The sequence below is a fragment of the Chelonia mydas genome, chromosome 26 (genome assembly GCF_015237465.2).
Source record: "Chelonia mydas isolate rCheMyd1 chromosome 26, rCheMyd1.pri.v2, whole genome shotgun sequence".
NCBI lineage: Eukaryota > Metazoa > Chordata > Testudines > Cheloniidae > Chelonia > Chelonia mydas.
This window is the reverse complement of record NC_057859.1, coordinates 182634-435169: the sequence shown is the minus strand read 5'-3', so window position 1 is coordinate 435169 and position 252536 is coordinate 182634. Positions and strand designations below refer to the sequence as shown.

At 45.8% G+C, this 252536-nt stretch overlaps 3 protein-coding genes and 1 long non-coding RNA gene across 10 annotated transcripts; 2 read left to right on the top strand and 2 right to left on the bottom strand.

Annotated features, from left to right (window-relative positions):
• Positions 1-70564: 70564 nt before the first annotated feature.
• KAT6A (lysine acetyltransferase 6A) lies at positions 70565-148519 on the bottom strand. The gene is made up of 18 exons (XM_037886133.2): positions 148404-148519; positions 145902-146833; positions 116072-116180; positions 113413-113528; positions 113129-113210; positions 112146-112279; positions 110625-110626; positions 109900-110216; positions 106680-106798; positions 99225-99340; positions 97609-97750; positions 96986-97147; positions 95807-95900; positions 93720-93951; positions 91170-91365; positions 89345-90034; positions 87831-88131; positions 70565-75707 (listed from the first exon to the last, which is right to left on the bottom strand). Exons 2-18 carry the CDS (start codon positions 146502-146504, stop codon positions 73108-73110), a joined length of 6015 nt encoding a protein of 2004 aa, XP_037742061.1. The 5' UTR covers positions 146505-146833; positions 148404-148519; the 3' UTR covers positions 70565-73107.
• A 477-nt stretch (positions 148520-148996) lies between these two features.
• On the top strand, positions 148997-170015 carry LOC114020462. 5 transcript variants are annotated; one of them, XR_006287557.1, is made up of 7 exons: positions 148997-152169; positions 152277-152563; positions 156631-156884; positions 158265-158342; positions 159600-159709; positions 164509-164683; positions 165984-170015. It is a non-coding gene; the product is annotated as an uncharacterized LOC114020462 (long non-coding RNA). The 5 variants fall into 5 exon arrangements; XR_006287561.1 differs by having other exon boundaries at positions 148997-150875; positions 151960-152563; positions 165984-168639; XR_006287560.1 differs by having other exon boundaries at positions 148997-151113; positions 151960-152563; positions 165984-168639.
• Positions 170016-176606: 6591 nt separating this feature from the next.
• On the top strand, positions 176607-194757 carry AP3M2 (adaptor related protein complex 3 subunit mu 2). The gene is made up of 9 exons (XM_037886347.2): positions 176607-176830; positions 178636-178984; positions 184007-184178; positions 184718-184855; positions 185166-185251; positions 186175-186308; positions 190469-190676; positions 192336-192480; positions 192986-194757. The coding sequence occupies exons 2-9, from the start codon at positions 178712-178714 to the stop codon at positions 193084-193086; spliced, it is 1257 nt and encodes a 418-aa protein (XP_037742275.1). The 5' UTR covers positions 176607-176830; positions 178636-178711; the 3' UTR covers positions 193087-194757.
• A 7004-nt stretch (positions 194758-201761) lies between these two features.
• On the bottom strand, positions 201762-225297 carry PLAT (plasminogen activator, tissue type). Of its 3 annotated transcripts, XM_037886345.2 has the most exons (15): positions 225143-225230; positions 221717-221775; positions 214963-215063; positions 213530-213569; positions 212902-213033; positions 210220-210333; positions 209636-209810; positions 208725-208816; positions 208258-208429; positions 207797-207882; positions 207207-207402; positions 205972-206108; positions 205756-205896; positions 203846-203991; positions 201762-202970 (listed from the first exon to the last, which is right to left on the bottom strand). In XM_037886345.2, the coding sequence occupies exons 3-15, from the start codon at positions 215023-215025 to the stop codon at positions 202812-202814; spliced, it is 1653 nt and encodes a 550-aa protein (XP_037742273.1). In that variant the 5' UTR covers positions 215026-215063; positions 221717-221775; positions 225143-225230; the 3' UTR covers positions 201762-202811. The 3 variants fall into 3 exon arrangements, with proteins under 3 accessions (XP_037742273.1, XP_007064249.1, XP_037742274.1); XM_007064187.4 differs by lacking the exon at positions 221717-221775 and having other exon boundaries at positions 225143-225297; XM_037886346.2 differs by lacking the exons at positions 221717-221775; positions 225143-225230 and adding an exon at positions 216280-216671.
• Positions 225298-252536: the final 27239 nt, after the last annotated feature.

The following is a 252536-nucleotide window of genomic DNA, read 5'->3' as shown; positions in this document are numbered from 1 at the left end:
CCTTGGAAACAGCCCCTCCAGACGGTCTGTGCTCCAATACCATGACAATGGGTGCACTATGAACACTGACGGGGGAGCGTTTACTAGGCACTCCAGGCTGGAAGACCAGATTCTGCTCTCCATTAAAGGGTGCCAGTGGCTTTATTCACCCTGCTCAGGTGCCTGGTGATTAATTAGCTGGTGTTTGCAAAGCGCTAGGTGAACACAAGACAGCACAGTGCTCCATTTCTGTTTTTAGCTCCCATTCATCAGGAACCCATGTGCTGACTGCAGACCTGTGGTGATCTGGATGCCTTGGGGCCATGCCAACAAATGCCTCAGAACCTGACGTGACTACATGTGGGCAGGCCATTGAGCACAAACATGACTGTGGGGTGCTCACACCATTGGTTAGCCAGCTGCACCCACCTGGATGCTTGCAAGTCAGCTGAGCCCGTCCCTGGGAAAGCGCTCATCGCAGTGAGTGTTCTGGGATGTGCTCAGATGCAGGCATGAAAAATGGAGCCTGCCAAATGCTTTGCATGATGGAGAGATGCAGGTTAACCCCAGCAGGGGCTGTGCTCCAAGTTACAGCACTGGCAGCAGAGCTCAGGCCTTATTAGAAAAGGTTTCCTTTAAAAAACAATCCTCTTTGGACATGTGCATGCACACGCCACGCCCCCACGGCTCTGATGGAATCACTGGCAGAGCCTTCACTCTAGCAGTAGGTGCCACAATGCAGCAGGCAGGTTCCTAGAGCCAGAGTGCAATTCTTGTGTACGTGCCACCCTGACACAGGTATGCAGTCAGCTCAGGAGCTCCAGGTAGGGGGTTTTATTCCCTTCCCCTCTTCTGCTTTGCGCTGCAAACTCAGCTGATGGGAGGGGGAGAGTAAACAAGACCCATTTTCATTGGAGGGGGAGAGTAAACAACAAGGTCTTTTGTCCTCTTTAATGTCCCTCTCTAGTCTGGCTGGTGTTGAGGGGCCTTCCTTGTGGGGCAGCATAGAACACCCTCTGTTGGAGACCAGCATTTCACACTCCTTAATCCCTCTCTCCTGTCCAGTGATTTACACAGCTACCAAGGGTCCCAATGCAAATGCTCAGATATTACCATACAATATGGGATACAGATGCTATGAGATCAGTGTAGGCAGCCACTCAACCAGCATTCCATAAAGTCTAAACACTAAACACATTCTTATAATCCTAACATCTATCATAACAACACCAACACACAAGTGAACCAGACTTGTTCCATCAATGGATTTGTCAGTGTTCACCTGAGACACGGGGACCTTGGCTTGAGCTGGCACCTGGCCTGCCAACATCACATCATATTCCGTGTTCCTGTCTAGCCAGGACAGATGCCACAGTGCTTGAAATGCTGTCACTCGTGGACCATCTTCCCCCAGCCGCCCTGCATCAGTAACACCAGTGGAGATGAACAGTTGCTAGCAAGGGCAGGACCTGTTTGCATGGTTTCCCTGGTGCCGAATGTCTCCCCCTTTTGGGCCCCCTTTCAGATTTTTATTCCCCTCTTCATTGGCAGCTAATCCTGCTCCACTGACCAGTTCCAATTTCTCCAGAGATTAGCCAGGAATCCTTTGCAGACACTGCCACAGTCTGCAGAAGTTTGCAGACTCTCATGTAGACACAGAGGACAGAGCAAGAAAGGGCTACAAAAGCCCTTTGTGTTCATTAACTTCCCAGGGTCAAATGAGCAGAAGACACTGCCCAGTCTGCTGCCCAAGAGAGGTTATTGGGTGGAAGATGCTCGCAGATGCGGGGCATGATAGCTCAGGGAGACATAAGGGAAATGCGAGAAACCATTGAGCAAACCTTCAGGGAATGTGGTTCTAGGGAGCCCATTGTGGTCTGGGAGGCCTGAACTAGGGACCTGAAATTAAACCACTTGCCTGCTGCATAACATAACATACGTACAGCTCTGAATCACAGCCCTGCGGAGTCCCTTCTGATGCACAGCGCTGTCACTGTCACCACACAGGCTGCCGACACCAGTGCAGGCTGGTGACCCCAATCCCTTCCATGGTGTCTAGCGTCCTGCGTCCCACATCAATCAATACAGTCCCACAGTTCAGTGACAATCCCCCACTGTGATACAAGTGCAGGAATATCCACTGTGTGTGAGTGGGGCACAAACAAAACAGTGAGTGGGCCTGTCCCTCAGAACCACGCCTTCCCCTGTATTCCATTCACATTCCTTTTCTTCTGTGAATGACTGGAGTACATTGATCCCTGCACTGACAGGTGCTGTAGAAGAAGCTAGCTAGCCAGCCATCCAGCTGTTACTGAACTGTGGATCGGTGCAGAGTCCTGTCCAAGGATTCAGGGTCAGCCCATTTCCCCATAAAGGTCCTACACCTGCATTTCTGAGTTGTTTGGTGGGAGGAAAAGCAAGAGAGAATATAAAGAGCAAAGGGGGACTGAGCATTCGGGACAGGCTTGTGGGGAAGTCCAGCTTTACCAGTGGCCACTGGCTCTTCTGTATACACATAGAACTTGGTAAGGTACAGACTCCTCCGAATACATAACTAGGTGCTGCTCCATGCTACACCATCCCCACAGTGTCCACCCAACGGAGACTGAAGCATGTTCTCACGTTAACGATGCACAGTGTGTAATTTCCAAGCTGACCGGTTGTGTGCAATGAGCGCTAGAAGAGCAGAGGAAACGATGGGATGCAGAGTGCCAGGAAGAGCGCTGCGGCCATAGCACGCTCCCAGCCCAGGGTGATGCATTGGTTAGTAAGTTAATGTCGGGCTGCTGAAAGATGTTTGCTTGAAAGCCTAGGAGCTGAAGACCACTACCTATCCCGGGACAGATACTGAGCAGGCAGCGACACCGTGGGCTTCACCCCCTCCCCCAACAGCCTCCCCCCAGGTCTGAGCCAACCACCTCTGGGGGGTGAGGCATTTTCGGCTCTGTGCTCACTCTGCCAATAGGGATAATTTGTTCCCTAGCACACTTGGCCACCTGCCTTAAAATGCTAGAGAAGTTAAATGTATCCCGGAAAGTCCATGGTTCCTGCCTGGCGGTAGATGCTGCTGCCCCAAACCTAGGAAGCAATATCGCAAGTTTATTCAATGCTGCATTTTTTTCTGCATAATTGCATGTCATGAATGTAGATCAGAGTCTGAAGGCTGGTGGCGTCTGGGACGGGCCACTCCAAAACACCAGGAGGAGCCCCATGCAGAACACCCTTCTACAAGGCCAGGGCTACAACTGCATGTGGCTAGCTCTGTAGGCAAGCACAGGGGGTGAATGGCAATGACCTTAGAAACCTGCCATCAGCAGCCTCTCTCCACACAGACAAGTTAAAGCTCACTTTTAAACCATTTTTAAACCAAGTCACTTTAAAATCACTGCTGAAAGGGCCCCAGAGACAGGCACGTGCACATGGCTGGGGCTAACCCACCTGCCTCTAAGGAACACACCGCCAGCCATGCAAACATATCACCTCACACCATCCCTTTGAGCCTGCTCATTGCCTGGCCACTACTCCATTGGATCCTCTCCTCTTCTCCTTTGCTGTGTCCTTTGAGAATGTGAGCTCCTCAGGGCTGGGGCCAGGCCTTTATCTGGGGTTGGTATAGTACCCAGCACACTATGGCTGCCACCAGAACCACTAACAGTCAGAAGAGCAACTTTTCCGCTGCTGCAGAGAGGCCCACAGAGGACAGGCCATCTCTTGGGTATGATTTCCTTGGTGAGGCAACTCATTCCTTAGCAGGGCACCAGCTGGAGACTGGGACACCAGAATGGGAGCCTGGGTTTTCCTGCTCGCTCAGGAAGTCACTTCCTGCATGATGAAGCACCATGGCTGTACTGGGCAGAGTCACTGCGCCCTGCAGTTCCCTCAGGCCCAGTGAGCAGCTGGAAACAGGGAACACCCAGCCTCCTCTCAGAGCCCTTCATCCCCTTGGAATTCTCTTAAAGGCCCACAGCTAGGGCACAGCAGTGAATGGGACGCTCCAGGCCCACAGTGCTCAGAGCAGGAAATAACTGCAGTGACTGTGTGGTATCTTAATGGTGACAACCGGATGGATTTGTAGAAGTCTCTGGAGCAAGCTGTGGCCAAGAGCAAAGTGAGGGTCACTGCTGCTAGCACCACCAGCCCACAAGAGCCTTCCTTGGGCTGCGAAAATGGGGAGGCAGCAGAAATTGGGTCCTACCCAGGGGCATTGGCAGGCTGAAACTCCTCTGAGAAAGCCAAGTGTTTCACCCCCCAGGCTCCGCGCTCACTGGGGCCTGGCATAGGATCGGGAGGCAACTCGAATTCCATCATTTGAATCTTTCATTCACCCCATTAAAAACTGAACCTCTGCCCAGAGCCAGTGCCACGTAACCTGCCACCCAGCCATCCCCAGAACCAGCCCCGTTCAGCCTCGCACCCTGTCCTCCTCAGAGTGTGCCCCAGAACCATCCCCGGGCAGCTTGGAACCAGCCCTGCCGCTTCTATTATGTGCAGTGATTGGAGGAGACATTTGCAGACTCTTAGGGCCAAATCCTGCCATTATCTGTACTCCTGCTATCCTATGAAATTCACTAGGCATCTAGTGGTAACGGGTGATGGGCTCTGTCATTTTGTACCTTCCTGGCTCTCTCTTCTCACCAGAGTCAGCTCTGTGGTTCAGCGCATTTAATAAATTAATCCCTAATTGTTTTTGTTGCTATTTGTAGATGAAGCAGGCTGCACTCCCAGTGGAACCATTCTCCTTGCTACATTAATTGCATTCCCATTTTAATCACACTTCCTAACACTTCCCACTGATCCTTCAACCCTGTATTACACCTCACCTCACCCACTAGCATGGTAGCTGCAACAAACTCCATCTCTAAATTCCTTCCTGCCCTCACTGCAGATGGACTACAGCTGCAAGCGGCTAGCTCTGTGGGTAAGCACAGCGGGTGAATGGCAATGAGTCTTAGAAACCTGCCATCAGCACCCTCTCTCCATACAGAAAAGTTAAAAGCTCCAGTGCCGCGGGTTCTGGGGAAGGCTACCGTCCACACAGGAGAGCAATCCCATCCGAACAGCCAGGGCTGAGAAGGGTTTAAACCTTTCACAATATGAGTGTCCCAATAAAGCTGGGGGTCTGAGCCTGGAAGCAGTCTCCACCCCCATTCAACCACCCAACAAAGCCAGTGCTGGTGGCAGGGTGTTTCTCCTCAGGAGATTCACTAACACTGAGGGCCTGTCTACACTGCAGTGAGACCCATGCAACTGGCCCTTACCAGCTGACTCGTACTAAGGAGCTGTTTAATTGCAGTGTAGATGTTTGGGCTCTCGCTGCAGCCTGAGCTCTGGGACCCTCCCCCCACAGGACCCTAGAGCCCGGGCTCCAGCCTGAGCCTAAACATCTACACAGCAATTAATCAGCCCCTTAGCCTGAGTCAGCTGACCCGAGCCAACCGCAGGTTTTTACTTGCAGTGTAGACACGCCCTAAGAGGCCTCATCTGTCTATTTCCAGACCCTAAACCCCATATGGGTCTGTGTGTGAATCCTTCACTAAGCTTCTATACAATGCCTCTATCTCTAGTGACTGAGCACCTGGAGTTCTCTTTACAGAGACCCTGGAGGAGCGTTTGCAAAGGAAAGCCATTTACAATGCACACAACAAGATGCCCTTTACGGAAGGTCAAACTCGTGGCAGGAACAGAAGCTCAAGAAAACTCACAATTAGTACCAGCTATCATTTCTGGTTTACACTGTCCCCTCTGCCTCCAGACACTTCGCAAACTAGGATACAAACCTGGGCTAGAAAAACATGCAGTTCCCTTAATTCAGCCATGGTCATCTGATGCTAGGATATGGCCATATTACACCCACAGGTTTCAGAGTAGCAGCCGGGTTAGTCTGTATTCGCAAAAAGAAAAGGAGTACTTCTGGCACCTTAGAGACTAACCAATTTATTTGAGCATAAGCTTTCGTGAGCTTGCATCCGATGAAGTGAGCTGTAGCTCACAAAAGCTTATGCTCAAATAAATTGGTTAGTCTCTAAGGTGCCACACGTACTCCTTTTCTTATTACACACACACACACAGAGGCCATACAACTTCCCCCAAATTCATTTCTTCCCCCACTGAAATGCAGACACATCTGGGCTGAACACCGCAGCCGCTCTGCCACCTTTATGCTGCACTACAGTTTTAGGTAGGAAGCGAGAAGAATACTGTATTCCAGTTAAAAGAAAAGGAGTACTTGTGGACCTTAGAGACTAACCAGTTTATTTGAGCATGAGCTTTCGTGAGCTACAGCTCACTTCATCGGATGCATAGCATATCGTGGAAACTGCAGAAGACATTATATACACACAGAGACCATGAAACAAAACTTCCTCCCACCTCACTCCCCCGCTGGCAACAGCTTATCTAAAGTGATCCTCAAGTACTGGTTAGTCTCTAAGGTGCCACAAGTACTCCTTTTCTTTTTACGAATACAGACTAACACGGCTGTTACTCTGAAACCTGTATTCCAGTTGCAACTGCAGGGGGAATATAGGGTAGCAGAAAGCAGTTACCAGATTAGGATTTGGTCAGGACTCCAACAATCAGATCCTGGCTTTTGTGACAGGAGTGAGAAGGAAAAGGTGACCTGCAAAGATAACTTTTTCTTTAGCTACAAAGAGTTTTTTAAAGCTGCAAAGTTCTGTCCCTGAGTTTCTCTTGAGAGACTTTGAAGAAAACCTTCAACTGTGCTCCGATATAGTCCCAAAAGAATGCAAGGCCCCTTCCTCTGACTGTGCTGTTATCGTCCGTGTACTGTAACTAGAGCAGAGAAATCTGGCTCACTTTACTCACTTTACTGTTTGTTGCCTGGTGCCAATGTTCAAGACACCCTCCTCAGCTGTTCTTTTTCTTTCACTTAAGGGAATGGGGAGGCCATGCGGCAAAGAGCTCTTAAATACGCTGCCTTGGGGAAGAGTAAATGCCTTCCTTTAACAGCTTGCTGTGGTATTTAGGGGAAGCCATGTGTTTTGCTGCACTGAGGGGAACTGGTATGCAGCAGCTTTCTGTATTTACATAAGAATTGCCCTATTGGGTCAGACCAAAGGTCCATCTAGCCCAGTATCCTGTCTTCCGACAGTGGCCAACGCCAGGTGCCCCAGAGGGAATGAACAGAACAGGTAATCATCAAGTGATCCATCCCCTGTCACTTGTTCCCAGCTTCTGGCAAACAGGCTAGGGCCACCATCCCTGCCCATCCTGGCTAACAGCTACTGATGAACCTATCCTCCATGAACTTATCTAGTTCTTTTTTGAACCATTATGGTCTTGGTGCAACCACAGCTGTGCAGATCTGAATCACTTGGAAGGTGATTGCACTTTTCCCATCAGGCATTTGCAATGGATCCTGGGTAAGTTTGGGGTAAGTTTGGGGCAGGTGACTACAAAGTGTGCATGTATTCACCATGCACCGGTGCATCAACAGCTACCTGGTCCCTGCACTGTATTACCTCTTCAATCCTGTCTGGTGATAATCCCTGTTTTCCACTCACCCGCCTTTGGCTTCAGGGAGCAACCGGCACCTCAGGTTTTGGCCACCAGGCTGTTACTGTAAGAGACATGCATATTGTTTTAAAGCTGAATCAGCAGCTGATGCTAAATAATTTAAATCCTTAGCAATTCCATTACTGCTGCCTAGCCCTGAATACAGAAAGGTACTCAGCTTGGGGTGCAGAGAGAGCTGGGATGGAAAACAGTGCAGCAGTCATGCAGGCAGGGATGAGCAGATCAGCAATGCCCCGCAGTGCTGCATACAGCCCCTTAATGTAGAACAGGAGGCTCTTTGCAGGCTGCAGGTCCTCTGCAGTTTGGAATAAGGTCCCACAAGCCTTGTCTAGCCACCTGCTTTGCTGCTACATTAATTAGTCTTGGCAGGTGCTGAGAACGCATAGCTCCAAGGGACCACAATGGGTGTGGCCGCAGCTCTGCCGTTCTGACAACCAGCCCCTCCACTTCCAAAGAGCCACCCAAGGCAGACTGCTGACAACGCATATGGGACACCTGGCCCGTTCCACATCTGTCGGTTAGCTCTGCATTAGTGCAGGCAGGCCAGTAGTCTGATGAACACACACACACACCTGCCAAACACAGGAGAGGCTATAGCTCTTACTACCCCTCCTTCTGGTCTCTTTCCTTTATGGAGAGAAAGCACCATGCAACAAGTGCCTCGGCCAAACCAGGCCGATTTCCAGCTCCCAGAAACATGGGGCAGGCCACACCTTCCTGGAAAAAGCCTGGGCCAATCTTACTCACCCCAGCAAGTAAGGGGCACTTTCCTCCAGGGCCTGGAAACCTCTCCCCTTCTCCCTTTATATAACAAACCCTTTTACCGTGCTTACTCCTGAGGGCATTCTGCACCAAAAAATTAAAAATTCTGCGCCAAAAAAATTAAAATTCTGTGCACAATATTTTAAAGTTCTACAAAATCCTGAAAGTTTTATTTGTCAATAAATAAATGCAGAGGCTCCAGCATGGAAGTGGGGAGCACAGGCCACTGGCTGCATGAAGGTGGGAGATCACCCTGCAGCCTCCCCAGTGTCCCCATCCCCTACCCTGAGGACACGGACTCAGTGGTGAGGCTGCACCCAACCCTGACACAGCACAAGGCCTGGGCCTGCCCCAGAAACACCCTGGGGCCTTGCCCCTCTGTGCCAGGTGCACCAGGTGTGGGGCAGGAAGGCTCAACCAGGCAGGATCCAAGTGTGGAGGGGCTCAGTGTGGGGGGATCCAGGTGTGGGGTGAGAGGATTCTGTGTGGGACAATCTGGGTGCAGGCAGCTCAGTGGGGGGTGTAGGTGTGGTGGGCTCTGGATGCACAGAGGCTCGTTGGGGGGGTGTTCCAAGTACAGGGGCAATTGGACTCTGCAGGAGCTTCCAGGTGAAAATGATTGGGGCTCAGCGGAGGGATCTGGGTGCTGGGGGAGTGGGGCTTGGTGGGTGGGGGATCTGGGTGTACCTAATTGGGGGTCAGTGGCATGGGGGTCTGGATGTGGGGGCTCAGGGTGGTGCAGGGGGTGGGGCTCATCAGGGTGGGGGTTCGAGTGCAGGGAGCTAAGTGGGGAATGGTCTGGGTGCAGGGGTGGGGGTCCAGAGGCAGGAGGTCGGGGGATAGAGGCTTCAGATGCAGGGGTTGAGGTTCAATGAGGTGAGGTTTGAGAATTGGGGGGCTAGAAGGGTTCTGGGTGTATGGGGTGAGGCTTGGCAGATGTGTTTGGGTATTGGAGGTCCAGATGCATGGCGGTTGGGCAGATGTGGGAGCAGCTCCCTGTACAATGACCCCTCGCCTGCAGCTGAAGAGCGATGGGAGCAGGAAGCAGGGGAGGGTGCTGAGCTTCCTGCAGCTGGGGGAGGTTTCTGGGGGTGGGTCTGACACAGCCCCAGCCACTCCTTGCAGGGGAAGAGGAAGTCCCGTCCTCTCCTGCCTCCAGCCCAGCAGCTGATCCCAGCTCAGGGTAGGAGCCACTGGCTGGGGTGTCCCCAGCCCTGCGTTGATTTACCTCTCTACTGGCTGCTCCAGGTTCCTGAAACGATGTACCTGCACTGCTAGGGAGTGGTGCATCACTGCTCTTGCAGCTTCCCTTTCTTCCCTGTCAGAAAGTCATTTTTCTGTGGGGAAGCAAAGAAGTCTGTGGGGGACATGAATGCTGCACACATGCAGTGGCACAGAATTCCCCCAGGAGTAAGCTGCTTTACATCCACCTTGAGGTGCTTGTGTGGCTCCCCTCCAAGTCAACCTCCATAAACCCCCTAGGAATCCCCCAGAAATAACCCAGGAGGAAAATCTGAAAGACACTCTGTGATTTGGACTGGTTTTCGGAGCCTCTTGCTGGCAGCTCACCCTGAACAGTGCAACATCCAGTGTGAACGCCCAATGTCAGAAACTACACATGCTGCCCAGCTGCTCTCCTGGGGGTTCTGCACACCCGGCAGATACCAAAGTTACTGCTGTTTTTGTCAGCTGGGCAGGTGGCTTGGTGCAGTGGCTCTCAACCTTTCCAGACAACTGTACCCCTTTCAGGAGTCTGATCTGTCTTGCATACCCCCAGTTGCACCTCACTTAAAAACTACTGTATTTTTATGTCTGATTTTGTAAGCAAGAAGTGCCACAGCACATTATTACTGAAAAATGGCTTACTTTCTCATTTTTGCCATATAATTATAAAATAAATCAATTGGAATATAAATATTGTACTTACATTTCAGTGTATAGTATATAGAGCAGTATAAACCAGTCACTGTCTGTGTGGAATTTTTGTTTGTACGGACTTCTCTAGGGCTCTTTATGTAGCCTGTTGTAAAATGACACAAATATCTAGCTGAGGTGATGGACCCCCTGGAAGAACCCTGCGTCCCCCCAGGAATACACATCCCCCTGGGTGCGAACCATTGGCTTGGAAGACTCAGGCTGACGGACGTTACCCATCTCATGCTGAATGCTCTGGTTACAACAGAGCCAGCCCAGGAGTGCAAAGCAGAGGGTAAAAGACGGAACAGGGCACAGCGAGATCTGGGGCTCACTATTCACCAGGAGTTAGCTCAGAGTGGTACCGCAGGGTTACCAGTTTCCCGCTCTATTTAGAATAGCAGATAGCCACGGTAACTGCACAGTCATTATCAGCAAACGCTGCTGTCATAAATATAAAGGGAAGGCTAACCACCTTTAAATCCCTCCTGGCCAGAGGAAAAAACCCTTTCACCTGTAAAGGGTTAAGAAGCTAAAGATAACCTTGCTGGCACCTGACCCAAATGACCAATGAGGAGACAAGATACTTTCAAAGCTGGAGGCGGGGGGGGGGGGAACAAAGGGCTCTCTCTGTCTGTGTGTTCTTTTGCCGGGACCAGAGCAGGAATGCAGGTCAGAACTCCTGTAAAGGGCTAATAAGCAATCTAGTTAGATATGCGTTAGATTCTGTTTTGTTTAAATGGCTGATAAAATAAGTTGTGCTGAATGGAATGGATATTCCTGTTTTTGTGTCTTTTTGTAGCTTAAGGTTTTGCCTAGAGGGATTCTCTATGTTTTGAATCTGGTTACCCTGTAAGGTATTTACCATCCTGATTTTACAGAGGTGATTCTTTTACTTTTTCTTTAATTAAAATTCTTCTAAGAACCTGATTGCTTTTTCCTTGTTCTTAAGATCCAAGGGTTTGGGTCTGTGTTCACCTGTGCAAATTGGTGAGGATTTTTATCAAGCCTTCCCCAGGAAAGGGGTGTAGGGCTCGAGGAGATTTTGGGGGGAAAGATGTTTCCAAGCGGGCTCTTTCCTTGTTATATTTGTTAGACGCTTGGTGGTGGCAGCAATAAAATCCAGGCACAAAAGGTAAAATAGTTTGTACCTTGGGGAAGTTTTAACCTAAGCTGGTAAAAATAAGCTTAGGGGGGTCTTTCATGCAGGTCCCCACATCTGTACCCTAGAGTTCAGAGTGGGGAAGGAACCTTGACAGCTGCCTTAATGGCTCTTGCAGTACCAGATCTGACTGTGCCATAAAGAGTTCCCGAACTGCATAGTTTTTCTTTACAGCTGTGGGAGCAGAGAAGGCCTCTTCGTGAGAATAAGGCAGGCGAAAGGGTGGGAACAGCCCTTCCTAGAAATGGGCCAACCAGGTGCTTTGGGACTTCGGAGCTGATAGCAATTAGCTGGGACAATGCATGAGGAGCTGTGCGAGACATGCTGCACAGACGGAGGCATAACTAGATTGTGACAAGAAAAGGAGTACTTGTGGCACCTTAGAGACTAACCAATTTATCTGAGCATAAGCTTTCGTGAGCTACAGCTCAGTTCATCGGATGCATCCGATGAAGTGAGTTGTAGCTCACAAAAGCTTATGCTCAAATAAATTGGTTAGTCTCTAAGGTGCCACCAGTACTCCTTTTCTTTTTGCGAATACAGACTAACATGGCTGTTACTCTGAAACCTGTAGATTGTGACATGAACTCACAGGTTCCTGCACTGACTGATGTCCTGCAGTTAGACATAAAGAGCCAGTGGCAGGGACAGCCATGAAGAGACAAGAGAAATTTGAATAAAGTTTGAGAAATCAATCAGCTTTCACTCAGGTTTACAGCAAACTCTGTATGCAGTAACACAGCCTTAGAACATGAAAGCCAGACTTTTCAACTGTACATATACTGAGTCACCAGATCACATTTGAAAGCCAGAAACACATTACAAAATTATACAGTAGATAAAAGGTATTAAAGAGCAGTAACAACTGAGAAACTTAAAACTGCAGGGCCAGATAGTCTGAGCCAATTGCAAAAACCTTTCCAAATCAATCAATCAATCCCAACACTGGCAGAAGTTTTCAGTTACACAAACAAGAGAGTTTCCTGTCCTTCCTCTTGGCAAGGATCCCAACAGGGAAAAATCCAGAGGAACCCCCTAGCCCCCAAATAGATTTCTTCTATCACTCAAATCCAGCTAAAAGGCAGGCGCCTCACAGGCAATATTTAGATTATAAGGCCTCCAGATTCCTATTCTGTGAGGGTACAGCACCCAGCTCAAGGGGTTGTGTTCTGGGTTGGGGTCCCAAGGCACTATCATAACACACATAACACTAATGCAATATGAACTGATGGAATTAAGTGACATTTGACAGAGCTGAGTGTGGAGCAATTTCAGTGATAAATCGAATCTTTGCCATTCACAAACCTTTCATTACAGCAAGCACCAAGAGAATAATGTCCCCTCAAGCACCAGATCTAGGGTCTGACCCTGCAAATCACTGTTCACACGAGCATCACTGATTCAGACAAACAGTCCCACTGACTGCAGTGAGTAAGAGCTGCCCTTACTTTCAGGAGTAACGGTTTGAAGGGGCAAGGAGGTGACATCTCTCCAAGACAAAGGCTAACATGTAACTGTCTCCCATTCTCTGCTGCTGCTGTTTTCTCTCCCTCCATTGGCCTGGAGAGATGTCACCTCCTTAACCCTTCTAAAATCTCAGTAGATTAGTAAATTATGTATAATAAAAAGAACTGCAATAAATCAGACAGACATACAGACAACTGCATTTCCATGTCTGTGGACAACATGCTACTAGGAGGTAACATGCCCAGCACAATGTGCTCCTGATCTTAGCTAGGTCTCCAGGCACTCCTGTAATACACACAATACATGAATGATGATAATGAAACACCACTTGGCCAGGCTAAGCAAAAAGGAGAGTGATGCCTTTTAAATAGCTTTAAATGCTACTGTGATATCAAGGATTTCTCCAGAACTTGAGTGGAGTGAGGGAGGCCATCACCTCACCCCACTTGTGTACCCCAGAAGAGAGAGTGTCTAGGATGGTTAAAAATAATCCCAGCTGAAATACATATGATGGTATTCTTGTAGAACCAGTCAGGAGCAGCTGGGGCTTTAGGAGAGGGAATGTTGTGAGGCCAGTCCTCATTACAGTCTGGCTGACAAAGTCTATAGAAAAGGGACAGACCTCAGTGTGAAATTGACTGATACCAAATACACATGGATTGGAGGCCTGAAGTTTGAATTGTTTTTTAATTATTATTTTTTTAAATCTTTTGACCAACGTGTTTGGCTTCTTTTGGGGACAGTGGGCTCCTCACCAGCACCTGGCTGCTAATACATCATAGCACATTATACCATTTGGGTTGGCTGATATCTCCAGGGCCAAAGGAATTCTCCTAGAACTGAGCAAATAATTCACAACACCCCACTTCCTGGCACATCGCTCCTTTTTGTGCCTGTTCATGAACCATCTACAAGCAGACGGTGAAGTTTTCAAACACATGAAATATTCTATGTTCTCTGTGAATTTCTCTAGTGGATAGTTCTTGGTCTGGGAATTGTACGTACACAGCATATTGAGAATATGCACAGCATTGGCTTGTTACATGACTCACATTGCTATTCTCTTCGTTCCCTGACTGGATGACTTAGCTAATGAAAACTGTCAATTTTACTACTGCACATACCATCTGGGCAACATGGAATTTGTGCAAGTAAAACTCAAGCGCTCACATGTTCACAGAATGCAAACACAAAAGGGGCACAAACCCAGCTGCTGCCTGAGTCAAATAAATATTCACGGATAAGCATTTATGCCGCTAGCTCAGCTCTAGAGTCGCCCTGAATGGAGAAGGCAATTTTTGTAGTTGTAGAGAACTGTGCCATTGGATCATTCCATCCCCCCATGGCAGGGAGCAGCCCACCCCCAGGTTAACACCCACTGTTGTTTCCCAGCTAGAGGCCAGGCTAGTCAGAGAGCCAAGTGGCACCTGTTTCAGTCTGAGTCTCGTCTGAAAAATCCCAGCTCTGGGAACTTGCAGAGCTTGGCACTGTGCCCAGCAGCATGGGCCAAGGGCAAACTGCTTCTTAATTACTGCTTACAGTGCAGGTTTATGCTTTTGCTTGGGCAGCCACCAGTCTGAGAGACATGCTGAGCCCCTCATCAGCCTGCAGTTAATTGATCCCAGCTATTGATCCTGGTTGGATCCATTGGTCCTGTTGTAACTGGAGAGATTACAGCTGCACCTGGGTACTCAGACAGCATGCCTGCCTGGGGAGCTCAAGACGAACGGAAGGCCAGCACCTTGCTCTTGGTGGCCGGGAATACTGTACGCCGGCGTGCAGGGCAGACTGGGAATCCTGAGGGTGCAGAAGGAACACGAGACGCCACTGCACCTGCTCCTCGCGCACTCCTGCAGGAAGGGGAGTGGGAACTCTCCACAGGAGCAATGGAGAACCAGGGTTCAGGACTAGTCCCATAGGTGGGCTCAAGCCCTTCCTAATATTCCTTTACTCTCCACACAGCCTCCTGGATTCTCTAGGCCTGCAACATGCCAGGATGTCGGGTCCTGCAAACCAGGGCCCCTTTATTGGGTCACATGGGCTCAAACAGCTGGAAAGAAGCCATCTTTATAAATATGGTGCTGCTTTGTATTTTGGCAAACCCTTTCCCACCTGGTCGTGCATCGGAGAGCAGGCTGTCGAAGCCCAGCCTCTCCACAGGGCTTTGCCACCTGGGCTGGGCAATCCCCACACACAGAGGGAAATACTTTCTCACACAGCATATAATTTAGCAAGCAGAAGTAATTGCCACAGGAAAACTCAGGGCAAGATTCACCAGGCTTGAGACTGTACATGCACATGGATAACAGAAACACCCGGAGTTGTGACAGAAAATATTAAATGGATAAATAAGTGTTTAGAAAGGGCTACAAACTCTCCTATGGCAAGGCATGCACCCCCTCTACCCACTGGAGATTAGGGAAGAAATGGCCACTGGGGGCAGGTTAGCCCATCACTGCCCCCGCTGAAGCTAGTGCTGGTCACTGCCAGACAGAGGCTAACTGGAGCCCTGGTCTGATCCCGTCCAGAAAACTTCTATGCTATATGAGTTCGGTGGGTGAAATCTACTCCACTCCCATCCTGCAAAGCACCAGCGTTGGGCACTGGGTGTGTGGATTGCTCAACATGGAGTCAGTAAGCAGGGCTGCTGTGCAGACCCCTCCCCTGCTACTCCAGGCTAGGAGCTAGAAAGGGGCTGCAGCTGCTCCAAGCCAGACACATCCCCATCATGTCCTTCCATGACAGCCCATGCAGGGCCACTGAGGAGACCCTTTCCACTGTGCACAGCCCCTTGAGTGCCTCCCATGGCAGTGATGCAGAAGCCTAGCCAGGGTCTCAGTCGTGACCCCAGGCTAAAATCGCTCTCTCCCCCTACCCACCCATATGCCTTCCTCTTGCTACCACCCTTCTATCCTGCCTGCTCCTCAGTCCTCTTCCCTCTAACCATCCGTGAGTGCCAAGGCTCTGTCACTGGGAAGTGGGATTAGCACCCTTCTCTGTGGAGTGAAGCTGCTCTCTGGAGGTGCGTTGTGGCACGGTCCCTCTGGAGACCATAGCTCTGCCTTTCCACTGCTCGCAGCCACAGAGAACAGCAGTCAAAGAAAGCCAGAGTTCGCATTTCCTGCAGGAGTACAGATGGGTGCCACACTTGCCCTCTGCTATAGGAATTGTTTAATGTCTGAGGAAGGGCTCAGATAGCAATACCAGGGCAGGAACGTTCACACCAGAAATTCAATTAATTCTAATCTATATTCAAACCACGGCATCTGCTGCAGCTTATTCAGCTCTTCACTTCTCTGAACGGATGTGACAAGTGGCTGGGCAGATGTAAAAAAATGATGATCTGCAGGAAACATTCTGGAATTGCAAGAGCCGCCTGGCCCTTCAGAGGCAGTGCTGTCAAGCGGCTAGAGCGCTGTGCTGCGCTGGGCATTGGAGGGCAGCTGGCCACAGAATTTCCTTCCTAATAAAAATTTGAGGAAAACAGTCATAAGGAATTTCCATTTTCTGACTAGCTGTAACTGACCCACCCTTCAGGCAGCCCCTGAGGCCAGCCGCACACAGCAATACAAACTGAGTGAATGCCACCAACATCAGAGGAGAACAAACTCCACAACAAACACTGCCCGGGATAGCCACCAAAACAATGAAGTGCCAGGGAAACCCATTTCTCACTGAGACACGCTCCCTAGGGCTTTATTCAAGGAGACTCCTGGAGGTCATTATGTCATATTTATACTGCAGTCGCTCATAGAGCAGGACAGGGCCCTATTGTTCTCGTCTTTTTTCCTATTTGTTTTTTTTTTATTTCTTCCTTTTGCGTTTGCTGGTGAGACACAAGCAAAGAGACACAGCCCTGCACCCAAAAGTTTCCTGTCTTGCCTTCTCTTACACCAGTCTCCCTCCTCTCATTAAAGACCAAACCCCTTCATCTCTTACACCCAAAGGGGCATGTTTGAGGGACTGCATGCCAACAAGCCGGCACATACATGCCGCGCCGCTGGCACAAGCTTTGGTGCTTTGTAACTAACCATAGGTTCTGTTGTCTAGCTTGCAATCTAGTATCTCCTGCCCAGTGCTGTGCTGCTATATGGCCAAATGTAAAGTCATACACCTAGGAACAGAGACTGTAGGCCATGCTCAGAGGATGGGGGACTCTACCTTGGGAAGCAGGGACTCTGAAAGAGATTTGGGGGATTGTGGTGGATAATCAGCTGAACATGAGCTCCCAGGGCAACACTGTAACCAAAAAGGGCTAATGTGATCCTTGATGTATAAACAGGGGAATATTGAGCAGCAGTCTGTAGTTGTTATGTCGGTATTTGGCACCGGTGCAACTGCTACTGGAATAATGTGTCCAGTTCTGGTGTCCTCAGTTCAAGAAGGATGTTGATAAACAGGAGAGGGTTCAAAGAAGAGCCACGAGAATGATTAAAGGGTTGGGAAATATGCCTTATAGTGATAGGCTCAAGCTCAATCTGTTTAGTTTACAAAGAGAAAGTTAAGGGGTGACTTGATCATAGTCTATAAATACCTACACGGAGAGCACAACTTTGAAAAGCATTTCCAGTGCTTTAATTTAGCAGACAAAGTTATAGCAAGATCCCATGCCTGGAAGTTGAAGCTAGACGAATTCAGACTAGAAAGAAGGTGCAAATTTTTAACAATTAAGGTAATTTACCACTGGAACAATTCACCAAGGGTCATGGTGGATTCTCCATCGCTTGCAGTTTTAAAATCAAAATCGGATGTTTTTTCAAAAGCTTTGCTCAAGTTCAAACAGGAAGGAATTCAGGGCAGTCGTGTGGTCCATGTTATACAAGAAGTCAGGCTAGATGATCACAATGATCTCATTTGGCTTTATAATCTATGTCTATTCATCCCTTCTTTGGCAGCTACATCCAAAAAGAAGGGCAGTCACTTGAGAAGATGTTTCCAAGTCAAACACCCTGATTCTTGTGCTGGGTCACACCAGCAGCAGTGGAGCAATGAAGGGGTCTGGGCTGGGCTCAGGCTTGTGATCGAGGTGAATGGTCTGCTCCTCTTAAGGAAAAGACCAAGTGCCGTGTATAAAATGGCATCATCTAGGCAGGATGATTGAAGAGCCATTTTCATCTCACACATACGAGGGGTCCATTCTGAACCTTCACCCCAACCTACAGGTGCACATCCAAACTGCCTCATATCTGCTGCCTTGGTTGGTAATAACTCCTCTAGCCACAGATTTAGCAAGAGGTGCAGGCTATGGTTCTCCCCTGCCTTGCATATTATGGTGTTACACACCCCTGTGCAACACCATTGCCTTCAAATGCTGCTCTTCATTACACCTGTGTCTCCCCCGCACCTACAAGTAGCTCAGCCCAGAATTAGACTCTGCAACTGGAACTCAGTCAGCAGTTCGGCCAATGATGCAACCCCTCGGCAGTTGTATGGTGTGGACAAATACTAACAGGAGACCTGGGCTGTTCAGCAGACAGGACACTGCAGACATTGCACGGGGCAGCCTGGAGTAGGGCGGTGTTATTGTTACGGTCACTCTGCAGTGGAGAGCCTCACTTACAAATTAAAAACAAAAAAAGGAAAACAAGGTAATTACTATGAATGGAAAACTGAAGACTTGTTGACTGAAGCTTGGAGTAGAAACCTACATCTCGGTGGGGTCCTTGTGGGAGCACAAAAGCCAGACCCTGTCATTCCGTGGTCTTTAGAGAGAAATTCCTACCTGAACTGCCATTCTTTCAGTACTGAGGAAGACTCTGTTTCTAGTAATTAGATACAAAAGGAGGATGTGAAAAATTTTACGATTACGAAGTCAAGCACTGAAAAATAACAAATTCCCAGAATTAAGGTTGTGCAAGCAACCACCTTATGTGTGCGCATTATGAAATAATACTGTCTTTAATTACATGATCACACACTGCTCCCCAGCCCCCATGCAGTCCACACAGGATCCTGGTGCTCACTGAATGGGTCGCTATTCAGTATTTCTTTTTATCCTCCCCACCCCGCATGCAGTCCTAGGCCTTATTTACCGTACACCATCCAAACCCTGCACCGACTACCAATTTATTAATTTTGTTGTGGGCTTTCCATGGTGCTCTCACCAGAATATCTGAGTATTCACAACGCCTTTGTGGGGTTAGAGGGCATTATCACCATTTTATAGGCAGGGAACTGAGACCCAGAGAGATTATGGCCTAAATTGTTAGAAGTGTCAGACAATTGTGGGTACCCAACGGGAAACACCTGGAACATCAAGCCCTAGAGAACTTAGCACTTTATGTCTTCAAAGCCAGGGGCGCTGGAACAATTTGCATAGTGGGGGTGCTAAGAGCCATTGATCCCAACTGTAAACCCTGTTTATGATGGAAACCTCTTCAAGCCAGGGGTGTGGCAGCACCCCCAGCTCCAGCACCGATATTCAAAGCCCAGCTCCCCTTTCCCTCCATTGTAGTTGTGAGTGCACCGCACTTCTGCAAATCTGGCACCAGGTGTTTCAAGGCAGATAACCAGAAAACAAGGCCTATGCAATTAGTGGCCAGCTACAAACATTTGGATTTAACTCTATGGCAGAGGCAGGGATGGAATCCAGGTCCCCAGGACAGCTTTCAGCTGCCGTAGACAGATACCCCTCTTCCTGCAATCTCCTGCCTCATTCACGACATGCTTCCCCACTTCTGAAACAATTGAGACAGGGCTTCTAGGGACGACAGCCTCCTTTACCACACAACCCAGAGACAGCAGGGGAAGCATTGAGAACACTCCTGGCATTTCAATGCCCAACACCCCAGCAGTGCCTGTCTGCCAGGAGGAGGAACAATTGCAGAGAAAGTCCTGATCAGCTCCTATACCCTCGCAATGGTGCATGCTCACCACCTCTATGGGGATGGAATATGCTCTGTCTGCTTCTAGGAGCTGGGTGGGGATGGAGAATGCTCAAGGCAGAAAGACGCTTTACAGAATAATACTGCCAGCCTCACAAACCTCTATAAAGCCTGCACGAATTGCAGTTTTGCAGAGGCTTGTAATTGGGCACATTTTGATGGGGGTGGCAAAAGGCAAATTCCTGACACAAGGGCAAAACCTGCCGAATGTTGAGTCCCTTCTCCAAAGCATGAAGATGCTAGAGCTCAACAAAATGGCTGTAAGAAGTTTTTTTTAAACATGGGCAAAACAATGTCTTTTCCCCAATTCTCATTCTTGGAAATGGACAAACTTTTAGTTGAAATTTTAAAATAATTAAATAAAAATCAGCCTGAGGCAGACCAAGCAAAGTGGGAGGTTTCAGCCCAGACCATTAGAACATGTGTCACGGAGACCCTGGGCGATGCTCTGGAACTGCTCCCCATGAAGCCAGTCAGGACTCTGGGGCAGTCGCCTTCCTGTGAGCAGCCTGTCTTCAGGACACACAGCTCACCCGGCTTCCACCTTCCTGGGTCTGACCTCGAGCATTCAGCCTCCTTTGCCCCTCCGTGCGCTTCCCCCAACCAGTCCGCTCAGGCGGGGTCCTGGGGAAGCCAGAGGGTCCTGCACCCCAACTTCGCAGTCAGACGGGACTCTCAGCCAGCCAGTAAAACAGAGGTTTATTAGACGACAGGAACATAGTCTAAAACAGAGCTTGCAGGTGCAGAGAACAGGACCCCTCAGCTGGGTCCATTATGGGGGGCAGTGAGCCAGACAACCACGTCTGCACTTCACTCCATGTCCCAGCCAGCCCCAAACTGAAACTCCCTCCAGCCCCTCCTCCTCTGGGCTTTGTCCCTTTCCCGGGCCAGGAGGTCACCGGATTCCTTTGTTCTCCAACCCTTTAGCTCTCACCTTGCAGGGCGGAAGGGCCCAGGCCATCAGTTGCCAGGAAACAGGGTGTCGGCCATTCTCTGTGTCCAGACCCCTGCACACACCTGCCCTCTAGGGCTCTGCAGTGATCACACACCCTTACCCCACCACCCAGACACTCAAGAACTGTATAGGGGAAACTGAGGCACCGCCACACAATTCAGAGGAAACATTAAGAACAGTCCCACTTCGTCACAACATGCAACAGAACACACGACTCCTAGAGAGCCCCTGGGAAGACGGGCAATTGGGGAGGGCACAGCTGGGGCGGGGGTGTGGCAGCTTAGGTACATGGAGAGCAAAAGACTCACTTCCCCTGTGAGGACTCCTCCTCGGCAAAGGAGAGAGCCAACCTCATTAACCAAGCAGCACTCATCTCGCACCCTAGTGTCAATGGTTTGACAGCCCCGCTCTATCCAGCCGCATCAAGGAGAAGAGACAGGCAAACACATGCATTTTCTGGGGCAGTCTGTGGAGCACCGGGCAGAGAAGGGGCAGGCTAGGACTCCTGAGCAGGGCCTCAGCCCCTGGACTTCAATGAACGAAAGCGTGCTCTGACCTTTCCTTTTGCTGCCATTCTGGCTCCGACTATTCTGAGGCTGCGTTACTGGGAGCAGCATCCCCAGATTTGCTCTCTGGACGGTTGTTTTTACTCTGACATGTATTGAAGTTTAGGCATAACCTGAAGAAACCTACCAGAGGGGGCAGGGTACAAAACCATCCTGTTTTCTCCTGCTGGGGTAGCCTTCTCTGGGATGTCATAGGGTGTCACAGCTGGTGGGATTTTAGGATCTATCTGTTGAATTAAGACGCTTTGCAATCTGCAGGAGCAGGTCTCCCCTGCACCCTCACAGGCAATGCAGACAGCCTCTCTGGAAGGAGTGTTCCATGTGCTGGAGTGTTCTGTATTGCAAAGGGTGAAGCTGCTGAAGGATCAGAGCACCTGGCTCTGGGCACCTCAATGCTAAGAAACCGACCTGACAGATGCTGGTTCCCAGGCAGGCCTGCCCTTTGACTGGGTAGCCAGTGGCTGTGCTGTCCCTCACAGCACAGCACAGCACATACAGGTGCACAAGAGCCGGTGCCTTTTGCTTTCTTATTCTGGTAACACAAACCCAAAGGAAACTCTGCTGCTCCCAGTTAGTAAATGGCAGCTTTGGGCTAATTCTCTGGCCTCTCCGTTCTGCACAGGCCTCACTCCCATAAGCGTGTGGCCTGATCCAAAGCACTGAGGAAGGAAGATTCCCACTTGCTGCCCTGCGGTAGCTGCACAACAGGACTTAGCAAAGAGCAGCCACCACTCCCAGTGATCCAGGAGTGGGGAAATCTGTCCAAAATCCTGAGTGCACATGTGTACACAGGGAGACGAATGTCTTCCTCCTAGAAGCAGACCCACACACCCCCCAAGCACTAATGGTTGTGCACAGCTTCCACGCTGAATTAACTTTCCCATTGAATGCTGATTTTCCTTTAGCCAACTCCCCTACCCCCTGGCCTGTGTATCACATGGTATAAACATTACCGCAAGAGCCCAGCCCTGTGTTACCAAATTCCACTTCATTAGACACTAACCTGAGCCCTTCTCCCATTATTGTAACATTCTGGAGGAAAAAGTGGCTCTGATATGGAGAAAATCTACTTTAAATCTGATTAAACCCTACACATTATAAGGCAGGGTAATTAATGAATGATCTGAGAGAGACGTGCACATTTCTGCTGTATACCCACAGCCCTGCTCTCACTGAGCAGCATTTAGGATGATTTCATCTTGTGGTAGCTTTTCCTAAGATCTAATTCAGTTACTTAAGATGCCTCCGGATGTGAGCAGCAGAATCCCAGAAATACTCGCATAGACTCTACTTTGGGAAGTGAGCAATTGTGAAGAATAAAAGTGAGCACAAAGCTCTGCTGACCCAGCTGAGTTAATGGGAGCCTCACTATTGTTCTAAAATGGAAGGAGCTCGACTATTTTATTTCCCCCAGTTGACAACTTTTCACTGAGCACATGCAGCACCAGGGCTCTTCTCTGGCCTCAGGAACAAGACCAGAATGCATTCACTTTGGAACCAGAGCCTCTTCTGGAACCTGCCCCTTAACACACTACCAGCTACTGAGCAAGGGGGCAGGGGGCCATGTAGTGCAGGAAATAGTACCTTCCACTGCCAACTGCAAAATGCCACCGCAACTGTTCCCATGCCACATGCAAGCACTATCTGAACTGGCATGAAATGGACAGAGGCTAGACTGAAATCTCTCCTTTGAAGCTGCTGCTTATGCTCCCAGATTTTAGCATTTCTGGTTTAAAAAGGAGGGGCACTCTCCCACTGCTATCCCCATCCTGTGCTGTGAATTGGCACCTCGGTTATGAACTTGTGCCAGGCAGCACCCGGGCCACTTCCCTGCACAACTCTTGCAGCTCAACTGCCAGCTAGTCACATGTTAACTCTTGCTCAGACCGTTGAAAACAGAACAGTCAGTACAAACTATAATTTCCTATAGACAAAAGGAGAAAGTAAGCTATTTCTCAGTAACAGTGTACATTGACACTTCTGTATTTTTATGTCTGATTCTTTAAACAAGTAGTTTTTAAGTGAAGTGAAACTTGGAGGCCATAAAATAAACCAGACTCCTGAAAGGGGTACTAATCTGGAAGGGTTGAGAACCACTGGTTTAGGGGAGTGGACAGTCCAGGCACTGTACTTAATTTTCACTAGTTTGTGCATTTCACAGATGGGAAAACTGAAGGGCACCAAGGAAAAGAGACTTGCCCAGCAGAAAGTCAGAGACAGAACTGGGACTAGAGGCCAGGCGTCCTGACCCCCTGCCTCCTGTTTTAACCTCTAGAGAAGGCTTGAACTGAACACTGGTAAAGATTAGAATAGAAGCTGTCTCCCTCTTTCTATTCTCACTTCAGTGCAGGGGCAGTGTTGGTGTGTAGCAGGAACAAATGAGGCTTCCAGCAGAGAGCAATGAAGGACCCAGCAGGGCTCTGATTAAGTCACATTGCATACCCATGGCTGGGTTCTGGTCTCCCCTATGCCTCAAACAACTCCACTGCAACTAAAACCAGTCCATGCACTGTCACCATTGGGGTAAAGGAGGAGCAAGATGTGGCCCACTGATTTCAAACCAAAACCCATGGTCACAGCTCCATCCCTGCCTACTGCCTCGCTTGCTATGTCCCTGACATGCACTGTGTCTGCGTCTCCTGCCCTCCTGCCCTGCACCATCTGGCCCAAGTCTGCGAGGTAAAAAATGTTGTTTTCCAAGCAAATGCTGCAATATGCTGCAGCCTGGATTTGCCGAGAACTTGACTTTCCCAGGAGCTGGAGGTTATTGAACCTGAAGGATTGGGCCTTTCACAGGAGACTCTGTTGCTGAAAAGTTTCAGAGTAACAGCCGTGTTAGTCTGTATTCGCAAAAAGAAAAGGAGTACTTGTGGCACCTTAGAGACTAACCAATTTATTTGAGCATAAGTTTTCGTGAGCTACAGCTCAAGTGAGCTGTAGCTCACGAAAGCTTATTCTCAAATAAATTGGTTAGTCTCTAAGGTGCCACAAGTACTCCTTTCCTTGTTGTTGAAAAGCATCCTCAACAATAGCACAGAAAGGTCTGCAGCCCAGGTTGCTGTGGGGACTGTTCCAGCTGTTGTGGACTCCAAGACCTTTTTGATGTTAGGTACCAGGCCAGGCACACTCCCAGAGGCAGGCGCTGTAGGCACCCTGAGTCATTCCTGTAGGTAACACCGCACTGCTGCTTCCAGGGGCAATCTGTGTCTCTCTGGGTCATTACAGAGCTCTGCTGTAACCACCTGGGCCCTTCGGGGCTCCCCTGCACCCCACAGCACAGCACTCCTGCCTGTGCCCCCTGGCTGAGCCGCACCCTGGAGAGAGAAGAGCACAAGGGGAAACTAGAGAAGCAGAACCGGTAAATGAAACTCCTCTGAAGTGAGGGCAGGTTTGTTCCCTCGCAGCCCCAGAACAGGCTGAGCAGAGACTGAGCAGCTAGGGCTGAGAAAGGGCTGGCAGGGCAGGAAGAGAACGTAAATGTCAACTCCATTAAGCGGAGGCTCTGCAGGGAAACTGGGCTGCAGGTGAAAAGCAGAGCAGCTGCAACCAGGGGCCAGACCCCAGAGCAACAGAAAGGGAGGGGAATTCTCATGGGAGCAGGGAACCAGAAATATTACTTACAGACATAGAAGCCCCAGGAAGGTGAACATGAGTGTGTAAAGGACCAGAGGCACACAGCTAGGGCAATGGGGTGGATGGTTCCCATCACCCCTCCAGAAAGCTTTTGCTGGGCCACACACCAGCTGGCGAGGCCGTTCTGAACAGCTCGGCGTCGCATTGAGACATGCCAGCGAGAGCCAGAAACACCAGGGATGTTCCCTTACACAGCATTGGGGAGGAGGCAGGCGACACACCGAGGCCATCGCTCCAGACCAGGAGGGCTTGTATGGAGCAGCGTCCAGAGGTAGTGATGGCAGTCTCCATGGGAGATGTCCTGTGGACTCAGCAGGGACCTGTGGAGGAGAGAGCTCTGCTTCCCAACTCGAGTAACTCCTGCCGGAGTCTGGGAAAGGCAGAAGGAAGGAGGGGAAAGAGCTGATCTGCAGGTGTGAAAACGTGGACAAGGAGAAGCAGTCCGCGGAAAGGCCTGTGCCCGGAGAGCTGCAATCAGCAGCCAGGCTCAAGCATTTACGATGTAGAAAACACAGAAAGAGACATGCCTACAAGCAAAGCCCGGGGGCATATCTACACTATAGGCACCACAGCAGCACCATGCAGCTATGCTGCCGTAGCACCAGAGCGTAAATGCTTCCTGCAGCGATGGGAGGGGTTTTCCATTGATGTCGGTGGTCCACCTCCCCAAGCCGGTGGTCTCAAAGTGTCCTATGTAGGTCTCCTGGCCTGTGTCTGCTTATGCCATCCTATCCCAGTGAGAAGCCCCAGACCAGGCTCATGGCACTAGGTTCCATGTAGCCAGCACCACAGATTAGGCATGTAATTCAGCAACAGAATCTACAATATTTCTGGGTACCCACCGCTGGCAGCAATAGTAGGAGCCCTAGTATAGACAGGACTCGAGGGGGGCGCTGGGATTTTACGCACAGTGTTGTCCAGGTCTTCGTAACACAGCGGTTAATATTCCAGCAGCTGCTGACACCTTCTCTCTACTACCGCTTCCTCCATTATGAACCCTAGTGTAAACCAGACCAAAAAGAAACTCCTGAAGAATGGTATGTCTACACCGTGATCAAAGGTGTGACTGCAGCTTGGGTAGGGACACTTGTGCTAGCTTTAATCTAGCTCCAAAGAGAACGTGGAGAGGCAGCGGCATGCAGCGGCATGGCTTCAGAGTGGGCTCTACACACCTGCCCAGGACCTTGAGCACGTACCCGCATTGCTAGCCTGTGCTGGGGCCTGTGCCACCTCGTCTTCACTGCTATTTTTAGCCTTGCTAGCCAGATTAAAGCTAGCACGGATATGTTGCAATCCCACCTCCAGCTGCAGGAGACACACCCAGAAAAAGAAAAAGGACTCATGGAAGAGACTGTAGAATAAAGCAGGGAAGGCAGAGAGGAGAATAACGCTGCAAAAACAAGAGGGGAGCTGAGAAGTGAAGATGGGTGCCAGGGAAAAGACAGACATAGCCAGTCCCCTCGGGGGGAAATGGAAAAAGGCAACAGTCTATATCTGCTAAGGCTGGGCGTTTCAGAGGAGCTGAGAGAGTAAGGCACACAAAGTCAGTTTTGCAAATAGGCACCTAACTGCCTCCTCATTCTTTGCAAGTCCAGCCTGCAGGAAGCCAGGAATCAAGTTATTTGATTTTTGATAATTTTTAAATGGATATTAGAGTAAACTAAGAATTTGTGCCTCCTGTTTAATATTGATCTGGTCAGTACAGGAGCAGGGGCGGGCAAGAAGTCTTTATTTGTCTGAATTGAAAGCCTGGTCTCTATAAAATAAAGTTTTATATGAATTTGGACCCAGAAACACTTCTCTACAGAAGCAGGGGAAGTTAGTATCTTGTGCCCACAGTGTCAGTGACGAGCCAGAGCAGACAGGTTTGTAATTAATTCAAGTTATTCACAGAAACTTCATGGTAACTACCCTGTAACTCCTGTGAACAATGGTGAGACACATGGTACCTGGTGATACTGCTATATCTCCCGACAGCCACAAATGATTTCTGACACCAATGTGCCAGCAGATGTAACTGACGGCTGATTACAAGAAACACAGGGAAACAGGAGCTGAACATGGAGCACACCATTGCTCTCCCAAAGAGTGCATCCCACTCAGACTAAAGGGCCTGCTAAGCAGCTCACCACGGCTATCCCAGGGGACGGGTGTACAGGGTTTCTGATTAGGTCAGGTCGGTGTGCATATCCCTATATCCCCTTGGAGGTGATTAGCTATGGGTGCCAGAAGCACCCACAAGAGATTTTGCTAGGGCATATTGAATTCCCAGTGGCAGTTACAACAGAGGAGAGTGAGGGTCTGGAATTGGTCCAAGCAAACACAGAGTTTCAAGGAGCTGGAGGTAACAGTAATATCCGTATTGCCAGGAACAGGCATATCAGTATCTCTGCTGTAGTAATGCTAACGTATGGCATGTGCACAGCACCTGTCGCCCCAGGACCTCAAAGGGGCTCACACAGAAAGCAATTAAAGGCTCTGTCCTCGCACACGGAGCCCTGTCCCCAGCTGGGAGCAGAAATGGGAGGAGGGGGAGCCCTGGAGCACACCTCATGATGACAGAGTCTCCATGCACCAGTCACTGCCGAGTGTGCAGTGCATACCAGCTGGAGGCGCCATTGCAACACAGCTTAGCAGAGATGCTGGCACAGGGCTTGCATGGGGAGGGCAGCCACCCTGCCCCAAGGAGCCAGGCCTACAGAATCCTGCTTGAGAAACATGAAAGTCCTGTGATCTGCTGTCGCTGTCATGGCAACGCCAGAGCGGGGATTTGCCAGCCTTTGATGTGATGAGCCGTTTAAAGCGTGTCAAATGGCACTGAAGGCTGGCAGCCATGAGGATGCACCTGCCCTTCCTGCTGACAGGGGTGGTCCCCCAGAGCAGCAACTACCTACCCACAGGCAGCCCCTCCCTGCCTACCCGAGCAGGCCCGTTGCATGGAGCACTCTGGGGCCTGCACTCCAGCGCACCCCTCGGCGGGTTAGTATGGAGCACCCGACAAGCTGGGCTTGCAGGCCAACCTGGGTTATTGCTAAAAAATCCACCATTATGTGATTCAGAAATGACAAAATTGTTACACTTCAAATTCACACTGCGACGGCTGCGACGCTCCGGGGGTGGGGCTCCACCAGGGCACCTGCTCCAGAGGAGTCAATGCAAGCCAAGGGGGGCGCCAGCGATGCCAGGCAGCACGTGGTGTGGACCTGCCTCTGTCTCCCATTGCAGCAGGGAGGAGGAGGAAGGATCCCAAGTGACAAACAGGCTCTGAGAGCCCCAGGAAAAGCAGGCAGTTTGATCTCCTCTCCAAAGAGCAAGATACAGCTCTACAGAGAGCCCCCGCGCTACACGAACACCTTCAAGCTTAAAAGGCCTGCACAGCTGCTTGCCTTCAAAGCCAAATTCTCATGTAGCATTTAACTCCAGGATTCCCCAAGGCCCTGCGTGAAACCAAAGCTGTCAGCCCCAAGAAACATTAGCAGACATTGATCCATGCACCACCCTCACCCCTCCCCACTCTAACATGCTGGGTTAGGCTGGGACGATCCATACAGCCTGTGTCAGGGGGGCAAGGAGGGGCAATCATTTATTTATTTCAATTTTAAAAATATTCCTAAGCAAGATCCTTATTCTAAATGCAGCCAAAATTAACTTTAAAATATGAGCCACGGAAACCAGAAATGGAGCAAGAGAAAACTCACATATACTAACCTCTGCCATATCTCTCGCCGCGTTCATCCACACAGCCTAAAGACTCAGCCCTCTTACAAAGCACAGGCTAAGGATCATTTACCCCGTGCTTGAACTAAAGCAGCCACCTTTGGACTAAGAAGAAATAGCCTTCAAATATCCCACAGAAACACCACACAGCAATTCAATAAACCAGTCTCCAGTGAAAACTCCAGAGGGAATGAAGGAGGCAGAATAGAATTACCTGGGGTGGAGTTTGACCAAAGCAGCAGAGTTAAAAGGGGAAAGCACCACAGGAGCTCTGATAACCCCACTGGGCAGGGCTTTGGTTTCAAAGCTCATCCACACAGCCATAAATCACATTTTAAGCCAAACCCTTTGACCGTGTCTTTTAATGTTTCTGAATAGGAAGGTAACGTTGCCCTTTAACTGAGGACAGGGAAGGGACTGAGCATCCTTATTATGCAATAAAGGCTGTGGGTGTTTATACCTGCAAATAGAATTAACTTACCAATCGAACCCAGTCACTCGACCTTTGCGTTCCTTTGAATTCCTTTTAAAGGAAAAGGGGAAGCCAATTGCTCAGCCCAGCAACCTGGCAGCTCAGGGATGGGACGCACGTCTCACTAGGACACGCACACTGAGAAGCGGAGAGGGAAATACACAAGTTTAGTTACTACTGGCATTACTGAGCCTTCTGCTGACCGCGCTTCATGCTTTGGAACAAGATACTCTTGGTAACGCTTCTGTGAAGGAAAGGAGACTGAGAGCCTGTAGATGCCCACAGCGCTGCAGTGGCACAGCTGCACTGGTGCAACAGCAGCACTTACCGAAGACGCCACCAACGCCGGTGGGAGAGCTTCTCGCTTCGGCGCAGGTACGCCGCCTCCCCGAGAGGCAGTAGCTATGCTGATGGGAGCAGCCCTCTGCTGACAGAACTCTCTCTGCAGCGGGGATTGGGTCAGTAGAACTATGTCGCTGAGCGACGCTGCTATCCCTACATAAGTTGGTAGTGGAGACCGAACCTGGTCTCCTGCTGCTTTGTCATAGGGTTTAGAATCAGAACAGTAGCTAACATCTTGCAGTTTGCAGACACAGCTCTTCAGTTACCACAGAATTAATTTCCCAACTGTTTGATCGGGTTTGCCGTCATGGTTTAATGAATACATAGGTTATGGCTGGACAGACAATCTTGTAACCCTGCTTCTCCAATGTGTAACGTTAGCAGCATGTGTGAAATACACTAAGTGAACAGTGAACCTTCGATCAAGCCATAATCTGAGCACACTTATAGGGAGAGTTTTACACATCCGGGGCTCCTGCAGACACTTCAAACATTTTAATATATTCTACATTTTGCTCATTCCTAAACGATACCAGTTATGAGGATCTGAGCCCTTCCATTCAGCACCTGCTCCACGGTTAAAATATGTGCATGTGCTCAGTGTTGATTTCCCTTTCTTTAATTTCTTCCCCTTACCTAGTGATGGCCCTTAGGATAAACCTAAATAATTCCTATCCCTCTTCTCTACACCGTTCAACACACAGCCTCTATAAACACACACATCAGATGCATATACACAAGTGTATAGTTTCCACAGCCTCCACAAACACACACGTTTATATATACACATTTCAGAAGTAGGCTCCTAAAGCCATACTTAGGCACGAACCGAACTGCTCTAAAGCTCGGCACTGACCCAGCAGCTCCCATTGACATCAGTGGTTTTTGTACCTCCTGTATCCATGTTTTCATTTAAGCATAAACATGCCAGATGGATATGTTTTGGGAATTTTTGTTTCCCTTGTAATCACTAAGCAAACAGAATTCTATCCTAATAACCCTCTGCTGGCTAGGAGTGGTGCCTCGCAGGAAGCAGCTGCTGGCTAGAAAGGGGCAGGGAGTTAATGGCAGTGGCTGTAGCTATAAGCAAGAGGACAAAAAGCACATTACTCGCTTCAGGCTTCTCTCATGTCTGCACAAGAGCATTAAATCGAAAACTCAGGAAGGAGCCCCGAAGCTCTTTCCTCCACCAGCTATCCCCCTTTTTCCCTGTATGATCTATCAGGAGTGGCCTAGTTTAACAAACTATAGACCTATGCCCTAGTGCAGGGCACCCAAACTTTGCCCAACCCAGGGCAACATCATACATTTGTTGACAGCCCACAACCTGCACAGAATTTCCAGATTGCATCTAACCACCATGGAAACACCTCTGAGGTTCAGGGAGATTATAGCTTCATCCCAGCACACGATGCTCCTTGCTGAGCTAGAGACCCAGCCCTGCCAGATGACGAGCTCCTTCGCTGACTTCCATGAGAACGCTCAGTACCTCCCATGAGGCACTGGGCACTTTTCAGGCTCAGGCGCTGACCCCATCAGTGTCATATACAGAGAGAAGTGCACCACACGCGGCCTACTCTGCCTGGAACTCCTGGCCCAGGGCCTGCTGCAAAACTCCCATTGATCTCGCCCTTCTCTCTGCACACTCGACAGTGCACAGACTGCTGGGAGCAGCATGAGACACGTGTGGAACCAGGCAGCTGCCACCCCGAGGTGGCAAGAGGAGAGCAAGTCTGCTCCAAAGGAACGTGCACTGCACATGTCTGGTGCCTCCATGCCAATTACACTGGCAGCTTCTGAGCACTCCACAGCTCCGGCTGCTTCCTGCCCTCAGACTGGAATCACCCAGGTCTGAACTCTGGTGCTTGGAGAAATGCTAGATTGTGGCTGCCCAGAGCAGGACTCTGCTTTGACCAAGATTCCATCTCTCTGGTTCACTTGCTTGAGCTTCCCTGCCCTGTTCTCTTTTAGAGGTAGGTTATTTTGCTGTCATGGCTGCTGCTCAGGCTAGCTTGTCCCTTCAGCTCCTGTCCAGTCCTCTCTCTCCAGGATGCTATGTCAAGGTGAGTGTCGTGCTAGCAAACGATACCAAGGATCCTCCCTGAAGTCCTCTCTTATCCACAGCGCAGGTAGCAGCCCAGGGAGTGGCAGAATGAGTTCCTCACTCTGCCCCCTGTGCTGCTGACATAAGATCCCTTGGCAGGCGCTGATCGAAAGATGGTGAGAACACCTGCCACCATGCTGCCTTGCTAACAGCACTGGCTGGGGGGAATCCTTGTTTATTCCATGTTCCAGCAATGAAAAAAAAGCAGGTAACCATATTAAAGTCAAACATCTTGGCAATAAGGAGGGTTGCTCCCTTGCTTACATGCCTTTGAATCTGCCCTTCCCTATCAAATCACTGCTGTCTTGAAGGCACGGGTTGGTACATTTGAGAAGTGTACTCTGGCTGTTCATGGGGATGAGTCCCAGGTGAATCTGGGTACCAGTGCCCGGCAGGCATTTTACACCTTCCCGCATCCTGTGATACTGCAGCTGCTCCTACTGCAATCTCAGTGCTGCAGAAGTCTGAAAGTGGTGGTAACAACCTGTATGTTCCACCAGCACACACAGAAAACAGCTCAGTCTGTTGACCACTGCGTTGTTGCTTTATGGGAATGCTGTGTTATGTGCCAGCCTGGAGAGGAGTCCAGTCAGCTTGTGGAGAAAGCAGCCACGCCAGGCATCAGTGAGAAGTTATGGCTTGAACCAGCAAGCCAGTGTCACCGCTGGCAGGACTGAGCCTATTAGGAAGAATCTGAAAGACTTGCTTAGGGGATTACGGACCATGGGCCAAATCCAGCCCTGATACAGGCAGCACAACTCCTACTTATTCTCTTGGGCCACTTACTCCAGAGCTGCATTAAGCCCCACGTCAAAGAAGCTAACACAGAGACAACTCAGTACAGAAGGCTGGGAAGCAGAGCACAGTCCTAGCCAATATCTCTACTGGATCTAAGCAAAGGCCTGCTTCCATTGGGTATTTGTGCTACCCCTCATCAGCTACACAGGATGCCCTTCCAGCATCAGCAGCATGGAAAGGCAGGAGCTCAGACTAGTGCTTGCTGCAGCTCCTGTTCCGCCAGGGGATGCCCTCTAGGGAACCAGGAGAGTTCCCAGTCTCTGTGGCCAATGAAGCATCTGGCCTACGTGTGGCAATTAGTGCCAGTTGTTTGTATGCTGGTGCTGTGGTCACTGGCACGAGGCAGGAGAGGGGATTCTTGTCTGTGCTACAGCCCACATGGAGCCCCTCTTCCTTATGGTCTGGCAGGTTGGGTAGTGACGCCGCAGTTCACTGACTTATTTCTCTTTAATACATTCCCATCTGTAAGAACTTGCACCATGATTTTGACAGGCTTCATAGCCATCGAAACTCTGCAGCCCACCCATACAGCCCCAAACTTACCTATCCACTATAGAAAACGTTCCTCTAACCCACTTTCCCTGCGAGGGAAAGCCTCGGAAGATGAGTCTTGCAAAAGGGACTGATGGTCAGAAAGCCTAGCTCTGTCACAGCATGGGAGCTTTCTCTAGAGTGGCACCCTGCCATTGGCCCCACCCAGTTAAACTGGAATACTTTGCCTTACCAATAGGTTAATCAGGTAGAGACAAGAATGAGCAGAATAGGAGAAACTGAATGACAGAGTTCTGCAAGCTCAGCTAAGGATACTGTTCAAGTTTTGCACCCCAACTAAACCCATGGAACTCACTGCAGAAGGATATTACTGAGGCAAATAGTACAGCATGAACCTAGAAAGGGCTTAGATGTGTATAAGCACAAGACTCTGCAGTGCCCTTAGCCTGAATACAACCAGAGCTCTCAGTCACCAGGCTGCAGGCACCACTGATCCCCAGCAAGGCTGAGAAAGGACACTCCCCATACACTGATAAAGAGATGGGTTATAGGGTTTTCCTGCTCTCTTCTGAAGCACCTCACAAAAACTACTGATAGAAGCATGACATAGCCCAAGCTGGCCCATTAGTCTGCCCCATCATTGTGATCCCTATGTCAGATCTGCAAGAAGAAGCGCATCTCAGTTGTAGGAATTTGCCTCTTGTTGGAACCTGTTCTCACCGTCTTAGTCTGGTGGCAAATTGTGTTTCTAAACATCATTTCCCCCAACCAGTTCAGTCTTTCTCCGGTGTCCAAAAGGCTAGTCATTTCCGAGACTTTGGAACTTGAGTAATTCAGAAACAGCTTCATTTTACACACTGTTGTAAAGGACAACAGGACCAAATGGGAACTAGCGCATGTTCAGGGCTCTGCATTTTAAATGTCTGTGTGATGCTGGCAGAGCAGGTGCCAGCTCCTGACAAGGTCCCTAGGCCTTACTTTAACACTGACACATGCATAGCTGGAAGCCAGTCTGACTCACGTGTGTGTTAGTATTGTTAAAATAGTCAGAGTTAGAGAGATGTGTTCAGTGTTTGGCCTTTAGGAAATCTTTGTGAGTTGTTGCAGGCATCAATTACACTTATAATCTCTGTGCCCCGTGTGATAAGGTAATGTTTAAGTGTTTGCAATGAAACTGGCAATCCCCACAGTCAGGAGAGAAGCATTGCCAAGTGTGGAATCCTAGTTTACCACAAGAGGTGCCATTTCCTGCCCAACAAAAGAAGGCCTATAGACTCCAGACAAACCATTGTGGAACATAAGTGGACAGAAGACTTTGTTGATTGTTTTCCCCACACCCCTGAAGAGGGGATGTGCACAAATGCTCGTCCCTTCATAGCTTGAACTCTGGGGGAAGGGAATAAAAATTCCTGTAAAGAAGAAATTGTCATCACTATGCTGCTTGGAATTTGGAGAGGGAAATATTTCTAAGCATAAGCAAGGGATCCCCAGCTGCTTAGCTTAGGGACATATACAGCTTGGACATATACAGCTAAGGACATATACAGCTTGCTCATTACAGCAGCTTCTGTTGTCATTTAGAACCTTAGACTGTTACTCACTGGTGTGTGTATGTTTACCTGCTTTAACCTTAAAAATAACTCGTTTCCTTTTCTTAGTTAGTGAATCTTTAGTTAGTTTATTACAGGATTGGCTACAAACACTGTCTTTGGTGTGTGATCTGAAGTGTAACTGACCTGGGGTAAGTGACTGGTCCTTTGGACTGGGAGTTACCCGAACAGCACTGTGATTTTTGGTGTAAGTGACCATCTGTCACAAAGGCAGGCTCACCCTGGTGGAAAGACAGACTGGCGTGCCCAAGAGGCCTGTCTGTAACGCCATGTTAAGGCTGTTTTCTAGTGCTTGAGGAGTTCATGCTTGACACTTGGCTGGTGAAATCTAATTAAAGAACAACAGCCAGTTAGGAGTTGTGCCCCGGTTTGTAACAGTCTGCCCTGAGATTGGCACGCACGTGCGTGAAGCATTCCAGACAGCCTGGCAAGCTGAGTCAGTCAAGTTTTATATATGGCCACAGAAGCCCCCCAATAACGTATTTCTATGCAAACACCAATATTGCCACGAGAACAGGCCATGCTGCAGGGCAATAGGCTGCCTGTTCCAGGAGCATGGCCAAGGGTTAGCTCGGAAAGTGATAACACAGTCATTCCAAGAGTGCCTTGCTAGAGCTTTACCTGACCATTCAGAAGGAGCCAGCATCATCTCGCAGGTGAATAACACACTTTAAAAACTGTCCAGCGCCCACTGCGTTAGCACAATGGACTCCAAGGGCTCCATCCTACCAGGCAAATAACAAGACTCAGAGCCACACACTAGCAAGGGAAGGACCCAGTAAGCCTCATGAACCACCAATCCTCCTTCCCCCTTCGTCCCCCTCCCAGCACAGCACCCTGGCTCGAGGCCATCACTGGACAGACTGCAGCACTTCCGAAGAAGGACGGCTTGCTGCAGGCTGTTTGTTTTAAATGGCAATGCATGTGGGCTCAGACTATTATCCTCAACCGCTGGAGAGCGCACTGCTATCAGCAGAGCCCTCCAGGCCTGCCTCTTCTAGGCCAAGATGTCAGGAGACCTTGTGTGGTGACAGGAGGTGTCAGCCAGTCATGGAGCTAGGGAGAACCACAGGGCCTGCGTGTCTACACAGCTTCCCTGAAATGAGAATGTAGAGGGGACCCCACCCTAGTGAATCACCCAGATAGCTGGCCATGCCTGGGGCCACATCCCATGGAAGAACACACTGAATCCAGGCATCTGTTCGGCTGGGCTGAAGCCCTCAAATACCATGGAACCCCCAGATACTATGGGATAAATGTGGTATAAGAACCTAGAGATACTAATCACAAACCTGTCTGATGTCCAGAGCCTTTAGTGACACAGGTGCATGGCAGAGGGAAGGTGTGCTGCCTCCCAGCATGTACGTCACACAAAGTTCTTAGGGAAGGACGATATATTTTCTTTATAGATCTCCACCATGTCCTTAGCTCACCCCACCATGCCTGCCGACAGATTTGCACTGGGATTTATCCTATTCTTCATTGCTTGTTCTAATCTGCAGGTGCTGAGAAAGATGCAGTGTGCTCCTACGCAGACGTGGCTGCATGAAAGAAATAAAATGATCCCTGGATACACAAATTATCTGAAAAACACCTCAGGGTCCCATTCTTCTGGATGAGAGGCACTGAACAGATGCAAGATTATAATAGTACTAAGAAATACTGTAGGAACCACAGAGCAGTGGGCAACCTAACACAGCCCATACAGCAATACGCAAGCACAGGAGGTTTCAGCCTTCTGCACTCTGCATTTCCTGGCTAGCATGCGCGTGCAACCCCTCCCCCCAGGTCCTGTGCAAGGCCTGTCACCACACTGCAGCAAAGGACAGTAACCTGCATGCCCACTCACTGCCTTGCTGCAGTACCTTTCTGCTGAAACAGAAGCCTTTTCAATGACCCGGACACACACTCACTCTCTCTCCCCCCCATCTCTCTGTATAAATATAGAAACCTTGGCTGTTGTCTAAAGGCTCCCCTGCTGCTATGTTCTTTCCCTCCACCTCCCCAGACTCTTTGCTCAATACTTGGTGTTTTGGTTCTACTGTCGATTGTGTTTCACTAACAATCCCAGGAACTGGACCGTTTGGAAACCCCAGATTTAATAGGCAGTTCCCTATTCTCCCAGTCTCTGCACAGGCAGAGACAATGAGATTTATGGGTCTTGCGGGCATATTTCTGCCACTCAGCAAAATCTACCAGCATCCCGGCCCCTGAATGGAAAGGGACTTAGAATTCTGCTGCTCCCAGCTGCATTATGTCTGAAAACGCTATGTGGCTTAGCGGCGGAAAGGGAGCGCGAATCTGCACAATGTTCTGGAGCTTTGTGCAGTCCCATTATACTGAGGTGTTTGTCAGCCCCCAGGATGCCGTGAGCTCCATGGCGAGCATTGAAGCGCTGCAGCTCTGTGCCCACATGAGCTTCTCACATCAATGATCTTACCCAGGACAGGACATTATCAGGGTCTTGTCAAGAGCTGCAGGCAAGGGCTGCTGCCTAGATGGAAGTGGAGCAGCGAGCCCAGAAGCCTGTCTAATAACTGACCCATTCCTGCACCAAGCTCCCTGTGGGGCTCCAGGCTGGCAGAGCGGGTCGGTTTCTGAAGAACCTTGACATACTTAGGCAATTAAACCAAAGTAGCATAATTCAAACAAAACTTCTAATTTTAGCATTCTGTAAATGCTTCCTCTGAGCTGTACTCCGGCTGCCATGCCTCTGCAGCAGCAGCCGTGACCTGCAGGCAGCTTTCTACAGCAAACACAGAGCCCTGCACAGGCACACATGGGTCCTTCAGAGCACAGCATGTCCCTTTGTCCCCCTTGCAGCATGAGACACCAGGGTCTGCGGGTAGGGCTGGGCTGGTATCCTGGCCCTGCTGACTGGAGTGCAGGATAGGGGCAAACACCTGGCTGGGATGCGTGCTGCCCACGGACCAGGAATTACTCCGCAATCAGATTCCTGAACTCTGCAAGGTTTTAGACATTTTCCCCCTCGCTGTCCAATCCCCTCATCTCTGGCAGGCTCACCAGGCGCATACTGGAGCCCATTATTACCTGAATAATTTAACAGCCTGCATAGCAGCAATGCAGATTGGCATCATTACCCCTCCTTGGGCCCCCTCCTCCCAAACACTGGCTAAGTCCCACAGGGTGGGGGTCAGGTGTGAGCCAACATCCCTCCCAGTCAGACACCTATTTTCTGCTCAGGTTTTACCTACTAGCTGGTTCCTCTCTCCCCTCCAGCCCCCCATGCCATCCTGTGCACTCTGGCTAACTTCTGACTGGAAATGTCAGGAAAGGACAACGGAGCAGGCTCCTAGTCCTTTCATAGAATCATAGAATCATAGAATATCAGGGTTGGAAGGGACCTCAGGAGGTCATCTAGTCCAACCCCCTGCTCAAAGCAGTCCTTTACTGCTCTCAAATGCCTGGCGAGTGAAGCACGGGACAAGCTGCTCTCCACTTAGAACAGACCTCAGCATTTGCAGACAACTGGTTACAAGGAAAGAGACTGCGCTCCTAAGTAAAACACAGCCGTTACACATGTAGTTTGCATTGTGAGAGCGGTGATGGCTCTAACGGGCACGTCCCAGGCACCACCCACGCTGTGAAGAGCAGGGCAAGGATGGAGGAGAAAGCAGGCAAACAGCAGTGAGGTTTTGCTACTACATAATTGTCCAGAAGCTGTGTTAATCTTCTGAACAAATGGAGTCTCTGAAAGAGGCCAGTGTCCCATGCACAGCGCAATACTCACAGCACCAAGCATGGGTCCTGAATACCTACGAGCCTCCTTAATCAAAACGGCTGCCGAGGAGGACCGAGCATGGTCTAGTTTCTACACTGCTCTCCCATCCTGCACACACTGATGCCATCCCGTTCTTGGCCATCCATCCCCCACCCACCGTACTTAATGCAGTCACTGGATATAATACAGACCTTGGGAGCCCAGATGCTTCCATTATAACCAGCATTGCAGCCTAATGAAATGGCCAGAGGGTGACTGTGAACAGCAGTGTGTGAAATCAGAAAAACAGTTTAGTTGAGGGTGAGTTTGAATGAGTCTCCTCCTGCAAGTCCTGCATCTCAGAGACAGAGCTGGAGACCAGCTGGCTTGGGGGGGCAGGGACCCTTTATAGGCCCCAGCCTGCAGTGGAAGGTAATAAAACTGAGCACCAATGCTAGCTTTACTCCTGACAGCGTCTTCATTTGTACAGGACTCGGCAGATAAACTGCATCACAGCAAGTCGTCATTCCCCACAGAACACAGAGCCCCTTCACTCCCCAGCCCAGCCTGAAATGCAGACTGCATATTTATTAAAAAGAAAAGGAGGACTTGTGGCACCTTAGAGACTAACCAATTTATTTGAGCATAAGCTTTCGTGAGCTACAGCTCACTTCATCGGATGCATCCGATGCATCCGATGAAGAGAGCTGTAGCTCACGAAAGCTTATGCTCAAATAAATTGGTTGGGGTCTCTAAGGTGCCACAAGTACTCCTTTTCTTTTTGCGAATACAGACTAACACGGCTGTTACTCTGAAACCTGCATATTTATTGAGCCTCCCCAGTCAGAGGGCCTGACCCTTCCTGCTGTGCACCAGCCTACGTCATCCTCAGGAATCCTGATGGGACTCGCTTCACCCAGAAGTGTGAGAGAGGAGCCTGGAGTGTTACCATCACCTTGCATGACTCCTTTGCATGCCTGTCCATCTGAGAAAAGGGCTTGCTTCTCCCCGCAACTCCTCCACCTCTGCATAGCAGCAAGCTCATCCCGCTCCAGCACACACATACACACGCACTATGGCTCACATCCCCTCAGCCCTGTTCACCAACACTCCGTGGCTGAAGCCACAGTCAGTCACCTACAGCCAAGCGCTCACTCTTCCAGGGACTGCGTGGTGCTAGCAGCAGTTGCACTGCTTGGTGCTGGTGCTCACCCCTAGGTTAGCCAGAAATGATTAAGGATTTCTTAACACAGCCTCTTAGTTTGCAAAGCCCTTTTGAGAATCCAGCTAATGCCTGGGCTCTATCCAAGCTTACACATGACCGTATTCCGCACACGGTCTGAGCAGGATCTGGTCTGGCAGGTTTTGGACTCTGTGCTAGCGAGTGCCACATCTCCCCCAACCCCACCTCTCCACAGGAGGATCGTGGCAGACACCTCATCCTGCCCTCAGAGGTTACCAGGTGCCTCTGTGACACAGAGCTTGCCACATCCCCAACACTCATCACGTCGCACTCACACAGAGCTCAAACCGGGAGCCTTTCTGGGAATGCACCGAGCCCAGAGTACCCAGCTCAATCCCCTCCTCGCACCAAACTAGCAGGTGCCCATCACAGAACTATCCCTTTTTCACAGCCATGCCCTGAGCCTGGCCTGCGCCCAGCACCTCCCAGGCCCACACCGTGCTCTCACTGGGGCTGTCTCTAGAAGCAGCCCCCAGCCCTGCCCTTCCTGGGGCAGCCCGCTGGTCCCATTCCCCTTCCTGCTTGCTTTCAGCAGCCAGGCTGCTCTTAAGTGCATGCCAGGAAGGCCTCAACCTCAGCTGCAGGCACATGCTGCTCCCTGTGCCAAAGGAGGCAGCCAAACCCAACAGCCAAGGTAGAGAGAACCAGCAAATGGGAGGCGAAGTGCTGGGCCTTGGTGCAGGCAGGGGTCTCTTTCCAGCAGCCCTGGACCCACTACCCTCTCCAGCACCTTATCTTCCTGGGTGCTTGCTAGTTTCTAATTCCTAAGGAGACAAGGACCGTAGCCCTTATTCTTGTATGTGCTGCCAGCAGAACAATCACGGGAGCTGTGCTGCTCCCCAAGTGGGACTCACTTTCCTCCAGCGATGGAGGCAGAAGCTGCTTAATTCACCAGGTAACCAAGAGCAGCCCTTCCACTGGGTCTTTGTCTGGAGCATCTGCAGCTGAGCAACCACACAGTAATGAGTGAATGCCATCGGTGCCCCAGAGTGGCTGAATACTAAGCCGCATCCGCTCCCTCCTCACGCTGCTGCTTATCCCACTTGGCTCCGGCTCGCCTAGGCTTGGATCACGGCATGTGCCCTGCTGTGCCCCCCAGCACTGTAGTTTAAACCCTTTAAAAGGAAATGCTACTTAAAACAAACCCACGACTCTTGCAGTTACCTGCCAGGACTGGAACATTCACCCTGCTGCAAGCGACTGGCCTCACTAGAACCTGCAGCACAAAGACGCCTTGACCTGTTTGGGACACATCGCACCACGGCACTGCCACAGGAAGAGCAAAGTCTAGTGCCTCCTGGGCATCAGCTGCTCCCAGGCGGAGAAATACAGAGCCCTGAGCACAGGTCTTGCCAGGGAAAAGCCTTTTCACAGCAACCGTCAGAGAAGGAAGGCTGAAGCAAAAAGTAAATATCCAGCCAGTCGGTTACTTCCACCATCCACAAAGCCAGCTTAGGGAACAATGGCTCCTTCATTCACTGGCTGCCACAGGGCTTCTTGCACTGTCCTTTAATGCCTCCACTACGGACAAGAGCAAGGAGACTGGGAAGACGGGCTGCTGTTTGGATCCAGCCTGGCAGCTCCTGTTCACCTCAGAAACACACAGCCCTCGTCAAACCTCCAACCCCAGCAGCAGCCGGAGACTGGCCCCGGGTGATGCTCAGTCCACTCAGGCCTGCAGAGCCTGGGGCAGGTTGTCCTTCCTGGTTTCCCGCTCAGAGTCAGGCTGATTGTTCTCTTATGGGGCCAGGCACGGTGGAGTTTGACTGGCAGCTGGACAGAGGGGAAGGGCAGGGAGGGAGGAAACAGGAGAAAGTGTAAGAAGTTCAGTTCTTTGGACTATTTGCTGTGCGTGTCGGTCTTGTCTACCCGCAAGTGGCGGGGCACATCCTGTCCTCTGTGCTGGTACAGCGCCTAGCGCATGGGGGCCTGCAATACAACGAATGACAACAATACCACTACACTCCAGTCTGCCCTCCTGAGTGCCTTCTGCTTCGGGTGGGGCATTGCGCAGAGAACGGAAAATCTCTCCTACCTCTCCTGTGCATAAGCAGAGGTAAAAGCCAGAGTTGGCCTCTGTCCTCACAGCCGCCACCCAGCTGCAGTTCACAAGAGCCCTTGTGCATGGAGGGAGCATTGTGGTTTTGTTGAGCCAGGAACAGGGACTCCAGGGCTGGGACCCAGGCTCTGCACTGGGGGGAGTGCTCCTGAATAGTACGTTTGTTGTGTGGTGGTGGTGGGGGTTGCTGGCAGGAACCCCAGTGCCCTGGCACCCGCACTGCTACATTATCAGCTCAGAGAGGCCTCTCCTGACTCACCTGCCTCACCATCTGCAGCATCTGATGGTGTTCCATTGGTGCCAGGCCAGAGCGAGTGCAGGAAGGAGTTTAGCCGATGGGAAATCTGAAGATCTCAGCCATGGCCCCCATGGCAGGAGCAGAGGAGAAGGAAGCAAAGCAGCTGCACTCTCTGAAACACACCAGGGAATGCAGCCCCGCTAACCATCACAGCCCCACACATGGCATCAGCACCAGGTGCCTGTGAATAAGATCTCCTCCATGGCAGGATCCGCTGCCACTCGGCGCAAGAACCCAGCCCAGGGGCCGTCTTCACTAGGCCCAACATCCACTGAGGGACACGTAAACTGTCGAAGGCCCAGCCGCACTCTGGGACAGCAGGGTGTGTTCTGAGCAGGCTGCAGCCCCAACTCAGTCATTCCCTCTGGCTTTGGCCACTGCAGCTGCTTCCTCCACAGCCTTCTCTGCCCCAGCACACGCTGACTGCCCTGGGAGATGTCAATCCAGGCACACACAGGAACAGGTCCAATGTCATTTTATTGGCAGAGCTCCAGCCACCAGCTTCACGCTCCAGCAACTCGTGCACTCACCAAGTGATCTTGTCGGGGTGTCTGGCTTCTCCTGTTACAGCTGTACGATGGCCAGAAAGGACAACCCCACCCCCCTATGCAGATTCTTACATATGCAAAGAATGAGCACCTCTCTGCCTCCTCCTTGGCCTCACAGCTCTCAACTACTGCCTGCACCCCTGGCCTCACCTCAACTTACCTCTCACACCTCAGACTGGAGTCTTCACTCACCGTTTGACCTCAGGGGGCTTTAACAGCAGTACTACACATGAGGAAAACCATCAGCCCAGTCTCTCTCTCCTCTGCCCCTTTCACTTCATTTATCGAAGACTGGGCTCTGTTCCTTCCTAGAGTCTCATCCTTGGTCATGGAAGAGGCTTCTCCTGCCACATGGAACAGATTATCTCTATCTCTGCCGATTTCAGATCCCAGCTGACAATCTCTGGTTCCCCTTATCTGCTGCGTCCCTCTTTGTTTCTCCTGCTGTGATTTCTTCCAGGTTGTAACTGCATCAGCCACCTCTTGAAAGCATTTATTGCTGCAGCCTGCACGAAGGACACGACACAAAATATGGGGGCCAGGATAGCATGTGCTTAGAACGCGGCCGCAGGCCCCCAAGCTGCCCTGCTTGTATCCTGGAAGCAGAAAAGTAGGAGCGTGGGTGCCGTAGATTTTTGTGCAGTGAGCTTCTTTTGAGGCTTTATTAGTAATACCTTGACCTTTGCATCGAGAGCCGCACGGAGACCCAATTGGGCTGGGGGCTGTACAAATCCATGGGCACTGAAGAATTTACCATCTAAGTAGATAAGACAAAGAGCGGGAGGAGAAAAAGAGGCAGAGAGGAGAAGTGACTGGCTCAAGGTCACACAGCAGGTTAGTGGCTAATGTAGGAACAGAACCCAGGGCAATGTCCTATCCACTGGCCCATACTGCTTCCCTTTATGTTCTAAGGGTGGTGTATGTCTCTCCCTTTGCCAGCGATTCCTGGGAATTGCCCATTTCAAAACAGGCGGAAGAGTCTCAGATACCAAGGAGGAATTGTTTGTGTTAACTATTAACTCCTCGCTAACTGGGGGCAAACTTGAAAGCAAACGGGAGAGACAGGGCTGAGGGAATTGCAGGTACAGGATCTTAAATAGAAACTAGGCCAAGCGGGGCAAAATGCAGCCAGATGTTACTGAAGTTCCACGGACTTCAAGAGAGCTGTGAGTGCTCAGCACCTCTAAAAAGCGGTCCAGTTGAAGTTAGGGGCCTAGTTTTAGGCACCCACATTTTTAAGCCTCTCTCTAGTTGGAAAACAAGGTGGGTTGTGTTGCAGAAAGCCTCACAGAGGAACAGGTGATAAAATCAGGATTTGTATAAGGAGAAAATTACAAAATCCCTTTGTGGAGCCCTTGCTCAGGAGAATATTTTACTGCCTGGTACCAGAGTGTATGCAGGATACTGACCAGTAATGGCTAACCTAATCTTTGTCTCCCACTTTAAGAAAAAAAACTGAGTCAGTTCCACGTTCAGAGAGATTTCAGAATCCCGTCAGCTCCCTCTGCTTGACCTCAGTAACCTAGTTGAACACTTACTGTTACTTGACTGGTAACGAAAGGCTCATGTGGGTGACCTGGGAGTCAAAGGGGATCGCTCTTAAATATTGTGATTAAAACAATAATATTTTCTTTGATCTTGTACATTTTATGTTGACACTTCGAACAGAATTTTTGTCTCTGAGGATGTCATTTCTTTTTCTAGCTATATTTTCTGTGGTTACTGAACAGAAAGTCATCTTTGAAACATGTCTGCAGCACTAAATTCTCTGTAGACTTTATTTTAACATAGTAAGGGGAATAATGTAAGGGGAATGATGTAATATGAATATTATGTAATATAACATGATAACATGTTAACTTCAACCAAACAAAAATTCACTCTGAACATACTGGGTGAATGAAGAAGGTCTTTTACGGTCACCTCCCAACAGCTAATAATGGAGATCATTTAAATATTGATAAAGATTCTCTGGGAAATTCTGTTTTTCCTGATTTCTCTTAGTACAGGGGTTTTCTGCATATTATTGGCATTGCTGCCCTTACTTTGAAGTGCTATGATTATTATTTATTTTATATCACTCAGAAGGGCACCAGGTGCTTCACAGAAACTGCATCAAAGGCAGGTTCCTGCCCCAAGGAGCTTACAGGCCCAGCAGCACAATTACTCTCCGTCTTCAGACAAAGCCGTTTCTTTTTGCTCTTTGGATTGAGCCCTCGGCTCCCTCCCCACAGCAATATGGGACTCTGGTGCCAGCAGCATCAGGAACTTTTAATAGGGAGAACAATTTGTTGAAAATATAAATGGAATATTTTAAAAACGAGTCTCAGTTCAAGAAACCCAGAACCATTTATCCATCAGCATGAGGTGCAGGCGCGGCTGGCCCTCCGTCTCCCTGTCGTGTGTTTGATCGCATCACAGCTCATTCACAGAGACACACATTAGATAAAGAGCTGACATGCACATCTGGGTCCCAATCTGATTGGAAGAGTTAGTGCAGCGTCATATTACATCATTTGTACCTTTTTACGCACCTAGTTTGCTGAGCACCACATCACCTCTGGGGTGCCCTTGAAAAGAGGGCCCGCTCCATTCATTCTCTTTTTGACATACAGCCACAATAACAAGCCTGCCTGATAACAGTCTGTCGGTACTACAGGTATGGGCTGAACCCACAGATACCAGACTCTGATTCACCAACCATCCCAAAACATTACATTGATTCCACTCTTACAAATGGGTGATTTAAAACAGGCTGCATTTGGGTCATGAGCCATCTCCCATGAGTCACTAGCAGAGGCAGGAGATCTACAAGAGCTATCCCATACTTCCTAAATGCCGTGGTGATTTCATATTTAGAGCTGTTTACCTCTCACGGCATCTCTCCCCGCTGGGCACAGTAAAAATGCAATGAAGGGAAGGGGTCTTTCCATTCACCTCTATCACGGTCCATGCAGAATCCTTGAAAACACCTGTAGAACCGAGTGAGTAGCTGGGAACACAAATCTGCCTGTTAAGCCCTTGCCCCATGGCAATCGCCGCCCAAATACAGAGAACGCACACAGGACCCAGCCACCAGGATCTGACAGACATTTATCTCGATATTCCAGCCCTCCCAATGAGTTTTACAAATACAGAATTGTCGGAAATCTGGATCTGGGGTACGACAGGAGCAGTAGAAAGCTGTCCCAGCCAGCCTGATTAATCCATGCTTGGTGACTTCTCCAATGGAGATTAATTGATTTTATTATTTAATTGGTACCTTCCCTTGCTCACAGTCTCTCTGTGTCACACCTGTCTGTCAGCAAAGCCGGCAGAAAAGCCACTGGCACTTTGGCTGGACATCAACATGCCTAGTGGTTCAACACGTCAGCTAAATGTGTGAATGGAACACGCTGCTTGGAAATCCAGCTCCCAGGGCCATACTCAGACTCCCAGGAAGATACCAACCTAAATCCCAAGTCACCAGCTCTGGAATCACCCTCTCAGAGCAGCCCAGCTGTTTAGCAGACAGCTCAGCTAATACCTCTGCTCAGTGCACAGCTGTGGTCAGGGTGTATATAGAATGGGACAGAGAATAATAGTGAGAATGTTAGAATGCCATTGTATAAATCCCTGGTACACCCTCTGCAGGCATCACGTGCTCAGAAATGGTCACCCTAATTCCAAAAGGATGTGGAGAGAAGGGCGGCGGGGGGGAGGGAATCCAGGCGGGGTGACAACATTTTTAGAGTTCTGGAGAGACTTCAGTATGAGAAGAAATTGAAAAAATTGGTGGGACTTTTGAGGAGATGAATAAGGGGGTGACACAAGAGAGGTACCCAAAATGATGAATGGGATAGAACAGGTCATTTGGGCACGCCTATTCACCCTCTCTCATAATACAAAAAGCAAGGAGATAGACAATGAAACTGAGAAGAAAAAAATGTACTGAGAAAAGGAAAAGCTTTTTTCAGACAATGCATGATTGACTTGTGGAACTCATTGCCACTGGATATCAGGGAGGCCAAGAATTTAGCAGGATTCAAACAGGATTAGACACTCATATGGCTAATGAAAATATTCACCAATACATCAGAGAAGGTAAAGAAATTCTAAAGGATTTAAAACCCTCCTGGCTCCAGAGCTTAAAGCAACCTCTGAGAGGGGCTAGGAAGAAACTTCTTCAAGGGACATCTGCACCTTCCTCTGAAGTATCAGATGCTGGCCGCTGTCAGAACAAGATACTGAAATAGACAAACCATTGGTCTGCCCTACTTCGTCAGTTCCTGTGTTTCCAGTTTGCCTCTCAATTACTAATGCTAACATTAATAACCATGTGTGTATCCAGACACTAAGGCACCACTGCTAGGCCCTCTGCAAACACAGAACAAGACAGTCCCCACCCCAAAGACAAGTGGATACACAGACGGGTGAGCACAGGGACATCAAGAGACGATACTTGTCAGCATAACTGGCACTGGTCACAGCACATCCAATTGTCAACCTTTTTGTAGGCCTGGCTGCAGAAGTGAGTTTGAAGGAGGGCAACGATGTGGCCTTGCAGAGAGATAGGCTGAAATCCAAGACTCCCAGAAAGCCCAGTACAGACTCAAAAGGCAGGAACCTGATACCCAGACAGACACTGCAAAAACCCCAAGCATGAACCAGAAACCCAGAATGACCCCAGGAGCCTCCAGCCCCGCTCCACTGAGCTGTAATCAGACACCCAGACCTGTGTCTTTGTTCACGCTGCTGCTACAAGAGGCACAATCCTGGTGATGGGGCTGATGGAGTCAGGTGATTCTGATATAACAGATGTTACAACATCCAATTCTCATTTGCACCACGGCCTCTCTCACAGCCCTCTGGCAACGTAAACTGCACTGCCGCCTGTCTATGCACCAAGCAGTTACCACTTAAGAGGGCACAGTACCAGAGAGACACCCCCCACGACCACAGGGCCCTTGGGTCTCCAGACTGCAAAGATCACGTCTGCTATAAAAGCCTCCATTGACCTCCTAAAAGCTAAGTGCTCCCAGCTGCCCAGGGCTGCCACTCACTGCTTGGCAGATGGACTTGCATTAAGTCCTGCACAGAGAACATCCTTGCACCTGGCCTGGTCTCCAAGGGGACCTAGTGAAGGTAATCAGGGATGCCATTCAGAGGCCTAGCACAGGACTGTAATCACAGATCCGCAGGCCAACCAGTTCCCACCCGCCCGACAGGCATGCACGAGAACTACTGCCTACAGAGAGGTGCCTGGAGAGCCCTTTAACTGCCTGGGCAATGCCAGCTGCTGCAGGGAGCCTCTCCCATGATGCTCCAGTACCAGGGCTCTGCTGCTTTCTCCGAGGGGACCCTGCTCGCTGCTTCCCAGGCTGTGCAGGTCTCAAGCAGCCCATTACAAGGCTCTTTTGGAGCCACAGGATCTGACCTGCCCATGGAGCAGAGCTCTCTGCCTACACCTTGCTTGTGTTTATCTAGCGACCTGCTCCAGCTTCTCACCCCACTCCCACCACCTCTCCCTGCAGCCGGGGCAGCTTGTGTCTCTCAACAAGAAGGGTGCTTTGCCCTCAGCTGGCACCTGAGGAGCCCCAGGCATTTTACCGACCTGAGCAGCCCCTGCTGAATCCATCCAGCAGGGCCGAGCGACCTGCCCCTTATAATGGGCAACGCACAGGGGAAGCCACAAGTGAGTCAGTGGCAGATGCAGAAGCAGAACCCAGGAGTCCCAATTCCCAGCAGCCTGTGCTAGCCCCTAGGCAACAACATGCTGCTCATACAGAGTGGGATGGAAGCTGCCCAGCTGGAAGGCCTTTGAAGTCAAGCAGCAGCACAGGGGAGAGCAGGTTAGCCCAGGCTAGCCCAGGCTGCTCCTTTCATCTCAGCCGGAAAACTGTCAGGAACTGCTGCCTTTCTGGGAGCAATTATTGACAAGCTGCTAGCTGTGGCTCCTCACAAGGCGGGCACAGGGATGTCTCTGAACCCCGACCTCATGGCACAGGAACTCTCCCTGGGATTTCCCGCCTCAGTTTACCTCTCTCCTCACTGCTGCTCTCTGCGGTTGTGCAGGGTGGACACCTCAGGGCCCTGCTTTAAAAGCTCTGTGCAGCCCCCAAGGTGTCCCATTTAAATATACTTCCAAGGGGCAGAATAGTGCTCGGGCCACATTCCCTCTCCCACAGGAGGCAGGCAGCAAGCAGATTCAGGCAGGCAACTTTTCAAAGAGAAGCTGCATCCAGGCACATCTCCGGGGCTTCCGGGCATGCCTGGTGGAGGCAAAGCTAGACAGTCTGCACTGATCTATGGCCCCATGCACCCCATTGTGCCTGAGGCCAGCGGATGATGGACCCTTGGGTGTGGAATTCCCCCTCCCGCCCCTCGGGTGATGTGAGAAGGAACCCAGTCATACGTGTCACCATCCCTCCCCATCCTTTTCTCCTGGTTTTAGCCATGGGATCCCTTTTGTTTCTGTCTGGTTGCAAAGTGCTGGCAGCACCCGGAGAGCAGGGGGAAGGTGGGGGTTGGCAGGTTATACATATAGTGCTTACATTGGGAGGGGGTGCGCGTCTCCAGCCCTCTCTGTTCTGCCAACAGATGGCAGTTTTCAGGTGCCTGCATGAAGCTACAAGCCAGAGTTTCTGCCCTGGAGATCAAATCTGTCACTGGCAGATCATGAAAGCCTTGGCTTGGAATGAGACCGAATGTAAATCCCCTGAATTCTCAGGGCAAACAGCAAATACCTGCCCTTGAAAGTTGCTCTGTGTCTTGGCAAACGGCTCCCGCTGCTGACAACACAGGGATCTGTGCAGAGAGCTGCCTACCCCAGCCCCACTCACCTTTTTCTTCCGGTCCCGGGAGCGATTCCTGCGCTTGCGGTTGGATTCTTCCTTCTCCTTTTGCTCCTGCAGAGCCTGAGCCTCGATATCTTTAATCTTCTTCAGCTGCTTGGCTGCCTGAGCCATGGTGGGTCACAGCTGGAATCCTCCCCAGCGCTCACACCAGCCCTTCCTGCCAGACACCCTCCACTCCCGGACAGAGAAAGTCCCTTCACCTGGCTGGAATGCTGATGACCCAGATGAAAACACCAGTAATGACGGGATGATGAAGAGCAGACTGCAAACCCGAAAGGGCAGCTGATGCCTCCAGCTAGTTGCTAGATGAAGTCCAGGGCACCTTTATGAAGCATTAATAATCCTAAATCCAGCTGTTCCAGAGGTTCTGTGCACCATTGCAGCAGAGCCTGACTATACTGGCACATCATTCAGAGTCCTCCTTGTGGGACAGGAAACCTGGCCGGTGGTGTGCTCTCTCCCGCTCACTGTCTCTCCTGCAGCACCAGGGGAGATGCAGGCAGCTGGCTACCGGAAGGAAAATAACTCTCAGCAATTAATGCATGATGACAATAAAAAGGCAGTGAGAAGAGGAGACTGGTGCGTTTCATCTTGACTCCTCGGCTCCCTGGAGCAGTGCATTGCAAGCACTAACATTCATATAGCCAGTCAATGGCTTTACCACTGCAATGCTGCTGATGCAGGCACATTTTCCCATCTCTCGCATTCTCTCCCTCTAAGTCACTCTGCGTGCAGCAGCAGCATTGCTCACTCTCCAGGTTACATTCTAGCTCTTTTCAAGGAGAGCGACGGGGAAATCACTGCACACGCTCAGGAGACAGGCAGCATCTCTGCCTGGAAAACAGAAGAGACTGCAAGGGATGTGCCAAGTACCAGAGCAGAGTGCGGCTCAGCAGCATCCTTCTTGAGCAGCAAGGGGAGGGGAGGGATCTTGACTGTGAATGGAAGAGAGAAACCATGGTTTCTATCTGTCTTTGGCTACACAGCCTCAGAAAAGTAAACTGCAGTCCCTTGCTGGCTCCTGCCCTGCCAGGTGCCACCCAGCAGAGCACGAGCCCTGGCAATGAGTGCCGCTGGGAGCTTTCTGGGATCCCTGGTTGAGCACCAAATGGGTCACACCATTCGTACCATTCATAGATTCCAGGGCCAGGAAGGACCACTGTGACCAGCTAGTCAGACCTCCCGCACAACGCAGGCCAGAGAACTGCCCCATAATAATTCCTGCAGCAGGCCTTTGAGATAAACATCCACTTGTGACTTCAAAATGGTCAGTGAGAGAGAATCCACCACGACTCTAGGGAAAATGTTCCGTGTGCAGTTTTCACCGCTGCTCACCTGCCAAAGCTCGCAGCTGCAAGCATCCCCAGGTAGGGAGATGGGTCACCAAGCCAATCGGCCCCAGGACCTGGGAGCCCCTTAACTCAAGGCCTTGCAAACTTTTCCACAGTCTGGACTCACTTCTTAACAGAGAGAGTGTCTCGCGGACACCTCTGCTCCCAATCACCTGCCACTCCCCTACTCAAAGCTTCCCCTTCAGCTCCCCCTTGCCTCTCTGCCGGTTCCCCCATTGCCTCCCGCTCCCTCTATCTCCCCATCCATCATGTGCCACCCACCCCACTCCTGGCCTCTGCACCCCCGGCTGCTCCAACACTACCACCTCCCCTCCTGTTCTCGTCTGCCTGCCTGCCTGCCTCTGTTCACTATCACATGGTTATGGAAGAGTTGATGGAATGGAAAGATGCATAGCTAGGAGTTTTCCAGATGGTCTCTGCACTGCATGGGTATCTAGAGTGCACTGACTGACCTCCCAAAGTCCTGCCCCAGCCTGCGCAAGGATCAGTGTAAAACCTGGGATGGACCTTTTGGGGCAGCCTCTTGGGTTAGGAACATGGTGGTGACATTGCATATAGCAATGCACACTTCAATGGTAGTCAGACACGCCAGCACTGCATACCCTGGTCTCAGTGCATACAGCCCTCCCCAACACTGCACAAACCTGCCACCGTCATACACAATTACATTGCCCGCATACCTTCCCCGTCACTCATTGCCCATTCTGAGAGGAACAGTCTCACCCTACCCTAGTCACAAACAACACTAAGAAGGGAAACAGTTCAAGTGTTTGGAGAGGTACCTTTCCCTGCCAAGGCCCTTGGTAAGTTTGGGTTACTGGCTGTTTCTCAGAGGTTATTTCTGTCAGTTACTCACAGCTTGCTCATGCTGGCAGGAAGTGAATCTGTGAGTCTGCAGAATGATACTGAGATTCAAACTGCATCGGCTCAGCCTTCTGTGGGGAACTTAATGCCTTGGCAGAATAGATTTTCCTGCATGGAGCTGCATCTTCTGCGAATTTCTCTTCACTTTCAGGTCCAGCTGATTCTTCCCCTCCACACATGGCGGTGAGATAAAAGCAGAAAGAGGGACCCTGCCTCAAGGGTTCTCAGAATGCAGGGGGGGTGACAGTATGAGTTAAGTGGAACCTTTAGGGGCACTTCTAGATTGTTAAGAACAGGAATGTGGCTATCGGTGTATGGAGCTTCCGGAGAACAGCTTGTGTCATTTGCGCAGTGCTCACAAGGATAAAAGATACACTTAAATCTAGATAAAGCTGTGACTCCTTCTATAGCAACACAAAGCAGTATGTACATTGCATACAACATAAAAGTTAATGAAGGCTGCAAAGTCAAGCACTTGAAAGTTAGGAAACTCCAGATGCAGTGCTGTCCAGGCAACCTTAACTCTGCCCCTTGTGCGTTCATCCTATACATTGAATGAGGCAGAGATCCTGTGGGAAAAAACAGTATATGATCACGTAATTAAAGACTGCATCATAATACATATGCACATGGAGGTTGAATTAAGTTTTCATGGATAACTGTGTATCTGATATTTCCTAATTTTTCCATGCTTGATTTTGCAATCTGAAACAACTTTCTTTTAATATATGTCTTCTATGTAATTTCCAAGGTTTTTTAAATGAAATTCTATTATGTACAGTCATAACAATGCCCAGTCACGCATCATCAGCAGGGTTTGAATACTAAACTTTCAGTACTGCAGCACAAACTTCTACTGCTTGAGCTACAAGACCAACTAAATTAATTAGCACTGCAGCAGGAGAAGGCTGTTATCCTAGAGGTGGAAATGGCCAGCAGTGACACATGCTGTGTCCAGTTGTAAGGCAGTGCCCAGCCCCCAACCTGGTTCTCTCTTCCTTCCTAGAAATAGGGGGGCTCCTACCCCATGCGATGTGCGATGCTGGCAGAGGAGGTGCCAGTTTATGCCAAGGTCCCTGTGCCTCAATGGAACACTGACAAATACATGGCTGGAATCCGTCTGGCTCACCTGGGTGTTACTATTGTTAAAATAGTGATTAGAGTTATAAGAATATGTTGAGACATTACGGAATGCTAGTGAGTGGCTGCCTGCATTGATCTCACTTGTAGCATCTCTATCCCATATTGTACGGTAATCTCTGAGCATTTTGCATTGTGAGCCTTTGTAGCTGTGTAAATCACCAGATGGGAGAGAGATGTTATTCCTATTGCAGTGTCCACAGCAAGATGCAGGCCCTGGCCATGGCACTCAGGGTATGTCTACACTGCAGTTTAATACCCGTGGCTGGCCTATGCCAGCTGGCTGTTTAATTGTGGTGTAGACGTTCGGGCTCAGGCTGTAGCCCAGGTTTCTAGGATCCTGTGAGGTGGGATGGTCCCAGAGCCAGGGCTACAGCCCAAGCCCGAAGGTCCACATCACAATGAAAAAAGAAAAGGAGTACTTGTGGCACCTTAGAGACTAACCAGTTTATTTGAGCATGAGCTTTCGTGAGCTACAGCTCACTTCATCGGATGCATAGCATATCGTGGAAACTGCAGAAGGTCTTCTGCAGTTTCCACGATATGCTATGCATCCGATGAAGTGAGCTGTAGCTCACGAAAGCTCATGCTCAAATAAACTGGTTAGTCTCTAAGGTGCCACAAGTACTCCTTTTCTTTTTACGAATACAGACTAACACGGCTGTTACTCTGAAACCTATCACAATGAAATAGCCCTGTAGCCCGAGCCAGCTGGCACAGGCCAGTCATGGATTTTTAATTGCAGTGTAGACAGACCCTCACAAGCCCTGCCCCATGACACTAAAAGGCAGGGATTGATTTCTCCATGATGGGCCAGGAAGCATTCAGAGAATTTTTCTGAAGATTTGTTCCTTCCACACACTCTTAGGTAACAGGCAGCATCTTCCCTTATTCCTACATGAGCCACAGAGCTCGGGGGTGAAACCACAGCCTGTGCTCTACAGGGAGCTGCTGGAATTAGCCTTCAGTCCTCAGCTAATGCTGCTGCACAGACCCACTCCCCATTGCTAGGCTAGTTAGAGACGCTCTCCAAAGCAATATTCCCCCCTCCACACCCGCAGAGCAGGTCTGAGGCCCATCACAGGGAGTCCCTGTGCCTCCCAGAATGCTGGAATGGAGCGAGAAGGGGGCCAGGAAGGACACAAGGGGCCAGGCTTGGGGAAAAGAGATACGGGAAAGAGGAGAGCTGTGATTTCCCAAGAGCTGTGTTCTCCGTTCCATGGCAGCACTGTTGGATTCTACCCCAGTCAGTTAGGCCAGGGGCCATGCAGAAATAAGACACAGCATTGGCACACACTTCTAAAGCTAGTCCTCAGCAGCTGTAATGACCGAGGTCTGAAAGCCCCTCCATGGAGCTGTCTGACCACCTAGGAACCCCACCGCGACACAAAGAAACCACGCTTTTGTCTAAGGGACGAGGTTGCACCAGCAGCGCCAGCTGAGGGGTCTCAGCCACGGGGCCCTCTGCATGGCAGCAAACTACAGTGAATGGGCTCGGTGCCCCTCTGCTTATGTCTCTGCTGCCAGATTGGCGGCGAAGCCAGTTCACCTGCAGACCTTTGCCTTCCCAGCTGTGGGTCCCCCGAGCTATCGCTGCTCTGTGGCTCTAAGGACGTTGTGACATTTCACACCTTCTGGTGATGTCAATGGTCACAGGACAATGTCATCCTGATGTCATAGATGATGGATGGGGCATAAAGGCAGCAGGAGCTAGTGGGAGCTCTTGAGAGTTCTCATGATTTCAGGTGTATTTCTTAAAGCCCAAGTTCCTGGAATCAGGGGCTTGTACTAAACGGTTGGCTATCATTTCAAACAGAGTAGAAGTCTAGATCTCATGGTTGCAGGGGAAAGCTTACACACAGGAAGCAAGTACAACCAAAGGGCTCAGGAACCGGAAGGCAAAGGAAAAGAACCCAATAGTTATTACTATTAAAAACAAAGTTTGTGATTTTTAAGTCAATCTTGTGCTTTTGGGGACTGACTTACAATTTGTGAATGCTGGGGGTTAGAAATGCTGGGTCTGAGGTCCTGGAGCGGACACCTGGGACATCTCTGTTCAGGCTTTTCTTGCCACAGAACCAACGCAGTATCTTAAAAGATTAAACAGAACCACAATAAAGACAGTGGCTGCAGGGAGATGGCTATTTGTGCTAAGGGCCGGGGCAATCTAGTTATGGGCAGTTCTGAGACACTCCCCAAAGCAGAAGCCCTGGGCCCCACAAACCCCAAACAGAGACAGGTTAAAAGGTGAGCTCCAAGCAGGAGAAATGTTGTTCTTTGCTGCCTCAAAGCTAATTTCTTGTGTTTTCATGAGGCTGGCTGGCTGGGCAGTGCCCTAGGGGCTGGAAGTGCATGTGACATCACCTCAGGAGGCTGGAATCTAGGCCCCAGCATTCCCAACACACAGGGGAGAAGCCTTTGTCTATCTCCTCTCTGCGTGAACTGCCCCTGAAGGACTCCAGCAGGGGAATCGAGACCTGATCTCAGTCCTACACCACCAACAGACAGCCCCTGCATGTGCGATTAAACCGGGGGGCCAGCTTCCATCTTTGCCCCCCCAGCAGGGGCTTTTCAGGGACCCTGCTCACTAACCACGGTAAAAGTGACAGATTAACCCTTCCTGGTACAGATCCTTTGCTGCAACTCCTGGATTCGAGCCCCTTTATCCAGTAGGCCTGGGCTCCACTCTTCAGAAGCAGTTCCCCCTCCTGGCTGCTCCCCATGTAGTCTATGCCCATTCACATGTCCCCTTCCCATGCTCTGGGGTGCAGAGGGGCACTGTGGAATGCTCCGAACCATGGGGTCTGCGTGTACTACACTGAGAGAAGAAGGATCAAGACCTGCAGTCCCTGCACCTGTCTCCTCATTACACTTGGGCACTTCACAGACAAATGACAGGCCCCTGCCCAACCAGGAAACCTCGTCCCTAGAGCCCACTGTCCCCCCGGCTAACCCTCCCTCCACACCTGGGTGCTGCCTGGCGCCTTCCCTACCATCAGGGCACGGGTCACAGTGTCCACAAACTCACAACCACTGCCCCTGGAGCAGTCCTGGCCTCTGCAAGCCAGGAACCAATTCACCAGGATGGGTAGAGTGGAGCCTCAATAGCACCAGCCCACAGTGAAATTACCTATGCAGGGCTCAGGCTCAGAAAGGGAAAGCATCTGCATGTGACTGTAGCGCCTAGCAGCTGCAGGAGCAGGATGCTGCAAAGGATGATTTAGGGGCCTTCTGAAGAAGGCAAAGCAGAGCTGATTAACCCCAGACTGATTCAGAGCCTAAGTGTGTGCTGCAAATGGGCTCTGGCACTGTCCCTGCATTAGCAGCGGCCGCTTCCTGGTAACTGTTTAAATGAGAGAGAAAGAGTGAAATTGTCTCTGCAACAGTCACCATCCCCTAGGCCCTGCAGCATGAAGCTGGAGCAGCAGCTGCACCAGTTAGCTGCATTCTCACTTGCTCCCATCTCCTGCTGCAGCTGCCGTTAGCCTATACAGAGTCCAGGACAGGATTCCCTGAGCAGGCGGATGTTAGCAGTGTCGCTGAAAGAGGACAAATGGCCCCAGTGAGGCACCTGCAAGGCTGGACTGCAGTTCCCATCCTGGGCTTCCACAGCCCCTCTCCCCATCAAATGCAAGCAGCAATTCAGAGGGTTGCATTGGTTACAGAACAATCCCACAATGCATCATTCCACAATAACAGAAAGAGAAAGTCACCTGAGGCCAGTTCAGATGGAAACCTCTGAACGCTGGCACTAGTGCATTGGGGCTGGGCTCCTTGCACGTTCAGAGGTGGCCGGGTGAATCGGGGCAGTGGGGGGTTGTGACTGGACAAGGACAGAAATAGAATTCTGGAGATTCAGCAGGAGTCAGGGCTCAAACTGCTGAGGTCAGAAGGCTGAAACTCAAGATTTGTTCTCTGTAGCGCTTGTCCTAGGTTTTTCCTTAACTGGCAAATAACCAGCAAATGATGAACGAGGCAGAAGCAGGCAGGCCGTGCGCGCTCACGGCCTCTCCTGGGGCTGGCTCATTATGCACACTCATCACATCCCAACAGCTGCAGAGCTGGCTCCCCTGTCTTGTGATATGCTCCTTGGGCTGCTCCAGAAGAAAAGCCCAATGTTCTCTCCTGGCATGGGGGAAGAAGAGCATCCTCACCCCTTAACTTGGGACAGAACGGGAAGGAGGCCCGCAGCGCCAGACACCTGCTGCAGGCTCTGTACAACCGTGAGAATGGGATCAAAGCAAAGCCAGGCTCAGCTTGATGCTCCTGCCACAGCGAGATGGCAGAGTCTCAGAGAAAGTTGCAGCAGGAGAGCTGAGAACAACCCTGGTCACAAGCTGTTTGCTGAGACTGGAAATGTCCTTAAACACTTTTTATGTTTGCGTTTTGTAAGTCTGCTGGCCTCTGGTGGCTCTTGCACCTGGCCCCTGGGGCACCAGAACTTGCTTCCTCAGTCTGTGTCACAAGAGATGTTTGTATGGGAAAGCCACCCTGCTCCTCAGCCAGTCCGCTGCTCTGCTCCCCTCTCAGCAGTCTCACCATGCTCATGCTGCAGGATCCAGAATGCTCCTGGCATTGCAATTAGTGCTATAGCAACTCGGCATGACCTGAGAGGTGCTGAGAACCTGGAGCTCCCTTACACCTTCCCAGCCCCCACCTCTGCCCAGGGCTCAGCTCCGGTAAACCTGCCTCTATCTCTTCTGTGTCCCACCAGCCTCTGGCTCTCGGCTCCCTGCCCCTTCATACTGCCCCCACCCCATCACCCGCTTGCCTCTCTGCCCATTGGCCTGTTAGAGACAGCTACTTAGCCTCCCTCTCTTCCTGTTCTTGCCATCCTACTGCCTACCTAAGGTGCCAGACACCTTCTCCCAGCACAGCCCAACAGCTTCTTCTCCAGCCCTGTCCTTCCCACTCCCCCTGCTGCATTCAGCGCTGACAGGTCTCCTCCCCAATTCCCATGACTCCAGGAGCTCCTGATTCTCACCCCCACCCCACCTCTTCTTCCTGAGGGCCTCTCCACTCGGTCAGAGCCCCTTCCCTCTTCACTCTCTGCCTTGGCAGCTTTATGCATGTCTCGGGCACCAGCAACCAGCTCTGTATAGCTAACATCAAACCCTGCCTCTCAGCCCAGCCTGAGAAGAGTGGGGCTGTTTGGTGCATCGATGTGACAGAGGTACAGAGAATAGGCACTGGGACAGGGAAGGTCTTATTCACCCTCTCATGATAGACGAATAACAGGGACAGCTAATGCACTTAACACTGAACTTCAAAGGCAGCACATTTAAACAGCTGAAAGGAAGCATTTTAAACTCAGCAGTTACTCTGTGGAACTCATTGCCAGAAAATACCATGGAGGCCAGAGCTCTCTAGGTTCAAGAGCGGATTGGATGTTCACATGGACAATGAGATCACCTGGGGGGACATAACGGGATATTTTATAGAACAGATAAAACGCCTCTTGTTTCAGGGCAGGATTAAACCACTAAGTGACATGGGTTACTGACTGTATGGGCAGGTTCCACCAGCATTCAGAGCATGGGGCATCTTGCACCTGCTCCTGGCCACAGTTAGAAACAAGACCAGCCTGGATGCATCCCTGGTCTGACTGGGATAGCAGCTCCTATATGCATGCACCTCTGCCCTCTCTCCAGTGTCTCACCTGCAGAGGCCACTGGCCACCTCTTCCTTCGATGCTCAGCTTCCAACGCACTGTCCAAGGGAGAATAAAACATTAACCAAAATAGAAAACAGGAAAGAATTAAACAAATTAAGAGAGTTAAAATAGAGCCAGACAAGGGGAACCTTACACACACGCGCATGTAAGGGGCTAACACGCGGGTACACATGGGATGAGGGCTATAAGCCAATATGAGCTAATGTACTGAAAGGCAAAGGATAATAAAAATAAATGGGAAGAACAGGCATGGAAAGGGGAGAAAGAAGCACTGGAGCAGCTGGAAGCCTGACTGAGAAGTTTCAGGAACACAGCCACAGCTTGCAGGGCACCACCCCACACACTGCCAGCTGAGCAAGGGGCGCAGGTTAAGGAGCTGTCCCCTGACCAGCAGTGTCATCAGAACCCTACCTACTTCTGTCACTGCACCCACCTCTACTGGTGGGGAGAGGAGCTTTTGCGCTGCACAGCGCTCTCCTCCAGACGCCTGCTCCCCTGGGGGAGCCAGAGAGAGAGCAGTGGAACCAGCAGCCGGAGGAGCCCACACTCTCAGAACCATGATGTCAGTGGAAGAGTTAACTGCACCCGTTAGTGACCTGGGCTGGGGGATTGAGAGCAGCAGCTTGGGTGCATGCGGTGGGGAAGAGGGAGGCAACAGGGATCAACACCCTCGCTCGTGCTGATGGAAAGGGGGAGTGGGGGCAGGGCACAAAGGGGCATGTGAGGTCAGTTACAAAGATCGGACTTTGCAGATGTGCTGTCTGTCTGGCCAGCATATTTAAATTGTAGGTTCCTCCAGGCTGGAGCCACGTTTCCCTGTGCATTAGTGCCACATGGTGCCTTGTTGGGCCTACGGCACTGCTGGAATAAAAATGACAAACCACCCGTGCTCCTGGCCTGCCCCAAAAGCAGATGTCAGGACTCCCATGGAGCCAAGCCTAGGCTGGCATCTGGTGAGGCCCCAGGTAGAGACAGAGAATGCACCAGCTAATGGCAGTGCACAGACTCTGGCACTGGCCCTGCCCTTTTGGGAGATGCTGGGAAGGTGGAGCATGCTCTCCCTGATCTGTCTGGCTCTACAGGGCCACGGTACCACCTGCACCTGGGGCAGGACTGTCACCTCATGAGCCCAAGGAGGCCTCACTCTTCAGGCACTCTTCAGCTGTTGTGCCTGGTCCTTGTGTGGCAAAATGGGAGCGAGAGGGGCTCCTCGTGCTCCCGCAAAGACCTCCTGCCCCTGGGGCCTGGCCCAGTTGGGCCCCTCCCCGAAAAGATTCCCCCCAACCCCACCCAGGCCCAGTCAGGCTCCTCCCCAAAGAGGCCCACGCTGCAGCTGGGCCCAGGACCAGACTCAAACCCAGGTGGCCCCTCCCCCCAGACTCCCCTCAGGGGGCACAGACCCAGTCAGGCCCTTCGCTGTGAAATGAAGAGGAGAAATATCTCAAGGCCCAGTGTCCCCCTTGCAGGCTGATTTGTCAGCGCTGAGGACAGAGTATCAACCTCATTTCCCTGCTGGATCACAGCTGTGGGTAGAAGGACTATGGGGCCATGTAGGCAGCCTGTCTCCCTCCCTGAGCCTCACCTGCTCTGGGGGCAGGGACCGTATCCTTCCCTTGTGCGATGTGCCCGGCCTTGCGTGCGAGAGCAGAGACACTGTCCGGACAGTGCCGCGCCGCCCTCTCTCTCCAGGCGCTTCCTGGAGGCCGCCTTCTCCGTGACCCTAAGCGTTCCCTGACACAAGCCCAAGCCCCTGGGGCACGCTCGCTGTGGTAACGCCTGCTCACCTCGGGGCTCGGGATCCATGGCCCTACGCAGCCGCGAGACCTCCCTGTCAACCTCCTCCTGGTGCGGGGTAAGGTGGCCAGCCATTGCACAGGAGGAGAGGCTGGACGTGGAGGTGCTCTGCGACCGCGGGGCCCACTTCGCTGCTCCCTTCACTCATGCGTCTGGGCCGAGCGCCTCTAGGCCGCGGCCGGTGGCTCCCTAGACACCTTGTGGGAGCAGTGGGTGCTCCTGATTTGCCCGCGGACCGCATGCCTGTCCCTCTTTTTCCTCCGTTGTCCCTTGAACTCGCTTGAGCACCGGGGGGAGTGCCCTTGAGATGTGGGCAGGCTTGTGCCCTCCCCCTCCCGGATGTCAATGGGGTCTGGGCTCAGGGTCAGAAAACAAACTGTGAAGCTAAGAGGCTGCAAAGTGGCAGGCAACAGGCCACGGGCGACGCTTTCTGTCCCGCCTGCCCTGTTCTCCTGCGGCCAGACGGTCCCAGTCCCACGGGGAGCTGCTGGGCCTGGAAATGGTCCGTCAGACGTTGCCTCACACAAGCCCCAGAAGGACAGCGAGGCTTCCACAGCCACCGCATCGCACGGGCTCAGCCCACGCCAGTAGCCGCCAGCGAAGCCACGGCGGCCTGGAACAGCCATTCTGCTGGGGAACGGGCCCCTCGTGGGCACAGTGGGCTGGAGCCCCAGGTGAGGAAATTGGTCGAGTGTTCACAGCTTAGCCCCTCTCAGGTAGAGCTGGGTGGGGTTTCAAGTATGCACACCCACAGCACTTCGCGCCCCCTACCCCAGTGCTTTCGGTCCAACGGGCCCACGCACGCGCTCCCCTCCTCCCCAGGGCTTCGGGTCCAACAGGCCCATGCATGCGCTCCCCTCCTCCCCAGGGCTTCGGGTCCAACAGGCCCACGCACGCACCCCCACCCGCCTCCACAGTGCTCCAGGTCCACTGGGCCTACGCACACGCCCCCCACAATGCTCTGGGTCCAGGAGCCCTGCACATGCGCCCCCACCTCAGTGCTCCGGGTCCAATGGGCCTGTGCACGCACGTGCCTGCAGTGCTCCAGGTCCAATGGCCCCACACACACGTGTGCCCCCACAGCGCTCGAGGTCCAACAGGCCTGTGCAAGCATGTCCCCACAGCACTCTGGGTCCACACGCAGTCCCACAGTGCTCCAGGTTCGACAAGCATGTGCCCCCATAGTGCTCTGGGTCCAACAGGCTGGTGCTGTAGAGTTTGGAGGCCAGTGGTGCATTTGCAGATGGCTCTTTTGAGTCACTGACACTGAAGTGTATTTCTGGAACATCAGGTTTGCATTTTCACACCAAGACTCAAGTGTCTGTTGTTTGGTGTATGTCTCCATGTCACTGGACAGGGCGTTTCCAGACTCTCTGATGCTGAGGGTTTATGAAATGCGACATCCCAGACACGAAGTAGTGGATAACTAAAATTGTGTTTCTTTTGTGCTCCAGCCTCCTGGTCTGGGAGAAGTGGGCCACAGGGGCTACTGTATGTGAGGGAAGAGGAACCTCTGCATCCTTACTACAGCATCATGGCAAGGATTGAGGAGTGAAAGGAGGTTGGACTTGCAAAGTGTGCTTCCTAGGAGGTCTGTCAGTCAGCTCACCCTCCTCCACTCTGCCCTGCCCCAGTGATTCCTCTGCTCAGAAGGTATTTAGACTGATGAAAAGCAGGGTAGAGCAAGGACTTAAGCAGTGGATGGCTCATAGCTTTTTACTGCTTGCTGTGACACAGTGACCCTTTGGCAAAGGACCCCCTGTTCTTTGCAAACAACTCTCACCTCGTAAAGAATACCATGTAAGTATATCTACAGAAAGCTAATCACTTGTCAAGCTTGACAATTGTGAGATGTATGTACAGGTAATATCTCAGGAATAATGTATTTACATTGAGAGTATGGTACATGGATCTGAAAGTAAAAAGTAAAGATTAGTCACCTGGAGGTTTCAGTAATGGGACATTCAGGCAAAGGGCGCTGTCACTTGGCCCTGTCTGGCCTGTGATGCAGAGCAGGGCACAGCTGTTTGGTCTGGGACACTACAAAAACTTTGAATGGGAAAGCAACAGAGGCAACAACAAACAGTCAAAACCATGTGAAGTAAAAAAGAAAATGTACAAATAGGACAGGTGTTTGCCACATCTATAATCAAAACCAAAGACTATTTTCAGTGTAACAGTGTGGGGAATGACGCTGCAACTAGTCACAGAGGAGACCCTGGGAGGAGCAGGGGGCATTCATGAATGCTTGGATCCTAGTTAGTCTGTACCCAACCAGCTCTTCAAGAGACTGAACTTTTGGGGAAAAAGATCTACTCCATTAGACAAGAAAAGTAACCATCAATAAGTGTCCACCCAGGTTCACGTGTTAGGTTTTGTTTTGTATAGTAACCACTTGCTTCCACCACTCTAGCTCTTCTAGTTAGTCATTTTTCTTTCTTAAATAAACTTATTTTTGCTGTATTATAAGTGCTCACAAAGTGCTGTGGAGTTTAAGGTAGAACTGGTAAGTTGGGGTACACTGCACTTTTGGGTGCAGAGGATCTGGAAATTTTGTGAGAAGCAGTGCCAGGGGCTGGATACCACAGGCAAGGGGGCTCAGGGCTCAGGGTGCACCTGTTGTTAACCTACAAGGCATAAGAGGAGATTACTTGAGTGGCCAAAGGGCTGGCAATGCTTGGGAGTTGACACCCAGCCACTACAAGAATGAATCCCTCTTGCTGGAGGTAGGAGGTAACCGTTCTCACAGTCCTGGGTACCCTGAGACCCATCACACCGGTTTCCTAATGAGCAAACATAAGTGCAGGCTGGGAGGGAGGGGAGTTTGGAGAAATGAGGCAAACTTGCTTCTCTCCCTGGCCCAAACACACAATGTGCAAAAATAGCAACCTGTGGATGGCAGTAGGAAATTGTTATTTTACAGGAACATTTTGGGCTCTAATTCAGAATAAAACTTTTACCGTTTCCCCCCAAAATACAAAGTTTTGGGATTTATGTTGCAGTGGCACCTAGGGACCCTAATCAGAGGTCACCAGGATCTCAGTGTGCCAGGCCCGGGACAAAGACAAGACAATGGTGTAAGCAGCTCCACTCACTGCTGTGGCACTTCTGTGCCCTGTGCTAAACCTCTCTCTAGTTACATCTTCTGTGGCTCAGCCCTCCATCCAGGTCTCCTTTTTTGTTCAGTCCCCTTCTGGAGTAACTATTCCAACTAAAGAATCCACACCAACATCCAAACAGAAGATCCTCCTGCCCCTGGGGAGCTACGTGGAAATTCCCTGATCTTCACCACTACTCCCAGGGACTGTAGCATTCTTCTTTGCTCTTTCTGCTCAGCACTGCCTCTCTGCTTCTTACAGCCTCTATCCCAGGCCCTCTCACAGGAGCCTAACCTACTCCCTGTGGTTCTCTCCAGCCTGCCTCAGCACCAGCCCTTCTCAGAGAGCACTCACCTTGTCCCAATCTCCTGGGTCTCCCCCTCACAGAGTTCTCATCCCTCTCTATGTAGTTCTTTCTGACCCTTTCACAGCTGGGATCTGTAACTGAGTGCAGATCAGGATCAACTGGGTTTAACTGCAGCGTCACAGGCAAGGCTGAGCGCATCTCCCCTTAAAGAGTCAGCCAGCCTGGGATGGATGGTCTTGAATGGATACAGTCAGACAAGGGAGTAAAAAGAAACAGACAAAAATGAGAACGCCCAACTTGTGCTGCCACATACACTGATTTCCTCTGTGGACAAGAGCTCCTCTGCTGGAAGAGGAAGAGGAGGAGGAAATTGTGCGGTGTGTGTTCAAGCTGCTGGGCAAATAATTAGTTAATTTTGCAACTTGTGAGAGGGAAGCTGTAGCCTTAGCACTGCCCTGCCTGGTAGGGAGCTAACTCTTTCAATTAAATTGCTAGGGTGCCCTGTGTCAGGGCAAGAGGCTTTTACATTCTAGAGCTCAATTTCAAGCTGTTATTTTTAGCCTAAATCATTCTGGCTGACATGTTCTGAAGATAAAAGATGCTGCAGGCCAAACCTTAGCTGCTGTACGCTTAGCCGGCCTCCATCTGTCAGCATTGCCCAATTACTGCAGTGGCAGGACCTTGGTGAGGAGCTCTCTCCCTGAGTTGGGAACCTAATTAAGATGGTTCTATTCTTTTTAGCCTTTCCATAATTATCTCACTGGTGAGATTTGAGATCTGTCAGCCCCCTTTCAGATCATTCTTCCTTTCTATTAGCCTCTTTCACACTATTGATATCCTGGGTGGAAGTTCATACCTTGCTGCAGGGTTGCAGTGCAGCTCCTCCCTGCATATTGAAAGAGTTGGGTGGTGATGGGTTTGGTCCACTTGGTATCAAAGCGATTGAGAGAAAACCTACTGACATCAAAGACCACCCACAGAGTGCATGTTTTAAATGCACAGCAATACACAGACTGCAGTGGCAGCTGATCAGGCCAATGCAGCAAGATATTTACAGTCTTTTACTTTGTTGCTGTCCAGTTTCAGCTCCAGTGCAGCTCTGGGTCCTGTGTGCAGCTCTGAAAAGCCTCCCTGATCTTCCTCTCACTGAAGGGTTTAATAATAGTTTGTACAATAAGATTTTAAAAGAAAAGGTCACCTGACAGAATCATAGAAATGTGGGATTGGAAGGTACCTCAGCAGGACATTTAGGCCTGTCCCCTGCACTGAGGCAGGACTAAGTGTTATCTTCTAGACCATCCCTGACAGGTGTTTGTCTAACCCAGTGGTTCCCCAACTTTAAACAGCCCGCAAACCCCTTTCACTAAATTGTGAAATCTCACGAACCCCCTCCTAAAAATGCATATTTCTAGGGATTTAAGTTTAAATTTCCTCTGCACTCCGTGGGGCTCCTCCTGCTGGACCCCGTTGACCGCCCCGGTCAACTGAGCTCCACTGAGCTTGGGCTGCAGGTCCTGCTGACCGCTGGGGCTCAAGCTGCCAGCCCCAACTGCCTGGCCCTGCTCTCCCTGGGGCTCGGGCTGCCAGCCCCGCAGGGAGAGCTGGGGTTTGGGCAGGCGGCTCCCATGCTGATGGGGGCAGGGCTAGGGCTGCCAGCCCCAACTGCCGTGCTCCGCTCTCCCTGGGGCTCGGGCTGTCTGCCCTGCAACCGGGTCCCACCTGCTGCCTCCAATGCCCGGGGTCCTCTGGCCGCCATGAGTGACATTTTTCTGACGAACCCCTAGGGGTTCGCGAACCACTGGTCTAACCTGTTCTTAAAACCCACCAACGACAGAGATTCCTACAACACAGCAATTTGTTCCAGTCCTTAACCACCCTGACAGTTAGGAAGTTTTTCCTGATGTCTCACCTAAATCTCCCTAGCTGCAACTTAAGCCTATTGCTTCTTGTCCTGTCCTCAGAAATTAAAGAGAACAATTTATCACTCTCCTCTCCGTAACAACCTTTTATGTACTTGAAGACTGTTATCATGTCTTCCCCCCTCCAAACTAAACAAACCCAGTTTTTTCAATCTTTCCACATAGGTAATTTTCTAGCCCTTTAATAATTTTTGTTGCTGTCCTGTTGACATTCTCCAATTTGTCCACATCTTTCCTGAAATATGGTGCCCAGAACTGGACACAATACTCCAGCTGAGGCCTCCCCAGTGCTGAGTCGAGTGGAAGAATTATTTCTTATGTCTTGCTTACAACATTCCTGCTAGTACATCCCAGAATGATGTTCACTCTTTCTGCAGCAGAATTATATTGTTGAATCATATTTAGTTTGTGATTCACTATAACCTCACATCCTTTGATGCAGTACTCCTTCCTAGGCAGTCATTTTGAATTTGTGCAGCTGATTATTCCATCCCAAGTATAGTATTCTGCATTTGTCCTTATTGAATTTCCTCCTGTTTATTTCAGACCAGTTCTCCATTTTAAGATAATTTTGAATTCTAATCCTGTCCTCCGAAACGCTTGCAACCCCTCCCAGTTTGGTATTGTCCACACACTTTATAGGTGTAAACTCTATGCCATTATGCAAATAATGTATGAAGATATTGAATAAAATTGGAACCAGGCCAGATACTCGTGGGACCCATTCACTATGCCCTTCTAGCTTGACTGTGAACCATTGGTAACTACTTTATGAATATGATTTTCCAACCTACTTTATAGTAGGTTCATCTAGGGTATATTTCCCTAGTTTGCTTATGAAGTCCTGCAAGACTAGATAATACTTAGGCCTGCTGTGAGTGCAGGGGACTGGACTAGATGATCTCTCAAGGTCCCTTCCAATCCTGCGATATGATAGGATTCCATGAAGACAATATCAAAAGCCTTGGGAAGCCTCCAGTCCCTGCTCCCAGGATCACCCAGTCTCATGCCCCTGAATGTAGTAATCATCAAGTTAACAAGAAGCAACCCCCTCAGCTGAGGGTCCATTATAAGAACCAGCACGGTTGTTTATAGAAAGAAGCCAATGCAGTCCATTTTGAAGTAGGAGTTACTGTTATCAGCTCATTAACTCTGGAAATACACGTTTCTGTAATCCTCTTTCAAAGATGTCCATAAACACTTATTTTTGTCCTGGGGGGCCACAAAGCTGGAGGCGAAGTTGTTACAAACTATTATGTCAAATACAGAGATTTGCTTTTCTTTCTAGAATTGATTGAACCACCTAGAGAACTGGGAAACACAGAAACAGCTGAATTTAAATTCACCATTAGCACTGACCCTCCTCATTCATGACCTGTTTCTGATTAAGTACTGAATGGGTCTCATAAAATGAGGCGAGAGGTGTTATGTACCAGTGCATGTAGTAATAATACACCCAGACACAAGGAAAGTAGCTCAGGACTTGGAATGTCTTTACGCTTATCCGTTTTTGTTACAAACTTGTGTTACTTCAAAGTAACTACACATAGGACATGGAAAAAGTGATGACTTTACAAAGGAGACGCTAATCTTGGCCATTTTAATTTAAAATACCCACAGCAATTGGACCATGTTTTGGCCTAATCGCTCATCACATTTAATTATTGAAGAAAAAGCCACTGAGAGTCGCTGGAGGGCAGATAAGTGTCCTCAATTGATAATTATTTTATTTTTAGATTTTATATTGTACCTTTAAAATGAATGATGGCTTTGAAAATTGATAATTCTTTGCAAACAACCATTCAACCCAAAGAACATTTTAATGGTCAAATTATAAACCCTATGAATTCACATGATGCTTCGTACATAGTGCAAAAATATGCAACCAAGTAAACATAGAAAAATAAGAAAATTTTTAAAAGCAGCCTTGCGTGCGCCACTCAAAAGGTCCTGAACCAGTTTTGTTTAAAAAATGGGGCTGAGACAAAGGCCAAGAAGTTTTCTATAAGGAACATTTGTTGAGAGAGTGAAGGAAGACCGAAAAGATTGCTTTGTAAGAGAATGGCTCTTTCAACCTGAACGCTTGCACTGATGCGGGGACACTAAATATATAGCTGTATACGTACACACACAGTATCAGCAGAAATCCTGACAGCTGTTAGCTGTAACATTACTGGAGCACCTTTCTAAAGACAAGCAGTTACTGAAAGCTGCAGTGAAAAACTTCAGCTCAGATCACCCTATTTCTCTCAAATCTACTTCATGTTTGACTAACCTAAAAACATTTGGAAAAAATGGAACAAATCTATGTCCTGTAAGATTAATTTTTAATCTAGATCTTTATTAATTTATATCTTACAATCATTGTAACGAGTTTACGGAGATAATCTGTGACTTCAGGGACTAGCAGCAATGCCTCACCCTATGTAATTCACCGTTTGTTCTTATCAGATCTTCGAAGATACTGGAAAGTTTTATTTGAACAGTTTGAATAAAACTCCCAAAATCACTCTACTGACCCTCCAAGTCCTTTTTGTTAATTTTCCACAAATATTCACGAGAGTTTTTTGGTTTTGGTTTGTGGAAAAATCATTCAAATACTTGTGCAAATGTGTCTGTGGAAATGTTGGGGTGGAAGTATCTGACCTTTCAGATTTCCCTACCCTATTTATGAAAGCTTGGCATCCAATTAGGGCACAGAATCCATAAATCATGCCATACGCAACTAATCACACAAGTAATTAAGAGCAGAGCACTGCAGTAACTAGCGAACAACTCATCATCAGAAATTGGTTCACATAGGATGTTCCAAGAATTTGGAGTAATGAACAGAAGTTTGAAGATAAAATTAAACAGAAAAAGAGGCCTAAATTAATAAAATTATTTTCTACAAAATTTGCACCTAGGTGAAATTTTCATTATAATCACAAAGACAGTTACTGAAACTTTGCCTCCATCTAGTGCTTTAAAAGCTCCTTAGGGCTGCAGGGTGCTCATGACCAGAGCTCTTCTTATATGGCCACCAAATCTAGTAATAGACAAGCAGGGACAGACACTTGTTTAGGCCTCAGCACTCTTGGACTGATCTAATTCTGTCTTAATGTGTCAGGGTCTTTGTGCACAGCACATGTACAGTACCAGTGATTTGCTTGGACAGGATTTCTGGTTTTCATATCCAAATTATTCTCAGTGTAAATCACCAAAGGAAACTTGGATCTTCATAAAAAGCTTGGATCACAGGTATTAAATTATTTCTCTCTGTACTGAGACTATTTTTCTTTTTTCCGCTCTTTTCTTTAAGCACAAATCAAACACCTCAAGATGATTTTACCACTGAAAACTGATTCTTGACCTCATTTTTAAACTCATTATATGCAAGCTTGTTTGCATCCTCAACAAAATCTGCTTGTTCTTACAAAACCCCAGCAAAGCTCTGAGTTTAAAATCAACAGTAGCCAGGGAGCTGAAAGGGAAGAGTCAGTCAAGAACCAGGGACTGTTAATTGAATGTTGCAGTTACGAGCCAGCTCAGGCCAGAAACTGGGTTCCTACTGCTACACTAATTTTTAACTTAACTTTTAGTAATAGTCTGAAAATCCCAGAGGCCACCATTATAGTGGAAGCCCCTTCCCCATCTTTCCAGAGTTTGCCAAGGTCTCACTGCTGACCAGAGACAGAAAGCATTTCCCAAGCTGTCACAAAGTACAAAGGTTTCAGAGTAGCAGCCGTGTTAGTCTGTATTTGCAAAAAGAAAAGGAGTACTTGTGGCACCTTAGAGACTAACCAATTTATTTGAGCATAAGCTTTCGTGAGCTACAGCTCACTTCATCTGATGCTTTCGTGAGCTACAGCTCACTTCATCTGATGCATCAGATGAAGTGAGCTGTAGCTCACGAAAGCTTATGCTCAAATAAATTGGTTAGTCTCTAAGGTGCCACAAGTACTCCTTTTCATTTTACAAAGTACAAAAACTGGCAAAGTGTCAGTCAGGAGGTTGTTCTCTCCTGATAACTTTCCTGAAGAGGGAGCACTAGGCCCGGTCTGCATAAAAGAAATGGTCACATTTAATACACTTGTAAAAACATAGTCAAGTGGCAGAAGGGTACAGTCTTGTGGCTAAGACACCGTAGGATGACCAGATAGCTAGTGTGAAAAATTGTGACAGGGTGATAGCAGCCTATATAAGATAAAGCCCCATATACCAGGACTGTCCCTGTAAAATAAGGACATCTGGTCACCCTAAGGCACTGGGCTGTGACTCGGCTGATTTGGGTTCAGTTCTTGGCTCCGTTACAGATGCCCTGTGTATAATCTCTGTGCTTCAACTCCCACATCTGCAAAAAGGGGGATAAGCAAAGCAGGGAAGTGTTATCCCCCATTTTGCAGAAGTGCTCAGATACTCTGCTGATGGGGGCTATGGAAGCAGAGATAGGTCTGACTGCTTTATAATTAGTTCATATATGTGGACAGAAAAAAACATTACCATCATGTTTTTATGGTATTAGCCTAAGTAATTTATAGGGTTAAAACATGGTTTCCAACATCGGTTTTTCTGTTCCCACAGGCAACAGAAAACATGTTGTAACTCAGAGGGGCCACACCAATATTTTCAAACTTTGTGTAATCATTGTTACTTTGTAGCTGGGACATACTAATACCAGGCAGCATGCAATGTCAGGGAACCAACAGGCAGTTTTTATCTCAATTTTATCACACCTGTACTGTGGCTGACAACAAATATTTCTCCAAATAAAATGAAGTTGCCTATTGTTCTGGTTTTTGCTTTTTTGGGATGCAAATGCCTGTGCAGATAGGCAGCTGGGGTGAACCCCTCATACACCCAAACTAGGGTGACCAGACATCCTGATTGTATAGGGACAGTCCCGATATTCGGGGCTTTGTCCTATATAGGCACCTATTACTCCCCACCCACCTCCTGTCTGGTCACCCTAATCCAAACCACCTATTACTCCCCACCCGCCTCATCCCTTTGGGCAGGAAGAAAGCAGCTGACAATTTAGTCAAAGCTTTGGCAAGCTTGCAGTGAGGAGGTTTAAAGGAATTGATTTCCGAGAGCAGGCCTTACACTCTTGAGAAAAAGGTTCAGTTTTCTTTGATGTGCAGGTTCTACTCAGAGGAGGTAACATTATGGGCAGAGATTGTTCTTGGATTTAGGTGCACAGTCTCCCTAAGGTACTGTACCTCTTCTGGATCAACAGTCATACAAGAAGGAATTAAATCTACAGACCCTGGCAACAGTTACAGGATTAAATTCTCAAATGCTCTGGAGGAAGAAAAATTCCACATGCACAACAGACATCCAAAATGGCTCAACATAATTTATTTTTTTATGTTAAAATGTACAGAGTTCTTTTGAAAGTACTTGCTAGAAAGGGGAAAAAAAGTGATATTACATACAAGGAGAGGAAGGGAGGCCAGCCGGCCAGGAGCGCATGACATGGAGAATTACAAAGGCATCTAGGCCCCCCTTCCCCTTAGCTTACAAGTCACCATGAACAAAGTACAAAGAGGTTACAAAACAGGAAAAGCAAATATAAACAGACAGGAATAGACTTAGCTTCATTTGTACATGCGGCTTTTAGAGGCATCTGGAGCTCTATTCACACACTCTAGAGATCTCTTTAAAGAGAATTTTTATCTTTCTTAAAATAGTTTTTAATATTCTACAACAAAGATAAAAAATTTTAAAGATGGAATGAAATGAAAAAGCTCTTATTTTAAAAGGCATCAAAGTCACTAACAGTGATTTTTTTAAATTTCTTTTAGAAGATTACCCAAGTTATTTTGCTAAAAATACATTTTTTTTAAACAGAAGTGAAAAAATGGTAGGTACCAATATTACTTGTGTTGGATAATTTCTTTTATAATATAGAAAAGAACTTTTTTTCTACAATAGTTCTACAGTCACAAAGGCTTGTGGAAAAGGGAGCTGCCCAATTGATTAAAAAAACATACAAAACCCAAACCAAACAGCAAACAAACTAAATTCAGGGCCCTCATTTCAACAGCTTCTCCTCCTGTCTTTAACCCTCTCTCTCCCTGCTCCCCCGCCCTCCCTCCCGCAACCACGAAGCAATGAAACAGCTGAAGATCTAGGAAGGAGAGGGCAGCAAGGTGCGCTTTCTACATGGATGAGTTAAAACCGGAATAGTATATACAGAGAAACGGGATCCTACACAGCCTCGCACATGCTCAAAACAAAGAAATAAGGAGTGGAAGTCCTTGGAATTCTGCCTTTTTATATTTGGCAGTTATTGAAGAAAGGTCCGTTTTAGTGCATCTGAAGAAACCTCAAACCTTCATTTGGATGTTTTTTTATTTTGTTTACAACTAATTGGTTTTATTATTGTCTGTATCTCGACAGAATATACAATAAAAGAGAACTTTACACTAAAGGGTAACTAATGTCCCTTCTTTTTGTATTTGATGGTATGCCAACAGGTGCAGTCACTCTCTTATCATACACAGTTGAGTAGCAGAAAGAAAATGGGAACTGGGGTGTGCACAAGCACACTACAAAATCCTGCTGACTAGGTCCCACTGAGGTATGCTGACTGTCCCACTCCCATTTCCTCCCTTGAGGAGCTGAAACTCCCTTCACTTCCCACACACAGACTCAAAGGTGATGATCTCAAAAGAAACTAGGAAAGCAGGAATGTGCCTGTTTTAACACCATGACTCCTCTGGAAGAAGGGCACACTCAGCAGCTTCTCCCCACATGCACAGGAATGGAATAGTGACACAGACTCTGTAGGTTTCTTGTCAAGTCACTTAAACGTACGCTTCATCTTCCAAGATTATGTGAGTAAAGGAACTTAGAGGCAGACCACTGGCAATGGCTGCTCGAGCTCAGTCAGACTCCAAGGCTCAGAACCAAGACCTTTAGCATTTCAAAGCAGATATTAAAGAAGAGTTTGGGATCTCAGAGTTATGGCTGATTTGCAGGTTGTCAAAACGAGACCCTGTAGCCATTTTCGTCTCTTTCTGATGCACAGTAACAATCTCTTATCCTTCTAGTGGCTACATTAGGATTCCATAAAGTTCTCCTTTGAGATGCTAATGCTAGTTCAGACTGACAATGTGTTTGTGTGCTGGATGGGAACATTTTAAAGTGACGTTATACTTTCAGAATGAAACATACAGACTGTATTTCAATTAATTAATCTATGAAGACATCACTGTGAGAAGAATTTATGTTTATATATAATTCCAAATTGTACTAAGGGGTGAGAGGGTCAGAAAGGATTAAGAGGAGAAATTTTCCTGCCTCATTGGAATAAAGAGTTAGTTTGTCCTCCATGTCCCCTTCTGAGTCTCCCATAAGTGCCTCCTGCTGGACTTAAGTAGGAAATGCAAAGTGGGGACTAGAGGGATGGGTTTTGTTACCCTTTGAGATGTCTGACATTTTAATGACTGCAGCATTGGGAGCTGCACACAGAGGGACATACGGGAGGAAGAGGAAGGAGTGGGGAACATACACTTGAAAATAAAATTTAAAAAGATGATTCACTGTTAAAGATATTCTGTCTGTGTGGTCAGCAAAGTAAGGCTCTCTTTAAATTATGAAAAGATTTTTGTGCACATTTTCCCCCTAAAACCATTTGAAAATGACTTCAGCTATAAAACGTTTCAGGATTCTGAAGGAAACAAAAACCCAAAATGAACGAACAAAAAAAGAATAAAGACCAGGCTTCCTAAAAAATAAAATAAACCAAAGAAAAACCCTCTAAATCTACAGCAATATTTTTAACTGGGAAAAGGTCCATTTTCTCTGGTTCGTCAGTATAAAAGGTTCCTTTATTTATATATATTTAAGTTTTTAGGTTGCAAGTTCATTTCGCTCATCTTCTCATGTATGGTCCGTTGAGCGACTGCTTGGGCACCCCAGCAGCATTCATGTAGCTGTGATGGGAGGGGCCAGTATACATCATGTTTCCATGAGGGTTTGGCTGCATAGGCTGCTGGGTATAGGCCTGGCTCCCCATCATTCCCATCTGCATCTGCATAGGATACTGTGCTGTCTGGTTCATGTATGCAGGGTTACTATGGTAACTGCTGTTCATCATGGGCTGTGTCATTCTGTAGCTGTTCATGGCATTCAGGGTGTTCATATTCATGGAATTGACATTGTAGGGGGGAGTTGGCATCAAGTTAACCCCCATGTTCATACCTCGCTGAACAGCTAGTGCACGAGGGCCAGCCTGCATGGCAACTGCCGGTGGGCTGCGGCCATAGAGCTGCTGCTGGTGTGCAGTTGCAGAGGGCAGTGGTGCTGATTTAGAACGAATGGAAATATGCCCCTTAACTGGCATTTGCCCCTGCAACCTTTGTGTGTGGGGGATACCAATGTTGGTAGCAGACATGTTACACTGAAGCAGAGGTGATGTGAGGTTCATGGTGGTGGATGCCAAGTTTGGTGGGGGTGTCATGGTGGCTTGTGCTTGCGGTGTCCCAGCTAATGGATGAGATGGAGCTAGCTGAGGCAATCCTGTGTTGGACAGAGAAACACTGGTTGCATAGGAAGTCACAGCAGGAGAATGGCTATAAGGCATGGCATGAGGGTCCATAATGGTGTTTGTCAGCTGCTGCAACTTGGCTAAACTGAATGTGGCTGATGGCTGAGAGTAGCTCCCAGCACCAAAATCTCCTGGAATCCTCTCATAGATACTTATGTTGCCAGTGCTTCCTGATTCAGGTATTTCCATGATCATAGGTGCTGGGGTGAAACTATTATTCATGCTACACTGAGACAGTGGAGGCTGCTGCTGGGGTGGAGGTGGGGGCTGAGGCTGTTGTGACTGAGGCTGCTGCTGCTGCTGCGGCTGTGGCTGTGCTGCTGGTTGCTGGTTGCTTGGAGGCCTTTCTACCACACAGCTCTGAGGTGACTTAATGTTGCAGTTTGCAGCAGGCTGGACAGTGCTCTGTTGCATCATGCTGCAGCTGTTGCCAATGTTTGCCATTTGCTGAGTGACAACACAACTGTTCTGAGTTAGGCTACTAGAGGAGGACAATCCTCCATAGGAGCAGCTGCTCTGCGAAGAGTTATTTCCACAAATGCTGCCTCCCATAGTGGAGTCATAACTGCTGGGGTTTTCATAGTTCTCTGTGGTGCTCTCAATGCTGCCAAGGTCACTGAAGCCACTATCCACCACCTGCTGAGAGTGGTCTGATACAGAAGGCACATCCATCATGGGGCTGGTCTCCATGTTCTGCATAGAAGGTGCGGACAGGGATCCTTGTTCAGGGCTTATCTGGGTGTAACCACTCTCCAGAGCAGGCACGTTGGGACTGCTGACGGAACGCACAGATTGGCTAGGATGGGACTGAACAGAGGATATTGGACTGTTGTGCTCTGAGGCATGGCAATCTTCAACCATTGATATTTGAGGGTCCTCATCAGCTTGAGTGTAACTCTGCAGAGTCTGACAAGCTGCAAGAGTTTCCTCACAGTCCTGGTACGCTACATCATGTTCATTACTTTCCTCCTGCGTCAAGGACTGGACTGCTTGGACAGTTTCTAGATCTAGTTCACTATGAGGAATCTCTTCCTCTTCTTTTAATTCAATTAACCTTTCTTTAGTATTTTGCTCTTCTTCATGATCGTCTTCAGAGCCAGGGACATGCTCTGAGCCCACTGACGTCTCATGGGAAGCCTGCTCTTCCTCAGAATCTGCCTCCGCTTCATTTTTGCCTTTTACCTCTTCTCTACTGCTCTGTATGCTTGTTTCTAAAAAAGACTCCTGGACATCAGGCTCCTCCTTAACTTCTTCTCTAATTGGCAGTTCCTCCAATTCTTTCTTCTTTGCAGATTCCAGATGACCATCATCTTCATCATCTGCATCATGGTCTTCATTTTGGTTTGTAACTACTGCAACCTCATCCTCTTCTTCCTCATGGTCATGCTCAGGTTCTTCTAATTCTTGCTGTTCTTCTTCTGATTGCCTTTGCTCTTCTAATACCCGTGGCTTCTCCTCTACTTCTTCCTCTACCTCAGGCTCCTTAACATCTGCTGCTGGACTGCTGCTGCTGTCCATAGGAGAAACTGCTCTCACTTCACTGCTGGTTGTATCTTCCTCTTCTCCCTCTCCCACCTCCTCTGTTTCCATATGCACATCTTCCTCCTTCTTTTCCTCAGCGAGGGGTTGCTCTTCTTTCTTCTCAAGAGACTCTTCTTTCTCCTGCATTTTGGGTTTACGCCCTGGTTTTGAATTAGTTACCATAGCATCAACTCCCTCATCCTGAGCAGATACTGGCACCTTTTCCCGGTTCAGTTTAAACCCTGGTTTTCTACCAGGTCTTTTCTTCCAGTGGATTGGTTTGCGACTTTTGCCTTTTGGCCATCCCTTTTTCTTTTTCATGGGTGTGGAAGTATCTGGCTCAAATGGAGAAATCTTTGCTTCACATTTTCTGAGCACAGATACTGGCTTCAAGGTAGGGGTGCCTGCAAACACAAAACAAAAATACCACTTAAACTTTTCATAATTACTTGAACGTTTCCTCTTTTCTGCCTTCAAAGGAATCCTCCCCCCATTTCAAAGTCCCAAGCATTCCACCCCATATATTAATTCAACGTTCATGAACAATAAAAGAGAACAAAGAATTTTTAACCCTTTCTCTCATTTAAACATTTGCTCATTAATAACACATTAAATTAATTGCATTTGCAAAGAACATCTTTTCAGAGTTTTGAGCCTTTAATATGTAATCCAAATTCAGTGACATACTATACGCTAGATTAGAAGAACTAGAAAGGACCACCATAACTTTGCAAGTACAATTAATGTAATGTGTTTTTAATAGGAAAATATTCCACTTGAGCAAGATACTTCCCACACCTATGAACGTACATTGCACATGTTTACATTTAGTTCTGCTCTTCAGAAGAGATCTAAGATCCAGAACTATTTCTCTTACCAGTCATTGCTGAAACTGATTAAAAATCAAAGTAATTATTTAGATCCAATAGAACACCAGAGTTACGAATTCACCAGTCAACCACACACCTCATTTGGAACCAGATGTCAGCAATCAGGCAGCAGAGACAAAAACAGCAAATACTATACAGTACTGTATTAAACATAAAATACTAAAAAAATAAAGGGAAAGTTTAAAAAAAGAAGATTTGACAAGGTAAGGAAACGTTCTGTGCTTGTTTCATTTAAATTAAGATGGTTAAAAAAGCAGCATTTTTCTTCTGCAAAATAAAGTTTCAAAGCTGTATTAAGTCAATGTTCAGCTGTAAACTTTTGAAAGAACAACGATAACATTTTTTCAGAGTTACAGACAACCTCCATTCCCAAGGCGTTCATAACTCTGAGATTCTACTGTAATTTTATTTGGCAGCTGAAGAACACTTTGTTTCTGCATAAATAATAAAAGGAAGCCAAAATTTTCTCTCTTTTGTCTATTTTTTGATGGATCATTTTTCATATTTAAGCTACTTTCCAAATGTTATTATAGATTCATAGATATAAGGCCAGAAAGGAGCACTGTGATCATCTAGTCTGACCACTGGTATAGCACAGGCCCTAGGACTTCCTTGAATTAATTCATGTTTGAACTAGAGCATTTCTCTTACAAAAATATCCAATCCTGATTTAAAGTTTTGAGTGATGAAGAATCCAACACAGCCCTTGATAAACTGTTCCAATAGTTACAAATTTGCACCTTATTTCTAGTTTGAATGTATCAACCTTCATCTTCCAGGTACTGGATTGCATTACACCTTTCTCTGCTAGACGGAAGAGCCCTCTATTTCTGCCCCCCAAGTTGGCACTTATAAATTGTGATCAAGTCACTCTTAACCTTTTCTTTATTAACTTAAACAGATTAAGCTCCTTGAGTCTCACTACAAGGCATGTTTTCCAGTCCTTTAATAATTGTTGTCTAACTGATCACTGTATTTGGGGTTGGGAAGGAATTTTCCCCCGGGTCAGATTGGCGGAGACACTAGGGTTTTTTTTGCCTGCCTCTGCAGCATGGGCATGGGTCACTTGAAGGTTTTTAACAGAGTAAATCGTGAATTCTCTGTAACTTGAAGTCTTTAAACCATGATTTAAGGATGTCAGTGAAGGCTAGGACTATTACAGGGTTTAAAAGAGAACTGGATATGGCCATTCTTATGTTCGGTAACTCAGCCAGAGGTTAGGGGTCTAATACAGGAGTGCGTGGGTGAGGTTCTGTGGCCTGCAATGTGCAGGTGGTCAGACTAGATGATCACAATGCTCCCTTCTGACATTAAAGTCTATAAATCTTGTGGACATCAGACCTGGACATAATATTCCAGTCGTGGTCGCAGTACCAAATACAGAGGTAATGTAACCTGCCTACTCCTACTCAAGACTCCCCTGTCTATACATACCAGAATCACATTAGCTCTTTTGGCCACAGCATCACACCGGGAGCTGATGTTCAGGTGATTATCTACCATGAGCCCGAAGTACTTTTCGGAGTCACAGCTTTCCACGACAGACTTCCCCGTGCTGCAAGTATGGCCTACATGCTTTGTTCCTACAGTGTAATTTTATATTTGGCTGTATTAGCACACATATTGTTTGCTTAAACCCAGATAACCCAGAGATCTAGATTGCTCTATACCAGTGGCCTGTAGTCTTCATCATTTACCACAGACATCCTTGCTCTTTATGGGCCTGTTCCTACAAGGTGCTGAGCGCTGTCAAGTCGAGTTTGTGAAGCCAAGGGGAAGTTGGAAGTTTTTGACACTTCTGTTAGTCTCTCAGCACCGTGTAGGACCCATCCTACCCGCAGTAAATCGTTGAAAAATTATTAGTTGCTATATGTTTTCATACTTTGACTTTAAACCAATGGGGCCACCCTAAACAATTTCTCTCTCTCTTTAGTGTTAAATACTTCAAAAGTATTTGAAAGGTGTTGTCCTACTTCCCATTCAATTGACATTTAGTCATGCTGTCCCATTTGGTTCTTTAAAAAAACCGTTACTAACCTTCCATAACTGTTGTTCTTCGAGATGTGTTGTTCATGTCCATTCCATGTTAGGTGTGTGCGCTTGCCACATGCACTGGTGCCAGAAGTTTTTCCCGTAGTGGTATCCATAGGGGGGACTGGCTCTGGTGCCCTCTGGAGTGGTGTGCATGTGTGTCAGTATAAGGGATGCTGCCAGGTCCCCCCTTCCTCAGTTCCTTCTTGCTGAAACTCCGACAAAGGGGAAGGAGGGCAGGTCATGGAATGGACATGAGCAACATCTTGAAGAACAACAGTCACGGTGGTAAGTAACCGTTTTTTCTTCTTCTTCGAGTGCTTGCTCATGTTCATTCCATGTTAGGTGACTTCCAAGCAGTATCTGTGGAGGCGGGTAGGAGTTCATGGATGTGTTGATTGCAACACAGCTCTGCCAAAGCCAGTGTCATCTCTGGCCTGCTGGGTGATGGCGTAGTGGGTCGTGAAGGTGTGCACCGACGACCACGCTGCTGCTCTGCAGATATCCTTGATAGGGACTTGTGCTAGGAAGGCTGCCACATGCAGCCTTGAATGAGCTGTCACTATCAGTGCAGGTACAACCTGTGCCAAATCGTAGCAAGTACAGATGCAGGAAGTAATCCAAGACGGAAGTCTTTAAAAAGACACTGGGAGGCCTTTCATCCGATCATCCTCTGTGACAGAATCGAGTCAATCTACGGAAGGGCTTGGAATGCTCTAAGTAGAAAGCCTGAGCCCGCCTGACATCTAGAGTGTGCAAACGCCTCTCCGCGTTGGACACGTGAGGCTTTGGGCAGAACACCGGGAGGAAAATGTCCTGGTTAACATGAAAAGGCACCACCACCTTTGGAAGGAAAGCACGATGGGGAGGCAACTGAACCTTGTCCTTGAAGAACACCGTGTAAGGGGGCTCTGAGGAAAGGGCTTTAATCTCAGAGACTCGCCTCGCTCAAGTGATAGCCAAAAGGAAAACAACCTTCCTCGACTGATGCGCAAAAGAACAGGAGGCTAGGAGGCTCGAAGGGAGGGCCAGTGAGCCTAGAAAGGACTAGGTTAAGGTCCCATTGGGGCACCAGGTCCTGGACTGGGGGGAAAAGCCTTTCAAGGCCCTTAAGAAATCTGATCGTCATTTCATGCAAGAATACCGATCTGCCCCGGGCGTGAGGATGGAAGGCCAAAATGGCTGCCAGGTGCACCTTGATCGAGGAGAAGGCCAGGCCTTCATGTTTTAGGTGAAGCAGGTAGTTCAGAATGGACTGCAGAGATGACTGGGTCCTCCGCTCTGACGCCCAGCAGGAGAAGCACTTCCCCTTTGCCAGGTAAGTCACTCTAGTGAAGGGTTTTCTACTCTCTAACAGAATACGCTGGACTTGACTAGAGCAGGCCTGCTCCTTTGGATTCAGCCACACAGCATCCATGATGTGAGGTGGAGAGAGGCGAGGTTCATAGAATCCTAGAATATCAGGGTTGGAAGAGACCTCAGGAGGTCATCTAGTCCAATCCCCTGCTCAAAGCAAGACCAACACCAACTAAATCATCCCAGCCAAGGCTTTGTCAAGCTGGGCCTTAAAAACCTCTAAGGATGTAGATTCCACCACCTCCCTAGGTAACCCATTCCAGTGTTTCACCACCCTCCTAGTGAAACAGTGTTTCCAAATATCCAACCTCCCCAACTGCAATTTGAGACCATTGTTTCTTGTTCTGTCATCTGCCACCACTGAGAACAGCCTAGCTCCCTCCTCTTTGGAACCCCTCTTCAGATAGTTGAAGGCTGCTATCAAATCCCCCTTCACTCTTCTCTTCTGCAGACTAAATAACCCCAGGTCCCTCAGCCTCTCCTTGTAGGTCACGTGCCCCAGCTCCTTTATCATTTTTGTTGCTCTCCGTTGGACATTTTTGTTGCTCTCCAATTTGTCCACATCCCTTCTGTAGTGGGGGGACCAAACTGGATGCAATACTCCAGGTGTGGCCTGACCAGTACCGAATAGAGGGAATAATCACTTTCCTTGATCTGCTGGCAATGCTCCTACTAATGCAGCCCAATATGCCGTTAGCCTTCTTGGCAACGAGGGCACACTGCTGACTCATATCCAGCTTCTCATCCACTGTAATCCCAGGTCCTTTTCTGCAGAACTGCTGTTTAGCCAGTCGGTCCACAGCATGTAGCAGTGCATGGGATTCTTCCTTCCTAAGTGCAGGCCTCTGCACTTGTCCTTGTTGAACCTCATCAGATTTCTTTTGGCCAGTCCTCCAATTTCTCTAGGTCACTCTGGACCCTATCCCTACCCTCTAGTGTATCTACTTCTCCCCTCATCTTAGTATCATCTGCAAACTTGCTGAGGATGCAATTAATCCCATCATCCAGATCATTGACAAAGATGTTGAACAAAACCAACCCCAGGACTGACCCCTGGGGCACTCTGCTTGATACTGGCTGCCAACTAGACATGGAGCCATTGATCACTACCCACTGAGCCCGACAATCTAGCCAGCTTTCTATCCACCTTATAGTCCATTCATCCAATCCATACTTTTTTAACTTGCTGGCAAGAATACTGTGGGAGATCATGTCAAAAGCTTTACTGAAGTCAAGATATATCACATCCACCACTTTCCCCATATCCACAGAGCCAATTATCTCATGATGCAGCAATCTCCCATGATCCTGAGAGCAGGTCTGGGCGGTTGGGAAGTGTCCATGGGGATGCTGTTGCCAAATCCACGAGCATGCTGAACCAATGCTGGGGCGATCATGACGACTTGGCCCGGTGCCTCTAAATTGTCAGGAGGGTCCTGCTGATAAGTGGGATCGGTGGGAAGGTGTACATCAGGTCTTCTGTCCAAGACAGGAAAAAAGCATCTGAGAGCGATCCACTGTCAAGCCCTTGAAAGGAGCAGAACTGGTGGTACTTCCTGTTCTGCCTGTTGGTGAACAGGTCCACTTGGGGAGTTCCCCAGCTCTGTAAGATCATTCTGATGACCTCTGAGTGGAGGGACCACTCGTGGTGAGAAAAGAACGACCTGCTAAGGTGATCAGCCAGCATGTTTCGGATGCCAGGAGATGTAAAGCCTCGATTTATATGGGGTGCCAGATAGAAGAAATCCCACAGCCGGAGGGCTTCTTGACAGAGGACCGTGCTCCTCCTTGCCTGCTGACATAAAACATGGAGGCCATATTGACCGTCAACACCTGTATCACCTGATGGGATAGTTGCAAAAGGAACACTTTGCAAGCTAAATGGATGGCCCTGAACTCCCTGACACTGATGTGCAATGCCAGGTCTTCCTGGGATCACAACCGCTGGGTCTTTAGTGATCCAAATTGGCTTCCCACGCATCCAACACTAGCACCATTGTGGGTTTTGGGGTCGCAAAGGGTACTTCTTCGGGCATATTTACTGGGTTGGACCACCATTCCAGAGCAGTAACTACTCGTGGTGGAATTGTGAGGACTCTGTCCGGGTGGTGCCTGGCTGGGGTGTAGACCAATGCCAGCCACATCTGGAGGGGTCTGAGACATAGTCGTGTGCGTTGAATTACATATGTGCATGCCGCCATGTGCCCTAGCAACCTGATGCATACCCTGGCCATGGTGATTGCGTGACCAGTGAGTTGGGTGATGAGATCCGACATGGCCTTGAATCCGGGTTCTGGGAGAAAGGCCCTGGCTTGGATAGAGTCCAGAACTGCCCCCAATGAACTCTATTCTCCGTACTGGGATCAATGTGGATTTTCGTTCGTTTATCAACAGACCCAATGCTCAGCAAGTGACTTGGACAAAATTGACGCTGCGATGAACTTGTACCCTCGAACGACCCGTGATGAGCCACGAAGTACAGGTAGATTTGAATGCCCTGGGTGCCTCAGATAAGCTGTGAACACCCATGCATTTTGTGACCACCATTGACACTGTAGCCAGGCCAAATGGAAGCACTACGAACTGTTAGTGAGCTCGTCCCATTACAAACCACAGGAACCTTCTGTGTCCAAGGAAAACTGAAATATGAAAATACGTATCCTTCAAGTCGAGGGCGGTGTACCAGTCTCCAGGAAGGGGATAATGGAGGCCAAGGAGACCATGCAGAACTTCAACTTTTTGAGATATTTGTTGATGCCTCACAGATCCAATATGGGACACAGGCACCTTTTGGCCTTCGGTATCAGAAAGTACCAAAAGTAGAAACCTTTCCCTCTTAGATGCATGGGGACTTCCTCTGCGGCCCCTACTTGCAGGAGGGCTTGCCCCTCTTGGGTGAGAAGTTGCTCCTGAGAAGAGTCCCTGAAGAGGGATGAGGTTGCCCTCAGGCACACCCTCAAAATACCCACTTGCTCCCAGGCGGGTAGTGGAAGGAGCCCAAGTGGGAAGAAGGAGCTAGTTTTTGGCCTTGACTGCGCCTGTAGCCCTTGCCCTTCTTACAGCAGAGCTCCGGTCAGGCCTGACCACTTGGTCTTTGAGGTTGCTGCGGCTTAAACCTCTTTCTAGAAGAGGCTAGTGTATAGAGACCCAGGGAACGCAGAGTAGCCCATGAGTCCTTAAGCCCATGTAACTGTTTCTGTTTGTTCTGCAAACAGCGCTAGGCATCAAAAGGTGGGTTCTGAATTGATTGTTGAGCCTCCGTCGACAGCCGTAGCGATGGACCTGGCAGCTGAGTCTGCCAAGTCAGAGGTGGCCTGAAGGGAGGACCTTGCCACATTTCTCCCTTCATCTAAAATGAAGAGGAACTCCTGCTTGGAGTCCTCTGGCAGTGAGTCTGCGAACTTGGCCACAGATTGCCACACATTAAAATCATACCTCCCGAGTAAGGCCTGATGGTTTGCCACTCGTAACTGGAGGCTGGCAGACGAATAAACTTTTCTGCCAAATAAGTCTAATCTCTTGCTGTCTTTGTTTTTGGGAGTTGGGCCAGGTTGTCTCTGCCTGTCTCTCTCGTTGGCCGCAGAGACCACTAGAGAGTTCGGAGCCGGGTGGGAATATAAATACTCAAAGCCCTTTACAGGGACATAATACTTCCACTCTGCTCATTTGGAGATAGGCGGGAGAGAGGACGGAGTCTGCATAAGGCTTTCACCATCTTTACTATTCCTTCGTGGATCGGGAATGCAACCCTAGACAAGTCCACCATGGCCAAAATGTCAAAGTATCAGAGGTTTCTGCCAGTTCCTCTGCTTCCCATCCCTGGTTTGCAGCCACTTTAGCAGCTCCTGGTATGCCTTGGCATCGTCCTGTGGCACTGTTTGGGACGGTCCCACCACTGCCTTGTTGGGTGAGGGCGGAAGGAGGGGCTGGCTCAGTGTCCCCCGCATGGGTGGCCTCCACCAAGGTCGGAGGGTGCTCCTGGGGACCTTGCTCGGACCCTTCCTCTGAATCCGGAGGGGGGTGGGGGACTGTCGCCGACCTCCTCTCTGACACCCCCGACACTGAACGCTGCATCAGGGTTTCTGATTCCTAGGAGAACCCCCACGGGTTCCAAAAGTGCCACGAGTTAGGCCATTGACCCCGGGGCCATTCACCAGCAGGTAGCCCTGGTGGAACCCCTACAGATCTGGCTGGATGTGCCTGGCTCAAGGAACCCGCCATCTCCTCAGCCTTTGAGGCTGAGGAAGAAAGTTCCTCCCTTGGGGACCACGGCGGCACTGACGCCATGTCCATGTCCCTTCCGCGTCTACCATTCCGGCGTCTGCGGAAGAAGTGCTGGGGCTCAGGGTCCCAGTGCCGCCTTTCTGGGGACTGGTGGCGGAGATCGGCGGATCGGTGATGGTACACCAGCGATCGACGCCTAGAGCTCTGGGAACGAAGCTGGGAGTCTGGCGACCGACAATGGGGCAACAGAGAATGCAGTCTCGACTCTGGAGATTGGTGCAGCAAGTCTGGCAATCTGCGTCTCGGCCCCGGGGACCAGTCAGATGATTCTGGGGATCAGTGTTGTGGTGCGGATGATCTCTGTTGCCCCGAGGAGTGATGCCCATGCTCTGGTGACCGTTGCCATGATCCCGGAGACGAGTGGCATGCTTCGGCTCTGCATCGACTGTTCGGCGAGTGATGCCACGCCTCGGGGGACCAATGCCAAGAGTCCAGCAAATGGTGCCAGGAGCTCTGGTTGTTGTGGGCAGGTCGGAAGTGCATCCCTGGGAATCGCTGCTTCGACGCCCACCGCTGTGGAATGATGCTGCACCGATGGAGACCGTTGCACAAGCCCCAGTGCCGGCTTCCCTCTGGAGATGACGACGTCTTGATGGGGCATCGGTGGCACCAGCAAAGACATGATGTCTTTTGCAGCCTGGAAGGCCTCTGGCTGGAATCTCCTGGTGCCCATCCCTGGGCTAAGTCCCTTAGGGGGCTATCTAACTTATCTACAGTACTATTTCGCTAACTATTAAGAGAACAATGAAAACTACTTATCTAAGAACTATTTACACGAGTGATAGGAAAAAAAAAACACTTCCCAAAGCAAGGAGATGTTCTAGCACCACCACTGGCGGTAAGAAGGAGCTGAGGGAGGGGGGAGCCGGTGGCACCCCTTATACTGGCGCATATGCGCACCACTCCAGAGAACGCCAGAGCCGGTCCCCTACAGATACCACTGAGGGAAAAACTTCCTGCACCGGTACATGTGGTGAGCATACACCCCTAACATGGAATGGACATGAGCAAGCACTTGAAGAAGAACTTAAATTTTCCATATCAATAAGTTCAATATAGATTTACAGGTTTTAAGAGGCCTCCCACCACTTCCCTTACATTTTTTGAGAGATTGATGCCGTAGGGTTTGAATCCATAAAAATGTTTCTTTAATTATAAATTGAATATTCCATATATTACAGCCTTCATGGTTATGAAATTTTTTTCCTTCATAAAAGCTGACCAAATGAATGGAACAATCCATTAAATGCAAAATGTCAGGAAAGTCAAAGTTATTGCCAGAAATGAAACTTTCTAGAAGCGCAGTACTGCCATATCACCTATATAATAACCCAGTTAAATTCACTAATATCATCCTCTTTTTAAAAACCAAAACGTCAAGATTCACAAATGCCAAAATTGAGTAAATGTGTTTTTCTTCCACTTCTGTTCACCTTTCTGATTAGTTACCCTCTTCTTGTGTAAGCTCTATAATTAGATTTTAATTTTAATTTCTTCTGGGCATGGACCTTTTATTTTTATTTGTACTGTTAAGGATCCAGAACATTTTTGGGCACTGTAAAAACAATAGTGAATCAATCATATCTTGGTCCCCTTATGATGATGTAACGTTTTCTGTTATAAAGATATATATGCATGCACATCTGTGTAGTATATGTGACTAACCGAAATCAGTGTCTACTTAAATCTAAACAGAAGGAGCCTGGTAGCAATCATACTGAAAATTGCCCTTCCTTGTTCTAACTGTAAGTTCTAAGAATTTTAGTCCTACATGGAAAAAAGATCACTCTGTTCCATCATGTAAACAACTGGACACTATGGTATTGGATGTTTTAGAAATGCTAGTAATTTAGAGAGCAGAGTACATTGAAAGGACACATTTTGTCTCTCTAGAGCTCAGACTTGCTCACAGAGGCATCTCTGAACCCAAGATCCCTTTTAAATTCAGGCCTTGGACAATGTACCACCCCTTTCCCTATTCTATCTAGTGGCCCCAATGTGGCCAAGACACAACTCACCCTCTGGCCTGAGACCAAATTTCAGACCATAAGGTGATGTTTTGGGGAAGTAATAAAACATTTTAAATGTTTGTCTTAGCCTAAAGATAAATTATTCTGGAAAATTTGAGCCAAATCCCTCCTAGACAGGGCCTAAAAAATCCACTTGCCTGGTATGACATCAGTTTCTGGCGAATGACATAAGCTTCTGCAGATTCTGAGCTGTCGTTAAAAAACTTTCCAGCCTTTATGGTTGTGAAGAAAACCTTCTCAATGTGAACTGACTGTAAATGAATCCAATGTAGTCTTTCTGAGCCTGAAACCTCCTCCTGTGCACCTGCTCAGAGCTTTCTCAAACTGCAGCAAACTAAAAACTGATGCAAGTTTTTGATGAATCTATAAATTCTTCTCCAAAAATGGCCTGCACTGAACTAGTTATAATGACCTTTAAATTGTTATCTTGTTAAATGAGAGAAATTCACATTTTTCTTAAAGCCCAATGCCATTTTCTGCAGGATCTGCAAAGACGTCAGCATCAAAAGACACAGGAGTACACAGTAAATGATTCCAGTGCAACAATATCTGACATAGTGTGTTCCTTTCTGGTAACATATTACTTGAAAGATACTGACAAATTTGAGGCAGTTTGGAGAAAAGCAACAGAACTGACTGGGGGCAAGCAGGATTAAGTCACATGGGAAGATAAAGAAAATTAAATATATGTAGCTTGATTAAGCAACAACTGGAAGGACAGGAATTATTTGGTATGGTAAACACAGCCATAACTAGGAGACATGAGATAAAATTAAGAGAAGAAAAATGTAGGTCAAACATCAGGGGAAACCTGGAAATGTGATGTATTAGTTTATATAATAGTTTCCCAGGGAAAGTACTGGAAGTCTCATTGCTTAAAATGGACCGGATAGATCTTTTCTCATCTCAAGTTATTTTTTTTAATCTTAACTATTGCATGTTATGACATTTTGTTATTCTTTCTGCCCAATCCATGTTGCATTCACACTTTTTTTTGCATTTAATTTTAATGTAAATGGGGATTAGCACTGTAGGAACACAATGGTGATTGGTGCGATATAAATAGCAAAGATAGACAGAATTACATCATTACCTCTTCAACATGTAAGTACAATTAGGGATGATTCTCCTCTACTAATGAGAGGCCAGTTGAGTGCTATGAATTACTTAGGAAGTTCCAGTAAGAATCACTGAAGGTGGGATGAGAACACCAAACATCTCCTTCTTATGGTCCTTTATTTTTATTTGGCTGATTCCCCACATACAATGTAGGCAATCAAAGAACTCCCACAGGGTATATGCAATGTATTAAGCAATAGTGGAGCATATAACAACTGTGAATTAGGTTATTAGTGAAATACTTGAATGAGAGATGCTACATCTATAGTGTTACAGCACACTAAATGCCACAGTTCAGTCCAAATTTTTTTTTCTTGTCTGTATTAAAGGTTTAGTACCAGAGTACTTTGGGGAAGGATGAGAAATTGAGGGCAAGTATACCCAATATAAATGAGGAACAGATCCCAAATAGACCCTTTACTGTCTATTCCTCCTACTTTATTTAGTCACTGTAAGGGGAGGCTGAGTAAGAGGTTGCTGCGATTTGCTTTGCTTTTATTTCTCTAAGTGATACATTTGCGTAACCTTTACTACAGCCACATATATTTCCTTCACTAAGGAAGCTGAATAGGTGAAATGTGAAGATGACCTGTTATCTCTTCATATGCTGAGATGATCTTTAAATATAAAAATACATTCTTCACATGAGTTATAAATATCAGAGGTTGGTTTGATTGGTAATCTGTGCCTAATTAGATATTTTATCTGGAAATTACATGGCAGTGTATACACTTCCTGAGGGATTCAGGCTCATCAACTCACTCAACACCCTTAACTATATCAAGGTGCCAATTCACAGCTTGCTCATGAAACATACCGTTAGTGTCATCAGACTCCTCTTCATCTTTGGACTTCCTCTTAGAGGAGGGTCTGCGCCTGAGGGTATCCTGGGGGGGTAAGTGGCGAAAGTAGCCCCGGGTGAACAGTTCACTCTCATCCTCTTCCTCTTCCTCCTCGATCTCAAAGGTAGGCTCTAATCGGGGCATTGGTCTCTCGGAGTCAGAGTCCTCAAAAGGTTCATCTAGTACCTCTGTGGTCTCAGAGATTGTTTCAGTGACAACACTGCTGTTGTGGTGCTTGCGCTTACGGACTCGCCTCTTCCGATGGAGAATTGGTTTCTGGGAGGAGGGGGAAAAGGCATTTGATCACATACAGCAAAAATAAACCACTGAAAAAATGGAAAAAAAAAACTTCTGAACTCAGGCTGCGTTGGCTCAGTCTCCAAAATCTAGACACTCCTGAAACCATGGCCCAGACTCTCCCCTCAGTGATGAAGGTGAAAATACAGAGGAATACTACTACTACTACTGCCCCACTCTTGTACAGCAATTTTGTCAGTAGATCTCAAAGCACTTTGTAAAGGAGATCAGAGTCATTATCCCCATTTTACAGATGGGGAAACTGAGACACAGAGCAGTGATGTTAGTTGCCTAAGCTTACCCTACAGGCTAGTAGGAGAGATGGGGCTAGAACCCAGCTCTTCTGAGTTCCAGTCCAGTGTTTTATTCACTCGGCCACACTTCTATGAAGTTAACTGGATTTACACCAGTGTAACAGAACAGAATCTGTTTGTAAGAGCTGAGGATCAACAATCCATCATGGCCTGCTATATAACAGTTCGGCAGGTTTACCGTCCAACAGGATCACAGCTAACTAACATCATTTCAGCACATATGTATGTGAATTAAAACCATCTACACAGATCATGCCGAAAAGATGACTTCTACTTTTTGTTTGCAGCATCCTGCCACTAAACACAAGGCTTTCTTGGTCATGTTTATAGAATTCATATCTCCAAAGTCAGGCATGGTGAAGTCCTCACATTGCAATTTATTTTAAACTTGCTGATTAGTTAACATTGTTTTGTGAAGCTCCTTTTCTAATGAATGCTATTTCCATGTTTATTGTGTTGTATATGACATGACATAGATGTATTTTGTAACAGAAGGGACTGGAAAATCAAAAGCCTAGGGGAACGGGGAAAAGTGAGCTGTAGCTCACGAAAGCTTATGCTCAAATAAATTGGTTAGTCTCTAAGGTGCCACAAGTACTCCTTTTCTTTTTGCGAATACAGACTAACACGGCTGTTACTCTGAAACCTCTACTAAAAGAGTTAGCAAAAGTGTTCTCCACACATTGCCTTCTCCACACATTCGAGAAACAAGGACAGTCTCTTAGATTCTTTGAAAAGAGGCAGATCAGATGCTATATTGTAACTTGTGTAGCTTTAAACCAAGTATCTTCAGCAATGTACCCCAAGATGGTACCAATCCAGGGAGAACACGTACTGCAGCATGCAGCCAGAGATGAAGGAGCACAAGAAGCACGTACCTTTCGTTTTAATGTTGGCTTGGTGAGAACCGGTGGAGAGTTTGAACGAGGACTCACGGGCTCATCCTCCTCGTCTTCGCTACTCTCACTAAAGCACCTCAGGAGAGTCCTATCCCCATCACTATAGCGCCGGGGCAATCTGTCACACTCCTCTGTGAATCTGCATTTCAGGGGCTCGGTGCTGTTCTTTAACTGCCCCCTCCACATTTCCATGCCTTCACTATATCGCCTCCGGGGTGCTGATGACTTTTCAGCTTTGCCATACTGTCCCTGAGGGACTGCAGACTTTTCCTCATCTTCACCATAGCGCCCCCGTGCAGCTGGAGATTTCTCCTCACATTCTCCACATCGCCCCTGGGAGGCTGCTGACTTCTCCTCGCATTCTCCACATCGCCCCCGCGAGGCTGCTGACTTCTCCTCGCATTCACTACATCGCCCACTGGGGACTGCTGACTTTTCCTCCATGAGAAGTTTCTGTTCCTTCTCACTAAAGGGCTCCTGCAGCTTTTTTCCTTTTCGGCTCCATCGGCCTCTCCGTGATGTCTGGCTGTTTGCAGGAAGACTGTCCAGGGGAAGAACTTGTTTATTTGGCCGTATAGAATTGTTTGGAATTACGTCTGGCTTTTTTTCACTCTCTGTAGGAGAATAAGGCTCTTGCTCCTTCTTCTCCCACAATACAGATTTTACCACCTGAATTAAATAAAAACAAATAAATTTCACATATTTTATTTAAATTATGTTTCCATCCTGAACCCCACCCTAAAAAAGCTCTTGACCAAGACAAGGGACAATACTGGAAACTGAAGGACTCAGAACAAGGTATCAGGGATGACTCCTGGGAACTGTAGAATGGCAAATAGATAGATCTCGAAGGGCTACAAAGGGGTTCCAAAATCCCAGTTTGATAATGTTCTCCCACAAGCTGCCTGACAGCTTATTTCTGTTACCAGTGACCATATTAGTTTACTGATACCTGCTGGAATGAAAATATTATAATCTTACACCAAAGCCCAGTATCTGTTAAACCTTGGAGGAAGTGGGATGTAAAAGCCCTTTTTTCATATATTGCATATGGTCAAAGACAACAGAAGTAATTTTCTGTAGCAATGTAGAGTCAAGTGTATTTCACAGTTTAAATGCTATAGCAGTGTGCAATCAGCTTGTCAACAAGAGTAAGGTAATCTATTTAGGTCACTCCTCAATGCTGTTACTGACGTGACAAAGTGAATTGCTTGAGGATATGATGGCCTCCTGGTTTCCCATGCTTTGTGGGCAGTGATACAAGGGTAGAGTCACACTGCTTTGGTGTTTTTCAGTGTGTATTTTCATACTGGCTAATGTCTTCTGCGTTTTTAAGTGTAAACTTATCTTTGAATATCTAGGTTGTCTAATGTTTTTGAAAAAAACAAATATTATTTAAGGGAAAAAATCCATAGGAGAATTTCTAAATTATTACAACCTTGGTTCCATTTTTACAGTGTGTGGCCTGAGCATTTCTGTAGGTTAAAACAAATTAGTAATTGTTCAGTGACAGCAGTCCCTGTGGAATTTCTAACCACGCTGCACCAGGATGGGCTCTACTTCCCTCCAGACTATGCCCCATTTGGATTTCACTTTTCTGGTTTCTGATCTGAAAATAGACAAGCAACCTAACCAAAATTCTGATGTCTTCTACCATTAAATAAAACCCCATAGCTTCCTATTTAAATTTCTAGACTGGAAACAAAACACCGTATTGTCTGGGGAGGTACAAGAGCTGTCCAAGTAGGACTCAAATGGCACACTATGGTCTATATACAGAGAACAGATTCACTCTTACACTGACCTCTCTCTCCTTCTGCTGCTGCTCTTCATTTTCTCCTTCCTCAGTCTCTTCGTCTTCATCCTCAGAGACAACAGTGTTGGAAACTATAACAGGTGTCCAACGCAGACATTCTGGATCTACATCTACAGGCCGGAGATTCACCTGGAGCTTTGCCATATGATCCTGGATAAGTTTCTCCCGACGAACAATAACAAATCTGTGAATAGAGAAAAATCCTTCAGTCTGCCATACGTGTGGTGCACACTTTAAACACAGACAGAGAGAAACTGATGCAAAGCAAGATATGAAAGAAGGACTCTGTACCCTCAATCGATGCCCATCATGTCAGGCTTCAGGAAGGAAAAGTAGCAGAGGACAGTCTGAGGGGACAATATTCTATCATCTTAGATATCCTAAGACTGGGAGGGAGGACACCTTCAGTCTTTAGAGCAGCGGTTCTCAACTTATTTATCGTTGTATTAGCTGGGCCACAGGTTGAGAACCACAGTGCCCCCCACCTAACCCCCTACGCTCAGAGCCCTCTGCCCAGAGACCTCTCTACAGAGTGGGGCTAGGAGAGGAGAGCCGGTCGTGTGGCAGGGACCTGACCCCAGACCCTGCTGCTTGGCTGCCCGGACCCAGCTGTGTGAGGCCAGCCGGCAGCCCGGACCCCAGAGCCCGCCCCGAGGCAGGGCCACCCGCAGCATGGACCCCGCCACACGGCAGGGCAGCCAGCAGCTCAGAGCCTTTAGCACACAGCTGAGCTGGGCCGCAGCTGTGCGCTAATTGGGCCGCATGTTCAGAGCCGCTGCTTTAGAGAGACAGCACTAATGTCTTTCCATTCCTTGCCACTGCTAACAGTGATATTGTTAGCTACAGAGCAAACTGCAAGTTGAATGTTACAACCTCATTTGATTTTAGGGGTAAACAGTGAGGTGGCAAAGTTTGCAGGTGATACAAAATTACTCAGAATAGTCAAGTCCAAAGCTGACTGCAAAGAGTTACAAAGGAATCTCACAAAACTGCGTGACCAGACAACAAAATGGCAGGTGAAATTCAATGGTGATAAGTACAAAGGAATGCACATTGGAAAACATAATCCCAACTATACACACAAAATGATGGGAGTCTAAGTTAGCTGTTTCCACTCAGGAACGAGATCTTGGAGTCATCGTGGATAGCGCTCTGAAAACATCTGCTCAATGTGCAGCAGCAGAAAGAAAAGCTAACAAAATATTAGGAACCATTCGTAACGGGATAGATAATAAGACACAAAATATCATAATGATACTACATAAATCCATGGTATGCCCACACCTTGAATACTGCCTGCAGTACTGGTCGCCCCATCTCAAAAATATATATATTATAATTGGAAAAAGTAAAGAGAAGGGCAACAATGATTAGGAGTATGGAACAGTATCCATAGGAGGAGAGAGTAAAACGACTTGGACTGTTAATCTTAGAAAAGAGACAACTGAGGTAAGATGTGACAGAGATCTATAACATCATGAATGGTGAGGAGAAAGTGAATAAGGAAGCGCTATTTATCCCTTCACTTAACACAAGAACCAGGGGTCACCCAATGAAATTAATAGTCAGCAGGTTTAAAACAAATGAAAGGATGTACATCACACAACGCACAGTCAACCTGTGGAACTTGTTGCCAGGGGATGTTGTGAAGGCCAAAAATATAACTGGGTTCAAAAAAAAAAATTAGATAAGTTTATGGAAAATAGATGCGTCAAAGGCTATTAGCCAAGATGGTCAGGGATGCAACTCCATGCTCTGGGTGTCCTGAAGCCTCTGATTGCCAGAAGTTGGAACTGGACGACTAGATGGATCACTTTATAAACTGCCCTGTTTTGTTCATTACCTCTAAAGCATCTGACACCGGCCACTGTCAGAAGACAGGATACTGGGCTAGACTGACCATTGGCCTGACTCAGTATGGCCATTCTTATGTTCTTAGATGAGGGTATTAAGACTGTGAGATTGGGTGTATATATACTGGGGGAGAGGCAGCCTAAAATGAAGGGAAGGAAAGGGTGAGAGAGACACACTCATTACTTAGGGTACATATCAAAGGTTTAATGCTACTCAAGAACACAGTCAAAAGGCTAAGTCCCAACTACAAAAATGTGCTTCAACTGTGTTCGGGGACATCAGTCTTATAACTTGAGCCGCTGACATGGTCATTTTTATAATGTAAACAAGACCTTTGTTGCAGGACAAAGAGTACCTTTACTCATGTGATTTTGAATGACACCATACCATACTACCTCCACAAAGAAATAGGAAAAGTAAAAAGACACATCACTACTATTGTGTAAGAGCTGATGGTATGTTACTTGGCTTTGATGCTCAGATTATATATTTGCCCTTCTCAACATTCACCCTCGCATATTACTGTGTGATCTGTCCTGCTAGTGCTGTCTGAGCAGTCAGAGCCAGCCCCTGGGGAGCAGGGTAGATGTTACACCACCCAAGTGTATGAATATGACCTCTCCCCCAGCTCTGTACAGTTGTATCTGGATCCCAGCTGAGAAGCAGTGCGATTGCTATACTCACTGGTCCTTGCGGAAGTCAAGCATTCGCAGGTGATGCAGAGTGGAAGTGATGTCTTGAGGGCAGATTCCAGTGAGTTTGCTTAACTTTTTGATGCTGATTTGCTTGTCATTTTGATGATAAAGGCACTCCAATATTACACTTTTCCAATAAGCCATGTATGAGAGACGGCCCAGATCCGACAATGGCTTCTCTGGGGACCCTGCTTGGCCCTCACGCTTTGATAGCAGATAGCCTAAGGAAACACAAAGCAACTTCTCACAAGGACTGGCATACGTAGATACCAACTGTTACATCCTATCCCAGTGCCAACATTATAGAGAAGTTTGTACAGTGGCATTCTTCCAAAAAAGGGACGGAAAGTGTTTGAAAACCAAGATTATATCCTGCATCTACAGGAGACACCGAATAATCAGTCAGATCTTTTCCATCTCTAACCTCCATTATTCTATAGTACATTCAGAGATTTATAAACTGCATCCTGCTTTGATTACAGATTATGAGCTATTACCACTAGATGGCATAATCTGCCTATTTTGAACCTAGAGAGACAAGATGGGTGAGCTATCTTTTATTGGACTACTGTTGGTGAGAGAGAAAAGCTTTTTAGCTTACACTGAACTCTTCGTCAGGTCAAGAAGGACAATATAATGAGAAAGTGCCTTGGAACTGTTATCTGGATATTGAGCATGCAGTTAAAGTGCAGAAAGCCTTCTAAATATCCTTTTCAAATTTATTTTAGAGTACACTAATATAGTAATTACAAAACAGTGTACTGTCACTCTATTGTCTTTAATCATTAATGAAAGACAAGAGGGAAAAGAACTATTTCATAACCGACTTCAGCCTAAAACAGCAGTAACCTTCTCCTCAGAGCACACCCAGATATTTTTGTGCTTGTGAAATTGAATATTCAGGCACAAAACGTGATTGAAATGATGACTGAGGATTTCAAAGGGAAGCACATATTTCCACCACGTGGCTAAAAAAAAAAACCCCAAACCTTTTTAAAAAAATATTATGTTGGGAAACTTCAATTAGATCCCTGAGCTTCTCATATTCTGGTACTGACCTATAGAACCCTAATGGGCCTAAGACTGCCTATTTTCCTGTGATATACTACCATAGTTGTGATCAGAGGAGGCAAGGATGCTAGACAGAACAAAGAGGCAGCGGCTGGTAGACAAGTCATTCCCTATCAGAGCCGGGGGCTCCCACTCCTGATCTGAAATAACCTAGATTTGTTGATTTTCAGGGCATTTTGTAGGGCCCATGTATTTTACCTGGTCCTTGAAGAGAGTTAGGACTGGTCTACCCAGGGAAATTTATTGGCAGAACTATTCCAGTATAGTTGTACCATTATAACAACTTGTATGGACACTAATTCCAGAATAAGAGTGGCCACACAGGGGTTACCTCAGTATAAGTAAAGTGGTTTAATTATACCAGTATCGTTGTGCTGGTAAGTGCAGACAAGCTGACAGTGGAGACTGAGGTACTGGCCAATGTAATGGGGTGTTATTGTTTGTATTTAGAGCTGCTGGTCAGTAAGAGGAGCTGACTGAAATTTGTATTTGAGTTCGTAATTTTATACAAATGACAGAGTGCTCAGAGCCTGTGTATAGATGTTTTTGATTACTCTAAATCAAAAGAAAAAATAAACAAACTATTATTAGCATCTGCTTGAGAAACTATAAGTCTCTTAGTTCAGCTGCTGACAGTTTCAACAAGCAATGTAGTTTTAGGGTTTACTTTATTTCAGAAAGAACTACTAACGTAGGGTTACCTTTTGCCAGAAACTCTGCACTGAGCATCTCTACAGCTTTTGGCATGAGGCACTTATGTGGTAAACATGGGAATCAGAGGGAAAATCATGTATCTGTTTTCAGCATTTAGCTTTCCACCAGTTTAAAGAGCAGAGCCCAGAAGCCTGGATGTTTTCTGGTGCTCTCAGAATACAGCTAATTCTGGAGAAGGTATTTCACCCAAGAAAGTTCCTGGATACCTGTACATCTTCCCCGTCTAAAAATATGAAAGGCCAAACAAATATGAAAAGGTGAAAAAAACATGAATGTGAAAGTGATCCTTACTGAAGTCAATGAGGAACCTGCCATAGCCCTTACGCTGGTACTGGGGAAGAATCATTATACAGGAAACGTTGTACTTCTGTTGGCAGTGCTTCTCCTGATAGAGAAAAGAGAAAGAAACTTGAAAAACAATGGTTTAGTGAGATAGAAAAGAAGCTGCTGTGTGTGAGCTAGTAATTAATCCTGAACTAAAGACTAAGAATGAAAGCCCCAGTCACAGCTCCTTGGGGACAGCAATGCGCAGCAGCGAAGCACAGTCCCCAGTGAGTTAAGATGGAACAGTACCAAGTCATTGTCATTACTACTGAAACAACCACCCCAGGAGGGGGGAAAGAATGAGACAGTGACATCTGCTATCTTCTTCGACTTAGAAACAAAGATAAATTCCTACACGGACGGTCATTTTTAAGTCCCCACCAGTCACTCAAAGGCACCAAAATGGAGGTCCTAAAGACATAGAGATAGATTCGCATATCCAAGTAACACTGGTGTAAATCTAGAGTGAACCAAGATTCACACCACTGTAACTGAAATCAAAATCCAAGCCACTGTGTGCTGGTCTAGAAGTTGAAAGATGACCATTGATTACTGCCACTGGGGTTTTTTTGTTTGGTTTTTGCCTTGTTTCTCTGATGGCTAGGATTGCAAACAAAACAACTACTGCTGTGACAAAGAGACTTGAAAATGTAGCTATTTGAAATCTTATGTTTGGCTTCCTATGCCTGGCTTCTATATGGGGAACACTAAGATATATTCAACATCAGTGGACTCTGCATTCCTTGCATACAAAATAAAAGGTTTGAAAGGAGGTTCAAATTGCAGACCAAGAAAAGACATTCTCTGCCGAGGAAGAGCTTAGATAGCTTTATGTGGGTAACAATGTTTACTTCACAAGCAGTTCTACCTATCACCATCAAGGGAATAGGAAGTCATTTAAAAACTTTTCCCTTTGAGCTGCTAAGTGCTGTACTAGTTCCTTTGAGGATATGCTCTGTTCAACAATATGAAGAGGAAACTCGGCTTTATTAGTTGCTACACGTCCCTGAATTCTTCATACATGGTCTAAGACCAGGACTGCCACAACTAACGAAAGACCCTTTGGCAACACTATATTTCAAACCGACACAGAACAGGTCCAGCTCCAAGTCCGAATCCAAGATTACTCCATGCTAAAATACTTACTTTCGAGAAATAGCCTACAAGGTGGCAGCCCTTGACATCATTCTGTGTCAGCACATAGAAAAGAAATGGCTCCACATCATAATAGAGTGTCTTGTGGTCCAGGAAGAGTTTTGCCAGCAAGCACAGGTTCTGGCAGTAAATGGTACTGACATTGCCATCAACCTTACAGAAACAGAGAACAAATGAAGTCATTACACTTATCACCATACAATTATCTGATTCTGCTGGATATCTCAATTCATTCTAACCCTCAAACATTAAAGAAAGGATTTCCAGATAATGCATAGTGGCTCAGATGATGGTCAAAGTGGTAGGGTACACTTAGGGGGCACTGATCACTCAGTTATATTAATATATCAGCCTGAAGGAGAAATTAATCCCATTTATGGCTTTTAACATATTTTGAGGTCACTAATCTACTCATGAATTTAGCACTATGACACGCAGGGCTATCATTCACTTCTTCATTCTTTACAGAGCTGAATGATTTAAGGACAAAGAGAGGGCAAGATTTTTAAGGGTATATGAATCCCACATGATCTATATGAATGTTGTAAAGGCATCAGTGTCACATTTTAAATGACACAGGAAAGCAGCAGTTATCAATCATTTTCCTAACTTACCTCAAAGACTGAAATATTGTTCTTTCTGTAAATTTCATTGGCTGGAGGATGAAACCAGCCACATTTCTTCATGTGCTGCTGGAGGATAGTTCTACTTTTCATATACTTTAGACAGAATTCACAAAGGTACAATTTAGGTAGCCTGTAAGTAAAGGTAAAGAAAATCAAAATCTATAAATACATTGTATGCTTTTGCTTATTAACTATAACAAAAGTACCAAATTCCTCACTCCTGCTAATACAGAACTTGAGGGAAAAGAAAATGATAAAAGCAGTCTCACTAACCAAACAACTTAACCAAATATCTACTTCAGCCAAAAATATAAAATAAGTCTCAAGCCACCCCATTTCTTTATTCTATAATGAATACACATTTTACATATACAGTGTTCCACGTACTGAGCTCTGCTAAAGTGTGAAACAGTATCCAATGGAAGTGGTGAAGGTCCCATTGTGTGTGTCAGCTAAAACTCTGGAGAAATACTGTAAGGAACTGTTCTGCATTGGGGGGAGGGCTTTGTAATTTTCAATCTCTAAAATTCAATCTCTAATTTCTATGAAGCCTTTCTCTGTTCAAGTCATTCACTGTGATGGGGTCGATGGTGAGCCTGCTATTATTGACTTGACTCCAATTACTCTCTCCAGCTACAGTGTTAATTACAGTTATTTTAACTAATCCCACAGCATTTGGAAGAGTAAGAATTATGTTTTACAGTGATCCCCGTGCTGCATGACTGGGTGAGAGAGGGTGTTTTGTGGTTTCATTCTTTCCCCTCTATGGTCTTATTTAAAGCTGGTCCACATTCTGAACTGACTTTTTTTCTGAAGGTTAGACAGCTTGTGGTTTAGACAGTTTGCAAGGTTTTCAGTGAATAGAAAACAATATAAAAGCGACCAAATAAATTTTACTCTCTCCTACATGGCCGTCTCCTAGGTCAGGAAACAGACAAATTTACCATATTTGGGTTTGGTAAATGTGAGGCATTATGCTGATGACAACTGTAAATAAATATCTGGAACCAAAAATAATTTAGCAACAGTTCATATAGTGTAATTTTAAACAAATTATTCTTAGCAACTTTTCTGCTTATTTCTTTTTCCATTTCCTTCAAGAATGCATCCTGCCATTTCACAGCTCTAAATCAGATTATTTCGAAGTTCACCTCAGCACAAGCTTTAACAGTTTATATTGTAATGTATGCTAATGAATATTGTTTATATTGTAATGTATGCTAAAACTAAAGAACTGATGAGACCTCAAACTCAACTTCTCCAGTCATCTACATGTTTAGTAGCAATGTATTGCCAGATCACTTAGCCTGGGAGTGCTCTCCCCCTTGGGAACACAGCATCTCAACTCTCTGCATATCCATCTTATATACCTTTCAAAAGCATTTGTAATACTTGCAGTATATAGGGACATGAGAGAATTTATCAATTTTTTGATTAGGCCTAAATGGACCCCAAGATACTCATTTCATTATTTATCATAAATCACATATATGCTCTTTATATGCTAAAATTCCAGTTCACCAGCCTGGGATTTCTGCACCTGCCAGAGTAACTATCACACAATTTGTAAACACCAATGAAGGTGAAGAGTTTGCACAGTGTACCTTGAGTATTCCTGTGGGTATGGGGAGGAGTACCAGGTGTGGATTTCATACTTCCCAAACTCGATAACCGAAGGGCAGCGGACTTGTGGATCAGGAGGCCCTGTCACCCCTACTTTCTGTTCAAGAAAAAAATATTTTTGTAAATTAGCAAATCAAATACTTATCAGTTTCAGGAGTACGGGGGGGAGCAGGGGAGGAGAAATATGTTTATATCCATCTAGTCTGTCTTCCTCTACATGGCTCCACAGAGAAACAGGAAGATGCTGACATCCACTTTTAAAGCCAACAGCAATACCACTTACTCTTCATGTATGGCACCCAATCCAGAGACGGGAGAGCTAGCAAACACCTTCATGACAATCAGATGCATTTAATATTACCCACATTTGCTGCAGGTCATAGCCCCAGATATAGCCAGCACTCAACAAACACTCTTATAAATCACTCAACCTAATCTTCTTTCAGTCTAGGTGCTTCTGTGTCCCCATCACTGCAGTATCTAAGCAGAGAAATAGATAACTGCTGATGGTGTTTGGACATACACATACATATATCCAGTGATAATGTATACCCACACACACCACATGCACTGCTGTGAGTTACAACAGTGGCAAACAAATCTCTATTCAGGGTATGTTCATTGGTCTAAGATGTTACCCAAACTCCTATTGACAGTTCCTTATCTGAGTTTGCTGGCAAACATTCTCCAGGATATAAGCTTTGGAATCCAGGAATTGCACACCCTCTCAATTTTTTTCAACTTGTCAGTCCATGATCACATTACTTCAAAAGGCTCCAACACTCACATGGTTAAAATCCAAAGGTTTTCAGTGACTTTGCATTGTCACATGTCTCAGCATGGACTGCATAGCTATTAATAAATGAGACCACTTAGCAGTAGGCTGTCAGATATTAATATGAAGAGTGTCAGTGAAATGCCTATAAATAAATGTATTCCAGTAGAATGAAATAGCTAAAAACATCCTTGGCATTTGGGTTACGGCATGAGATGCTACCATCCCAAATCCAGATTTTTCCATTTAGTATAACTCTATCTGTTAAGTAGGACTAATGAAGAAGGAGGAAAGCTCAGATTATTATTCATTCAGCTCTCCTAGGCGTACACGTTTGAACAAAATACCTCAAGATACAGAAAAGAACAAAAGCCTCCTGTCCTAGAGTTTTATCCAAAAGCACCACATGCGTTAATCAGCAACGGAGGTGCTCGGTTCATATTTCCTTCCATTCTTATCAAGGCTAAGTTTTTTCAGAGGTTGATCAAAAAAAATCTCAAAAATTATAGTTTGGTATCTGTGTATGATCAAAAGTTCCACTAATTGAAAAAATGCCTTTCCCCCTCAGCTTATTGATTCCATAGGCCCTTCCCTTTTAGGAAAAGGCCTGGGGGGTTGTCTCAGGTTCTCCAATAGCAAGGGAGCTAAATGAAGGAGTGAGTTTACCTTCCTTTGAACAGTAAAAAGGTTTTACTGAAAGACAAAAAATCCTGTGCTAGCTGGATTAAAACAACCTTTGGTGCTAAAAGCTAACACTAGTGTTAGGCTAGTATTTGGATCCCATGGTGAAATGAAAGTGCAATCACCCAACACTTTTCAGAATGGGATATATGCAACATGAAAATTTCACCTGTTAACAAAAGCCAATTTATAAAGAAAGGAGTAGGGATCTTTTTATATCTATGCAAATCCATAGTGAAGAATCTCCTACACTGTATTCTGATAGGAATCTCTATTCTTGTCTAGTCGAACACTACTGCATACTCTTCCTCCACTGTTCCTGAGAGCAACAATGCAGAGTTGCCAGTCAGTCACCAACACAATCATCCCAGGCATCGCCAGGCATGTTTCAAGGAAGAACAAAGAGTAATGTGCACCTGTGGCAATGTCTCCTGCGTCTGTGCCCTCGCATCAACAATCAACCTCTCCTCCAAATGAATGCCCAGTGTAAATGTAGAGACCCAGCTCCAGTACAGCTGTTTGCACATTGCAGTGGTCAGGAGAAAGCTCCCACCAAGAGATGTGTACTGAACAACTCGCAGGCTTGCTGTGGTCTGCCCCTACACTACTTCCGTCTCACACACTTACAGATTCAGTCTCTTCCCTGCGATACTTCATTCGGCTTGTGCATTTCCGTTTGCTCAGGTGCAGCATTTAGCTCAGCTCTACACAGGCACTTGCATCAACTGCATCTCAACCACTGTTTAACCCAATCCCTGCCAAAACCAATCCACCAGCTACTTCACTTTAAAATTACATTTGCCTTCACCAGATTATTTGCAATATCAAATACATTACATCTAAAGTTTGGTTTTCAAAAACTTGTTCCTTTTCTGGCCAGCAACTGTTTAACAAGGGCATCTATTTACTAAATTTCTGTCCAAACTGCTGGAAGATTAGATTCAGATTTTCATTTACTTTTCTAAGCCAAAATTCTCTGACTGAAAAAGCTAGTCATTACAGCACTTTATTATGGGGTTTTTGTTTTTTAAATCACCCATGTAATAGTATCAGAAATAAGCAATTATGTACAGCATTGCTGCATTTGTGCTGGGATCTGAAGGGTTAATGGCTCTCATATTAGTTTGGTTTATCTCACTGCTGTGGTTTAGTGCAGACTTATCACAACTCGTTATTCATTAAGGCTCTTTGTATATAGTGACTATATTTAGGTTGGGTTCATTCCAATTACTATGGAACAACAAAAGGTAAACAAACAGAAGCCCAAATATCTGGAGTAAGGGGAACAAACTGCGTAGGGATAGTTATACTTAAGGAAAGAGCAAAACTTGTAGTTTTAGAAGGAATAGATCATTCAAGACTGTGAAAACTATAAAAACGGACAGAATAACACAGAGGCCCACAGGCAGATGGTGATTTTATATAGGCTAATGCAATTTTTATATAGGAAAACAGAGTTCAGAGAGCTGGCAATTTCTCAAGGAGACAATATTGAAAGCACAAGTACAAACTATCCCCATGCAAAGGAAAACTAGAAAGAATAGTAAGAAGCCAATATGGCTCCATTAGGAGCTCTTTAATGACCTGAAAATCAAAAAGGAATCCTACAAAAAGTGGAAACATGGATGAACTGCTAAGGAGGAGCACAAAAGAATAGCAAAAGTATGTAGGGACAAAATCAGAAAGATTAAAGCACAAAATGAGTTATACCTACTAACAAGAGAGATAAAAGGCAATATGAAGAGGTTCTTTAAATACTTTAAGAGCAGGGGAAAGACAATGGGAAGTATAGATCCTCTGCTTAACAGGGAAGGAGAGATAATAACCTATGACATTAGGAAGGCTGAGGTGTTTACTGTCTATTTTGCTTCAGTTTTCACTAAAAAGAGTGAATGATGACCACATACTTAACACAATCAATATTAACAGGGGAAGGAACAAAAGCCAAAGTAGGAAAAAAACAGGTTAAAGAATATTTAGAGAAGATAGATGTATTCAAGTTGGTAGGGCCTGATAAAATTCATCATAGGATACTTAAGGAACTAGCTGAAGCGATTTTAGACTGTTCAAGAATCCATGGAGGATGGATGAAGGCCAAGAGGACGTGAGAAGAGGCAAACATAGTACGTATCTTTAAAAAGGGGAACAAAGAGGATCCAGGGAATTATATAACAGTCGGCATAACTTTGATAACTGGAAAGATACTGGAACAAATTATTAAACAATCAATTTGTAAGCAACTGGAGGATAACAGGGTTATAAGGAATAGCCAGCATGGACTTGGCTAGAGCAAATCATGCCAAATCAACCTAATTTCCTTCTTTGACAGGGTTACTGGCCCACTGAATGAGGGGAAAGCAGTAGATGTACTACATCTTGATTTTAGTAAGGTTTTTGACACAGTCCCACGAGACAGTCTCATAAGCAAACTAGGGAAATGCAGTCTAGATGAAATTATTATAAGGTGGGTACACAACTGGTTTAAAGACTGTACTGAAAGAGTAGTTATCAACTGTTCATTGTCAAACTTGGAGGGCGTATTTAGTGGAGTCCCATCACAAGGGTCAGTCCTGGGTCCAGTATTATTCAATATATTAATTAATTACTGGGATAATGGAATGGAGAGTATGCTTATAACATTTGAAAGACAGGATTAGAATTCAAAACAACCTTGACAAATTGGAGAATTGATCTGAAATCAACAAGATGAAATTCAATACAGACAAGTTCAAAGTACTTCTCTTAGGAAGGAAAAATCACATGCACAACTACAAAATGGGGAATAACTGGCATGACATTACTACTGAAAAGGATCGGGGGGGTTACAGTGAATATGAGTCAACAATGTGATGCAGTTGTGAAAAAGGCTAAAATTTTGGGGAGCATTAACAGGAGTAAACATAAGACACAGGAGGTAATTGTCCTGCTCTACTTGGCACTGGTGAGGCCTCAGTTGGAGTATTGGGTCCAATACCAGGCACCACACTTTAGGAAAGATATGGACAAATTGGAGAGACTCCAGAGGAGAACAACAAAAACTATAAAAGGCTTAGAAAACCTGACCTATAAGGAAAGGTTAAAAAAAATGAGGCATATTTATTCTTGAGAGAAGACAACTGAGATGGACCTGATAACAGTCTATGGGTATGTTAAGGGCTGTTATTAGAGGTTGGGGATAACTTGTTCTCCATGTCCACTGAAGTAGGACAAGAACTAATGGGTTGAATCTGCAGCGAGGGTGATTTAGGTTAGATATTAGGCAAAACTTTCTAACTGTAAGAGTAGTTAATCTCTGGAACAGGTTTCCAAAAAAGGTTTTAGAATCCCCATCATTGGAGGGTTTTTAAGAACAGGTTGGACAAACACCTGTCAGGGATGGTGTAGGTGTACTAGGTCCTGCCTCAGCGCAAGGGGCTGGATTTGATGACTTCTCAAGGTCCCTTTCAGTCCTACAGATCTATGATTCTATCATCACCCTGGGCCAGAAACAGAGCAATTACTTACAGAATACCATTCTAAGGAAGCTAGAGGCTCCATGCAATACACTTCCTAATATTTAGGCTCCAAATTGCTACTATTTAGGCAGTCCAAATATACAACAGCTCCCATCAGCCAGTCCTGCTCTACTCTGACCCTTCTAATGCAACACCCTTCAAGGCCATCCACAGCTCTATTGTTACCTGCTGCTCATCTTGTTCACCAGTATTCTTATGTTCATGTCCTATGACCTGTCAATTCAGTGCATTTTTAGCTCCCTCAAAGATGAAACATAAAATATAAACAACAAGAGATGTATGAATCAAAAGTGTTTTATAAGCTTTTACTGCAGCTCTCACCTTCCCTATTTTGTTTGCTGCCTCCATCTGACCTTTGTCTAACAGACTGTAAGCTACTCATGGCAAGAATCTGTCCTTTCAGTTTACCTGTAAAATGCTATGCATGCCTAATGATTAAGGCTGTGAGTCTGTCACGGACGTCACAGATTCTGTGACTTTCTGGGACCTCCAGGACTTCTGCAGCCGCTGGTGAGGCTCGGGCAGCCCCTGGGCCAGCCACACCGACTGCTGCTGTGGCAGTCTCGGGCCACCGCTCCCCGAGCAGCAGCAGGAGTTTGGCTGTGGGAGGGGGCTCAAGGCTGGGTCAGTGGATTGGGGCACGGGAGGGGATGAGGGCTCCGGGCAGCGCTTACCTTGGGGGCTCCCTAGAAGAAGCAACATATCCCGGGGCGAAGGGGCGGCCAGGCGACTCCGTGTGCTGCCTCCGCTCACAGGCACCACTGCCCCAGCACCCCCGGGAACCATGGCCAATGGAAGCTGCGGAGCCGGTACTCAGGGCGGGGGGAGTGCACTGAGCCCTCCTGGCCACACCTCCACCTAGGAGCCGAGGGACATGTCGCTACTTCCAGGGAGCCGTGTGGAGGCAGGTAGGGAGCCTGCCACCCTTCCCAAACCCCTCCGCCATGCAGCAGCGGTACCCCGCCCCACCCCCAGAGCACTCAAGATTTAGTCAGGGGTATATAGTACAAGTCATGGACAGGTCACGGGCTATGAATTTTTGTTTACTGCCCGTGACCTGTCCATGACTTTTACTAAAAATGCCTGTGACTAAAACATAGCTTTACGAATGATGCTACAGGAATAACTGCACTACATTCAGTTACAAACTGCATATATGGACAGAGGTCCTGAACTAATCAGATAGGGCAGGGCAGTGCCTGACAGATACAAACCCCCAAAGCACTTAGTATAGATTTCCTATTTCCTTAGGCCCAGATCTCAAACTCTGCAAAGAATGAAGATGGGGACATGCAGGAAAAATACTACTAAAATGTTCAAAGATATTCCACACAAGATTGTTTTACAGTATAAAACAGACATTGCTTATATTTTTTTATATCAGTCTCTCACTCACTCTGAATGGGATCTTTCTCAGTTTGACCAAAAATACCTAAAAATATCATTGGAGAGACAAGGTGAGTAAGGTAATATCTTTCATTGGACCAACTTCTGTTGGTGAGAGGAACAAGCTTTTGAGCTTACACACAACTTTTCTTCAGAAGCTCTGTGTAAGCATGAAAGCTTGGCTCTCTCACCAACAGAAGTTGGTCCAATAAAAGACATTACCTCATCCACCTTGTCTCTCTCATATCCTGACACCAATATGGCTACAACTACACTATATACAACAATAAAAATGTAAAAAGAAAAGGAGTTCTTGTGGCACCTTAGAGACTAACATTAGTCTCTAAGGTGCCACAAGTACTCCTTTTCTTTTTGCGGATACAGACTAACATGGCTGCTACTCTGAAACCTGTCAATAAAAATGTAATGATTTTTAAGTCCAATATCTCAAAATCTTCCAAAAATAGAAGCTATGATGATCTCTCCTTTTCGATGCCAAAATATTTCAGATTCCTGCACTGCAAGATCTGAAATATCAGATTTTATCAAAAATGTAGTCACTGGACTACAGCTGAATCTTGAATATGTTGGGCTTCAGGCAGAGGCTTTTTTGTTTTGTTTTCTGTGGGTGTTCTGTCTGTTTGTTTGTTTGTTTTTGGGGAGGGAGTGTTTGAGGGGAAGGGAGGATTTCCTTATTTGGGGAACAGAACATTTACCTTGCAGGTGGTGGTTGTTTTTTAATGATTGCTGGATCTTAGAATGTTAGAATAAGTCTCAGGAGGTGTGCACTACTGAGTGGACAGAGGGCATGTAAGATGGTCAAAGGTGCATGATTAACATATATTATTTTAGAACATAAACCTCTTCTTCTCATGAACTTTTTGCAATTTGTGAAGCTAATCAGTCACAACGTTCAGCCTCCTTGAATCAACTACCCATTACTATGCATTCTCTCAGAAAGGGGGATAGGGCAGTTAGCTGCTCTGACAGACTGATTCAGCAGTAGGAGTTCTTTTTCTCTCCGTTTATATATATAGCACAGGTTTAAGATTTCCCAGACACTAACAGTTTGACTTTACCTGCAGCGCTTGCTCCTGAATATCTCGGAACAACTCCATATCTTTTTCAGTCATGATATCCTGGCTCCCAAGAAGCCGCTCCTCATTTTCCTGTTTTCCATCCCAGCCATCCTGATTGTCTGTGAATGAGAGAGAAATTTCTCACTGATCATTAGCAAAGCTATAAGTGCATTCTAGTAAGAAGAGGCTCAGCTGCATTTAGGCTACGTCTACACTAGCATTTTTGTCAGTAAAACATAGGTTGCTCAGGGGTTTGAAAAAAAGACACCCCTGACCAACATAAGTTACACTGACAGAAGCAGCGATGTGGAAAGTGCTAAATTGGCAGGAGACACTCTCCCGCTGATATAGCTACTGCTGCTTGCTGGGGTGGTTTAATTATGCCGACCAGAGAGCTCTCTCTACAGTTGGCATAGTGCGGCTACACAGGAGACCTTACAGCGGTGCAGCTGCAGCAGTACAACTATGCTGCTGTAAGGTTTCTAGTGTAGACATAGCCTTAGTCACTTTGCCACGTTTCTGATGTTTGAGACCATACAGGAATAGATAGTTTTGGATCAATGGCCCTGAAAGAGATAATGCAAACATACTGGACCTGGTTAAATAGCTGGTCTCTTAAGTTTTCATGTTATTATAATGACATGCACACAATGAGAATTTAGAAACAAAGGAAATTACATATGGCTTACTGCTTTGTTTCTGGTAAGCAGGGATCTAGTCAAACAAACATGGGCTTTCTCTGCCCCTCCCAAAACAGACTGGGCTATACACCCCTCAACCACCAGAAAAGATATTCCACTTTATGAAAAATCTGAGTGAAAATTGTAAGGCTTGCATTTTGCAGGAAGCACCTTTTCCCATCTTTTCACCAGCACCAGAGAAGGCACTTGAACTCCACAGAGCTACAACATTCTTGGTTCAATATTCAAGTAACCGTCCCTGCAGCCACATCAGCAATTTAACAGCCTGCTTGCTGGGGATTATTTGAGAGTGGTGGAGATTACAGCACTTCATCCCATCCCACAACCATCAAGTGCCCATTTTACACTTCCAAAGTCAACCAGTCTGATGTTCATAATTAAGGATACAATTTGGTCACAGAGGTCACGGATTCCATGACTTTAACAGATCTCCATGACTTCTTCAGCTCTGGCTGTCAGCGCCGTGCATGGTGGGGCTCTGGCTTCGTCTTCAGCCCTGCTGGGACCATATCCTGATTTTGTCCTTTTTTTCCCCGCCATGACTGTTCTGTGAATTTTGCTTAATTTTACTGTGACAAAACTGTATCCATATTAATAATTATTTCTAAAGACAGATTTCCTGCATGGCATTGCTGAATATTATCCACTGGTTATACAGGGCCAGTTAAAGTAATCAGTGACCAAGTGATCAATCATCTTATTGGTTTCTGGTGCTTGGGAAAAGGGGATATTACTTGACATATAATACAGGAAATTACACAAGACTGAAAAGAGCATAAACACTGTCACTTGATTTGCAACCCAGACAGCATTCTTTAGCTGAAAAAAGTGCTTGAAACTTGGAGACGGAGTAAGGAGATGACAGGTTTCAGTGAGCTGTAGCTCACAAAAGCTTATGCTCAAATAAATTTGTTAGTCTCTAAGGTGCCACAAGTCCTCCTTTTCTTAGGGTGAGGAGAGTTAATGCCCTCCAGAGTGCCATCTAGTGGCATGTAAGAATGTGTCCAGGACTACTCAGAGCAGAACCTCTCACATTCCAGAACAGTACATACCTTCTACATGTGGCCTATGCCACACAAAAGAAACTCACAAGGGTTCTTTCTATCATACAAGTTTGTTTTTAGTTGTTCCCTGTTTCATACTTTCACCTCCCTATTTATAAGAAAACTTTTATTAAGTTAGCCCCGGCCTCCGAGTCACTCACTCTTCCCGAACAATATTTGACATGACTTTACAGATTTCTCAGGCCACCCTTAGCCCCTTCCTTTTGGACTGGAACTGTATCTATCTATCTATCTATGACCTTCTATGCTATACACACACACGCACATAAATATACATATCTTCCATTCTCCAACTTGCTATTCTATCATGACATCATTGCAGTGTTGTAGCCGTGCTGGCCCCAGGATATTAGAGACACAAGGAAGATGAGGTAATACATTTTATTGCACCAACGTCTGTTGATGAGATAGGCAAGCTTTCAAGCTTACACAGAGCTCTTCTTCAGGTTTGGGAAATGTACTCTGCATCACAGCTAAATACAAGGTGGAACAGATTGTTTAGCATAAGCAGTTAACACACATGCCAAAGGACCATTCAAGGTGAAGTGGCCCATTAACACCTCTCCAGTCATAGGATGGAAAGGAAAACAAAAACAAAAAGCAAACAAAAAAACAGGGGGAACCTGCATAACACCTTCAAAAGACAAGCCTGGGAGCTTAAATTCATAACATTGCTAGATACTAAAAACAATGGACTGAATAGAGACACTGGATTTATGAAAATAACAAGGAGTCCGGTGGCACCTTAAAGACTAACAGATTTATTTGGGCATAATCTATTGGGCATATGTGGGCATAATTGTTTTTGTGGATACAGACTAACACGGCTACCCCCTGAATCATAGAATCATAGAATATCAGGGTTGGAAGGGACCTCAGGAGGTCATCTAGTCCAACCCCCTACTCAAAGCAGGACCAATCCCCAATTTTTGCCCCAAATGGCCCCCTTAAGGATTGAACTCACAACCCTGGCTTTAGCAGGCCAATGCTCAAACCACTGAGCTATCCCTCCCCCTTGTTGGTTTATTACAACAATCTATAACCCACTTAACCCCCTCCCTCCCCGCTTCCTCCCTTGTCCCCCCTATGACTGGAAAGGTGTTAACTGGCCACTTCAGCTTGAACAGTCCCTTGAAATATGTCTTAACTACTTATGCTAAACAATCTGTTCCATCTTGTATTTAGCTGTGACACTGAGTACGTTTCCTAAAGGAGAGCTCTGTGTAAGCTCAAAAGCTTGTCTCTCTCACCAACAGAAACTGGTCCTATAAAAGATATTACCTCACCCACTTTGTCACTCTATTATGATGTCTAATTCATTTTTGCACTTGAATCTGTTACTCTCTAGATGAAATTTCTACCATCTACCAGCTCTGTTCAATATCTTCTACCTCAGTGAACCCTTTCCTGGCTTAAAAGAGGCTGCCTTGACTGACAGGGGGACAGATCCTTTACCTGTGGGCCAGTCTGAAGTGCTAGATCTTCTGGTGCCCTTTTTCCTGATCCTATATTGCTGAGAATAGTCCACCATTTCCCCTCGGGCTTTCCGCCCATCAGGGGAGGGGGTGAAGAATTTGGTAAGGCCATCAATGAGCCCTTTGGTTTTCTTGTTAAATTTCAAGGTGGTGCTGCTGTCTCTGTAGAAGTCCAGGGCATCTATCCGTTCCAGGTATCCTCCTTCTGCCGATGATGCTGACTGGCTGGATAGAGTGATCTTGCGCTTCCGGCCCCGACCAGGGCCAGTTCGAACTTTACTGAAGGGGCCTTTCGATCTAAAGAACCAGGAGGCGAAAAAAGGGCCAGACAGTAGATGTGGCAGAGAGAGAGAGATTTAGGTAAGGTAATAAACTGGTTTAACATCTATGTACCACGCCAATCACCACGGTATCTAGACATCAACTGCACAATTCAATAAGTGGTAATCAAAGCCCTGTTTACTGCATGACAGTCTGGGCCTAAGTTCCACAGCAAAATTCCTAGACTATTCCTGCTTACTGGAAATTCTCTAGCAGATTATTTAAATATAAAAATGTAGGTTTTTACTGAATGAAAAGTGAAATTGAATTATACAATCTGTACTGCAGCCACAGTATTAGTAATGTTCATGTTAAAGTCAGTTTATTTATGCTGTCCCCACATCTTCATTTTCTGATATGCCAAAGATTTTATATTGCCAGCACACCTGCATTGTAGAAACCATCAGGAAGAAGCTGAAGGCTTTGACAGCTGAGTGAACAATTAAGGACTGTGGGATATGCACATTAGCTGGCTGTTTCTGCTAAAACAATCACCAGTGAAAAAATTAAGAGTGTTGAGATTTAAACTGTCATCTTTTAGGTTTTAGACATAAAAACCCATTGAAACGGATAAGACAGTTCATGCTTCTCAGAGCTGTTGTTTCAGAATATCTGTTGACTCAGGCAGACATCAATGAAACAACTGCTATTTTCTTCACAGGTTTACTTTGCAACCTAATGGTATGTCTACACAGCAAAGAAAAACTCGCGGCTGGCCTGTGCCAGCCAACTCGGGCTCATGGGGCTCTGGCTGCAGGGCTATTTCATTGCCTGCCTCCTCCCTGTCTGGTCCCCTCCTCCAAGGTCCGAAAGCCTGGGCTCCAGCCCGAGCCTGGAAGTCTACACAGCTGTTAAACATCCCCGCAGCCCAAGCCAGAGATGGTTGGCATGTGTCAGCCACAGGTTTTATTTTGCTGTGTGGACATACCCATAGGGGCAAGAAACATGTTTTTTTAAATGCAAGCTTGGTATCTGAATGTTGCAACTAAGTCTGCAGTCATGAAATTGTGAAATACACATGACCTGCCTTTCTTGTACTCTATTAGGTTTAAGAGTGGTCTCATCTAAGCCCATTATGTTGTAGAACTCCCCACTACAATGAAGGAACAAAAGAGAATGCTCCCTCCACTGACCTAAACATCAGTGCCCCTTTAAGACCCTCACAAAATATCATTTTAATGGGTTGCTCATATTCAGCAACTTCTGTTTCAGATTTCTCATTCATTGTTGCAGTGTATGTAATCTACAACTTTTCTAACTCCTAGCAATATTTCCAGAGGACTAGAGTGCAACTAGCCTACGTTGACAGGAGCGGTGCCTTGCTGCAATAGAGTCTTGCTGTAAACCAGCAAAGCTAGTCTGAAGTAACGAGGGCTAAATACTTTAAATCTAAACCTCTGGTTACAGCAAAGGGAGAAAGAAGAACTGAACAAATGCCCCAACACTCCTTGACTGTACACAGTAGTCTGAGAAATCAAATTCTGTATAGAACAGTTAATATTAGTACTGTGAAAAAAATTATGTACTAAGGGTATGCCTACACTTAAAATGTTACTGTGGCACAACTGCAGCTGTGCCACTGTAGTGCTTCAGTGTAGACACTACCTACACAGATGGGAGGGATTCTCCTGTCGATGTAGGTAATTCACCTCCCTGAGAGGTTGTAACTAGTTTGACAAAAGAATTCTTCCATCAATTTAGGGCAGGGGTTAGGTTGGTATAGCTACATCTCTCAGGGGTATGGATTTTTTAACACCCCGGAGACATAGCTATACCAATGTAAGTTCCTAGTGTAGACCAGGGCTAGAGATATTCACCTTAAGTAGGACACTAAGCCCTCCACAGAAGTCCCATTTATTCCCCCTCCCCTGCCCCTACTTTCTTTTTCTCCTTAAAGCAACTTACGCTGTGTTTGGTTCTTAACCTGTTTTTGGGACGTCCTATTGGGTTGGCATAGCGTCGTTTTATCTGTGCTGCCTTCTTGTGTAAAAGTTTTCTTCCTTTCTTCCGTGGCCGGCATATCTGACATATCCACATACCTGTAAGACACAAAGCCTCATCACAGGATGAATGAAAAAAACAGAGGCAACAAAGAGTACAGGTCCCCTCCAGATGGAGTGAAGAACAGTCTGACAGACCCCCATTACTATAAGGTTGTAAGAAAACTATCTTTCTGTCCTAGCAACCTAAACTCAAATCCTGCCTTGGTGGAAGCACTCACTCCAGAAAGGCTCTATAGGTAAGTTTTTAAGCATGCTTCCTGCAAGCATAGAGGAGCCCACGCATCAGATTATCAGAAGAATAGTACAGAAGGAAATCCATTGAATGAGTTCCTACTTTACTTAAGGATAGTGCCTCCAAACTGGGTGGAGACATCACCACACCACGTGGGAAGACTTCGACATAGACTTCCCTTATACATGGCCTTTGAGGTACGAGAAGAACAGAATAAATTGAGCTTATGCTCCAGGAGCTACTCACTGCACAAACAGAAATATCTGCTGCCACTTTAAGGACTGCATATCAGTTTTTTTCTTCTACACAAAGCTACTCATTCACCCAAAGAAGTTGATAATGATAATCTGCTACCATAACCTCCATCCCCTCAGACCTCTGAAAACTTTTAAACCAGGAATTTAACATTTTGATTCTTTCTATTGAAAGCAGAAAAGGAAGAGAATAAAGGATTCTCATCTGAAGGTTACATGGAAAGTACATGCTCTCCTCACTCTATGGCTTTTAATACTGGAAAAGTGGTGCAATGAGTGAGATAAAGATAGGTAAGGAGGAGACGGGAATTCTCTTATTTTCTGATATGCCGATACTTTCAATTCGCCTCTCTCCCAACATCTCTTTTAATTCCCCCATTTGTTGCACAGAGTCCTCACCTTTCGGCATCCTGGTGAGAGGTGGGTCACAGCACTCCATGTGAAAACCTCGGTCACATGAGTCACAAAATAGCATATTATCCTGTGAAAAAGACAGACAGCTCTGGTTAGCTTCACACCAGAGGACTGCACCAGGTCCAGCTCTCAGTTGCCACTGACCCCAGACAGGCTATGTCAAGTTCCCAACCATAAATGTATAGAGTACTGGTTAGTTCTGAGTCTCATTAGGTAACCAAAGATAAGCCAAGCAGAAGCTGTAAATGTTTGGTTCCAGAAGTACTCACTGCATTTTTGCCCTGATCTCGACAGGAGCTGCAAGTTTTGCACTCAATGCACTGCCATCGTAAGGCCTTCACTCGAACTGTTAGCTCTGGAGAGAACTTCAAACAGGACGGATGACCTATGAGAAAAGGATAGATAACCCCAAGGAAGCAATTCTGCTGCTGTCATTGCTCTGGGACAGACATAGAGGAGGCCTAATTAGTCATATCTTTCACATACAGTTTCAGATACCCAGAAGCGCCTTCTATTTCAACACAGATCTCACCAGGACTTGGTGCTCCAGCTCATATAAACTTACAGCTCAAAATCAGATATATTGCATGAAGTTTGGCAGCCCCTTTCCTAGCTGAATACATTTGGACTTAACTGAAGAAATTTTTGTGAACTGATTTATTCTTTGTCATAGAGACAAATAAAGATCTTTTTTATAGCTAAATTGTCCTTTGTCATTTTGAACACATGAGCAGATGACTAAAGTGAACTTCTAACTTGATATTTTTTGTAGTCATCTGTAACTCGTTTTAGATCAGAGCCACACTGCAGGCACTTTATAACTACATAACAAAAAGGCTGTCCCTGCCACCAACAGTTTACAATCTAAGTACAGGACAAGGTACAGCAGATGGATACAAATAGGGAGCACAAGGAAACAATGAGACAGTAATGGTTGCTAAGTTAAGCAGTGGTCACAGTACATCAGCTACCTAACCACTGTCAAGTTTTTTGCAGGCATCATGGCAGAACAGAGTTTTAAGGAGGGATTGGCAAGGGGACAACGAGGTGGCTTTGTAGATGTTTAAGGGGAAGTTCTCTGAGGCATATGGTGCAGCATGAGAGAAAAATTTTCAAATAAGCATATTTGGGCTAACAAATGGACAATGAATGCTGGCATCACTGGTAATAGAGGAGACAGATTATAGGTGGTGAAGTGAAGATAAGTAGTTTGCATATGATGTGGTGTAGAGAAGAAATAGCAGTGAGTCTGAAAACTGATGTTTCCAGCAAGCGTTCTGAATGTATATAAATGAGGCAAGACAGGAAAGTCTGGGTCTTAGAGAAGTTATGCAAGAAAAAGTGGCAAGATTTAGAGTGGCCATTATGGTTAATGGGAGAGCTGATCCAGTGCTGCAGGTAAAATGAGGTGAGGGCAAGGAGTCGAGCAGCTAAAGGATCAAGTGAGTCATCAACATGGAACAAAGGCACAGAGGATGACTGTGGGATACTAAGATGAGAGACAGATTTTGGAAAAAGAAAAGGAGTACTTGTGGCACCTTAGAGACTAACAGATTTATTTGAGCATAAGCTTTCGTGAGCTACAGCTCACTTCATTGGATACATGCATCCGATGAAGTGAGCTGTAGCTCACGAAAGCTTATGCTGAAATAAATTTGTTAGTCTCTAAGGTGCCACAAGTCCTCCTGTTCTTTTTTGGATACAGACTAACACGGCTGCTACTCTGAAACCACAGATTTTGGAGAAGTCCTGCAGCCTGTGTTATACAGGAGGTTGGACCAGATGATCACAATGGTCCCTTCTGGCCCTGGAATTGACGAAGAGATCACTGTGATCATCTAGGCAGACTTCCTGTGTAACACTGGCCATAGAACTTCCCCAAACTAATTCCCAGAGCAGATCATTTAAAAAAATATCCAGTGCTTCATTTAAAAATTGCCAGTGATGGAGAATCCACCATGAGTCTTGGTAAATTGTTTCAATAGTTAATTACTCTCATTGTTAAAAATTTACACCTTCAGGACGTCTTGGATAAGTGTGGTATAAATGCCTCATTTAGCAAAGCACTTAGGTACCTACTTAAATGCCTAAGTGCTTTGCTGAACTAGGGTCAAAGAAATGACAAAATTAGCCATAAAGAAGACAGCTTTCTAAAAAGTTTACAAAGGGCTTACTGAACTAGTTATGTGGCACTTAAATGCAACTGTCCCCCAAGCTGAAGGAGCACAAAGATCAGCTAGTCAAACCCTATTGTTCCCCATCCAGGACAGTCATGTGGGCACATCATATTAGATCAGAGGTTCTCAGGACAAAATTTTTGGTGGCCACTCTCACACTTTTTCCTAAAATACTTAATTAGCTTTAGGAAAACCAAATAAATATGCATAAATTATAATGATCTGAATATGTATATATTTACTGATAGCTAGTAAGTCTGTTGTGAAAAGTGATATTAACAAACATACAAGTATCACTTTTCACAGCAGACTTACTCAGCCCTGGCAAGCCTGGGGACAAATTAAGCCCTGGATGGAGGGTCAGGGGAGGCAGTGGGCCCAGGGGAGATGGGAGTTGTGGGAGGTAGCGGGGGGCTGGAGCCTGAAGCCCCATGTCCAGAGCCTGCCACCCCGCCACCCCAGGGCTGAAGCCCAACGCCCCTGGGAAGGCGGGGAACTTGTTGGCTGCCTGCTCCTACAGCGTTGTGCCCCAGGTGACTCCAGAGGGGGCAGTGCCCAATCCCTGCTGGTAGCCCCAGCAATCAACACCAAGGCAGTGCATCCAGGAGCAACAGGGAGGGGAAGGGGGCGGGACTTTGCCCTTCCTCCCCCACTCATCACAGCTCAGGAGGCTGTGGCCACAAGGAAGGCCCATGGTGGCCGCATTTGAGAGATACAGTTGTTTCCAGGAGCACTATAAGTGGTCACCTACCACTGTTGCCACAATCAGCACACGAGATGAGCTCCTCAGGTTTTTTCTCACGATTCTGTTCTTTTGTACCAAGGCAGAAACTGCAGATGGGAATTGGTTCAGCAACCGGCTGTGAGGGAAAAGCAGAGATCAAAGTGCTCAATAATTTATCAATCTATAACCCGCTGAACAAATTTTCAACTAATTATACAACTTACATAGCATGCAGAGGAAAAATTATATAGAATTATATACAAGTTCATGCTAACCCCATGATACAACATATATTGTATTGATGTGGCTGGGAATTGTAGCTTTAAGAGGAAATTAACATACACATAAAATTCCATTAAAAAACTATATCAAGAGAACACTAAGGTTGCAGGTTAAGCACTCAACCTTAATTCTGGCATTTCCCAACTTTAATTCTGTACTTTCAGTGTGCCTCCCTTTGTACATCTGCATTAAGATACAGCCTTTAATTACACAATCACACACTAAAGTGCTCCAATATATTATACAATCTTAGATGTTCATCACATCTACTACTGGATGCAACTCTATGCCAGAAAGAAATGCGCAGATCTCATTTATATGCAAGATGCTTCAATGTGGCTGGACCAATCCAACAGTGGTCTTTTTGCAAGCAAAAGACTGATTTTATGTAGCGGTAATACAACTTGGGGGATGCTATTGTCACTTCTCTCTGTCAGTCAGACTTCAGTGCACACCACACACCGGACAGAGACTGAGTTGTGTTTTCCACAGTGTCCACCAGATGGAAGCACTCAAGACAAATGCTGTAGAAAATTCCCACAGTGTGTATCTTGGGGCTAGATGCTAACTGCATAGCAGGATCTGGAAAGGAATGACTACTTGGGGGAAAAAACAACAAAAAAAGTATGGATAAAATCAGAAGTTTTAATCCTCACCCTCAGATTAAGGAGATTTTAAGAGTAACCTACTGAGAAATGTCCAAGTGGCTATCCCACTGGTTCTGTATCTAATTATATCCCTGGGATAGCTAAGGGATTCCCTTCCATTTCCTCCATTCTTGGTTAGAATTCTGGATAAGAGACCAAACAACACGACGATAGATGGACTCAACACACAGACACTTTCTTCTCTTGTTTGAAGGAGGAAGCTAGGCAGGGTTTGACATGTTTCTTGATGGAAGGAAAAACCAGGTAAAATGAGCCATGTGTAAATATCTCCATCCACAGTTAGGATGGTGATGTGCATGGATCCCTTGTCTTCATTTAAAATTGCAAGAGGAGAGGATAATACCAGGCACCCACAAACCTTATCTTTTCATTCCTGGTTAGGCTTAGGATACCAGACAGTTAGTTGTTCAAGGTTAGTTCTGGGAAATATGTGAATTGAGACATTTCAGTAAATTGCCTTTACTCTCTTCCTTTTGTATTCTCCTGTCAGATGTTTTTATCCCACTGCCTCTCCTTAGCTGCAGTGTCCTCTTTCTATGCAGCATTTATTACTCCAAGTGCAAATTATCTTATTATTAAACAAACACGATCTCTGCCATAACATTACCACCTCTCTCTTACACAGCTATTTTCATCAGAAGATCTCACAGCACTTTACAAAGGAGGCAAAGTATCATTATCTGCATTTTACAAATGGGGATACATAGGCACAGAGAGGTGAAGTGACTTGCCCAGGGTCACTTAGCAGGCCACTGGCAGACCTGGAAACAGACCCCACATCCCTCTAGTCCTAGTCTTGTACTCTGTCCTCTGGGCCACTGCAGCTCCTATTCAATAAGAATCCCAACAAGAATAGCTATTCTCTTTCAAAGCAATGGTACATGCAGTACAATCCTTTTAGGGTTTAAACTCATCAAAACAACCATTACTGACATTTTTAATTCATTATTTATAATCAGTGATAGATTAGATCAATCATTAACATTTTTTAATCAGAAATATTCTCATTCATGAACTTCTTTTAAAATTAGTATGTTAATTTGTTTTCAATTCTACCTGTCTAATTCTGCCAGCAACCTGATCACTAAAAATAAGACCATTTCACATCCTGGATTTCATTGTGCCCCATTCTCTCATCTCCCTCCAAAGGGAGATTTTGTTTCAGACTAAAGTTCCTATGGTCCATTTGCATAATGAATCTGAACTACAACAGAATAATCTTTCTGACACAAGTTAGTATATGAAACATAAATGCTGTTGCTAACAGAAAATTATTTTACATAACTGACCATTAGACAATAAATAATGATATCTCTATGCCAACATCTGAAACTGTATAGATTTCCAGTTCAGTCCAGAATTAAGGCTATCATGATGCTAATGTTCCTTTGGTTAAATTCTATTTGACAGAAGCAATGTAACTAGAAGAGAGTTCTACAATTACATCCAAGTTGTGATTTTATATTATGCTACTTTGTTTCAAAGGTGGCAAAACACCACCAACGCAGAAAGCAAAATTTAAGCAATTAAGGGTACTTACAGATTTGCTTTGAACATAAAAGTTCTGTTCTGTTATAACAGAGCTGGGATAAATACTCAATATAAACAATAAACTTCATCGTTTTAGGACTGAATTGTGTCAGATCCTAATCTCAGTCACTCACATATCTCAAGGAAAACTTTACAGGCTACTGGTAGTGAAGCCTCATCATCTTTAAAGGACTGTAGGATGATAAAATTACTTCATACATTCCAATAAGCCTGAAGGATTTCTGATCTACTCTTCAAAGCCATAAGAGTGTTCAAGTCTCACACTAAGATGTCATCTGGAAATATGAATTGCAATGCAATGAATGCAAATCACATAGAAAGAAGTCACCACTGTAAGAGAATACAACGTCAAAAGAATGCAAAGCTGTAATTAAACTACTAGCAGCCTGCTCTCCCACTGTATGTTATATGTGCATCACAGAGGCACCAGGAGACTGCAGGTACATATATCACACAGGATAAAGAAACAGGAAATCACAACTGGAACTCTGTGCACGATTCTGGTGATTACAGTAAAAATCCATGTATTTCCCCTGACATTCACGAGTTACATCAGGGATGTATTTGGCCCAGGGTCCAAAGCTGTGGTCTAATGGACTAAACACCTGGCTGAGAGTCAGAAGACCTGTGTTGTATTCCCATCTTTGCTACTGACCCATAGTATGGCTTCGAACATGTCATTTAACCCGTTGGTGTATTAGTTAGCCCATCTTGTAAAACTGGGATGCCACCACCCACTTTTAGAAAGAACTCTGAGATCTATGAATTTAAAGAACTATACTCACAATATATTGTTAAAGCAATATCCAAAAAGTTTCACTAGTAATAATAATCTTATTTTCTCCTCAGTTCTAACTTGTCCTACTTCCATAAATTTATAATGGAATGATTCAATCATTTTGATCAGAGAGAGAAATTATATTATACAACTGGAATATTAGTTTTGAATTCATTTGTATATACAATAGTTTGAGAGAGATGTATTTTTACAAATAATACAGCACCGAGAGTGCTAGGTGATTTACAGACAAGAGACAATTCTAACCCTGAAGAAATTACTCTCTAAAGAGACAACATAGACAAGGGAACAGAAGCAACAAACACAGGCGATGGAGCAACACATCATGCCACAGCTCTGCTATCAGATACACCAGCATGAATCCCTGCATATGTGCGATGTCAAATCAGGGTTAGCACAGGCACAAAGGTCCAGGTACACAAATCTAATTGCAGAACTGAGATCTATGTTAGTTCATTCTTTCCCATGTATTATAACACTATAAACAGAAGTGGACTAAAAATTTACAGCTATTGATTCATTGTACTGATGACTGGTTGCAAAACCGTTTCAAATAAAGACCTTGGCTGCTTTCATACACAAAAAACTTCTTAACACTGTAACCTTGAATCAAATTTTCTGTACTTGATCTCTGCCCAAAACTGCACGTGTTTTGCTGCTTGCTGAAGGTTTGAGCAATATCCCTTCAAACTTTTCACGATGAAAAAAAATTGTCATCACACTTAAGATAGGTCTTTGGCCAAACAGCTAAATTGAAACATGAAACAAAGGAGGAATCCTCGAATGAAAACCAGCAATCTAGACTGGTTTTGTTTTAATCAAGGTATGGCTATTTGAAAACTGCAAACTCAGTATATACAACAGAAAACTACCTTAAACCTACATGTGCACATTTAAACAGATCAACTGCACATGCACAACTAGTTAAGTGCACGTTAGTTTCAAGAATTTTCAAGCCCTCTGGTGAAGCTCAAAGAGAATGTAAGTGACACAAACCAGTAACCCACAGATTTTAATTCCTTCCCCCAAGACATTAGTTTGTCCATTTTGCACACATGCACTGCAGTATTGGCACTGAAGTATTTTCTCTCTCTCACACTTGTTAAATGCAACATCTTACAGAATTACCATGAAATGTGCTAGATGTGCAATATGGTCAAGTTAATGTTGCCAGAGAAACTTTAATTTTGGACTTTTCTAACTTCTGAGTGTTTGATCTCAAAACCTTAATGTTGCATTAGTGTTAGTTTTGTATTTACACATGCCATAGTTCGGGGACCTTTGGTTTATTCCAAAGAGCCTATCATGTGGACCACATACATATATCAATAGGGCCAGATTAGGTTCATGGTATATGGGTGTTTTGTGTCATTGTTTCCTTCTACTCCATCAGTCTATCTGTATCCATTTGTTGTTTCTTGTTCTATACTTAGATTGTAAGCTCCATGGGGCAGGGACTGTCTTTTTATTCTGTGTTTGTACAGTTCCTAGCACAGTGAGGTCCTGGTCTCTGACTAGAGCTCTTAGGTGATATGATTATAACAATCATTGACATTTTAGGGCTATATTTGACTTAAATACTGAGACTAGAAAATAATTTATTTTAATGATGTAACCTTTTCAGAAACTGGTAAGATTTTTATTTAATTTGGATGTTATATATACTTTCATCATGCTCACGTAACTACAATTAATTGAAGTTACTAAGTGACAAGACTTAAGAGGAAATAGATTGAGAATGATTAAATAGTGAACTCCTGTTTGTAATACCGTATGCCCCGATTCTGCAAACATGTGCTTAATTTTAAACACATACGTAGTTCCAATGAGATCAAGTTCAAACTAAGCATGCACATAAATCTCTGCAGAATCTGAACCTGACTGAATATGTACTGTGGGTTATTGCCCACTTTGACAGAAGATTTACTGACTAATAATAAATTAGAAGATTGCAGGTATCCTAATTAAACCTACACAAGCTAGACAGAGGTGATATGACTAGGTTAACAGTAATTATAAGATACATAAGGGTTGCAGTCTATTACAAACACTAATCTTAAAATGTAAAAATATCGTAAAAATCATGGCACAATTTATGAGCCAATCATAACAGTTCAATCACCTTTTTATGTTACTTCTTGTGCATCCTTTGTATGTGTTTTGTTTTTTTATTAAGGTAATCTCTTTGGGACAAGGACATGTCATCTTACATATCTGTAAAATGCCTAGTAAATTTTGGGGCACTGTATTAAAATGAAAACAGATATGGCCCTAAAGAAGGCAGATATTTGCTGAAATATCAGCTAACGGTTATTTTCCTTCCAAACATAAATTGCTTGAAAATATGTAAAGGATATGCAAGCAATCTGGTTGAGGACTGTGATTAGAGCTGGGAGAACCCTGCTCCAATGACTATTTATAAAAAGTAGAAAGAAAGGGAGTACTTGTGGCACTGAGAGACAAACCAATTTATTTGAGCATAAGCTTTCGTGAACTACAGCTCACTTCATCGGATGCATTCAGTGGAAAATACAGTGGGGAGATTTTATATACACAGAGAACATGAAACAATGGGTGTTACCATGCACACTGGAACGAGAGGGAGGGGTAGCTCAGTGGTTTGAGCATTGGCCTGCTAAACCCAGGGTTGTGAGTTCAATCCTTGAGGGGGCCATTTAGGGATCTGTGGCAAAAATTGGGGATTGGTCCTGCTTTGAGCAGGGGGTTGGACTAGATGACCTCCTGTGGTCCCTTCCAACCCTGATATTCTATGATTCTATGAGAGTGATCAGGTAAGGTGAGCTATTACCAGCAGGAGAGAAAAAAACCTTCTGTAGTGATAATTAAGGTGGGCCATTCCCAGCAGTTGACAAGAACATGTGAGGAATGGGGGAGGGGGGGGAGATAAACATGGGGAAATAGTTTTACTTTGTGTAATGACCCATCCACTCCCAGTCTTTATTCAAGCCTAAGTTAATGGTGTCCAGTTTGCAAATTAATTCCAATTCAGCAGTCTCTCGTTGGAGTCTGTTTTTGAAGTTTTTTTTGTTGAAGAATTGCCACTTTTAGGTCTGTAATCGAGTGACCAAAGAGACTGAAGTGTTCTCCGACTGGTTTTTGAATGTTATAATTCTTGACGTCTGATTTGTGTCCACTTATTCTTTTATGTAGAGACTGTCCAGTTTGACCAATGTACATGGCAGAGGGGCACTGCTGGCACATGACGGCATATATCACATTGGCAGATGTGCAGGTGAACGAAGAAACAGATTGACAGAGCCAGAAGAGTACCCAGAAGTTACCTTCTACAGGACAGGCCCAACAAAGAAAATAACAGAATGCCACTAGTCATCACCTTCAGCCCCCAACTAAAACCTCTCCAACGCATCATCAAGGATCTACAACCTATCCTGAAGGATGACCCATCACTCTCACAAATCTTGGGAGACAGGCCAGTCCTTGCTTACAGACAGCCCCCCAACCTGAAGCAATACTCACCAGCAACCACACAACAAAAACACTAACCCAGGAACCTATCTTTGCAACAAAGCCCAAAGCCAACTGTGTCCACATATCTATTCAGGGGACACCATCATAGGGCCTAATCACATCAGCCACACTATCAGAGGCTCATTCACCTACACATCTGCCAATAGTTATAGGGAGTCTGCTTTCTCCTTCCCCCTACCGTTTTATGAATCTAGTTCTCCTTTGTTTTTGTCTAATTGCCCAAAATTGAAACAAAAAATTTTGAGTTGGGTCATCTTCCTCTGCAGCATGTGGGACACTTGCCAAAATTATCTGGGTGGGTATATCTCACTTAATAATTTCCCTGCCATTGCAGGGCCTCAAGCACTTTGCACTGTAGTCCCTCCTATTTTCTGCCTGTGGCACATAATAGCAAGATAAGAGGAAGAACAGTCCCCCACTTTCTCACTTCACCCCACTCTAGAGCCTCCTGGTGAGAGGCCTGTGTACATCTGGTGTACATGTCATTGCTACAATACTTCTGCACAGTGAATCACTCCAGGGTCAGTCTCTGCTGCTGCTCAATTTTCTCAAGCTACACAAGTTTTGAAACTGACTTAAAAATATGAGTTAGTCTGCAAGAGTAAAGCTAAAAGGAAAGGAGTTCAATTAGGAACACAAGGAATTAAGATAGTGAATCAGACCCATAACCCAGTTAGTCCAAAATCTTGTCACTGACAGCAGTCAGTACCAGTTATTACAGAGGAAAGTGCAAGAGCTCTGAAGTGGGGTAGTTATGGGACAATCTGACAACAGGAAAGTTTCCTCCTAATCCCCAACAGCTAGAAGTTGGTGCCTGCCCTGAAACAGGGTTTATAACCCTTTTAAACAGTTCCCTGCTCCCCCAACAACTCTGGATATTCATGTTAGAGTGTGTGTGTGTGTGTGTGTGTGTACATTCATGTTAGAGAGAGAGAGAGAGAGAGCGCGCATGTGTACAGACACACACACACAAAATCCTTTTTTAATTCTGCTAAGATCTTGGTCTCAGTGATATTTTATGGCAAGGAATTCCACAGGCTAATAGAGTATTGTGTGAAGAAGAGTTTCCCTTTCTCAGTCTTGGATTTGTAACCTTACAATTTCATTGAATGTCTCTTTGTTTTTGTATTATGGGATTTGGTGAAGAGAAGATCCCAACTGGCAATCTCTATACCATTCATTATTTTGTATATTTTTATCATGTCCCCTCTTATTTGTCTCCTCTCTAAAGTAAACAGTTCCAACCTTTTCAATCTCCCTTAATATATGAGTATTCCCATGATCCTAACCATTCTTGTTGTCAGACTCTGAACCCTCTCTAATTCTGTTATCTTATTTTTTGAGCTGTGATGACCAGAATAGGGATATAAATACTGTTTAAAAAGTTAACCATTTAAACAATTAAAATTATATAGTTTAAATGCTTAACTGATTAAAAGGAGAGGGGCTGGGGCGACTCTAGCCGCCTGGGCTGGGGCTGGGGTCGGCCAGCGCAGGGCCACTGGGGTCAGCCGGCCGGCCTGGGGGTTAACAGGCAGGTTAACTGGTAAGACTAATGCTTATCGGCTAACATTTTACATCCCTAGACCAGAACTGAACAGTTAATTTAGAACCCAGTAAGGTGTATGAGAAGTTCAAATAATTCCCTCCAATATGTATTACTTTGCATTTATCCATACTGACTTTCGTATGTCATTGTGCAACCATTTTACTTAGCTTAGTTAGATCTTTTTTGAAGTTCTTCAGTCTTCTGTGGTCTTAATTAACCTCAATAATTTGTGTCACCTGAACATTTTGCCACCTGACAGCTCATCCCCCTTTACATATAATTAATAAATATATTTAACATCACCCCACTATTAACTTTCTCCCCTGGTGAAAACTAAACATTTAGTCCTATTTTTTGTCTCAGTCAGTTTCCGATCCATACAGAACTTTGCCTCTCACCTGACTGCTTAGTTTCTTTAGGAATCCTTTGTAAAAGACTTTTTCCAAGGTCTTTTGAAAATCTAAATAAATGTCAGCTAGTTCCCGTCTATCCACCAATATCCTGACACATTCAAAGAATTCGAGTAGATTAGTGAGGCATGATTTTCCACTGCAGAATCTGTGCTGGTTAGTCCCTATCATACCATGATTTAAGTACTTTATAGTTCTATTTTTAATTGTAAATTCAACTGGTTTACCAGGAACAGCAGTAAGATTTACTTGTATAATCCCTGGGTCACCCCTACTGTCTTTTTTAAATATAGGTACAACAGCTGCTACTCTCCAATCCTTCAGTATTGTAGCTGATTTTAATGAGATTGGCTATTTTAGCTGGCAGCTTTACCACTTCATTCCAAAGGGATGTGTGTATTTCCTGCTCCTTTATTTCTCTGTCCCCTCACCTCCCACAAAAACATGCTGACACCCAGGAAGGGAGCCAAAGCATAAAGAAATGCAAAAAGCATACAGTATTTTTTTAAAGTAGAAATTAAAGCCTTGTTTTAAAATAAAAATCCCTCACACATTTTAAAACAAGAAGTCAGCAGCAGTGCATTCTAGAACTCATGCCTGCAAGAGGTCTGCCAGAACCCAAACCAGGTAACCAAAATAACAGAATAAAGAGTGATTCCCTTTAATGGTAAGTGCTTGACTCCCCTAGAGTACACTCCCAGAAGGCATGCACTGTTTTTCTGGAACAGAAAGTGAATTCCCTTCTACTTACTAATGGGAAAGATGACAAGTAATTTCACTAGTCTCTGGTTCCGTTTATTAATACATAAAATGGGGATAACACTTACCTGCCCTCATAAAAATTTGCAGAATTCTTCAGCAATGGTCTAGACTCACCATGTTATCCAGATTCACAGTGTTATGACAACATTTTAGACCATAGAGTAGTGTGTAAGCTTGAAAACTTGTCTCTCTCACCAACAGAAATTGATCCAATAAAAGATATTACCTTACCCACCTTGTGTCTCTGTCTTTTTGATTGTTAAATATGACACTTTTATGATATAAAAAACACAAAGTCCAGATTCTTAGAAAAGCTGAGCACCCAATACTCCAACTAAAGGCAACGTGAGCTACAGGCACTCAACACCTCTGAAAATCAAGCCCACAGTTACTAGGATGATGGATGCTTCATACATACATACATACATGTAACTCAGTGCTGAGTAATTCACAAAACTGGGTGACGAGGCAACAGAATGACAGCTGAAATTCAATGATGATAAATGCAAAGTAGTGCATATGTGCAGTGGCAGTCAAAAAAGCTAATACAATGTTAGGAACTATTAGGAAAGGGGTAGATAATAAGACAGTAAATATAATAATACCATTATATAAATCCATGGTACGCCCACACTTGAATACTGTATGCAGTTCTGGTCACCCCATCTCAAAAAACATACATTACAAATGGAAAAGGTACAGAGAAGGGCAACGAAAATTATTAAGGGTATGGAACAGCTTCCGTTTGAGGAGAGATTAAAAAGACTGGGACTGGTCAGTTTGGAAAACACACGACTAAGGTGAGATATGGTAGAGGTCTATAAAATGATGAATGGTGTGGAGAAACTGAATATGCAAGTGTTATTTACTCCCTCACATAGCACAAGAACCAGAGGTCGCCCAATTAAATTAATATGTAGCAGATTTAAGACAAACAAAAGGAAGTACTAGTCACACAGCGCACAACCTGTGGAACACGTTGCCAGGGGATGCTGTGAAAGCCAAAACTATAGCTGGGCTCAAAAAAGATTTAGATAAGTTCATGGAGGATAGGTCCATCTGTGGTTATTAGCCAAGATGGTCAGGGATGCAATCACCTGCTCTGGGTGTCCCTAAAGCTAGGGCTGCCAGATGTTGGGACTGGATCACTTGAAAACTGCCATGTTCTATTCATTCCCTTTGAAGCATCTGAAAAGTTCTCCTTTTTCCACAATTTTTTTTTTTTTTTGGGGGGGGGGGGGCAAGTTTCCATGGATAAGTATATCTAACTAAGTGGCCTCTCCCCATTCAACTTTTACGTATTAATGATAATACAGTATTCCAAAACTCCGGGGATGTATATTACATTAACACCATTCAGCTGTTCAGATGCTGTGCCTTATACTTCCTTACACAGTGGGATGACTAATATCCACAACACGGAAAATATTTCCTTGTCAAGGGCCCTATGCCCAATAGTATTTTCATTCACAGAATTACATTTCCACCTCATAACTCTTGTTTTATACAAATACATATGAAAAATGTTACTTTAAAATTTCACATTACGCATATTGCTTTTTTCATAAGACATCTGGGGAGGCAATATTTAAAATCAGCAAGGGACTGTGGAAATCCTACCTTTCTGTAATTTTAAAATCCTACATAGGAGAAAACTGTACTCATTCCTCTGCAACACAGTGAAATAGACATGATCCTTGCTAAAATCAATTATTTGCCAAAGAAATGTGCTCTAGAATCATGGGCCGCGGGTACTGAAGGCAGGGGAAGGCCGAGCCTCCCCAAATAGCCTTGTGTGGCCCTGCCCATTGCTCCACCCTCAAAAGCCCCTTTCTGCTTCCTGGCACTGTGTTGCGGGGGGCTCTTCCCCCTGTGGCCGGGGCCAGAGGCTAGGGTTAATGGGAGCTGGCCTGCGCTCTGGGGCTGAGGGGAGGGGGAGGCCCGTGCCACCTGCCCACCCGGCGCTCCGGGCCACGCCGCCCGTCCACCCGGCGCTCCGGGGCCACGCCGCCCGCCCACCCGGCGCTCCGGGGCTGGGGGCCATGCTGCCCAGCCAGTGCACTGGGGGTGGGACATACTCGGGCGGCCTGAGCCTGGGGGGCTGGTGGCTGCGTGGGGAAGGGGGGACCCCTGGGCTTCAGTGGGAGGGGAGGGGCCTCGGGCAGAAGGGGCAGGCGAGCCAGGGGGCTAGCTTCCCTAAGCCCGGGGTTCACTCACCGCCCACGTCTAGAATCTAAATTTTTGTAGCCATCATGATTGAGAGAAAAGACTTTAAAATCTGAATCTCTGACCTAAGGCAAAATTTCTTTTCTAAGGACTCTACCCATACAGTGCATCTGGTGAAGACAATCTATCCTGACAGGAGAGAGCTCTCCTGTTGGCATAATAAACCCACCTCCATGAGAGGCAGTAGCTATGTCGGCGGGAGAAGCTTTCTCATGGACATAGTGCTGTCCACACTGGCGTTTATGTTGGTGTAACTTACGTCACTCAGGGGCATGGTTTATTCACACCCCTGAGCGACGTAAGTTCTGCTGACAAAAGCTGAAGTGTAGATATAGTCTAAGTATGTGAACAGTCTGTCTAAAGCAATCACTGACAGGTGAAATGTGCCAATTCATTTCAGTATAGTTTTTATGCTGAAACCTATTGACAGTTTAAAGGCCATCATTGCTATTTCACTGTTCAATCATTTTAGCAGAAACAAGCAGTTAATGTTTATCCATCATTGCTGAATGTAGTAGTGGCATGGGGATAGTTGGTTTATGCCAAGGGTTTCAGGGGCAGATAGCTCAAGCCACCACTCAAGTTTCTAGTCCTCTATGCTCCTACTCCAGGGCCAGGAAAGATGGATATGCATGTCCTCTCCAGCTCAAGCATATTCTAAGTGCTAAAATCCCAAGCCACTTCTCCCCATGTCCCCAACTAGCCCTTTATCCAGTAGCCAAAAGCTACATCTTTCCTCTGACAAATTCCTGTGTTTCCTGATTGCTTTTCCCTACCAGGAACGTTGCCAATACAAGTCCAGTGTCACATCATCAAGTGAATATTGGGGGCAGCGGTGGAAACGTTATAAAAACTGATCTGAAATTAATTTAACATGAAAATAAACACATGGAATACTAAATTGATTGTAGTATTTGTTTTCATTTTTAAATAAAAACCTGTTTCTGAATTTACTTGAAGTTGTCAAAATGTCATAATATCTAGTGCAGTTGACCATAAGAAATTGAGGGTGGTTACTGCAGGATTTAGGTCCAGCAGGCTACACTATGGCACTAAGCAAGCAGGAGCAAACAAGAGAGGTACAATCTAATGAGCAAGGGTCCAATTAACTAATAGGTGGGTGTGAGAGGCATGTTCCAGTGAGTGTACTTCATTACATTGTTTATCCCAGCATCCTCCTCCCAAGGAACTAACTTCCAAGATCACCTCCACAGAAGAGAACTCCCACTTTTACATGTGCTTTTCTCATACTTTACCCATCTCAGAGATCACTTCTCAGTGATTGGTAACCATGCCTTTATCTTTGCCAGGGAAGCAACTTTGTTTTAAAATATTTCAGGAATACTAAAGATTTGGGGTGAAATCCTGCCCCTACTGCAGTCAACGGGAGTTTTGCCATTGACCTCAATGGGGATTTCATCCATAAATGAAATATAGTTGAAACTTCCTGTCAGAGAGCCATACACTATGTCAATGGGAGTTTCCTGAGAAGCTGAAAAGGGCCAAACCTCATGTAAAGGACAAACTTTTCTGCTGCAGGACCTTCCTATCCCCCATATTACAACTGAATCTAAAACCACTCATTACCATTAAAATGTGCATATGCATCATGCTTCTGTTTATCTCCTACACGAATTCTCAGACAGATGAAACATAGTGTAAGATGACAGCCTGAAGCAACCCAGCATGTTACTAAAGATGAACTGCAAAACTAAAATAAAAATTGAATCCCAGATGTGTACTAAATACAACCAACCATGTTTTAAGGGGCATTCCACAACTACTAACCTAAAATATTAACTAAATCTTCATTTAGTTTTGCAGTTCACTTTTGAATGGTTTCAGACAATCTCATTAACAGTTTCTGTTTCAGATAAAAATAAGCATGTCAGATTTCCAGCTATTCTATTCAAGTTCTTATATCATGCCTATCAAAGGGGTATCCGCATGCTTTCCAGTGGTGCATGAAGTGATGTGAAGCTTCTGTCACATGTGTTTTTCTCTTTCCTTCTCTCTCTTCCTCTCCCCAGGAGGGAAAATGTATGTGGCTGCATGTTTGGGACAGGGCAGGAGGACAACTGGCAAAGCTTAAGAGCTGGATGCACTATCTATCTTGCAAATTGGGGTTTTTTTGTCCTTAAATACAATTTTTTTCTGCAGCCTGGAGTGGAGGAACTAAGTGGATATCCCTCCACTGAAAACAAGTTCACTCAGGATAGTTGTGCTCAACCAGCAGCCACTGCCCTCTGTGGATAATCCAATTTGGCAGCCACGCCGTGCCATTTATTAAAGTAACCCACTAGTACAGCAGGGGAAAGCGTTATGGTACTTCCTTTGGGAATAAGCATTGGTCTACTTCATGCAGCTGATGCCTGCAGAGAGTTCACATAGAACTCACTTATCCTAAGAAAATTTTAAGAAGTCTCAGTACAATTAAAAACCTGAGTTATCTCTTTCTTGATCTTCTGTGCTGTTCTTATCACTGATTCTTTCACCTTCTTGCCCACAGTCTTCTACAGTAAGGGATCTTGTAAATGTAGCACTCTTTCAAAGAGAACAGAAAGAATTTAACCCTGCTCCAGCAGCACAAGGTGAAAAATTTTTTCCTTCACAACTAGAAGACTTCCTGTTTTCATCAATTCTGAGACTCAACAAACAAGACACTAAAAGCAAACACTTTTACATGTCCAATCAGCTCCAATTTTTGTATTTAATATCCCACCCTATAAAACATTTTTAATATTATTAAGATAATTATAATAAGGCTGAATGGAGATGGGAGCCTCGGGAGAGTATCCCTGTATCAGAGAAAACATAATTGTAAGGATGGAGAGATCTCATTGCTGGTCTGTTTGCTCAGCAAAGAAAATCCTGGCAAGTGAAGAATACATGCACACAATAAGAGATCCGGGAAAACAAGATGAGAAGCAGCCAGCTTAGCTTCATGCTGCAGATTTTTGGCAGACATTCAAAACTCCTTCTGCTGTTTTTCTTGCAAGCACATCTATCTGTGTAATGTCATCAGATCCAGAGAGGGAGAGAGGCAGAGAGAGAGAGAGTGACAGTGTTTTATAGGCTGCCAACCTCTCAGCACATGCTGTTACTATACAAAGGATGTCTAGAAAACCAATGTGCTGTACAGATTCAGAGACTGCACCCCCTCCTAGAAACATCTGCAGGAAGAGAACTGCCTATGGAAAGGAAAAAAGCCTTTAATTAAAAAGACTGTTTTCAGCCAGTGAGACAAGGTGGGCAAGGTAAGATCTTTTATTGGAACAACTTCTGTTGGTGAGAGAGACAAGCTTTCGAGCTTACACAGAGAGCTCTTCTCCAGACCTGAAGAAGAGCTCCGTGTAAGCTTGAAAGCCTGTCCCTCTCACCAACAGAAGTTGTTCCAGTAAAAGGTGTTACCTCCCAACCTTGCTTCTCTAATATCCTGGGACCAATACGGCTACAAAAACATTGCATTCTGCTAGTGTTGCTCAATTTTGCAACTCGCATAATTCATGGAGGAAAAAAATCTATCCTATAACCCCACAGAAAAACCTCCTGGGTTACACCAGTGACCCATAGAATCAGTGCAAGTCATGGTCAACAACTTGAATGTGCTCCGCTTCCTACAGACATTTCAGTGCTGTCAGATGCTCATCAGATATCAGCACCACCTCTACTGCATATATGTCCACATACACCAGAAGGTTTAGTACACAATCCTGCTTTGGGGAAGAAGGACCTACATAGTCATGGAGCTGGGAAATAGAAGTACTGAAACGTTGCAGGCATAGAATTAAAATCACATTGTACAAACATACACTTAGGTGTTTATGTTGCTCTTGTAAGAGAATGTATAACCTACCACACAGTGACTATTAAGAGAACTGCAACAGCTATAGTATATTACATTTACCAGATAGGACTAAGCCACAACCCATTTATTCTGGTTCAAAATACTCAATGCTATTTCAAAAGGTACTTGCTGCTCAAACTGACCCAGTATCTGCTTCATGTGACAGCAACTGCAAGAAGAGGGGAAAGTCTGGAACCAGAGAAGTAACACCCGTATCCTGTGAAGAAAATTATTTGGAATGGAAGAAACCATGGTCCCGTGGGCAGGACAATGGATTAGGGAGCCAAGGGACCTGGGAATCTATTCCCAGCCCTATCAATCTTGGCAAAGTCACTTCACCTCTGTGCCCCCAGTTTCCTCCTCTGTAAAATGAAACTAATGATATTTACCTTCCCTTGTAAACAGCTTTGAGAACTGTGGCTGAAAAGCCCTACAGGGCTAGTAGGCAAAGGTCATTTTATAAGACTGCTTTGGACCACAGTTGAGTGCAGGTTTAGGAACTGCAGAATCAGCCACCACTCCTCCTCTCACTGAGTGCCAACAAATCACAATTCCTGCTGCTCTCTGCAAACAAGGTGATCAAGGGGCAATCATAAGGCAGCATGAATTGAAAACACCAGAAACTACTTAAAAGACATTTCTGTGCCCAAGGAAATAGCCTCAGCAGTTTATTTTTAGAAAGTAGTTGAAGGAAAGCTCCACTGCAATAATCTATTCCTCTGTGTACCTGCATGTTGGTGGGCATTTTCCTTAGAAGAGATTCACTGAAGTGAGTCACGTTTGATAGACTGCTGCCCAAAAGCAAAGTGATTTGGCTCTTCATGAGAGAGACATACAGCTTTGCTCAAGCTAGCATATTAAACACAGCCGCATGGATGCAGAGCCATGGGTTAGCCACCCGGATACAAGCCTGCCCAACCCTGTGGGTCCACATTTGGGCAATAACTATGGCCCTACAAAATTCACAGTCCATTTGGGTCAATTTCATGGTCATAGGATTTTTTAATTCGTCAATTCATGATTTCAGCTATTTAAATCTGAAATTTCACGGTGTTGTAATTGTAGGGGTCCTGACCCAAAAAGTAGTTGGGGGGGGGTCCACAAGGTTATGGGGGGGCGCGGGTTGCAGTACTGCTATCCTTACTTCTGCGCTGCTGTTGGCGGTGGCTCTGCCTTCAGAGCTGGGCACCTGGAGAGTAGTGGCAGAGCCAGTGCCAGCAGCAGCGCAGAAGTAAGGGTGGTAATACCATACCATGCCACCCTTACCTTCTGCACTGCTGCCTCCAGAGCTTGGCCCTCAGTCAGAAGCCGCCACTCTCTGGCGGGCCAGCTCTGAAGGCAGCAGCGCAGAAGTAAGGGTGGCACGGTATGGTATTGCCACTCTTAGTTCTGCGCTGCTGCTGGCGGGTGCCACCTTCAGAGCTGGGTGCCCGGCCAACAGCTGCTGCTCTCCGGACACTCAGCTCTGCAGGCAGAGGAGACGTAAGGCTGGCAATACTGCTACTCCACTGCAACTTCCTTTTGGATCAGGACCCCCAATTTGAGAAACGCTGGTCTCCCCCATGAAGTCTGTATAGTATAGGGTAAAAGCACACAAAAGACCAGATTTCATGGGAAGAGACCAGATTTCATGGTCCGTGACGTGTTTTTCATGGCCAGGAATTTGACAGAGCCCTAACGATGACACAGCCTAGCCACCTGAGCATAGATCTAGGGTCCTAGGGTGTTGGGCAGGCTTGTATTCAGGTGGCTAGCCCCTGCCACAACGTCTGTCTGCTACTTTTCGTACACTAACGTGAGCAGAGTTACCGCATGCATGTCTATCTGGCCTAGGAAGCGCTCTCCCAGCTGAAGTGCAGACATTCTCATGAAGGCCGAATTATTACACTGCACTAGTAAGAAGATAAAAGAAAATACAACATTTGTCTTTATGGCATTATACAAATAGACAACACATCCTGACCTTAAATACAGTGGTCAAGTTTGGTCACCTCATCTCAAGAACTACACCTGAAAAAGCAGGGGTCCAAAGAAGGACAACGAAAATAATTTAGAGGCAGGAAGTGAGGACAGGGATTACATACAAGAAAAAGGAGAGATGGCAATAGAAATATAAAATAATGGTCACAAAAGCTCTTTTAATTTATCCCTTCTCATAATGTAAATGTAAGAGGCATCTGAAGCTAAAATGAAAAACAATACCAATACCTGCTCTTTTTGTTTTTATGAAGGGGGGCTTATGTCACACTGGAGGGGACATCTGAAAGAGTGCCATATTTGTGGGGCTGAGGCAAGATAGGGAAGATAATTGCTCATATTTTAGCATGGCACATCAAGGCTGAACTCATGGCAGCTACGTCATCATGTGAAAGGCCAACTGAAAAAACGGCAGAAATGGAGTCAGGGGATGAAATTTCAAACATATAACAAAGAGAAACAAATTTTTATTTTGCAATTAAAAATTTATTAGTAAGTCATCACAAAGGAACTTTATACCATGATGGGGACAATATAGATATCTAAGTAAACAGAAAATGTTTTTTCATTTGCAATTCACCTTTGAAACACACCAATTCTAAACCCATGACATGCGGCAGAGGTGCTTGGAGTGCTTGTTGATAATGGGCCTTTGTCTCATATGACTGAGACTCCCAAATTACCATCAGCACTATATAGCTCTGGATACATCTCCTGAACCATTCCAGAACCAATAGAACATCAGCTCAAATGCTGACAATCTTGTAGATAGTATGCCTAACAGAGGAGAAAATCCCAGGCTCACGCGACTATAACTTCTCCCAGGACCATCATGTCCTTGATTCAATTCTGAGAGTCGGGGACTTTGTTTGCAGAGGTCAGATTCACCTGGAAGAAGTCTCCATCTCCAAGTTATCAGCCAATGAAGTATGGAGTTGGGTTCCAATTCCCCAATCTGCATGCAGATCATATCTGGCCCTTTGATTCAGGACTCTTAATACTAGTTACTGATAATAATATGAAGTTTTTCTCTACCCAAAGCAGCATTCTGCAAATATCCCCTGCCTTGCTCTTGTTGCAGATACTTCCCCAATTTTTCACGAAAGCTATGGTGTCATCTTTACGCGTGAGGAGTCTGAAAATTGTAGCTGGTCATAACACTCCTTTTCAGCTAGTGAGATTTTTCTCCAAGAGGCCATAGCTTTATACAGCCATGGCAGAGAAATACATCAACCAAACCACCAGCATTATGTTGGTTCCAAATCCCAGCCCCTGCTGAACACCAGTAAATAAATGTCTTTTTATCGTTTCTAACAATAACAAGGTTTCTTCTGGTCATTACACAAATAATTTCCACAATCAAAGTGACTCTTTCTAGCTTTGGGTACTACTACAGCTTCAGGCCATGATTAGTCATTCCTGTCACAGGTAAGAAACAACATCTTGATCAGAGTCTGAATCTGAACTGCCATTAACACAGGAGCATCCAATATGATACAGCGCCCTACACAAAAACACTGCCTGACAAAGACAGAGTGGTTACAAAGGGATTAAAAAGACATTAGAATTCACTGTCTGGTGAAAAATTTGAACTTAAGAATTCTATTTCCAATTTACTCAGCCCTACCACACAGGTGAAACTATGGTTTCAGAGTAGCAGCCGTGTTAGTTTGTATCCGCAAAAAGAAAAGGAGTACTTGTGGCACTTTAGAGACTAACAAATTTATTTGAGCATAAGCTTTCATGAAACTATGTGATCCAGCCTCACAACTATAGTTAAGCTCTGTTTACCTAATTATGCAATGCAAAGAACTAACTCTACATATACCCCTTCTCTACCAAAAGCCACTATAATCAGCTTTCTCAGGCCTCCCTTCACAGCAAGATTTAACCAAGTCTCATGTCCTTCAGCCATAGTCTTCATTAATATGTTCAACACAGCACAAAGCCTTCAGACTCACTCTCCTTCCCCTATCCCACGTACTGACTGGACAAGCATAGATCAGTTCTCCACAGCACGACTGGAAAAAGCCCCGACACATACAAAAAGATCCCCTCCACCACCAGCAAACATGTTTGCTGCTGATAGACTGGATATGCACAGATATCCTGTTTGCCTTACAGGCAGATGAAAAGTCCTTGCTGACTGAGAAGTAAGCTAGTCACCACAGTTTTACTGATGGATAATTAAGAGAATATACAATATTGTAACACATCCAAATACAATACAAGAAATATCTTTCTATTTTTCTCTATGTAGACTAAGATAACCCAGATACCACTATCTCTCTTTTGTATGTATATTAATGGTCATCACATCCTGAAGCTTACACAGACCATTTAGGAGCAATATTCCCTCTTTTTCTTTCATACACTCTCCCAGGGAGTTCACTCCAATCGTATAAGTTGGCAGACACAAGGCTTCATTCAAAGCCCACCAATATTAAACACTTAGGAGGAAGCCTTGAAGATTTTCAGAATCCACATGGCTGAGAATCCATTCTTTAAAAAAAATCTTAAAAAAAGAAAAAAATCCCACAACAAACAAGTTCACAACACCTCAACAGGAGGTGCTGTGCAAAAGAGTTGAGACTTCTAAAACCAGACTGGACCAAACACTAGAAAGCAGGGCAAGGAGTCAGAATGGGTGACCCTTTCTACGATTCGCAGAACCCCTGTAATTTCGGCAATATCCATTTTATAGGTAAGTAAACAGAGTGGTGGATTAAATTGCCCAGGGCCCAGTAAAGGAACTAACAAGCCAGGAGAATCCGAACTCCCAGTCCCACATTTAAGTAACAATACTCTGTGTACATAGCAGTACAGAGAGATATGGAATTTGTTCTGCCCAATTAATTCTTAAAAATGTGCTGAACTGATAAGGCAGTATGCACAATTAAGAAAGCATAGGTGATTCAGAAGAATTCTAGCATGTGTGATACACATCTAACACTGCCTACACTATCTATAGCGAAACTTCTTAAGCAGTCTACAGGCTTTAGTGTATTATGGATAAATACTGCTGGATCTCTGGATAATGAACAGGCTTTAAACTAACACCATTCCTACAGTATCCCACCTGATGTGGGCAGCAGTACTGGCATCTGCTCCACAGAAAGGTATTCACGTATCCTCCAAGATCCCTTAGGAGATAAGGATTCTCACTGTAGTCCTCAGATTTGGAAAATAAAGGGACAAAGCGCTCTGCTAAGTAAAACAGAATGGAGATTAACACTACTTATAACAGCTCTCTAGGTCAAAATTAGTTCATGATCCTTTGGAAATGCAAACAGCAATACACACCGACCTACCTTCTCTGCAGAGAGAGCAGAGGTCAAAGGAATTCTGTCACACACAGGATTTGTATTGCTCTATTTTCTATTGCTAGCATATCAAGTATTTCTTTTTCAATAAGAATTCAGAATTTTCCTTTGGCTAATAGGCAATTATTTTATCCAAAGTTTAAACCATTCTTAACTAGCTCATTTCAACCACAGCAGCGACATTCAGGGAGTGGAAAAACGAAAGCAGTGCAGCAACTTAGCCAGGAACCTGGAGGCGAGTCGGTGACCTGCTGTCATTCTCAGTGCTGTTTGTTCTCCTTACATAACAGCTTTAACACCAGAATCAAGCTCTTGTGTACTTAGCAACGTACTCCAGCATCCACCCTCACAGTCTGTCCATATTTTAAAGCTCTCTGTGATAAATAAGGTTCCTTTATTAACTGCACTTCAGGGATGTGCCATTCCACATCCGCCAACAGTCTGCTGCATGGAAAGTACAAACACTAGGGTTCCAGCCAACATGCTGGGCCAATTTCATTTCATTAAAGGTCGGTATCCTGTATTCAACTCCTATTAAATTGTGTCCAAATATGCTGTTTAGAACCCAATTTTTCTAACGTGCACAGCTGAGACAACTCTATCACCACAACACTCCAATGTTTTTGCACAGGCTCACCAACTTTTGGATTTTTTTTTAGCACCAATATTCCAGAGTCAGCCATGCCCTTTGACAAAGTCCCACACAGACTGTGCTGCCCTCATAGTGCATTGTCTCCTGTTACTATCAAGGAAACTCAAAAACGGAGTCCATTTCTGACACCTTTGTTATTAGAAACTACTTCACCTGTTCATTAAATCAAGCAAATCAAGCTTACAGTAATTTTATGACACTTGGGTTTCCAGAGTTAAACAGAGTGCAGATGGAGGCCATCTGTTAGAAGCCATGACTTTCCTGTCAGAGGAGAACAGTCTCCCCTTTCCAAGGAACAAGCTGGAACAGAGCAAATCCTAATCCTGCTCCAGCTGGGAGCCAATGCCAGCACAACTAGACTCTGAGTCTAATTACATCACTGTAGCTGCTGCAGATCCTTTGTGCACAATCTCCAGCATGTGAATAAAGCCCCCTCCTCCCCAGACCATCCACAATGCATATCTGCGTTTGACAAGTGAGTTTTCTTCTTGGATAAATGAAGTTTAGCTTTAACTTTGACAATCCTGGCCTAGAGCTGCCTTTGAGTTTTTTGTGACGGGGCAGGAGAGCCCCACAAGAACAAGACCTTAAGGATGTTGTGTCCATTATATTCTCCAATACAAGTGACAAACCTATAGTGCAATAAATATAGACGGATACAAATAGCAGCTAATTTGCTTACTAATTTTGCACAGCCATATCAGATATGCTCCTTATGGCAAATATATTATTACTGCACTAAAGTAAACACTTCTCCCATGACACTATTCAATGATAGAAACTCTCCTACTGTTCAGCACCAGAATTGCTTGTGCATAGTTCTGTGATTATAGGAACATCTCCTGCAGGATAGTGTTTAAATATTTTCAGAATAACACAACCCTCTCTACTTTTAACTGACATAATAAAAATTCCATGGAAAGTAGAAATGGGAATCAAATGGGAAAGTAGAAATGGGAATCACAAGGGGTACAGGTCCTTCCAGATGATTTTAAAAAGACTGTCCCACTCTCATTCATGCCGGAAATGCCCAGCTTCCTCACTAATATGTTGATAAATGCAAAGTAATGCATACTGGAAACCATAATCTCAACTATACATACAAAATGATGGGGTCTAAGTTAGCTGTTACCACTCAAGAAAGATCTTGGAGTCATTGTGGATAGGTCTCTGCAAACATCTGCTCAATGTGCAGTGGCAGTCAAAAAGGCTAACGCAATGTTAGGAACCATTAGGAAAGGGGTAGATAATAAGACAGTAAATATCATAATGTCACTATATTAATCCATGGTATGCCCACACTTTGAATACTGTGTGCAGTTCTGGTCGTCCCATCTCAAAAACCTACATTAGAAACGGAAAAGGTACAGAGAAGGGCAACAAAAATTATTAAGGGTATGGAACTGCTTCCATATGAGGAGAGATTAAAAAGACTGGGACTGTTCAGCTTCGAAAACACACGACTAAGGTGGGATATGATAGAGGTCTATAAAATCATGAATGGTGTGGAGAAAGTGAATAAGGAAGTGCTATCCACCCCTTCACATAACACAAGAACCAGAAGTTGCCAAATGAAAACAACATGCAGCAGGTTTAAGACAAACAAAGGGAAGTACCTCTTTACACAATGCACAGTCAACCTGTGGAACACGTTGCCAGGAGATGTTGTGAAAGGCCAGAACTATAACTGGGCTCAAAAAAGATTAAGATAAGTTCATGGAGGATAGGTCCATCAATGGCTATTACTCAAGATGGTCAGAGACGCAACTGCATGCTCTGCGTGTCCCTAAGCCTATGACTGCCAGATGCTGGGACTGGAAGACGGGATGAATCACTTGATAATTGTCCTATTCTGTTCATTCCCTTTGAAGCATCTGGCAGTGGCCACTGTTGGAAAACAGGATACTGTGCTAGATGGACCGTTGGTCTGACCTAGTATGGCCATTCTTACATTCTAACTACTCAGAAGAACGGCCATACTGGGTCAGACCTTTCTAACTATAAGACGAAACTTTCTAACTACCGTATAAGACAACTGGACAATACTGTCAGGAATAGTCCAGGTTTACTTGGTCCTGCAATAGCACAGGAGGCTAGACTTGATGACTTCTCAGGGTCCCTTCCACCCTTACATTTCTATGATTCTGTGATTCCATAGTACAGTTTAATTCCTGAAAACAGGCCATCAGGACAGGGACAGTCTCTCCGCTAAGCAATATCATTCATCAGGACAAAATAAAAATTAACTGCGAAAACATTATTCGGTCAAGTCAAATAGTAATGCTGGTTAAAAATAAGGCAGCCTGCAATTTCTTTATGACTTTTGGAGAATCCTGAATTTCGGGAATCAGGACTTCGGGGTTCTATAAGAACTTTGCCACTAATGTGCAGTGTAACCCTGGGCATCAGTTCACCTGTCTATAAAACAGGGATAACATCTACTGTATCATAAAAAGACTTAAAGTAACAGTCCACAGCACCACATATAATTGTACTGCAACCTTTAGCACCATTAGGGTAGAATATTGTATCTTATTAATGAAAAAAAACTACATTAATGGAATCTTAAAGTTACATTAAAATCAAGGTCGTACAGCAAAAATAACTGACATGTTGCATATGAGATGAGTAAATTTTATTCCTGTTGCTTGTTAAACATTTCTGTTATGTTTAGTAAATACAATAAAATATGCAACATCTGCTATGTGGCCAACTTATAGTTGCTGTAATAAGATTATCTTCTGCATTTGACTTTTTTTAAACTATGCAACCTTAACACTGCATTAATAAAGTAATGCAATATACTTGAGCTTCTCACAGGTTGTTTTAAGGGTCTGCAAATGAAAAAAGGCAGAAAACCACTGCACTAGTTCAACCTCCGTCCTTGCTCCCAAATCCCTCAATCACACACTAGGCAACTTACAGATCGTGCCAAACAGCCCTCACAGAGGCCTAGGCTTCACCTTCTGTCAGGCTCAATCATGATAGTATGTGTCCGCTATACGTTTTGAGATCTTGGAACTATGGATGTAGTGTTTTGCTCCCACTGTTGCTAGGATAGAATAGAGTCAAAAACTCAGCTATGACCAGTTTCAGAGTAGCAGCCGCGTTAGTCTGTATTTGCAAAAAGAAAAGGAGTACTTGTGGCACCTTAGAGACTAACCAATTTATTTGAGCATAAGCTTCCGTGAGCTACAGCTCTCATCGGATGCATTCAGTGGAAAATACAGTGGGGAGATTTATATACACAGAGAACATGAAACAATGGGTGTTATCATACACACTGTAAGGAGAGTGATCACTTAAGATGAGCCCGCTCTCCTGCTGGTATTAGCTCATCTTAAGTGACCACTCTCCTTACAGTGTGTATGATAACACCCATTGTTTCATGTTCTCTGTGTATATAAATCTCCCCACTGTATTTTCCACTGAATGCATCCGATGAAGTGAGTCGTAGCTCACGAAAGCTTATGCTCAGATAAATTGGTTAGTCTCTAAGGTGCCACGAGTACTCCTTTTCTTTTAGCTATGACTAGGTAGCTAGTGTGCTGTGAAGGATGCTTATCATACAGATTAGAACAATCTTACTGTTATCTTGTGCTTCCCCCCATGTTTGTTGTAACCACCTGTTCTATACTTAAATTGTAAGCTTTTTGGAGCAGTGACCTTATTTATTATGTGTTTTTACAGTGCCTAGCACAGGGAGTCTGGGGCCTGCAGGAGCTACCACACTAGAAGTAGTTAATAATGAGTTCTCCTGTGACAAATGTTATCAGTTGATGAAGAGCCTTTAAACCAGAAACCTGTGGTCAGATGTGCAGATTTAACAGGTGCTTAGAATACAATGCAGTCCCTTGGCAAGAAAAATTAGAAATCCCTGCTTTTTGATGCAAAGTTGCTTATTTTGAGATTTTCAATACCCAGGGAAGACTTCCTTTTGAAATACTGCAATTCCCTCTACAAACATCCAGAATCTCCCAAAAGCTCTAGGAAATTTCCCAGCATTAAACACAGTACATAACACATACTTCATATATGCAAACTTACTTAGATATGAATTACTGTTTACGTTTCACAATTCAGTCAAATTAACTACAGAGCTCAAACACAAGTAATCTTATGAGAAATTAACATTTATTGCCGGACACTTGCAAACTTTTGTACCTGAAGTTAAGCACAGAACTAAAAGTATTGCTGCACAGATATATGAAGTAAAGAAATAGCAGGTAGGACAGAAACTTATCATGTAAAAACTAAAACGATCTGAAAACAGCCATGTCAACCACACCCCAATTATCCCAGAACATTTCAGCCTGTTGCTCTCCAATTTACTGTACAAGCCTACCCCAACAGAAAATAGGGCCAACAGAAGCTATAGAATAAAGCATAGAGAAGTGAACAACAATAACAAAAAAGACAATACTTTCCACCTACTAGAGAACAGAAATGAGGGCAAGCACAGCACTTCAGAACTTTAAGGTGTCTATCATTAACTATCATCATAAACAGATAACCAAACCTCAGTGCTGAATTCTGCATCGAAAATCCGTTTCAAAATCTAGATAATGTTTCTGGGAGACTTCAGACTTAGCAGTTGGGAGGGTGTTTCTATTGCATTAATCTCTGAAGCCAAAGTTTATGTTTTGGATTTTTCCTTGCCTTGAATGCTTATGCGGTATTAAAAGGACACTCAGCTAAAATCTGGCATAAAAGTTATATTTTACAAAAAGAGGTTTTCTTTACACGTCAATAGAAACATTTTTAAATAAACCTTCCCCTGGAGTGTTTGCAACCCAAACATAACTGTGCACTTAACATGAGAACCTGAAAGTGAAACTGACTAGAAACTAGTTATAGAAAATTGATACTTGGTTTTCAGTTTCATTGTTCAAGCTAAGAGAAATGCACATACTAAATTGCAAAAGACATAAATTAGATTTGTCAAGTGTCCTGTTTCTAACTTAAAGCATTATTAATAGTATAGCAAAGAAAGCTCATTGAAAAATTCCTGGGTAAAATTTTCTACATCAAGTGCCCACACTTGGCTCCTAAATCCACATTTAAGCACCTAAATAAGTATGGCGCATTCATCAAAGATGCTGTGTACTTGCAGCGTTTACTGACTTCAGAGGAAACTCTTATTGCTCAGCATCTCTGAAAGTCAGGCCAGCGTTATTTAGATGACTAAACATTGCTTTAGGATCCTAAATTTGAACCATATGATTCTTTAAACTGGCAACATCCCTTTAACAGTTATTTAAATACAGTGAAAGGTTAAGAGAAAGTGGCAGTGGGGAAACCCAAATGATCTCTTTTTTATTCATGGTTTTTCTAGACTGATTGAGGTTCATCTGTTGCAAATAAATGTTAAAATTATACAATTATCACTCTTCTAAAAACATAGGTAGGATGAACAGCTCAGGGGATTGATTATAATATAGTGAGCCTTTCACATCTTGATTGCTAGTTCAAATCCAGCCCAGAACAGCAGTGAGTGAAAGTAACCACCAACTAATGGCTATTCCACACATGGTCTACAAAGGAAATAAACTGTGTCTCAGGTCAATTCCTACTAGACAGTTCTTCACACTCAAAGGGTCTGATAACACTACAATTAAACATCCATGGCTGGCCCATGTCATTTAACTCTGGCTCGGGCTATGGAGCCATTAATTGCGGCGTAGATGTTCGGGCTCGGGTTGGAACCTGGGCCCTGAGACCCTGCTCCCCTGCAGGTTCCCAGAGAGCCAGGGCTCCAGCCTGAGCCCAAAAATCTACACACAATTAAATGGCCCCAGAGCCCGAGTCCAAGTCAGCTGACAGGGGTCAGCCTTAGGTTTTTAATTGCAGTGTTGACATAGTCTCAGTTATGGCCTTTGGGTAATTAACCACCTTGTTGATAGTTTCAGCAGCAAATCCATGCCCTGAATTGGATACAGAGACTGAGCTCTTTTCTCAACCTGAGTCATCTCACTATATCACAGTCAAAGGCTATGAGGGGAACGCTGTACTACCATTACTCGTACTGTATTTGTTCTGTGGATAAAGGAACTAAAGTCTCCAGGGTTGACAATAAAGATCAGATTCATTAAAACAAAAGGGCAACAGAAACAAAGAATATCTTTCTCAACCTTTAACATTCAAATAAATTACAAAAAGTTGGATGCCCTGCCTTTGTCACATCACAAGTACATCCCTCCCCGTCACGCAAATGCCTATGGCTTTAACTATGTCATGACCTGCAGACCAATTAGAACTGGCAGTAATGACCCTAGTGAAGCAGGTTAGAAACTCAGCGTGGGTCATGCAGTCTACGCCAAGAGTATTTGAAGAGAAACATTGTGGAGTTCAAGAAGGAGCATAGTTAAAGTCAGCAAGATTGGTCATTATAGTTTTCTTCAGTACATGGCCAGATGAACTTTCTGTCATAGCTCCAGTGCAGAGGTTACAGGAGAAATCTCAGATCTGAGCAGTTACAAGGAAGTGCATGTGTTCGTTATTCCAGAGGGGGTTGGGCATTTTTAATCATCTTTATTGAAATTTTCAATAATGTTTTACTGGGGGATATACTTGGGGGACAAAAAAAGTAAGACACAGGATTTGTGGTATTCCATATTCCTTCACTGGATTTACGCACCCTCATTTTAAGACACTGCCATGGAATAATCCCACAGAAGGATCATACTGGTGCCACAGTATTAATACACAACCCGCTCCACAGCCTAGACATTCTCTGTCAGACAGCTGACACTAAGATGTGCTACAGTTTCCCACTGTTACTACCATCAGTTCAGCTGCTACTGGTTTTACTGTTTGTGTACACACATTTCCATACTGCTATAACTATTTTGGTTTAGTAACCAATATTGTTAAAGTAGTACAAAAACTGTGTAGACCAGACTTTACTAATAGTAAGAACATTATTTTAGACTAGAGTAGACAGAGCTCCAGGAAGCCACAGGGATTTAGTATACTGTTCTCTAATCCTACTCAGTGCAGGTCTACGTCCCACAGTGCTGAAAGTAACAGTGCTCTGGTTTACAATAGTGCTCTCACCTGTACAGTCATTGATGGATTTTCACTAGTGGTAGCAGTAGTGGGAAATTTTAGAAAAGAAACTTCCTAATGCCATCAAGGCCTCAAAGCTTTTTAAGACCATAGGAAAGAACCCTGCCTGGAGCATGAAGCCGATTAGAGAGGCATTGAGATCTCATCAGTAACAAAAGGACATCAGCAACAAGACCCCTCCATCAGAGTTGAAAATAATTTAGCCAGTAGTGTGGATGGGACAAAGACACTTTCAGCACTGTTGCAGAAGGCATTAGAGACTTGCAGTGCAAAGAGATCCTTTGTTGGCAACTCTTGTCTTTACTTGAAAATAAAGTCATTGACATAACATCCCCAGTGGTAAAACAGGGGCAAGAAAGAAACTGACTGGGTGTCAATTTCACTCTGCCAACTTGATATTGAAGTTAGAGAGGTCAAAAATCTTATAGAGAGACAGGAATAGAAAGAAACAGGCCAAAAATATGCACAGAAAAGGAGACACTAAAATACAGAAGATAAGTGTTTCATTTTACAATGAGTCTATACCTGAGTTTCTGTATGACACAGTAAAAATAACTTGGTTTCATTAAGATACATTAAAAGTGTTCATTCCACTATTACCTTCCCTGTACCCTATCCCTTCCCCCATTTGCTCTATCCAACTGTTGACTTTTCAGAAGCTAAAACTTAATTCTTTGAAGCAAGAACCCTCATTCATTATGTGCACTAAAAAAACACTTAGCACAATAGGGTTCAGATAGATGATTAGGGCTTCTAGATGGTATCAGAATACAAATAAATAATAAAATAATGGGTCCGAAATAGTGAATTGGGCTGGTAGCTAAATGAAACTTAATCCAATTTGAAAATCCATCCAATTTGAAAGTGTGTGAGGATAATTCTCTGCTTTTCCTATTGATATAAATGGAGTTAAACATATACATACATACACAACCTTGTATTCTGCAGAGTCTCCAACCAACCCTTTGATTCAACACCATGAATATTGGGGAGGGAAATTTGTCATTTGCAGTTTCCAAGCGGCAGGCACAAATTACCAATCATGAGGTTTTCTCTGCTCATGCTCAGAAACTGGGAGGAAACAGAACCATTCATTTGCTGTAGAGTTCTCAAAGCCTCCTGCCCATTTTCAACTTACCAGTTACATATTAAAGAGAGTGACCTCAAATTTTGAGCCTGTATCACCATGTTTCATCAGCTCCAAGGAAATGTTGGTGTATACTTGGCTCTTACCTTATCCTTTTCATGAGGAAGGAGCGACACTGGAGGCAGACAGGAAAGAGACTCACAACTCTCTTTCCCATCAGCATTGATGGCTGCTTTAGTGTTGAGTTGGTACAAAGGTCCATCTTTAAGGAGTCTGCCGTGGCCAACAGCACGCTTGACAGCCAGTCGCAATTGCTGGTGAAAAATGGAAGTGCCACTACCTCCAAACAATGTAGACACATCCTTCTGACCTTTCAAAAAGCGTTCAATATTCTTCAAGGATGAACCACTGGACTCTGCCAAGCCCTCAATTGCCCGTTTGATCAGTTTATTCCAGTCCACGTTTGGTTTACCATCCAACTTTCCATGGTTTCGAGGTTTAGGAAGTGCTATTCTCCCAGGATTATCAGGATCCTTGTAGGAATTGAGACCTTTGTTGGAGACTTTTAATATAGTTCCATCTTTAACACTCAATTCTAGTTGTTCCAGAACAGTTTTACGGTCCAAACCATGGGACGAAGACACTGCATTGCATATCCTCTCCTCTGAAGGGCGCTGTTTTTGCTTCTTCACCTTTTTGATCGCCTCCAAAATCCACTCCGTATACAGCGGGTTAGCGAGTTTTACCATGGTGAAGAATTCTGTATATCCATAGAGTCGTTATCCTTTATCCCGATGCTGAATAAGTTTCACACCGTGGGAAAACAGATTTTTGGAGGATGGGAACCAGTTAACCATAGCATACACGTTTTTGGAGCTGAATTACTCTGTTTCTCAAACATTAATATTTTTAAACTGAAAGTAGAAAAACAATATATTCTGTTAGGAATTTCTTCATGCTTTCAATAAATCCATCAACAACTCCAGAGCAAGGTTTTCACAAAGTTGTAAAGAACTCAGCACTTCTCACCTCAGCTTTGGATTTCCAATCTCACATCAGCAAAACTGGAACATTAAATCTGAAAGAAAATGAGAAAATAGTCACGCCCACAAAGAAAGTCACAAGTGTCCCATTCCAGTTTGTATATTCACAAATATACAAGAATATTGTAAGTTCTTCTAATATATCACTGAAGTTTTGAAGCACATTTTATAACAATACTGAAGTAACATTTAGGCTATGTCTTCATTTAAAAACAAAGTTTGGATTTTACATCGAAACAGCTAACAATGTAAAATCCTACTGGAGACAAAGCACTGTAGTTTCTGCCTGGATGTAGCTAGTCAACATAACTCCCAGGTGGGAGATATAGGGTTGACCTCAGTTAGCTACATCAAGGTAAAAACTACCTGGTGCCTTACCTCCATTACAATTTTACATCATGACAGCTATCCTGATGCAATAAACACACCTAATTTTGCAGTGAAGACATAGCCTTAGCCTGAGACTTCAATACAAAGTAACTAAAGGATTCCGACTGCCACAGACAGATGGTACTTTTTGCCTCTTGCATTGACATTCAAGGAGTTGTGAACAGTTTATTGCAAACATCACCATTTTTATAGGTGAGATTTTATAAGTTCCAAGTTAGTCAACATATTACCTCTAGCTCTTCCCTCCCGTACCCTGCTTTCTAGTAACTGTTAGAGAATCTGTCAGTAACAAAGGATTTTAAAACACCAAAATTAGATCATCTACACTGTCCCCCACATACAGGTTTAAGTTTAATAATTAGGTAGAAGTTTAGAACCTCTGCCTAAAACAAAATCTACACAGAAGGAAAATAGTATTTAAATAAAGGTTGTATTACCATTATAACAGACATAAGGGTAGGTATGAGCACACATACACCTGTCTGCACTTTTCTATTTAAACTGTACCTGGCAGGGGATGCCCCGAGCCACCCCATACATGGACCCCGGGGAAGGGACCCTGCGATCTGCCATCAGGACATTTCACTGTCCTTGAACACTCTTAATAGAGAGGCCAGGCTGAGGCTGGTGTCACACAGGGGTGATGGCACTCACTCATTCTCCAGCTGCATCACAAGTACCCCTGCACCTGTCACAGCCGCTCCCCACCCGTGCTGTGGGGTAGCACAGAGCACAGAAGTGCCCACGGGACGGCGCCCCCGGCCGGACACCCCGGACTCTGTTCCCGGGGAATCAGGGCACCGGCCCCAGCGGCAGAGGGCACCCCGGGGGCACGGCGCTGCCCTCCCCCTAGTAATGGGCAGCCTAGCCCGGACCAGTGTTCCCGCATCGCCGGGCCCGCCGGAGCCGCGCGACCAGGAGCCGCAGTCGGAGGCCGACTCAGCCCAAGCGCCGCGGCCCGCGCCGCCGGCCTCATCCGCGGCCTCCCGTGGGCGCCGCCTGCTCGGCTGCTGGGCTGGAGCGCGCTGCGGGGGAGCGCGGCGGCCGGGCCCGGGCTTGGCGCAGAGCGGCGGCGGGGCCGGAACAGGCCGCGGGGCCTGGAGCACCCAGCGGGCCTCCCGCTCCCTCGGGCGGCAGGGCCCGGCCAGCCGCCGGCCCCCGGCCCCCGCGGCGCCGGGCACCCGAGCCAAGAGCGGCCGAGACGACGCCACTTACCGGGGCCTGCGAGAGACGCAAACCGCGAGCCGGAGGCCGGACGGCGGCGAAGCCCCAAACTGACACGGCGGCCATCTTGGGTCCGGAGCGCTGCGGCGGGGGGAGGGGGCGATGGAGGGGAATCGCCTGCGGCGGGAGGGGGATTCGCCGAGAGAATAGCCTGGCTGCGCGGGGTCGGGGAGCCGCCGGGGTGCCGGGCCGAGAGCAGCGCGCCTGAGGGGAGCGAGCGGGCCAGCCGGAGGAGGGAAGGAGCTGGGGGAGGGGTTGTGAGGGGCTGGGGAGTGGTCTGGGGGGGAAGAGGGGTTTGGGGAGAAGGGTCTCGGGGAGGGTAGAGGGGGATGGGGAGGGGCGGGGGGTTTGGAGGGAAGGAGGGGGTCTGTGGGGGACAGGGGGGGTGGGGAGGGGTTTATTTATGGGGGAATGGAGGGGGTTGGGGAGAGGGCTGTGGGAGGGATGGAAAGGCTTGGGTGGTGGTTGGGGGGGTGGAAGAGTTTGGGGAGAGGATAGGGGTGGATGGGGTTTGAGGAAGGGTTGACAGGAATGGGGCAGGGGATAATTGGAGGGAGGGATGGGGGGTTAGAGGGAGAGGGGATAAGGAATCGTGTGTGATCAGATAATTAGCGGGACTGGAGGAACCCCGCAGTGATCTAGGCCCAGTACTAGGCAGGGATGGTAAAATGGACAAGTGTTCAATAAATATTTCTGTCCTGTATTTGTAAAGAAATGGCATGGCATATCCATATCTTACAATATTAAAGAAATACTTTCTATTTCAACAGTAACTGTGGAGGATGCTAAACAGCATCCGCTAAACTTGGAGCTCGTCTACGCTTGAAATGCTACAGAGGCACAGCCGCAGTGCTTCAGTATAGACACTCACTTCTGCAACTGGAGAGGTTCTCCTGTCACTAGAGTTAATCCACTTCCCCCAGGAGATGGTAGCCAGATCGACAGAAGAATCTTTCAATTGATTTAGTGCTGGTCTACTCCAGGGGTTAGGTCCGCTTAACTATGTCACTCAGGGGTGTGGATTTTTCACACCCTGAGCGACGTAGCTGGGTTGACTTAACTTTGTATAGACCTGACCTTAAACTTTTTAAATATGTAGGAGTGGGGCCATGTTTACACTACAAACTTACACAAGTGATGTTGGCATAAAGCTGTCACAGTTAGTATGGCACTTGTACTCATGCATACTTGGCTTCTTGTGTCAGCGCTGTGCATATTCACCAGGAGTGCTTGTGTCAATGCACAGTGCAGTGCTCCATGGGTCGGTATCCCAGTGCGCAACCTGACACCATCCAGCACACTGTCTTTTGGAAAGTTTTGGCAATACACTGTGGGGCAGAAAGGAGTTGTTCAGGGGTGACTGGGAGCAAGGGGTTAACCTCCCGCCATGCAACTGTCTCCGTCCCATAATGTCACTTATATCCCATACTTTTCAGACCTTTTTTAAAAATCCCACAAACCCACACAGCCTTCCTCGCTGTCAGCCATCTCTGACGGACTCTCCACTATTGTCATAAGCATTGCAAGGACAGGACACGCATTCCTCCAGTATTTGCAGAGCTGCAAGAAGAACTGAATGAGCAGGTAACATGGTGAGTTATTGGAGGACAAACTGCTGCGGGACATAGAAAGAAACAATTCAAGGTTGTTGATGGCATTCACAGAGCAGCTGCTGCTGATGGAGCACTGCACCTGCATGGGATTGCATTGTAATACAGGTTTGGGATGAGGAGCATTGGCTGTAGAACTTTCAAATGCACAAGGTCCTATTTCTGGATGTGAGTGCCGAGCTCGCCCCAGGCCTCCAGTGCCGGGACACTAAAATGAGAGTTGCACTGGCAGTAGAGAAGCTAGTGGCAAATGCACTGTGGAAACTCGCAGAGTTGGATTGCTACCAGTCATTGGGAAATCATTTTGGAGATGGAAAATCCGCTGTGGGGTCTGTTGTCATGCAAGTGTGCGGGGCCATTAATCATCTCCTGCTATGTAGGACTGTGACTCTCGGCAATGTGCAGGACGTAGTGGATGGATTTTCAGCAGTGAGGTTCCCAAACTGCGGTGGAGCAATAGACAGCACACACATCCCTATTTCGGTACCAGACCACCTTGCCACAGAGTATATCAACAGAAAGGGCTACTTTTTTATGGTTATGCAAGCATTGGTGGATCACTGGGATTGCTTCACTGACGTCAATTTTAGCCGGTCAGGGAAGGTCCATGATGCTCATATCTTTAAGAACACAGGACTGTTCAGAAAGCTACAAACAGAGACTTTCTTGCCCAACTGGCAAATTAACTACGGTGATGTTGAATTGCCAATAGTGATCCTGGAGGACCCAGCCTACCCTTTGCCCCTGGCTCATGAAGCTGTAAACCAACCACCTTGATAGCGCCAAGGAAAGAGTCGACCACCAGCTCAGGAGGTGCAGAATGACAGCTGAATGTGCTTTTGGTAAATTGAAGGTATACTGACATTGTTTACTCACAAAAATGGATCTCGATGAAAAACAAATCCCAATGGTTCTAGCTTCCTACTGTGTCCTGCATATTTGTGAAGCAAAGGGGGAAAAGTTGCCACCAGGATGGATGGTTGAGGTGGACCGTCTGTCTGCTGAGTTTGAACAGCCAGACACAAGGGCTATTAGAAAAGCTCAATGCAGATCTATATGGTTCAGGGAGGCTTTGAAAGAGCTCTTTAATGGTAAGCCACAGTAATGCATTTTGTGGTACTGTGCTCTACCTGGCCCTTCTCTTTTGGGGCCTGTTAGGAATTATGTATGAATATAATGCTGTTAATTCACCTATGAATTTTTTGATGCTTGCTGTACATTTAGGATTTTTACACTGTTACTGGTCATATGAGTTATGTCATACCTGTACAGTAACAAGTGGGTGCTTTCAGAACTGCTAGGCACTCCGCAGCTTATGCTGTGAACTAATGAAGATTAATTTCCAAATAATAGAATTTTATTCAGTAACAAAACCAGTGCAAAGAAAAGTTTGTGCAGTTTAAAAACAAATACGTTAAAAACTTAATACATTAATGGAACGGACCTTAACAAAGGGAAAAAATATTCATGCCATTTTACCTATACATATAGCAACCATGGCTTTCACAGGTCAATGCCTGTGAAGCTGTGATTGTCCTTAATGTCCATGGGGTGGAATGGCAGGGGTAGATATGTGGCCCCTGATATCAGGTGGAATGTTGAGGGCGCTTTAGGGAGATGCTGTAATAAAGTTCTCCATGGACTGCTATAGGAGGTGAGCCTATGATTGTTGAACCTGTAGATCCACAAGAGTCTGCAGCATCTTTGTTTGCTGCTGGAGAAGCTCCATTACATCCTGGTGCATCTCCCTCTCCTTTTACTGCTGAAATTCCTGGTTCTTTCTCTTGTCTGCTCTTTCCTTCTCTAGGTTGTTTGCAGTGTTCACCCTCCAGGCCCTGTGTTCACAGTCTGATGCAGCACGGGCTTGCAGGATTGCACTGAACATGTCATTCCAAGTCGTCTTATTTTTTCTCCTTATCTGACTCCCCTTCCCACAGGTGTGGAAGGGGAACCCCTTAAGGCCACAACAGCAGCAGCTACAGATAAAACACACAGAGGTACCATTGTCAATATAGTCACAACAGAAAGTAAAAGTTAAGATTCAGAGCTCCCTTCCCTTGCTCCTCTAAAGATTTAAACAAGACATGCTTATTGACACTTCTGCTTCAGAATGCTTGTGCACGTCCCCACTCACAGCACCAGTCGTGGTGAGTATAGCTTACCAGGAGTAAGGGAAATGAGGAGGGAATTGTTTAGTTGCATGCTTCTATGAGTACTAAGCAGTGGCACTGAATACTGGCACCATTTTCCACAGGCAGAGTTAATTTTAGCTGATAACTCACTCCTGAGTGTAACAAAGGCATAGAGAACACAGCTGCTGCTGGCATCCCGAAGCTGCCTGGGCCTGTATGCTGCTAGCCTGTGTACTACAATGGTGCCTGCCGAAGTTGCAGCTAACTAACATGGGAAAGTGTCCTACCCTTGAGGAAGAAGTAATGCTGCCATCCCTAGAAACCTTCAGGAGAGGATTGCAGAGTACCTCTATGAACATTTCATCAAAATCTCTCAGGAGGATTCAAGGGACCACCCCCATGTACACAGGTGAGGGGGGCCATGCAGAGCAGTTTGTTTGTTTGAATGAATGAATGATATATGTATGTAGCAGAATGTACAGATAACGCTACATCTCTTTGTTGTACCACTACCTCTTCTAGCACGAGTAAATTAATGAAAAGTTGATAGGTGTGTCCTGTTTTGGGCAGGGCAGCGGGCATCAAAGTCAGGGGAAGGCTCAGCCTACCCAAACTGCCTGCGTGGCCCCACCCACACTCCACCCCCAGGCTTCCTCCAGCTTCCCACTGCACTGTGCTGCGGCTCTTCCTTTCCCTGTGGCTCGGGCCCTGGGCCAGTGGCACCAGAACCAGGGGGTCATAGCCCTCCTACTTTTTGAAAATGGATGGGCCTGGCCCTCCCACTTTTTGCCAGGCCCAACCCTGCCCCTCTCTCCTCTTCTTCCTCTCGAGGCCCCACCCCATGGCCAGGCCAGTGTGCAGCCTGGCCGGGGAGCCCCGGCAGCCATGGGGAGCCACCGTGGACCCTCCACCTGCTCAGGGTGTGGGGGGCTGAGAGAATCCGGGGGGCAGGGACACGGGCCAGGGGCTGCTTGGGCCCCTCACGCTGCGGGCAGGCAGAGAGTCCGCCACAGCTCCCCACACCTTGCAGCGCGGCTCTTATCATGGCCGGGCTGCGGCTCTGAGGCCCCCTGCTCCGGCTGGAGCTCTGGGGAGAGCTGTGTGGGCAGCGGTGGGAAGCCTGGGTCCTTACACCTGCCCTGGGCGGGGGGCCTGGGATATGGGCAGGGAGCTGCCTTCGCCTCCACCTTGGGTAAGGGCTCCCAGCTTCCCCCCAGTTTTGGGCGGGCTCCAGTGCCCTTGCTACCTCTGAGGCTAGTGGGGGCCGGCCTGCAGCCAGGTACTGTGGGCGGCTGGAAATGCTGCTCATGCTGCCTGCCCTGTGCTGTCCGGCCCCCTCGCACTTAGGGGCGGGAGAGCCGCGTTGCCTGCCCAGCACGCTGGGGGCCTGCGCTCAGCTGCCTGCCGCTCCAGGGTTGGGGGTGACCCTATGGGCTCTGGCGGGGGAAGGGGCTTGGGGGGGGGGCAGGGCCCCGGGGAGAGGGAAGCGGGCTGCCGGGGGCTAGCTTTCCCAAGCCCACGGTTCACCCACCACCCATGTTTTGGGGTGCCATCAATACATCATTGTAATGGGAAATACAAATATACGTTTACTTAAGATTTCTTACGCTGCATTGGGCTCACCCATGCTTTATTGCTGAGAATGATTGGACTGCGGTGGAGTCTCAGATAGGTCCTGGCTCACAACATAACTGGGCCTCTCCAGTCATATGTTTTCCTCTTCCTCCTCTTCTCCACCTCCTTCTTGTCCTCGCTGTTCACACCAATGGCCTGTGACTCGGCTTCTTGGAGGTATCCATGGTGGTGTGCGGTGTAGTGGTGGGATCTCCACCCAGTTTGGCATGTAAAAATGGTAGGTCTGTGGCTTGGTATCGGATTGACTGTTGGCCTCCTTGGCCCTTGTACTTTGCCTGCCACAGTTCCTTCACTTTCACGTGGCACTGCTGCTGGTCCCTATTATACCCTTTCTTCTGCAACCTCTGTCCCTTCTGTGCAGTCTGCTCGTATGATGTCCACGTTTCTATAGCTGGTCCATAACTGTGCTTGCACAGCCTCTTGTCCCCTCAGGCCCAGGAGATCCAATATCTTCTGTGTACTCCAAGCCAGAGCATTTCTAGAGTGTGTATCTGGCCTGGTCAGCTTGGCAGTTGCACATAACGCTGGAGAGCTGCTAGATGTGCTCACCAAGCTGGACAATCGTGAAAAGGCATTTCAAAAATTTGCAGGGCTTTAAAGTGAGGGAGGCCTCCTGGTCTCTCACACCGAACATTGGAGTTCACAGTTGTGGCCAGAGCGGTCAGTGGCAGGCATTGTGAAACAGCTGCTGGTGGACTGTTAGGGTCGACATAAGTAACGCAACAGCTATACTCACGCTGCATTGACCTCAGTGTGTCAACCGTGGCTCCATGCCATTTGGAGAAGTGGTGTCACTGCATTGCTACAACGGGGCACTTACATCAGTGGGAAACAAATTTAAGTGTAGACACATGCACAGCTAGATTAACACAAGACAGTGTGTGTTGACCTAATTTTGTAGTGTAAACCAGGATTGGATGACTTGCACCCAAGAGTTTTAAAAGTATTGGCCAAGGAGCACTCTGCGGGCTTGTCTGCACTGTGAATTTACATCAGCATTGCTATGTTTCTCCTGGGTATGAAAAATCCACACCCCTGAGAGACATAGCTATGCGGATCTAACCACCAGTGTAGACAGTACTAGGTTGACAGAAGAATTCTTCCTAGCTACCACTTCTTGGGGATGTGAATTACCTATGCCGTTAAGAGAACCCTTACCTAGTGATGTGGTGGATTCTCCAGTACTTGAAGTTTTTAAATCAAGATTGAATGTCTTTCTAAAAGAGATGCTGTAGCTCAGCTGGAAGATATGGGCTTGATGCAGGAATTAGTGGGTGAAATTCTGTGGTATGGAGGAAGTCAGAATGGTTCCTTCAGGACTTAAAATCTATGAATAAAGGGCTGCATGTCATACATGCACAAGGAGGCACAGTTAAAGTTGCACTTGCAACTTTAATTTGGCATTTTCTGGCTTCTGAATGCTGAACTGGTGTAGAATTTTTAAACTATAGTAAAGCCTAATTTAGCTTGGGCGGCACCTCTGTCTAGCCTATACCAGTTTTGTTGATTGAGGGTTCCCTTCTATTTTTAGTGGGTTTCTTCCATGGAATTGTTTATAGCTAATTTCAAAAATATATCCCCTAAAATTGCTATAAAGTTATTCTCTCGACTATTTAATTAATTTACTTAGAATCTCTTGGCAGGAGGAGCTGAATGCATGAGATCACTAAGATGAACACTGACATCTCTTAGTTTCTTGCATGATGGAAGATATGCAGTTCAAATGAATGCAGTTCCACTCTTCTTAATTTAGATCACTGTGCAGCAAGTCAGGACTTGTCTACGCTGCGAATGCTACAGGGCCATCACTATGTTGCTGTAACCCCGTAGTGTAGATGTGGACTACAGTAGCAGAAAGTTTTTTTCCGTCACTGTAGGAACTTCACCTCCCTCATTTAATTTAGCATGTGCATAATCATCTAGCCAAGCGATGGCATCTTCAGTGGCGTGATGCATAGGCGCCGACTCTGTGGGTACTCCGGGGCTGGAGCACCAACGGGGAAAAATTAGTGGGTGCTCTGCACCCACCAGCAGCCAAGCTCTCCACCCCACTCCCCCTGCCTCACCTTGCCTCCGCCTCCTCCCCTGAGCATGCCGCATCTCCGCTTCTCCCTCCCTCCCTCCCTCCCTCCCCACGCTTGCTGCCGCCAAACAGCTGTAGCAAGCTCTGGGAGGGAGGGGATAGGAGCGGGAACGTGGCACGGTCAGGGGAGGAGGCAGGGAAGAGGCGGGACCAGGACGGGGATTTGGGGAAGGAGTCGAATAGGGGCAGGGAGGGGGCGGAGTTAGGGTGGGGACTTTGGGGAAGGGGTTGGAATGGGGGTGGGCAGGGGTGGAGTTGGGGTGCGTCCGGGGGCAGAGGGGGGTTGAGCACCCACCGGTGCCAGAAGAAGTCAGCGCCTATGGCATGATGCAGTTCTTCTAGGCCATCGCTGAACTTAGTCAGCAGGCATTCATCGACAATGTGCGTCATTGTCTGTGTTGTACCACAGCTGCACAAAGGGCTGTCATGAAGGCCCCAGCGATACTGGTTGGCTGCAAAGAGACCTTGCCTGGTCCGGAACCTGTTCAACAGGGACCATTGGCGATGGGGCAGGTCAAAACCAGGTGGAAACATTGTGGGGTTGGCAGTGAGGGACTGGTTGGGGATTATAACAGATATCCATTCCTCTAGCCAGAGTGTTTCTGCCCTAACATCCTGCCATGGCAGATGAGACCATAATGGGCAACATGACAGCAAACATGCAGCTAGTGGTTTAAAAAGATCATTGTGCAGCAGCAGGCTTGAGTTGGCACATACTTTCTCCACTAACTTGCCAGTGGCAACCTCTTGTTTGATAGGAGGAGGAGCAATATTGCTCAGAACTGGAAGCCATGGGAGTGGAGTCGGAGGCAGGGTGCCGGAGATGATACACATGGCGGCATGTAACTGCGTATCCACCAGTTAGGTGTGTGATGATCGACTCCAAACTGGTGCACAGTACTCCACCACCGAATACGAAGTGGAAAGAGCTGACGTCCGCAAAGTTGGAGCACGAGTACCCCATGACGAACCTGCCAGTTTGCTAAGACGATTGTTGCACTGTTTTCTTCAGGTGGGTATGGTAACGCAGTGAGTGGTCTAAGGTCACACCTAGATAGACTGGTTCTACTTTATGCTTCACCTTCTGACCATTCAGATAAACTTTCAATTCTCGGGTAGCGCTGGAGTGGTGAAGATGGAACAAACTGGAGACTGTTTTTACCTCTCTGAGCAAGGGTAACTAGGTCGACGAAAGCATTCTTCCATTGCCCTACCTGCATCTACACCAGGGGTGTGCTCGGCATAGCTATGGTGCTCAGAAGTGTGGATTTTTCAGACCCTCAGCAGCCTTGCTGTGCCAGCCTAAGTTTTAAGTGCAGTCCAGGCCTCGGTCTTTTGTTGCAGTGGGTGTAAAAGAGTACGGCCCGTTCTACAGTTAACTTTTAAGTCGACACAGGTAGGGCACTTAGAGGTGTGAAAAATTCACACCCTCAGCATCATAGTTCAGCTGATCTACCCACCAATCTAGACATAGCTAGATCGACAGAGGAATTTCTCTGCCAATCTAGCTACCACTTCCCTGGGAAGTGGATTACCTACATGGATGGAAAAACCCTTTCCGTTGCTGTAGGAAGCATCTACACTATGGCACTACAGTGGTGTAGCTGCAGCACTGTAGCGCCCATAGTGTAGATATGGCCTAAGAGTCACAATAGGGAATGTTTTGGGGATGCTCTCTAGCTCAGATATTTTGGGACTCTAATTTGTGTTGAGTTTCTGACATCTCATCATCCTTCCCTCCCGCCCCCCCCCCCGCCCCCGAAAAGGTAATACATTACAAGCTTTTGTGTGTTACCAGAAAGACAAGCCTTCTGTCCTGGAAAGACTCAGGATCTGTATACAAACTTAGGTCTCAAAGTTAGTGGGGCTCTGTGTGAGTACAAGGGCTCTTCTTCATGGCTCTAATCGCAAGATTGGGGCTTGGTTCTTCTCAGCGCTGCACCTCTATGATGCTGAACCAGCACATGTAAGATTTGAGGAAAATCTCATTTTCCAGGATTAAGGACATTCACTCTAGATAATGTCGTTTGCCTTTGCAAGTTTGATCTGCTTTTTTGTTTTGCATTGCATGTACTGTATATTCTCATTCCCTGTGTTATTCACAGTTCCTTAGAAAGTTTAGTTTGCTTTAGATCTGACTTTTGGTTTGTATCCTTAGGCAAACACAATTTTATCTATACAGTGTTATAGGCAGTTTTGTGATTGTGATCAATAACTTGCAGGACAGGTGTCTTCTGTAGTTTTGGGTGGACCTTCTTGTATTTAAATGTATATTTTAATAAAAGCAAGAATAGGTTTGTCCTATTATTGTAAGCTGTTTTGAGACAGGGAATTAGTAAAGTAAACTTGTGGCTTTTTCTAATTTTCTTTCCGTTTAATGTCTTGAATTCAGAAACTTCTCTTTTGGGGCAAGAGGAAGTTGTTTAACATTAACCACAATAATTTATCCAAGTTAAAAGGGACTGTTTGGGTGAGTTACTATTTATTATTTGCATTATGGTACTGCCTCAGGAGCAACCGAGAACAAGTTCTCATTGTGCTAGGCACTGTACAGAGTACTAGACAGTCCCTGCCCTGAAGGGTTTTCAGTCTAAATTGACATCACAGGCAAAGGTTAGGGGAAAAGACCAAACACACAAGCAGAGTGATGGTTTGCAAATGTCGTGCTGGTGTCAAGATTGTTTTGTGGGGATCTGATGGGTTGTTGTTTAATTCTTTGGGGGAATTGTTATGGGATTAACTAAATGGAAACACAGCGGAGAGGCGAAGGCAGGGAGGGGAGCATGCAGGGGGCAGAGGTTGTTGGAGTAAGCAGCTGAAGGGCAGAGTCCGAAAGCAGAAAGGAGTCTGACATCCGTGTCCACAAGTCCCTGTTCCAGCGACTTCTGCATCTGCTCCTGCAGGCTTAAGAATTTCTCGGCCTCCTCCCTTTCCTCTCCCCTCCCTGCTCCAAGCTAGCTCCTTCCTGCAGTTTCTTTTCCCCCAAACCCACATGGCTCAGGTGTGGGGGTGCTGCACAGGTCCTGTGCTCCCAGAGCTGTGATGATGAATATGAGAAAGATAATGAAGAGGTGAGGATAATTTCCAGGAGTTGAAGGTAAGGAAAGTGAAACTGAAAGGATTGAACACACAAACGTGAAACTGAATGATGCCTTCCTCTGATTACGTTAGGTTGGACTTATTAGTATCAAATTAGAAAATGTTCAAAGTGATACAATTAAAATAAGGAATTTATTCAGAAGTCAAATACTGCCTGTTCTCCCCCTCGCCCCACTTTCCATTTTCACAGCACAAGTTGACAGTTACACCAGCAAGACCATTGCATATGGCATGCTGCAGATAATAAAAAGTTGTTTTACCCATCGAGATAATGTACACTTTGGCAACATCATTTCTCAAATGCCCAGTCCTTTGGCTGTGGCTGCACCGATCTTTCACTGGGCTATGCACTTCTTAACTCAGCTGTGGCTTTTTGCTGACTTTTGATTCCTCAGGCTCTTCCTATACTAACCAACAACACTCTGAATTCAGCGCTGGAAGCATCTTTCACTGGATTCTTCTCCTTTTAGTTTCCCCTTTAGGTTTATAGTAAAATCCCCAGCAATCCTGGGAAGAGCTTTTATTTAGTTTAGAATGAAATATGGTCTCCACTTTGACAGCTCAGAAGCAGTCAAGCTGCGTTTCTGCAGCAGTAAACAGTTGTGTAACTGCAGATTTCTCTTCACAGGTACTAGCAGGACACCAGAACATTCTTGGAAAAGTTTGAATTTCAGAGTAGTGTCCCAACTGATCCAGGTGTCTCTCAAAGGCCAGAAGAGCTTACAGGATCTTTTCAAGGTATCTTACATAATAATTTTATGATTAGTTTTCCGTAACTCCTTGGAAGCTTGAAACAGAAATCTATTTCCTTGACAAAAACTGTTCTGTTGTGTGCTCATTAGTTTACTGTAGGGTTGCTCATGAGTTGGCATGAGAACTTGTGCAGATAAAAGATGTACAATTCTTTTTTTTTTTTTAAATGCAGAAAGAATAACAAGATTTTGGAAATAGATGAATGGAAAATAGTAATACTAACATTGCTTTTCTTTGCCTGGGCAGGACTCTTTAATTATTTTATTGTTTAAAAAAAAAAGTTATCTTGGGAAAGAAGAGTCCATGATTTTTCATGACAAAGTTATAGAGAAGAAAAGACCTGTACAGAGCTGTTTACAGAGTTTCCTGCTGTATTTTCTGTTTGGCACGGCTCTGTAGCAGGCTTAGCCAATGCAGGAAAACTTGTTTCTTTTAAAAAGGGAAAAGTATTGTGATAACAAATATCCCATTTGTTTAGGGGTTTACCCAAACCAAACAAATGGTATTTATTTAATAGTAATTTTTATAATAATAATATGCATGGCATCATTAATGCCACAAATATCATGGTGATTAAAAATAACATGCATTATTATCCATTCCTTGTTGTTTTTCAGCCATTTTCACCTGGTAATAATGTTGCTTTTATTCACATAGATCCTTATGTTGAATATCAAATGTTTACGATTTCTCCCTCAAATAAAATCTACTAGTATAAACATATTATCTGTTAGGATCAATTAACATCCAGCTCTCTCAAAATCCATGTAAAGGTGAGATCTGTGCAGACATAGAGTTATAAAAAGCGTCACAGGATCTTTAATGTTCATGAATGGTCAGGACCTTAATGTATAATAGAAAATATAAATATAGTATAATAAATAATACATCTTTACTTTTAATCTCTCCTTGCTGAAGGATTCTGGATGTTGTACAATGAATAAACTAAGGGCAATTAATAAGCTTTAGGACATTGGTTCATCTTCACTGCTTCAGGACTGGCCAGTTCCTTAGGGGTTGGGGAGGCCTGTGTGGTCTTTGTATTAGGAAAGGGATGAGGAAGAACCGTTCATTTTGGTTTTCCTGGACAAGGTTAGTTAGGTTACTGTGAAAATGTCAAAGTCTGGAAGGAAAGGCTGAAATTTCTGACCATTCTAGAGATGAAAAACCACTGCGGAAAAGATGACCTTCTGCATTCAGCTCACAATCACAAAGTCTGTAGACCAACTCATAATATTTGGGGCAGACTTCATCAATACAGATAAGACCCTTTCAAACTGCAGAGACTCTCAATTTTATCCAATAGAGAGCAGAAGATAAAAGCCCTAATGATCCCAATTAGACACACTGATTTAATTATGTTTGGGAAAAATCATGAACTTTTTACAGTTTGTTACAATGCGGTTATGTGGCCATGTCTGTGACATTTCATGCTTTTTTTCTAGAGTTCATTTACCTTTTGGCCTTTTATCATAGCAATGCCTTGGTATTCCCAAATGCCCAGCACGGCTGTTGACTTGTGCAGAAAATAGGGAATGGTTAGAGCTGCCAAGTTTTGTACAGTTCCATGTGAGACTTTTTATGCAAATGATTTAATTAGCTAAATTGTATATTATCTTTGGCTTTAAAAAATTGTGTAGATTTAGTGCTGATGAAAGGCATTGGCTTGGTCTTCTATTCAGCTAAAGCGGAACAGCAGGGCAGGCTTTCCACAAACACTACCCATCCAGCATGCCTCACCCCTGATCTTGGGGAAGGGGAAAGGACTTTCCTGCAGAGATAGTAGGGATAGTTCTTAAAAGGGAGTCATATATGTATTCTCAGACAAAAAAAAACCCCTACATCAAGGTGGAACTGAGTTTGAGAATACATATTAGTAAATTAAGGGTAAAAATATAACTAATGGGGATATTATAATTATCCCCAAATGAAGCATAATAAATCCACAAAATTCCTAGTTAAGGTTACACTTGAAAGAAATCCAAAGATGTCAAGATAAGAAGTGTTATGTGCAGTGTAGTTGTAGCCATGTCAGTCCCAGGATATTAGAGAGACAAGGTGTGTGAGGTCATATCTTTTATTGGACCAGATTCTCTCCCCAACAGAAGTTGGTCCAATAAAATATATTACCTCACTTACCTTGTCTCTCTCGGGTAAGAAATGCACAATTAAGGCCTGGTCTACATTAGGAATTTACAATGGTATAGCTATGTCTCTCAGGGAAATCCATACCCCTGAGAGACATCGCTATGCCGACCTAACCTCCGGTGTAGACCAGCACTAGGTCAATGGAACAATTCTTTCATCGACCTAGCTACTGCCTCTTGGGGAGGCCTGCAATGATGGGAGGACTTCTCCCATCAGCACAGGAGGTATTTACACTGAAGTGCTACAGCTGCAGCAGCGCCACGGCAGCATTTTAAGTGTAGACAAGTCCTAATGAATTCAAACAGCATTAATTGTCAAATGCATAGATGGACATAATTTGTTGGGGAAACGTCAACATAGTTTTTGTAAAGGGAAATCATGACTCACCAATCTACTAGAATTCTTTGAGGGGGGTCAACAAGCATAGACAAGGAGGATCCAGTGGATTTAGTGTACTTAGATTTTCAGAAAGCCTTTGACAAGGTCCATCACCAAATGCTCTTAAACAAACTAAGCTGTCATGGGATAAGAGGGAAGGTGCTCCCATGGATTGGTAACTCGTTAAAAGATAGGAAACAAAGGGTAGGAATAAATGGTTAGTTTTCAGAATGGAGAGAGGTAAATAGTGGTGTCCCCCAGGGGTCTGTACTGGGACCAGTCCTAGTCAACATATTCATAAATGATCTGGAAAAAGGGGTAAACAGTGAGGTGGCAAAACTTGCAGATGATACAAAACTACTCAAGATAATTAAGTCCCAATCAGACTGCAAAGAGCTACAAAAGGATCTCACAAAACTGGGTGACTGGGCAACAAAATGGCAGATGAAATTTAATGTTGATAAATGCAAAGTAATGCACATTGGAAAACATAATCCCAACTATATGTATAAAATGATGAGGTCTAAATTAGCTGTTACCACTCAAGAAAGAGATCTCAGAATTATTGTGAATAATAAGACATCTGAAGACATCCACTCAATGTGCAGCGATAGTCAAAAAAGTGAACAGAATGTTGGGAATCATTAAGAAAGGGATAGATAATAAAACAGAAAATATCATAATGCCTCTGGATAAATCCATGGTGTGCCCACATCTTGAATACTGAGTGCAGATATGGTCACCACATCTCAAAAAAGATATACTGGAATTGGAAAAGGTTCAGAAAGGGGCAATAAAAATTATTAGGGGTATGAAATGACTTTTGTATGAGGAGAGATTAAGAAAACTGGGACTTTTCATCTTGGAAAAGAGATGACTAAGGGGTGATATGATAGAGGTCTATAAAATCATGACTGGTGTGGAGAAAGTAAATAAGTGTTACTTACTCCTCAGAACATGAGAGCTAGGGTTCACCAAATAAAATAATAGGCAGCAGGTTTAAAACAAACAAAAGGAAGTATTTTTTCATACAACGCGCCGTCAACCTGTGAAACTCCTTGCCAGAGGATGTTGTGAAGGTGAAGACTATAACAGGTTTCAAAAAAGAACTAGATATGTTCATGGAGGATAGGTCCATCAAAGGCTTTTAGCCAGGATGGGCAGGGATGGTGTCCCTATCCTTGTTTGCCAGAAGCTGGGAATGAGCGAAGGGATGAATCACTTGATGATTACCTGTTCTGTTCATTCCCTCTGGGGCATCTGGCATTGGCCACTGTTAGAAGACAGAATACTGTGCTAGATGGACCTTTGGTCTGAACCAGTATGGCCGTTCTGATATTCTTATGTTCTTAACTGTGCCCTGTAGTGGTGTCATGTGGAAAACATAGGGTTATAATTAAGGGATTTTAGTTCTTGTGGTCCTAGATTAAGATTAAAATGATTTTGATACTTTTCTCACCTTGTGGTATATTCAAATTCTACAGAATTTAAATTTTCATTTAAAAAAATATGTAGCTCTTATGGTTGCAAAGAGAACCTTCCAAATGTGAAACAAGTAACTAGATTCAATATTTTCTTCGTGGGTCTTCACACAACATGAAACAACTACTCTGGAAATGCAAACTGCCTTGCTCCCTTAATCTCAATATGGTGATAACTTTAAAGGCCAATGATGACATTTTAAGTGTCTGCATTAACTACTTAATTGTTTATAAGTTTAGTGGTGGAATGGGGAAGAGGGTGGAAATTGGGTGTTACTGCAGGGAAGAAAGTGCAGAAGGCAAAAAAAAGAGGAGAGACACAGTGGGCACAATTTGCAGTGGTATCACGGAGAGCTGTCAGAAAGTGACCATAAAACTACTGTAAATACCTCCCAATGGGTGTAGAGTTCCTATATCCTAGCTATCAGACTCAGAGGTCCATGTTTCTGCCATGTATACCTGGAATACACCTCTCATTAAGGAAGCCATTTGGCATGTCATTTAAATTTATTCTGCATGTTATTTGGAATATATTTAAGGCAGAGTTAGGATACTTGTGATAAAATAGCAGTATAATAATGAGAAGCTTTTGTATAATAGCAGTATAATGATGACAAGCTGCTCCTCAGGGCAGAGGCACATATTATCTACTGAACAGCTCCGTGTACGTCTTTGGTGCTATATTAAGTATAATTAAATGTTGTTGTGATACAGTAACAACTCCTTTCATTGATATGGTGCTCCAACAGCTCACCATGTGTGCATGTTGCATTGCAGAGGGTAACAGTCATTGGACTAATTTAGAAGCCTCATTGATAAAGGGTGACTTATATTCTGGATTTACAAAGGAAAAGAAAGAAATATTCCTGGCATCTCCAACTCTAGAGCCAAGATGGGGAAAAAAGCAGCTGACATCACCATAAGGAGGGAGAAATGATCTTCAGACGGACAGGTAACAAAGGGCTGTGTGTGTTTATGTATAATTAACTGGCCTGCACAGTGAAGCAGGTAGGTGTTACTCTGCTGCATATATTGCATGTAAGCAGCTCATTCAGAAGGCCAGAAAGGGTGACCTTCTTAAACCAGTATGTTGTAAGAGAAAGACAGTACCCAGGGGTTTCCAAAAGCAAAGGCTACTTGAACACACTTGATTAATTGCTTTTGGAAAGTGACAATGAGAACAGACAGTAGTGAAGAAGCAAAATAAAAGGCTATCTAATATTAGCAACTGAATTACTCAATTGCATAACAATTGACTTAGTAACAGAGATGAGAGAATTATAGTAAATGGTTACAGAACAGGTAGCAGAGGAGTGACAAATAACATGTTGCAGGCATTGCTGTTGGGCCCAGTTTTGCTCACAATATATCAATGACACAGAAAAGGGAATATGCAAGGAGTGCAAATTTGCTGAAGACATAACTAGGAAGGCCAGCTGGTACCATAGAGCAGGGCATTGGATTGAAAGGCACTAAATGGGGACTGGAGCTGACAAGGGACTTTTGCGTTTTAATGTAGAAAAATATAATAATATAATAGGGATAGGACTGAAAAGGACAAAGTGGATTCTGCCCTAAATTATCCCTATCAGCAAGGCACTGATTAGAAGAAGGGTCTGGAGAACAATGATAACAGAAAACTAAACTTAGCAGCTCAGCCAACAAGAAATCAAAGCACAAAAAGGAGAGAGTGATAGAGGGATAAAGCAGAAATGAGAAAGGGTCACAGGGTCAGCGAGAGCAAACCTGGAGTGCTGGACACAGTTCAGGGTTCCATATAGCAAAGAGGATACTGAACATTACTCTTGTTTCCAGTAGCGCTCACGCTATGCTAGGCACACCCCCAAGAGGGCAGTGAGGGTGCTGAAATTCTCAGAGAGTACATACATAAGCCAAAGTTAGAGGGAAGGGTTTGTATTCCCTGGAAGAGAAGAGGGTATGACTGAGGGATAGCCATTTTTGAAGGATGGAGGGAATGTGGGTGTCAGAAATGCATTTGTCGGGGTAATAGGCTGAGAAAGAAAAGGGCATAAACTGAAGCTAAGAAATGTGTGAGTACTCGTTGCCAAAATCTGTTTAATGAGCGGTAAAATGATGTGTTCCTTTCTGCTACTTGTCTCTGATTGAGAACGGATTAATTCAACATATATTTAAACATAGCATAATCAAATCATAGAAGAAAACACTTGAGTCATCATTTACATTTCATCCATACCCTTTTTTCTATATTTTTGTTTTGTTGCCCGTGCTAGAAACCCAATTGCTAATCTAGGGTCATTCAGATTTCACCATCAAAGGCTACGTTATCAATTTGCCAGGAGCATGAGAGAGACAGGTAATTTGCATCTATATACTTTTACAACTAAAAAGTAAATGTACTCTAGTATTTGTTTGTGTTTTTATCTTCCTGAGTAGATTAACAGAAATTTCTTCCTGGCTGAGTTTACCTGCAATGGAAAAACAAAACTGTTCTTAGAAGGGAAAAGCAGAAATGAGATTTGGCCTAATAGAATATGTAGTGTCCATGAATGTACCTCCAGGCTCCTTTATTGCAACTCATATCTAGGAATGAAGCTTCACACCTGGAAAATCATCAACCAATACAAAATGCAGTTGTCTTCTTAGTGAACACATCACCCCAGTGTTCCTTCCTCTGTATTTGGTCCTTACTGAATAGAGTCTATTTCAAGGTATCGGTTCAGATATTCAAAACCATCCATGCAAATGGCCCTGGCTACCCAAGAAATCATCTCTGTGTCCACAGTGATGACCTCCCACAACAGATGCTTTCCACAAAAACAATGAAACTGCTGACCAATAGTAGGAGGCTCATGAGTGTGAGGGACAGAACTTTCACAGCAGCCAGACCTACACGATGAAACTCACTTCTGCAAGAGATGAGTGACACCAAGCCTCACCCTATTCAGAACTAAGATCTTGTCTACAAGAAAGTTGTACCAATGTAATTAAGTTGGTTTCTAAATGTAAATCTCATCTCTTCAATTTAGTTTCCCTTCAATAATTTCTTCACACACAAATGGATACCCAGGACACCCACTCATGCACACAAACTGCCTATAAACTAATCAAATTATTTCTCTTACAGGCTGGGAAGGAAGAGAGACTTTTATTATCCTTTTAGTTTGGGAGGCAACAGATGCTAATGCAATGGGGTTTAGAAAGTACCTAAATAGAAAGGTAGATCTCCCAATCCAAGTGTGCATCCACACTAGGAAGAAAAGGTGTTTTACCATATATTAGCTAACACATGGTAACATCCTAGTGTGGACAGGGCAGTCTTAGTTTTCACATGTTAGCAGGTTGAGGTAAATGCTAACTAGGGGAAGCCTAAAGCTAATATATGGCAAAATACTCCTTTTTTCCTAGTGAAGACAAGGCCTAAGATAAATTAAACTGGAGGGTAGCCAAAGCTGCACTTACTCCACATTCTCCACATTGAGCCATTAGAGCACTCTTTTGGGACTCTTCTTCTAACCCCTCTTCACCATAAATTGCTTTCTGTCTGTCCTGGTTCTCAGCTTTTGGTTGCGGAGCAAGTTGGAAGATCATTTGTATTTAGAGTTTTTAACAGCTGAAGTCCAACCTAAGCCTCTCAGTTCAAGCCTTTACTGCATTTGAAAAGGGGAAGTAAAATCCCCAAAAGAAGTCCCTTGAACATTGACAGGGAAAGTGAAAACTTATAAATAACCGATTACTTGGTACTAAGTGCATGGATGATCCCAGTAAGGACAGATGCTGTGGTTACTGATTTATGGCTATGGAGGACTTAAGAACAGTTCCAATGTCAATGGAGTTTCAGACATGCTAATAGCAGCTCTTTGCTGCTTGCTGCCCAGAAGCTGCTTGGCAGGGTCTCATTTCACATTACTTAATTTTCGTCTGAAAATTGTGTTTTCTGGCCTAAATTGATGGTTATAATTATTATTCCTCTGAATTATTTCTAATATGAAATGCAGCAACCGTTTAATAATTCACAGAAACAGTACACAGCAGTTTTAGATCAGAAACAAGGGAGAATCTGCAGAGGACTTTAAGGAGGTGGATATCTTGATTCTCATTAAGTTTATTACACTCTATGTTTTAATCTTGTCTTTAGTCCTTGAATTCGTACTTGTGTTATTGTAGACCACCCGTGATACACTAGCTGAAGGTTCTGTGGAGATAACATTACCATGTATTTTTGAGGTATGTATTGGTTTTTTCAATTACTTTTCAAACCAAGTCAGAGAAAGGACATCATTCACCAGGGTTATCACCTTAAATTTGAAATATATATTGGTACATTTGTGTAAACATCACATGGGAGACACAAGAAGAATTGGAGTCTTGCCATTTTTAGGACACAGTGAAAGACTTCTTTTTGTGCAAATCTGTTCACAGAAAGAGGTCTACAATGATCTGTATGTTCTCCAGGTGTGGATTTAGCCTTTTTAGGGTTCTGGATAAATCAAGGGAGGAGAGGAGAGTTTAGGCCAATATAGGGAGAACCAGTGTGAATCTAATTTTTGTTACATGACACCTAGAGACGTAGGGGAATTAGAAGTATAGACAGCAGACTTTCAGTGTCCTGCATGCAAATCTCAATGGTGCCCCCTGCTGGTTTGGGTTGGTTTCAAAAGGTTTTGTTTAAGGCATCTTACATCTAGAGCTGGGTAAATAATTTATTTTTTGGTTCAACCTGCAAACCAAAAAATCAGAAACAATAGTTAGATAGATTCCAAAAATGTTCAGAATTTGTCAGCAAATATGTGTGTGACCTTTAGACGAGTGCAGGGGTGGCCAACCTGTGGCTCTGGAGCCACATGCAGCTCTTCAGAAGTTAATATGCGGCTCCTTGTATAGACAGGCACTGACTCCGGGGCTGGAGCTATACATGCCAACTTTCCAATGTGCCAGGGGGTGCTCACTGCTCAACCTCTGGCACTGCCACAGGCCCTGTCCCCACTCCAGCCCTTCCCATCCCCTCCCCTAAGTTTGCTGTGCCCCCGCACCTCCCCCCCCCCAGCCTCCTGCACACCACGAAACAGCTGATCGGGAGGTGGAGGAGGGAGAGGGTGGCGCTGATCAGCAGGGCTGCCGGTGGGTGGGAGGCGCTGGGAATGGTGGGGGGGAAACTGTTGGGGGGCTGCTGACGTACATGGCTCTTTGGCAATATACATTGGTAAATTCTGGCTCCTTCTCAGGCTGGTCACGCCCGGCCTAGTGGTTAGGGCACTTGCTTGGGAAGGAAAAAACTACGGTCTGAATCCCCACACTGGAGCAGGGATTCAATTGAGAGCTGTACTCTCCTAGATGAGCATTCTAACCACCAGGCTACAGACAATTCTGAGATGGGTCACTCTCAGTCTCTCCTGTTAAAGGTGTTCTACTTTGTATAAATACTTAAATATTCATTGGACCAAAGAGAAAGAGTTAGTGAAAATGACAGTTCCCTGGTGATTAAGCCACTCACTGGGAGGTAGGAGTTGTGGATTCAAATCTTCTCTCTGCCTGATTTAGAGGAGTGATTTGAATTCACATCTCCCACATCCCAGGTAAGTGCTCTAACTGCTAGGCTGACAGATGAATGGACATGCTCTCTCTCACTTCTCTGAAGCTGGCCCAAACTAACTGGGTCAAATTCATGATAGTTTCAGCTCAATCAAAAGTACATTTTTGGCACATAACATATTTGTTGAAAAAATGTCATCCTACTTCACTCTGATGGAGGAAGGTGGATTGCCCAGTGTGGCTGTTAAGAGACCAAGGATTGTTAATGCCTTCAGTGCTGCATTAGAACGGGGGAGACTACAAGGACTCACACTCTTGTCGCCTTCTTTGCCATATATTCTGTGTTGTGGTGTACAGCATATTCAGTTATTTACAGTAAGGGTACCAAATTAATTCTGTTGAGAAGACAAATTGCTGTTTAAAATTATTTGGTTTTTTTTGTGCACGCAAAGAACTGATTTGTTGACCAAGTGGTAATAACCATGCAAGTTACATGATCAGTCATGTACCTTTATTATTGTAAAATATGGCTCATGACGTGATTCAAGAGTTGCAATCCAATTAGATGACTCGTTCACGTCTCTTAGAGCTGTTATTTCAGGCTGTGTACAGATTCAGGAAAACCGCTCTGCCTCAGTTATGTATAGGCTACATGTGTTTCATATTTTTAAGATTTTCTTTACAATAGTAAGAGCTAGAGATATGCTTCTTTTCATGAAAACTTGCATTCTGCAAAATCTATCATGTAGGCTGAATAAATAACAGAAACAGACCATATCTGGCTCATGGGTCCTATGTTTAAAACCTGTTTGAGTTTCTTTCCATAGATCTATGTTACTAAAAGCTTTAAATTCAGAATAAATTAATAGTGTGAGAATGTATCTTAATAATTAAAACTAACTAAATAATAGGCAGATAACTGTTGCATCTAACAGTGATGTCATGGTATCATGTGTGTTCTTATGTGGCTGTATAGTCCAATCCGTGAAGAGCAAGATCACAAACAGATATCTACACAGGAATGTGCAGGCTCCCACTTGATACTTGGCTGTCTTTTCGATCGATTTTTCACATCTGTCTTCCTCTAAGTGTTTACAACCTTTATGGATAGTTGCTTTCCATTCAGATCTGTCTGTGGCTCTGTGTTCAAAGTTATCAGTAGTTATGCTGCATGAGGTGAGATTCTGCTGAGGTCTGTCCTAGCAGGGCTTTCATTGACTACCCCTCTTGCATTTTCTGAGTTTCAGCTCACCATAGAAAAGTTTTGTTGGGAGTCTATCATCGCCCATTCTTACACTATGTCTGTCTAAGCCAGGGGTGGGCAAACGTTTTGGCCTGAGGGCCACATCGGAGTTGCAAAACAGTATGGAGGGCCGGGTAGGGAAGGCTGTGCCTCTGCAAACAGCCTGGCCTCGCCCCCTATCCGCCCCCTCACTTCCCGCTCCCTGAATGCCCCCCTCAGAACCCCTGACCCATCCAACCCCCCTCCCGGGACCCCCCACCCCTAACCGCCCCCCCAGGACCCCACCCCTTATCTAAACCCCCCCGTGCTCCCTGTCTCCTGACTGCCCCGACCCCTATCCACACCCCCACCCCCCTGACAGGCCCCTGGGGACCCCCGACCCATCCACGCCCCCCCACTCCTTGTCCTCTGACCGTCCCCTCCTGGGACCTCCATCCCTAACTGCCTCCCCAGGATCCCACCCCCTATCCAACCCCCACTGCTCCCTGTCCCCCCCCCACCCGGGACTCCTCAACCCCCCAGGACCTCACCCCCGATCCAAGCCCCTCTGCTCTCTGTCTCCTGACCGCCCCCCTCCCCAAATCTCCACCGCATCCCATCCCCTGACTGCCCCCCTGGACCTTCTGCGACTTATCCAACCTCCCCCCGCCCCCTTACCATGTCGCACAGAGCGGCAGGACAAGCTTATTGGAAAGCCTGGTAGGTGGGCGGGCTCAAGCTGCACTGTCCGTGCGGCGGCATAGCTACAGGGGAGGGGGGACAGCGGGGGAGAGGCTGGGGGCTAGTCTCCCCGGTCAGGAGCTCAGGGGCCGGGCAGGACGGTCCCGCAGGCCGTGTGTGGCCCGCAGGCCGTAGTTTGCCCACCTCTGGTCTAAGCAGAGCTTTGATTACATTGCCTTGTTGCTGGTTGTTTTTGCTTTTTCAAGTACTTTAATGTTTGAGACTTTGTCTCACCAATGGAGCTTTAGAATAGAGCAGATATAGCACATATGAAATTTTACAAGATATTTAATGTGTTTGCAATAAACTGTCCATGTTTCACATGATTATAAATGGGGTGCTATCTCTGCTGAATTGTGTATCATAGACTCCAAGGCCAGTAGAGAGCACTGTGATAATAAAATCTGATCTCCTGTATAACACAGGCCATAGAACTCCCCTTCCCCCCCCCCCAATTATTAGAGTACATTTTTTAGAAAAACATCCAAGCTTGATTTAAAAACAGTCAGTGATTGGAGAATCCACCACAATCCTTGGTAAATTGTTCCAATGATTAATTACCCTCATTGTCAAAAATTTATACCTAATTTCTCACATATATTTGTCTAGCTTCAACTTCCAGTACTGTATTGGGTTATATCTTTCTCTGCTAGATTGAAGAGCCCATTATTCCATATAGATGCTTATAGATTGTAATCAAGTCACCCCTTAACCTTATCTTTGTTAGACTCAAAGAGTTCAATCTATTTAGTTTATCACTACAAAGCATGTTTTCTAATACTCAGGGGTTAAAGTAAGTTAGAGGACTTACCGGTACGCCAGAGTCCTGACCAGGGGGCATGGCCTCAACCGGAAGAGGCGTGGCCTTAACCAGAAGAGGCAGGGCCTTAAATCTCCAGGCCCTTTAAATCTTGATTTCAAGGGCCAGGGCTCCAGCTGCAGTAGTGGCGGCTGGGAGCCCGGGGCCTTTTAAATCACCCCCGAGCTACCAGCTGCAGAGGTGTCTGGGAACCCTGGGGCTCGGGGGCGATTTAAAGGGCCCAGGGCTCCAGCTGCTGCTATCGCAGTGGAGCCCTGGGCCCTTTAAATCACTGAGGAGCCCTGGGGGCTCTCGGCTGCCACCGCTGCTCTGGGCTCTGGCAGAGGTTTAAAGGGCCTGGGGCTCCACTGTGGTAGCAGCTGCCGGAGCCCTGAGCCCTTTAAATCTCCACCTGAGCCCTGCTGCCTGAGCCCTGGGGTAGCGGCGGCCAGGCTCCTTCGGGGATTTAAAGGGCCCCGGGGCTCCAGCCGCTGCTACCGGCCCGGCCCTTTAAATCCACTCCGGAGCCCCACCGCCACTACCCCAGTGCTTCGGCAGCAGGGCTCCGGCGGGGATTTAGAGGCCCGAGGTGGTAGCGGTGGCTGGAGCTCCGGGGCCCTTTAAATCCCCACAAGAGCCCTCCCACCCCGACCCCAGGGCTCGGGCAGCAGGGCTCAGGTGGGGATTTAAAGGGCCCCGGAGGGGTAGTGGCGGCTGGAGCTCCGGGGCCCTTTAAATCCCCGCCAGAGCCCCGCCGCCGCTACCCCAGGGCTTGGGCAGCAGGACTCAGGTGGGGATTTAAAGGCCTGGGGCAGTAACGGTGGCTGGAGCTCCGGGGCCCTTTAAATCCCCGCAAGAGCCCTCCCACCCCGACCCCAGGGCTTGGGCAGCAGGGCTCAGGCGGGGATTTAAAGGCCCGGAGGGGTAGTGGGGGCTGGAGCTCCGGGGCCCTTTAAATCCCCGCCTGAGCCCTGCTGCCCGAACCCTGGGGTAGCGGTGGCGGGGATTTAAAGGGGCGGTAGTGGGGGCTGGAGCTCCGGGGCCCTTTAAATCCCCGCCAGAGCCCTGCCGCTGCTACACCAGGGCTTGGGCAGCAGGACTCAGGTGGAAATTTAAAGGGCCGGGGCGGTAGCAGTGACTGGAGCTCCGGGGCCCTTTAAATCCCCGTCGCAGCCCCACCGCCGCTACCCCAGGGCTTTAAATTGCCCTCTGGGAAAGCCAGTCCCGGTACGGCACACTGGCTCTTACCGGTACGCCGTACGGGGGCGTACCGGCTTACTTTCACCTCTGCTAATACCTTAATCATACTTGTGGCTTTCTCTGAACTGTCTCCTGTCTATCAACATCCTTGAATTGTGGATACCAGAACTGGATGCAGTATTACAGCAGCAGTTACATCACTACCAAATACAGAGGTTAAAATAATCTCTTTTCTCCTACTCAGGATTTCCCTGTGTTATGTATCCAAGGATCACATTAACCCTTTTAACCATAGTGTCGCACTGGGAGCTTATGTTCAGCTGATTATCCACCATGACCCCCAAATCTTTTTCAGAGTTATTTCTTTCCAGGGTATAATCTCCCATTCTGTAAGTATGGCCTATCTTCTTTGTTTCTAGATATAGACACACACATTTTGCCATATTAAAATGCACATTACATGTCTGCCCCCTGTTTATCAAGCGATCCAGATCACTCTGAATCAGAGGCCTGCCCGCTCCCAACATTTTAGAGTCATGTGCAAGCTTTATCAGTGATGATAAAAACGTTAAATGGAGTAGGATCAAAAACCGATCCCAGTGGGACCGCAGTGGAAAAACACCCATTGATTTTGACTCCCCATTTACAATTACATTTGGAGACCTATCAGTTGACCAGTTTTTGATCCATTTAATGTGTGCCATGTTAATTTTTTATCATTGTAAGTTTTTTAATCAAAATGTCATGTGGTACCAAGACAAACACTTTACAGAAGTCTGACTATATTACACCAACACTATTAGTTTTATCAACCAAACTTGTAATCTCATTAAAAAAAATCAAGTTAGCTTGATAGGCTACATTTTCCATAAACCCATGTTGATTTGCATTAATTACAGAACCCTCCTTTAGTTCTGTATTAATTGAGTTTTGTATCAGCTGCTCCATTATCTTGCCCAAAAATGATATCAGGCTGACAGGCCTAATTATTCATGTCATCCCATTTATTCTTTTTAAAAACTGGCTCAACTTTAGCTTCCTTCTCGTCCTTCTGAAAGTTCCCCAGTGCTCCAAGACTCATTGAAAATCAGTGAACTCCCTTGCCAACTCTTTTAAAACTCTTGAATGCAAGTTATTTAGACCTGCTGATTTTAAAATGTCTAACTTGAGTAGCTTCTTTTTAATATTTTCCAGAGATATTAGTGGAATGGAAAGAATGTTATCATCATCATAGGATGAGACTATATCATCTGTTTTTCCCCAAATACAGAACAGAAATATTTATTGAACATGTTTGCCTTTTCTAATTATTATTTAAATTTCTACTATTTCCATCCATTAATGGACCAATACCGTTTCAGGATTCTTTTTGTTTTGATCCCCGCAGCTCCCCACCGCTGTGGAGGGGCAGGGGGACCCCAGCAGCTCCTCACCACACTGGCAGCAGGGGGACCCCAGCAGCTCCCCACTGCCACCGGTGGCAGGGGGACCCAGGTGGTGGGGGCCCCTGTAGCTCCCAGCCACCCGACAGCTGCCCAGCCCTTCCCATTTTATCATGGATATTTTTAGTAAGAGTCAGGGACAGGCCACGGGCAATAAAGAAAATTTCACGGAAGCCCGTGACCTGTCCCTGACTTTTACCGAAAATATTCATGATAAAATCTTAGCCTTAATCATGACTGCAGAAAACTTATACTGAGAAAAAAACTATATTTGTGGTGAGATATTTCAGAATATGCATGGGAGGAAACACTGACACTGGAAAGAACGGAGGAGGTGCTTTTATTTTAGCTTTTGATGAAGGAACAGAGACGTGCTGCTAAAATTGGAGCAACAGGACATCCTGTCCGAAAGCAACAGCATGTTTCTCTTCCCAGATCTGAGTGTGGAGCAACAGATGTTCTTGTCAGTGTTAATGGGACAGCATCTGCCATATTCCATGAGCAGGAGGAAACACTTCTAGGGAGCGCTCTCCAGATCCAAGCATAATAGGAGAAAACAAGGCCTAGACAATGTGGAACTACAAGAGATATAGAACGGGAGTGGTGGGAACAACCAGCTGGCCAGCCAGACACCCACAGAGAGAAATGGGGGTGAGAGGAAGAGAGTCAGTTAGTTTGTGTGTTCCACAATGAGTTTGTTACTGGGTTTCTTTCTCATTGTGCTGCTCTTATGTCTGAGCTGCCCACGCCCACCAGGAGAGATAGATTGATAACCAGAACAAGGTGAGGTTATTTCCGTGCAACCTCTCCAGCTGTTGCATGTTTTCACTAACCAAGACTGTAAGCTTTTTGGGGCTGAGGCTGTCAGTTATTACGTGTGATTATTAGAGAGACAAGTTGGGTGAGGTAATATCTTTTATTGGACCTGCTTGTTAATGAGAGACACAAGCTTTTGAGCTACACAGTGCTCTTCTTCGGGTGATTATAGCATCCAGCACCATAGGGCTAGGATACATGACTCAGCCCTTTGGGTACTATAGTGAATCCATTGTTACTGACGCTTGTGATATTTTTTCTTAAAACCCCGCTGCTGGAGGGCTATGACTATATGAGAATCTTGGTTTTCATGTACCTCTAGAAAAAAATGGAAATTTCCAGACCTCCTGCTTACAGAGAGAAATCTGAAACCAGGAGCTGAGCACCTGCAGAAGGCTCAGAAATGAGGTGAAGAAAGAGCACCCACTTTAAAAAAATGGTTTGAGGGGGTGGGTTGACTTGTGACTGTTGAGCACTTGGAGTTGGCCACACTGAGTGATGCTGAATGTAGGGTGATCAGATAACAAGTGTGAAGAATCAGGACATGGATGAGGGGGTAATAGAACAAAGCCCCAAGTATCGTGATTGTCCCTATAAAATCAGGACATCTGGTCACCCTTGCGGAATGCCTGTTCATCTCTGGCTGTGAGCTGTGCTTGCTTGGTTGGCACTCCTGTCCAGAGGCCTGATTGGGCTGCAGTGCAGTGTTCTGTACCTGCCCTTGGCTCTGTGCTCCCCTGGGGAGAGCCGGCCTGCGCCCCGACAGCCAGGAGGGGGCACTCTGTTGGCAGGTGCTGGCTGGCAGTGGGGCAGAGCTCCGCTCTGAGCACGGAGGGCGCAGCCCAAACCACTGGTGCACAAAGGCAAGGAAGACCGAGTGAGCGCAGCTGGCTCCCGCATTACGCCCAGGACCGGGAGGGGGGCGGACTGGCAGAGCGGAGGCCCGGGGGAAACGCTCTCTTTGTGCAGCAGGACCCAGAGCACGCGGGAGCTCGCTCTCGCGCGGGCCCTCTGTCTGCCTGGCGGACTCCCGCCACTTTGAGCCGGGGGGCGGGGCGTTGCTGGGGCCGTCCTAGAGTTTGCGCCAATCATAGCTCACTGCCGTGGGGATACACCAATCAGAGGCCCGTGCACCAACGTCGTTCTTGTCGTAAGGAATTTGCCCTTTCGCAACCTATCAGTCGTAAATTGGGGCACAAGTCACCCAATCAGAGTCCTCGGGGCGTCACCGACCCGGGCGCGTCGCGGGTGGCCGAGTGTTGCCGCGGCCATTCTCCGGGGCTGGGGTTGGCTGGGCTGCCGAGGGGACTGTCGCCGCCAAGGCGAGGGGAGCGTTCGGACGTGGTGGGAGCCGGACGGGCCTGGGAGGTGAGTGGCGCCCTGCGGCCTCCTGGTCCCTAGCGCCCTCCCCCGCCGAGTCCCGGAGGCTGCAGGGGGTTGCCCCCCCCGGCTGTCACAGCCCCCACCTCGGCTGTCACAGCGGCCACGCCACAGCCCCGCCCCTAGGGCACAGCCCCCCCCCCCGGCTGTCACAGCGGCCACGCCACAGGCCCCCCCCGAGGGCACAGCACCCCCCCTCGGCTGTCACAGCGGCCACGCCACAGCCCCGCCCCTAGGGCAAAGCCCCCCCCCCCGGCTGTCACAGCGGCCACGCCACAGGCCCCCCCCGAGGGCACAGCACCCCCCCTCGGCTGTCACAGCGGCCACGCCACAGCCCCCCCCCCACCGAGGGCACAGCCGCCCCACCCCACCCCCGGCTATCACAGCAGTCACGCCACAGACCTCCAGCCCCTCCTAGCCATGTGGCCCCCACTGAGGTCTACCTGTAGCTTAGCTGCAGTGAGTGATGGTACCACACAGGGCGGGAGGGAGCTCCTGGAGGAAATTATGGTTTTTTAAAAAAACAAAACAAAAAAACATGGCCCCAGACAGCCACCCCCTGTGACTTGGTGTTGACCAAACCGGAGGAGGCTACACGGGGAATGCACAGGCTTGTACAGAATCTCTCCATCCAGGGCCACAACATGTTTTACAATGTCAGGGTGATGTCATTATCTCTGTCTTAAAGCTGGGGGAAACAGGTATAGAGGGAAAGTGGCTTTCACAGTATCACCCAACAAGTCAGTGGCACAATTAGGCCAATTCTCTGGTATGAAGTTTTGTTGGTTAGGGATGTAAAAAAACCGCACACAGCCCACTTAGCTGTGCTCGCAAAACTCCAGTATCAATGCAGATACAGTGTATACCAATAGAAGAGTGCTCCTGTCAGCATAGTTAACATCACTCAAAGAAAAGGGGTACTTATGGCACCTTAGAGACTAACAAATTCAAAAACCAGTCGGAGAACACTTCAATCTCTTTGGTCACTTGATTACAGACCTAAAAGTGGCAATTCTTCAACAAAAAAACTTCAAAAACAGACTCCAATGAGAGACTGCTGAATTGGAATTAATTTGCAAACTGCATACAATTAACTTAGGCTTGAATAGAGACTGGGAGTGGATGGGTCATTACGCAAAGTAAAACTATTTCCCCATGTTTATCCCCCCCCCCGCCCCCGTTCCTCACATGTTCTTGTCAACGGCTGGAAATGGTCTACCTTGATTATCACTACAAAAGGTTCTCTCCCCCCCCCCCCCCGCCACTCTCCTGCTGGTAATAGCTCACCTTACTTGATCACTCTCGTTACAGTGTGCATGGTAACACCCATTGTTTCGTGTTCTCTGTGTATATAAATCTCCCCACTGTATTTTCCACTGAATGCATCCGATGAAGTGAGCTGTAGGTCACGAAAGCTTATGCTCAAATAAATTGGTTAGTCTCTAAGGTGCCACAAGTACTCCTTTTTTTTTTGCGGATACAGACTAACATGTCTGCTACTCTGAAGCCTGTCATCACTCAAAGAGGTGTTGGGTTATGCTGACAGAAAAATTCCTGGTGGCATATGTAGCATCTACGTTAGGGGGTCTGCTGGTATAGTTACCTTGGCAAAACGTTTGTGGTGTAGAGACGGTCTCAGGAGCAGAATCGAGGTCTCTTGACTCCTTTAGACACAAGACTATGTTCCCTCCACACAGTCTAATTACAAAATTCAAGTGTGTGCATGTTGTTACTTTCTGTAAAATTAAATAGCATCAAAGATCAACTCTTGAAGGAGCCATTTTGTTTTCTAGGATCAAACTACTGCAGAACGGGGTCCTATTGGGTAGGGAAAGTGTTTCCAGCACTTGGACTTCCTTTGGTTCAACCATGATTCACAGCCTCTTCCTGATTAACTCCTCAGGGGATATTTTTCTGGAGAAGCACTGGAAAAGTGTTGTCAGCCGCTCTGTTTGTGACTACTTTTTTGAAGCACAGGAGAGGGCTACAGAGGCAGAAAATGTACCTCCTGTGATCCCCACACCTCATCACTACCTCCTGAATGTTTATCGTCATAAGATTTTTTTCGTGGCAGTGATTCAGACAGAAGTGCCGCCCCTATTTGTCATTGAATTCTTACATCGGGTTGTGGACACTTTCCAGGTGAGAAAAGCAGGATATTTTGTCATTATGTTTCGTATTTATCTATCATTGGTGCATACACCGTCTTATAATAATAGCAAAGATCGTCCTACAGCAATACTATGTTTTTCAGCAGGAACTGCCATAATGAGCTTTTTCGCAGCAGTGCCCTTTCTCTGCATGGCATGCTGTGCTTGGCTGGTGTAGACCAACAAAAGTGGATTTATAAATTAGGTCTCTAGCATTTAGTTGTTTAATGTACTCAACTACAATTCCTTGAATTCATGTACACAATTTAACACAACAGATCTTTTTTTTTTTTTCAGCAAGAACTCAGACAAAGGCAAAGCTCTTTCAGTGCAGTTGCACCCCACTTCATGCGCTTGCCAAGTCAAAAGTCTGTAAGAAGAGATGGGTTTCACACAATGGCCTAAAAATCAACAAGCTTGATCTCTTTCAAGTTCAAAGCCTGCCTCTTAGAACGTCCTGTCACCTGACATGTAGAACTGGGGACTGTTAGCTCAAACACACTAGCTGATATCAACTTTGGAGATTCACGGCAGAGCATGGATGATGCTTCACTTAGTCAGTCCTCAGCCGTTTCCTGCTTAATACAGTAAATCAAAGTGAACAACTTGAATTGTACCTGCAAACAAATAGACATTTAAGATCATATAAAACAAATTTCCAAAATAACCCTAACATGATAATTAACAACTCTGGGGTTTGCAGGGTCTTCTGCAGGGTGGGAAAGGGTATTAGATAGTGCTGAGAGTTAACTCAGTAGCCTTTCACCTTTGCAGATCTAGGACTTAAATCCTCCTTGGATCCTAAAGGAGCTGACTTTGTCAGTTTCTTTGTAACTAAATATTTTTTCTTCTTCACGAGGACATTCTATTTTATCGGTTATAGTGGCAGTGAAGTAATGAGTATGGAGGACTGAAACATACAAAAGTTCTGAAAGATTGTGATATTATGGTTATATTTAATTTTTTTTTAAAAAGCAAAAGGGAGAAAAAAAGGAACTCTGTTAAGTTACCAGTAATTTGCTTCCTCTTTTGTCTGTGTCCCAAAATTGTCACTCTGCTCATGAGAAGACCAGGACTGGATCAGCAGCGAGGTGATTCCCAGTCAAGATGCAGTTGCACTCATAACTAGAAAAACAAGACATCAGGATCAACTTATATTTGCAAGGGTTATGGCATTGTATGGGCTGTAACAGGTACCATACATTTATCCCAAAGTGGAGCTGCTTCCTGTGGGATTTTTTTGAATCTAATTTTGTTCTAATTGGACTTTTCTCCCTCAGAAGGAATTTGGACGACTAACTGTATTTCTTTCAGATAACTGAGTGTTATCTTTGGATTTGGTTTCACTGAGTTTCCTGTACTGAATTTAAAGTACAAATCTTGTTTCACAGAAAGATGAGTCACGTTAGAGTTGCCCCAGAGAGTTGTTAATATTCAGAGTACAGTAGTAGTGGGATCCTCAGGCAATCTGGGGAAGGAAGGCAGACATCATGTTCTGCCTGCAAAGCTCTGAATCCTGTGGTCAGGATTTGAGGTGTCCCATGACCAGAGTTACAGCAGCAGAGAGAAAAAAGGAGCCTTTAGTCAGACTTCTTTATCATGTATGTTTTGCTTCTGAGCACTATAGTCAGACACGTGAATTCAGACTTGGGAGGTGTGGGTGAGGAATGGGAATAGAAATTAGGTAGATTCAGGGATCAGACTGGTAGGTGGAGCATGAAACTTGATGGTACTCTTCCAAGCCTTTCCCAGAGGAGATGTTGCTAAACTGGAGAGGGCTTGGAGAAGAGCCATGAGAAAGATTAAAAGATAAGAAAATATGTCTTATAATTAGGGTGACCAGATGTCCCTTTTTTATAGGGACAGTCCCATTTTTTTGGGACTTTTTCTTATATAGGCACCTATTACCCTTCACCCCATCCCGTTTTTTCACAGTTGCTGTATGGTCACCCTACTTATAATAATGATAGACTCAGAGAGCTCAATCTACTTAGGTTAACAAAGAAAAGATTACGGATGACTTGATTACAGTTTATAAGTATTTTCCGGGGGAACAACTATTAGATAATAGGCTCTTCAGTCTATCGGAGAAAGGTACGATATAATCCAATGGCTGGAAATTGAAGCTAGACAAATTCAGACTGGAAATAAGGTATACATTTTTAACAGCGTAATTCACCATTGGAACAATTTACCAAGGATAGTGGTGGATTCTCCCTCACTGACCATTTTTAAATCAAGATTAGATGTTTATCTAAAAGATCTGCTATGGGAATTATTTTGGGGAAGTTCTATGGCCTGTGTTGTGCAGGAGGTCAGACTACTTGATCATGGCCGTCCCTTCTGGCCTTGGAGTCTATGAGTTGCTATTTACAGTAGATTGTGCAGATTATTCAGAATATGATTGCTCATGCTTGTTGGGCTTGTGCTTGGCTCCCCCTCAGACAGAGAATGCACACATGGGCTCTGCTAGGTTCTTCATGTTTGGCTTCCCATTCATGAGGCTCATGTGCCCCAGGAGGCTGCTTGAGCTTGGCTGTCTTCTGGGGGCTCTGCTAGGGAGCTCTCTTCTTTGGACTTGGCTCCTTCTTGGTTGTGGGGGCTGGAGAGAAGTGGCAGTATTGTTCAAGCTTGCTCACAGCAGTGCCAAAATGAGCAGTCACTCTCAGTACATTATTCAGATGGTCATGCTATGATTTCCCCCCCCCCCTTCCTTACAGGCTTTGATGAGCAGTGAAATAGTTAATATTTCAAGTATCAAAGTTATCACTGGCTGTCTGAGTTGTTGCCTATTCAGATGAATGAGTCAGTTCACACATCTCAAAGGTACCTCAGTCTACACAGCCTGCAGCAGCACCGTCCAACCCAGGTTGAGAGACTTGCACTGGACTTGTACTGCCTACTAAAAATAGCTGTGTTGACAGCACATTGAGGCTGGGTTGTGAAGACCACTACCCTCCCTAAGTTTCAGAGCCCAAGCTCCAGCCTGAGCTACAATGTCTACAACATCTGTTTTTAGCACAGTAGTGCAAGCCCCTGTCTGACAACCTGGTTGGGAGGCTGGCTGACACAGATTGTGTAAGCATGTTCAGGGCTATTGCACTAGTTACTCAGGTTGCATTTTCAAGACTGTCTCAACAACCATAGTAGCTGGACACTGACTTTTTTTTTTTTTTTTTTTTTAAAGTGAAAACTTAGAATCTGGAGAATGAGAAAAGAACAAGAAAGAGGTGCAGATGCACTTCACTGCATACTATCTATATAAGAGCCCTGGATAGACACACACACCATCAGGGCAAATATATTGTTACAATATTTTCACATTTTGTAGTACCTTTCATTACAAAAGATCCCAGAGTGCTTCACAAACTTCACAGATGATAATACTTGTCATTTGCATCATCCTTTTGTGTTTAAAGCTTTGCCAGTGTATAGATAAAATAAATATGCATGAGCATGTATAATGGCTTAACCCCTACTGATATGCAACCATCTCTTGGATGGCACATGTTAGCTGCTTAACACCACACAGGTACTATGTGACAGCTGAGGATAGGAAAAGAAGAATCATCTCTTCAGTTGATATTTGTGGGTGGGGTAGAATTAGGTAAGCAGGATGTAGTTACACACATCAGAATTTGGGCAAAATAGCTTAGTAACACTCTTGCTTTTATGTAAAATGCACTGGATTTCTAATAAGCATGCATGGTCAGGAGCTTGGTTTTACTGAAAGATGACTTCTTAAGCCACACACAGCCCCTAGCATCAAGCTGTGGCATTGATTTAGTGCTGAATCAAAGGGAACTGCTAAATCACCACACTACTTCCGTGTTGGAGATCTCCCATCCCAGTTGCTAAACTGGTAAGGTTTGATAGGCTTACAGCCTGATTTGTTATGCTCTGACTAGAAATTGTAATACTGTTAAATACGTGTGTGGGTGGGAAGTGAGAAACAGTGAAGGAAGCATAGCCAAGCTGTACCAACTGTTACTGAGAGTCCGAGAGACTGAAGCAGATGCTGGGCTGGGGATCTTCTATTATTCATGCTACAGGTTTCTCCTTTTACCCACTTCTCAAGATTGTGCGCTGGATTTCTGGCCTTCAAAAGGAGAGAACTGCTTCTCAGGCTTTTCAACAGATTGTGGAATACCAGACTTCTGCTCTCGGGACCTAATGTTAGCAGACCATTCAAGTTACCTTGGGCTTTGTTGGCAGTATATAAGAATCGGAAAGGGCATTGGGGTGAAAAGACTGAGAGCAATGTGGGAGGGAGGCACTTTAGAAATGTCAGTTGGTGAATGCGTTTCCCTGTAAAACACGACCAGGTAGAGATGAACAGCATCAAAATCAGCTTGCTGTAGTTTTCCAGCTCTCCCCTAGCCTTCCCCCATACTAGAGACGTTGTATAAATAACTTACAACTTTCTTTAAAAACTGAAGTGACTTACACTAGTATAATAATACTGTATGTGTTTTGCAATGTGAGTAACAAAACTAAGTGGAATAGCTGTGCATCAAGAGGGAATTATTCCCCACAAGCAGTGGGACTGCAGAGTCCTGCAGGTGAAGATTAGGATGTTTGAGAAACGCAGCATATCTAAGACCTAGTCTGCACTAAAAAGTTAGGTCAACCTAGCTATGTCGCTTAAGTGCGTGAAAAATCCACACTCCTGAGTGCCGTAGTTAATCTGACTTGACTCCCGGTGTAGACAGTGCTGGGTCAACAAAATAATTCTTCCATCGACCTAGCTGCTGCCTCTGGGGAAGGTGGATTACGTACAGTGATGGGAGAACCCCTCCTGTTGGTGTAAGTAGTGTCTATACTGAAGAGTAAAGTGGCACAACTGCAGTGGCACAGCTGTGCTGCTGTAGCATTTCAAGTGAAGACAAGCTCTAATGCTTGGCTCTAATTATCAGACCCATTGGTCTCTCGCTTTTAGCAGCATTAAAATTCACAGCTGTTCTTGTGAATATGCTTAGTGGGGAAGCTGGGTAATTGTGTCTGTTTCACACAGGATTATTTTGGTGTCTGCTCGGAGGTAGTGATCAAGGACAATGTTGTGGTGGTTTATGAGGTGCTGGAGGAGATGCTGGACAATGGATTCCCATTGGCTACTGAGTCCAATATCCTGAAGGAGCTGATAAAACCCCCCACCATTTTGCGAACTGTTGTCAATACCATTACAGGTACAGGGGAGTGAGGCGTGGGTAAGGGGTTGAGTCATTGTGATGATCCTTCTACTGAAGTGATTCCAAATGCTGGGGAGGGAGGAGGAGAAGTTGATAGTCTGACCAAATCCTCCTAACCTCTAGCGTAGCTGTTGCTGTAAGGGAGCCCATGTTAGCATATTGGCATTGGGGCAGTCCAGTTTCTAACATTAGACATAGGATCTCCTTTTACCTAAAAAGTCATCTGCCCACAATGGATTGTCCAACACTCTAGTTGGATCCATGAAATGACTTTATGGCCAGGGTTGGTTTCCTAAGTGGACTGTTCCTCCTCCTTTCAAATGAGGGGTTAGTGGGAGGGGTGGCAGGAGAGGTAATGCTTGGTGAATTCATACTATGAGTCATTGAAGAGTGACTTTACTGGAGTGACTGTGCTCTTCTATAATGAGAGGGAAGACTTCAGGAACAAATCAATGTTCTATATGGGTGAGGTCAGGGGCTTTTTCTGGGGCTTTGCTAGCTGCTTGTGTTCATCCTGATCTCCTTAACTCTTCCAGGAAGCACCAATGTAGGTGACCAGCTCCCTACTGGACAGCTATCAGTGGTGCCATGGCGACGCACCGGTGTGAAATACACCAATAATGAGGCATATTTTGATGTGATTGAGGAGATAGATGCAATCATTGACAAATCAGGTATGGGCATTCCTTCCAGTTAAGGCTGAGATATCCTTCTCTGGGAGTGCCTAGAGGGAGAGGATGTGTATTTTTCTTAGAGGAGGGAGGAGTGTTGGAAGCTCTTGGAAACTGTTCTCATTCTGACCTTTTGACAGCTCAGATGTGCTGTTTAGTCTTACATTTCTGTAAAGTGTCAGTGGACTCAAGCTGTAAGACCTGAATAGGGTTTGAATAGGCTGTGTTGCAGTCTTCCCCACTTGTCCAGGATGAGTTTCAATCAGGTCCACAGTTCCTTCCATAACCTGTTTTGTTTTACTTCCTGTTATAGGTTCCACAATTACAGCTGAAATCCAAGGCGTGATTGATGCTTGTGTTAAATTGACTGGGATGCCAGACCTCACCCTCTCTTTCATGGTAAAGTTCAAGAAAAGGGGTGATAGGTCCTCTTGATACTGTATAGAAGAAGTGCAGTATTCTTTAATCAAATAGCCTTCACTGGAATCCTAGGTGCCACCAGCTGCTAGGGTGCAGGTCTAGCTATGACAGATTCCAGGTATTCCAAGTAGAGAAGGGAAGAAGGAATGCATATAATGAAAAATCTCTATAAACATCTACAGTTTTGAGTGTGGGGGTGGTGGTTGTTAGAAGTAGCCTACAGCAGTGTGTGGACTCACTAACCTCCAAGATGTAGCACTGCCTAAGGCAGCTTTCTCCCAGGGCTCATCTGTAATGAGTTTGCATCAGGACAGTTGTTTGACATCACTAAGTAGATAGGCTTCTTATACACTAGGATAGAATTACCACGATAGGTACTCCTATTACACAAATATTAAACAGCTTAACACAGCTACAGAACAGAGTGGGAGACACAGTTTCCAACTTTCATGCAGTAAATAAGCACCCCGACTTTCACAATAAGCCAAAAATCAAGCTAATCCCATTTCAAAACAAGGCCAAAACAAGCCCTAAGAACCCCAACACTCTATGTGACTAGATCCCCCCCGGCATGCAGTCTCTGACTGTGGTGGGCCCGCTGTGCACCCCTGACTCTCTCCCCCTCTTGCCCCTGGTTGCCGGGAGCCGATCAAAAAAAAACAAACACACACATCAAAAACTAGCCAACAAGCAACTCACAAGCCAATTAAGCCAAAACCATGTCCAATTTCTGTGTTTTTTTTTTCATGGGTTTGGCATGTCTGATGGGAGACTGTGTTGTGTGCCACATGGCAGGTGCTTGAGGTGGGACACGGGAAAGGAGCTAGAGGAAAGAGCATGGACAGATTCCTTTTCACAAATTTTGCTGGTTTCTTGGACTTCTTGACTCAGTCTTATTTCAGAATCCCCGGTTACTGGATGATGTCAGCTTCCATCCATGTGTGCGTTTCAAGCGTTGGGAATCAGAGCGGATCCTCTCTTTCATCCCACCAGATGGAAATTTCCGATTGCTCTCCTATCATGTCAGCGCTCAGAAGTAAGTAGGGAATTTAGAACTGAGGGTTTTCAAAATCTAGACTTTTTTCCCTTCCTGCTGATTGCTCTAGAAAAGGATCACTTGCTTCCTTTGCTGAGTGAGAAAATGGGAAAACTAGTGCTATTTTTTAAATTTTAAACTCTGTACTCTTTGAGGCAATAACCTTGCAATTTCAGTTCAGTTCTGCAAGCCAACTCTGTTCACATCCCAGTGGCGGGTGTGTAATCTACAGTTGGGACAAAGTAGGCCGTAGTGTCTGCTGTCTATTTTAGTTCATTACACTAACAAGGCTCCTTAAAATAAAGTAAAATAATTGCATAATGCAATGATGTTGGTGTCTGTTTTAATGGAACTAGTAGTTTTTATTGTAGACACTGAAGCCATTTATTAGACTTGGTTGAGCAAAGTGCACCTTGAAGTCTGCACAGTATAAAAAAGAGCAGAAATGATGGTTTCAGGCTGCAAACACATAGAATCATAGAATATCAGGGTTGGAAGGGACCTCAGGAGGTCATCTAGTCCAACCCCCTGCTCAAAGCAGGACCGATCCCCAATTAAATCATCCCAGCTAGGGCTTTGTCAAGCCTGACCTTAAAAACTTCTAAGGAAGGAGATTCCACCACCTCTCTAGGTAACGCATTCCAGTGTTTCACCACCCTCCTAATGAAAAAGTTTTTCCTAATATCCAACCTAAATCTCCCCCACTGCAACTTGAGACCATTACTCCTTGTCCTGTCATCTGCTATCACTGAGAATAGTCTAGATCCATCCTCTTTGGATCCACCTTTCAGGTAGTTAAAAGCAGCTATCAAATCCCCCCTCATTCTCCTCTTCCGTAGACTAAACAGTCCCAGTTCCCTCAGCCTCTCCTCATAAGTCATGTGTTCCAGACCCCTAATCATTTTTGTTGCCCTTCGCTGGACTCTTTCCAATTTTTCCACATCCTTCTTGTAGTGTAGGGTCCAAAACTGGACACCGTATTCCAGATGAGGCCTCACCAATGTCGAATAGAGGGGAGCGATCAGGTCCCTCGATCTGCTGGCAATGCCCCTACTTATACATCGCAAAATGCCATTGGCCTTCTTGGCAACAAGGGCACACTGTTGACTCATATCCAGCTTCTCGTCCACTGTCACCCCTAGGTCCTTCTCTGCAGAACTGCTGCCTAGCCATTCGGTCCTTAGTCTGTGGCGGTGCATTGGATTCTTCCGTCCTAAGTGCAGGACTCTGCACTTGTCCTTGTTGAACCTCATCAGATTTCTTTTGGCCCAGTCCTCCAATTTGTCTAGGTCCCTCTGTATCCTATCCCTACCTGCCACCGTATCTACCACTCCTCCTAGTTTAGTATCATCCGCAAATTTGCTGAGAGTGCAATCCACACCATCCTCCAGATCATTTATGAAGATATTGAACAAAACCGGCCCCAGGACCGACCCCTGGGGCACTCCGCTAGATACTGGCTGCCAACTAGACATGGAGCCATTGATCACTACCCTTTGAGCCCGACAATCTAGCCAACTTTCTACCCACCTTATAGTGCATTCATCCAGCCCATACTTCTTTAACTTGCTGACAAGAGTACTGTGGGAGACAGTATCAAAAGCTTTGCTAAAGTCAAGGAACAACACGTCCACCGCTTTCCCCTCATCCACAGAGCCAGTTATCTCGTCATAGAAGGCAATTAGATTAGTCAGGCATGACTTGCCCTTGGTGAATCCATGCTGACTGTTCCTGATTAATTTCCTCTCCGCTAAGTGCTTCAGAATTGATTCCTTGAGGACCTGCTCCATGATTTTTCCAAGGACTGAGGTGAGGCTGACTGGCCTGTAGTTCCCAGCATCCTCCTCCTTCCCTTTTTTTAAAGATGGGCACTACATTAGCCTTTTTCCAGTCGTCCGGGACTTCCCTGGATCACCATGAGTTTTCAAAGATAATGGCCAATGGCTCTGCAATCACATCCGCCAACTCCTTTAGCACTCTCAGATGCAACGCATCCGGCCCCATAGACTTGTGCACATCCAGCTTTTCTAAATAGTCCCGAACCGCTTCTTTCTCCACAGAGGGCTGGTCACCTCCTCCCCATGCTGTGCTGCCCAGTGCAGTAGTCTGGGCGCTGACCTTGTTCGTGAAGACAGAGGCAAAAAAAGTACTGAGTACATAAGCTTTTTCCACATCCTCTGTCACTAGGTTGCCTCCCTCATTCAGTAAGGGGCCCACGCTTTCCTTGACTTTCTTCTTGTTGCTAACATACCTGAAGAAACCGTTCTTGTTACTCTTAACATCTCTTGCTAGCTGCAACTCCAGATGTGATTTGGCCTTCCTAATTTCACTCCTGCATGCCCGAGCAATATTTTTATACTCATCCCTGGTCATTTGTCCAATCTTCCACTTCTTGTAAGCTTCTTTTTTGTGTTTAAGATCAGCAAGGATTTCACTGTTAAGCCAAGCTGGTCGCCTGCCATATTTACTATTCTTTCTACACATCGGGATGGTTTGTCCCTGTAACCACAATAAGGATTCTTTAAAATACAGCCAGCTCTCCTGGACTCCTTTCCCCCTCATATTATTCTCCCAGGGGATCTTGCCCATCAGTTCCCTGAGGGAGTCAAAGGCTGCTTTTCTGAAGTCCAGGGTCCGTATTCTGCTGCTTTCCTTTCCTCCTTGTGTCAGGATCCTGAACTCGACCATCTCATGGTCACTGCCTCCCAGGTTCCCATCCACTTTAGCTTCCCCTACTAATTCTTCCCCGTTTGTGAGCAGCAGGTCAAGAAGAGCTCTGCCCCTAGTTGGTTCCTCCAGCACTTGCACCAGGAAATTGTCCCCTACCCTTTCCAAAAACTTCTTGGATTGTCTGTGCACCGCTGTATTGCTCTCCCAGCAGATATCAGGGTGATTGAAGTCTCCCATGAGAACCAGGGCGTGCGATCTAGTAGCTTCTGCGAGTTGCCGGAAGAAAGCCTCATCCACCTCATCCCCCTGGTCCGGTGGTCTATATCAGACTCCCACCACGACATCACCCTTGTTGCTCACACTTCTAAACTTAATCCAGAGACTCTCAGGTTTTTCTGCAGTTTCATACCGGAGCTCTGAGCAGTCATACTGCTCTCTTACATACAATGCAACTCCCCCACCTTTTCTGCCCTGCCTGTCCTTCCTGAACAGCTTTTATCCATCCATGACAGTACTCCAGTCATATGAGTTATCCCACCAAGTCTCTGTTATTCCAATCACATCATAATTCCTTGACTTTGCCAGGACTTCCAGTTCTCCCTGCTTGTTTCCCAGGCTTTGTGAATTTGTGTATAGGCACTTGAGATAACCCGCTGATCGCCCCTCTTTCTCAGTATGAGGCAGGAGCCCTCCCCTCTCACACACTCCTGCTCGTGCTTCCTCCCGGTATCCCACTTACCTCAGGGCTTTGGTCTCCTTCCCCCGGTGAACCTAGTTTAAAGCCCTCCTCACTAGGTTAGCCAGCCTGCTTGTGAAGATGCTCTTCCCTCTCTTCGTTAGGTGGAGCCCGTCTCTGCCTAGCACTCCTCCTTCTTGGAACACCATCCCATGGTCAAAGAATCCAAAGCCTTCTCTCCGACACCACCTGCGTAGCCATTCGTTGACTTCCACGATTCGATGGTCTCTACCCTGGCCTTTTCCTTCCACGGGGAGGATGAACGAGAACACCACTTGCGCCTCAAACTCCTTTATCCTTCTTCCCAGAGCCACGTAGTCTGCAGTGATCCGCTCAAGGTCATTCTTGGCAGTATCATTGGTGCCCACACTTACACAGTCCAAGGCAGTGCTGCTGCCTTTGCTTAGAGCAACTTGCCGACATGGTTCCATTTTGCAAGAAAATCCAGCATCCTTCACTCAACCCCCAAAGCATGTTCCAAACAATAATTAATGCTTGACACACCTGCAATGTGAAGAAGTGGGAAACTGAGGTACAGAAAGATTGTGACCTACCAAAGGGTATGGTTAACAGAGCTGAGATGGTATCCTGACTTCCTGGTCTGGGCTTTAGCTACCATACCACGCTCATTTTCTTCCTCCTTATGCAGAAGGAATGTCTTGTAGTGTGGGCTGTGCAGGGCCTGGGTGGTGGTGGTGGAATAGAACGTGGTAAGGGGTAGGCTACAATAGCAGTAACTTGTCCTTTGTTTCAGCTTGGTGGCAATTCCTGTCTATGTTAAACATAACATCAGTTTCCGTGACAGCAGCTCATTGGGACGCTTTGAGATCACAGTGGGACCCAAGCAGACTATGGGAAAGACTGTAGAGGGGGTGATGGTCACCAGCCAGATGCCAAAAGGGGTCTTGAACATGAGCCTCACCCCCTCACAAGGAATGCACACCTTTGATCCAGTTACAAAGGTGAGAAAAAAGGGTGCAGTGGGACTTTTCTTATAGCCTGATGTACAAGGGTCACTCTCTTGGTAAGAACATAACATAAGACGAAAAGTCCATCTAGCCCGGTATCCTGTCTTCCGACAGTGGCCAAACTGCATAAACTGCTTTCTCTGGGTTTTGGCCTAAGATCTGGAGGGGAGCTCCTTGTCTCAAGAAATGTCTCCACTTGTTTGGCGCTGAGCATCACTCCTAGCAGAGCCTTCCCTACCTGGAGAGAGCCCCCTGCCCTGTACTGAGAGGAATTCTTATCTAGTGTGCCAAAACTAGTCGCTTCTGCCCATTGTGGTGCAGACTGATCAGCTCAGGGCCCTGAGCAAATAGCCAACCCCCTCTGAATTGGGATGGGCAATACCATGGAAGTGGAGATGGGGATTATCTCCTGCAGTAAAACACCTGATTTTTGGTCACTCACTCCTGCATGGTGATGGGAACAGAAGTTACAAGGATTGTAATGACGGGTTTCAAAGTAACAGCCGTGTTAGTCTGTATTCGCAAAAAGAAAAGGAGTACTTGTGGCACCTTAGAGACTAACCAATTTATATGAGCATAAGATGCATCCGATGAAGTGAGCTGTAGCTCACGAAAGCTTATGCTCAAATAAATTGGTTAGTCTCTAAGGTGCCACAAGGATTGTAATGCTCCACAAGAAGGATTTATTGCTACATGATCAGACTATGGGTCTGTGTAAAGGAATGTGCCTCTTGAACTGTGATTACAAAATTTCCTTGCCATAAGGTCTTATCAAAGGGGATATACTTATTTTTATTAGTTTGGGTTTTTTTGGGTCCCTTTGCCCAGATTCCTTTACAGGGAACATTTGATGCCCCAACTGGGTAAAAGTGAGGTGGAGTCTCACTGGCAGTGCCAATCCTGGCCACTGGGGGGCACGCTCCTTTAATTAGGGTTAGGGTTAGGTTTCAGAGTAACAGCCGTGTTAGTCTGTATTCGTAAAAAGAAAAGGAGTACTTGTGGCACCTTAGAGACTAACCAGTTTATTTGAGCATGAGCTTTCGTGAGCTACAGCTCACTTCATCGGATGCATAGCATATCGTGGAAACTGCAGAAGACATTTCACTATGCAGCATTAAATCCTCTTCATGGCTTGAATGTGAAGAACCAAATACTGGGATGGGCTGAAAGCATCTTTGCTTAAAACCATCAATGGGATGGTCCTTTACACGAGTGGGTCTCAACCAGTGGTACATGTACCCTGGGGGTACACAGAGGTCTTCGGGGGTACATCAGCTCATCTACAGGCTACATTAGAAAGCACTAGCAAAGTCAATACAAACTAGAATTTCATAGGGATAATGACTTGTTTGTATTGCTCTATATACCATACACTGAAATGTAAGTACAATATTTATATTCCAATTGATTCATAATTATATGGTAAAAATGAGAAAGAAAGCAATTTTTCAGTAATAGTGTGCTGTGACACTTTTGTATTTTTATGTCTGATTTTGTAAGCAAGTAGTTTTTAAGTGAGATGAAATTTGGGGGTATGCAAGACAAATCAGACTCCCGAAAGGGGTACAATCGTCTGGAAAGGTTGAGCCACTGCTTTACAAGGTATCATCATTTCATCCATCTATCTTAATATCTTGTTTCTGTCCTTTGAAGTTGCTCTCATGGGATGTAGGGAAAATAAACCCCCAGAAGCTGCCGAGTCTGAAGGGAACTATGAGCCTTCAAGCTGGCACATCCAAACCTGATGAGAATCCCACCATCAACCTTCAGTTTAAAATTCAGCAGCTGGCTATCTCTGGTAAGTGGCTGTCAGCCTGGACCCTGGACAGTCCTATTCTACTTCATGCACTGGGTGAACGTATGTCTGACATGCAGAATGTGCTTCTGGATGCATATGGGCCCATGTGAGTGTCATAACTAGGTTCTTCATCTAAAATAGTCTCTGTAGTTGGACTACACACTGGTGTATGCTTAGGGGATTGTTCATACAGTCTCTCCTGATTGCTGTGCGGAACAGCCCATCTGTGTTTCCCTTATCTGTGCCCCCCTTAATTACTCTCCCCCTCTAGAGTTCTGTAAAGCATTTTAGGGACATGTACAGCATGTATGAACAATGCTGTTAACAAAGTTGAGGCAGGTGGTGACCAGCAGCCTATGTCCCTTTGCCTTCCTTCTGCTTTCCAGTATTGCCTGCACATTGTTTCTAGCTTTTGTGCTCTCTCAAGGCCTCTCCCCTCCATCTGTGGCAGTATTGCAGCTCTCCTCCAACCCCCAAAGTTTCACTGTCTTTTCATTTGTTTTAGGGCTGAAGGTAAATCGCCTGGACATGTATGGGGAGAAGTACAAACCGTTCAAGGGCATAAAATACATGACCAAGGCTGGCAAGTTCCAAGTCCGAACTTAGAGAGCCCAAGAGTGAGGCAAGAAACACAAGCATTTTCTCATTTCCTATGTACCCAGTTGTTGGATCCAGCCTCTGCCCGCTATCAACCCCCATGGGGCTGCCCCCTTGCTTTTTTCTAGTTCCTCCAGGGATGCCAGTACCCAGGTGGATTGGGAATGGCATATACAGGGAAGAACAGGACTGACCTGAAACCATCTCAACTTTAGCTGAGTCTTAAGTTCTCAAGTGGCGGCAAAGGAAAATGTGAGAAATGTTCCAGTTCCTCGGGGATATGGGTTCCAATATGTCAACTCAGTTCTTTCTACCTTTAACCTGCTTGGCAAAGGACACTCTGGAGGCCTACTCCCCTTGTGAGCCCCGTACCATGCATTGCTAGGTTGGCTAGCATTTCTATGCAGATCGAACAAGGTTCAGTTAAAGAAGCTGGACTCAAAGTTTAATGGTTTAGAATTTGCTCCTCTCCCTGACTGGCGATTCTTGTTAGAACTGGAAGGAGAGATAGGATTAGTCATGTGAGAAGGGGTCAGATGGAATATTTCTTTGGAGAGGCAAAGGGAGATGGAGGCATCTCCTTTCCAGAAGTGGGAAGGAGGGAGCAGGAGCCTGTTCAGAAGGTTCACAAGGGGAGTAGGGAGGAAGTTGGAAGAGTGAATCTGGTTATCTCTTGCTACACAGAGCTCTCTTGATCATTACATAACTTGAGCCTCTGAGGAGAGACTGGAAATTCCCAACTAAACCTAGCCTTATGCCCTGCCAAGAGCTGACTGGAGCAGGGATTACCTTGTGATGTCTGAAGGATGGGGGTATCTGAACATGCTTACTGTCGTGAGACCCTGCTTCTCTTCTCTATTCAGTATTTTGGGGGGCGGGTGAGTGTTCTCTTGGTTCCCTTGTTGGGGGAGGTGGGACAGTTGTATATATAATTATTTAAGCATCTGTGTGAAGTGACGTCTGATGGCAACCCTAATGGCTGCTAAATGAAGAGGATAGGCTCTGTCCTGGCAAAGTGTAGGGGAGAGCGATGCCTCTCTCCTTATCTGTAACAATGGCTATGGTGGTTCTGTTGCTCACTGACGTGTTTGTTTAAGGTCCCATGTCCTAGTATGTTTATGATGTTCCTGGCTGTAATACTTGATTCCACTCCCTGCCTTGTTTTGCTACTGTGCCGGTAGACTTTAGACTCTTTTATCATTCCTCTGGGGTCATCTGTCCTACGAGAGACTATGCCGCATTTGTTCCCATTCCAGCCTGTGCTGCATCTCGCTGCACAGAGTAATGTATACATGGACAGTGTGCATATTACTCCATGTTGCCCAGGATGTGCTCTTCGGCCACTGAATGCCATATGTGCTCTTCTGGGGTAACAGAACTTACCTGTGGTCTACTGGGCATATGACTACATAACCCGGAAAGCTTCCTTGGCTGTGCAGTCAAGCACACATAACCTGTGTGTATGTGACCAAGAGGAGTGACACCGACTGTGGGATAACATGCATTCTGCTCTGATCTGTGTGTGATGTATGTTTGTAATGGGTGATTGTTACCTCATTTTGGAATTAGATTCCTGTGCAGCTAATATGAATGCTACTGCAGGGTGGCCTAGGATCTGAGCATGCTCAGTGCAAATGTAACAGTTCTTCCAGGGTATCAATAAAAGTCAATTTTACCTGTTGTCTGTGTTCAGTGTTCTGTCTGGGGTTCAAAAGGGATGCAGAAGGTATGCATGGTTGAAGTTAGATCATGCTAACTGGATCTTAGGTGATGGGGACCCCAGTGAAATGATCACTGTATCAATAATCTGAATTATTCCCAAATCAGCTAGTTACCATGCTGAAATTAATTGATTTATTGGGATTACTATTTTTAATGTCACCCAAAGATGTGCTATGCACCTCCCAAAACAGAAGACATGATACCTCATTATAAAAGACAGGATGTGGCTGATAGCTTATTCTCTGTGCGGCTCCAGGTTTTATTCACCTTCCTTGGTCTAAGATATCTTGAATCTGGTGACCTTGCTACAAAAACGCTATCAGATGGGTCTTTTGCAGCCTGCCTGGACTGTCCAGGTATGCTGAAAAAGATATATGTTTAATATGTTTTTTGGAGAGGGCTGAGTGTGCTTCCCAAAATGATGAAGGAATGGAAAGGAGTTCTGTAGGTTTCTTGTCTGGCTATGTTCCTGTTGAAATAATTAATGCGGTTGGGATTTCATTGTATTGTATGGTAAATGATTTTTTAGGATGCCTAGAGCCTTTGATAGGCATTTTTTGTTGTTCTTAATCTAAATAAATAAATACCTGCATGAGGAGCTTACAAGCTAATATAGAATGTAGAGACAAACAAGGCACCAAGTAGAGGGGTGGGAAACATTAATGAGGTTTCTCTGATGGCTAGGAAGTGACATGATGGAGGAAAGGAAGGTGGGGCTTTAGAAGGACTTGGGGTGTATTTTAATTAGAATAAATGTCTAGCTGGCAAACTTTTGGCAGGCATTGGGGCTGGAAGTTCTTGAGGAGTTTGAATGAGATACGGGTCTTGGCTTTGTAGACTTGTTTGTGAAGGGTGAGCCATACATCAGAGGCAATAGCAGAGCAGTAAGAAAGCTGAAAGGAGAAGGAGAACAAATGGCATTGAGGCTAGCATCAGTAATGAGGCATGGGAGTGATGCAATGAGAAATAAGGTCTGTTAAGTGCTAGAGGGTACAGTAATGGAAGATCTTGAAGGTGAGATAAATGAAGTTGAATACGATGTGATCAGTGACAGGTCAGGGAAATGCTCTTGCCAATGGTAGGTTGTCTTTTAATCAACTAAAGATGGCACCATGGGCTTCAAGGAGACTGGAGAGGAGGTACGCAAGGTAAGAGAAGGGTCAGAAAGAGAGTGCTACATTTAGAAGTTGAGTCTTAGAGCTGTTGTGGAGGAATAAGTGGTAGTATTTGTACACAATCGAGTGGGGAAAGGAAGGTGTCAAGGTTCCCCCTCTCTCCTCAGGCTACAGGCCTGAGTGACAGATAGTGGAGGAGGCAGGGATTTTTGGAAGAAAGATGAGGAGTTCACTCTCTTGTCCTTATTAAACTGACCACGAGCCATCCAAAAGATGTAACAGGCTGATATGCTGGATTGAATGGAAGGATTTGTTAAAGTCAGAAGGGACCACTGTGATAATCTAGTCTGACTGCCTGTGTAATAAGTGATAGAACCTCCCAAAAATAATTCCTAGAGCAGATCTTTGGTTAAAAAAGTTGCCAGTGATGGAGAATCCACCATGACCCTTGGTGAATTGTTCTGAGGGTTAATTACCATCACTGTTAAAAATTTATGCCTTATTTCTAGTCTGAATTTGTCAGCCATGGGATTGTGTTATACCTTTTTCTGCTAGATTGAAGAGCCCATTATCAAATGTTTGTTCCTCATGTAGGGACTTATAAACTGTGATCAAGTTGCCCCTTAATCTTCTCTTTGTTGAACTAAATAGTTCGAGCTTCTTGATTCTATCACATAAGGCATGTTTTCTTATCATTTAATCATTTTCATGGGTCTTCTCTGAACCCTTTCCAATTTTATCAACATCCTTCAACTATGAACACAAGAATTTGACAGCTGTAGTCACACCAAACACAGAAGTAAAATAACCTCTCTACTCCTACTGGAGATTCCCCTATGTATTTATCAAGGATCATACTAACTCTTTTAACCACAGTTGCCCTGGGAGCTTTCGTTTAGCTGATTATCCACCACAACCTGCAAATCCTTTTCAAGTCAGTATTTCCCAGGATAGAGTCCGCCATCTTGTAAGTATGGCCTACATTCTTTGTTCCTAGATGTATACATTTACATTTAGCTGTATTAAAACACACATTGTTTGCTAGCTCCCAGCTTACCGAATGATCCAGATTGCTCTGTCACAATGACCTCTCCCCTTCGTTATTTACCATGTCCCCAGTTTCTGTTTCCTCTGCAAACTTTATCAGTGATGATTTTATGTTTTCTTCCAGGTCATTGATAAAAATGTTAAATGGCATAGGCCCAAGAGTCAATCCCTGTGGAATCCCACACCTGCTTGATGATGATTACCTTTTTACAATTACATTTTGAGACTTATCAACAAGCTTTTAATCTATTTAATGTGTGCCATGTTAATTCTGTATCATTCTAGTTTTAATAAAATGTCGTGCAATACCAAATCAACACCTTACAGAAATAAAAATGTATTACATCAATAGTATTGCCTGTATCAACCAAATTTGTAATCTTATCAAAAAAGATATCAAGTTAGATTGACAAGATCTATTTTCCATAAACCCATGTTGGTTGGCATTAATTATATATTGCCCTTCTTTAATTCTGTATTAATCGAGTCTCATATCAGCCGCTCCATTATCTTTCCAGGCCAGGAGTGGATGTGCGTTGTCAGCATAGAGATGGTTGCCAAAGCTGGCTTGAGGTCCTTCATTAGTATCCTTAGTGAAACTTGCATCATTGCCTCTGCCCCTGGGCTGTCTCAGGATAATCCTCCAGTGAGTAACTTGTCAAACATAGAGTTGGAAATGCATATGATGCCAAACCCTTTATCTGAGGCTTCCACCTGCTTTCTGCGATTTGCATCTCTGGGGTTCTGTTGTATTTCTTTCCTGTGCCAAGTAGGGGTCCTAACTCAAATAATGAACTGTTTTTTACTGAATATAACATGGGGCCAAAGTTACTGTCCTACACACACTGCTCATGTCTTGCACTGGAATAGTATAGTATGTTTTCACATCTGTTGGAGGCTGATAGACTTGCACGTGCTAAGAGAACTGAGGCCCAGCAGACTTGGAGATGATTTTGGGGGTTGCTTTTTACAGGGAATTCACCTCACCCAAGGCCAGAATGGAAGGGATGGGCCTGTCTGAACACACTAATCTCAGAATGCCATCCATGCTCTAGGCCTCTATCTTTGGTGGAAGAGCATGGTGGTGGATCACCAGAGTTTTTTTCAAAGCTGTGATATATCACTAACCAACAGAAATGTTTTCTAATGTACTCACCTTGACTAAATCAGGAAAGCTGGCCTTGTGGGTAAGGCAGGGGATTGGGTCCTGGGGGAGCTGAGATCAGTCCCCAGCTCTGTCACAGACTCCCTATGTGGCCTTGAGCAAATCACTTAATATCTCTGTCTCAGTTGAGACTTCTGTAAAACAGGGATAATATTTTCTCCTACCCTTGTCTCTCATCTATTTGGGTCATAAACTCTTCTGGCAGGGAGTGTCTCCATGTGAATGTACAGCGCTTAGCACAATGAGACCCTGATCTTGGGCCATCTACGCATTGCTATAATGCAAATAAATAATCGTGTAGGTCTTATCGGTGGTTTTGGTATATGGTATCAGGGTTTAGCCTATGTTGTTTCCTGTCAAGAGATGTTCCTTGAAATTATCTCAACCTCTTCAACTTTTAAATGGTAGGCTGTACTATAAACCAAAGATCCGGTCCAGGGGCAGCCTGTGCTCCATCACATCAGATGACAATTGAAGGAAATGTTAGTTTAAAAAATACTTTCTGACCAATACAACAGGCTTCTTACAAGCTACTTCTGCTGTGTTTCAAGACTCAGGTTTGGTGTCTGGGAAGGAATGTTTGTCTTCCTTACTGTTAGCAGATTTTGTTACAGAGATCTATAAACTTGCACCCCAGCATCCAAGGAAAGAAAACTTCACCCCAGAGCCCTGCTAAACCTCTTGGGAACAAGATGCTTCTCTCTCTTTTTTTTTTGTAGTAAGTCTGTTAAAGTATCTCTCTTTGATGAACTCTGCTGTTTCGTTTTGATTAAATCTCTAAAGTCTTCCATATTCTCATCACTGTAGGCTGTGAACCTTGCTAAAAATGCACTGGAACCTGACCAGGACTTTGCAAACAACCCTTGTGCTCAAGCCTGCTCTGCTGCTGAGTCAGCGACCTCTGCACTGAGGCATTGTCTCTATAGTCTGTGGTTTCTGTAACCCAGTCTGAGAGAGGCTGCTGTCTTTTAACTTTGCATTTTCAAACCAGGAGGCCAAACTGCTCTGGTTAATTAAATTTAAAATGATTCCTGTTTGAACATGCCCGGGCAGCCCCAGTGGGATGCAGCCAAATTCCTCCCTTTGTTTGCCCTGAAACTGTTATTTTTCAAATAGTAATATTGCATGATTATCCAGAGTAAGCCTCTCTGTGAGGAGAGGAAAGTTGTGTGTATCTTAGGAATTTGGATGCATAAGGATCTAAAATCAAAATCTCTGACTCAGGCACATGTGTTCAGGACAGGCTTAATGGCTGTTGGGGGCTATTATACCTTCTCAGTAGTAACTCTGACTAAACTGTTCCAGCAAATTTCATTGAGAACTTCTTGACCCAACGAAAAGTCAGACAACCCTGTTTCTGGAAAAGGAGCTGCCCTTAACAGTTCTGGCATTAAGCACAGGTACAACAAAGGCCACTCTATGCTGCATCCTATCTCTCCTCCCTATGCATCCTGCAGTCAGTGGGACTGAGAGCACATCCTGGTGAAACATGACTAGAAACACCCAGACATTACTGTAGAGGGCTTGCCACACCAGTGAGTACTGAGTAGCAGGATACAATACTAGTGAGTGGTAAATGCCATATGTGTATATAGCTCTTGACAGTGATAAGAAAAGGGCTTATGAGCCAAGAGTTTGACCCTGCCAGCCTTGCTCATGCTGAGTACTGTTTTACTCTGAGAGCAATCCCATTGATTTCTGTGGGATTGCTTGAGGAGTGTGATACTAATCAATGTGACCGGTTTCAGAGTAGCAGCCGTGTTGGTCTGTATCCTCAAAAAGAAAAGGAGTACTTGTGGCACCTTAGAGACTAACACATTTATTTGAGCATAAGCTTTCATGAGCTACAGTTGCATCCGATGAAGTGAGCTGTAGCTCACGAAAGCTTATGCTCAAATAAATGTGTTGGTCTCTAAGGTGCCACAAGTCCTCCTTTTCTTTAATCAGTGTGAGTAAGGGTGGCAGAACTGAGTGGTATGATAAGAAAAGCTGTAGAAAAATTATGTATGTGCAAGAGGTAAGTGTGACATAATGCATTGTGGATGGTTTAGATTACAGGTTTCTTTGGTGTAATGGCTTAACTGTCAGGGTGACATTTGGGAGTGAAAGGGGAGGGGTAAAAAGAGTGAATTTTTAGGAGGGTCTTCAGTGACATTCCTGAGTATATAGGGCAGGGAGGCTATTCCAGGCATCAAGGGTGATGTACAAAAGGCTTACAGTTCTTTTTTTCTGCTGACAGCTCCATCATTACCTATTTGACCTTTTTCTTGTCTAAGTGTTCAGCTGTCTGTCAGAAGGAAAGCAAATGGAAGAGTAGCTGGTGTATAAACAAGCATAGAATCATAAAAATGCAGGAGTGGAAGGAATCTTGATAGGTCATCTAGTCCAGTCCCATGCACTGAGGCAGGGTTAAGTATTATCTAGGCCATCCCTGACAGGTGTTTGTCTAACCTGTTCTTAAAAACCTCCTGTGATGGAGATTATATAACCTCCTTAGGTAATTTCTTCCAGTGCTTAATTATCCTGCAGTCAGAAAGTTTTTCCTAAAGTCTAAGCTAAATCTCCCTTGCTGCAACTTAAACCCATTAGTGTATGCCCTGTCCTGTGTGTGTGTTCATACATTTTGGACTTCAGCACTGCTATGAAGAGTTGAGCTGAGCCACCCATGTATTTTGCTTTGCTGCTCATACCAGAGCCAATCTCAAACAGTTCAAGTTACCAAAGTAAACGGGGGCAAGATAGAGTTTATATTCATTGCATTGTTAGCTCATAGTATAACTTGAGTTTTGTCCCTAATGCCCCAGGTCTAGCTCAGACTGAATGGAACTTTAAACTCAAGCTATCGGGCCCATCTGGCGGGACAGGATGAAGCCTGAGTGCTGCTGGAGCTAGTAATGAAGTACAGATGCAGCAGCACCTCCCCAGTTTTGCTAATCAAACCCCTCTGAGTTTATGAACTAAGTGCCGCAGTGAAGATCAGCCCTTCATCTGCTGTGGAATGTCTCTCAGCCTGGCAGCCATATCACAGTCATACTCAATTGGGTCTAGAAGGGCTCTCATGGTATAGGTTGACTTAATCCCAGAGGCAGGATTAAGTAAACCTACACCATCCCAGACAGGTGTTGGTCTAACCTGTTCTTAAACCTCCAAGGAGGGGGATTCCACAACCTCTTTGCTAACCTGTTCTAATGCTTAACTATCCTTATAGGAAGAGTTTTTTCCTAATATCTAACCTACATCTCCCTTGCTACAAACAATCCAATTCCTACTTGTCCTACCCCTTTGTGGACAGGGAGAACAATCAATTGCCATCTTTACACAATTTTTTTTACAAATTTGATAAACCCAGTTCTTTCAACCTTTCTTCACAGGTCATGTTTATTAAAACTCTTAGCATTTTTGTTGGCTCTCCTCTGGACTCTAATTTCACATCTTTCTTAACATGTGATGCACAGTACTCCAGCTGTGGCCTCCTCAGTGCTGATTAGAATGGTACAGTTACTTCCTGTGCCTTACATATTGCTCTGCTGTTAATACATCCCAGAATGACATTTGCCTTTTTATGCAATGTAAATCAGTCTGTTTTCATTGACAAACTTTATATTAATAATGACTTTGGAGGTAATAAAGCTGAATTCAGAAGACCAATATAGTTTAATATTCCTAGGGTTAAGCCTAGGTTTGCCAGAAAGTCAGTATAGTGGTAGGAATTATACTGTCATACAAAAAAACAAAACTGACAAATACAGGAAAGTTTAAATATCTGCATAGTATAAAAATAATCTTTCAAAGTGCTGCAGGAGATAAGTGTCATTAGAAGATTGTTCTGAGCAAGTGGATGGACTCCTAGCATGTTTGTGCCTATGAGTGAAACTGACATCAGGCAAAGTGCTCACTTATTCTAGGAATCCCACTGCATGGAACTAGGGTGGTGGTAGAACATCCTCTAATCCCATGCTTTTCAGTGTGTGTTCATCTTCAGGTGTTTCACCTGAGATCACAAAACTTGGATTCTCTCTTTGCATCGCAAGCTATGATCCCCTTTCACTCTGTCTACCCCTCTCTAGCTTTTCAAGGGCACCTTGGAGAGGTGGGGCTAGCGCCAAATAATGTCTGTATTTTTATTTTACGAAAATATGGAGGTGGAAGTGGATTTGAGCAGCAGCCCATACCCTCTGAGGTGGGGGTGGAAATGGGACATGGTCCAAGCTCTACAGTGCATTTACAGTCATGTTTCTGTGTACATACTTTGGAGTATAGTGCAAGTGTCATAACCTTACCCTCTAAAAGAGGGAGAAGATGGCTTCCAGAGTTTAGACTTGTGCCTTTTTGCCTTCTATGCACTCCCACTACTGCTGTGGGCTGCAGAGACTCCTTTGTTAGTACTTGGGGGTTTTCTGGGTGGGGGGCGGGGGGGGTAGAACTTACTTTTCATTGTGTCTATATGACCTGGTACAAAATTTAAAAAAAAAAAAACCCCCACTGCTAATAATCTCTAAAGAGGAGAGAGAAAGTACCTAAAAAGTGTATGCCCCTCCCTCCACTCTGCTGTGCACCTGCACCCTACAGGTGAGTGATCATAGGGCATTTGTGCAAACAGCAGCGCCTGTCAGCATCCTTAGTACCTCCTGTACGGGAGGGGTGGGGGCATGACTGCAAGGCCTTGAGTGATTCATTTTCCTCCTTCAGGGTTTCATTTTGTCCCGAATCCAGTCAAGGTAACGAGTCACATTTGTATAGATGCCTGGTGTGTCTTTCCGTCCACAGCCTATTCCCCAGCTGATGATCCCAATCAGATGCATACGATTATCCTTCATACAGACCAGAGGCCCTCCAGAGTCACCCTATAAGGAGAAAGCAGGTTAGTAAGAGGTTCATTCACTTTCTTTACTTGCTGACTGGACGCTAAGCCTTCCGATATTAGATTCCCTGTAGATACTTCCTCTGCACTGCCCAGCTTATGTGCCGTGCTTCAAGTAGAGTTGGTGAGAGCCCCTCTGAAAAATTAGGATCCATGTTTACTAGGATAGCATCCTACACCCCTTCTGCTATACTAAGGAAAAAGTGAGATCCTAAAATACTTCCCAGCATCATCCCTGTAAAAATCAGAGTCTGAAACTCGCATGAGGAATCTTTAAAGTACAATAATCCTAGAAGAATCCTGATCAGGTTCCCGCCCCCACCCCCCCAACTGTGTAAAGTGGTGACTGTATAATGCTGTGGTATGTAGAGAACATGCTCATTAGGGAATTATGGATGCTGATATGTGGGGCTTTGTTTTAGGAACTTTAACTATTTCTGCCCCCCAGGTCTGATGCTACTGGAGCATGCTCTCCCCTTTGCCTGTTAGTCCCATTTCTGTGGGGCAGTGCCCTATCCTATCACAGACCCCCCTGATGAGCACTTCATGTTCTGTTTCTGTAAAGGAAAGTTACAGGAAACCCTGCACCAGGTGGGGTTTCCTGCCCAGCTATTGATAACATTTCCTGCAGTTTGGGTTTTCAATACCTTTTGTCCTATGTTTATTTTGGTTAAATGTGACCTCTCTTCCTGGCTGCTGTGAAGCTTACAGCATCACCAAGGGACAGTCTTGCTCCAGAGCCCACCATATGCTGATGCAGGGCTGCATTTGCTCTGCTTTATTGGAGCATAGTGCTTTGTTAGCAACTATTTTCTGGAGGAAACCAGATGGAACAGGTAGGGACAGGGGTAGGTTTACCTTGCAGGCATCATCCAGTTGCCTGGTGTCCCCTGCACACAGCATGTTCTCAGTGATTGTCTTGTTCAGGTGCTGTGATGTGCAGCGACTAGGTGGAAACAGTCTGACATGACCTTCCTTCAACCGCTCTGAGTAGAAAGGAGAAACTGCAAGAGAAATGGATGTATTTGATTGAGGGGGGGCGGGGGAGCAGAAGTTCCTTGTAAACGGATAGGGAAAAGGGATAGAGAGGGGACTTGGGAGGTACTGACAGTGAAATGGGGGAGAGGGCAGCAGCTGGTTTCAGGCTGGAAGGAGCGTCCTGGGGGGTTCACATATCTGCTCCCAGTCCCATTCCAGTCCCTCCAGATCCTACTCCCTGACTCAATGGCAGCTGCTCCAGTCCCTGTGGGTCCTGCTGTCACCACCCCACACACGCTAGTTTATGCAGGGGCAGAGCCCACACAGTTTCCATTGCTGGAGCACCACCCCATCCCTCCCTAGTTCTGCTGCCCCCAGATACCTCTGGGGTTTTGCAACTCTCCTTCCCGCTCCCCATTCCAGAACTATCATCAGGGAGAGCAAAGTTTCTAAAGTAGGTACAGAAAAATCTCAACTCTTATCTACTTGAGTCACTTAAAATCCATCGGTTTTGTTTTGGCGCTGGGAAACTGCTTCGGACCTAGCTGGGACAGGATATGGCTTCTCTCAGCTGACTGTAGTGTCCTAAATTGCATCCACTAAAAGCCTTCCATTTCAGCTAAAGCTTTTGTTTGGTAAAATGGTTTGTTAATTGTGTAAAGTTAGGGAGGGGTGGGGGTGAGGGATAATATTGTGAGCTCTCTGAAAGAGGTTATGGCTTTAGGGGATTAGACTTGCTCTAATGGGAACCAGATGTCCTATCTGTATACATGCAGACTCGATCATATGTAACTAGATAGGAATGCATTATGGCTCTACTGAACTCAAAAGGGACAAAACTTGTGTTTTGAGAGGTTAATATCTTGGTCATTTCAAGCTGCATTGGCCTGAAACTTGGCAGAATAGTTTTTATCTGTCAAATGATTTTTCAGAAAGATAAAACTTGATTTCAAATGAGGTTTCACCAAAGGATGCTTTTTAAGGATTAGCTTCCTTTAACACTTTGTCACTTAACCCTCTGTTTGTCCTAAAAGTACACTGATATACGCTTGGAGGCATAACTACAGCAGCATGGAGAGGCCCCAGTCAGAATCTGGGCTCTGCTATGCTGGATCCTGCACAAACAGTCGGCCCTTACTTTGAAGGACATGCAATTTATTGAGAGAAAAGATGCAAGATTAGGGATAACAGGCACTAGGAGGGAGCCAGGGGATAGGGGAAGATGGCCAAAAAAAGACTTATTTTTACCAGACAGCTATTTGCATATCTAGATGGATAAACACTTTTTTTAAAAAGCCAACTAGAAATAATCTAGCTGTGGTTTAGTTGGCTTCTAAACATCTGTTCTTATTGCTGTTTCTCTTGTTCCTAAGCATCATACAGATATTGTGCTTTACTAGAATATAGTGGCATGATCTGCAACTGTGCAATAACACTTGACAGGAGAATTATTTCCAGGAGAATGAGTGAGAGAGAATCTTTCTACATATAAATTAAGAGGAGGAAATACGGAGTTAAGGCTGCCGTGTTCCACCTAGCTCATTTGTTGTGCTTGAGTCTTGCACCTCCTAAGATACTTCCCCACTGTCTGTAGGTTTCATACAAGGGATGGAGCTCAGTAGGGTGCTACAGGTATAACTCAGGGCAGAATTTGGCCTGAGGTGTACAGTCACTGTAATACTAACTACAGTAGTAGTGATTCCAGGGACAACTCGGTTCTTTTAAATATGAAGGTGAGGGACAGGAGCCCTGTGGAAGAATCCCTTACATAGGGTACATCATCTCCTTACATTCCTCATGCTTGCCGTAGCCAGAGATCTCACATTCCGTCCAGTCAGGCAGCCGAAGTCCTGGCTCTGGGAGGCAGACAGTGCGGACAGTGTCCATTTCATTAGCACACTCTTCTGACCCAGACTTCAGCTGTAACAGAACTGAAAAGAAAATATATAAGAACAGGCTTGGGCTGGTGGTGCAGTTTCTGAATGTGTGGCTAGGGAAGTTCTTACCGATATCATTGTCATAAGTTTCTGGGTCAAATTTGCTATGCAGGATGTATTTCTCCACTTGGAATTGCTGCTCATTCTCCTCAGGGATCATTCGATAGGTCCTACCCAGTACAATCTTTAGCTGGTTGACACTAAACCTGGACAATGAAAGAGCTTTGAGCGTCTCCCAGCTTCAACTCCAGAGACTCATCCTTTGAAGGTGTCAGCTGCCCAGCAGGAGCTCAACTTTTTCTCATGTAGAATTGTTACTCCTTACATAACCAGTCAGTCTGGATTTATATTCAGGGGTGTCCTCATCTTCCTCATAGTACTGACTATTGCATACAGTGGAAAATCTCATCTGCTCTCCCCTTCTCTCCCTCCACCCCGCCATGTCTCAGGCTGCCCCAGGTTCTATTCTCATTGCCCTGTATAACAGATTAATTCTTAGTCTCCTTGAGGTATCTTATGTCCCACAGCTTGTTTGCCTCCCAAGCTCCTTTCTTGATACTGGCCATGTTCATCTTGACCATCTCTTTACTGTAGGACTTTTGATAACTCCAGATGCTTCCTTTGTATTCTCTCTCTCTCGCTCAGAGAAAAAAAACCAATCAGATAATCCTTTCTTAAACTCAGTAACTAGAGTAGCATGCAGGGTTCCAGATGGGGCCTCGATGGAGCCATGCACAGTGGGATGGGGTCTCCATGACTGTGTAGTAAATTTTCTGTATAAAGCAGTCACTGCAACAATCGCTCCCATTCCCCAGATTTGAGCCTAGCTTAACAGATGCAGGGTTAACTCAAAAAGAATGAGATTGACAGGAAGTTGCAGAGTTTAAACCCCACTATTCCTACACTATAGTTCTTAAGTACAGTAGGCCTAGCCCAAGACCACAGCCTTGCCTTCCTTCACTGTGCTGCCGCTGCAGGAGAGTGCCTTCCTAGCTGCAGCAGTGAGGGAGGTGATATGAGGGGACCTTTGTATCTATTTAAGCTGTCCTGCATCCCCAAGGGTGGTGGTGGTGGGGAGGATCTTATTCTATAGCTGGGAAAGTAACGTAGGGAGCAAGAGGTTCTGAAGGGCACGGTTACTCGGACTCCCTCCGCTTGCAGCAGCTCCCACCCTGGCTCAGTGTCTACCATGGAAGGGTAGTCAGGGCACTGGGACCTTTTTCTCTCAGTACTCCCACTGTTGCAATCGGGAGACCCAGTATCTAGTCCCTATGCCAGAGGCGCTAACTGGATTCTTCTCTCACCTCTCCTGGAAACAATGGGCAGCTGACAGGACCCAGCAGGAGTTGATCAGGATTCCTCCACACAGGAAATGCTCCCCAGTCACTCGACGATACCTGGCAAAAATGGCAGCCTGCCACGGGTGGGAGGTGATGTCTGCATAGAGGCCGCCTTTAATTCGGAACTGGGCCACTTTGTGCTGCCGTAGGCCACACGTGGCTGTGGATGACAAACACAGAAATCAGAATAAGGGCCACAGCACAAAGCCTCTCTCATGGGGTAAAAAGCCTCCATGTGCTTAGCATCTGCTGAAGCAGCACTGGACACAATGCTGTTGATGACCTGATTTCTCTTACCCCTTGGAAACCTGCCACATGGGCAGGAAAGAAAGCAAGGAAGACCTGCACGTGCCCCCCATTCTCCTGCCTTCCTTGCAAGTCTGGAAGAGACACCTGTGTGGGAGCCACAGACTCCCCTGCTGCTCTGCCACAGCGGCAATCCAGCTCTTACCTTACTGAAAGGGGCTTGAGTGTGACAATGGCAAGAAGCAGAGCAGTGGGGATTGAAAGGAAGAGAAAAGTCAGGGGAGAGCGAGTGTGGGGATGTCCCTTACAGCAGACAGGCACGTCGCAGTATTCCCACTTTGGCTGGCCTGCCTCCAGCACGTGGCACCATGGCCTGGAGTCATTGTCAGGGTTTCTGGAATACAGAAAAGGGGAAACTGTTTCAGCTGCTCACACTCCCATTGGACCTGTAGAGAGCCTGGTGGGGGAGGGGACAACGGAGAAAAGCATTGTTTTCCAAAAACTGTCTGTATCCTTCGAGTGTAACTTAGGGACAAGGCCACCTTGTGAGCTTTCACTGGAGGATACCAGATCTGTGCCTAGTAGTATCTGCAGAAAACTGCAGGCATGGAGTGACATCACAAAGATAATCGCTCTGTGGCCAGGCGTGTTCCCTGGAATACTGTGTATCCCCTATGTCCTAATTCATGTGACAGGTCAGAGCTGCACCTTAGGGAGAATGGGGCAAGGGAGGTACCTTGTAAAAATTGTGAATTAACTCTCTACCTACCGGCAGAAATTGTGGCTCCCAAGACCCAGCTGGTGGGCATTGAACCTCCAAGCTGTGTAGAATTTGTTGGCAATGGTTTTGGAGTCCCATCTCAGACAGGTGGCACCAGAGCTGGTAGTGCTGTGGCTGCCCCGGTACTCTATGCCCTTCCCAGAAAAGCAGTCCTCCTCTCCTGCAACAAGAAATCTGCAGATTAACTGATTAGTACCAGCTGCTAACTGTTCCCAGCATCACCTCCTCAGCTGTTTATATAGTGCATCAACTGTTGCCTCCTCTTCCAAGAAGATCTCCTCTCACTAATAATCCCCACTACATCAGTAAGACGCTTTCTTTTCAGCCAGCAAAGTTAGAAGCTTAAATGTAGTTTAAAGTGCTCAATTCTGCAGCCTATGGAAATGTCTGCGGGCCCAGGGACCCCTTAAAAATCTAGTCTCCACAGCAGGTATCCCCTCTGGCCCTGCACATACCTTTTAAGCAAGCAGGTGTGCTGCAGTATTCCCAGGTATACTGCCCCCCTTTGTAGACATGGCACCAGGGTTTGGAGTCCTCATCTGGGTTCCTGAGAGAGATGGTAACGTGTATATAACTCCATACCAATGCACAGTCCAGCCCTGGCAGTCTAGCTGAGTAACTTGAGGAATGTTGATTGTTAAATGGAAGGCAGGAGGAGTGGAGTGTTGTTTGTAGCTTACACGTGTGCAATGCTGTTGCAGAGAGCACTAGGGATTGGGTTATTTAAGGAAGGTTTGGAGAGGCAGGTGGTGGCTAGGTAGATTGGCTCAGGAAGGGGGTTTCAGGTACAGAGGCAAGGGTGGGAGAAAGGAACAAAGGGGGTGATTAGATATGCAGCTTGAAGCAGAGTGAAATCCCCTGTGGGAGAGCCAGAATGTAGGGCCTAGGAAGGAAGTAGCTTCCTGGCCCTTTCAACATACAATCCCCGCTTCTTTGTGGTACTGTTACAGGGAAACCCTGTCACGGGCAACCTCAGCAGATCAGGTGTGACCTTCCTTAGTTTCCCCTTAATCTGCTCATGCAAAGAATGACTGTCTTTTTCAGTACCAAATTTAAACCCTTTTATCCACATGAGGTGCCACAGATCTCTTATGCTAAACAGTTCCTCCCAAAACAAAACAAGGTTACAACAGCTCTTCAGTCCCATGCCAAGGTCACCATTCCCAGGTCACCCATCTGAGAACCATTAGCCACTCTGTCCCAGTTCATTCTGAGCCTGCTTCAGGGCCCCACTCTCCAGGCCACCACCCTGAGAGTTCCAAGACCCACTTCTCTCCCATAAGTGTTCTCCAGTAGCCCCATGTCAGGTCACCCCTGAGAGGGCCTCCCCACAGTGTTATACTCCCTCATCACCAGTGCCTCTCACCTGCAGTAGTTGTGATTGCCAAGTCCCAGTTGAGCAGCATCTGCTCTCCGCCCATTGTACTTTTTCTGAGCCAACATGCTGATATTCCAGTTTAAGCACTCACTCCCACTCTCAGTCACGCTCCACGTCCCCCTGTATGTTACTCCCAGGTCTTTGTAACATGGGACTTCGGTATCTAAGCGACAGGGAAGCAAAATGGTAGCTTCAAACTGGTCCCACATGGACTCTGCTTCCCTCCCCTGAGCTTCTGAGAGCTGTTCCCTTGTGGAGGGACCCTAGCTACCACAGTCACTAGCCCAGCATAAATGCCTCAACAGGCCAGTCCAGACCCCATGTGTAGCAGAGGGTCTTCATCCCCGAGGCTAGAAAGTATATATCTATGGTCAGGCCACCAGCACAGGTATCCTTCCCCCAGATGCATAAGATCCCCTGTAGTATTAGCTCTGAAATAAATAGAGACAGCATAGCTCAGGGCCTGTTACATTGCAGCAACCTCTGGGTAGCTCTTCCCACAGCTCTGGGTAGCCAAACCCTTCCCCATTCCCCGAGTCATATGTAGCTGTACTCACTGCACATGCACTCACCTATCTCACAGTTCTTCCCAGAGAAGCCTTGACTGCACTGACAGATGAAGTGCAGAGGGGAGTATAATGCCTGCTTGCACTGACCCCCATTGTAACATTTCTTGTGAGCACATCCTGTCAAGCAAACAAGCCAGGAAACCTCATTAGATTTCACATCCGCAGGCAGCCATGAATATCTCCCCATCTGAGAAACTAGTATGGCCCCAAAAGTAAATGAATACTTTGCTTTAGCCTTCAATAAGGATGATAATATGGAACATGTGAATAAATGTAGTACAGCTGATGGAAATGAGGGTCTAGAAATGGAAATTACCACATCTTAGGTGGAAGGAAAACTTAGATTTTAATGGGCTCAAATTGGGGAGACCAGGTAACTTCCATCCCAGAATATGGAAAGAACTGGCACATGAGACTGATAGTCAGGTAGCAAGGATTTTGAATAAATCTCTCTCTTTGGGGTTAATACCATATGATGGAGAATACTTAACATCATATCTATGTTTAAGAAAGCGGGTGAGGGGGAAGTGATTGGGTAATTACAGACCTGTTAGTCTGACTTCAGTAGTATGCAAGGCTTTAGAACAAATTGTGAAGGAAAGAATAATTAAATTCATGGATGTAATGGTAAAGGGGATGTAATGCAACATGGGTTTACCAAAGGTAGGTTGTGCCAGACTAACCTGATTTCCTTCTTTGAGAAAATAACTGATTTTTTAAAATAAGGGAAGTGCAGTAAATTTAATATACTTGGACTTCAGTAAATCATTTGACATGGTACCACATGGGAAACTATTAGTTAAATCAGGGAAGGTGGGGATCAGTACAAGCATTTTAAGATGGATAAGGAACTGGCTAAAGGGGAGAACGCAGTGGGTTGTGCTGAAAGGTGAATTATCGGACTGGAGGGAGTTACCAGTGGAGTTCCTCAGGGATTGCTCTTGAGACTAATCTTATTCAATATTTTTATTAATGACCTTGGCACAAAACTTGGGCATGTGCTAATGAAATTTGCTGATCATACAGAGTTGGGAGACATCGTGAGGAGGATCGGATTATTATATAGGAAGATCTGGATGATCTAGAAGACTGGAGTGACAGAAATGGGATGAAATTCAACCGTACAAAGTATAAGGGTCTAATAAGAATTTCTACTACAAGTTGGGAGCTCATCAGTTGGAGGTGACAGATGAGGAGTGAGACCTGGGTGTGGAGGTCCCTCACAGCACAGGATGACTGTTCTACCAGTGTGATGCAGCTGTGAAAAAGGCAAGTTCAATCCTAGGATGTATCAGACAAGTCATTTCCAGTAGTGATAGAGAAGAACTAATGCCATTGTACAAGGTATCCTTGTAAGACCTCGTTTGGAATACTGTGTACAGTGCTGGTCACCCATGTTCAAGAAATATGAATTCAAACTGGAACCAATGCAGAGAAGAGCTACTAGGATGATCAGGGGAACGGAGGGCCTGTCTTATGAGAGGAGACTTAGAAGGACTTGGCTTGCTTAGTCTAGCAAAAAGAAGGCTGAGAGGGGCTCTGATTACTCTGAATAAAAACATCAAAAAGGAGGAAGAGCTATTTAAACTAAAGGACAATGTGGGCACACAAACAAATGGATATAAACTCGCCATGAACAAATCTGGGCTGGAAATTAGACTGTTCCCAATAGGAGTTATCAGGGCAAACAACTTAGTTTTAACTGAGAGTTGGACAAATTTATGAGTGTGATGGTATGATGGGGTTGCTTGTGATGGAAGGGAAACGCACAGCAGTCCTAGGGCTCATTTCCAGATTGTCTTATGTTCCTAAAAGCTCATGCTTCTGGGTTTCAGCTGGCAACTGGCAGGGGTCAGGAAGCGATTCCCCCTGCCCCCCCCCTTTTTTTTTAAATCCCCTTCCTCTGAAGCATCAGGCCTAGCCCCAGCTAGAAAAGGGACATTGGGCAGAGTGATTTAGGGCTCTGAGGTGGCATCTCTGTATCTGGTGCTTCACTGGCTGGTTCCTGCCAGGGCATCACTGACCCCATATGTGAGGCTGGGAAGGAATTTTCCCCCAAGTCAGTTTGGCAGAAAGCTTGGGTTTTATCACTTTCTTCTGTGGGCTCGGGTCACTTGCCCACATTATTTGGGTATATCTTACTTAATCATTTCTCTGCCATTGCAGGGGCCTGCGACATTGGTGCACCTTTATCCCTCCTATCCTCTCATAATAGTGTATTCTCATGTGGGCTGTATAATTTTGTTCTAACTGTGGGTGCTGGGTGGTGTTGCTAGTCTGTGATAAACAGGAGGTCAGACTAAATGATCTCTTGATCCTTTTTGGCCATAAACTATGATTTGTGACTTCTCCTCTCAGCCTCCTTACTGCCCATTTCTCTCTGGCATGTTGCCAGACATGCGCCTTGTTTCCTGCCTCTGGTCCAGCTTGTACACACCTCCACCCCTTTCCTCCATCTTCCCCACTCACCCTGGCACTGATCTCTGCTTACCTCTCTGCCCCAGCCTACACTCCTACTCCTGCCTCAATGAGTAGGCACATCCTAGTGCATCCATGTAAACCCCAGATTCTCTGTGCACAATCATCATTCCCTCCAGAGCAGAGTCCCCCTTTCTGTCTAACAGGGCTGAATGCTGGAAATGCAGATGCTCCCCTTTCCCTTCCCAGCTCCTGCTCCATACTCACTTCTGACAGGCACGCTGTGGCAACGACTCCAACCATTGTCACACACACAATATTCTACTCTGCCTCCTGCAAGTCGTAGCCAGGTCTCCCTCTGCTGATAAATCTGTCGGGATGAACGGTCAGTGCAAGTGGCTGCAATTGGAGACAGGAAACCCTCCTTAGGAAAAGGCAAATGGGGTTGTCTGACCATAGAGGCTGTGCTCCGCACCCCTTCCCGGACAGCAGAATGCTCCCCTCTGTTAACAGAGCTCTCTTCCCTTCCCAGGCCAGAGCTGCTGTGTCCCTCTCCCTGCTGTGCTGTTGGATGTAGAATGGTGTGTGTGTGTGTGTGTGTGTGTGTGTGTGTGTGTGTGTGTGTGTGTGTGTGTGTGTGTGTGTGTGTGTGTGTGTGTGTGTGTGTGTGTGTGTGTGTAAGATCTTCCGTGTCTTTTGAACTGTATAAGATATTACAGCATGCTGGGTATGTTCTCCATATCTTCCGTGGCCAAATCTTTTTCAGTACAGCCTATGAGAATGGGCATAGTTGGAGCATGAGCCTGGCCCTGTTTTCACTTCCTCAGCACCAGTCTGCTTTGCCCTGCACATCTGCTTAGCCCAAGTTAGAATGGGTTTCCTCTCCCCTCCTTACCTTTAGATCTGGCTCCCCGTTTGAGGCGCACAAGGAGCTCCTGCAAGCAGAGAAAGAGGAAGCCTGAGTGGCTGCTGTCTTAGAGATTCAATTACCAAGTGCTCCCAAAATCTGGAGAGCTTTGAGACACACTCCTCCCACCCTCCTCAGTGTGGCATTTCTGGTATTGTGGGGAGTGCCTTAGACACATGTATAATAGTCCAGGATAGCAGGGACCAAGCACAAATTGGCTCATGTTCCTGGGGTTGCGCATTAAGGATCCTTCCAGTTGCACACAATTTACATGTGCTAACCACCATGTACTATTTCTGTGCAAATGCCATAGATGAGAATTTAGGCAACTGCCCTTCCCCAGGCCCAGAGGTAGAGGGAAAAGCATGCGTTGCCATTAAGGTATGTGGAATAGAAATACTCCCACAAAGAGACTCTCTTTAATCTGGTCCCAAGTAACACAAAGCAGCACAAATGACTGAAGAGCGGAGTGGCTTGCTAATGAGGAAAGATTAAGAACTAAGAAAGTTAGAATTCTTCAGGGTCTGCGGTTTTGAGGCCACACAATATCTGAGACTAAGGGATATGGTAACCCTCTGCATAAATTCAAATGGTCAAGTGTAATTGAAGATGATAGGATGGTGTAAGTAAGACTGATGTGGGGAAATCAAGCAAAGGTTGAACATGATGGAGCAGGGGTGGCCAACCTGTGGCTCCGGAGCCACATGCTGCTCTTCAGAAGTTAATATGTGGCTCCTTGTCTAGGCACCGACTCCAGGACTGGAACTCCAGGCACCAACTTTCCAATGTGCCAGAGGACGCTCACTGCTCAACCCCTGGCTCTGCCACAGGCCCTGCCCCCACTCCACCCCTTCCCGCCCCCTCCCCTGAGCCTGCCATGCCCTTTCTCCTCCCCCTCCCTCCCAGAGCCTCCTGTACACCACAAAACAGCTGATCGGGAGGTGGGAGAGGGAGGCGCTGATCGGCAGGGCTGCCGGTGGGTGGGTAGCGCTGGGGGGAAACTGATCGGGGGGTGCTGCTGATGTATTACTGTAGCTCTTTGGCAATGTACATCAGTAAATTCTGGCTCCTTCTCAGGCTAGGATGGCCACCCCTGTGATGGAGCCTTTGCTAACAGTCAGGGGTATCTGAGAGAGTGACGGAAGGCGCATTGCTTGGTACAATTAAAAACTGCCCTGAATAATTCACTGCAGGGAACAATTGCAGCCTGGGCCTAGAGCTGAACTTTGGTACCCTCTTACAGCTTTTCTCTCTCTGACTTGTATAACTGTTTAACTCTGCCCCGTCTCCTGACCAGCAGAGACCACTGGAGGCTCCGGCAAGAAGAGATGAGAGTGCTGCCAGACCAGGGTTAGGGCACCAAGGGGTGCCAGGACCCTCCAGGGATCTCCCAGAGTGGCACTGGCATGTTGACCTCTTACCTGGCACTGCAAAGTGGTGATTGCTGCCATCAGCAGGTACAGACACAGGAGTTTCCCTTCCATCCTCTGTGTTTTCCAGGGTTTCCTTCAAATCTCAGAATCTAAAAAAAACAAACAAACAAGGTGAGCAGTGAGCCTCCAGTGTGAGCAGAGGTTGATATTGTCAAAGCAAACAAGAGCTTTTATCCATACAGCTCCCACGGATTTTTCAGAGGGAAGGAGGCTTGCAGGGAGTGGCTAAATCCCTGAGTTGGCTTTGCATTTGCAAATCTCAGTTTGAGAGTCTAGGAGCCTTGGTGTGACTTGGAAGGGTCCTGACAGCCTGGAACCAGACCCACCTCCCACTGTTTGAAGTGGCAGGGGGAGGAGGGGAGGGGTTGCAGACTTGGGAGGGGAGAAAAGAGTAAAAAAAATTGAGCTGTGTCATGGAAGGCTGCACTTTACTGAGTTACCAAAGTTGCTGCTCCCAGGGTACGACAGACCCCTACTTTTTTCAGGCCACTTTAAGCACTGCCACCTCCCAGGGGTAAATGGCAGAAACCAAGTTCCTAGGCTCTGGCACTAAGCAGTGCCTGTCTGGCACTACTTGGGGGGTTGACGTTGGCAAGAGACAAGTCCAGGTCACGTCTCCACAGGCTGTGGGAATCCAAGGGTGCTGAGTGGCAGCAGAGAACTCGAGACTCTCACAAAAGAAATTGTGACTCCTAGATTTGTCTAATAAAACAGAATACAGTGTCTCAAGAGAAGCCAAAACGAGGTGTCTGAAAGAGTAGGAGTGTTTAGGTTGGGGTGTTAGCTCTCAGGGGCCCAAAAAAGGCTGACGGGCCAACTCGGTGTCAGACAGGGGTGTGGACAGCATGAATGAATTTAAAGCAATAGATCTGTTTTTCAGTATTTTAACCTCCACGCCCTGTATGGTCTGGACTTTGTTTCAACTATCATCCTGCCCCTCTTGCAGGCAGTTGAAAGTAGGTTAGTTGGCTGGGATGCTAGCTTGTGGTCTGGCACTCCATCTCACTTGTTCAAGCATGCATTTCTTTCCTTGACTCACTTCCCTGTAGTCACAACAGCCTCTCATTCCCTTTATTCTACCTCAGCAGCAGTCACTTCAGACAAAGCTCTATTCCAGCCCCTATGAGAAATCTTTACATCTTCTGACCTCCCAACAGTAACCTTGGGAAACAATCTATTCCTGCACAGTTCATTAGCTCATCTGATGTGATTGAGAGGAAGAATAGACTTAGACCTCTGCCTGCATCCATGTCTTCCAATGAATATATTACTTTCCTTCTCTCCTTCCCCTGTCCTCTTTCTTACCTGGCTGGCAGAATTCCTTTCTGGTAGTGAATTTCCTTGGAGCTGCCCTGATCACTACTGATTACAGTGGGAAAATTCAGGCTCTGAGGAGTTCAGTAGTCTTGTGTGTTCCCTGCCTCTTTACTGAGCAGCATTTTCAGCCTCCTTCGGTGACAGACTTAATGGCAGCAACATGAGCTCTGATCTTTATAGCTCAACTCTGCAGTGGCGTCTCTGCCATTTCATTCTCTCCAGTATCCCCTCCCCCAGTCTGTTCACAAACAAAGGCAAGAGACAGGTAATTTTCTTCATGATAGCAGTAGAGAAGTACTTCATGGTTTGGGGAAGTTGCTGGAGGGAGGAGAGAGCCCCATTGAGCACCTTGCAGAAAGCTTTTATCATTCAACTTCAGTCCAGAGCAGATTAAAGCATTTTTATATGTAAAATTCTCTAATCCAAACTGATAACATCCATTACTGCTCCTGTATGGACCCAGGCACTGTTCTTATCCTTGCACAAGTAGAACACCCTGGAATAAGGGGTGTAGGCAGTGAGGGGCTCTTTGAGAGGGTCTGTTCCCCACAGGGGCAGTGCAGCTTTGCTTTGGTCTCATAGCACTACTTTCATCTTCCTTTTTCTTCAGGGGCTTCCTTTTTCTTCAGTTATCTCAGAGACCTCATAGCAACAATAAAAGATTAGGGAGACGAGGGTATATAAGCGATCTCCTGCAAATCCTGACCTTGACAGCATGAGTTTAACAACTACAGGGGAAATTCATCTTCTTTTTCAGAAATGTTACTGAATTCAAGAACTTGTAATAAACCTGACTGTCTAACCAGGAGTCACACTGGGATAATAAAGACAGGTTTCAGAGTAGCAGCCGTGTTAGTCTGTATCCGCAAAAAGAAAAGGAGTACTTGTGGCACCTTAGAGACTAACAAGTTTATTTGAGCATAAGGGATGAGGTGGACGAGGCTTTCTTCCGGCAACTCACGGAAGTTACTAGATCGCAGGCCCTGGTTCTCATGGGAGACTTCAATCACCCTGATATCTGCTGGGAGAGTAATACAGCAGTGCACAGACAATCCAAGAAGTTTTTGGAAAGGGTAGGGGACAATTTCCTGGTTCCTCCAGGACTTGCACCAACTAGGGGCAGAGCTCTTCTTGACCTGCTGCTCACAAACAGGGAAGAATTAGTAGGGGCAGCAAAAGTGGATGGGAACCTGGGAGGCAGTGACCATGAGATGGTTGAGTTCAGGATCCTGACACAGGGAAGAAAGGAGAGCAGCAGAATACAGACCCTGGACTTCAGAAAAGCAGCCTTTGACTCCCTCAGGGAACTGATGGGCAGGATCCCCTGGGAGAATAACATGAGGGGGAAAGGAGTCCAGGAGAGCTGGCTGTATTTTCAAGAATCCTTATTGAGGTTACAGGGACAAACCATCCCGATGTGTAGAAAGAATAGTAAATATGGCAGGCGACCAGCTTGGCTTAACAGTGAAATCCTTGCTGATCTTAAACACAAAAAAGAAGCTTACAAGAAGTGGAAGATTGGACAAATGGACCAGGGAAGAGTATAAAAATATTGCTCTGGCATGCAGGAGTGAAATCAGGAAGGCTAAATCACACCTGGAGTTGCAGCTAGCAAGAGATGTTAAGAGTAACAAGAAGGGTTTCTTCAGGTATGTTAGCAACAAGAAGAAAGTCAAGGAAAGCGTGGGCCCCTTACTGAATGAGGGTGGCAACCTAGTGAGGGGATGTGGAAAAAGCTAATGTACTCAATGCTTTTTTTGCCTCTGTCTTCACGAACGAGGTCAGCTCCCAGACTACTGCACTGGGCAGCACAGCATGGGGAGGAGGTGACCAGCCCTCTGTGGAGAAAGAAGCGGTTCGGTACTATTTAGAAAAGCTGTACGAGCTTAAGTCCATGGGGCCGGATGCGCTGCATCTGAGAGTGCTAAAGGAGTTGGCGGATGTGATTGCAGAGCCATTGGCCATTATCTTTGAAAACTCATGGTGATCCAGGGAAGTCCCGGACGACTGGAAAAAGGCTAATGTAGTGCCCATCTTTAAAAAAAGGGAAGGAGGAGGATGCTGGGAACTACAGGCCAGTCAGCCTCACCTCAGTCCTTGGAAAAATCATGGAGCAGGTCCTCAAGGAATCAATTCTGAAGCACTTAGCGGAGAGGAAATTGATCAGGAACAGTCAGCATGGATTCACCAAGGGCAAGTCATGCCTGACTAATCTAATTGCCTTCTATGACGAGATAACTGGCTCTGTGGATGAGGGGAAAGCGGTGGACGTGTTGTTCCTTGACTTTAGCAAAGCTTTTGACATGGTCTCCCACAGTATTCTTGTCAGCAAGTTAAAGAAGTATGGGCTGGATGAATGGACTATAAGGTGGATAGAAAGCTGGCTAGATTGTCGGGCTCAAAGGGTATTGATCAATGGCTCCATGTCTAGTTGGCAGCTGGTATCAAGTGGAGTGCCTCAAGCGTCGGTCCTGGGGCCAGTTTTGTTCAAAATCTTCATAAATGATCTGGAGGATGGTGTGGATTGCACCCTCAGCAAGTTTGCAGATGACACTAAACTGGGAGGAGAGGTAGATACGCTGGAGGGTAGGGACAGGATACAGAGGGCCCTAGACAAATTAGAGGATTGGGCCAAAAGAAATCTGATGAGGTTCAACAAGGACAAGTGCAGAGTCCTGCACTTAGGATGGAAGAATCCCATGCACCGCTACAGACTAGGGACCAAATGGCTCGGCAGCAGTTCTGCAGAAAAGGACCTAGGGGTTACAGTGGACGAGAAGCTGGACATGAGTCAACAGTGTGCCCTTGTTGCCAAGAAGGCCAATGGCATTTTGGGATGTATAAGTAGGGGCATTGCCAGCAGATCGAGGGACGTGATTGTTCCCCTCTATTCGACATTGGTGAGGCCTCATCTGGAGTACGGTGTCCAGTTTTGGGCCCCACACTACAAGAAGGATGTGGAAAAATTGGAAAGAGTCCAGCGGAGGGCAACAAAAATGATTAGGGGACTGGAACACATGACTTATGAGGAGAGGCCGAGGGAACTGGGATTGTTTAGTCTGCGGAAGAGAAGAATGAGGGGGGATTTGATAGCTGCTTTCAACTACCTGAAAGGGGGTTCCAAAGAGGATGGATCTAGACTGTTCTCAGTGATAGCTGATGGCAGAACAAGGAGTAATGGTCTCAAGTTGCAGTGGGGGAGGTTTAGGTTGGATATTAGGAAAAACTTTTTCACTGGGAGGGTGGTGAAACACTGGAATGCGTTACCTAGGGAGGTGGTGGAATCTCCTTCCTTAGATATTTTTAAGGTCAGGCTTGACAAAGCCCTGGCTGGGATGATTTAGTTGGGGATTGGTCGTGCTTTGAGCAGGGGGTTGGACTAGATGACCTCCTGAGGTCCCTTCCAACCCTGATATTCTATGATTCTAAGCTTTCGTGAGCTACAGCTCGTTGTAGCTCACAAAAGCTTACACTGAAATAAATTTGTTAGTCTCTAAGGTGCCACAAGTACTCCTTTTCTTTTTGGGTTAATAAAGGGGCTCTATACTAATGTTAAAGGCATGTGGTACAGCAGAGATTAGGTTACTGAGGAAGGTAGATTAGAATTAGTAGTATACAGTTCATAGGGACTCCACCCTGGGAGCAAAATAGCACTAAAGGGCACTCCAACACTTTGTTTTTCCACATTTATGAGCCACAGATGTTAAGGTCCTTCTGATCCTGCATAACACAGGCCAACGAATTTCACCAAGTGTTTCCTGGATCAAGCCTCTAATTAAGTAGCGGATATCTGGTTCCATGTATCATATTTGCCTGGGTTAGATGGTAAATTCCTAGGTACAGGGACATTCAGTAAAGTGCCATAGACTTGCACAGCTCCCTTCAAGTAAGTCATTTTCACCTATAATCATACTGGGGACATTTTTTTCCCAATTGAACAAGGTAGGATACACTGCCAGAGTGGGGAGACTTCTCATGAGATTGCTAGTGACGGCCCTCTGTACCCAACATGAGAGATTTCAAAACCTCCAGTGTTACTGGTGCTGCAGTCAGAAACTAGTGATTTTTTTTTTTTGTCCAACTGTCATGTAAATAGACTCACTACATTGTGGCAAGAGCATCATAAAAGTAAGGGATTTTGCTTCTGTCTTCCTCCAAGGGTGTACTGACTGCTCTAGATAGCAGGAAATAGGAGGAGCAGCAAGAGGATTGTTTCCATATCTTCTATCAGTTTCTAAATTATAGGATTATTCTGCAGTCACTCGTATTTCTGCCATATCATTCATCTGCTCTCACCTTTTTTCATTTCTCTGTCTCCTCTGTTTGTCTACATCAGGCTTCCTTGAGAGAGCAGAAAGTTGGCTCAAGTATTTGAAAGAACTGATATTTCATAAATCTGGAGTTCACGCTCCGCTATTTAAATAAAGCCAGTAAGGGCAGCTGGATAATGGCTGGCTGAATGCAAAGATGACAGATTAGTCAGTCATCAGGTCAGGAACAAAAGCAGAAAGAGAGAAAATGAAAATAAGTCTTGTTTTAGGAAATGGGGTTTGATTGATGGAAAAGCAAAAGACCCAAGTGAACTATTCCAGGCCCTGAATCAGAGGGAGCAGTGGTAACAGCAGAGTGTAGGCTACCATGTCTCATGATAGGTCTGAAAAAAGTGGGGGATTCAAGAGGGCATGTGAGAGCGTTACAGGTACTTTAAAAAAAATCTCCAGATGTCAGACCTGGAGAAAGAGTTTTGAGGATGCACAGATATTTCCACATTTCAGTGGTAAAGTCCCGGATGTTCACAGAATCTCCCAGGAAAGACTTCCAGGGCCCTGGCTTTACAAAATTCCTTGTACAAGGGGGTCCCTGCTATGTAGCAGGCTTTAAAAAAAAAAGTGCAGAAACATTTTCCAAACAGGCAATGATTCTCAGGAATATGGACATTAATCTGACATAAGCCTTTAAAGTCCCCAGGAGTGCTGTAGCAAAGTAGCATCTCAATCTTTGTTACCCTAAAGTCACAAGACTGTTGATCAAATCTAGTGCCAATTTATTATGCAGAAGCCCTCAGGCTATTGCCTGAAATCAGGGCTATGCTATGACTTCTTTGAATTTTTGCAGATGCTGCCGTATAACCATAACTGGATGGTAATCAGCACCATAGGACCAATGTCACTCTTGCCAGCCAGAGGGAGGCTGCAATTCCTCTTCTTAAAGCTGCACATGAGAATGGAGGTTCTTAAACCTCATTAAGGGAAGTGAGACTTTACTCATCTGAAAGGAAGAATTTCTGAACTAATACTCCAGCAAGTATGTCTGTGGAAGAGAATGTCGGAGCCATTTCTTCTGAGGAAATTTAGGATTCCCTGGAAATAAGCCAGTTGTGTCAAAGTCCGAATTTCCTGCAGTAGAACAAAGTATTGGAGCTAACCTGGGTAGTCACCTAGCAGGAGTTGGGCTGTGTGGAATCAGGTGGAACCGGAGCTTGTTCTGATAGGAAAAAGAAGGAATCAGATGTTTTTATATCCTGAAAGATTTTGTATTAAAATCTTGGAGACTGGTATGAGAGGAGAATCTTCCATTTAAAAAGCATCAGAGCTACTTAAAGTGTGAATTAAATATAAAACAAATTCTGTCCCAATTACACTTAGCTTGTTAGTCAGTTTTTAATGTACTCTAGTCTACTGTACACTCCAGGAGTGCTGACCTGTAGCCCATATCCTTTAATTTTCTTTGTACCAAATAGTGCTTCCTGTATCTCATGGATGTCATCTGATTTCTTTGTTCCAATAACCCTTGCTATGCCTTCCAGGCCAGCGCCTCTCCAATGCACAGAAATGAGTGCATAGTCCCTTATCTGTAGCTGTAGGGCAGTTCTGATGTCCAGTGTGCTTGGAAGGCTGGTAACTGCTGTTTGCCCGTTGTTTGCCCAGTCTTATCCCTGGCCTCGGCTGTGCCTTACCCAATCAGAGTGTTCTGAATGATAAGCCCTATCTAGGAAAGCACACGGATTTCCGAAAATATGAGAATGTTTACATGGATAGAAGCAGAGACCCTCTAGCAATAATCTTTTTTGTCCAGCTGCCTCTGGCCTAGTTATTCCTGTTGCTCTGAGCCTTAATGCTTCTGCCCCGTGACCAGCAAATAGATTCCAAGGCCAGAAGGGACCATTGTGATCATCTAGTCTCACCTCCTAGTATATAGCAGGCCATAGAACTCCTCCAAAATAATTCCTAGAGCAAATCTTTTAGAACAACATCCACTTATGATTTAAAAATTGCCAGTGATGGAGAATCCACTATATCCGTTGGTAAACTAATCCAGCGATAAGATAGAAAGGGCTGGATTTACTGTGCTGACACTTTCGTTCTGTATAAGATACATTAAAGGTAATCCAAGTCATACTATAATTGATGCTGTCACTTTAAAAGTACTTTCTGGCTGGATTCTTATGGAATTCTAAATGGATTAGAATCTGCTTGATTTGTGCAGACCTGGGGCATTTATGTAAATGGACAAATGTTTTGTTTTGAATGAACTCGTTTCTTGTCTGAAGTTAAGTAGAGAAACAAAGAGGAGGGAGGGGGAAATAGGATGGGGGGAGATGAAAGAGGATATTTGGCTATGATAAGGTGTTTTTACAATGTTTGGATTGAGGTTTTAAAGGAATATATTAAGTGGTGTGAAGCCCAGAGTGTGTGTGCAGTCCAGGATCAGGGATCTGCTGTGCTACAAACACCTAAGGAGACAGACCTTTTCCCAAAGCATTTACGGTCTGACTAGAGAAAACACCCCCAGGCTGTCTTGTGTAGAAATCGATTAGGAGTCAGTGCAGAGGTTAATGGCTGCACTTTTAGGGCATGTCTACACAGAATCTGGGAGCAAGCCTCCCAGCCTTGGTCCACAGACTTGTGGTAACGGGTTCCTGCTGGCATTCTAAAAATAGCTGTGTAAACAGTGTTTTGATGTGGCAGCTCAGGCTCTCAAGCTGCCCTCTTCTCCCCACTACCAGGCTTCTGATTCCAATCTCCAACCTGAACCGTAGTATCTACATAGCTATTTTTAATGGGCTAGCATGAGTCTGTGGATCCAGACTGGGTCGCTCACTCCCTCCCAGATACAGTGTAGTGTAGACATGCCCCTAGTGCAACGCCATCCCAAGTGCAAACCTCTGCACAACACCAAGTGAGCTGGGTAGCATGTAACTAGTCTATCTTCCTCATGATGCTTTGCCACCCCCAGAACCACATATCTGGATTCTGGTGCACCTGCCTGATGGTGTCACAATAACCTTGTGCTAAACAAAGCTGGAGAGCAGTATGGAGTTAGTGCACCCAATGCACGTGTTGTGTTGTAGCACATAACTCATTACCGATCTGGAATCAACACAGCAAAGGGATGCTGCATTCTGCAGACGCAGCTACATCTCTGCAGATGCCTCAGAAACAAGAATACTTTGAACTTCACATGTTCTGCGTTAATGATTTAAGCATCACAACTCTCCTCAGTAATAGGTAAATAAATGTTACTCCCAATTTAAAGGTGGGGAAAGTGAGACCCATGGAAGTGAAGAGACTCACCCAAGGTCACATTGACAGTCAGAGGCAGAATAGAGATTAAAAGTCAGGAGTCCTGACTCCTAGTTCCATGCTCTTCTCTTTAGAGCCCATTGCCTTGACTCTGAATTTGAAATCAGTAGCTGTTTGCCATTTGTGCTGATACTTCTCTAAGCTGATTTAGCTCTGATCAGAGGGGCATAAAGTCTGGGCCTCACTGCCCCTCCTGTCTGCAGGGAGAAAGAGTCTTAGTGCCGTTCTCCCCATACTGCCTGCTGAGAGGAGTTGTAGTGCCCCAGTCTTGTACTGGTTTCAGAGTAACAGCCGTGTTAGTCTGTATTCGCAAAAAGAAAAGGATTGATTATCATACACATTGTAAGGAGAGTGATCACTTTAGGTAAGCTATTACCAGCAGGAGAGTGGGGTGGGAGGAGGTATTTTTTCATGCTTGTGTGTGTATATAAAAAGATCTTCTACACTTTCCACAGTATGCATCCGATGAAGTGAGCTGTAGCTCACGAAAGCTTATGCTCAAATAAATTGGTTCGTCTCTAAAGTGCCACAAGTATTCCAGTCCTGTACTGAGCATTGTGGTGCGCAGTTTCTTACTATTTCTTCCTGTTTGCCACCTCCATAGACAGGGCATTTATATTATATCCCTTCAATGTCTCTGAAATACACCATTCCCTTGACACTTGTGAAGTCTGATTCCCCGTTTGGGAATTGTTCTGAAGATTTGCTATAGCGCTGGTTGTGTTTGGGAAGAGGAAGAAGCCTAGAGAGCCCACGGAGGCCCCTCTGTCATCCCTGCTTAGACAGGACTCCTGAAGAGAAATGTGCAGTCTGACCCCTACCTCAGCCCATCTCACGAGCAGGACAAATGATAATTTCACAGCTGGCACTCTGGGTCTTTTGTTGCTATTGGAAGATCTGTTCTTTTTATTTACACTATTATTTTCTTTTTCTCTGTGCAGGGGGCTCCTACTCAAGTGCAGTTCAGTGCCAGAGGCTGTCAGTCCTTTAGCTGCTCCACTTTTCCCTGACTTGGGGTAGCAAGGCTTTCCTAAGAGAACTGGAAAGCACCATCTGTCCCCAACTTTATAGTTCTCCCCAGAGGCTGAAAAGAAACAGCTAAGTTAAATTCCACATTCTAAAGCGCCGTACATCATGCTAATTAATTAAGAAGTAATAATTAATATCACAAGTGTGACCTTATTTACCCCTGCTCTACTCTTATTGCAACACTAAGCCATAGGGGGAAAGGAAAGATTCTGCACAGACAGGTGCAGAATAACACATACCTTCACTTCTCCTCTTCTGTATGCTACTGATGGTTTCCTTTCAGTGCAGCCTGGATGTGCTTTGAATATGTCTGAGCTCTGATCTCTCTAAACAGCTCCAGTGTGCTTCTTAAAATGCCAGTCAAGGGGGTGGAGACTTTGGGGGGGGGGGGACTTTTTCACACAGCGGAAAAGATACACAGTGGTAGGCTGCAGTGATGAGGTCAGGATGGGCTGGGTTAGTTTTTTGCAAAGATGAGGGGGAGGAGAAGTGCCTGATGAAGTCAGCAGAACACATCCTGGCTCTCATCCAATCAGCATTATTCATGGTCCTAATCAGAAAGCAGTTAGTGACTCCACAGCGTCTTTTTGGTATCATTGCCTTTTGACTCCTTTTGAGAGCCAGGAACAGATCAGATAAGTGCCACTTACAAAGAGAACCTTCATCCTGGTTCCAGGAATGGGGGGCAGAGAACCACCCACACAATGCCCCAAGAGATACAAAACTTCATTATTTCCTTGGGCCTTCAGCTTAAATGGTGCTGTGCAAACTATAGAGAAAGACCATGTCCCTCCTCCAGGGAGCTTCCCACGCTAAACAGGCAGATGGTGCAGTTCAGGCACATAATGCACTAGGAGTCTGTCTCTGAATGGTGCCTATTCACATCACTAGAAAAAGAGACCCCAATCTGTGAGTGGAACAAACCTGTCCCACAGCCATAGAGAGTACAGAGCAATGTACGGGGGAGAGGACATGGCAGGAAAGGGTGTGAGAGAGATAACTGGAGGAAGCGGGAGAGTAGACGAGGGCCTCAAAAAAATCCCTGAGTCCAAACACAGCCAGACACTGGACATGTTGAATCTAGGTTTGAATTTTGCAGTCTGAGGCCCTGTGCTGGGATAATGCTCTCCTAGCACCTGACATAAGAACCTCCATGCACCCAGTCTACCTCTCCACTAGTGGATACTACACTCTCTCAAATGGCCACTTTTCTCTAAAGGTTAGGCCTTTGCTCTCTGGGGCAGGGACTGTGTCTTACATGTTTGTGCAGGGCCACCCTGCATTGATGAAAAAAGAAAAGGAGTACTTGTGGCACATTGATGATGATTTTTAAATAGAGGCTACCTGATTTTAACAGCAGCAGAGGTTTGAGTTCTTATTGCCCAGTTCCCTGGTTAACTACTAGGATCTTTATACACCCTGTATCTTTTAACAGAGATTCTTTAGCTTTTCTCTTTGCTCTCAGGAGATTCTTGCTGCCTCATCTGAGATCCTGGATATTTCTCAGCCTTTTAGTGTAGCCCCATATGACTGTCTGTGACCAGGTCAGTGGGAGGCAATCTTAGGGGAATCATTGACACTCAGAGATTAAATTAGGGCTCTTGGGAAAATAGACATTGGGTGGGAGGCTCAAGGCTATAGAGTGTTTAGGGGGGAATTGGGAATAGCAATTTAAGGACCAACAAGTTAAATTGTTTTTCATTATTTGAGTCCATCTAAGACTATGACTCTGATCCTTAGAGCCAACAACCTAAAACCAGTAATAACCAATTAAAGTCCTTCAGAAATTCCCATAGGAACAAAGCTGTCTTATACCATTGGAGGAGGGATTGGGTGGAAGGACGAAATGTGACCTCAAACCTTTCTGTCCTTAACTTCTGATTCCCTGAGGCAGATCGGATTGGGTTCAGATCATAAAGATGGAGCATTTGACTGAAATATCTGGAAGCAGCATGAACTACAGGCTCCTTTGCAGGAGAAGGCCACAATAGGCAACGCTGCTGAAAAGGAAGGAATTAACACTTGGTTGGTTTGCTGTCAGTGATGGGTGTGGAGGGGAAAGACTGGAGAGTTTGTAATGCTTTATGAAAACCCCATGGACTTTTTAGAGCAGGAATGGTTGCCCTGCCAAGGCACAGATGAGTTCAGTTCTAGAGAAGCAGTCAGAGAAATTAGCTCTCTTATGAGGAATTTTATACAATTTAAGGCCAGAAGGGACAATTGGGTCATCTAGTCTCATCTCCTGCATCAGTAAATACTAATGACTTGAGTATATAAGACAAGGATACTACATATGGGGGGTTATGGAGCCAGAGAAGCTGAGGGAGAGGGGCTTGTCTCAGAGCGATTTGACATATAGCTCTATAGGTACTACTGTGTGTAAGCATGAAGGGCAAAGGACAAAATGGCAGCCTTAGAGCTGGACACTATGGCATTATCATTGCACACAGGTTTACTCTGATGAGATAATTGCTGCAATAATAGATATGCAGGAATTATGAAGAAGCTGATTCAATAGGAATCAGATTCCTGCTCTCAACTTCACACTGAAAGTACAGTCTGATAGCATGTCCAGGGAAACCAGTGTGTGAAAGGCTTTCACTTTCAGGAAATAGCTCAGGGGTTCTCAAAATTGTGTACTGGTGACCCCTTTCACACAGCAAACCTCTGAGTGTGACCCCCCCTTATAAATTAAAAACACTTTTGTTTTTAACACTATTATAAATGCTGGAGATGAAGTGGGATTTGGGGGTGGAGGCTTACTGCGACCCCCCCCACACACACACATCATAACCTCATGATCCCCTGAGGGGTCACGACCCCCAGTTTGAGAACCCATGAAATAGCTGGAAAGAGCCCCTGTCAGGCTCTGTGATGAGGGTTACCCGGCACCTTTAGCGAGAGGAAGGGCTGGCCTGTGCATAGTTTGGGGGGGAACAGCGGGACATTGCCCCCCCAAACTGCAAGCCTAAGGCAGGTGCAAAATTTGCCCCCCTCGAGCCTCATTGGCCTGATTGGAGCTTTCCCCCCCAATATAGAAGTCAAACTATAACTATGCTGGTGAACCTTTGAATTTGGCATGATTTCCATGCAGTGAGGAGATACCTTCCCTCTGAGGCCTTGTCTTCCCTTGACTGGGGCCTTATCACATCCTTCTCTTCATGAGTCACTCACAAAGCAAGTAGCAAGGGTGCTTTTGGACTTGGTTATCAGATCTGTGTGCAGTGGTGTAGCATCTGATTGAAGGGCCTCTGGACCATCAATCAGCTGTTGCTGCCAGCAAGAGAAACTGTTTCTGTAGCAGTTTGACAAAAAGGTGACAGAACATGTTGGCTGCTAACAGAGGGAAAGGGTACCATTTATTGGAAATTAAAGACAGACAGAGGCTGTCTGCTGCTGGCATCTCTCTGCTTCCAGATTAAAAACAAAACAATTTAGTGAAGCTGGAGTTTTGATTGTTATACAAATCACTAGCTACTGTGATGGGACAAGGCCAGATGGCTATAGAAAAGTAGTGGGAGATAGATATATTAGCTCCAGGCTAAACAAATCCCTGGTAGCTGCTCCAGGTCAATTAAGACACCTGGGGCCAACTGAGAACTTTTCAGAAGGCAGGGAGAACAGCTAAGTTGATTGGGACACCTGAAGCCAATCAGGGACTGGCTGAAACTAGTTAAAAGCCTCCCAGTTGGTCAGGTGGGTGTGGACGTCAAGAGCTGTGGGAGGAAGTTGTGCTGTTGGAGACACTGAGAAGTACACACCATATCAGGCACAAGGAAGGAGGCCCTGACGTAAGGGTGAAGTGGTGTTCAGGGACTCTCTCCTCAGGGGGACTGAGTCATCTATCTGCTGCCCCGACCGGGAAAACCGAGAAGTCTGCTGCTTGCCAGGAACTAGGATTCACGATGTGACAGAGAGATTGCCGAGACTCATCAAGCCCTCTGATCTCTACCCCTTCCTGCTTCTCCACGTGGGCACCACTGATACTGCCAAGAATGACCTTGAACGGATCACTGCAGACTACGTGGCTCTGGGAAGAAGGATAAAGGAGTTTGAGGCGCAAGTGGAAGGAAAAGGCCTTGGTAGAGACCGTCGAATTGTGGAAGTCAACGAATGGCTACGCAGGTGGTGTCGGAGAGAAGGCTTTGGATTCTTTGACCATGGGATGGTGTTCCAAGAAGGAGGAGTGCTAGGCAGAGACGGGCTCCACCTAACGAAGAGAGGGAAGAGAATCTTAGCAAGCAGGCTGGCTAACCTAGTGAGGAGGGCTTTAAACTAGGTTCACCGGGGGAAGGAGACCAAAGCCCTGAGGTAAGTGGGGAAGTGGGATACCGGGAGGAAGCACGAGCAGGAGTGCGCGAGAGGGCAGGGCTCCTGCCTCATACTGAGAAAGAGGGACGATCAGTGAGTTATCTCAAGTGCCTATACACAAACGCAAGAAGCCTGGGAAACAAGCAGGGAGAACTGGAAGTCCTGGCAAAGTCAAGAAATTATGATGTGATTGGAATAACAGAGACTTGGTGGGATAACTCACATGACTGGAGTACTGTCATGGATGGATATAAACTGTTCAGGAAGGACAGGCAGGGCAGAAAAAGTGGGGGAGTTGCACTGTATGTAAGGGAGCAGTATGACTGCTCAGAGCTCAAGTATGAAACTGCAGAAAAACCTGAGTGTCTCTGGATTAAGTTTAGAAGTGTGAGCAACAAGGGTGATGTCGTGGTGGGAGACCACCGGACCAGGGGGATGAGGTGGACGAGGCTTTCTTCTGGCAACTCACGGAAGTTACTAGATTGCAGGCCCTGGTTCTCATGGGAGACTTCAATCACCCCGATATCTGCTGGGAGAGCAATACAGCGGTGCACAGACAATCCAAGAAGTTTTTGGAAAGGGTAGGGGACAATTTCCTGGTGCAAGTGCTGGAGGAAGCAACTAGGGGCAGAGCTCTTCTTGACCTGCTGCTCACAAATCGGGAAGAATTAGTAGGGGAAGCTAAAGTGGATGGGAACCTGGGAGGCAGTGACCATGAGATGGTCGAGTTCAGGATCCTGACAGAGGGAAGAAAGGAGAGCAGCAGAATACGGACCCTGGACTTCAGAAAAGCAGCCTTTGACTCCCTCAGGGAACTGATGGGCAGGATCCCCTGGGAGAATAACATGAGGGGGAAAGGAGTCCAGGAGAGCTGGCTGTATTTTCAAGAATCCTTATTGAAGTTACAGGGACAAACCATCCCTATGTGTAGAAAGAATAGTAAATATGGCAGGCGACCAGCTTGGCTTAACAGTGAAATCCTTGCTGATCTTAAACACAAAAAAGAAGCTTACAAGAAGTGGAAGATTGGACAAATGACCAGGGATGAGTATAAAAATATTGCTCGGGCATGCAGGAGTGAAATCAGGAAGGCCAAATAACACCTGGAGTTGCAGCTAGCAAGAGATGTTAAGAGTAACAAGAAGGGTTTCTTCAGGTATGTTAGCAACAAGAAGAAAGTCAAGGAAAGTGTGGGCCCCTTACTGAATGAGGGTGGCAACCTAGTGACAGGGGATGTGGAAAAAGCTAATGTACTCAATGCTTTTTTTGCCTCTGTCTTCACGAACGTGGTCACCTCCCAGACTACTGCACTAGGCAGCACAGCGTGGGGGGTGGTGACCAGCCCTCTGTGGAGAAAGAAGTGGTTCTGGACTATTTAGAAAAGCTGGATGAGCATAAGTCCATGGGGCCGGATGCGCTGCATCCGAGAGTGCTAAAGGAGTTGGCGGATGTGATTGCAGAGCCATTGGCCATTATCTTTGAAAACTCATGGCGATCAGGGGAAGTCCCAGACGACTAGAAAAAGGCTAATGTAGTGCCCAACTTTAAAAAAGGGAAGAAGGAGGATCCTGGGAACTACAGGCCAGTCAGCCTCACCTCAGTCCTTGGAAAAATCATGGAGCAGGTCCTCAAGGAATCAATTCTGAAGCACTTAGAGGAGAGGAAAGTGATCAGGAACAGTCAGCATGGATTCACCAAGGGCAAGTCATGCCTGACTAATCTAATTGCCTTCTATGACGAGATAACTGGCTCTGTGGATGAGGGGAAAGCGGTGGACGTGTTGTTCCTTGACTTTAGCAAAGCTTTTGACATGGTCTCCCACAGTATTCTTGTCAGCAAGTTAAAGAAGTATGGGCTGGATGAATGGACTATAAGGTGGATAGAAAGCTGGCTAGATTGTCGGGCTCAACAGGTAGTGATCAATGGCTCTATGTCTAGTTGGCAGCCGGTATCAAGTGGAGTGCCCCCAGGGTCGGTCCTGGGGCCGGTTTTGTTCAATATCTTCATAAATGATCTGGAGGATGGTGTGGATTGCACCCTCAGCAAGTTTGCAGATGACACTAAACTGGGAGGAGAGGTAGATACGCTGGAGGGTAGGGATAGGATACAGACGGCCCTAGACAAATTAGAGGATTGGGCCAAAAGAAATCGGATGAGGTTCAACAAGGACAAGTGCAGAGTCCTGCACTTAGGATGGAAGAATCCCATGCACCGCTACAGACTAGGGACTGAATGGCTCGGCAGCAGTTCTGCAGAAAAGGACCTAGGGGTTACAGTGGACGAGAAGCTGGATATGAGTCAACAGTGTGCCCTTGTTGCCAAGAAAGCCAATGGCATTTTGGGATGTATACATAGGGGCATTGCCAGCAGATTGAGGGATGTGATTGTTCCCCTCTATTCAACATTGGTGAGGCCTCATCTGGAGTACGGTGTCCAGTTTTGGGCCCCACACTACAAGAAGGATGTGGAAAAATTGGAAAGAGTCCAGCGGAGGGCAACAAAAATGATTAGGGGACTGGAACACATGACTTATGAGGAGAGGCTGAGAGAACTGGGATTGTTTAGTCTGCGGAAGAGAAGAATGAGGGGGGATTTGATAGCTGCTTTCAACTACCTGAAAGGGGGTTCCAAAGAGGATGAATCTAGACTGTTCTCAGTGGTAGCTGATGACAGACCAAGGAGTAATGGTCTCAAGTTGCAGTGGGGGAGGTTTAGGTTGGATATTAGGAAAAACTTTTTCACTGGGAGGGTGGTGAAACACTGGAATGCGTTACCTAGGGAGGTGGTGGAATCTCCTTCCTTAGATATTTTTAAGGTCAGGCTTGACAAAGCCCTGGCTGGGATGATTTAGTTGGGGATTGGTCGTGCTTTTAGCAGGGGGTTGGACTAGATGACCTCCTGAGGTCCCTTCCAAGCCTGATATTCTATGATTCTAAGTGGGGGCTGCTGTGGGGAAGTAGCCCAGGGAATTGTATGTGTCATGTTTCTAAAAGGTCAGCTACCATAGCTGATACTATTAGGGTCCCTGGGCTGGAGCCTGGAGTAGAGACTGCGCCTGGGCTCCCTCCTTTACTCTCCCCCTCCCCCCCCCACCCCTGATTAATCACTGAGACTGGGAGACAACAGAGACTGTGCAAGGGAGGATAGTGTCTCCTCACTTCCCTTGCTGGCTTATGATGAAAATGGCTCAGTAGACTGACCCTTGTCTCTAGCGAGAGAAGGGTTACGTGGAGGGTCACAGTGAGCCTCTGAGGCTAGTGAAATTCTCCAGGAAACACGGGACCCACAGAGACAAGGGCAGAGCTTTGTCACGCTACATGGAAAAAGCATTCAAGGTATTCTGCAGTGTAATAAAAACACAGCTCAGAAAGCCGAGGAATGATCAGTTAATGTAAAGTTTAAGAACAAATATTGGAAAGTATGGAAATACCCAGGTAGGGGCACTTAGAGACCAGGGTACAGGGCTGGAATTTCTAATGGCAAAGACAAGCACAAAGAAAATTCTCTTTAGAAAGAAGCAAAATAAAAATAAGCAAATAGGCCCATCCCAGCTTTCTTCCTGTGTAGTTACCTTCACCTTCATGAAGCTGCAGTAGTGGTGGGTAAAATATGGATGAGACACTCTTTTGTACAGCTTACAAGCTGCCTGTCAAGAACGTGGCTTTATTACTGGTTTCACATCTCTGCGTGATGCTTTGTTGCTGCTGCATCCTATGATCTTGCCCATAAAGGCATCATTTTACAATCTTGGCTTCAAAGGTTTGTACACAAAGATATGCCAGTTCTAATGACACCTTTATATTTGGTAGCACATGCACACTTTAAAAATAGAGAAGGCTCTTTTTGGTTCATGAACTAGCAAAGTGTGTATGTCTGTTTCTGTGGTTTGTCTACGTGGTCATCGATAAGTCAGAGATTTGACAACTATGGTGCTGTAAGAAGTAAAGTGTTCTCTTCATGGGACATTGATGGGACGAATCTGGGTGTTAGGGATAGATAATTTCAAAAGTTGTAGTTCTACCTTAACTTTAAACTTCCTGGCATTCCAGGATGTGTGTTTTGGGGGAGGGGTTTCATATGCTTTTTCCTTTAAATTATTGATACAAATTAACCTTAACTCCAACTTGATTGAAGTTTTTGACTGAGAACCTCCTTATGTGTTTAAGTCCCCTGCTGTAGGGAGGTATTTACAGCTGTGTAAATTAGATAACACTGACTCCAGACCATATTAGTGGTAATTAGCATATTATGGACTTCTGATTGCTAGACTGCAACAAGATGTTTCCCAGGCTGCACCTGCAGACTTCATAGTGTTCTTTAACCCATCTAGTTCTGCCTGGGTGCTCATAGGGATTAGGGACCAAAGACATGCAGCTGTGCTTCCCCAATTCTGGGGCTGCTGGGAGACAATTCAGCTACTGGGGCAGGTTAGGGCTGCCTTGTGCATTGTGGCAGCTAAGCAATTGCTAAGTTACAGGTCTGCCCTGGCTATGCCTTCTCCTCCTTCAGTACACCACCTTCCTCTGTCAGCCAACCTCAGAACTCGCCTTGTGTCCGGAGAGGACTTCTGCAGGGTTGGCATGCTGCTGGCAGAACAGGCTTTGCTCTTGATGAGGGATGTGTGCGCTGTGTGTGGCAAGAGCTGGTGCGCTGTACTGGGGTGGATCGGCTTCCCCAGGTGCAATTTAAAGGGCCTGCGGCTCCCAGCAGCGGCTGGAGCCCCTGGCCCTTTAAATTGCTGCCAGAGCCCTGCTGCCGGAGCCCTGGGGTAGCAGCGGCGGGGCTGGGGCGGTGATTTAAAGGGCCCGGGGCGGTAATGGCAGCCAAGCCCTGGGCCCTTTAAATCACAGCCAGAGGCCCTGGCTGCTGCTGTTACCCTGGGGAGGGGGAAGGAGGCACTTGCTGGTACAGGGTGGGCCGGGGCTGGCTCTGACCTCTCCCAGTCCTGCCCCTTCTGGGGGCCAGAGCCAGCCCCAGCCCAGCCCCGCACCAGTAAGTCCCTAGACTTACTTTCACCCCTGACCATAGCTCTGAGTGAGCTTTGGAATTGGGAGATCCAGGGGCATTGGAATATCAATACATTTTCTCTTATCACAGCCCAAGATTATTTCACACAGATTGTCCGCATTGCTCTCAGAGACTGCACAGGTAGTCTAGCTTCCCCCAGCAATAAAAGAAAGCCAGCTCTTGTTCCTACCTCCCTGTGCATGGGTGTCTCCTCCAGTTGGTAAGTCCCTATCTTTTTGCAGAGATCTCCTTTTTTCACAGTGGGTAAATATGGAAACTCCTAGTCCAATTTAATTTCTAACATTTATTGCACATTTTCCTGATTATTTCTTTCTGGACCACAGTCCAGACCCCAAGAGTCTGAAAGAAGTTCTCAGGGGCCTTCTTTGGGGAAGCACCTTATCTGCTAGTCTCCATTTCCTATCAGATTGTTGTCCTGGTGCAGGCTGTTGTACTGAATCACACTTTAAATGTCATGTTTTGTGTCTAATGGTGAGGTCATGAACTGATCCATCTACATATTTTATGTGAAGCAGCAGGAACCTTGGAGACTGGATTCAAATCTAATTATACTCAAATTTAATTCAACAATCCCAGATATGTGTGTGGCTTTGTGGGAGTGTCACACCCGGTTGGACTAAACATGACATCGCTTGGTGGGTCAGGGGCTGACTGTTTCCAGCTGGACTTCCTCTGCCTAGGGAGGAACCTACTTATTACTGCAGCAAGGGTGTGTCATAAGCTGAGGCTTCCTGAGGGAGGGAAGCTGTTCAGGGGCTTCTGCTGGGCCACAACTTCTGCTTTTCATTTTAAATGCCCTACGAAGCCACCCAGGTAGAGATCTGGGCCAACAGAATATGTAAGGGGATGACTGAGCAAGAGAAGCCAAGAAAGCAGGGCATGATCATGTGAGACGTCTATCTGCAACAGGTAAATTTACTATTGCACCTGTGTCCTGAGTGGTTAGACAATATTTGGGACCTTGCAGAATTCTTTCCATTAGAAGAAGAAATTGAGGATCTGAATCAGGTATATTCTTTGTGTGCATTTCTTGTTTATAAACAGGATTACACCAAAGTCTTGTTTCCTTGAACACAATAGAGACAACAGCAGGCATCTTCTTTTCTTGTTGTTTCCAAGTCTGCTCATCTAGTAATTTCTGTGCCCAAGGAGCTCTGTCTCTCTGTTCCATGTCAGGGCCACACTCAACCACTGATTCTTTTGCTTTCTGCTGTCTTTCTCTGCTCCAGCACACTCAGCTTGTGTACACTCCCCTAGCCCCTGTGATTGCACCCAGTCCCAGGAAAATCAGTCACACCACACATCTTAGTCCTGATAGGCCTCCTAGTGAGACTTTGGGCAGTACCCTCTTCCTGTTTCCAGTTATCACTGTATAAAGGAGCATTTAATTGCTCCTTCCATTTCACGTGTAGGAAGGGTGCTTAGCACACCTGTCAAGGTTCCTTCCCCACTCTGAACTCTAGGGTACAGATGTGGGGACCTGCATGAAAACCCCCCTAAGCTTATTTTTACCAGCTTGGGTTAAAACTTCCCCAAGGTACAAACTATTTTACCTTTTGTCCCTGGACTTTATTGCTGCCACCACCAAGCACCTAACAAATATAACAGGGAAAGAGCCCACTTGGAAATGTCTTCCCCCCCAAGCCCTACATCCCCCTTTCTGGGGAAGCCTTGATAAAAATCCTCACCAATTTGCATAGGTGAGCACAGACCCAAACCCTTGGATCTTAAGAACAAGGAAAAAGCAGTCAGGTTCTTAGAAGAATTTTAATTAAAGAAAAAGTAAAAGAATCACCTCTGTAAAATTAGGATGGTAAATACCTTACAGGGTAACCAGATTCAAAACATAGAGAATCCCTCTAGGCTAAACTTTAAGTTACAAAAAGACACAAAAACAGGAATATACATTCCATTCAGCACAGCTATTTTACCAGCCATTTAAACAAAACAGAATCTAATGCATATCTAACTAGATTGGTTACTGACCTTTTTACAGGAGTTCTGACCTGCATTCCTGCTCTGGTCCCGGCAAAAGCGACAGACAGACAGACAGAGAGAACCCTTTGTTCCCCCCCCCCCCCCCCGCTTTGAGAGTATCTTGTGTCCTCATTGGTCATTGTGGTCAGGTGCCAGCGAGGTTATCTTTAGCTTCTTAACCCTTTACAGGTGAAAGGGTTTTTCCTCTGGCCAGGAGGGATTTAAAGGTGTTTACCCTTCCCTTTATATTTATGACAACACCCATTGACTTAAACCAAGTCTGATTGTCTGTAGATCAAAGACCTGCTTGGTGGTAGTCATTAACACCTTTCAGCAGATCAATGCTTTAACATATGTACTCCAACGCTAACAATTTCAAAAGAGAATTTAGAACTGGGCAGGTGTCTCGAAAAGCTGATAGAGTCACCAGAGTCTGTGGAGGAGGGCTCAAGAGCTTCTTAAAGAGTCTGAAAAATGGCCCACTATCTGAGCACTGCTATTCAGTGGACTATCTAGGTGCCCCTTAAAATGTGGCACGCTAGGTGAATGTCTGGCCCACCTCTACCTACTGGTATCTTTATGTGGCCTAAATATCAGCAGGATTGTAAGGGAGTGAGATACTGCTGGAGGACGATGGAGGGTAGCAGGGGTTGGGATGTGGAGAGAGTGTCACACTATGGTCCTGGGGTCAGTGATAGGCTGTTACAATGACAGTACTTAGCATTTTATGTGTTCAGAACACTGGACAGGCATTAACTGACCCCAAACCACTGAGAGGCTGGTGAGTGGGTACAAAAGCCATTTTACAGCTGTAGAAACTGAGTCATGGAGAGGTGAAGTGACTTGCCCAAGCGTGCATGTCATTCTCAAATAAAGACGCCCCATCCTGCAGCAGTGCATGCTGATGAAAGAAGACTAGGTGAAGTGACAGCCACTATATATGTCCCCTCACCATCTGCTTTCACCTTGTTACAAATGATCTGGGTTTCCACCAGGTGTCTTTTCCTTGTGACTCAAGAGAGACACTTGTTTTGCTTCCTTTTTATACGCATCAGATGACTGCTATGAGCTCCTACCTTTAGTAGTCCAGAAAGCCACTAGTTCACCTTCCCATATTGTGCTTAATGGGAAAGAACAGGCCTGACTGCCACACACTTCTCAGGGCTGGCTTCAGGAGTATTTTCCGACAGAGTCACTGTTAGATCCATTATATGAGGAACTGGTTTTGTTGGGATGAACCTGAAGAATCTGGTGTGGTGTTGTAGTGATGGCTGGGACTGAGTTTCTGGTTCTTTTGCCTAGGTATTTCCTGGTGGGAGCAGGAAGGAGAAGGAGGGGGGAAGGTGGCACTGACTCAGTTACTCCAAGGCACAGTGAATGCACATTTCCGTAACAGGACAAAGCTACTTTAGCTCAATATGTTAAAGAAATAATAGTATGTTTTTAAAGGACCTGTTGGAAACACAACAGCTGCTTCTGTGCAGCACATGAGGGGTGAACAGAGCCTGCAGAGACTTAAGCCAGGGAGCAGCATAGCCCACAGCTGCTTGTCAGATCTAAGAGTGTCTTGCAAATTGGGGTCCCCTCTCCTGAAGGTTTGATTGATCTCTCTGCCAGCTTGGGTCTATAGTGAAAGTATATTCATGTCACAGCTAGAAGAGAGGTCGCTGCCCTGCAGGGGACCTTTCTGCTTAACTGAGAGTGGAAAAGTGGTGTGGTGAGATAAGATTGCGGTCACTGAAACTCTTCCTCATGTCAAACTTCTTTGGGAATGATTCTCAGAGTATCCCCTGCAGGGATGCCCAAAACTTCAGTCTGAGATTAACCTGCTACAGTCCTGGTGGCTGGGCTTGAGTGCTCTTGCTGCATAGCAGCAATCTGCTACTTTAGTGTTAAGGAGAGTTAAACAGATGCCTGACGCCAGCAAGTCTGAGTTAATGGGATAGGATAGGAGCAGACGGTAACAAGGTGCTCAGATACCACAGAGACAAGTTTGGTCTAACTACCCAGATAGTCGTGCCTCCCAGTGTGAGCACCTCACTCTCCTGGTTCTTGTCTATGAACACAGTAGCTAACAACCCTCAACTGCAGTCCTGGGGAATTTCCAGACAAGCTGTTTCGGCTGCATCCTCTCAGTGGAGTCTAGGCCCTTGCATGATGGTATCTAGCAATGAGTATTTCAAAAGGGACTGGGGAAAAGGGCAGCTTCTCTGACTCTGTCTCCTTTCCGTGCAGTCAGCGCCTCACCTCCATTGGCTTCTGGCCAGAGGCATTTTTCTACCTTGTTTCAATAAGTCCTGCCCAATGTCAGCTGGAGCCAAGCATATCAGAGGCCATCATTTCACTTGACACCTGCCATGAGGTCAGCTAATTAGACAAATTCTTAGGATTCTTGGAGTTGGATTCACCCTGTACTCATCATCTTCTCCTGGCTGTGCCTGACTCCCTTGATTAGCTACTGGGTCTTGGTTTTTATAAGGCTGCCCTAGAGAAAGCTAGTTGTTCTGTGAATGATTAACAGGAGCATGCCACAAATTCTCCTCATTACCCCACTCCCACTGATTGCCCTCTGTAGGGCTCTCTTTTCCAAGGGACCACAACAATGAGCTTGGTATAGATATCTAGAGAAATAGTAACTGAGCCTGTCATAGCCTCATGGTGTTTCTGCCAATCCTTTAGTTTAGAGAGCTGGAAGCTGTGCATGTGTCAAATATAAATCAGTCTCTAGCATGCTCAGGATTGAGACTTTAAAGCCTGGGCCTCCTGTGCACAGGAGGCGCTAGGACCAGGCCTCCAGAGTCCTGACAACTTTAGCCTTAGAACTGACATCTTTAGACCAGCATGGCTACATTAACACTTCAAACAATCCTGACCATGCTACAAAATTCTGCTTCAGAAATCAAGGGGAAGAGTAGGATTTAATCATAGTTTCTAAAATAGTGCAGGACACGGTGTGTCCTTGCTCTCCCCTCCCACACTAGATGCGGCGTGTCTTTGCCCTGCCGTCCCACGCTGATTGAGGTAACCCTCTTTGTTCCAGGTTCAGTTGTACTTGTTTGTCAGTGATGGATAATTTTTATAGCATAGACAAACCTTAAATGTCTAGTTACGTAAAACAGGGTGCAGGTTATATGCATTTTTGGGGTTGGCATCCCTCAGAATTCTTAATGCAAAACAATGTCTCAAGCTAAAAGAAGAACAGATGTAAAATTACTGGGTTTGAGTACTAATGTGGTCATTGTTCATAGAATCATAGAATCATAGAATATCAGGGTTGCAAGGGACCCCAGAAGGTCATCTAGTCCAACCCCCTGCTCGAAGCAGGACCAATTCCCAGTTAAATCATCCCAGCCAGGGCTTTGTCAAGCCTGACCTTAAAAACTTCTAAGGAAGGAGATTCTACCACCTCCCTAGGTAACGCATTCCAGTGTTTCACCACCCTCTTAGTGAAAAAGTTTTTCCTAATATCCAATCTAAACCTCCCCCATTGCAACTTGAGACCATTACTCCTCGTTCTGTCATCTGCTACCATTGAGAACAGTCTAGAGCCATCCTCTTTGGAACCCCCTTTCAGGTAGTTGAAAGCAGCTATCAAATCCCCCCTCATTCTTCTCTTCTGCAGACTAAACAATCCCAGCTCCCTCAGCCTCTCCTCATAAGTCATGTGCTCTAGACCCCTAATCATTTTTGTTGCCCTTCGCTGGACTCTCTCCAATTTATCCACATCCTTCTTGTAGTGTGGGGCCCAAAACTGGACACAGTACTCCAGATGAGGCCTCACCAGTGTCGAATAGAGGGGAACGATCACGTCCCTCGATCTGCTCGCTATGCCCCTACTTATACATCCCAAAATGCCATTGGCCTTCTTGGCAACAAGGGCACACTGCTGACTCATATCCAGCTTCTCGTCCACTGTCACCCCTAGGTCCTTTTCCGCAGAACTGCTGCCTAGCCATTCGGTCCCTAGTCTGTAGCGGTGCATTGGATTCTTCCATCCTAAGTGCAGGACCCTGCACTTGTCCTTATTGAACCTCATCAGATTTCTTTTGGCCCAATCCTCCAATTTGTCTAGGTCCTTCTGTATCCTATCCCTCCCCTCCAGCGTATCTACCACTCCTCCCAGTTTAGTATCATCCGCAAATTTGCTGAGAGTGCAATCCACACCATCCTCCAGATCATTTATGAAGATATTGAACAAAACCGGCCCCAGGACCGACCCCTGGGGCACTCCACTTGACACCGGCTGCCAACTAGACATGGAGCCATTGATCACTACCCGTTGAGCCCGACAATCTAGCCAGCTTTCTACCCACCTTATAGTGCATTCATCCAGCCCATACTTCCTTAACTTGCTGACAAGAATACTGTGGGAGACCGTGTCAAAAGCTTTGCTAAAGTCAAGAAACAATACATCCATTGCTTTCCCTTCATCCACAGAACCAGTAATCTCATCATAAAAGGCGATTAGATTAGTCAGGCATGACCTTCCCTTGGTGAATCCATGCTGACTGTTCCTGATCACTTTCCTCTCATGTAAGTGCTTCAGGATTGATTCTTTGAGGACCTGCTCCATGATTTTTCCAGGGACTGAGGTGAGGCTGACTGGCCTGTAGTTCCCAGGATCCTCCTTCTTCCCTTTTTTAAAGATTGGCACTACATTAGCCTTTTTCCAGTCGTCCGGGACTTCCCCCGTTCGCCACGAGTTTTCAAAGATAATGGCCAAGGGCTCTGCAATCACAGCCGCCAATTCCTTCAGCACTCTCGGATGCAACTCGTCCGGCCCCATGGACTTGTGCACGTCCAGCTTTTCTAAATAGTCCCTAACCACCTCTATCTCCACAGAGGGCTGGCCATCTCTTCCCCATTTTGTGATGCCCAGCGCAGCAGTCTGGGAGCTGACCTTGTTAGTGAAAACAGAGGCAAAAAAAGCATTGAGTACATTAGCTTTTTCCACATCCTCTGTCACTAGGTTGCCTCCCTCATTCAGTAAGGGGCCCACACTTTCCTTGGCTTTCTTCTTGTTGCCAACATACCTGAAGAAACCCTTCTTGTTACTCTTGACATCTCTTGCTAGCTGCAGCTCCAAGAGATGTGTTGTTGTGACAGAGCATCTGATAAGTGACCATGAGACTCAGGAGGTGATGAAGCAACCAGGTAAGCTGTTTAGCCTCAGAAAATATTGACCTCCAGAGTCTAGCATTGTTTCATTTTTGTTAGAACTCCCTCTTCCCAGTGGGTATTCACCAGAATTAATATTCTCATTTAGGAGTAAATGCTTCTTCCAGTAACTGAGAATAAGCGTTAAATCACTAATCCCTTCTCTTTCCCACAGATTCTCTTCAGTTTCCAGCCAGTGTTGCCCTGTCTTAGCCCAGAACTCCTGTGATGCTCCATCCAGTCCCGCTTGTCCCTTCTCTATGTTTCTGTCTCCTTGGTTTTTCTCTCCCGTTTTTGTTTCTCTTCCTCTTGCTCTCCACCCTCACCTACTATAATCTGAGTTTTACACAGCTGTTCCCTGTTCCTCTTGGGTGGCAGCAGTTCTCCTCCCCATCAGATTGGCAACTCCTGCTACTGGTCTCCTTTTTCTGCCTCCAGAACTCATATAGCAGTTAGTTCCCTCCAGCTAAGTTGAGCATTTAATATATTCTGTCTACAGGACACTGTTGCAGTGAATAGTTGCTTTCCAAACAGACTTGTTCTTACTTGTTTTGTTGTCAAATCCCAGAAACAAGAACAAAGTTTAATTTGTAACAGTTACTTCAAGAGGTGATGGGAGGTAAACAGGTGATATCCCCAGTCACGCAGAGCTAAGTTCTCTGCAGGACTCACATGGGGCTGTCTCACTCTCTCTCTTCAGAGATGGGGTCAGAGCTGGAGTAGATTTCTAGGGGCTGCCCCTTCAGCTGGTTTCTTTCTGCGCTCCTTGTGCGTCATGTTTGTGTGTTTGGTTTTTCATGTGTACTTTAACATGTTTTTCCTGCAGTGATGCAGCTCCTTAGTTATTTATCACGCAGTTCTCTCTTCCTCATCCCTTCAGCTCAGCACAGCCTGTAACTTGTTGCTGAGTGGATGGCAAGTCTGCAAACCTAGGGAGTACAGCAGGGGCACTTATCTCAACTGCTGCTAGAAACAGAACGAGCATAGATGAGGGATGGAGCAACTGTCTCCCAAGCACACAATAAACAGGTTCTAACATTTCAGCTCACTGCCCAACTTCTATTCTCCCCTATCTTTGTATGGTAACTGTTGTTCATCCACGTCCCCCTATAACTGGTGTACATCCCCTCCCACAATCCAGTAACTCCTACGTCCGCCACAGTGACGAAGAGGCAGGCTGAGGCAAAATAGTGTGCGTGTTCAAGTCAGGAAAGGATGTTTTGTGATTAAACTAATGCAGATTTCCAAGCTGAATGTTTTAATGACTAATGAATCTCTGTGCATCTGAGAGTTGCATCATGGAGTGCAAGCTGGGAACAGGCCATTGAGAGTTACAGAGAGCATCATTCGTTTACAGAGGCAGCTTTACATTTATCAGTAGCTATGATGATGGGTAAGGACCAGTCACTGACCTCATCTAGATGAAATATAGGGACCAGTTAGTTACCTCAGCCATGACCTATAGCATTGGTTCTCAGCCAGGAATACGCGAACGCAGAGGTCTTCCAGGGGTACATCAACTCATCTAGATCAGTGTTTCTTAACCTAGGAATTGTGATCCCCAGGGGGACCTCAAGTGCAGGGCTGGCAAGCAGGGAAGTTGTCTGCAGCCCCACACCACAGTGGGGTCCCACAAAGCAAAGTTACATGCTTCAGCTCTGGGCAGCAGGGCTTGGGCTTCAGATTTCTGAAAGGGGTACAGTAGTCTGGAAAGGTTGAGAACCACTCACCTATAGTGATCAGTTGCGATTGTCACTGTGTGAGACACCTAGTTAAGAGGTGATCTCTGACTATTTGGGTGTGTCCTTTCCATTCTCTGAGGAAATGGGAGCTGAACCAGGCTAGCTGCATTGCAATCTTGCGTTACTGGGCATTTGGCTGCAGACTCAAAGGAAAACGATGAATGTTTTGACTGTACGTTTTATGCCTCTTGCCCCCCTTTGTATGTTGCTTGTCCAGGATTGTAAGCTCTTTGGGGCAGGGACTGTTTCTCCATATATAGTTAACAAGTATATGCTGATTGAGGTAACCCTCTTTGCTCCAGGTTCAGTTGTACCTTTTTGTCAGTGATGGATAGTTTTTATAGCATAGACAAACCTTAAATGTCTAGTTACGTAAAACAGGGTGCAGGTTATATGCATTTTTGGGGTTGGCATCCTCAGAATTCTTAATGCAAAACAATGTCTCAAGCTAAAAGAAGAACAGATGTAAAATTACTGGGTTTGAGTACTAATGTGGTCATTGTTGTGACGGAGCATCTGATAAGTGACCATGAGGCTCAGGAAGCAACCAGATAAGCTGTTCAGCCTGAGAAAATATTGACCTCAAGAGTCTAGCATTGTTTCATTTTTGTTAGCACTCCCTCTTCCCAGTGGGTATTCACCAGAATTAATATTCTCATTTAGGAGTAAATGCTTCTTCCAGTAACTGAGAATAAGCGTTAAATCACTAATCCCTTCTCTTTCCCACAGATTCTCTTCAGTTTCCAGCCAGTGTTGCCCTGTCTTAGCCCAGAACTCCTATGATGCTCCATCCAGTCCCGCTTGTCCCTTCTCTATGTTTCTGTCTCCTTGGTTTTTCTCTCCCGTTTTTGTTTCTCTTCCTCTTGCTCCCCACCCTGACCTACTATAATCTGAACTTTACACAGCTGTTCCCTGTTCCTCTGGGGTGGCAGCAATTCTCCTTCCCCATCAGTGCTGGAGGAACCAACTAGGGGAAGAGCTCTTCTTGACCTGCTGCTCACAAACAGGGAAGAATTAGTAGGGGAAGCAAAAGTGGATGGGAACCTGGGAGACAGTGACCATGAGATCGTCGAGTTCAGGATCCTGACACAAGGAAGAAAGGAGAGCAGCAGAATACGGACCCTGGATTTCAGAAAAGCAGACTTTGGCTCCCTCAGGGAACTGATGGGCAGGATCCCCTGGGAGAATAACATGAAGGGGAAAGGAGTCCAGGAGAGCTGGCTGCATTTTAAAGAATCCTTATTGAGGTTGCAGGAACAAACCATCCTGACATGCAGAAAGAATAGTAAATATGGCAGGCGACCAGCTTGGCTTAACAGTGAAATCCTTGCTGATCTTAAACACAAAAAAGAATGTTACAGGAAGAGGAAGATTGGACAAATGACCAGGGAGGAGTATAAAAATATTGCTCAGGCATGCAGGAGTGAAATCAGGAAGGCCAAATCACACCTGGAGTTGCAGCTAGCAAGAGATGTTAAGAGTAGCAAGAAGGGTTTCTTCAGGTATGTTAGCAACAAGAAGAAAGTCAAGGAAAGCGTGGGCCCCTTACTGAATGAGGGAGGCAACCTAGTGACAGAGGATGTGGAAAAAGCTAATGTACTCAATGCTTTTTTTGCTTCTGTCTTCACGAACAAGGTCAGCTCCCCGACTACTGCACTGGGCAGCAGTCTGGGGAGGAGGTGACCAGCCCTTTGTGGAGAAAGAAGAGGTTCAGGACTATTTAGAAAAGCTGGATGAGCACAAGTCCATGGGTCTGGATGTGCTGCATCTGAGGGTGCTAAAGGAGTTGGTGGATGTGATTGCAGAGCCATTGGCCCTTATCTTTGAAAACTCATGGGGGAGGTCCTGGATGACTGGAAAAAGGCTAATGTAGTGCCCATCTTTAAAAAAGAGGAGGAGGAGGATCTGGGGAACTACAAGCCAGTCAGCCTCACCTCAGTCCCTGGAAAAATCATGGAGCAGGTCCTCAAGGAATCTGTTTTAGAGCATAAGAATGACTATACTGGGTCAGACCAGAGGTTTACCGACAGTGGCCAGTGCCAGGTGCCCCAGAGGGAGTGAACCTAACGGGTAATGATCAAGTGTTCTCTCTCCTGCCATCCATCTCCACCCTTTGACAAACAGAGGCTAGGGACACCATTCCTTACCTATCCTGGCTAATAGCCATTAATGGACTTAACCTCCATTAATTTATCTAGTTCTCTTTTAAACCCTGTTATAGTCCTCACCTTCAGAACCTCCTCAGGCAAGGAGTTCTACAGGCTGACTGTGCGCTGAGTGAAGAAGAACTTCCTTTTATTTGTTTTAAACCTGCTGCCCATTGATTTCATTTGGTGGCCCCTAGTTCTTATGGGAACAAGTAAATAACTTTTCCTTATTCACTTTCTCCACACCACTCATGATTTTAAATACCTCTATCATATCCCCCTTAGTCTCTTCTTTTCCAAGCTGAAAAGTCCTAGCCTCTTTAATCTCTCCTCATATGGGACCCCTTCCAAACCCCTAATCATTTTAGTTGCCCTTCTCTGAACCTATTCTAATGCCAGTATATCTTTTTTGAGATGATGAGACCACATCTGTACGCAGTATTCAAGATGTGGGTGTACCATGGATTTCTATAAGGGCAATAAGAGATTCTCTGTCTTATTCTCTATCCCTTTTGTAATGATTCCTAACATCCTGTTTGCTTTTTTGACCGCCGCTGCACACTGTGTGGACGTCTTCAGAGAACTATCCACGATGACCCCAAGATCTCTTTCCTGATTAGGTGTAGCTAAATTAGCCCCCATCTTATTGTATGTATAGTTGGGGTTATTTTTTCCAATGTGCATTACTTTACATTCATCCACATTCAATTTCATTTGCCATTTTGTTGCCCAATCAGTTAGTTTTGTGAGATCTTTTTGAAGTTCGTCACAGTCTGCTTTGGTCTTAACTATCTTGAGCAATTTAGTATCATCTGCAAACTTTGCCACCTCACTGTTTACCCCTTTCTCCAGATCATTTATGAATTAGTTGAATAGGACTGGTCCTAGAACTGACCCTTGGGGAACACCACTAGTTACCCCTCTCCATTCTGAAAATTTACCATTTATTCCTACCCTTTGTTCCATGTCTTTTAACCAGTTCTCAATCCATGAAAGGATCTTCCCTCTTATCCCAGGGCAACTTAATTTACATAAGAGCCTTCAGTGAAGGACCTTGACAAAGGCTTTCTGGAAATCTAAGTACACTATGTCCACTGGATCCCCCTTGTCCACATGTTTGTTGACGCCTTCAAAGAACTCTAATAGATTAGTAAGACATGATTTCCCTTTACAGAAACCATGTTGACTTTTGCCCAACAATTTATGTTCTACTATGTGTCTGACAATTTTATTCTTTACTATTGTTTCAACTAATTTGCCCGGTACTGACGTTAGACCTCTAGAGCCCTTTTTAAATATTGGCGTTACATTAGCTATCTTCTAGTCACTGGGTACAGAAGCTGATTTAAAGGACAGGTTACAAACCATAGTTAATAGTTATGCAATTTCACATTTGAGTTCTTTCAGAACTCTTGGGTGAATGCCATCTGGTCCCAGTGACTTGTTACTTTTAAGTTTATCAATTAATTCCAAAACCTCCTCTAGTGACACTTCAGTTTGTGACAATTCCTCAGATTTGTCAACTACAAAAGGTGGCTCAGGTTTGGGAATCTCCCTAACATCCTCAGCCGTGAAGACTGAAGCTAAGAATTCATTTAGTTTCTCTGCAATGACTTTATCATCTTTAAGTGCTCCTTTTGTATCTCGATCGTCCGGGGCCTCACTGGTTGTTTAGCAAGCTTCCTGCTTTTGATGTCCTTAAAAAATATTTTGTTATTACCTTTTGAGGTTTTGGCTAGCTGTTCTTCAAACTCCTTTTTGGCTTTTCTTATAACATTTTTATACTTACTTTGGCAGTGTTTATGTTCCTTTCTATTTTCCTCACTAGGATTTGATTTCCACTTTTTAAAAGATGCCTTTTTATCTCTCACTGCTTCTTTTACATGGTTGTTAAGCCACGGTGGCTTTTTAGTTCTTTTCCTGTGTTTTTTTTTTTTTTTTTTAAATTTGGGGTATACATTTAAGTTGGGCCTCTATTATGGAGTCTTTGAAAAGTGTCCATGCAGCTTGCAGGGATTTCGCTCTAATCACTGGTTTCAGAGTAGCAGCCGTGTTAGTCTGTATTCGCAAAAAGAAAAGGAGTACTTGTGGCACCTTAGAGACTAACAAATTTATTTGAGCATAAGCTTTCGTACCTTTTAATTTCTGTTTAACTGACCTCCTCATTTTTGCATTGTTCCCCTTTCTGAAATTAAATGCCACAGAGTTGGGCTGTTGAGGTGTTCTTCCCACCACAGGAATGTTAAAAGTTAAATATTATGGTCACTATTTCCAGGCGGTCCTGATACAGTTACCTCTTGGACCAGATCCTGTGCTCCACTCGGGACTAAATCGAGAATTGCCTCTCCCCTTGTGGGTTCCTGTACCAGCTGCTCCAAGAAGCAGTCATTTAAAGTATTGAGAAATTGTGTCTGCATTTCATCCTGAGGTGACCTGTACCCAGTCAATGTGGGGATAATTGAAATCCCTCCACTATTATTGAGTTCTTTATTTTGATAGCCTCTCTAATCTCCCTTAACATTTCATCGTCACTATCACTGTCCTGGTCAGGTGGTCAGTAATAGATCCCTACTGTTATATTCTTATTAGAGCATAGAATTACTATCCATAGAGATTCTATGGAACATGTGGATTCATTTAAGATTTTTACTTCATTTGATTCTACACTTTTTCTTTCACATATAGTACCACTCTTCCACCCCCCACCCCCGACCTGTTCTGTCCTTCCGATATATTTTGTACCCCGGAATGATTGTCCCATTGATTGTCCTCACTCCACCAGGTTTCTCTGATGCCTATTATATCAATATCCTCCTTTAACACGAGGCACTCTAGTTCACCCATCTTATTATTTAGACTTCTAGTATTTGTGTACAAGCATTTTAAAAACTTGTCACTCTTTATTTGTCTGCCCTTTATTGATGTGTCAGTCTTTTTTATGTGAATGTTTCTCATCTGATCTGGCCCATACTTTATCCTCTTCCATCCTCTCCTCCTGACTAAAACCTAGAGAATCTCTATCAACAGAGGTTTCAGAGTAGCAGCCGTGTTCGTCTGTATCCGCAAAAAGAAAAGGAGTACTTGTGGCACCTTAGAGACTAACAAATATATTTGAGCATAAGCTTTCATGAGCTACAGCTCACTTCAATAGACTCTCCTCTAAGAGAAGTCTCTGTCCGATCCATGTGCTCCTCTGCAGCAACCAGCTTTCCCCCATGTCTTAGTTTAAAAACTGCTCTGCAACCTTTTTAATGTAAGTGCCAGCCGTCTGGATCCACTTCATGCTTCAACCACCCTTCCAGGGGACACGTGTCCATGCTGATGATGGGTTCTGCTCGATAACAATCCAAAGCAGTGCAGATGGACACATGTTCATTTTCATCATCTGAGTCGGATGCCATCAGCAGAAGGTTGATGTTCTTTTTTTGGTTTGGGTTCTGTAGTTCCCGCATTGGAGCGTTGTTCTTTTAAGGCTTCTGAAAGCATGCTCCACACCTTGTCCCTCTCAGATTTTGGAAGGCACTTCCAATTCTTAAAACTTGGGTGGAATGCTGTAGCTATCTTTAGAAATATCACATTGGTACGCACTTTTGCATTTTGTCAAACCAGCAGTGAAAGTGTTCTTAAAATGAACATGTGCTGGGTCATCATCCGAGACTGCTATTACATGAAATATATGGCAGAATGTGGGTAAAACAGAGCAGGGGACATACAATTTGCCCCCAAGGAGTTCAGTCACAAATTTAATTAACGCATTAGTTTTTTAACAAGCGTCATCAGCATGGAAGCATGTCCTCTGGAATGGTGGCCAGAGCATGAAGGGGCATACGAATGTTTAGCATATCTGGCACGTAAATACCTTGCAAAGCCAGCCACAAAAGTGTCATGCAAATGCCTGTTCTCGCTTTCTAGTGACATTGTAAATAAGAAGAGGGCAGCATTATCTCCTGTAAATGTAAACAAACTTGTTTGTCTTAGCGATTGGCTGAACAAGAAGTAGGACTGAGTGGACTTGTAGGCGCTGAAGTTTGACATTTTGTTTTTTGAGTGCAGTTATGTAACAAAACAAAATCTACATTAGTAAGTTGTACTTTTGCAACAAAGAGATTGCATGACAGGACTTGTATGAGGTGAATTGAAAAATACTATTTTGTTCATTTTTACAGTGAAAATATTTATAATAAAAATCATATATACTTTGATTTCAAGTACTACACAGAATACAATATATATGAAAATGTAGAAAAACATCCAAAATATTGAATACATTTTCAATTGGTATTCTATTGTTTAACAGTGCGATTAAAACTGCAATTAATCATGATTAATTTTTTTAATAGCAATTGATTTTTTTTATAGCTAATCATGAGTTAACTGTGATTAAGCGACAGCCTTAGTTATTACTGTACAAAAAATAGCTTTTGGGATAAAGCTATGACTGTACTGACCCCTGCACCCGCAGAGAACATGGGGAATGACTGTGGGATCCCAGGTGCAGTAGGAGAGTTATGTGACCCCAGAGAATAGAGAGTTGACTGTGTAACCCCAGGTGCAGATCTGGAGACCTTTCTAGATAGTCCACACCAGTTTTACAACATATACCCCCTCGAGAGCTTGGTCCTTTTGCTCAGGGAGAGATGTGCTCAACAGCCTTTCCCTGCTACTATAACATTGTTTTGCTTCTGTACTTGTTCCTTCTCTGGCAGGTCTGGTAAAACTCCCTCCTTGCCTGAGTCTGTATATTTGCACATTTTCCTTTATATAAAATAAATGTCCTTTGTGTTATGCTGTTTCTTGTCAGCTGGTAGAGCCTAGTGTTATGTGCTCCTATAAAAGACTCTTTTGTAATACATACACACAAGGGGGCCAAGTTCCTGTTGCTATGGGAACCTTAAGTGTGAATTTTCTGACTTCTATGCAAGTGAAATGTGAATCTTAAATTTGCATAGGTCTGATCCTGAGACATGCTGTGCACTTGGGCCCTCGCTGCATTCAGTAAAGAGAATCACTCAGAACCTCCTCGGGCCAGGCCGTAGTATTTTGCATCTGTGGGATGTATCCATTCACAATAAAGACTCTGTGTGTCCAGAAGGGAGCAATATATGAGGCTGCTATTAAAAGCAGCTTTGGACAAGGGTCATACCAGATTGCTGAAACTTCTTGTAAATAATTAGTAAACCTTACACTCCTTGGGGAATTTCCAGCCCATTGGGTGTCAGAGGAAATGTAATGGTACAGTAATGTGCTCACTTGAACCCACAGATTGGACCCATCCCTCCTGAGAAAATCCCCTGTGCCAATTCCATCCCCATTGAAATAATTTTCCCACCCATATCTTGGGCATTTGCACTCACACTTCTATATTAGGTGCTCACCAGGTGCCTGGCAATGGTGCAATTTGGAATTCGTGGTGGTCTCAGACATCAGAAGCTGATCTCCTTATTGATTGCACTGGAGGAAAAGATTATTTTTTCTTTCATTGACCATCAGCAAAGGCTCCAACATCTCACTATAGACTCCTTTAATGAGTATCCCTCCATCCTGGTCTTCTTCAAGGACCCTGGAGACTTTCTTTCTCTTGCCGACTGAGAAGTACACTCTCTCTGTGAAGCCCATTTGCTCCACATCTCCCTTCCCTTCTCTGTCAAAGTCACTGACCTCATCTCCTCTGAACAAAAGCACCTTCTCACTGGAGCCCCGTCTCTGGAGCACTTAAGCAATATTTATATGTTGCCACCATCAGCAACGTCTCTAATCTACCTGCCTCAGTAGGGTTCTTGATAAAATCTTCTCTCCCAACTCTGACCATCTCCTCCAGCACCAGCATTTGTCTAGGAGGATACTAGTGAGCTGTAGCTCACGAAAGCTCATGCTCAAATAAATTGGTTAGTCTCTAAGGTGCCACAAGTACTCCTTTTCTTAGTGAGAAAAACAAAACCCTTGATCCCTGAGTTCAGCTGTAAGCTCTCATTTCAGAGAATTTTTAAAACTATAGGTGTTTCAGTGCTGAACTTCCTTCCTCCTTGCTGCAGGGCGTGAACAAGACAAACAAAGGACTGGATCTGCAGGGAGGAGAAACTGTGACTCAGGTGTCTTTCCTGTTCTCCGAGCTCACCCGGCTTTTGAAAGGCACCTCTGCCGCTCTCTGGGTGCGTTAACTCAGAACATTGGGACGTGGAGCACGGTGGGTGGGAGGGAGACATGGGTAAGGTGAGTAGGGAGAAAAGAGCCAGGGAAGGGGGAGAGTGTGGGAGAGAGCAGGTGGTGACAAGGAGTGTTGGGCACTGGGTAAGACACTGAGAGAAACCATGATTCTATTTACTTAAGAAAATGATTCTATTTACTTAAATAGCTTGTCCCAGCTTTCCTGGGGGAGGGGAGAACTCATGCCTGCAAAAAAATTGCTAGCGCCAAGAGAGCTTGAATGAAGCACAAGGTAGAGTGTGCAAGGAGTGGTGCATTGCACTTGACTTGGGGTTCCCTCCTGCCTCACTCCCCTTGTTATCCTAATTAGGTTTAATTTGTTAGTCTCTAAGGTGCCACAAGGAGGACTCCTTGTGTTTACTGACAGACTAACATAAACACCCCCCTGAAACTTATCCCTGTACTCAGCAGCTCCCATTACAATATAAACAGAAAATGTTACCAAATAAAGCAAAGCCAAAAATTACTCTTGACACTGAAGTGGTGGCTGCAAACCCAGCCACTTTGTCTAGGAAGGCCCCGAATGGGCAAGCATTTACATCTATTAGTAGTCCTAAAAGGAACAGGAGAACTAGTGGCACCTTAGAGACTAACCAATTTATTTGAGTGTAAGCTTTTATGAGCTACAGCTCACTTCATCGGATGCATTCACTGGAAATTACAGTGAGGAGATTTATATACACACAGAACATGAAAAAATGGGTGTTATAAATCTCCTCGCTGTATTTTCCACTGAATGCATCCGATGAAGTGAGTTATAGCTCACGAAAGCTTATGCTCAAATAAATTGGTGAGTCTCTAAGGTGCCACAAGTCCTCCTTTTCTTTTTGCGGATACAGACTAACACGGCTGCTCCTCTGAAACCTATTAGGAGCCCTATCGACTTGGGTTTTTAATTCTGTTGCAAGTTAGACATATAGCCTGCCCGTCGGTGGAAAGCTTTTTCTCCATTCTTCCCCTCAGGCCAAAAGCCCTCAGGATTTGCAGCTTTGTGTGTGTGACACCCCCGCATTTAACGTCAGGGAAAGCACCGTACAGCCTGCATTTCGCGAAGCACGTCCGGCCTC

What these genes read in the sequence shown, in the direction of transcription:
- PLAT (XM_007064187.4), bottom strand. Translation starts at nt 215,025, where the DNA reads ATGGAAGGGAAACTCCTGTGTCTGTACCTGCTGATGGCAGCAATCACC. An exon ending in GCCCATTGTTTCCAGGAGAG is followed by an intron (nt 206,109 to 207,206) that starts GTGAGAGAAGAA and finishes TTCATTGTCCAG; the next exon opens with GTTTAGTGTCAACCAGCTAA. An exon ending in CTACGGCAAGCATGAGGAAT is followed by an intron (nt 203,992 to 205,755) that starts GTAAGGAGATGA and finishes TTTCTCTTGCAG; the next exon opens with TTTCTCCTTTCTACTCAGAG.
- KAT6A (XM_037886133.2), bottom strand. Translation starts at nt 146,504, where the DNA reads ATGGTAAAACTCGCTAACCCGCTGTATACGGAGTGGATTTTGGAGGCG. An exon ending in TTCCTCATGAAAAGGATAAG is followed by an intron (nt 116,181 to 145,901) that starts GTAAGAGCCAAG and finishes TTTCCCTCACAG; the next exon opens with CCGGTTGCTGAACCAATTCC. An exon ending in TTCAGGAGCAAGCGCTGCAG is followed by an intron (nt 99,341 to 106,679) that starts GTAAAGTCAAAC and finishes TTTCTTGAACAG; the next exon opens with AAAGTAGGGGTGACAGGGCC.
- AP3M2 (XM_037886347.2), top strand. Translation starts at nt 178,712, where the DNA reads ATGATTCACAGCCTCTTCCTGATTAACTCCTCAGGGGATATTTTTCTG. An exon ending in TGTTGTCAATACCATTACAG is followed by an intron (nt 184,179 to 184,717) that starts GTACAGGGGAGT and finishes TAACTCTTCCAG; the next exon opens with GAAGCACCAATGTAGGTGAC. An exon ending in TGCAATCATTGACAAATCAG is followed by an intron (nt 184,856 to 185,165) that starts GTATGGGCATTC and finishes TTCCTGTTATAG; the next exon opens with GTTCCACAATTACAGCTGAA.